At 42.1% G+C, this 274,628-nt stretch overlaps 8 protein-coding genes and 1 non-coding gene across 17 annotated transcripts; 4 read left to right on the top strand and 5 right to left on the bottom strand.

The window, feature by feature from the left end:
* Positions 1-2,418: 2,418 nt before the first annotated feature.
* CLDN23 (claudin 23) lies at positions 2,419-3,168 on the bottom strand. Its single transcript, XM_065634831.1, has one exon. The coding sequence runs from the start codon at positions 3,118-3,120 to the stop codon at positions 2,419-2,421; it is 702 nt and encodes a 233-aa protein (XP_065490903.1). The 5' UTR covers positions 3,121-3,168.
* A 24,780-nt stretch (positions 3,169-27,948) lies between these two features.
* On the top strand, positions 27,949-49,275 carry PRAG1 (PEAK1 related, kinase-activating pseudokinase 1). The gene is made up of 5 exons (XM_065634436.1): positions 27,949-28,305; positions 29,669-31,500; positions 40,204-40,361; positions 43,858-44,564; positions 48,174-49,275. The coding sequence occupies exons 1-5, from the start codon at positions 27,949-27,951 to the stop codon at positions 49,209-49,211; spliced, it is 4,092 nt and encodes a 1,363-aa protein (XP_065490508.1). The 3' UTR covers positions 49,212-49,275.
* A 3,250-nt stretch (positions 49,276-52,525) lies between these two features.
* Positions 52,526-54,603, bottom strand: MBOAT4 (membrane bound O-acyltransferase domain containing 4). Its single transcript, XM_065634979.1, has 3 exons — positions 54,485-54,603; positions 53,728-53,943; positions 52,526-53,441 (listed from the first exon to the last, which is right to left on the bottom strand). Exons 1-3 carry the CDS (start codon positions 54,601-54,603, stop codon positions 52,526-52,528), a joined length of 1,251 nt encoding a protein of 416 aa, XP_065491051.1.
* A 4,052-nt stretch (positions 54,604-58,655) lies between these two features.
* LOC135988483 (ribonuclease CL2-like) lies at positions 58,656-60,395 on the bottom strand. Of its 7 annotated transcripts, none has more exons than XM_065634484.1 (2): positions 60,358-60,395; positions 58,656-59,176 (listed from the first exon to the last, which is right to left on the bottom strand). In XM_065634484.1, exon 2 carries the CDS (start codon positions 59,168-59,170, stop codon positions 58,739-58,741), a length of 432 nt encoding a protein of 143 aa, XP_065490556.1. In that variant the 5' UTR covers positions 59,171-59,176; positions 60,358-60,395; the 3' UTR covers positions 58,656-58,738. The 7 variants fall into 7 exon arrangements, with proteins under 7 accessions (XP_065490556.1, XP_065490553.1, XP_065490554.1 ...); XM_065634481.1 differs by having other exon boundaries at positions 60,315-60,389; XM_065634482.1 differs by having other exon boundaries at positions 60,306-60,389.
* A 299-nt stretch (positions 60,396-60,694) lies between these two features.
* Positions 60,695-64,918, top strand: RPS3A (ribosomal protein S3A). Its single transcript, XM_065633516.1, has 6 exons — positions 60,695-60,804; positions 61,592-61,695; positions 62,863-63,050; positions 63,226-63,434; positions 64,039-64,148; positions 64,756-64,918. The coding sequence occupies exons 1-6, from the start codon at positions 60,743-60,745 to the stop codon at positions 64,875-64,877; spliced, it is 795 nt and encodes a 264-aa protein (XP_065489588.1). The 5' UTR covers positions 60,695-60,742; the 3' UTR covers positions 64,878-64,918.
* On the top strand, positions 64,406-64,475 carry LOC135988787 (small nucleolar RNA SNORD73). The gene has a single exon (XR_010606234.1). It is a non-coding gene; the product is annotated as a small nucleolar RNA SNORD73 (small nucleolar RNA).
* Positions 64,919-67,362: 2,444 nt separating the features above from the next.
* On the bottom strand, positions 67,363-152,382 carry SH3D19 (SH3 domain containing 19). 3 transcript variants are annotated; one of them, XM_065633977.1, is made up of 20 exons: positions 151,999-152,382; positions 132,935-132,974; positions 111,967-112,007; positions 104,930-104,972; positions 103,586-103,733; positions 103,157-103,358; positions 101,566-102,555; positions 90,442-90,549; positions 86,962-87,074; positions 84,705-84,763; positions 82,110-82,374; positions 80,727-80,795; positions 79,026-79,098; positions 78,583-78,713; positions 75,985-76,043; positions 74,118-74,305; positions 73,829-73,881; positions 73,122-73,308; positions 72,105-72,202; positions 67,363-70,778 (listed from the first exon to the last, which is right to left on the bottom strand). In XM_065633977.1, exons 1-20 carry the CDS (start codon positions 152,114-152,116, stop codon positions 70,662-70,664), a joined length of 3,102 nt encoding a protein of 1,033 aa, XP_065490049.1. In that variant the 5' UTR covers positions 152,117-152,382; the 3' UTR covers positions 67,363-70,661. The 3 variants fall into 3 exon arrangements, with proteins under 3 accessions (XP_065490049.1, XP_065490048.1, XP_065490050.1); XM_065633976.1 differs by having other exon boundaries at positions 101,566-102,558; XM_065633978.1 differs by lacking the exon at positions 151,999-152,382 and adding an exon at positions 105,899-105,939 and having other exon boundaries at positions 101,566-102,558; positions 132,935-133,234.
* A 26,720-nt stretch (positions 152,383-179,102) lies between these two features.
* Positions 179,103-182,974, bottom strand: LOC135988716 (nuclear factor of activated T-cells, cytoplasmic 4-like). The gene is made up of 3 exons (XM_065634884.1): positions 182,957-182,974; positions 180,226-180,559; positions 179,103-179,630 (listed from the first exon to the last, which is right to left on the bottom strand). The coding sequence occupies exons 1-3, from the start codon at positions 182,972-182,974 to the stop codon at positions 179,239-179,241; spliced, it is 744 nt and encodes a 247-aa protein (XP_065490956.1). The 3' UTR covers positions 179,103-179,238.
* A 49,754-nt stretch (positions 182,975-232,728) lies between these two features.
* FHIP1A (FHF complex subunit HOOK interacting protein 1A) lies at positions 232,729-269,989 on the top strand. The gene is made up of 11 exons (XM_065634279.1): positions 232,729-232,830; positions 234,193-234,819; positions 239,552-239,710; positions 241,945-242,031; positions 254,683-254,850; positions 258,198-258,277; positions 259,718-259,905; positions 260,418-261,458; positions 264,977-265,155; positions 265,430-265,568; positions 269,651-269,989. Exons 1-11 carry the CDS (start codon positions 232,729-232,731, stop codon positions 269,899-269,901), a joined length of 3,021 nt encoding a protein of 1,006 aa, XP_065490351.1. The 3' UTR covers positions 269,902-269,989.
* Positions 269,990-274,628: the final 4,639 nt, after the last annotated feature.

Genomic DNA, 274,628 nt, shown 5'->3' on the forward strand with positions numbered 1-274,628 from the left:
CCATAGTTGGGGTGTGCAGGGGCCCTGGCTGGGCACAGGGGTGGCCTGCCCAGTCTCCCCCAGTTTGGGAAGGGGAGGGTCTCATCTCTGTCTCTGCTGATCTATGTCCATCTCTCCAGGCCCCTCTGTGCAGGTGGGGACGCAGGTCCCTGCAGTAGCACCATCAGGGATGTCTCATGTGGAAGAAAAGAAACCAGCCTTACCCACAGGTGCACCCAAGCCTTGGCAGCCCAGCCTCAGCCTGTCCACAGCCTCTGGCCCCCACGAGCATGGAGAGCCCTTCCTGGTACCCCCCAGCACTGAGGAGGTGCTGGGGGCTGTGCCATGCAGCAGCGAAACGTGTAACCTGCGTGGGGACTGTGCCATCGAGGCTGGGCAGGTGACGTGCCACTGTGCCCTGGGCTATCGGGGTGACTACTGTGAGGAGGCAGAGGTGCAGCCTGTTGCAGGACCTATTGCCCTCGGGGTGGCCGTGCTCCTTCTGCTCGCTGCTGCTGCTGTGGGCGCCCTGACCTACATGCGGAGGCGGGACAGGAGGACGAGGTGAGCTCTGAGGCTGGGCTGAACCAGGTATAGCTGGGGATGGAGAGGGACAGGGTCTCTCTACCCATGGACAGCGTGGTGGCTTGGGGCACTCCTGGGCTATGTGGAAAGCTTCAGTCAGACTATTGCTTCATGACAGACTATTACCAGGGGTTGTGGCAGGACTTTAGGATCTGCTCCATCTCTAGGAGATGGCCGTGCTGTCCTCAGTGCATATTTTTCCTCAAGCAGGACCTCAAGCACTGCTTCCACCCGGGTGCTGACCTTGTACCACCGTGAAAGTGACCCTGAGGAAGAGGATGAGGAGGAGGAAGAGCTTCCTCCCAAGAGTGACACCTTTGTGAACGAAGCTTATGATGGGAAAGAGGTGAGCAGCACCTGGAGCAGGGCCTGGTAGAGACCATCATGTCACCCTGGGTGCCCCACGCCTCCTTCCCATACCCCCCGATATGCAGATCCTTCCCCAGGCCCAGTGCTGGCATGGTGCCTACTCTTGAGGCAAATTCTGCCTTTCTGCTGGAGAAGAGGGACAAGACTTGGGGGTACCTGGAATCTGGCTGGTACAGGGGCTGTCCTGTTTCCCCTGTGGCTGGAGCCCCTGTGCCAAGGTGTGGGGTGGGCCCAAGGAGGCTGGCTTGGGCTCATCCCTGATGAACCCATCTGTGATCTCTGCAGGAGCTGCCAGCCCCACTGAGGAAAGGACCATCTCACCCAGACACTGTATTTTCATAAAGGAATGTTGTGCAGCATTTCTGGTGCCATTGTGGTTTGTGTGGGGGCCAGGGAGGAGAGGTTAGTTTGCTCTTCAGAGATCTCTAAGTTCTAGGGAACTCATACTGCAGAGCAAAAAGCTCTGGGAGATTTTCTGGGAAGTGTCCAACCCCAACACACTCTCCAAGCCCCCTGAATCTGATCCCCTGCTGCAGGGTGCATCCTGTACCATCCCTTAACCACACCTGCGGCATCTCCATCCACTGTCCCTCTGCAGCAAGGCTTAGCTTGCTGACTACGGTGCTCTGGGTTTGCCTGGGGTAGAAATCTGGCCAAACAGCTCTGCAAGGAAGCTGGCTTGGCTCTTGCTCTGTTATGCAGGGTGCTGAGCAGGATTTTGTAGGGCAGTTCTGACCTCCTGAGTGTCCCTTCCAAACAAGTGAGACCAGTTTGACTGCCTGACACCAAGCTAATGATGAAAGGAGAAATATATGCTATTTTTTTTTCCTTGTGATCTCTTTCCCCCCAACCCCTGAAGTGGCTGTGCTCAAGGAAAGAGAAACCTCTTCCAGAGCTGATTTTGATAATGGGGGGAAAGTCCTTGAGGAGGGTGCTATAAAAGCCACCTGTCCTGCTGCACAGACCTTTCCTCCCTGCTTCAGGCAAAGCACGGGGGAGCTGGATTAGCTGTGCTCCCTGGCTCTCAGCCCAGTCTGCCTGGCAGAGAGCCCATAACCATCCCATAGCACAGACCCGTTCCTTTTCATTTATTTTCTGTTTGCACAGCCCTGAGTTGAGCAGAGACATGTGGGAGGTGCTCCCCTCCCCAGTTCCCAGCGCTGAAGGCCACACAGTGCTAACCTGTACCTTGCTCACGTGGGAACATTGGAGCTGCCTTTGCCTAGGCTGCTGTACCGTGCAAGGAGATGAGCTAAAAACTGTGTGGAGGGACGGGGGCCAGGGCTGGTCCTCAACCTAGCACAGCCTTGGGATAGTTGTGGGACCTGGAGCACAGGAGGCTTGTGAGGATATTCCAGAGGTCTTGGTCCTTGGTCTCATTTCCAGCCTGCTCTGAGGTGTCCCAAGAGAAGGGCAGGAGCCAGTGCTGCTCTTGGTGCCAGTTAGGCAGGCTGGCCAGTGTCCACTGCTGTCCCTGTGCTGGGGCTACAAGTCAGAGTCACAAGGCAGGGTGCTCCTCTGGTGTTGTCCGTCTCGCTCATCCTCCAGCACGTCCCAGGGATTGTGGTAAGCCTCAGCAGTGGACTGCAGCCCAGCCTCCAGCACAGGGCTGGGGGGCAGTCTGGGGGTCCTGTGCTCCTTGCAGCACTGGTGGAAGCTGAGGGTGAGGGCCAGCCCGCCCAAGATCTCCAGGGAGCTTCCCAAGTAGCTCAGCACCAAGCTGTAGCCTACAACCAGCGTGCTACCAGTTGGTGCAGGCAGTGTCCACAGCTCATGGGTGTACCAGGAGGCAGGCACAAGGCTCAGCAGCCCTGAGAGGAGCAGCACAAGCCCTGCCACACCAGTCAGCCGGTGCTGTGGCTTTTCCTGCCAGCAGCGAACCCCCAGGGTGGCCACCACTAAGCCCAAGAGTGCGACCACTAGTGAAGTGGGCATCATCCCTTGGGCCACCCGCACAGGCACCTGCTCAAAGTAGCCCAGCTCATCAGCCTGCCCGCAGAGGCGGTCATGGCTGCTCTGCCGCTCTCTGCACATGTCCCAGATGCCTTGCTCCAAGATGAGGTCAATGGGCTGGCTGGGTACGAGGCTCACCTGCCTCCATTTGGGTGTCAGCGTGCCAGTGAACGTCAGCAGGAGCCCGCAGGGGCACAGCACCAGCCCCACGATCATCTCCGTCGGTGTCCGCATGCTGGAGAGGTGGGTGAAGCAGGCTCCAGGGCGGCTCTCCAAATCTCTTCTCCTGCTTGCCAGAGAGGTCCGTGGGGGCTCCGAGGGAGCTGCTGCTCGTCACCTGGACAACAGAGGTGGCACTGGAGCCCCAGGGCTGCTCGGTGCAGGCAGGGGTATCCCTCGGTAGGGCAGCAGTCCCAGGGCCCCCATAGGGTGGGCAGCCGGCGGAGCAGGCACCGGCTCCCGTCCCGGCTGTGTCCCGGCGTCCCGGCTGGGTCCCGGCGTCCCGGCTGTGTCCCGGGCTGCGGGGAGGTGCCGGCGGCAGGAGGAAGTGCAGGCAGGGAGGGACCCGGTGCAGGCAGGGCTGGCCGGCACGCAGTCCCGGGTGCTGCGGGGCAGCACCTTGCAGGGGCAACAGGAGCCTGCGGGAGTCACCGGAGCTCTTGCCCACCTCGTGCCAGGACTGGGATGCCGGGGCAGTGAGATGTCCCCGGGCTGCAGGTGGTACCGGGACGTCTCAGCGTCACCCCTAGGGCTTGGCAGCGCTCGGTCCCTGCTCCCCCTTGCTGGGGAAGCACAGGATGCAGTTATGGTTTGCTTAATTAAACTGACTACGAACTTATTTTACTCTCAACCGAATTAATTTGTGAAAATCATTAGTTAAGATTAAATGCTAGCAGCTCCCAGGGTTAGTAAGGACCCCATGGTCATCCTCAGGCCCAGGAGAACTTCCCAGCCCCTGTCCTTCAACTTCTTGCTATTCATCCCAGCAAGCATCTCCTTGTCCTTCAGGGACTGCTCCTGAGCTTGGCCCTGCTCTTCCCTTTCCAGACTGTGCTCAGATGCTACCCGCGGGTGCAGCAGCCTGGCTGTCAACGGGAAAAGTCTCTGGGATGTCCACTGAGACAGGTATGGGAAGTCACCACATTCGAGAACTCCTCAAAATCCAGTGGTTTTGAGCCTCAAAAGGCACCGGTCTCGGGTTTCTCCAAATTTCCTTAAATTTCTGCCGCTCACTTTGAGCCCAGAAGAGGGCAGCATCCTCTGTGGATTAATTTGAGACGAGCAACCACTGCCGAGTTGGAGGGCTGGCTGCTGTGCCCTACAGCATCTTTGCACTCCTGGTTTCGTGGCCTTGGCTACTTGGAGGGCTGTGTGGATCTATACTGGACCAGCTGCTCCCGAGCTCCCTTCTCCACTCCTCCATCCTACAGCTATTGCCTGAGTGTCCTGAAGCCCTTCAACTCTGTGAGTATGGAACTATTCATGACTGGATCTCAGCCCAGCTGGAAGGCAGAGGTGGGTTGGATTCAGCCAGAGGCTCGTGTCCCCAGCCACATCTGCAGGGCAGCAATGCTCACAGCCAGCTGTGCATAGCGCCAGACCGGGGACACCTGCCTTTGTTGTATGCAGCTAGTAGTTTGCTAATATTTGACACTCCTCAGCCGAGAAACTAAGGTAGGGGTTGCTGTTTCTCTTTCTGTCCCATTAACTTTTTAAACTTTCATTCCACTCCAGCCAGTGGCCCCATGCCAAGCCACCCGTTACTGCCCTCAGAGCTGTGGGTCCAACCAACAAACGAAATGCTGCCTGCCTGATGTATTGCCTGAGGCTGCCTTCTGCCACAGGACCCCTGCCACTGACGGGAGCAGGTGCTGCAAGAGCCTGAAATCTTCTAGTCCTGATTCTCAGAGGAGGCTGGTTTTTCCCTTTCCATTTGGACACGAGGTGGAGGTTGGCTGTGAGAAGATGTGGTCTTCCAGGGAGAGGCAGAAGCAGAGGGGAAGGTGTGGTAGCGAACAGGGTGGCATGGTAAGCCTGTCTGCCACAGATGAGTACACATGTGCCATTTGGCTCCTCCCAGGCTCAGGAGGTTTTTACTAAGGTAAAAAAACCACAGCAACAGTGGCAGGTAAAGCAGCAGTCACCCATGGATCAGCCAGGCCAAGGTGTAGCTGTGAGCTTGTCGGTGCGAGTCCTGAGCCCCACGTGGCTGGTGAGGGCTTTGCTGTTCAACCCAGGTGTGAAGGTGGGATGTGCACTAGACCTGCTGGCAAGTGAGAAATTCTGCATCTTGTTGGATTTGCCCACTTTTTCCCAGACAGGCCAAGAAATCTAGAGGCCTGCTGCTCAGGAGGCGAGGGGTGCCACAGGTACCCCCACCCTGGGCTTTGCAGAGCCTGCCCTAGGGTGCCTCTCCCTGCAGCACCTCCCTTCTTCTCTGCTACCACAGAGATGCTTTGCCCTTCTTGTCCTTGCTCCCACAGACTTGGGTTTGGGAGGTGGATGCTGCTTGGATCTCCAGCAGCAAGTAGACACTGCATGCTGTGAATGTTGCGGTTAAGCAATTTAATTACCTGGGTCTTTCTAATTTATTAATAATGCCCAGGAGGATGCATCTGCCCTTTGGGCTGGTGTCCAGGCTTCTGATTTTGGGGCAACAATAAGCAGATTAGGTGATGTGGCCCTGATGCTGGATTACCTTCCCTGAGTAAGCCTGGGGAAGGAAACTGGGTTAACAGAGCTGTTTCTGATGCCACAAAGTTATAGATTGTTCATTTCTCTCCTTTTACTTTCTAATGAGGTGGTATGAAAAGCAATTCAAAGCAGAGCCTGGCCCTTTCCAAGCTCTGGGGAAGCATTTAAAGCCATCTGGTCTCAGAGATAAAATGATCTGGCTGAAAATGCCTTCCTCACCACATTTCCCTAGCTGCTGGGTGGAGAGAGCCACCTTACTTGGTGTTTCCTACTTCTCTAAGGCTGTGACTTAGTTTTTCCTACTTCGGCAAAGTCCTGTCTAAGAACGTGATGGAAACTTTGTCCAGGACTGGTCGAGTCAGCTTGCATTTTATTATTATTTTTTTTTAACTCCCTTTTGTAAATTGGAGGAGCAGCAGAAGGCCTTGAGCTAACTAGAACTGGAAAAGGTCTAGGGCAGGATGGTCAGAGCTTGAGATTGATTCCAAGGAAGAAAAAAAGAAAAAAAAATGAAATCTGTGATGGGCTACCAAGTGTAAGTTATCTGCAAGGGTGTTCCTCTGACCCCCTTCCCCTCACCGCTGCGGGGCTTGTCCTCAGTGGCGGCAGCAGGATCTCTCAGCATCCTGTTTGCCATGGGGGGAAGAGCTGGGGTCAGGGCTGTTTAGCAGAAGCCTGCAGCTGGCAATTCCTGTTTACATCCCACTGACCCTGGGGCTTCGCCTGCTTCACATCGGCCAAGATAGCTGTGCTCCAAGGCTTGAGTCTCCCCCGTACCACCATGCTGCCCATGTGTCACGCAAGCTATATTGTTCCTGACCACTTTGTGGGTTTGAAGTGACCTTGGCCCACATTGGACACTGAGCCATGTGGCAACCAAGTTTGCAGATGCGGCAAATGGCTGTGCCTGTGCTGGGCCTCCCAGTGTGTGGCAGGTGCCCAGCAGGTAGAAGTCTTGGCCCTGGCTGTGTATCCTTTGCCCTCTCTCTCATTTTAGGAGACTTTGCTTTGCAGAGCCTGGCAGCCCCCTGTGTCCTGCCTGCTGTAGGAGAAAGGGACCAACCGGGAATGGCACCTGGGAGCAATTGAGGGGTTGCCATTTCCTCTGGTCTGGCTCCTTGGACAGGTTCACTAGTCACCTGTGTTTGCCTCTCTGGTGAAACCCTGAAGCCCTGCAGGCTGGGAGCAGAGCAGGACAGCTTGGACAGCCCATGCTGGGTCTTCTAGAATTAGACCTGGTCATCTAAGCCTCTCCACAGTCTCCATCCCACAGGAAAGTGTCATTAGGTAGGTGTCTGAGTTGAAGGACTTGGTTCCAACAGCACCATTTTGCTGCTTTTTCTTCTAGAATTTGAGGTGGGGGAGTTTCTAGGAGTGCAAAATGAGGATTCCCCATCAACTACCCCTTGCCTTCAAGCCATGGCCCAGGCAGCGCGTGAGTGCAGCCAGGGCGCGCTCTGCATTGTGCAAACAGCTGCAGATGCAACGGGCTTCTCTCAGCCCAGCTCCCAGCTTCCTGCCTGGACACACTGCTGTCTTTGTGCCCACTAGGAGGCCAAGGACAAGTCCCTGGGGCAAGACAGGGTCTGTGGTCCTCCTCACTAGCCAAATGTGGAAAAGAGGCCTGTGTGTCCTTCCCAGAGCATGGGCAGCAGTGGTCGGCACCCAGCATCCAGCTCCGTACCCTAGCTCCCCAGCCTTCAGGGCATGACTTCTGCAAGCAGATCTATTAGTCCTGTTTGCCCATTGACCTGCCACCACCCAGGCTGGCCATGGTGGTGACAGCACCCCCAAGGATGCATTTTAGGGTGGTTATTGGAGACCAGATCATGTGTCGGGTGTGCAAGGGCTTGTAAGCCCCATGCTGGCAAATTCCACTCTGGGCCTGTGACCCAGCAGTGGCTTATCATCCTCAGGTCTGTGGCCCATGGCAGTCTTGGATGTTCCTCTGCTCAAAACTCAGCATGAGGGAGCTGCATACACCCATGCAATTTGAGGATGGCACCCTGTAGTGCCGGCAGGGAGCAGTAAATCCATCAGCGAGCACTGAGGTTGTTTCTGCTCTGTTTCTGCAGCCCAGATGTGACTCCGAATGCTATTCAGACTAGATCTTGGGAATGAATTGTTGAAAGCCTTATTAGATGCCCCCCAGGTATTCACTCATCCATTAAACTCCCTCACTTCCAAACTGCTGCACTTGGACTTGCCAGATTGCCCAGTGCTGCTTCTGAGCCTTTGCTTTCAGTTCACAGAATGATATAAAAAGCGTTTTTGCAGCTATTTCTGGTTTTGTCCGACTCAATTCTGAAATGCTTGAGAGTGATTTGGACACACAGCTCTTGTGCTGGGTTTTGGAGATACAGCCCTTTTCAGACAGGGAGAAGAGAGCAGTTGAAACTGTGGCCGTGGAAATTGCATGTTTGTCCAGCTCCTGGGCCACAGAGCTTAGAAGCTAAAGGGCAACACCAGTGCCTGTGGGTACAGAGCACGTTGCAACTGGCAAGGCAAAAGCAGTGCTTCATGGTGGAGTTCAGATAGTTACTGTAAACGTGACTCATCTGCACGTACTTTGATCTCTCCTTGGGCTGAAAGGCCTGAAACCAAAGCGCAGATGGCTTATGACTGTGCCTTTACGTATTTTCTAGCAGTTCAGTCAGCTCTGTGGCTCAAACCACCGGACAAACAGCCAAGGCCACAGGAGAAAAGACCTGCTTAAACCTTTCCTCTTGAGAAAGCGCTGGGCAGGAGACAGATGTGTCCCATGCCTGTTCTGGTGACTAAAAAACAGTGGGACTTCTAGTCTATGGAAATTTTATTCTGCTATCAGACAAGATGAGAATATAGGTGGGATGAATGAGACCTCCATCTTGACGATAGGAAATTCCCCCACTGTATTTTTGAAGTATATGGACATTTTGGATGGAAGGGTAGTTGTGTCTCACTCCCATATTACTTGCTGGTGAGCAAACTGCCCAGTTTTGCTCCACAGGAGGATCCTGCCCTCTTAAAGGAAAGCACAGGACTTTTGCAGGTTAGTCAGAGAAATCTTGGAAATGAAAGGAAAATACTTTTCTTCTTGGCAAGGTGTCAGATCCATGCAGTACAGCCCTTCTTCAGTGTGCCTGATCCCATCAACACATGCTTTTGAGGCAGAAAGTACATCAGTGGAGACAAAACTAACTGATTTTGGCATGGAAAGGCCAGTGAAATCACCGGGCACAGAGAATGTGAAGCACAGGTACAAGAAGAGCACGATTAGTCTTGGGTAGCTTTTGCCTTCTCTTTTATACCAAAGTAAAAAACCCACCCCTTTAGATCTGGCAGCATCTGCTTCTTTGTAGCCTCATGTCCCCTTGGGGAGGACAACAGGCAATACCTGCCGTCCCAAAGTAGCGTGTGCTACCTGGACCTGTCATCTGAATGTTCAAACACACGTTTGGTCAAAAAGCCACTGACCTACAGTCTGGGGAGAGGGGAGTGGAGAGAGTGTGCGAAGGGAGAATATCACCATTCACAATGGTTCCCATCCTCTCATAATAACAGCATCACTGGTAGCCCTATCTGGATGACTTTTTGCTGCTGAATCTGAAAGGCTTATGCTAAATTATCAGGGTGAGAAAGTTCTTTATGAAATGTCACAGAAGTCATCTTCTCTTTTCTTAAAATGCCAGGCTGCTTCGACGTGCAGAGAGACTGCTTGACTCACAGAAGGATGCCCAGTGTGCCACACTATGAAGTGCCTAGCAGGACTTACTGTTCACATAAGGTAGAGGATTTCCTGCCAGTTGGCCCTGGGATGTACTGGGTTCCCTCACTCAGGGACTGGGGGCTTAATGCTGGTGGCAGTGGGAAGCTGTCATATGGGTAGGTGGGATTTTGGGCAGCTAAGAAAGTATGACGGGCTGCAGGATGCTGGTCTTGCCTCCAGGTTGGGGTGGCCTGATCATTGTTGCCCTGGGAGATCAGAGAGGTTTCTACTGGTGGTATTGGCCTGTGCCCCACTCAGATGGGACATTCTCACTGCTCTGACTGTGGCAGCCGGATGTTTGTGCCTGGATGTTGGGCTGCCCTTCTCTGGGAGTGTGCAGGGCAGGCTGCCACTCGCTGACCACAGCATCCTTCAGGAGTCAGCTCCTTCTCAAGGCAGATATAAGCTGAGTGCCACGTGAAAACTCGGTACCCAACACCATTCCTGGTCTGGTGGAGTTTCATTAGGCTAAGCTGTAATGGAGCAGCTGGCCCTGGCTAGCTGCCTGTCCCCATCACCTTTGCCTCTGCCAGCTGCTTGAGCAGGAAGGAGAGGGCAGGTAGACACAGGAGTCATGGGCAGAGTAAAGCTGTCTCCATCCCCTAAGTATGAATCCCTCTGTGGCACTGGTTTGGTCCCTGACTCTTATTTAGTGATGGGAATAAAGTTGCAAATATCCTTAAAGCGCGTGACATGTCCTCCTCTCCACCACTGGAGGAAGGCTTGCCCCCAGCATGCTTCCCTGCCTGGTTTGTGGCCTGTGTCATCCCACGTCCTATTCTTTCCTTGGGTTGGATTGATCTGATTTCAAAGAATTTCACACCTGACTTGATTAAATTTCATCTGACTGATGTCAAATCCTGTCTTTGCCAGGTCTTTAAGGTCATCTGATGAATCTACTTTCTGGCATTCCTCTGGTTTTGTTTTCTTTAACATTATCTGAGATATTTCTAAGGCAGCATAGCATGACTTCTAACCCACGATATGGAAGCATATCAAAGCCAGGACCATTTTCCTGCTGTTCCTTTCTGTATATGTCCTTCTAGTCTGACTGTAAGTCGAGAATAGCTCTTGTCACCAGATCAAGGTGTTATTTTTACACCAATTTTACATCCGTCTTCTACCTAGATGGTATTTCCCTTTCTGACACAAAGTCTGAATGGGATAACACAAAGTCCTCTATGGAGGTCAAAATTATCACATCTGCTACTTCCCCTTTATTTGCCAAATCTTTGAGAGAGGAAATTAAAATGGTTTGGTATAAAATAGATCTTAAGAAATCCAAGTTGTCTGCTTCCCAGCTCACATATTAGCCCCTTGATGCCTCCAAATTAATCCTTTGTGCAGGTCGATTTTCCAGGCACTGGATTATGGATCTATAACTTGACTTCAAGCCTTTTGAACAGGATGCTGTGCTCATTCTGTGCCATTTCCTTGGTTCCCCTCCAGCAGTTCTTGGAGAGCAGGGCTTGGGAACTGGAGACAGCTCCTCCTCTGATAATGAGTGTTGCTGCAGTTCATGCACATTTCACCTAGCTGAAAGTTCATGAACCTATTCTTTCGCAATCCTGGCCCATTTCCCGACCCCTTTTCTGTTCATCATCATGGCTAAATGCCGGGGCAGGAGTTTGGCTGTAGGTGCCTAAGAGAGAGACTGCAAAGTCTCAGCTAGTTATCTTTTTATCTTGGTGGTTTGTGGAGGGTAATTGATCCCTTCAGTGAGTTATTATTCAGCTCTAGATTGAACTTTTAGGTGAAAGCTAAACACAAGAAAGACACCAGAGTCATTAGTTTCTTCCCTTTGCTTTCCTCAAACGAACAACAGCGATGGTCTCGCCTACCACTTTGGTCCTTCATTTGCCCTCTCCTATAGTTGCTCCTCATGTCCATCACTAGCTTTTCAGCCCACAGGCTGTCTTCTCACTGGTAACCAGTCATTGGCAAGGCAAATGTTGGGCAAAGAGCTAGCTGATTCAGTCTAAGGCCACCTGCACAAAACTGAGCTTTGCTAATTCTCAGACCTTTCCCCTGCTTTTCTCCTTTCCTATCCCCTCCCTTTTATAAAAAGCTGCTTCAGGGAATTGCTCCTGCAGCACTGGGATTTCAGCCTGGACATTAGGAAAAAATATCTCCCCCAAGAGGAGAGGCAGCCCTGGGACAGGTCCTCAGAGTGGTGGTAGCTTGCCACCTTTGGGGGTTTCTGAGTGTTGATTAGACAAAACTGCCTGGCCTGCATCAGTGTTGGTGATAGCCTTGCTCCAAGAGGTTGGACCAGAGACTCTGGAGGGTTCTTCCAGACAATGCTGTCATGGGTCTGCAAAAGAAAATACTCAACAGACACCAAAGCCGGCATCGGGAACACATCTGCATTGCACTTGGACACAATAGTCCTTTCATTTTCTTTGGCCAGGTGTTACTATCCTGCTAAGTGGCCCCATATTACTCATACGTACAGTGGAAATGCAGCGCATGCAGAAGAGCTGACCTTGCATTCCTTCCTCAGGCCTGCCACTGCTTTTCAAATAGTCTTACTGAAATGTCTCAACTTGCAAGCTTGTTGCTGAGCTTCTTGAGCACCAGAATTTGGGATCGAATAGCTAGCGCTGGGAATGCTTGCATCCTTTCCCACGGCCAGGATTGCCCTGGGTGTCCTGGGTGCTGGTGCCTGCTCCATTGTTTTGCTGTCTTTGCTGCTACAACAGTAATTAGGATAAGGTATAACTACAAAGTTTGCCCTGAGACATATACAAGGTCACTGAGCTGCATTGCAAAGTCCTCTGTCTTTTCTGCTCCTTTTCCTTCTGTGACAAATGCCTGACCTCTAGTTTAAAGTGAGAAGCTAGTGATGATGTAGGTATGAGCTGGCACTGAGTTCCTTGCTTCGTCCTTCATCTTCCAGACCTTGCCATTCATCTGGCTTCTCCGAAGTAACCTGTGAGGACTCAGGATTTCAAATACTCTTGTCAGTTGTAGGGGCAAGCAAATTATTGTAGCTTAAGTGCCTGGCAGAGAAACCAAGGCCAAAGAATTTGGAGATGTGTCCTGGATGCCAGTCGGAGATGGAAGAAAAGGTGCTCTCATCTTTTGGAGATACCCAGGATCATCCAGGCAGCACCAGTGAGACCTTATCTCTTGTTGCCTGGTACAAAGGACTCACTGGACATGTTTTTGGAGGGTGGACAGGAGGTACTAAATACAGATGGCTCAGCCTGGCTCTTCTAGCCTTTCAAGCCAGAGCCTACCTTTGGAGGATGGAGCAGGGGGCTTGCTCCCAAGGCACACCCCAAATCTGGCAGCAAAAAGGACCCAGTTTTTCCAAGAAGCTCACTGCAGACCTTGAAAAACAGTGGTAGATTACAGCTTGTCCCCTGGATAAATACATGCATGTGTTTGCTAACTACCACCGATACTGTTCCCTCAGCCCTCTGATTCATCCACACCTACCTTGTTTTTGCATGCCAGCAATGCCTTAGGAGCTGGGCAGTTATCAGAAGACAATGAATCACCTAAAACATCCGCTAACTCATTCTGTAGGATCTTGTCGTGCTCAGAACACAAATTCCAGCTCTCCACTGCTCTGAAAATCTGCTACCCACAATATATGCAGCCATTCCTGGATGCACTTTGGCCCATCTCAATGAGAGACACAGGCCCACATAGGTAGAGTATCAGCAGCTATAAGCCTCACACAGGGACCAAGGGTTTCCCTTCCTTTTAGGAAGAGACTAGTACCCATCCCTGATGCCTGTTTTTAGAGAAGGTAGGGTTTTGGGGTTTTTTTTATGGCAGAGGTTCCCTTTTGGTTTGGAGTTTATCTGGCATAACACCAGACAGAGAATTTATCTCAGTGACTGGTGCCTCTAGCCCAATAATGTGCCAGCAGGCTTATCTTTGCAGGATTGACCTTTCAGAGAGATGTTCAACTTGATGTCAGCTACAGCTGCAAAGCCAAACAGGATCCAGTTCTGATCCTGCTTCTTTTTCTACCTTGGCTGGAGTTACTCCTAGGCTGCTCCACAAATTATTGCCCAGTGATAAAATACCAAGGGGAACTGGGTTTGACTGATGCTGCTCTTGAGAGATCAAATCTTATCTTAACAAAAACAGCCCCTGGGAAAGGGGATAGCACAGAAACATGCTGTGGATCTTTTTACTTCTCTGTGGTTTTTCTTCTGCACTGCTCCAGGAGCCAGTTGTTACCGATGCCAAGGTACTGTGCCTGTTGAACATTGTGGCCTGGCACAGTACCTTGACATTTCAGCATTTCGGACAGTGATCATACTGGTGTCTCCTGTCCTTGCCCTGTTTGGGTGCTAGACCCTCACCATGCTCTGTATGAGCCTTCTCCATAGGCGATACCGACCTGGGACAGATGATATTGCACTCGGCTTGTAAACCAGACTTGTCATCACGTTATTCTGATGTGCAGTGCTTTGTCTCATCCCTGCATCATGTTTGTTGTCAGCTCTGCTTTGTTTAGGCTCTGAATGCGCTCCACAGGGGAGCACCAGCAGCCTGGTGCCGCGCCTGGGAGGAAGAAAGAGGAGATGTCTGAGGGACAGTATGAGAAAGGTTGATAAATCCATGCACGCTGAAGAGAGCATGAGTGTGCCCTGCCTTTCCAACACAAAAACTAGGATCTGTAGAGTGTTGAATAAAACTAGCAAGTGGCAGGTTCAAAATAAGCAGTAAGAGACTGTTCTTCCGCCAGCCCAGCACAGAGCTGCAGAATTACTTGCTGCAGGAGGTTGCAGAGGAGCTCCTGCAGTTTCTAGGGGAAACTGGAGTTATTATGGAAGAGTCTGGGAATGCCTTGCAGATATTGAACAGGATCGGACCCCATCTTGACCATTGGGGTACATCACTAGTGACTGGCCTCCAACTAGACTGCCTGCCACTGATCACCCTCCACTGGATCTGGCCATTTGGCCAGTTTTCAATGCACCTCACTCTGGCATTAGGAAAGCCAAAACCCAGCTGGAATTGTTTGAAGTCCCCCATGAGGATACTAGGGCCTGTGAACATGAGGCTTGTCCTTTCTGTAGAGGGCCTCATCCACTTGTTCTTCCTGATCAGGTAGCCTACAGCGGACAACAAGTATAATAACATCACCTTGACCTGTTCTCCCTTTAGCGCTAGTCCATAAGCTTCCAGCTGATTCCTTACCCATCCCAGGCAGAGGTCTATACACTCCATCTGCTTGCTCACATGAAGGTCAGTTCCCCTTCCTCGTCTACCACCCTGTCCTTCCTGAAGAAGCTGTATCCCTCCATTGCAACACTCCAGTCATGGGAGCCATCCCACCACAAGATCACAGCCCTGCTACTGTACATATAATAGATCTCCAGTTCCTCATGTTTGTTCCCCATACGGCATGTGTTAGTGTACTGACACATTAGAGAGGTTCCTCAGCACGCTGAGTTCCCAGAGAGGGTTTTGGGGATTTCTCCAGTGGTGCCTTATAGGTAATTCCTTGCTCATGTGCAAGTGCTGACGGTGATCCCACTTAAGCCCCATTTTGTTGATTTTTGTGGTCCCTTCCTGTGACACCACTCTTTGCTCAGCCATCCTATCTGTTGCTCCCTCACAGGACTGCAGGTTACTTTTTCTCTCCTCTGTCTTTCCTAGCTCAGAAGGTGGCTTTGAAATAGAAGGAGTGTGAGCACACAGAAACTCTGACGTTTCCTGGCAGACACACCTACGCTCATGGGTGTGTCAGCTGACACTAAGTGTGCCCATTAGTTAATTGAGTTTTGCTGTTATCTTAAATTGCATAGAGGTAATTTGCATTCTGTTTTCTCCACTCTCCTGTGAAGTACTGCTGACTGCAACCTTCTAGAAACAACAGACCTCCAGCAAACAGGTAGGTGACCATTTTGCATCTTACTGCAACTGAGTGCAAAGTGGGCATCAGAAGCTTCATCCTCAGCCTGGGCACCTTGCTGATATGTTTCTAGGGGTGGCCCAGTCCTGCTGAAGGCAAAGTGGCTGATGGCTGCACTTAAGCAGCCCTGCTGCAGGTGAGATGGTGCCTCTGCTCCCTCTCAGGGCTAACTCCAGTAAAAGGGTGATGCACACACCTTTTTCACTTCCCAGTTGACTTGGAGAGTTCTCATTTCAAAAATGTCCTAGGAGACATGCCTGCTGAATCTCTTGCAAATTCAGCTCAGCTCTGAAATACACTAATTTTCCCCAAAATAAGCCTTGCTTTGGGATTTCTCAGGCTAGGTGCAGGATGGGGTGTTTTCTGCACTTGTCGCTCCCTGACAGCCAGACCAAGTGCTTCTGCTGCTCCTCTCTGAGTAAGTGTAGATGCTCGAGGATGTGCCAGCACATATGCCAGTTCTGCTAAGTGGAGATGTTTCTGCAGGGAAACCTGGTTGTGAATGTAGCCGTGGGAAGGGGAATGGTCTCTCTTGAGTGAGAAGTGACCCCACGGTTGATACCAGGTTAATCCCTCTCCATGGGTAAACCCAGACTCCAAATGACCTTTAAAAATTACACCACCTTCATGTAAAACTAGGGCTCAGGTGGTTGTGTTCCCTTCAACCTTGTGCCAGTCTGTGCTCTTCAGGGTCCTCTCAGGCTTGTCTGTGCAGGGCAGTAGAGGTCAGCTGCCCTGAACTCCCCCAGGCATCCCGTCTGCAGTCAATGGGGCTGCCTTGCCTTGATGCTGAAAGAGTCCTTTCTTCCAAAGCATGAGGGCTGCTGCCCGTGTCCTCCACAGCCTCCCTGCCCACCCACTTCCCAGTCTGCGTGAGCCTGTGTGCCCACAGCTGTGCTGTCTGGGCCTGGGGTTTGGCTTTCACCCTTTTCTCTTCCTTGCTTGAGTGAGATCAGCCTGTCTTGGGGCCCGGTCTTGGAACTTGTTCTCTATCAGCCCTGTGTGCTGGCACTGCACGTGGAGGAGCATGGAGAGGGGGTGTTGCCATGATTTGCTTTTAAATTTTCAAGAAAGGCATTGCTGCCTTTCTGAGTCCTCTTTGCAGTCACCCAGGAGGCAAATTACTTTGGTGCATTGCATAATTTGCAGAGAAAAGCCAGATACTGCAGTATCCCCAGGCAATTTACCAGCTCAAGCTTACTCTACCTTCCATGTTCCCAAGCTGAGTTTGAAGGTCTCCAGAGCCAGACCATTCCCCCGTGTGAGGGCAGTGCTGTGCTCTTCACGGGTCTGGAGAGGTCCAGGGAGCCAAGGAACAGTGTGTGACACTGAAAAGCAGCAATGTTGAGGGATATTTGTTGGCTGAGCTCACGGAGGCTTCCAAAGCCTCTCTTGGGAAGTCCTCACCTCTGACTGTGCTGTTTCTTCCTGTTCACTCATCTCCTATCCTCACTTTCTGGGACACTGGTTTTGCTTCCCTTTTGTTTACTGGTTGTAGAGGAGTCCTTGGGTGGTATCAGCATCTCTTTCTGTTTGGGCTAACCCAAGTGTTTTGCCTTATTTTCATATTTTTCCTATCTACGCATATACCATGGGGGATGGAAAACTCTCACCTGCTTTCCAGCCCTTGAAATCACATCTGGGGGCAGACCATCAGTCCCAGTGCTACTGGCATGCAATATAACCATCAGTGGTCAGGGAAATCTCTTCCCCACAGGCATCTGTGGAGATGGAGACCAGGTCACAGCACTCAGTAGGTATCCTATAGGTACACGCAGCTCTGGTCCTCCCAGGCCCTCCCATACAGTCCAGCTAGACCAACCTCCAGCAGGGAGGCATGGTGAGAGCCGGCACGTTCCCCTGCTGGCATTCATCCTTTGAGGGAACTGTGTTTGGAGGCTTCTTGCCTTCCCTGAGTCATGTCAAAATCAGTCCCAAATATTCTCTTTGAAGCTCTTCAGGCAGCGCTGAAACGATCGTGCCTTCAAAGTGGTTGCTGGAGACGGGCAGGCTGCTTAAAAGACACTTGAGCGCTCTCATATCATGTTCAGGCTGTATTAAAATTTTACCGTGCTGTTTCGCACCTCAGATGAATTGCAGTCACTTCTGAAAAGCATTGGGGGCTGGGGGGTTGTGGGGAGATGTGTGTAAGGAAGGGGCTTTTCAGAGGGATTATTAATGCATAGAGATGTTTTGGTGTCTGAGAGAGGCCTTGAATGGCAGGTCTGTGCCTTTTTTTATCTGTGCTCATTAACAGTGAGGGGTGTAGCTGCTGAAGAGCTGAGCAGAGCGAGGGGAGGACGTGGCTGATTCTTAGGTGGGGATGTGGCCTGGGAGAGGACGTGGGAACAGAGCGGGGTGGGTGCTGGCTGTCTCCCTGGGGAGAGGACATGGGAACGGAGGAAGATGGGTGCTGGCTGTCTCCCTGAGAGGCAGTTTCAGGTTATGAGTTCAATGCCTGCCTCCCTTTGGGAGTCTGCCATACGGCAAGTCGCTTCTTGACATGCAAACAATTAAAACGAGGGTGTGGGGGGAGGGGGAGAAGATGGAGAAAGCAAACACCTCCTCCTGGATCTGGCTGCCTCTGCAGCTGCTCACCTAAGGCACCTCTTGCGGAGGGAGTTTCACACAGGAAAAATTGTGCTGGGGGCATCAGGTTACCCACAGGATGGAGTTGGGAAGCGCGTGAGATCTGCCTTTAGCCTCTAGGTGTAAAGGGTATTTGTCTCTTGTCTGGGCAGAGAGTGGGTCCTCTTAGGTCACATTGGGGATTACAGTTGCCCTTTTGCTGTTCCCCAAGGCTGCCCTGTAATACTGGAGAGATGGCTATGGGGGGAGGCAAGGGTGTCTTTCTTCCCCTCCTGGCCTTGTCCTTGGGCATGAGAAGCACCTTCCCTGTGGTGTCCACCTGCACCAGGGGAGAGGCCAGCTCCCCAAAAGCTCCATTTTTTACAGGTTTGTCACTGTCCTGTGGGTTCTGCAGACTTTTTTGGGTCCCTCAGCCTTGTTTTCTGGAGAAGGAGTGATTTCTGGTGCCCCAGGCAAGGAAGTGCTTGACTTTGCCTCTTTCTTTTGCTTGAAAGTTCCCTGCTCCACTGCATCACCCTAGCCTTATTGCAAATAGACCACTCAAAGCCACTTGGTCTCCTGCAGGCTCACCTGGCGAGGTCTCGTGGACCAGGTGAAGAGGCCAGGAGAGGAGGTAGACAGTGGCTGGTGGGGTGGGAAGCCTCCTCCTGCAAGCTCTCTGAAGGCTGAGGTGCCAGCAAGGACTGAGCAGCTGGGCTGGAATGCATTTGCGTCCCAGTCCCAGGAGTTTTTATTGTATGTAGGACTGATGGCACTTGACACCTGCATGTACCAGGTGCTGGTGCAGGGGCTGCCTTCACCGGACAGATCCAGCACACAGCAGATGGATGAGGGATGGGAGAAACCCTGGCATTGCTCCTGACAGGAGAGGATGCTTTTGCATTTCTCCTCACCACCTATTCACTCCAGAGCAAGTAAGCAGGGGGACAACTTGCATGTTTCTTTCATGCTATTTTTCCTTTCTTCTTTGTCTGCATCAGTGAGCCAAGCAGCAGACCAAGGGCTCTGTGAATAAAAAACCATTTACTCTGGGAGTAAAATACGCCCCAAACCAAGACCTTATTTCTTTCTACTGAAGCTGAAATGAGCCGTTTCCCTTATCTAAAAGGGGTGGGGGGCAATGCATACAGGTCCCATCTGCTCTGCTACGACTCCCTCTATCCTGGCTGATTTGCTGCGGCCATGCCCCATAGCTTGTATTGATGCCTGTCACTCTGCTGACAGCATGAGAGACAAACAGCAGTTTGCCTTGGCCAGAAAACTTGCCTTGCAAAGAAAAAAAGCCAGCTCAGGGCTTTTCACTTGGAGAGAAAGAGAGTGAGAAGAATTGACTTGAAAGCAAATTCCCGTGTTTTTTTTGCTTCGGGTGAGAGCTTTTCCCACGCTCCATTGGAAGGAGTACAAGGAGCAAATGTTTCCCAGTGCCTGTAAACAGCAAACACCGCTGAGGAGCAAGGAAAAAAGCCAATCTTATTGGAGAGAGGCAGAAATCAGCAGCATGCTCTCCCATGGTGCCTCATGTCTGTGTGCTGCTCCTTCTGTGATGATGGCTATTCCAGACCTAGCTATGTCTTCTGGTACAGTGGGAGCATCAGACCCTGGGTTACTCTGACATGGAACCAGATGGTGTTCGCTGCCTGTCACAAAGTTGCTTCACAGCACTGGAGTCTACTGCTTCTTCCATGGTAGTCCCAGCAACTGGACTTGGAAGCACCTAGGAAGGTGCTTTACATTCACCTGGCACTGGTCAAGGACCATTAGCTCGCTCTGCAAGACTTCTGGTTCCCTATCTGAGGAAGGCTGGGAAAGCAAGTCTGGTTCACTGCATCTCCTGTGCCAGTCGCTTTGACTGACCCAAGCCCCATCCCTCACCACCCTTCACTGGTCTGATTCCTGACTCCTGTCTTCAGAGAACTGAAACATCAATTAACGTCTTGCCTTTTGGCAGTCCTCAGCCCTGGCTCCACAAGCAACCTTTTCCAAAGCACCAAGTGCCTTGGGCCGCCCCCCCGCCCCCAACCTTTCCAAGTCCATCTGCTTTCCACAGAGAGCTGTGTTCAGCAGCCAGTCTCCAACAGCACTATGAGAAACCCATCCGTGCGTGGGAGAGCTTGCCCATGCAACTCTCACCCCAGGAACCGGTTCACCAGCTCTGCAAGCAGAGGCCTGTCTCTGGTGAGGGAGTCTCTGTGTCTCAGCACATGAGGGGCTATGTGTCTTTAAAATGTCTCAAAAAGACAGATGAGAGATTTGAGGGCAGATTTTGGAAATGAGGAACCAGCTGAGGCTGGGGATACTCATCAGGCATCCATGCAGGTTTGATTCAGCTTTTCAAGGAGATTGGCGTGGAGAGGAAATTTGGAAGCCAGTGACCATGGAGCTGTTTAGAGATGTGGGCCCTGCTTCATCCTGAGGTGGCTAGGAGTGCTTGGAAGTCCTGAAGGATGCCCCAGTGGCTCAGTGAGCCTGATGCTTTTCCCAGCTGGCCAAGCAAAGAGCATTTGTGAATAACAAAAGCCCTGCCCAAGGGTCCCAGTTTTAAACAAAGCACTGGTGTTCCATTGCTGGTGCATCTTAGCATCTTCCCATCAACGAGAAACCGTCTCCTTCGCCCCCTTTCCCCTTGCCTTTGGTCTTGCGCATAGAAAGCCGTGCTGACAAGCACTGTAGCCTGCCTGTGCCCCTATCTACTCCTGCGATCTCCCTTTGTTTGGCTGCCAGCTCTCTGCACCTGCGTGCACGCCTGCTCGCCCTCCCCGCTGTGATGAGCCCTGCCCTCTCCCAGCCCATGGGCAGGAAAGCGGGTTTTAGCCAGGTCCAGAGGGTACAGAAGTGTTTGGCAACGCCAAGCATTCCCCCTCCAGCAGCAGCCATGGGGGACACAGGCAGCTCTGTTATTTGCACTGGAGCGCAAGTTGCCCTATGATTAACCCTCTAGAGGGGTCCTGCCCACATCTGTCCCAGTGGGAGCTGGAATCTCCATGCTTCCTTTGCTAATTGAGCCTGGATTGTATTAGCTAATCCTGTCTCCAAATCCCCTGGCTGTTCAAAGCTTAGTAAGAGCAACCACACACGCCAGCTGGGAAGCTGCGCTTGTGTCCTGTTGGGACAGGGATTACAGAAACAAAGTGTGTGTAGGTTTTGGGGTGGAGTTTTTCTACTTGTTTTTTGTTTGGGGGGGGGGGGGGGGGAGTATTTTTTTTGGCAATCTGTAGCCAACTGTCTTCATCACTGTCTCCCCATCCACAGCTTATATGTGTCATAAGAAAAAAAAATTGCTGTCAACTGATGACAGGTGAAGCTGGGGATGTATGGAGTTAACAACAGTTAGAGAGCATGTGCTCCGGTGGTCCTCCCTCTGCCATGGTGCCCACCCCTAGGCTTGTTCATTTTCTCTTCTGGCAGGGCTCACCGGGACAGCCTGGTTCAGATCTGATGGCCTACCCTGCCCTCTCCCAGGGGGTACACCAGGTTGCCACCAGGCTCCACTGTCAGCACTGCCAAGGCCCTTGGAGTGATGTCAAGAAGCAGGTGAGGGGTTTGCCCAGCATGGGCTGCAAGTATTCACCAGCTACACAGAGAAACTGGACAGACATGCTCAAGGGCATTCCCTGTCCAGGAGGCACTACAGCCACCAGAACACCAGCCCAGAGCAGCCTCTCCTCTCCAGCGCCCCTGCCTGAATGGCAGGAGGAGATGCTTTCCCACAGTTCTGCTTTTTAAAGAGAGGCAAGGACTGAATCATTAAAACGTTATCTGTGTCATGCTCATTTGCTTGAGCTTTCGTGGCCTCTTCTCCCACCCAAACTACCTCAAGCAGGAGAGGAGACTGGAGCAGCTGTGGGAGCCCCTGGCCATGGCGCACAAAGCCCACTTGTTATCGGCACTGTCATATGCCTCTCTGTCCCCTCCCCCTTCCCAGCCCTACCACAACCGCCACATCCCGAAAGTACCAGCCAAGCATCCATCAAAAGGGCTATTATTCCACAATTTCTGAACAGCCACTGTTGCTCTTGGGTATGGAGAACCAAGCCCCTCCCTTTGACACAGCCTCCCAAGCAAAGAAATAGTGGTGTCTGTCGCTGGTCGGCATACTGATTTGCAACCCATCGCGGTGGCCAGGGTGGGATGGGGAGCTGCTGCCTGCACATGGGGATGCGTCAGCGATTTAGGCCTTCACCCCTCTCCTACAAGGTAGACTGGTCCTACAGAGCCCATACTTTGAGCTTCCAGATGTTAGTGGGGAGATAACTCGCATGGAGGCTGGTTAAGAAACCACATGAGTGTTTCATTCTTTATGGCTCATGATTTTAATCTGCTCTTCCCAGGAAAGAGAGGCTGTATTTTGACATGGTTTTTGAGTTAGGTCCCATGGTGTTGTTTTGAAAAGAAGGGGCACCTATGGCCCCACATATATCCTCTTCCTACAGCAAGATAGGGTGTCAGGGTGCTGACAATCTCCCCAAGACCAAGGAGAAGTCCCGGGGCGGGGGGCAAGTGCTGCCAGGGGCAGCTGGCACATCTGGTCCAGCAAGAAAGGGATGGCTGGGAGAGAAAAGGGGCACAGCAAACAAAGCCACCGATGTCCAGAGTAGGAAGAGGGTGTGGAGCACACAGAGAGGCAGTTTCGAGGGACGTTCACATTGACAGAAGCAGCTTGTTGACTGGCAGCAGGTATTAACATCCCCAGAAGCCTGCTGAAGGATGGCCCTTTGCTCTTTCATCAGGCAGGCAGTAGGTGCTGGTACCAGATGCCCCTGGCTCCATCACAGGTGCTTTTAGTCTTGCTGCATACGAGCAAACTGGTTGCAGCACGGAGAGTGCCACCACACCTCCACCCGAAAGATCTACCTGCTGTGCCACCATGGGCAAAGCTGGAGTCCTGGTAAGGAAAGGAAGACAACCCAGCACATCGAGGACCCATGGGCAGGAGGAGATCCGTGCACTGCAGGTGGAAACTAAGATTTGCTCAATAACAGAGCATAGAACATAACTGATAAAAGGTATCACATTTTTTTTTCCTGGTTGGTGGGGGCTTTTGTTTGTTTGTTTGTTTTAAGCCCCCTGGATTTGAAAAAATACTGTTGGCATTAGCAGTCTTGGGAACTGAGCAGTTTTGCTGGCTGTGAGCAATGCTGAACTCACCTCCAGGGACCTTTGCTTTTTTGTCTGCCCACAGAGAAATTCCCTGTTGGTTTATGCCTGTTTGTCTTCCTGTTCTTGGGGAGCTTTTCTTACAGCTGACGTGTTGAAAAGAAAGCTCAGTGATGGTCTCACTTCTGCCAGCGAGTCACGGTGCTTGAAGCTCTGGTCAGCCCAAAGTTTCCCTTTGTGCCATCAGGGTTGCTCTGAGCCATGTGCCTTGTTGCTGAGTCAGCATTCTGGAAAACAATATGTTGAAAGATATATGGCTGGCCAGGACATGTGGTCATGTCTTAGCGGCTTTGTGTACTGTTTTCTGCTTGAGGGGGCTTCTTTAGCGTAAGTTTTCTTGGCCACTGAGAAAATACCTAAAATGAACAATGATGAATATGGTACTAGAGAAGCCACAGGAGTTTACGGCCATGCAAAAAGCCATTGTACTTGGTCTCAGACCTTAAAGAACAATCGTTTTATGAAAATTTGAGGTTATTCAATTTTCCACTGAGACCTTTGAACATAAAGAGGATGACTATACTAGAAAAAATGAATTTTCATTATCCTGTAATCCCAAGGCTTCTGGCATGGGAAAGGTTTTCCTACCTGAAATGAACATCTCGGGATCATTCACTCAGCAGGTCCAGAGCTGTTCCACTGTGGATGCAGGATGAATTTAAAATCTGCTTTTCTTTCCCTAAGGTATCCCTGACTCTTCACTAAGAAGGCATGCTGAGAAAATCATAGCACCTCAGCTATTAGAAAATTATAGTGCTCTTATTGAAAACAGCAGAGGCTCTTTTTAGGGTTCCAGTATGAAATTCAGACACTTGAATTTGGGGAAATTTACTATCCTCTGAAATTAGCCAGGCATACACATCTCAGCTGGGCTGCTTAGAGCTGGGTTCTTTCACCCGAACCTTTTAAAATAGAGAAAATGTTGGAAATTTGGGCCACTCATTTTCCCGTCTCATTTTCCCCTCTCACAGATGAGCTGTGGCTCTGTGCTAGAAGAGTGGTTTCTGTCACGATGAAAGCATTTCTGAGAGCTAATTTACTCGTTTGACTGGGCGTGCTGGCACGGGGATCCTGCGTGCAAAAAGCCACAGCAAACTGATTGCGAGCGGTTTGCTTGAAAAAAGAAGCGGGAGGTGTGTTAGGCAGATGTCTTCATGGCAATATGGCAAATTAAGCAGAGGAGTTCCCATATTTTCCTGTATTTCTGCTTACTGTGGGGTCTCTGGACTATTTTAATAACTGATCAAAAAAGAATGGAGAGCATGAACAGACAGTCGTAATGGTGGAAGACCAGCCAGATGGGATGTTTGGAAGCAAAAAGCTTTGCAAGATGCAATACTGCCCAAATTCCCTGAAGTAGAAGAAATTGCCAGGGTGATTGGTTCCCGAGAGGGTATTTTTTTCTGTGATGAATGCTGTGCATATCTCTGGCTTCTGATTTTCTACTCAGGGCTTGGATGCAAGCCTATTTGCCTCTGTAATCCACTATTTTCTCCTGCAAAGCATGAGGCTGGAAGTGCTTTGTTGCGCTAAAGGAGAGGTGGCTTAAGCAAGGAACTGAGCTAAGGCCCCGAACCGGGCAGGGGGAGACTTGTTTGGGTTTTTTTTCCTAGTTTTGGAGAATTCGGATACTCAAAGCCAGACACTGCAGAGCAAGCATGAGGGTAAAGGAAGACCACTCCTTTTCCAGCCTGCCCTAAAGTGCAGCTCAGACACTACAGGGAGCAAAATCTCATCCCACGTGCTTTTTATGACCCCCAGCCTCCCAGCCCAACAGAGGTTTGGGATTTTCCTGAGATGCCGCTGGAATTTTTTTGCACGGTGAGGTCAAATCCTGCAAACTTCTCTTCCTTCCACAGCACCCCCTCAGGCTGAACTTCACCATGCCTTTGTCTGGCAATCTGGGTGAGGATGAGTGAACTGTCTGGCTCCCAGTGTCTTCCAGCTGGATCCAGGACCATCCTCATGCCTGGTGTTGGGGTGCAGGCGTGTGGCGTATGCTGGCTGTGACCCTGCAAAGGCATGGTGGTGTGTCAGGGTCAGTGCGGGGCTGCTGGGGTGCGTGGGTGCCTGCATCCCTCCGAGGGGGTTGGTACCCGGGGGGGATGTCCCTGAGACGAGGCGCGTCTGAGTGAGCGGTGCTGGGGATGGCGGGGGTGTGTGTCGCTGAGGGGTGCATGTGCTCCTGCAGCGGGTGGCTGCGCTTTGTGCTAAGGGGACACACGCGTGTGCGGGGGGTGCCGCCCTGCCCCCGCCCGGGCTGCTGCCCACGCCGTGCCCCGAGGGGGCGGGCCGGGAGGCGGAGCGGGGCGGGGCGGCCGCTGCCCCCCGGCCCACGCGGGGCCGCGGTTGCTACTCGCCCGGTGGCGGCGGCGGCGGCCGTGGCCGGGCGCAGCGCGGAGCGGAACCCCGCTGCGGCGGCGGGAGGCTGGTGAGCGAGAAGCGGGGCCGGTGGCAGCGCCGGGCGACCGCCTCCCGGGACAAAGCCGGGCGGGGAGGGACCCCGCCGCCGCTCGGGGCCGGGGCGGGGCTGCCGGGGGTCCAGGGCCGGGCCGTGCCGTGCCGTGCAGGTGGGGCCGTGCCGGTGCCCGCCGAGCATGCGGGCGGAGGGCGGGACGGGGGCGAAGCCGCCCCGGGGCGCGCACCGGTCCCCACCGGCACCATCGGGAGCCTCCGCGGGCCCTGCCCGGTAAACTTTTCCCAGTCCCGGTAGGTGCCCGGCGCCCCGGAGGAGCCGTCCGGCAGCCAGAGCTGCTTGGGTTGGGGGTTGGTTTGGTTTTTTGTTTTGTTTTTTATTTTCCGCCGGCGCATCCTTGTGCCGCATCCTCTCATCTCTGTCCCAGGTAACAGGTAGCCTTTGTATCGGGTCCTCGCCGGTGCCCCGGGAAGCGCGGGGGCTCCGGGCGTGCCCGAGGCAGCTCCTGGCTTTCGGCTTGCCCGGAGAGAGGGGTGATCCGGGCCGGTTTCCCCGCGCGGCGCTGCGTGGGTCGGTGTGGGCCGGGTACCGGCTGCCCCGCCGGTGTGCGGACACGGGCCCGCCTGCCCCGGGCTCTGGCCGGCGAGACACAGCGGCTGCTTCAGCTGCAGAAAGGGAAATCCCGATCTTTAAAAGGCAGTTGGCAGCGCCGATTATTAAAGCAGAAGTGAAGAGTTTTTTCTGGCTCTGGTCCCTGCTTTTCCTCCCTTTGATTTTGATTTTTTTTTTTTTTTCTTTGCTGGTTCTCATCGGGACACTTGTTCAGCTTTGTGTGGTGCTGGACACTGCTTGCTAGATTTGAAAGGAAAAAAAACCAATGGTGCTAGAATATTTTTTAAAGATATTTTCCCTGCAACTAATGCTAATCTTGTTGAAGGTGTTGGGGTACATCCAAGAGCGATTTGCTGTCCTTTGGCTAATTTGAACTCTGTGAAGTCTATGGAAAAATGTGTCCCTTCTTCTCTGAAAAGAGAGAGGGATGCACTAATCTGTGAATCCCATTGATATTCCCTTTTATCTGCTCTTTCATGATACAGATCCTAATTTATCAGCTTGCCCGACAGAAGGAGTCTGCAGGTACTAATGCTTTAGCCAATCAAAGCCTCCTTTTCCAAGGGGAAAGTGAGTCAGTGCCTTTTCCCCCAGTTCACTTCATCCCACCCAAGCTCTTACTAGTATTCTTTCTTTTTACTGTGCGATAGGGTGGCTGTTGGAGAGGGTGGCCAGGGCATCTCTGAGCCCAGAGTCAAGAGACCTTACTGAAGTGCAGGCTGGTTTAGAGGTGCGTGCAGGTGCAAAGTTGTCCACAGCCACAGTGGTGTTCCAGTATGTCTGTGTGGGGAAACCACTGAAGTATCAGGCTGCTAAACTGTGTTCTCATGCAGTCAGGATTGGGGTGTAAAAGTGCCTTTTCACTCGGACACCTGCGGGGAAGGAGCCTCAGTTTGCTTTGCCTTTGCATTGGGGTCAGCTGGCTGGACATGATGACCTGAAGTTGGTTAGGTGGGGAAGGACTCTGTGGAGCAATGTGGGACACTTGTGTGCCCTGACACTCATAGCAGCTGGCTGTAATTCTCCTGATCTAGTTGTGTTTTCTGATTTTTCTCTTCCCTAATCCACTGAGCTTTGTGGGAGTCCTCCTCTGAAGTACCTCCAAAGTTGTTAGCTCCAGGTAGCTATTGGCTGAGTGCCATCAGACCTGGCCATGCAGGGAGGGGGGGCACAGGAATGCAGGAATGTCTTGTTCCTGGGGCATTTCCTCCTGGGGAACGAAGATGGGAAGAGATTCTTGTCTGTTAAGTGATCCAAGAGCAAAACGTTTCTCCCTTTGCAGACAATGCATCGTTTCAGCGAGCTGACACTGTTATTTGTGGCTCCTGGCAAACCAGATAAGAGCTTTCTGCCAGGCACTTGCTCAAATCAGTGCCAGCCCCAGCCGTGCTGATTGTCTGTCTCTGTTGCACTGGGTGGGAGAGAATCCTTTGTGTACCCTGGCAGTAATCACAGTGGTGCTTCTGGGTGAAGGAAGGTTGTTGCCGGTCCCCTTGGTTACACAGTTGCTGATTCTGGTCTTTGTATCTCCAGGCCTTTTTATTTTCCAGAGACAGGATGCCACTTTGAAGAAGGAATTTTTCCTGCCTGGCTCTGCTTGTGGGGCTGCAAACAGCTATTTCCAAGACCTCTTTCCTTTACCCTTGATCTAAACCTTGCACGAGGCTGGTTATACATGCTCATTAAACAGGGAATTAAATCACATAGGAATGCTGCTTGCTTGATGTCTTCTCTATTACAGAGCTATGCTTAGAAGTTGAGGCTTTTTAAATGACTGTGTGGGCTTTAGCTAAGCTGTGAAAAAAGCCTTGTAAACAATAACCTCTTGTGATGAAGGCAGATCAAGTGTAATTATCAGCCATCCTATTAAAAATCTTACCATTTGGGGGCATAACCAAACTAATCAGACAATGTTGTGCTTTTCCAGATAACTAAGTGATCTTTGAGAGCGGCCCTGGGGACCAAATGCAAAATGAGCAGCGGAGGACAGTGCCGAAGACACAGAGGGCTCTGGGTCTGAGCCACGAGGATTTGAAGATGTCTGCGTGCAGTGACTTTGTGGAACACGTTTGGAAGCCCGGGTCCTGCAAAAACTGCTTCAACCCAAAGAGTTCCCATCAACTGCAAACACCCCCAGACGTGGGAACTTGTGGCGTGCTCCCGAATGGAGTTAGGATCAAGCCTGAGAGCCCTGCATTGGAAGACGAAGGTGTAAATACCCCTCCCTTCTCAAAGCCAACAATTGCTGTTAAGCCAACTATGATAAACTCAGATGTTTCTGACGCGTGGGTGGATGTGAATATGAATGCAGATTTGTCACAGGTAATGATTAATCCAGTCAAAGCATGACTTCCCGTTACTTATCTCTCCCTAGGAGTGCTAGGTATATCTGTTAAAACCGTTTCCTTCCCTTCGCTTTCCCTTCTGGTCTTAACTCCGGTTTTTAAGCTGTATATTGGTTTCTCAAAGTATCTTTGGCTGAAGCTGAATGAGATGTTACTCACAAGGCACGTGCAAAGGAGCTTAAAAATATGTTGTTTGTTTAGGAACTTCCGGATTGTAAATGAGGATGCAGGTTAAAGTTATTTTCCTGGGAAGGTATACTGGAAAGAAGTCCTGTCTGATTGCAGCCAGTGCTAACTGGATCCACGGCCTTTGTGGATGAGGAACTAAGTGTCCTGCCTTCCTAGCCCAACTGCTTGGGCTCCCAATCTCTGCCAGAGCAGTAGTGCCCTCTGGGTGTAGCGCTGCTGCCTGCCTGCAAACTGGCAAGTCCTGGTGGTTTGAGTTGATGGGCAGTTCACTCTTCTCCCGTATGAGTTGATATTGGCACTGTCCCAGCCATGTGGAGTGATGCCTGGTCTGCTGTCGCCCTGTCTGTGGCTTAGGTGTGCTCCCATCTCCCACCCTTGCCCCAGAGGAGAGTTAGGGCTCCCCGGCTCTCTTCTTAGCCTCTCATTGCTCTCTCTTGCTTCTACTCCAGGGATAAAGGGCACATGAGTGCAGGCTGCCAGCATCAGTGGGCTTTGATCTGTGCAGGCAGATTTGGCCCTAGGCTGAATTTTGCACTATGGGAGCAGGTTCTGCCACCCTGGGGCTGGGGTTTGCTTCACAGGCACCCTGCCTCTCCCACTCCCTCTCTCCCTTGGCAAGCAGGATAGATCTCCCTTAGATGAAAATTTTGAATATCTTTCCCCGCCTGCTCCCCAGTACCTACTGCTGAGTGTAGCCAAGCTGCTATCCTAGGATAACCTGTGATAGTCCATGTCTATGCTCTGGAGTCAGAGGCAGTAGTGTGAAATGAAACAGAAATAAGTCGAGGGAGGGGCAAATATTCCTTTCCACTCTGAATCTTTAATTGCATGGTGATTCACAGACAGGATGATAGGTTGGACATGCTTCTGGCAGCAAACCCACAGAAAGAGAAAGGAGAATGCCTTATTTCAATGCATTGCCATTGTTAGTAATGCAAGGATTGCAAATGGTCCAGGAAATAGGACAAGTGTAATTTAAGTAGAAAAGATTTGCAGTAGTTATTGCTGGGGTGAGCACAGAGCAAAACAGACTGCGAATGCCAGAGGACTTTTCTGTGGAGCTGGACTTTTTTCTTTTGTTGTATTCTGCTTGTTTGTTCAAAAAAAAATTCTCTTTCATATTGCATATGCACTCTCTTTGGCCCATGCAGGTCAGCTGGGGAATGGTTTCTGGCAAACACCTCCTTCTGAAATCAGGAGATGCACAGCGGATCTGCCTCGACAATTTTGGCAATGGTGGTGTGAGAAAGCCCTTCCTTCACAACCCGCCCAGCGACTGCTTGTCTTGCTGTCCTCCGAGCTACTCCATGGTGGGCCTACGCAGCCTGGAGAGTCGAGTGGAGAGAAATGTCTCCATCCACAGCCTGGTGCTTGTGGGTGAGGTGGGCAAGCAGGAGGACAGAGCCAAAGACAAGTTTGTCCTGCCGCGTCGGGGCCCCTGCCCTAATGCATCTGCCCTGGGGGACAGAAGCACTGTGAACTCCAGCAGAAACCCTTCTTCTCAAGCCAGACAAGGAGCAGCACTTCCCTCGGAGGGTGACTGTGGTCCCCTCTCCTCCAGCTTTGAAAGCGAGGGGGGTGAGTACTGTTTGATCACAGACTGCCGCAGAGAGTGCCCAGTCTTGCGGGAGCCGCGTTGTGCAGAGGGGAAGGTTGCCCGGTGCGAGAAGGAGAGCCCCGCTCCCTGCGGATGGAGGCAGCGAGATGCTCCCGAAATTCCCAGGCCAAGTGGCAGGGCGGTCAAGTTTAGTGAAGAGGAGCACAGAACTGTGAATGTGGCCTTCTGCATCACGAAAGACCAGGGTGATTCTCTCCCCTATGCCCCGTGTTCAGAGAGGAAAAAGCTGGCTCTCCACGCTGAGCCTGCTGCCCTCCCTGAGAGCACAGGCAGCAGCAAGACAGCTGCCTTTGCTTTATCCCGGGAGGACAAGGACTCTCCTCTCCCTGGAGAGCCCTCTGTCACCAGAGGCCACCGGCCTGAGGGTTCAAGCACCCCTCAGCAGGCTCTGGTGGAGCCGCAGCACTCTCGCCTTGCCTCACCACCCCGCAGTGATCCCATCTATGCTGAGAGCACCAAGAGGAAAAAGATGCAGCTGAAGGCTGTCGGTGGACAGGCAAAAGTGGAGAAGTTGGCCCATGGTACTGGCAAGGAGCAAGCCGATGGGATGTGGAGGGATGGCAGTTGGGCTTTGGGTGGTGAGAAGGAATACCAGGACTCCACCAGCCAGGTGGCGGCAAAGATAACTATCATGACAGCGCACACTGAGGATGATCACAAGACAATATTCCTCAGCAGCCCTGACTCAGCGGTGGGAGTTCAGTGGCCATGTATCAGCCCCACCTCCCACCCTGATTTTGGGACTTCATCAGCTGCCATTGAGCCTGGAGAGATTTTTCAACCACCTGGAAACGAAAACAGCCCGCGATTTCACCTGGCAGCTCCTGCCAAGACTCCAGTTACTGAGAGTCCAGCCATTCCCCCAAAGATGTCAAAAACCAGCCAGACAGGCAGTGAAGGGAACCATGTGCCCCCAGTGAGCTCCCATGTGGCGAGGTTTGGTGATGACAATAGCCATGACGGAGCTGGTGTTCAGCTGCTGCCGAGGAGCAGTACAGATACAGGTGCCTTTGGGGCATCCCCTTCTTCGTGCACTCACATCAACGGGGTCTCTGCGGAGGAGTCCAGCAGAGGCCTGGCAGGCTCATCCTATGACAGGAGGCAGAAATACTACACCCCAACATGGACCAAGCAGTGCCGGATAGAGGAGGAGGAGGAGGAGGAGGAGCGGGAGCTCTTAACTCACCCATGGGCAGTGGGAGCTGAGAATGGAAGAGCTGGTGCCGACCTTGTGGATGACGGCCCAGTGCTGGAAAGCCAGACTGGGATCAGCAAATCATCATCTTTCTCCTTTGATTACCCTAAAGACAAGAGCAATGGCGTGGAATTTACACCACCACCGCCGCCGCCGAAAAAGCAGTCCAGGTACAGCCCTGTGAGTGTGTGCGTGGCGGCATATTAACTGTTTGCAATTGGGGTGTTTGCTGCACAGATTGATTGACTAGGAGGTGCTTCCTGTTCTTTTTTTTCTTCCTTTTCTGTTCAACAATGGCCTTTCAGGAGCATGGGAGGTGACTGCATGGCTGATAAACTACTTACTTTTTTACACTGAAAAGCTGTCAGATCTTTGCAAGTCCTGGTTCGAATGCTATGCATACTTGCGAAAGCCCTTCAGGGATGCAAGGTACTGTCTTGGGTCCCAGTATTCAAGTGAGAACAAGGTCTGTGCCTGAGATGGCTGGGGTTTCCCACGTCACAGCTTCGTTCTGTCTCAGCACAGTTCCTTGATGTTGAATATGAGAGAAAATCTGGGGTCGTGAGCTCCTCTCGTAGGCGGATTTGGGCAACTGCTCTTGGTACTAATAGCAAGGGCCTCTGAAATCCTCATTTTCAGTTTGGCTCCAATGTCTTTTTGCTTTTGAGGTTAACTTCCCAGGGAGGACTCCTCACCTGCAAAGAGGTAACTGGAGCTTACCTAACATGCACTCAGGATGTGCGGGAGCCGCCTGGCTTCAGGCAGCCTTCCGCTTGCCGCTCTCCTGAAGTCAGGTTTGCAGGCAGGGTGACAGCAGGCCCTACAAAACAAATGTGAAGGAGGGAGAGCTGTCCATCAGGGAAGGAAGCAGCTCTGCTTAAGTGATTAAGAAAACAGGCTTCCGATACTTTGTGTGCATTCAGTATATGCAGCTGTGTGCATCAGAAAAAAAAAAAGGAAAAAAATTATAAAATGAAGGAAGAAAAATGTATTTCCTTGCTATGCAACTAATGGATTAGGTTCTCTGATCATAGTGGGGTTGGATGTCCTGTATTCACTTTATTGTGTGCATCAATTTTGTTACCTGGAACTGTGCATTGTACAACAGATTTGACTCCAGCTCTTTGATTTAAAAATCGAGAGAAGGGATGGATGTTCAGAGGAGAACTTGCTCTTGGGGTCCATAGTTGAGCTTATGTGTAGGTATCAGTGACCTCCAGGTTGAGACTGTGGTTGAGTTGGCCCATCCCCTGTTTTGTTCTCACATTGAATTTTCAGTGTTTTTAGGGCTGGCTAGCCCAAGGAACTAGTGTTTTAAATTGACCAAGAGGTGAACAAATTTGGTTTTGAGAGGAAAGGGAGGCTGTACTTCTTAATGCTGGGTTTCCTGCTATGATGCTACATGCTTGCTCATGTCAGTGGAAAGAAAAGGTCCACAAGCAAGTGAGCACACAGATGAGTTTTATTGCCTTTAAAATCGAAGAGAATGCTAAGATGTACTTCAGCTTTGACCCCATGGCCTTTCTCTCATGGCTGCTGCTACTTGATTTCTCCTGTCAGCCCATGGCTTGGGGTTGTATTTGCCGCATGAGGTGTTGTTGAGGCCCAGCAGAGCTGTGGCAATATGATGCTCTTGAGCAGTGATCATTTAAGAAATGCCAAGGTGCCTGCTGAAAGTCCTCCAGAACCTGATTCCTTCCCCTGCAGAGGAGAGGTCACTGGGCAGGCCGGAAGGGTGGTGGCACTCAAACTCAGCAATATGTATTCCAGCAGCATTTTCCACTTGTAGTGCTAGGACCTCTTTCTGCTTATGAAGGACCAGCCATGCAGAGCCCTTTGTCTGTCTTGGGCTTCCCTGGCAGGGCTTTGAGTCTCCTTTGTGTCTTTGTGAGGGCTGGGAGTGGAAGTGGGGGGCTACTTAATGTGTCAGGGTTGCTCCTTGGCTGGATGACTTGGACCAGCTGTGCTCCAAGACAGGAGGATGCCCTGCTCTTGCCCTCTGTGTGGAGTTACACTCAGGGATGTGGAGCATATTCTGTTCCTTGGAGGGGCTGTTTCATGCTCTTGGTGTGACTAGGATGTGCACACTGTACCAGTTGCTTCTGAGTCATCCTGAAAGCATCTGTGTGCTAGAGAAACCTGAGTGAAAGAGCGCAGGGAAACTGAGGTCGGAGAACAAGTAGCATCTGTGACTGGGACCTCTGGCAGAGCCATAAACTCTACCAGCTGGTTGATTGACGTAGGTGCTGGCATTGCTTTTCCCCCTGTGACTGTAGGCTATGTGTTGTGCTACATATATTTATCTCCTAAATGCCTCAATGCCTGCAGCTAAGCCTTGGGGCACCTTAACTCAAAGAGCATGGCCCACCCTCCGGCTACCAAACCCCTGCGCAGCCCGCCAGAGAAGCCATTTGATCAGACGGCAGGTTTTGCAAGCCATGCAAACTCAGCTGGTTGCTTTGTTTGCTTTGAGGGTGCTCTCGTTTTTGTCTCAAGTGTGGCTTCTCTGAGCGTGTCGATGCAGGAACCAGGGTGTTGCTACCTGCACGTGGCAGTGGAAGGGATGACTACGTGCACAACTGGTTAAAATCACCATAGTGGGATTGTGTTACCCTGGGCAGTCATTGCTTGCAGCTTCGGGTCATGACATGACTCTTACCTGGTGCTGGAGGAACATCTCCTCCGGTCTTCCTGAGCTGCAGCCAAATGCCTGAAGAAGGGAGGAGGTCTTGCACACAAAGATGACTCTGAGACTCTTCTACACTCTCCTAGGCCTGGGCAGTCTGTGGGCATGTGTTTGTCTGTAATGGAAGAACCACCACCGATATTTCTGTTACGCCTATGTAGTCCCTCGCGGAGACAGAGCTCATCAGCCCAAGACGTTCTCTGGTAGCACAGCTGCCAAGGCTCCTTTGGATGGATGGATGGAGGTGAAGCCAGCATAGATCTGGTTATGGCACAGTCTTGGGGGCTGGGGCTTAGCAAATCAGGGTTCATTTCAGCTTCAGGAAAGGTGTGTAATCATCCTTTTTCCTTCTAGATCTTAAGCTGTAGCAAGATACTTGATTCAATGTTGGAAAATCAATCCTGCCTGTTTGAGCTTCCTAATTAAACTTAATTCCTTATTTTAAAGAAAACTTGCATGTGCGTTCAAACTAGCTTCAAAGCAGAGAAAGAAAAGAATCTGTACATTTTGTTCACCTTGGTCCTAACAATTAAAAGAAAAAAAGTTATTACTGGGTAAATCCCTGTTATGCATTGAAGAAACTCTGGTTTTGCAGTAAGCTGTCTCTTATGATGGTGGAAGGAGCAGTTTTGTGAGTTTTGAAAGTTGGCACAAAAAGAGGAAAATAATGAATTTGTGCCTATATAAAGCTATGCTGGATGTCTTGTGACTGTTTCATCATACAATCTTTTTTTCCTTCTTGTTTGAAAGATTATAGATATTTAAGGTATGCTCAGTCTGAAACAGAATGGAAAATGAGTTGAACTACAAGAGGAAAGAGATTGGAAAGGGAAGATGGTGGCTGGTATTCCAGAAGCCAGGAAAGTAGTTGGCTATGGAAAGGGCTCACCAGGGGAACCACCATCCCCTGCACTTGTATGCACAATGATGACTTAAAGCTGCTTTGGTGTGAAATGCTCTAGCGTGGCCTTCAATTTCCTGACAGGAGGGATGAATCTTTGCTGAAATTTACATCTCTCTTATGCAGAGGGTCAGGCTAAAAGATCCTAATGGTTCCTCCTAGCCTGCAAAACCTTGACAGTTAATTTATTCCACGTGCCTCTTAAAGAAAGGAAGCAGTGATGCTGTTTTGCATCTTGAGCTGGTTTTATCATAATTAATGCCACCTTCAAAAGGCAGCACCACAGATAGCTTCTGAGACTTGCTGAATGCGCTCACATGGGTAACAAAAGTGTTTAGCGCAGCGTATCTTGACACCCGCCGTCACTGGAAACAGCCAAGCCCAGTGAGCTTGAGATGTGCCACATAGTGTGTTATGGTGCTGCTGCTGGCGTCTGTTGCCAGAGGGAACAGAAAACAAGTGTTACAAAAATCCAATGATGTTAGGAATTGGATCACCAGGAAAGGAGCCAGGTTTGCTCCTTGCTGGGCAGGTGATGCTGGCTGGTGGGACTGTGCTGTGTGTTTCTTGCCCAGAACTGATCTGAGACAGAATATTCTCATTTTCTTACCATTCCTGAGGCATTTGTTTCTCCTTGGACCTCAGTGTCAGGGTGCACCTTGGTGACAAAAGCAGACTGGCTATATGGAGCCACTGTGGCAATTGCAAACGCTATTGGATATCATGCGGGTCCCAAATTTTGATCCTTTTCTCTGTGACTGTGGATGATAGCAGAGACTTGCTGCGTTTAGTCTAGGACAAGCCAGATTTATTATTATTTTAAAAAATTAGTTAAATAATAATAACCCCCCCGAAAAAAACCTCTAGATGGAGTCCATTTAAATCCATAATTGATAATTAAATAAGTAAATAAAGCAAATAAGGGAGGGTGTGGCTCAAGCAGGAGAGAGAATTGCACTCCAGGACAAGGAGGTAATGCACCTTTTGGATTCTCCCTGTGTTTTTTGTCTGAAACTAATCAGGAATTTCTCATGCTGCTTTTGCCAGTGGATCATTTTTAAAAGGTTTTGTTTTAGCAGCCAATCTTTTAGGAGAGATTTTTTCTTTTAAAATGAAAGCCATTTGCTTTTCTGCTTGTTTCCTATCTTACCACTTAAAAAAGCGCAGAGTTGGAAATTGAAATGAGATTTGTTGTCCTCTTCACCACATGGGAGCATGCAGTCATCGAATTTTTGACCAATTTACCATCTTAATTCTGCACCCCATCTGAATTTCCCCTTGTATCTCCTGATTCCAAACCCTTGCTTCAACTTAACCTGCACTACGTAAAACCTTTTGGTACAGGGAGGAGAGGTAGGGTCCTCTGGACAGAGCTAGAAGCATTTCAAAATCCTCTCTTTCCCTCACCTCGATTTTGCTTTCCCTGCTTTGCCAGCTGGTAGCAGAAGGATAAGTACAAAACCAAGCCTCAAACGTTGTAAGCTCCTGTATGCTGCTTTTTGACCACCCTGTGCATCCAGGGGAAGATGTTGGAAGAAACAGCAGTGGAGGGAGGAGGAAGATAAAATTATCCATGTTTCATGATAGACAAGCATATGGTACAACGGTGCTTCCTCTTGTGAAATAATTATGCCCATCCATGTGTTGTGTTTGATGCTGTAATGTAGTCTGGCTCTTCTCTCTGCCACATGCTAGTTCCAGTGTTTTATTTTTAGAGAGGGTGTCCTGTTGACGTTGTCACCGGCCTTCTCCTGGCATGTGGTTTGTGCGTGTTCTCTGCTCTCCTCTGCTTCCTTCCCCAGTGGTATGATTTATAAAGCTCATCATCTCTGTTATCTGTCCAAGCCCTGTCACCTGTGCTGAGAGGAAGCCAACCTCTCCTGCTGGCACAGCAAGGCTGGGAAACCCCTGTGATGGGGCTGCAGAGTGGGTGCTCCTTGTGATGGGGTCTCTGCATGGGGGCGAGATGCCTTCCAGCATACTCCACCACTGCCAACAGGCTGCACGTGTGATGGCCACTGGAAAGGGGCAAGTGGGAGCCTCGCAGCTCTTGCATCTGAGTGGTCTTCTCCCACTCTCAGCCTCTCTGCCCCTTGAACTTCTGGAATGTAACCAGGTCCATGTGCCAAATCTCAGGCAGGGAATTCAAGCCAAAGGCATGCCTGGAGTCCAAGGGATCCTTGGGGTGATATCCCAAGGCATATGTATCTGCTGTGGTGAGGGAAGCGATGGTGCCCACCTCTGCTCCCTCTGAGAAGTGCAAAGTGCTCAGCCAGCAATGCTGGAGTCCCACGGCAGTGTCAGGTGGGACCCCGAACTGTTAAGAAATGTGAAATTAAAAACAAGTCTACCATTCAAATCTGAATCAAGGGAAAGACAAAGCATACCCTGGTTGGAGATGCAATGTGGAGCATTTGCAATGTTACAGAACTCCAAACTAGTTGGGGTTTTTTTGGTTGTTTTTTTGGTGTGTTTTTTTGGTTGGTTGGTTGGGTTTGTGTTTTTTGGGGTTTTTTTACAAGACTACTGTTTTCAACCTTGACTTGTTTTAGGCAGGACTGTGGGAATTGTGTGGAGAGCCAGCTGGATGAAATTGTTTAGGGTGGGAAAACGGGGGAATAGTGAACAGGAAGTGTTGCTTGAATATGTCAGTGTGTTGCATGGAGGGTGTTGAGTAATTGCAGTGTATTTAAAGTTGCCGGAATAATTTGCAGAGCTGTAAATCCCATCCTTTTAGGTTATTAGATTGGGAGACTGACTTTTGTGACCTGTTCTTTAGGCACTGGCACATAGGGAGGATCTGGTGCTGCTCTTGAAGTTGCCAGTTACATTTAAGGTGCTGAGCACAGATTTTTTAAATAGGGGAGAATTAACCACTGCTACATCTTTCTGAAGGGCAATGGAGCCTGCAGATGTTAGCAAGCCAGTGGAGGGGCAATCCCAGTGATTTCTTCAGGTTTAAGATGGGTTGATGCTCTTTATTTCCAGTATACTTTGGTGACAAGAAGGAGATGGAGAACAGTCACCTGTGCCCTTGCAGTCATGCATGGTGGAAGGAACACCAGCAAAGCTGGGGGAGTTCAGGTCAGCTGTAAGTCAGGATTCCCACAGGCTGTTGCAGCAATTGGGGTGGAATCGTTCAGCTCTTGGGGTGGAATTTTACTGAAATGGGGGAGTTTGGCCCTAGCAAATGTTTTCAGTAATTCTTTGGTATAGTGGGTAGTATTTTAATCTGTGTAGGCTGCAGCCTGGGCTTCAAGCAGCTCATAGGAAAAGAGAGAGATGTAAAGCGGAGAGGGTGATGTAAAGCGAAGGTATTTCCAGGCGGTAATAGCTGGCCTGGCTGTAACATCTGAAACAAGAGCAGGATGTCGTTTAAGCAGCAAACAATTTCTATTTCGGTGTGCCTATTCAGGAACTGCATTTTACATAAGTCACGGCGGTACAGAGAGAGGAAACGGGGCTCTCTGTACATCTGACTTCACCGTGCCGCTGAGCTCAGCGGACGCGTCAGCCGGCTGGGCGCTGGCAGACGCGGTGTTGCACCCAGGTTGCTTGGAGGAATAGGTGTGTCTGCATGGGGTGGACCTTGGACCTCGCCGAGCAAAGTCCCATCTCTCTCTGAGTGCGGGAATGGTAAGGCAGCTCTGCGGATTTGTGTTTAAGCAATGGGAAGGAAACAGAAATGCACCAACTTTTCTTGGGGGTGGGGGAGGCAGGGGAGGAATATGTTAGAAAACCTCTCATTTGTGCAAATCGAGACTGGCTCTCTTGCAAAATCTTCTTTTCTTATGGATTCAGACGCTTCCTTGATTCTTGCCAGGTCAGGCAGCACACTGGCATGGGTGTGCATACATGCCTCTTTTTCCCTCAAATTACTAAACGTTAAGTGTCTGATAAAGTTGTAGGATAAAGATATATCTTTATTATTTTTAAAAAAAAGTATTTCAGTCCAGTTGGTTGCTTTCAACAGCGTTAATCATAACAGAGCTAAAAACCTCAATGCGTCTCTCACTCTTTCTATTTTTTAACTGTGACTTGTGCGGTGCATTGTGAAGTTTTGTCAGTCATCCCCAAGAAGGTTGCTGTGGTGAATTCATCACTGGTGCAAGACCAGTGTCTCTGCTGAGCTATACCTGAGGTGGTTTTTAGAGCCGTATTTTCATCAGCCCCTGAGTATTTTTAGACTGAGCTGCTGAGGCAAATGAGGAAGTCTGGCAGAAGTTTCTTCCGGGCTTCTCATACACTCTGCTCTCCATGTGGTGGTCTGGACACAAGAGTAAGTGCTTTGTCTGGATGGGGAACTAAACATTTCTCAGTCTTCAAATAAAAATCGCTCATGGCTTCTGCTGTGCTTGGGGGTTTTGGAAGAGGAGGGATCCTGTGTGCGTGAACAGGGTGCCACGAGAAAACGGTCATGCACGTCTTTTGTTTGTCTTTCTCAGCAGCCGTTCAGCCGTCTGATTAGGAAACACTGGATACCTTCCGGCAAGATAGCTGGTGGAAGTCCTTTTTCTTTTTTACAAGTCTGCCACTAACCTTTTCACATCGCTAATCAATAACATGTTGAATTTTGTCAGCAGATTGGCAGCTTTACTTAAAAAATGTTTACAAATAACCTTCATTTGCTGGTCAATGGAGGGTCTGAATGGTACCAAACCTAGGAGTGTTTGTGCTCTGATGTGTTGCCCGATTTCAACAGCTTCTACTGTTTTCCAAGGAGCAAAAAATGAAGAAAATGCAGGGGAAATTACTTATCTTAGTAAAAAGTCCTGCTTGCCTATAACTGATCACTTAAACTGCGACCTCACAGGTTGTAAGCCCAGTTTATGTTTTTATTTATTTATTTATTTAGATGGAAGCTGCATGGAAAACTGTAGGTCTTACATTAAAAGTTGCGGATAGGTCCTGAGTTTGGGAGACGCTTTCTGCAGAGGCAGAAGGTGCCGGTTGTTATTGTAATGCACTGAGGAGACAACAGCTGCTAGGGACAGACTCATCTTCCACTTACGCCTCCACCATGAAGGAACTGGATTCTGACACCCAGCCTCAACCTGCCCTTCTGTAAAATGGGAGGAGTGATGCCACTCCCTTCCCTTGAGAACTTCACTGAAGGCAAACAGTGGTGGGTCCCCACTTCCCAGTGACGGCATGGTAAAGGGCTGCACAGTGTCCAGATGGGTGTGCAGGGACCAAGCTAAGGCTGCTCTCAGCTTGAGTCTCCATGCACAAGTGCACACAGGTTATCTTTTGCCATCTGTCTCTTGACTCTTTCTCTCTCTCTAGGCATGCTCTGAAGATGAACCCGAATAACGCTGAGCTGGAGAGGGTCAGCAACAGCTCTGCTGAGAGCCTCAGCCCACCTTTCAGGACCGTCCACGTCAGCTTCACAGCTGGTTCCAGTGACAGCCTCGACTCAGATACCCAGACTGGCAGCGATGGCCGTAAGTGACCGTCAGGTGTGGGAGAGGTAGTGTTGGACCTGAGGAAGGAGTTACCTCCATCCTGAGTCCCGTTGCTGGGGAAGCATCTTCAGAGCAGGGATCATGAGAGTCCCATCACATAGCTCCCCCAGCAACCCTTTGTCTTTCTACTTTTCCTATCCTTCTGCTTCTTGATGCACTTAAGAAGAATATCACAGAGTCAGGCCAACATCATGGGCTTTTTCCTCTTTAATTTGGCAAATGCCAAAATCATTAATTCTGTGGCTCTCCTCTTGTCTGGATAAAACCTCCATCCTAAAGCAACTGTCCTTATCCTGCTTGTGCCTCATACATTGCATGAGGTCACAAGCAGGCCTGCTGCAGAAAGTCCTCCACAGATTTGAGGATTACTACTTGTGGTAGAAGTGTTCTCTCCCTCTCATTGTGTTCCCAGTTATTTCTTGAAGAGGAAAAAATCTGCCTGCACTCGTTTAACTGAGCTTAAAAAATACTTACTATGAAGTCACTTCTCTCATCAGTGCGTAACTTAGACATGCACTAACGTGTTCAGCAGCTCAGAAAGTATTTCCTTTGCAAAAGCAAACTTCATGTAGTGGAAGTTCTGTCTTTCCAAGAGCAACAACGTTCAGCAATAAAATTAAGAGCCAGAGCTCTGGAAACTCCATTTTTCCACCACTAACTCGGAATCTGACAGTGAGGCCATGCCAGGAAATTGTAGAGGGGAAATAAAACTCACAGATCTTGGAACTTTACTTGCTGGGCACAGAAGCAATTTGCTGTCAAAATTACACGGGACAAGAGGATTTCTCTGCCTCTGCTAACAGAAGCAACTGTTTCAGCCCATCTCAGGAAAGCTGAGTTTTTAGATGAATAGCCCAAATGCAATTTTTCTTGCTGATGCATGCAAGAAGCTATGCAGTCAGTCACTGAGTGGGGTGAGCTCACATTAATTGTCTATGCTGTCAGATGTTAAAATATGAAGGAGGGGAAGCTTTTAAGCCCTTGACATGCAGAAGGACTCCACACTGATGGTGCAGAGAACCGTTAAGCAAGTTGTGAAAGGGTTTCATTTGTTAACCTGTGCTTGGGGCAGAGCCCAGCAGCACATAAAAGAAAAGGTAAGAGCAGTTTGGCGCATGTGGGTTAGGCGTGCAGACTGGTTGCCAAAGCTTCCAGTGCTGATGTTTGTTCTGTAAGACTCTGTCTGTCAAGTAAACCTTGCCTCTTGAAATAGGGATTCAGCTGCGTGTCCTGGCAGAGGTGCCTCTGTTAAGTTGCTTTTGGGCTGCATGCCGAAGAATTTCTCTTGGCTGTATCCTCTGTCAAAGCCCCTTGGACAGGAGTGGGGAGAGATGCTGCACTGAACCATCCCTGCCTGTGGCTTTTGACAGTGTTTTAACGGACGGGATCTTTCCCGTGGACCAGGCAGGTTATGATGCAGATGTCTGGGTTTTTGCTAAAGCTTGGGGCATCTCTTGTTGAGCCATGGGCTGCACAGTTAGTTAACTGTGCAGCTGGAGAGCAGCTGAAACTGGAGAGCAGTCAATTGCTTAGTGACTGGGCGTCCCATGTGGGTAAACACCTGGGGCGAGGGTCCAACAGGAGTCAGATAGCTTGGCACCCCAGAACTGGGGCAAAAAGAGACGTGCTGATTCACAACATTTCCTACAGAGCTGTTTGTGAGGATGTTGTCAGAAATGGGGTGCCGAAACTGTTCATCTTCTGTAGAAGCCAAAATCAGTGCTGCTCATTCCTGGGGTGTCTCTCAACACTGTTGCTTGGGATGAGGTGTATTACAACAGGAGAGTACAGGCAGCCTTGGCAGGGGAGGTGACTAATGAAAATTGATGTCATGCTACCCAACCCTGGTGGGGAGGGATAGGGACAGATTGTGTTAGTATCCACTCTGGTAGCTGAGAACTAGGGGACCTGCCCCACCTCATGTGGTCCCAGGTGGTGAGCAGCTAACAGGGACTGCTGCTCTGGCACAGCTGGTACGGCTGTGAGCCGCGTGTGACACTGCACAGACACGCCAGGACAGGCTGGGAGCTCGGGGATCCCAGCCCCTGCACTTTGAGGTTGTACGTGAGAGCTGGTGAGTCACTAGGGCTGTGACTTGTGACAGAGACAAGCGCCTGCTGCAAGGTGACATCAAACCGCCCCAGGGCATTCCTGCAGGGCAAGCAGAAAGCCACTGCGAGGAAGTGCCTTCTGGCAGCTAAACCTTCTCACTGGCAGCCTTGTGAGAAGGAAGGGTGACTTGCTATCACTCTGCAGCTTTGGAAGCTGGGTTCAAAGAAACCAATAGATCCCACTGTCCGTTGGGCTTGCTTGGAGAAGAAACCCCACCGTGCACCTTTCAAGATCTACACTTGCATGCAAGGTGTTAGCAGAGCTTGAGTTTATCAGGAGTCTGGCCTATCATTCAAGTGATGTAGAAAATTCTCTGTAATAATTAAGTCTTTTCTTTTAATTTTCCCTGCAGACCCCTCCACTCTGCATTCATTCTGTCTCCATAACCTGAAATTATTGCTCTTTATTTCAATTTTTTTTTTTCCACTCTTCCTTTCCCCTTCTTCCATGACATGCAACTGGATTACCTGTCTGCAATCTGGCCTGGGTAGGAAAACAGCTGCTACAGCTGCCTGAAATTAGCCAGCTATCCCAATCCTCTGAGCAAAGAGCTCTGGCAATAAGCTGGGGGAGAGGCCAGATTTTTTCGGGAGGATGGAAATTGCCAAAATCCCAGGTCTCGCCCCATGATCCTTACCTGATGTGAGGCAGAGAGACAAGTTCAGTACACCTCTTGGGCTGCTCTGGTCACACTTAAGCTGGGGCTGTGTAGTGTGAGTCACTCCTTATCACGCCATGTTGCTGAAGCACTGGGTGGCAGTTCCCAGGGGAAATGGGCTTTGTTTAAGAGATTGTCCTCGTATCCCTGAGTGCTTCATTTTTACCTCTCAGTGCATCACATCACATCTTAAATATTTACCCGCTACTAGCTTTTTACTACTGTGTATGCAGTTCGTAGGAGAGTGGTTTTGTGGGGAGCGTTTCTCTAGAAGTCGGGTTGCAGCCTGCTTTGCAAACCTGCTGTATTAAACTGGATTAAATCACTAACCACTTCAGTGAAGCTTTGCAGTCATGAAGAGATGAGGGCTGTGCACTGGGTTTTGATGTAACCTGGCTTGCTGCCCTGTTCCCTGGGGAGGTGGCCTGTCGGGGTGGCAGGGACAAAGAATCATAGAATAGTTTGGGTTGGAAGTGACCTTTTAAAGGTCATCTAGTCCAATCCCACTGCAACAAGCAGGGACATCTTCAACTAAATCAAGTTATTCAGAGCCCCATCCAGCCTGACCTTGAATGTTTCCAGGGATGGGGCATCTACCACCTCTCTGGGCAACCTGTGCCAGTATTTTACCACATGGAGAAGGACCTGCACTCCCAGCCTGCAAGGGCCACTCATGGCATCTTCTTGTGTGTCACTGTCTCCTAGGGCACTCGTCTGAGCCGAATCACTCGCCCCCTCCAGCTGAGAGCCAAGTGTTTCCCTTTGTCGCTTTCCTTACTGCCTCCGGTGAGGATGGTCCCACCTCTGCCTCCAGCTGCCCGCCCCCTCTGCCCCAGAAGAAGACAGTCAGTAGAACCGTGTCCTCCCCAGATGGCTTTTTTGGGGGACAGGCGTCTTCAGGTGCTGCCAGCCCCCGGCTGAATGTCAGCCACTCGGAAAGCAATGTCTGCCGCCAAGAGGAGCCTCCCTTCAGCCACCCCAGAGCTTTCTCCTCCTCCGAGTCCCTGGAGAAAGGCTCCAAAGGAAACAGCTACTGGGGCTCAGCCACTGGTAAGAGCACAAGGGCTTGTGTCCCCAGCAGAAACCTCCAGTCCCTTTCCTCCTCGCAGCTCAGTGTGTCCAGCCAGGTGTCATCAGGCTCCAGCCTCCAGCTCCACAACCTCCTGAGCAATATTGACAGCAAGGAGGGGGTGTACGCCAAGCTGGGGGCCCTCTATGCTGAGTCCTTGCGCCGCCTGGTTGCCAAATGTGAGGACTGCTTCATGCGGGAGCAGAAGAACGAGCTGCGCTTCAGCGAGAACAACTGGTCACTCTTCAAGCTGGCGTGCAACAAGCCCTGCTGCGATTCGGGGGATGCAATATATTACTGTGCCACCTGCTCCAAGGACCCTTCTACCACCTATGCTGTGAAGGTAAGCCCATGCCCAGGAGGTACCCAGGCTTCTCATAGAAACATAGAATAGTTTGGGTTGGAAGGGACCTTCAAAGCTCATCTAGTCCAATCCCCCTGCAATGAGCAGGGACATCTTCAACTAGATCAGGTTGCTCAGAGCCCCATCCAGCCTGGCCTTGAATGTTTCCAGGAATGGATCTTCTATCGCCTCTCTGGGCAACCTGAACCTAATCTCCATCTTTCAGTTGAGAGGAAGAGGCAAAGAGCTGCAGGGTCCAAGGCTGTGTGGAGTTCTGTAGCTGAGCTGGGACTGTACCTTCGAGCCTCTTTCTCCCTGTTTCTGGTGTATAGGTTTGAATGAAAGAGGGGGAAGCAGAGTTAATGGTACACCTTTGAGAAGCACCATCAGCACACAATGGCCTGTTTTCTCTGCTTGTCTTTCTCACAGGTGAAGTTTGGCAAGTAAAGCCCTTACAAAATTGCCGTTTTTCCCATACCCCTTGTAAAGGTTAATTTAGAGAAGCAGTTTCTGTTGTAACAAATGCCAGTCAGATGCTTCTTGCTGCAGACTAGTAGGGTCTGCAACCCAACCTGTTTATCTCTAAAAAGTCTTTGTGCAAATACTGTGTTGTAAACTCAAAGGTATTTGCCTCTGATGACATAAGCTGATGAAAGGCTGTTCAAAAGACAGCGTTTTTGCCTCTGCCTGCCTTTTAAGTGTAAGGTCTGACGCAGAAACCATGTGAGTGCTTATATGGTCTTGAAACCACAGGCGTTGTTAAGATACTGCAGGTCTCGATTAAACAATGTGAGGCTGACCTATACATACTGTTAAGGTCAGGTCTGGAATTTTTTCCTGTAATTCTATAGAATCCATGTTTGAAATGGAAACTTGAGGTGCAATAGTTCAGCTCTTTGAAACCTGGGTAAGTAAGCTTATCCAACCCATTTCATGCACATCCCATGGATTTGGGATTCTTTACCCATGTTACTACTTGAATACAGAGCCTTTGATTTCTATTCTGACTTAACCCTAGGGCATCTTGTTGCTGCTTACTCTTCAGCTTGTTTTCAAAACCTAAAGTAGTTCCCAAAAAAAAAACTGTCAGAGATGCATTAAGCAAGAAAAAAAATCTCTGCCGAATAGTTTCCACCATTATGAACCCCAAGGGGATGCTTTAGTTAAGTGGCAGCTTTAAAGCCAGTTGATATCCTAAAGGAAGTACAGTCAACCCAACAGGGAGGCTGTAAATAACCAGAATGGAGTTAGATGGGATCTTCTACCAATACCCCTAGTCCAGCAGTCAGAGCAGTAGCTTCTCTTGCCTTTTATACCTAAATACATCTTAACTTTCCTCCTGAAACCCAAGAACTGCACGGTGACCTGCTGTGCTTCTTTTCAATCTGTGGTTCCCAGTGACATGCACGCGCCTTTGCTCTTGCATGCCATGTTAGGTGGGGTTCAGAGGCTCACCTTTGTGGCTGAGGTGCGTGAATTCTTGCCCAGGCATGAACAGCACATTTCAGTCTCTTAACGGGACTGCCTTTGTGTCCCTGTATGTGATGTGGTCTTACTCTCTGCCCTTGGTGTGCCGCAGAGCACCTTAACAAAGCCAAAAACACTCTGACAGGGCCATACTCTGTGCTGGCATAAAAGTGAAGTCTTGTACATGTTTACACACGTGCACATGTACACCTCCTGCAGTCTTCCCGTGTGCCATCTCCCTTTTGGTAGCCAAAATAGAGAATCATGAAGCTTTACAACTGGCTGACTCCTAGCTGTGCCTCCTGGCTTCTGGTACAGATTTTCTGACATGAAAGAGATTACGGAGTTGTAGTTACAATTAGACTTGGAGAGCTCTAAATGGGCAGACAATATGACTTGAGCCGAGGAGCCTGCTAAGCAGCAGGAGCCGGAGTTTGGGCTGTGCACAGGCAGACACGGATATGGATAAAACAGTTAGAATGAGCTGAGGTTACATGAAATAGCTTTAGAGGAATTAAGCCAAGATATGCTCCATGTGTTGGCTTCTTTCTCCGCGTAAAGATGCCTGACTAAATCAGGTTCAGGCTCCTACTTGGAGCTTGCTGCACGGAGGATGCCTCTGGTGCAGCCAAAGTCACGAGGAATGGCTGGCCAGGAAAGATCTCCCCATCTTTGGTTGCAGTTATTCTTCCAGAGACTCCTCTCTTGCAGGAGTTTCTCCCCTTTTTCTAAGGCTTAGACAGCTTTGCTATGTGGGGAGTAACAAGCAGGCTGGTTCGGTAGAGGGCTGGAAGGTCTCTTCCACCTTTGGCGACCTTCTGTGTCTTCCTGCAGTCCGCTGTGTTAATCTGCAGTCTGCCTAGCTCTCCAAAGCTTGTCCTTCCACAAAATAAGCATGCAGCCATGGCAGAGTATTTTTGTTTAGAACAGAAAGGACAATAAGAATGTGAAATGTCCCATCTCCACAGTATGATCTCGTCTGAGTGAATTACCTGCAAATGCCTAGATTCAGACCCTTGCTAGAGGAATACAAAAGCAGCCCACTTTTCCAGCTCCTCTCTATTCTTGCATTTATTTTAACTCGGAGGCAAAATTGATTTCTTGTCTGATTTTGCACGCATGCTGTGACTGGCAGTGGCATGCTTCAGGGTTTGAAACCTTTTATGCTGAGTTTCAGCCTGTTGCTGATTCCTGTGGGTGAGATATAAATACATTGCTAAATAAAAGAAAAAAAATTGTATAATAGAAACGCCAGAAGGCCCCATAAGCTAATGGATACTCCTATAATAAACCTGGGTTTGAGTTTGTTTAGTCTTTAATGCAGTCATAAAGCTAAAATACAGAACAAAATGAAATAAAAGTCATGTGGGTTTAAGAGAATCCAGATTATAAAATGCTTTTTCCCCTCAAGTTTGCTGCCCCCTCACTGATTTGTAAGCCTGTTGTTAGCTCCTACTTTCTCTCTGGTATTTTTTCCCTGTGCTGATGAGTACATTAGCCATTGGTCAGGGATTTGAGAGTAGTTGCTGAAACAACAAAGCCAAGTGGTTGAGGAGGATGTGAAAGTGGCTCCAGGGCTTAAGACCAGACAAGGGCTAGGTGGGAACAAAGTGCTCTCCAAACAGGGCCACCCTCACAGCCACGTCATGTCACAGGGGGCCTCATCCAGGCAAGTGTTAACCATCTCCAGAAACGGAGGCAGCACATCTTCTGCCACTGGCTCTACTTTTCCCTCTGCAAAATGTCCCCTGGGTTGCAGGGGGGAATCTTGATGACACCCATGATGTAAAATCTGTGTCGCTTCTCTTGGCAATGAAACAAAATCTCTGGAAGTTACTCGTGGGAGGGCTATCTTCCTCCTCCTCCCCTTCTGCAAATACTGGGCATTGCCTGGCGAAGGAAGCATGCCCAGAAATGCAACCCAGGCATCTGGTTGCTAAGGTTGGGGTGTTGCAGTGCGAGAATGATCCTCAAACCAGGAGATAGTTTAAAGTACTAAAGAGATCAATGTGCACCCTGCTTCTACTGATGTCTCCCTTAGCATCTGCAAATCTCAGCTTAGGAACCTACCTCCAAACTTCTGGTCTCTGCCCTGTCTCTGTCACTGACTGATGAGACTTTTCCTTTGGTCTCTCCTCACAGATTTGTAAAACCCAGGAGTCCAAGGTGGCTGCTTCGTACTGCAGCCCTGCAGTGCCAGTCCACTTCAACATCCAGCAGGACTGTGGGCATTTTGTGGCCTCTGTCCCCTCCAGCATGCTGCTGGCCTCAGACATGGCGAAAAGCATGCCTGGGGATAGCCTCCATCCCTCCCGCACTGCCAGCGAGCATGACTGCGTGGTGGTCATTACGCGGGAGGTGCCAAGCCAGACCACTGCTGACTTCGTGAGGGACTCAGTGATGTTGCACCAAGCCAAGCCTGAGCTGTATGAACGCCGTGTTTGCTTCTTACTCCTCCAGCTCTGCAATGGCCTGGAGCATCTCAAAGAGCATGGTATCATCCATCGTGACCTGTGTCTGGAGAACCTCCTGCTTGTCCCCTGCAAGCCCCCCATGAGCTGTGTGAAAGCCAAAGATGACAAACACTTACCCCGCCTCATCATCAGCAATTTTTTGAAGGCCAAACAGAAGCCAGGAACTGGAGACTCCAAACTGAAGAAGAGTCAAGCCCGGCTGGCCCCGGAGATTGTGTCGGCTTCTCAGTACAAGAAGTTTGATGAGTTTCAGACTGGTATTCTCATCTATGAGCTGCTGCACCAGCCCAACCCCTTCGAGGAGAAGGTGCACCTCAGAGGGCAGGAGTACAGCCCTGAGGACCTCCCTGCTCTGCCCACTCTGTCCATCTACTCCCGGGGGCTCCAGCAGCTGGCCCACCTGCTGCTGGAAGCGGATCCCATCAAGCGTGTGCGGATCACGGAGGCCAAGCGGATGCTGCAGTGTCTGCTTTGGGGTCCTCGGAAAGACCTCACCGAGCAGCCCCTTGGCCAGGAGGAAGCCCTGCGCAGGGTGCTGCAGAACTGGGTGGACATGAAGCGTGCCCTGCTCATGATGAAGTTTGCTGAGAGGGCTGTGGACACGGAGCGTAGCATTGAACTGGAGGACTGGCTGTGCTGCCAGTACTTGGCGTCTGCTGAGCCAGCCTCCCTGTTGCACACACTGAAATTGCTGCAGCTGCTCTGACCTTGGCTGCGTCTCGGAGGCAGCTGAGGGCTCCTTGTGGCTGAATGTACCCAGCCCCTTTACACGCGAGAGGCTTGAATCTTATGTTCAGCTCCTGCCCCGCACTCCCACCAGAGTGCACAAGACACGTTTAGTACCCTCAGCACTGTTAATTTGGGAGCGGGCAAAACTGGGAACCTACCCCGAATTTGGGGAAATTTTTTTTTTTTTTGGTATGATAAATCTGTGGACTAATAAACTCCTGCCTGCGTGTGTGCATGTTCCTAATGAACACAATGTACTTGAGTTGATTTCTGTGCCTGTGGGACAGCCCTTTGATCCCCACCCCTCCTAAAGCGTCAGAACTTCTATGCCAAGGAGCACCACCGCTCTCCAGAGCGGGCGGCAGGGACGAACGGTTGGCTGCTTCTCTTGGGGAGCAGAAGCAATTCACATAATGTTCCTTTGCAAGGGAGAACCAGGAAGGGATTTCAAATTCACATCTTTTGTGGGCTTTGGCATCCATTTTGTTTCTTGCTTTAAAAACAAAAATACTGCTTGTTTTTGTGTATCGGCTGTATTTTCCACTGAAGGCAACACTATCAGCTGCCTATTACCTTAGTTAGATACTAATATAGCATGGCTTTCCTGTCTAGTTGTGCAGACTGTTGATTGTGAAAGGGTGAGAGAGAGCTCATGAGGTTGATGCTGCATGCTGGGAATTACCCCTTGTAAAGTTAATGAAATGGAAAATCCCCAATTTGCCTCCAAGGCCTTGGGGGGAAAGTCAGGGCCAGATGCTTTGCTTTCTCCATCCCTCCACCTCCCTCGCTTCACCTGGTAATTCACCTGTCCCTATGTCTAGCATTTAACCTCTTTATTGGAAGATGAGCTGGCGTGTAAAAGGTTGGGGCCACTTGCCTGTGATCTGGAAGGGTCCTATTGCTGCTGGTGTTTGAATTGGAAATGAATATGGCTGGGTGCACTGCAAACATGCTTTTCCAACAGATGTGATGTAAGAGCAGCGCGATGGAAGAGGAAGAAGCTGGCTTGGCTCCCTCCAGCCCCTTTCCCTCCATCCAGACATACAGCAGCCACCCAGCCTGGTAGAGAGGCTGTGCTGCTGCACAGAAAACCTGATTTTCTAAAAGGTTGTGGGCTGCTTTTATTCTCTTTCACCTCAACAGGAGGCAAAGATGAGCTGCCTTGCTCCTGGCACCAGTTCTGCAGCCCTTGGAGAACAGGTAGGTTTGGGACACATGGAGAAAGCCCAGCATCAGCTTAGCTGAGACAGGAGGTCACTAGCTGAGCTACCCCACTTCCAGCTCAAAATGGGGTGAAATTTGTGAGCACTTTCCTCCAGCCTTGATTCACTTCCAGATCCAGCCTGCTCTCTTGGGGGAATTTTAATTCCCCAGGGTTTTTTTGACACTTTATACACTTTCTGTGAATCTTTTCCAGGCTTCTCATCTGGATATTTTTTTTTGTTGTTTACCTGTTTGGCTATGGTTGCTGCTGATGGGAGGGGATGGTTCCTTGGCTGGGCACCCATTAGCAATGAATTTCCCCTGATTGCCTTAGGGAGGAGGCTATGCATGTCCCTGCCTGCTGAAAGAATGTGGGATGGCTCCATCTGCGGCCGTCGGGGATTTTTTTATACACCGGCTTTCTTGCATTTGACTCTGGGGTCCACTTCCCTCCAGCACAAGGGGCAGGAGCCTTCTGGCTTGGGAACTGCCATCCTATGAACCGTCCTGAACACATCACTGTGTAAAGTCTGGTCCTGGCTTGCTCTGTGTAGTCTCACACGGGCCAGTAGAGTGATGAAACAGCTGGAGAACCTGCCTGAAGGAACCCAGCATGTTTTTCAGAAATAAGATGGAGATGAATTGGTTTGTAAGCATGGATGTAGGGAGGAAGTTGGCAGCAGCTCTGCAGGACAGCACTGAAGGAGACAGGGCATGGCCAAATTCAATTTGTGCTGGTAATGGGGACATAATACGTGGGGCAAGTGGCTTGCAAAGCTTGGGTACTCAGCAGGACTCAAGAAGCAGCCAAACATCCAACCAGCCCACATAAACCAAGGATGGATCCAATTTGCATGTTGAGTTTCAGTTTAGCGACAAAAACTGATCCAGGTATTGACATAGGGCCTGCATGGTGTGGGATGTTAACCTGATCAAAATGCTTTCCCTTGAGTTTGGGTGCTCGAGACTGGTTCTGGTGTCAGTCCTGGTGCCCTGCAGCAGCATGCCCAGCAGACCAGAGGACAACAATAGTCTTGTAGCATTTTCAGCTATATTATTTTGAGATGTGGTGGTTGGCTTCTTGCTCTCATATTAACAGGAACTCTTAGCTCCATGCTTTCCTGATACTTTCCCCTATGGTAGCTCAGGCTGCTTTTCCAGCCTATACAGACCTAGGATTTTGGGTTCTAGGCAAATGCATGAACTTGAGGGTTTCTGCTGTGTAGCTCTTGTGGGGAAAGTGACATCTAAGTCTTGGTTGAATGCCACAGCTGGGTTTGAGGACTTAGCTTGCTTACACTCCCTTGCCTGTGCTGACCTCGGCATGCCATGGGCAGCAGCCCCCCTTTTCCTAGCAGGTGTCCTTGCCCCTGTGCACAGGGTCTTCTGCAAGAATGGTGGAGGGGATGGATTATCCTTCTTCCCATGTGGCAGGGGACACAGCTGACCCTGCACTCTGGTGACCAAGCATGTCACCCACTCAGGGAGAGCGTAGATTGTAGGCGATGTCTAATTGGGAATGCAGCTTGGGGTCTACATACCACAGGGACAGTATTGAGGAGCATTTGCTACAGGAGCACCATGCATCTCGGTAGTACTGCTGGGTGGGAAAAGGGGTGTTTCTTGTCTCGTGATGGCTCTAGACACTCTGTCAGCCCCCTTCCCTGTGCCCAGGCTCCCAGTGGTCCATGTGCACAAGAAGAGTGGCAAGGCAGCTGTTTGCCGGTGCCTGCTGCCCCCGGGGAGGACAGACTCCTGGGAGCTGGGCATGGTTGCTAATCAGTGCATTTGTAGCACAGATGAGTTTGGTGGAGAGGTGGTGCGCTTCCTAAATGTGGCCAAGACCCAAACCCCCCAGACAAAATGGGCAAGCGGTGCTGGTAGAAGCCCTCTTGCTCCGTGGTCTGGTGACATCTCCCTGTTTCAGTGCATCCCGTGAAGCTGGGGAATATCCCAAGAGTAAAAGCCAACCTGGTTCTCCAGAGATGCTGTAATATGAGATTGCTTGGCCAACAGCACTTCTGACCCTGTGTACTCATGCATGCAGAGATGTGCCCCACCAGCCGCGCGGGTTAGCCCAGGACAGGCTCAATTCTGCTTCGGCTTCTTGGCACACAGTAGCAGCAGCAGCAGCGCGAGGCCATAGCAGAGGGGAAGGATGCTGCTGCAGGAAGTCCAGAGCAGGCAGAGCATGGAGAAGCTCTCAGTCTCCACAGCCACCAGGATGTAGGCAACGATGAGCTGCGTGAAGACCCAGGTTGTGCCACAGTAGAGGAGCTTCACACCCTGGGTGGTGGCCCGGGCGCTGAGGAAGGGATGGATGCGGTAGTCAGCCTCCACCATGACAGCCCAGCACAGGAAACCAAAGACCTGCCCGGGGCGGAGACCATGCCACCAGGCAGAGAAGGCAAAGGTGGCCAGGAGCGGCTGGATGGGGCAGCGCTGGAAGATGAGTCTCCTCAGCCAGCGGGATGTGCTCTTGTTCCAGGTTCGGGTGAAGACGGCCAGGCGGTGGGTTGTCTCCAGTGTCCACAGGTCAGGGAAGGAAAGGTCTCCCTGGCCCGCCTCTGGCCCGAAGCCTGCCACCTCGAGCAGGGCCTCGTCCACCACCCAGTGCAGATAGTAGGCCAGCCGGAGGGGCAGGGCCTGTGCCCAGACATGGGGCAGGCAGCCCCAGCTGGCACAGCCCTGCCTGCCCCCCAGCCCCCTGGCCAGCCCCACACGCAGCCCCTGCAGCGCCAGCACACCCAGGCACCACTGCCCGGCTGCCCTCAGTGGGATGGGGACAGCACCACAGGACTCAGCCTGGGCCCGAAACCTGCTGAAGGAGCATAGAGGCCCCCCCAGGAGGGCTGGGAAGAAGAGCAGGTAGCTGCAGAGGGGCAGCACCTGCTGCAGAAGCCCCTGTCCCCGCTGGAGTGACACAAGCCCTTCGTGGATGTCCAGGGCCAGAGATGTTGCCTTCTGGGTCAGCAGCATGATGGCAGAGAGGGCAACGGCTGGCCTGAAAGGAGACAGCACCCAAGAGCTGCCGAGAGTCCCTGGAAGGGAACATTAAGGCACGGGGCAAGGCCCCATATGGGGGTTGTGATGTCCCACATCCCCAGCATGCTGCCATGCCCACAGCATCGCCCACACACAGGGGTGCAGCCAGAGCCAGAGGGGAGAGCAATGGCTGTGGACCAGTGAGCCAGTTTGGCCTAGGGGGACCTCCTCCCTCTCAAAATGACCGGGAGGACCCCCAGCCCGCCAAGGGGAGGAATGGGAAGGAGGTAGAGCTGGGGTGTTACCTGGCATCCTGCGTGTTCAGCTCCTGGCTGCTCAGAGCCAAGTGGCAGAATGTCTGCCAGGACATCTGTAAGGTGAAGACCCAGGTGTGGGCACGAGCTGGGCTGACGAAGAGCAGGACGAGCACAGAACCAGCAGCAGGGATGAGGAGCAATACAGCGTAACTGCCCATAGCTGTGCCAGCAAGGAGACATCCTCCAGCGAGCAGGAATATGTACCTAGAAGAGACCAGATGCCGTTTGGCTGCCTTTTGGAGAAAATGGGGCTTGAAATTCCTGCCAGGGTGTTGTAGTCTGAGTCCTGCAGCCTTCGCAGTCGCCCCATAGTCTGTCTCTTGGCCTCTCATGGGGCTGAGGGATCACCAGGGCCATTGTGGCTGCAAGCAGGAATGGGGGCCAAAACTGGAGCAGACATAGTTTGCCCTGCTTGGCCCCCATCCTAGTCACACCAGAGACAGTCCCCATTCTCTGCCCTGCTCCCCTTGCCCATGTGCTCATCCTGGTACACCCCTAAACCCACCTCTTGCAACACTGGAGTGTCTGGCCTGGCTGTTTTGTCCTTAACGACCTGTATCTGGCCCCACTGCAGAGAGGGGGGAACTGGGGACAGCTCACATCCAAGCCATACAAACATTCTTACCTGAGTCAGTGGGGACTTACTACCATGCATCCCACTGCACTTCTGGTCAGGAGAGCCCCCAAAAAGTACTCGCAGGCATGACTACTTTCAGCACAGCAGAGGGGGGTGACAACCACGTACCGGGCAGTCAGAGAGAGATGCCCCGAAGCACAGAGGTAGTGGAAGACAGCAGCAAAGGGGAAAGCTGCCAGCCGGTACGGGGCTGCAGGGAGAAGGACGAGCAGGTCTGCCCAGTGCATCGAGCACCTTGCTTCTTCAGCTGCCTGTGATGCCTGGAGAAAGCACTGAGCCAAGGGCTGCTCTGGCTCCTCTTTATATATGGCAGAACCTCAAAATACAGAGAAGAGCCAAGGAAACGGAGGTATCTGCAGGAAGAGGAGCATGTTTTTTGTATTCGTCAGTGCTGACTCCTTCAAGCACCTCTGTCCCAAGGTTTGTGTGTAGATGGAAAAAGTTCGGGTTGGTTATTTGCTCTGCCAGACGCCTGGGCCATTACCCCGTAACTCGACAGTGAGAGTGAGCTGCCGAGATAAGAGCCTCTTTGAGCTGCCCTGTGTGCTGTGCTGGGACGCACCTCAGAGTAAATCCCCAGGTACTCCCAGGGGCTTGGTCCTTTCTCTTCATTTCCTCTCATCTCAGTCCTACACAGAAAGCTGTGGCTTCTTCCCGGCTCACTTGTTACAGGGTAGTGGTGGGGACATCACAACATTTATACCCCTGCCCACAGAAAGGAGAGGACGGGTTCTGCCACTTCTCAGTGCCGAAGGAGGGCGAGACCCTCAGCCTCACCACTCAGACCAAGCTACAGGGCCTTTTCATTTACCAGAGGTAAAATAATCTCTCTATCCTCTCCACATAACTTGTCTTCAAGGAAATAAAAAAATGATAATAAGGACTCACAAAGATAGTTGTGTTTGTAGAAATTAGTCATTGCAGTTAAACTGTGAATTTATTCAAAAGTGTGCCATGTGTGAAAGCAGAAAATGCTCTTTTGGGCCAGACTTGAAAGGTGATTTTCTAGGGTGACATGGAACCAGTTGCTATTGCTCTCACAGTAACACCAGCAGCATTTCATGCTAAACAGACAAAAAAGCCCAAAAAATCGGTCTACAGGATTTGACTCTTCTTTGTGAGATACAGCTAAGAAAACCAGACAAATTCAAATGGCAAGGTCATGGATTTTTTTTTTTAACTCAGTTGATTTGTTTTAGGCATATGAACAGTGTGAATACAAAGAGGAATACCCAGGAATTTCCTTTTAGAAGAAAAAAAATGACATATTGGAGGGGTAGAAGTAAGGTTTTCCCCTTCCTTTGATTAATGCTTCAAAATATTTAGGTTAGTCTGGTTTTCAATAAAAAGAGCAAAGTTGGTGCCTAAAGTTCCAGAAAGAACTGTGCTTATTAAGATATAAAATTTTGATTTTAAAAAATATATCAAGTCTGACTTTTACAAATGTTTCTACTCTTCACTGAGCTTTCCAAGGTATTGTGATGCTGGAAAGTTCACCACATTGTTTGGATGAGTTATTTGGTTATAAGAAGGCAAGGGACCAAAACCCCACTGAAAAAAATATTAGAGCAAATGCTGCAGAGAAACCAGCTGTGTTTTGCTGTATTTGTGCAGGGTATATTTTAAAAGCAAGTGATAGCACTGGAGAGAAGCTTTTTCCATGTCAATTTTGCCATGCGTGGCATGAGTTCACAGGACTCATTCTGCCAGATCCATGGAGCCCAGTATTGACTTTGCTGAGTAAATATTTTTGAAGGCCTTTGCTGTGCCAACTCAAGCAGTTCCCTGCTATGGTTCTGCAGAAGTGCCATTGCTTTTCAAGAAGCAGAAACCATTTCCACAGTAGCACTAGAAACATTAACACACTGTTCATGCCTCTCATTCTATACCATCAGATGCTGAGTGGTGGATGTGTATTGATCTTAGAGCGAGCATGGGAGCCATAGTGGAGCATGTGAGAGAGCGCTTTATTTGCTTCATATCCATGGACTAGGCAAGCAACAGCCCAGTTCCTGGCTAAGGAATTAGTAGTTTGGTAATACAGCAGGTGCGAAGAGCAGGCTGACCCTTGTCAGACCAAACGCTGGGCGTGAAATTTGAGCAGGTATGACTCAGATACCAGCTTTGGGCTAATATCCAGAAAGTCTATATTTGCCTTCTTGGTGGAATACGGTGCTGTTTTGGGAACAGTTTTGGTTGCCTATTGTAATGTAGCCTACACTGATCTGCTGCAGGACACACTGCAAAGTGAAAGACATACATTGGTAGCAAAGAAAAAAAAAAGTTATTTTAAAGAAAAAGACCGATATGATTTGCTTTTTCTCCAGAGAAAAGCAAGTAAGTGGGAAGGGAGACCATTAAATAGGGTTCATTAAATAGGGCCTGGACTGAGTTCCTGTCTCAGACTTTCTCTGTGACCTTAGGATGGCCGCTGTTAGAGAATAGCTAGGCCTTAGCTTAACTCCCATCCACAAAACAGAGATGATATAGTTTCTGTCTCCCTGTGGTGTTGTAAGACAGAATCAACCAGGCAAAGGGGAGTTGCCAGGAGCAACCCAGACCTTCCAGCACACTTCGTAGCTCCAGTGTGCAGGATATCCCAGAACTGGCATTGCTGGTCTGGGACTGCTGCTCAGAGCTCTCTCTCCAGGATGGGTGCTACCTCTCCCATCCTCTTCAGAGCCTGTACTGCAAGGTTCATAGGGTAAATCACAGTGGTAGTATTTTTCTCTCTCAGTGTCAGGACAATATGAGCTGCCAGCGATTAGGTGAAGAGGCTGGAGTCCTCCTCCAAGCCTTGATGAACCAAGGTAGAAAGAAACAGTGCAGAGATCAAATCCATGTCCTTGTAGAGACCCCAGGCAGAGACCCTCCTGAGAGGATCAGCCCACCCAGCTCCTCCCATGGCCAGGAGGGAACAGGGTGGAGAAGTGAATCTGTTGGAAGTTATAATAACAGACCAGGAATGCCCCAAATGCCCTTGAAATACCCCAGTTCCCCTCCAGTGCACAGAGCATAGAGCTCTTCTCATGGGGCAGGGCGTAGAGCTGGAGCTCACCAGTCCATGGAGGGTCCTCCAAGTGCCTTTCTGCCGAATTCCAGAAAAGGAGCACCTGAGTTATTCAAGGCACATGAGGAGGAGACATCTTGGACAGGGAGCAACTGAAAACGATCAGGAAGACCACTTGCTGCACTTCTTTCCTTCCTCAGCTACAATTTCAGAGGGCATTGGGGCTGTGTTTTTGCAGCAGCACAGCACCTGGATGTTAGCACTTCCATCGGAGAGTCCTCAGGGCTCCTCAGGCAATAGGACCAGAGCAAAGGGGACCACCAACCTGCTGGGCTGCATTAGACAGAGAGTTGTCAGCAGGTTGAGGGAGGTGATCCTGCTCCTCCGCTCAGCACCAGTGAGACGCACCTGGAATGCTGGATCCAGTGATGGACTCACCAGTACAAGAGAGACATGGACGCACTGGAGAGAGTCCAGCAAAGGGCTGCTGCTAAAGGGCCTGGAGCATCTCTGATGAGAGGAAAGGCTGAGACAGCTGGGACTGTTCAGCCTGGAGAAGAGAAGGCTCAGGCAGGGGGAACTTATCAGTGTACTGGTAAGTACTGATGGGGACGAATGACGACAAAGGAAGCCATGCACTTCTTAGTGGTGCCCAGCGACAGGACAAGAGGTGATGAACAGAAGCTGAAACACATGAAATCCCATCCAAACCTGTGTGGCCCCTGGCAGTGCTTGGCTCCATGAGGGTGCCAAGGGGGCCCAAGAGCAGCCTCAGCCGCAGAGAGGCCCCAGATGAGGTCAGAGACAGATGAGAGAGAGGACTGTGGGTGACGGAGGGTTTGTGGGGCAGGCATAGGGGAAGTTGGGGGTGCCCAGGGGGTTATGAGGCACATGGGAGACCCTGCAGGAGCTATGGGCATGCAGGAAAGCAACGTGACACCCAAAGGGTCAGGATAGCTGGGGAGAGAGTTGGGTGCACATCTAGGGTATCAGAGGGACCCTAAGGTGGTTATAGGGCATCCAGGGGAGTTATGGTGCACCCAGGTAATGGGGGGTCAGGGAACACGGGAGGAGTCTATTGGGTGCAGGAGAGGTCAGAGGCACCCTGGGGGCTATGGGACATCCAGGAGGTTGGGAAAAGCCAGGGATTTATGAGGCACAAGGGGGTCAGGTCCACCTTGGATCCCAAGGGGGCTCAGAGGCACCCAGAGAATGGTAGGATTTCAGGGTCCCCCCAGAAGCTGATGCCAGAACCAATGCCTGTGGCACCTCCTTTATTGCAGCCCCCTCTGACAGAGCCCCCAGTGGGAGGGGAAAACCACGCTCCCCCCTACAGCCCCCCAAGTCAAGCCTCACGGCGGGGGAGCGTGGGTGCCGGCAAGGTGCACCGGCAGCCCGTCAAGGCAGGCGACACGCACGTGGTGCTGGAGCTGCCGGGCCCGGTAGGTGCAAGGTGGCCGGTTGTTCCCCCCGCGCAGGCGGCAAGCCGTGAGGCTCATGGATGTTGGGGTGCTGTGGAACCCCGTTTCGTCGGGCATCTGGCTGCAGGCAGCCACCAGCTCCTCGGCCGGTGCATGCACAAAGGTGTTGGAGGGCTTGCAGGGCCGCCCCGGGGCCGTCACCCTCCGGCGTGCCAGCATGGTCTCACAGTAGCGGTGCGCTGCGAGCGCCGATGTCTGGGGGTGGTCCACGTGCTGCCGCAGGAACTTCTCATAGCGGCTCTCACCCTCCGCCCCTGCCAGCACTGCCAGCACCACGGCCATGCGTAGGGCCCAGTCCGCCATGGGTACCTGTGGAAAGTGGGGTCAGGGCCATCTGGACTTCTGGGCCCATGACTGGAAAACCCACCCTGGACACTCGATTCTTCTACAAATTCCCCCTCCCAGACACCTGGGACATCTGAGGGTCCCACCTGGATGCTTGGGCCCATTATAGTTCTGCACTCCCCAGAAGCCTGGCTCCCCTATGGAACGCCTCCCTGTCCCCTGAGTCCTCTATAGATCGACCCCCTGCCCCAACACCTGGATCCCCTATATATCCTCCCCCCAACACTGCATGCTTGGGCTCCTCAGTTTCCTCCCACAGACACCCTGGTTCCTTACATGTCCCTCACCCGCACCTGTGTGAACGCTTCAGTTTCCCTTACGGCCTCAGGGTCTCCAGGATCCCTCCCACTCCTCTGCACCCCTTTTATACTGGCCCCAGCTAGGCCCAATGGGCAAGGATCCAGGAGGAGGGGCAGGGCAAAGAGCAAGGTCCAGGGGATGCGTGCGGGGAGCCAGGCATCTGGGAAGCGCCACTCCCCCAAGGTCATTAGGCAGTCATTAACGAATGGCTGCACACGTCCCATTGGGTGCCTCCTGCCCATGTTGCCTTCGACCATGCCATCTGGCCTGGGCCATGTGTCCCACGCGGAGCAGGACAACAGGGTCCCCTTTCCCCTTGGGCGGCAGGTTCCCTGGTGGCAGGGCAGGATGTCACCATCACCTCTGGGCTCCTGCCCCTCTTGGACGACGTGGTGTGTCCATGACTGCCCCACATCGCTTCAGGACCCACACGTCCCTTCCCCCCGTGCCCCCTTGCAGGCAAGTGGGTGCCCCTCGGAAGCGCTAGGACTTGTTTTGCGCCAGCATCACCTCACATGCTCCTGGCTGCTCCACTGAGGCAGAGACAAGCAAAGCGCCCGGAGCCAGCTGGAGCCCATCCAACACCCACCCTGTTGCCTTGACCATCGGGGGAACCTGACGGAGCCCCACGGAGACCGTGTCCCGCTCCAGGGAGAGGCGCGCAGGCAGCACCCCCCGCCCACTGCCACGTTTTGGCCTCTCAACGAGGGCCCATCAGTAGCCACTGCCCAACACCGTCCTGCTCAGCGCAAGTCCCGTCTGTGCGGCCCCCGCGCAAACCCGCCACGTTCACCGCTGTCACCCACGGCTCGCCGCTCCCAGCCCCGGCTCCCGCTCCTTCGCACCGGCCTCTTCCTGCCTGCCGGAGGAGCGGGGGCCGGCCTGGACCGGCTGCCTGGTGTCATGACTGGGCGGCGTGCTGGAAACGCAAGGCCCTGATTTTTTGCTCTTTAATTTTTTAGTGCGTTTCCCCGTTTCTTCCCTTCCCCCGCCCCCGCTAAATCCCGCCGTAGGCGCAGCCGGTGCCCGCTGGGACACGACACCCCCTCGGACCCCGCGCCGTTGGTTCCGTCCCGCTGTGGTACGTCCCAGGGAGCCGCCCGCCCCCTCGCGGCCAGACGCGGTCCCGTTCTCGCGGGAGCGCCGCCGCGCACAGCTCTCGCGCGAGCCCGGCTCCTATAATCTCGCGCGAGCGGCCGCTTCCGGCCTTTTCGTCAGCGGGGCCGGGCCATGGCGGTCGGCAAGAACAAGCGCCTCACCAAGGGCGGCAAGAAGGGCGCCAAGAAGAAAGTGTAAGGGCGGCCGGGAGAGGAGGAGACGGGCCCCGGGGGAGCCGGGCGGGGCGCCGCGGCGGCAGGATGGCGCGGATGCGGGGCGGATGGCGGCGGGCGGGAGCGGGCCGCTGCTGTCATGGCGGCGGCCGGGCGCGCTGCGTGGCGGCGGGAGCGGCGGGAGCGGCAGCCCGCACGGAGGGCCGGGAGGGCACGGCCCGCGGCCGAGCTGGGCTTCCTGCAGCCTCGCCATGAGCCCGCTGCGCCGGCGCTGGGAGAGGCCCCGGTGTGGGGAGCGCTCGGCGGGTGGGAGGGCAAGGCCGGAGCTGCGCCCGGCTCCGGCTGTGATCCCGCGAGTGGGCCTGGGGTGGCTTGCTCGCTGTGGAAGCGGCGGCTCTCGGGTGGTGTTGGTGCAAAGCTTCGTTATGTCTGGTGCAGCCTAACTGCAAAAGTTAAGAAATGAAACGGGGCCTTCGTGGGGAAGCTAGTTCAAGTGCTCTGCTTGTGTTCCTCCTGAGTAGTAGCTGAACTGTGGCGCTGCGTGGTTTTTTGTCGTCTTGGCTTTATGATGTTTCTGCAGTTGATGTCCATTTTTTCCAAGTAAATAGAAGTGAATGCCTGCTTCACTCTAGTGGGTAGTATTACCTGTCTGCATTCATGTGCTTACTAACCTGTCCACCTTTCAGGCACAAAATGTTGACGTTTGCATTTCCATTCCGCAAAGCATATGGGGAGTAAAGTGTTAATTCAGCCCGGTTTAATGTGAGAAAATGAGTAAAAAAGTCTTTTCTGCTCTATTCAAATTAAGGGTTGATCCCTTCTCCAAAAAGGACTGGTATGATGTCAAAGCACCAGCAATGTTTAATATCCGAAACATCGGGAAGACACTTGTCACCAGGACTCAAGGAACTAGTGAGTAGTGGGGCTTTATAGACTAGAGGGAGATGTATTTGTTCCATGTGCTAGCTCCAAATGAGATCCAATTAAAGAACTGCTGACAAAATTTTTTGCTCGTGATATTATAAACTTGGAAGTTGTTTTTTTTTTAAAGTATGTCTAACTTATTTGCTTGATTTGAGCAAGTTTTCTTAAGTTGACAGAGGCGTTTAAATACATTAGCTTAGTTGCAGAAAAGTTGATGTGGTGTGATCCTTGCTTGTAGAAGAGTACCAAACCATGGATATGATACAGAAAGACATGCTTGAAGTTTCTGATGAACTGCTGGTGTGGTAACCTGACAAGTCTCAGGAAAGAATTAAGGAGTCGTCTGATTGTCACAGAGGGAGACATGAAGACAGTGTTACAGGAGACCTTGGTTATAAATACGGTCATAAAGACCATTGTGTTAGAAGAGACTGAAATTTGAAGCTTTTAGGTAAAGAGACCTCTGTTGAGAGCTAGAATAGCTAACTCAATGGAAGCACATGTAAATGTATTGCTGAGTGGTAGAAGGTTTTTTTAATATGATCTGACACCTTGGGAAGAAGAAGCCTCTATTAGGAATGCAGGGTAGTCCAGACAGAGGTTAAGAGTCTTTTTGTAAGGTTAGCTGTGTAGAATGGCTAAATAGTTACATTATACTATTCTGGTTGCACTTAAAGTTGCAAAGATGATGGTTATTTTGAACTGGATACATGTGAAACAAGTAAAGTAAGTGTCTCTACACCAAGCCAGTGTTGTTAGAGGCAGAGCTGTGAAGTGACTGTACTTAAGTATTGCTGCTTTATCTCTGCTGAGCATGTGGTTTTTTATGTTTATGTTATCGTTCATAATTTCCAAATACTTTGTAACCCTTTCCGCTTGAAAAAAAAACCCTATTACATATGCTGGAATCTGCAGCGTACTGGTATTTGTGTTCAGCATCTGATAGACTTCTCTTAAAAAGATTCCACACAAAGTTAACAAAATATAGTATTTGGTTCTCTGAGTTGGTTTGTTCTTGTTCAAGATAAACTTCAGAGCTGTGAAGCTAGTGGCCTTACCTACTATTAGAAAACATCAAATGGAAATTCAGTATCTAATTAAAATAATACTTTTCTAATGTTAATTAAAGGTGTTTTATTTTGTTTTGTAATACAGAAATTGCTTCGGATGGACTAAAGGGTCGTGTATTTGAAGTGAGTCTGGCTGATCTGCAGAATGATGAGGTTGCCTTCCGTAAATTTAAACTGGTAACTGAGGATGTTCAGGGCAAAAACTGCCTGACCAACTTCCATGGAATGGACCTCACCCGGGATAAAATGTGCTCCATGGTCAAAAAATGGCAGGTGTGTAAAGAACAAGATCTGTGTTGTTGCTCGTGCCTTTGGGAAAGGAGGTAACTGCTGATGCATTGCAAATCTCGTGTTTGAAGTGGCATCAGCAGATACTAAGGAATGTCACGTGTATGGTTTTGAGAAATCTGTCTGTCATGTTGATGATAAATGACCGTTTCTATTTTAGACAATGATTGAAGCCCATGTAGATGTCAAAACAACCGATGGTTACCTACTGCGCCTCTTCTGCGTGGGTTTTACGAAGAAGCGTAATAACCAAATCCGCAAGACCTCGTATGCCCAGCATCAGCAGGTTCGACAGATTCGCAGGAAGATGATGGAAATCATGAACCGAGAGGTCCAAACCAATGACCTGAAAGAAGTTGTCAATAAACTGTAAGCTCTGGCTGTGTTATTCTTTTTTCTCCCTTACAGTTTAAATAGTTGTTTGTTTGGTCAGTTGTTACAGAGTACTTAGGAGTGCTGGTACTTCGTGTACTGTTTGGCAGAGACCAGGCAAGGTTCCTCTCGTGTTGAAAAGCTACTGTGCCATTTTCCTCAAGTGCTGTCTTAGTCTCTGCATCATATTTGAGTTCATCAACCATCGTGTTAGCATAAATGTAAAATCAGGTTCTCCAAAGATATTCAATTCCTGTTTCTACAGACTAAAATTGTAGTTTTTGTCAGCTGCGGCTGCAACTCTTATGGCTTCTTCTGATAGAATGAGTTTTTCCAAAGTATGCTGTTTGCTTTTAAAAGTTTGCAGCCTGGGTCTCAAAATGAGCACACTTGCACGATGTTCCTCCTAACATTGCAAGGAATATATGTTTTATAATTTAAATGTACTTGAATAAAGTTGTCAGAGTGAAAGTAGTATTTATTGATGATGCAAACTTCTGTAGAATATTATGTATTTTTAATAATTTAAGCATGTGTTGCTGACGAAGAAGCAGGCACAATTTTTAGCGTTCTGTTACCGATGTGCTCTTTGATTCCTCAGGATCCCAGACAGCATTGGTAAAGACATAGAGAAGGCGTGTCAGTCCATTTACCCTCTTCATGATGTCTATGTTCGCAAGGTTAAGATGCTGAAGAAGCCCAAGTTTGAACGTAAGTCGATTACTGCAAATATTTAGTGTTCTAAGAGGAAGATGTGGGAAGCTGTTAGTTTAAAATGCGTTTGCTTCTGGATAAAGATTTTAAAGCAGCATCATAAGCTTGACTAGCCATAGTAGTGAAAAGGCTTGTCCTTCTAGTCCAACATTTGGCTTTCAGGCTTGAAAGCCTGGCAGTGATCATTCTGTTTGGAAAATTTTTGAATTCTTGCCTGAAACTGCTGCTGAATGATTAGAACGTTTTGTCTTGGGAATGAATGATGACAAAATGTTTCGGTCCCAGATGACATGGAATGATTCTATTTTCCCATTTTCTGACATTCCCATATAATGCAGTAGCAGGTTCTTAACTTTTTTATTTTTGAAACAAAACAAACTCAAACAACAACAAAATTATTAGCTGTTATTTCACTACTTATTCTTGTCCAATTCTGTGAGTTAATGCAGTGGCATCTCTTTGCATGAGCTTTCTGGAATGGACTTGCTCATACCTACATTAAATGTTCTGGTGGTTTAATTTGTACGGGATGAAAAATTCAGTAATTTTAAACTTTGAATAGGTGCATATCTCACTATTTATACCTAATACTTCTTCTTTTTAGTGGGCAAGCTGATGGAACTCCATGGTGAAGGTGGTGGTGCTGCAAAACCTTCCGGGGATGAGGCAGGCACTAAAGTAGAGCGAGCCGATGGATATGAGCCGCCTGTGCAAGAGTCTGTCTGAAACTAAAAATTGAACAAAAATAAAAGTTTTAATATACAGAACTAATGTTTGGTTGCTTGTATTGCTACTGGACAATATTGGTATTGGATATGTGGATGGATTTTTAGTAAGGTACACCTATTGTCTTAGTTATAAAAGAAAAAAAATGTTTTGGCAATCTGTTTTTTGTGGTTGGCATTGTGAGATGGGTGGAAGAATGTAGTTTATCCTTTTTGAAAGGTGCTATTGGAAGGCAGAACACCAAGCATTCTATATGTTGGTTTTTTCCCAGTAATTTTAGTCCTCACAAAAGAAATCTTGTGGATGTGCGCAGAGGTTGTAGCTTCTGTTACACTGGTGAAAGGTGCTTCAAAGAGGAGCATTGTACAGGGCAAATGGGGTGACACACAGGAAAACTTCCTATTTTGGAATTTTTTATTATAAGGAAGTCTTATGGATTTATCTGACTTACTTGAGAATTACGTATGTGTATGTTAAGTTTCTTGGTGGTAATTCGATATGGCTTCTTACGGGATAGGTTTGGTCTCTGATACTCAAAAGATGTTGAGAGCTGTTTAAGTTGTAATTTTGATTTCAGTGTTAGTGTAGAAATGCAGAAAGCGCTCAAGAGTAGTGTTGTATGTAGTTTTTTAACCTCTGTCAGAACTGAGGTAACCATAATCCCAGTTGAAAAACTGATGGGACTTCAGGCAAAAATATCCTACCTTAAAAGGGCAATGGTCCATGTTCCGAAAATAAAGCACTTAAAATTACCCAGCAAATCACTTTAAGAGCCCTTTTTCTATTACCTGATAGCATGTACCATTTTTGCTTGTTGTTAGGCTTACGTGGGCTTAAAAAGAAGAGTGTTTTTCTTGCTGATACGAGGGGTATTTTGCACTATCAGCATGTTTTGTTTAATACTGACCTATTTTGGGAGGTCACTGAGATAGTGGTGGTGGCTCTTGCAGTCAGCTATGAAATAGTTTCGGACAAGAAGTGTAGGAAAGTAATGAAATGTTACTGTTGCAACAAAGATACTAGGGAAAAGTAGAGGGACCCTGCTTTTCAGCATCAGGGATTTTTATCTTTTTCTAGTTGATAGTTCTGGCTTGGACCAAATAATATGCAAAATGAAAAGAATGTTTTCTAATTTATTTAGATGACTGCAGGTGATGTGATTTCATGCTGTAATTCCAAGTTACTATTTTAATATGGTGGGTGATATTTAGAATAGCCCATGACTTAATATTCAGGTAACTGTCTTTATTGGGTTGTAAATATAGGCCTACTTGCTCTGCTTTTTCCAGTTTAGTGGAAGGATAGTGAGTGCTGAAAACTTTCATGATGCTGAAACAGGAGAAAGGAATAGTGCTGCTTCTAATCTGCTTGGCTCTTTTTGTTTGTATGGTGTGGGCATCATTCTCCTCAAGACTTGGAGTCATATTTTTGAAGCCATAAATTGCAACAACTGCCCCTTCTCTAACAAAAGTCATAACTTTTCACTGGAGTTAAAAAAACAAACCATGACTTAGGCTGAGTGTGGCGAGACTGAAAAGCCCTGAACCTACCACAGTAAGTTTTAATGCAGTTGTGTATGTACGCATGCATGCATATATTCAAGCCCTGCATCAGATAACACCTGTCAGAGCTTTCAAGTCATGGATGTGTGTTGGCTGTAACAGTTCCATCAATCAGATCCTAAGGGACTGCAGCTGGCCTGTACTCTCTGGAGAATAGGAGAGGTAGAGATCCTGCGGTGGTGGTTCTGAGTCATTTCTGAAAACTTGTGTGTCTTATCCTGTTACTTTTTCCTTCAGCTCTCTGGCAAGTAAGTATATATTGCAAAAAGGCTTGTCCAAGAGGATTTAGGGAAAGAACAAGGACTTGCTTTTTTCCCAGTTGTGTGGGGTTTTGTGTTTTTGACAGTAGACTGCTGGGCTCTGGGTAAATGTATGACTTAGAAAATGATTTCAGATGGGGGGGGGCGGAAAGTAAGCAAGTAAGCAGGAAGAAAAGTTTTGTTTATTCTCTGTATAAATATCATCTGAAAAATCATGGTGTATGAATAGCAGCAATCAGCAGAGCACACTTAAAAGAATGGGTAGAATTGCTAATCAGTGGAGGCTCAGCCCATCTTCATCACCACTCATTTTGTCACACAGGAGTACAGCGTCACCGTCTTGTGTGATACCCTGGTTGTTGCAGGTAGCAGATGTCGTAGCTTCTGTAGGTGGTAAGTGTGAAATGTAACAAAGTTTGAAAGCTTCAATAATGTGTTAAAGCCATTGGGATTCTCTGAGGGATTTGGACTACTTGTGAAGGGATGCGATACTACTATATTATTTATTTGGAGGTGTTGGGGTTTTTTTGGTTGGCTGCTGTTGTTTTGTTTTTTCCTGTTGAGTTAAATTCATAAGCAGAATGAGATCCACAGAACTGTTGTGTCAAGTGGAGAGCTCAGCTCTCAAACATAAGACAATAAAAACGCCATCATGACTTAATTATAAAAATTTATTGGTTAAATACATTCTTAATTTACAGAGGTACCATAACAAACTTACTGGACTTAACAAAGATTTCTTTAGGACACTGTTAGCTGTACACAGAACAAAGATGATGTCTTCCTGAAGGTATTTCCAGAGGGTGGGTCAAACAGAATGTTTTGATAAATGAGGCTTTTATTATAGTAATGTGTAGGGCTCTAGCTGAATTTCAAGTTTACAGATGAAATTTGCTACTATATTGCAGTTAGGATTTGTGTTCCACCTCATTCTTGTTTTTGTGGGGTTTTTGTTTGTGTGGGTTTTTTTGTTTGGTTTGGGTTTTTTTTTTTTTTCAGATTATGCAGTGTGCTTAAGAATTTTATGTTATGATCTGTATGCAGTTTCATGGCGATACTGCGCATCAAGTCCTAAGAAAATCCCTCCCTGTAAAAGCCAAGCATCTAGCTTAGTTTTAGCTGCCTGCAGTAATGCAAGCAGCCTTTAGATGGCACTCCTTGCTCTGAATAGAAGGCTTTGCCGCTCTTCCTGCCCTGCATAATAGGCAGGAGATGATTAAAACAAAGCAGAGTGGTCTTGTCTGCTGACAGGCACTGACTTTAAACATTCAGTGGAAGGTACAAAAGCAACTGGTCAATACACAGTTATAAAAAATGGGGAACAGGAAATTGAAAAAAATATAAAAATTCAGTTCTACTCTGAGACTTGTATCAAAATCTTAGAAAACTGCCAGACAAACAGTAAATAACAAACACTTAAGCCTCATCCACCCCTACAATGATGCACTGTGTCTCTGGTGAGGACCCGGTATTCTGTTTGTTGGTGTGGGCTTTCCTTGGTTCTGCTGTTTTCTCCCTGCTGTGCTTACTGGAGGTTGAGGAATTGTGTTGGCACAGGTCATGGTGGAAGGAGCCTGATTTAATAGAGTGATCCACTGCAAATTTATGGTTGAAAAGTCTTGAGTGGGCGTGCAGGAGTCAGGAATGCCAGCTAGCTATGTATTTGTTTCCTTGGATTTCTCTAGGAGGAGATAGCTGGTTTATTGGAATAAAAACTTGGGAGAGTGGGAAGCATTGTCCTTGGAGGAGCAGAGGTGGGCTTACATTGAAGTTTGATTTCACAGGAGTTCTGGGTAGGCTTGTTTGGGATGGTAAAACTGAACAATAGCTGTATAAATTGTGATGTTTCCATCGTTCTAGGATAGCACATGGTTTATAAATGTTTTAATAACGTTAATCCCCTTAATGAAAGTAAAAATCCAGCTCTCAGCTCATTAAACTTCTTGTGATCTTCATCCTCTAGTTGTGTGAATGGCATTGGTGCAGTTTAAATATACAACACTTCAGGAAGCTTCTAGATTGGAAAAAAAAAAAGTGGGCTAACACCTGTGTCTATATTTGAAAGTACTGTGGCATAACAGTGACTGCAGAGCACAACGGTGCTGCGGACCTCACGTCTGTGCTGCATGTTCCTCGGGCTCACTTCAGGCGAGCTCCAGTCTGCTACTGAAAATGGATGCCCGTTCTCTGCTGTGGGGGGAGTCCTTCAGCTCAGTTTTGGCGCTCAGCTTGTTTCTGCCTGCTGTGATCATAGCCAAAGTGCAGTGCGCAGAGAGGGGAGGGCTACCCTCACCAGCTTAGACACCCATTTAGATGCACCCTGATCTTTTGTTGCAGTAGGTATTTGTTGCTGTAACACTTGGACCTCATATCAATAAAGTTGTAAGCAGACTGAGTCAAAACTATTTCAAGGTCAGTCATTATTCTAGTTTCCAGTCTCCATCCACCACTCAACTGTTGGCCCTTCTGCAGCCTGAACTTGCAGACCCACAAAGAGAAATCTTGTGGGGGTACCTTGATACCTAGGGACTTGAGTCTCTCTGAAGTAATGATTCATGCTAACAGCTTACTGATTCCTTTTTGTTATATAGTACAAAAGTGACAGAATACTGTCAGCAATGAAAGAGCCAACTGCAGCATAATTTTTTTCTATTTCAGTCTGATGAAGTTAGCAGTTAATCAAGATGCATTGAACTTTTTTTGTCAGGAGCCAAGTGTTGCAAAAAGGAATTGACTACCAGAATTTCACACAATGTGAAGCTACCTCCATCACATCTTTGTTTGTCGTTCAAGTCACACTACTGCTTTTTGCTAAATGCTTTTGTTAGAGCTTCTTGAAGCAACCTCTTGCCAGGCATGTTTTCCTTAAGGCCTTGATAGACCATTTATAATGATGCTCAGTATAGTTGGTATGTGGTAACAAACTGGAAACTAATCCCATGTGTGCTGAAAGATAAAACCAAGGCTGTATAATATCCTTCGTGTTAAGGACAGGAATAGTGTTACTGAAGTATGTTCCAGTGCTTGAGTGACAAATGAAATGCAGACTGAGTGAAGACTGGCTTTCCACTTACAGGAAGGGGGTGGAGGGGCAAATAGTTGGAATAGTGCAGCTCCTGCATGGAGGGGGCTGAGAAAGCCCAGCAAACACTGTCTGTCACAGCTCGCTTCAGCTGCGAAGGAAGGAATGATGGTGCTCCAAGAACAGGGGGCAGTAGTAGAATCTAAGCCTATAGCTGGAAAGGATTTTTGGAGAAGGGAGGAAGGCATAAGCTAATTCATACCAATATGAATGTTATTTGTTAAGAGGCAAAATACTTGAGTTTTACTTTTGTGATCTTCCTGTATAAGCAGCTTGGGCTAAGAATGGAAGAATACTACACAAGGATTATCTTCTGATTTTTCCCTCTTGCCAGTATTAGATTTGACATTTTCCTGCTATGAAATATCAGTTATCTTCTTCACCCTCTAAGTCATAAAACAAGTGGATTCTACTGCTAATGTGGAAGTCAAGCAGTAATGAAACCTGAATATTAAACTTTATCTACATACTGAGTGCTGTAATTATATCTTTAAAAGAATTATTTAATTTGCATTTTAAAAGTTTTTAAAGAAACCCAAAGAAGCTTACTTTAAGCAGACTTTGTGCATGATAAATGTAATACCAGATAGTAAACATACTAGAATGCTATTTAAGTTAAAATGGTGTTGCACCACAGTATTTCCCTAGTTAAAAGCTAAAAATCCTGCTTGTATTTGCTCTCGGAGCATTCATGAAGCATGACTACATACACCATCACAAAAGACTAGAATGTTCGTATTTGACTTCAAGATATTTGTATGACTGTCTAGAAAAAGTAGTGCAAAACATTGATAGTCAAAACACGTTGATGTCTTTGCTGTGCCTTTAGGTTAGAAAACATTCTCTCCCACATGCAGGGAGTTCAAAGAGAGGCAACACTTCATGGCGTTTTTAAAATCCGAACAAAGTTCTTGGGAAATATCCCGGACTTTCCTTGTATCTCTCCACTCATCCAGTCCTCATCTACAGATTCCAGCTCTGTTATTGTATCACCTGCCTGTAAGAGAAGGAGTAACGTGAGCCAGAACAGCTTACCGTGCCATGACAATGCATGCATAGCTGATGATATTCAGAAGCAATTAATATCAATCATTTAGAAGAAGTAGGATGTGGCCAGTCATCTCTTTGCAATTGTTTGTGAAAACCAGCTGAAGCTTCTTTTAGGGTAAATACATGTCTATGCTGAAAAATCACCACTGTCCAGAAGGAAGAAACAGCACTGCTGGGCAACTTCTTGAGTTACTTAAGCTCTCCACGTAGGCAGGTATGTTAGAGAGCTGCTCACAGGCCCCCTGCCTTACTCATTAATTTGTGTGTATTCCCCCTGCTCTGTTATGAGGTTTCTTTTATTCAAACACTTCAAAGCTTGCTTTTCTCAATTTAGTCCAAATATTTTCCAGCAGTTAGAAATGTCCCTCCTTCCTTTGGAAACTTTCCCGAAAAGAAAAGCAATCACTAGTGTGGCTGTTCAAAACAAACCGCAGCTCCTGTTTGACGCTTGTTTCTGTTTTCATTGTCCCATGCCTTCAGCTTAAGTACTGTGATGGCCTTGGCCTTTCTGCCAGTACTTCCGTTCCCCTTTTCTGCTTTAAAGAATCATCTATCCTTTCAGCACTGCAAGCCGCTAATACTGAAACTAATTATATTTTGCTAGTTTTAGAATAAGAGAAAATAGTGTTTTCTACCTGATAATCACAATTTTAGGCCTGCTGTGAAAGTCTGCTGTTTCTTAGAAACCTGCTTTTGAGGACATGGTTACCTAAATCATGACTTTCAATCGACAAGGGCATGCTGTTTCTTGTTCATGCTGCTTAATATTATCTGAGCATCCAGCAAGTATTTAATTTCTCCCCTTGCTCCCCTGGCAACTCTGTATTGTGCTGCTAAACGTTTAGATGTGGCTGTACCAGGTGTCCCTTAGAGGCACTGCTGCTGTAGCACTGGCTCGCTTATATGATCCTCCTTCTCTTTGCTGTCTTTCTAGTTAAAAAAGAGACTCCGTTGACCATACCAACTGATCAAGAACTGAGTGTATGGCAAAGTTAGGTTTGTTTGTCTTGTCATGTACCAGAGAAGTCAAAGGAATTTTGCAACTCGTGACCTCTTTTTAAAGTCTTCAGTGAAAAGTTTGCCAGTATGAAATAAAGTGTTAAAGGCAAAAGATTTTTGAGAGAGGGCATTTATCAAACTTATTAATATCTATGCCTATTCTATGTGCTTCGTTCGTTCTTGTTTCATGCCTATTTTCACAGTGGATAATTCCTATTTTTTTGCATTCTTCAGGAGCATAAGACCTTTTGGAAAATTGGGCTGAGATACTTACTTTGAAGGAAAGCTCATCTTCATTTTCTCCATGAAAATCATAAAGAGCTTTGGCTTTTCCTTTCTTATCTCCTCCAGACTGTGACAGTTCTACCCTGGCTGCAGAACATGGACAAGACAAGTTATTCGGATTGGAGTGACATAAATCTTTGTTTCTGAAGAAGTTTCCTGTCATTCTTGCATTTTTCTCCCCACTAGTGTGCTGTGTGCCCAGATGTTATTACTATTGCTACTTGGCAAATTTACTTTCCTACTGGAATAAAAATCTCCTCTGACACCAGTTCATTTTACAGTACTAACACATTCTCATGGCTCTGCTTCTAGGAGGACTAAATTTGAAGTTCACTTACTTGAACTTTCCAATGGCGATATCTAATAGAAGCTGTCTTTTCCTCTTTGTACTTGGAGATGAAGCAGCACGTGGTGTGTGCTAGTTGCCAGTTAGGTGGAATTTACTTCCTGTCAACTTTCACTCATGGCTTTACTTGCAAAAGCTATGGGAAAGAATTGTGACTTTTCTGTGTCCTCTGTGAAGGTTTTGACTGCATTGACTTGAGGACCAAACAGAAGCTTGAGGAGAACAAGCAGTGTGGTGGTTTTTTTTTTTTTTTTTCCCACCAAGGGGATTACAATAGTTCTGTGCTCAGACCCAGCAGTTGTAGTTATTCACAGCTCTACCAGCAATTTGGCTGTGCTGCAGTGTTTCTCTTCAGCTGAGGGAGAACCTGGCTGCCTCCCATCTTCTGTACCCCTGAATTCCTACTAAAGGCAGTGCTCAATGGTTCTGTTTTGCCTGTGCCCAAACCACACTTGAACCATCCCAGAATCTGTGTCACCTCCCAGATTACTTGCCAGTATTAGAAAGGCTGGTTCAACACTTAGTTCAGCTTTAGGATACTAAGGACTGTGGTGGTGTGTGGCTTGTTAATGCAATGGAATGGTTGGGTTCTCCCAGAACTCTGCCATGACTGTCACAACCCAAGGAATAATGATTTGCCATCTAGTAGGAGCACTGTACCTGAGCAGGTCTGAACAAAAACTGCTGGGAAAATCCCTTCCTTTTCATTCAGTCTTCCTCTATACCACTCTGAATCTACCTGCTCCAGTATTTGGATGTAGTCTCCCTTTTTGAAGGATAAATCATCTTTGGTTTCTGCTGTAAAATCATGAAGCGCTTCACACCACTCTACTGAGCGTCTGTTGTTCTGTTCAAGTGAACAGAAAAGAAATGCATTAATTTTAGAAGCATTAATGGAGCCCATAAGCTGATGGATACTGATGAAAGCAGCTGCACAGAACATGGGTGTCCTGACTTTCTAATACAATAGTGTCACTGCAGATGTAGACTAGAATGGCATTTCAGCAATTACCACAGAATTTCATCTAGGCTTGGGCGCATTCCTTTTTATCACTGGTGGCAGGGGACAGGATTAATAAATTCAAAATTAGCCTGCTGCAGCAATCCTTAAAATAGAGCTAACAAGAATTTGCTTAAGCACAAAGGATAAAAATTTACTTATGTTAATTTGCCAGAAGCTATGAATTCAATCACTTTAGGCCAACTCTCAGAATTCAAGATGTGACCATGCAGCATTGTGTGCTGTGGGAGTTGGGTTATATTTGGGTTCAAAGTTGTGCAGCTAATCTGACATTATAATAGAAAGTCTATGCAAATCCGTGAAACTGCTAAGTAAATTCTTGCCCTCACCTATAAAGCTTTATTACCTGAGGAAGGGAAGAAGAAACCTCCACCTTGTTCTTCAGCGCTGCTCCTGTACCTACATAAGTAAGGCACAACTTAGAACTGCAGCAATGACTATTCAAAACATTGCTAATGATAGAGATTTTAGATAGAGTGATTATTAAGAAGTCCTACTATTCCTTTTGATTTTTTTTTAATCTGTCTTTTGTTCCTTTCTACCTCTTTCTTGCATTCATTGTCATTTTGGACTTTTCTCCTATATGCATGCAGTACGAAACCATGTTCTTGAAGATTTTTTGCAAGCATTCATACCTGCTCCAGGCAGATCTTCAATTACTTCCACAAAGTTCAAGGGGAAAATTCCAGACATGCCTCTGAGCTCTCCTTTGGCCCACTCTTCATTTACATATTCTTTAAGGATAATAGTTTCACCTTCTGAAAAACTGAGCTCATCTTGCTGGTCTCCAATAAACTCAAATCGTGCTACACATCTTGGGCCTCTGCACAAACACAAGAGAAACTTACTTTGCTTACTTATTATTATTGTCTACTCAATAATAAGGCAGCATTGTGCAAAATATGGACTGATATCTTTAATTAAAATGACAAAAGAATGCACTGAAGCTAGAACACATGGAAAATGAGGGTCTAGCCCTGGTTCTTATCTCTGCTTTCTGAAGAGGATGAGTATGGAGTCTGGAGGAGCTGGATGCAACTTCTGCATCCTCATTCCTGGCTGTTACGATATTTTGCAACAACAAACACCACATCGCTTCTTTTCCTGGGCTACCTGTCCCATTTTATATTTTTGCCTATATCCAAGTAAGTGTCTTGATATACTTCTGCTAAGAGTTTGATATTTTTTTTGAGCTAGCATCCAATTTAGATGCAATCAAACATGAGTGGGGGTGGGTGTTGTGTATTTGTTCCAAATCTCAAATCCATGGAGGTTTCACAGCTGGAAGCTAGTTGTAATCTACTTTGACAAACATTATTCTGTATAATCTACCCCAGGCGTGGGGAAATAAGTTATCTATTGAAGAAAGAAACATCAGTGCATTTGATAAATTTCACATAATTTAGTATAGCACTGAAAAAATTTATTTTTTTAGTCACTTAAATAGATTCAATAATTTAATAAACGAATAAAATAGATTTAAGAAATTATTCTAAGAAAAAATTTGATTTATCAGAAATACTGTGCTGGAAAAAAAGTGATAATAGGCTTTAATTTTTTCTATAGGATCATAGCATTTAAACCAATGTAAGATGCTTGATTCCCACCTCTGCCCCCCACTCATCTATTTGCAAAAGCTGCAGGACAGAGCTAGCACTTTGTTTCTTACTTAGTTGCAGAAGCAGCTTTTAAAAAGAAAAGTTTCTTTTAAGACAAGCCAAGCTCGATCTGAAGAACAGACCAAACAATCCCACTGATACCAGTAGTTCCTGCTTTCGCCTGAATTTGCTTTAATTGCTGTAATGAATGATTATGAAATCAAATCATCATAAAGTAGAAATAGCATGAAAAGTTGTTCCTTGCCCACAAATCTTAGTACAAGTTGTTTGCAAATCAGAAATTAAAGTTATTGAAGTACATTTGATAATTTAATCTGGGGAACTTTAGATTCACCTGTATAGTTATACACTTTAAGCTTAGATAGATTTGTTGACTTAACGTACAGCTGTATCCTGTCCCATTTTATCTTGTTCTTTCAAAAGAGTAGGAGCCCGACCGTGTTACACCTTATGAGGATACTGGAAGAAAGTAGCAAAGCCAGGAGTAAAGAGAGGAGAGTGCAATGCTGCTGAAGTTCATCAGATTGGTTCACTGTTTCTGTAACCAATTTTCATGAAAAATTACGGGAAATGCTCTTCTAATACAGCTCATAAAAGGAAGGAAAGTGAGTGGACTACATCTACACAAACATTTATTATAAAGTGATCTACCAGTTTTCTGAAGCCATGAAGTGAGTTTTTAGGGTTTTTTTCACCTGGATGTGAGTCTTACTAAAACATCATAAACTTTAAGTTTTGAGAGCTTAATTTTTAAAATATATTTTGGTGAAGAAGCTGTTAACCATATTACCCTTAGCACAGATAACACCTGCTTCAAAGTTATCTTTCTTTTTACTTCCTAGTAAATCAAAACGAGAAGGAAAATAAGATTTATCTGACTCACTTGATACATCGTGATGAACAGGGTATTTTTTTCCTGTTGCTTTCTTCTGGAACATCAATCTAGTAAAACAACAAAATAAGTAAAGTCTTCCATTTCAAGCTCATGGCAACATAACTACAATAAACTTGGAACTGGTTAAAATAATCTATTTTTCAGCTAAGCACCAGCTCTAGTTATGCCTCTGTGACACTCTAAAGTTGCTGGCATGCTATGATATATGACCATATTAATGTAATTTTGGGTTCGTATGCCTGATTTCTCATTTTTCAATCTCATGCATAGGAGCACAATTTAATGTTTCCTGTTACGAAGCTGGTTTACTGTTTCTACTTGTGGCATAACTGATTGACGAAATATGGGACTGGATGCTACTAGATGCTGTTGCATTGAGCTCCCAACTTTCCATTGGTAATTGCTATCTATTATTTACTAGCAAAACATATCACAATAGACAAAATTACTGTTTACATTTATCCTTTCTGGGCTTTGGTAGCCAGCTCTCCTCCAAACAAAAACACTTCTCACAGTTCTCATTTGCATTGGAGAAATGTAATTTAGAAAATCAATACATGGATATATCAAACAGAAAACATTCAAGTCCTTTATCACAAGAGGACTTCAATTATAATTTTGGTGTGACATGAAGGATGACCTGTGAGATGGATAAGACTATAAGCCCAGAGACCCTAGCGAGGAGCTTTGGGTTACAGCTCACTATTGCATGAGCCAGTTCCCATAAAAATCAACAAGAAGCAAAGCACTGGAGGAAATCATGCTGCCTGTTAGGACACATAGTCTTTGCAATGCTCTTGCTGGAAGAGCTGGTATCTGTGGTGCTCTGAAGGGCTGGTGGAACTAAGAACCGTGTAGGTGTCCAGACCTAAGCTACTACCCAGCTCGGTATTATAAAGCACACTATAGCATATTGTATAGAGATCTTGTATCAAGATCAAATCTGACAGGAACAAACAGGAGAATTCACTCATTAAATTAGCCTCATGTACTGCGTTTTTTTTTTTTTTAAATTTTGCTGAAACGGAAGATTTTTGCATTCAAAAGGGTAACCACGTTTTACAACTAAAATAGAAATTTGAAACACAATTTCCCTAGCTTTTATGAAGTTGTATCTGTCTGTATCAATGCTGAATTTGACCCCAAATACTCATTCCACTGCTTTACCATAAAATCTTTTCTCTATTAGCTGTCAGTAGTAACAAGATCTTTTAAATTAAATTGTTGGTCTGTGTAGAAGCAGCTAATCAATTTAGCTAACAAATCTTTCTCATGAAAGCAAATTGAGCATAGTGCTATTATTACTAACCCCGAGTTTAGTTTTTATTCTTCAGCACTTCTCAAATCTTACATTTTTTCTCCAGTAATGCCACTACAAACTAAACAGACAACCTACACTCTCATGGTTACCAAATCTTCCTGGAAAGGGTTGTCAGGCATTGGAACAGGCTGCCCAGGTAAGTGGTTGAGTCACCATCCCTGGAGAGGTTTAAAAGATGCATAGATGAAGTTCTCAGGGACATGATGCAGAGGTGGACTTGGCAGTGCTAGGGCAATGGTTGGACTCGATGATCTTAAAGGTCTTCTGCAACCAACAGAATTCTATGATTCTAAATGCTTGGTGTTGTCCCTGTAGCAGCAGTTGTCACCTCTGCCAGCTGTCCCAGCTCGACACAGACATCTCGTGTTTTCAGTGCCCAGTCGCACACCTTCTGCATTTTGGTGTCAGTTTAGCATTCCTTCATGGCCATATGGCTAGTGTGGGGAGCCCAACGGCCCCTTCTACTCTCACAAAAGGGACTTCAATCTCAGACTCAGGCTTGCAATACATTTGACCCAGCTTTTGACGCAGTGAATCATACTGTATCACTTTTAAAGATGAAACACTCAACTAATTGCTATTGGGCTCCAAACCAGCACCTGTCTCTTGCCTGCCGTTTACTGTCAAGTGTCACGTTCAGTAACAAGATTGCTTTAAGCTGCTCATTTGCAACCACACAATCTCCTTGCACTGTGCCAGCACAGCCATTTGTGCAGCCGCTTAGTAAGCCACTTAGGCAAATTGATCCAGCTGGAAAAAAAAAATATTCTAGGAAGAAAAAAACCATGTATTTCGTTGGGTCCAACTGCTGCCCTGACCTCGTTCACTACATGGCTATGAAAGTGGTGATTCCAGCACAGTTCAAGGGAGAAGAAAATGAGAAAAGCTGAGGGGCTAAGGGGAGGCATAAATAGCAACCATCTTACTGAGTGTTGATTCCTACATGCAGCTGTAAAAAATAGTCTGCTTGGTAGACCCTGAGAAACTACCCAGGTTGACAAAGAGAATCTGGTAAGGGCCATGATTTTCTCACTTGTCTTCAAATTAACAGCAAAATAATCCCCATAACGCAAGTTGCTCATGCCAAATCAAGCATCTTTCTAATACCATGCAAACAAGTTGATACGTCTTCTGTGCTGCCAGAGGGAAAAGAGATTATCTAAATACAGAATGGAGTTAAACACACAGGAGCTATAGTAAAATAGAACAAGAAAACAAATGCAATAGGATCTTATTCAAGCAATGTACACAGAAATCCTACATACAACTACTCTAACAAAGTTGGCAGGAAATATCCCTGTGCGATTCCCACGTTTTCCTCTGTACCACTCGGTATCGATTTTCTCCAAAAGACAAACGATGTCTCCAGCATGAAGGTCCAAGTCATCAGCATGCTCTGAAAGACAGCAGCATCTCAGTTAATGGTAGCTGTCACACTCACTGATTTTCTGTAAGTAAAACCTTCTTAAATACCACAGCCAAAACCAGACCGAGTTTTCAAAAAGTCTTAATTATACTTGATAAACCAGTTAGCTTTAACTAAAAGACTGGCCCAACTATAGCTAAGCCCATGGATCTGAACAACTCTACATGCAGACCTTGCAGGCTGAGCTTCCTCATCATTTTTAAGCTCTAATAATTCCTAAGAAAATTCCCATTTGAAAGTCTTTGAGTAAAGCAAGCTTCCAGAACATTCACATTTACTTACCTGCAGGAAAATCATGCAGGACTACAGCATGAGGCGCACTTGTGTCAGAAACTTTTGGAGGGTGGTTTGAATCCTGACAACAACAAATAAATTCAAGTAGTTTATAAACCATGTAAGATACTAGCAGAGATTCTCTGTTACGTACTCTGGAAGTAATTTTCTGGCTTTGGACACAATGGTGTTCTGGTATCAGAGAATCACCTTGGGAGGCACACCTATTGGTCACACAGCTATAGGTCTCAGTTCTGTATGCCTTTCACCAGTGTAAACCAGAATGCATTTCACCAAAATCTACTTTTAAGCCAGTAAAAGGAAGGGAAGGCATGTAAGTTTTCCCAGTACAGACAAAGCCTCAGCTATTTCTGTGGGTCACAAATCTAGACTGTTACTAGCAACTCTCATTGCAAGGGTTCACAAAATCCCAGAATGTTAGGGATTGGAAGGGACCTCGAAAGATCACCTAGTTCAATCCCCCCGCCAGAGCAGGAACACATGGATGAGGTTACACAGGAAGGTGTCCAGGTGGGTTTTGAATGTCTCCAGAGAAGGAGACTCCACAACCTCCCTGGGCAGCCTGTTCCAGTGTTCTGTCACCTTTACTGTGAAGTAGTTTCTTCTCATATTTAAGTGGAACCTCCTGTGTTCCAGTTTGAACCCATTACCCCTTGTCCTGTCATTGGTTGTCACCGAGAAGAGCCTGGCTCCATTCTCGTGACACTCAACCTTTACATATTTATAAACATCAATGTGGCCAAATTTTGGACTGCTGCTCAGTACTGCATGCCACCAGTTACTCTTCCTTGCTTGGAGAGAATATCCCAGCCCAGCCCTCCCCAGCACACTCGGCAGGGGCAGCACATCTGCTGACTGCTGCGCGTTTTAGAGGGGTGAGCAAGCCACTAGGCCTTGGCTTACAGGGAGATAACGCTGAGGGGAAATGACAATTTTTTGTGAGATCTTTATAAAGAGAAATTATATGGAAAATGTTGAGCCGCCTTCTCTATCCCATCCACTAGGTATTTTTTAGACTGTACTGATGACAGTCACTGTGCGTGAATTATATTCAAAGTAATTCACTGCGTACAAAAAATCCAACCAAAAAAGCCCAACATGCACAAAGATAAGGCCAGAATACTACGAATTACAACAGATAACAACAAATTGCATAGAAATCTATTTCAGCCATGTAGGTTTCTGATAATAATCAAAAAGGCTGCTCAGAGCTATAATTTATACTAGCTATTTAATAGTAATACAGTCATGCCCTACAAACAGGTTAGGTTCTGTAGAAGCAGAGAGAGGAAAATACTTTGAAGTCTGTATGTCAAAGCCAAATCACTGAAATATCATGTACAGCACTTCATAAAACTACTCGCTTAATCTTTTGCCCAATTATCAGATACTCAGCCAAGGGAGTGATTATCTCCCCATGAGACAGAGGAACTTTACCAGTTTCCTCTCCCTTCTGACACTCCAAGTAATTACTGTTGCTCTGCTCCATAAGCAGAATGTCCCTGTGCTATAAAGCAAATCACCATTATCGGGTTTTGTTGGTCGTTTTGTTTTTATTAAAGAAACACAAGGATTTAATAAACCACTATTACATTCCTCAGTGTAACCTTTAAAGCCTAAGGCACTTAATACTTTAATGCAACAGGAGTCTTGCTCATTAAATATTTATCAGCAGAAAAAATGCCTTACCTTACAGGACAATTCTCCAGCGTTCCTGGGGAGACAATCTTCCTTGGCAACTCCGTGAGGCACAGGTTGCTTGAACAGAAACACAGGCAAATGGAGAAGTTTGATTCATTTCTAAGCACCCAAAATTCCCACTGCAAGTGAAAATGGTCAGATGATGAAACTATTAAAACCACCTACTACAGATAACTCATTTAGGAGTCCAGTGGCAGAGGACAAGCTCCTCTGGAAGGCATTCAGAATGGACTGCTGGTGATATGAACTGCCACTTTGAGAAAGTCAGGTGTTGTCATCCGCTTTAAATGAGTCTTAGCCACCTAACTGGCATCATACCATACGGTACATGGTGTCCAGCAACACACTGACACAGAAATGCATTCATTTGTCATGGAGGGCACTGGAAAAACAACCTGGGAGGAAAATTTTATTTACAGTAACATTTGAGGACAGGGAATTACTAGTGGTCTGCTACTTTAAAAAATCTCATCTACAAAAATATGTCACGTTTCTTATGTAAATAGTTGTGGCTACACCAGAGACGAAGCAACATGCTTCCCTTATCTAAAAGCTGTTCCTACTATCAACTTAGATTCATCTTTCTCTCTCTTTCTTGCTCCTCTCCTCCACCAAGGATCTAAATGCAAGAGTCAAGATCAAAAAGAAGGCAACAAAAAGCTTCCACTTCATGCTGAATGTTGATGTTGTTCATGCTATGATTGCGTGGGTGCTTTTTTTGACAACAGCACTGGTTCAAGTCATCACCAGCCCTGATCGCTGACCAGTTTCAAGTATCTGGGGAAAGACTCTGTCCTGTTTATCAAAACATCAATCCATTTATATTTAATATTCCCTAACAACACATGCAAAACCAAAAATAAACATTTTTATAATGAAAAGGGATGGCATCAATAAGACGAAAATGTAAGGTAAGTGATGATACATTCCTCATTCTTTGCAGGCTTGATTAAGTAAGGTACACCACTTTTTAAGTTCTCATGCTTCCCCAATTTCCTCAAGCATTTTGACATATACAGAGAAAAACTATATACATATACAATTATTTAGCATCGTTTTACATGCTGTAATAGAATTCAGAACTGGTGACTGTTAAAAAGAACCTCCCAAAACCAAAAGCTATGCATTAAATATATATATATAAATATTACATATATACACAAAAGAAAGACACACGTATATCTATTCACATGTATATATTGCTTTATACTTATTACTATTTATCTATTAGTATCTTCTAAGGAAGATTATGCTGATAGATGCACTTCGAAAGCCACATCATAGTAACCTACTTTACTACTTTTTTTTCTACTATTTTACCCACCACTGTTTTACAAACAACAGTCTCAGACAGAATATCTCAACTCTCACCATGTATTTATTGTAGAGAGGATGACCTGGTTTAGGTCTAGGAGGTAATGTTCGATCTGGATTTTTAAAGAATTGACTTTTTGCTCTCTTGGGTCCCAGTCTGAACTTGCTGGGTTTTTTATCAGCAATGATATTAGAAGTAGATCGTGACAGAGCGTCCTTCTTGGAGGGTGTCTTGGCTGCAGAGATTTTTGGTGGAGGTGGCCTTCCAGGAGCACCTTTAGGTGGGGGAGGTCGAGCAGGTATAATTTTTCCATCCACAGGCCTAAAAATTGGACAAACCATCAGAGAAGCAGGCATATTAATAAGCCTGCCAGCTCATCCTCCACCACAGCCCTAGCTACAGAGTATGCAATCAGGAAACACGACTCAGGATGACCTGGGCTTTAGAGCGTGTAGTATCTGAAGCTCTCTGGGAATACGTGAACTCTTCAGATACTGGGACTGGATGATAAAGTCTTTAGACAGATCCCTTGAGTACATACATCCAAGTCTGCTCACCACTTTCACTTATCAACAGCCTGCCAGCTTTCTCAGGAGCTCACTACATAAACAGGATTTCTTTCAGCAATCCACCTTTAGAAAGAGCTTTGTCTGAAGCTACCTCAGGATGGAATTCTTCTAGTGGAGAGCTCTAGTGAATGCCCTGAGAAGCTCTGCTGATCTAGCTAGTCTTCAGGAATCAGCCCAGCTCATTTCCTGGCATGTCACTTACCTGAAGTGATTTTTTGGCCTCTGCTGAAACTCATGACATATGACACCACTTTGTACAATGGCATCAATAGCAGAATTTACCATTTTTATGCAACAGATGTCTACTGCAGAAAGAAAACACCAGTGAAAATACTCAAGATTTCTGGCAATGCTGGAGGTACCACACTCTCATCAGTGTACCAGTAGTTTAGAAACCAAAATCAGAGACTAGTAAGTGACCGTGCTAAATTAAAAAAAAAAAAAAATCTAAAAAATCCCTGTTCCAAAGCACTGATAAAAAAGCTGCCTATATAGTACACACAAGCCATGACTTTTAGAACCAAAGAGTGGGGTCAAATCAATTATCTGCTAATTAAAAATCACCTCTGTTATAAACAAGCATTATGTATGTAAATCTTTACCTTCCTGGTATTAAGAACCCTGGCACTACCACTGTTCCAAAAATACAATATTGCTTCACTGCTATTGGGAAATCTTTGGCCAGTTACTGGCAATTTCTGCTACAATTGTCTCTCTTTTTTTTATATAGTGTAATTCAGGATAATTATTTACTCGTTTGAATTCCTCAAGAGTCTTTAAAAATGATCAACTGCAACAACTGTGCATTAGTGGATCTTTGGAGTATCCTTCTGTCATATTTTGTGAGTGTCGTCCACCACTAGAGAAGATATTAGTGCTCTACTAATGCTCCTGATACAAGTTCTCTATTACTACTTGAGTATGGATCTTTTTTTAAATTTCAAAAAAAAATTTCCACTTCTGCTCAACTTCCACCTTTCCTCTTTCTTAGCCTCATCCTAAACTAAGTATATTGACGAAAGGGGAAATTCCAAGTTAGACTGCATTAAATCTGGAAGCAAACCAACCCATATATTTGTAAGGCAACTCAACTAAACCAGAAAACCCTAAGAAGCAATTCAGAGAATTATTACTGGTTACTTAAAAAAAAAAATCCATTTGAGCAGAAGAGTGAAAGGACAAAACACTTAGTGCAGTTCCAGAGACCCTCAGGAGAATCAGGACTGCTGTTATGCTAAACAGAATGAGGGAAAGTAACAAGCCCATAAGGGGCAATAATGAGGCGTTTCCTTGCAGGTACAACCACATTCTTTCCTGTTACTGAATACTTATTATTATTGGTAGCCTAAGTTTAATAACTGCAAGATTCTCTTGTCCTAACACAACAGAGCAAACTCTTTGTGTTTAAAGCCATGGATTTAGAGTGTAGATGTTGAGACAGCTGCAGTGGGCCAGGCAGCCAATGCCTTATCTCCCCCTAGTTTGTCTCTGGCATTTAGTAGATGTGAATTTAAGCCTGGTCCAGCTACTTTTGCCTCTGCAGACCTTCTTCTTGTTGGTTCAAAAGAATAAAGAAAATAAAGTTATCATTTATTGTGCACCTTCACATGTGTTTTAGACCTGAACTGTATAAACTAGCTAGTGCTTCTGGGAAGGTGCTGGCCCAGCATCGGCCCTTTCCAGGATGGCAGCATCTGCCTCCTCCATTCCTTCACCACTCAAACCCAGTCACAAGTGCAAGTTCTGTTGATCAAAAGGTCAGCAACATGCAGGAGGAGATGTTCTACGTTCAGCTGTGGGTGAAAAGGTTAAAGATGCAGAAAGGAATGACTGTCAGCAGCCACTGTACATTAGCTGAAAAGCCAAACAGCTGTCCTCCTATAATCTCCCTGCTCATACCGATAATGTACAAACAAGTACTAATCAGCTAGCAACTTGGTCCTGCCTATTTGTTAGTGAGCATATTTCCTACCCAAGTGTACTGAGTTATGACTAGAGCTGGTAGTGTCTACATGGAAACAAACTTGGCAAACTAACTCAGAAACAGCACTTCTAAGTGAGCCATTGAAGAACTGTGCTTACCTTGGGGACAGGACAGGTTCTAGCTGAGGCACCCCACCCTGTTCTGAATGATCCAACTCCTACGAAGATTCAAAAGAAAAAACATTTCTTTAGACCTAAGACACAAAAATGATCTTGTTTAAATGATGCGCTTCTTATATTAAATTATACATTACTGACAGGAAAAGCAAGAGTTTCTGGAGGTCTGGGGAATAAAGTAGTAAATATTATGGTATGTTCTGGCATTTTAAAGTCTTGTTGGACATAGAGGGAGATGTAAATAACCTGGTTGACTACCTGAATCACAGCTTAAATTGTGCATTAGGTATGAGCCAGCCTTCTCTTCCTACTACATGAAAGTCAGGACTTAAGAGCTAAATTCAGGAGAGTCATACAAATGTACAATTTCACTGCCTGTAGGATTCCAACCACTGCAGTTACATTATCAATTTTGATTTAACTTTGACAGATGAAAGACTTTGAACACGCTTAAGGCAAAAACCATGACATTGATGCAACTCACACAAGACAGCGTCTCTTGCAAATAACTTTAGTTCTCATTAAAGAAGGCATCTAATTGTGTTTCCTAGAGATCTAAGAGATAAACCCCAGTGAATCTTGCTTTGGCAGATTAAGGCATCGCTCCCCCCAGCTGCCGATCCTGACCCTGCCAGCCATCACTACCCTGTAGCAGAGTCAGTACAGGGGAACATGTGCCATGTCTGAAGGGCTTGGACCAGAGTTATGGATTAACAAGTTACCAGCCTTCCTGCCTCCTGCTGTTCATTTTCATCCCAGTGCCAGGAAGTGCTGCCAGCTCCGTGGAACAAGCACATCTGCTTGTGGAACTGCGTGCTGAATCAGAGCGCTGAATCTGGGTTCAAAAGTATCCTTTTTGAACCAGTAATTTTGAGCAGGTCTGAACGGTCTTGTTTACTTGATTAGGGATACATGTGCTTGAAACTGGTAAACAATTTCTGTGATTTTTCCCACCTAGAAAATACCTAAATGTATTTTGTGACAAAATTTTGACCCTTGATTAAGTCCCCAAATGAATGTTCCCGATTTAACGATCCTGATTAGAAAGAAACCAACCTGCCACTTTCAGATGGAGATATTATCCTCATATCAAAAATTTTCCATGTGAAAGGGAAGAAATTTGTGCCAACTGCTGCTTATGGTCAATGATTTTTACTGTTCCTAGTTAATCACTTCCACTGACAAACAATACTAGTTCCAGAAGCACAGGAGTTCTTTTCTTTCCAAAGATAAGAATTAAATGTTTCAGTGGATTTGATGCAGTCTTTTTCTTTAAAAAAGCCCTCTGAAGCTTAGACATGCCTGTCACAATAACCTGGATGACATTGTAAAAGTTTTGGGGTTGCATTGTATAAAATGTTATTTAATATCTTGCATTGGAAATTATTTTTTTCAGTATTATCCAGAGAAGATGGGACCTGTAAGAATAGCCTCTTCAATCATGACATTTAAAAAACCCTTTATGCTATTAGCAGAGGTAGCCACATCTGTTGACAGCTGTCAATCTAGTGAGGGCTTTTGATTTTATCTATTTACTGCCTGTGGTTTCCACAAGATTCTCTGCCATTCTCTTGCCACCACAGCACTCAAAATTTGGAAACTCTACGGTCATTTATTAGTTTATTTTCATTCCCTTCTGTAAATCTGTGTCAAAGGGCACATAGGAAAAACAGCTACAATGTCTACTGTTACTGTGTGCTCAGGAGCGAGGACCAGAGCCTTACTTTCCAAAATAGATGATTCTACTCAGGACTAGCAGAAAACAACTAGAAGGAAACAGCGGAAGAAAGCAAGCTTCATTCATATACAGAAAACTTTCCTCTGGCTGGAAATTAGCACAGACACTGAGAGGTACTGTGTGTATGAAGGTAAAAAAAAAATACATTTCTAAAGGACAATATTTCACTATGTAAATCTCATTGGACTTTGAACCACTTTGCAGTGCTTTTAAAACTAAATTGTAGAATATCCTGATTCCAGCTGCTAAATACAGAAAATTGAAGATAGATGTGATCAAAGCTTAATAAAATCAACAAAGCACTTTTCAGAACTGACAGCAGTCTAAATTACCTAATTAAATTAGAGAATTTTCTTTTAAGAAAAATGCCTTATATTTTCAAGTAGTCCTTTTCATCCTTTGGTCCTTCAAATAACTCACTTCACAAATGCTTGAGAGTCACAAGAGATCTGTTAACCAAAGCAGACAAAGTTGCAATACAGGAAAACAGTTCTAACTTACCACTTTTTTCACTAGGTCACCACTGTTGGGTTTTCCCACTGTAACATCAGAGGCGTTCCCAATAGGCTTTTCAGCAGGAAGTGGTGGCGGGCTATGTGGGATTTCATTTAAAGCTGTAAAAACCCAAAAGTTTCCAAATTAAAGTCTAATTAAAAGCTTCTTTACATGGACCAATGATAAGTAAGGGAATCCACTTTGGTTTGGGGAATTTTTTTGTGAATGCAACTTCCTTCCTTGAAGCCAGAGCAGCCAATGGGCAGGACCACTTAAAGATTAGTGAAAAGGGACATGAAGGGAACATTGCAACTCTAAGGTTGATTCAGGAGTACTTCCCAACCTGAGTAACAGATCTTCACTTTACTCTCAGGACACCAGCATGTTATTCTAGGGTATCAGGGCTTCAGCTGCAATACTTGTTGATATAATATCAGATGAGTAGAAGAGTTTCTACCCCTGGGAATGTCAGACTCATTACTGGATACCCTGAAACACCATCACCATCTCTCAGCCACATTTCTAAACTGGCTCACTTTTTTCAGCTGTCAGCTCCTGGAATATCCTTCAGGCTGGAAAACAGCTGAGGGTTATTTCAAGTAACCCTGAAAGATCAGGAGACTTGGATGGAAGAATCTCCAGAAAGGTAAAGGCAAGAAAATAAACTGTTGCCTGCTACAAAATTCAGGGTGACAGAATCAAAACAGAGACAGAAGCTCCCTCATAGTCTTTGAGGAACTAAGCAAATTTAGGACATGGAAGAAGAAACAGTACAGCTCTTACTAGGGAAGAGTGACAATGTCCTCAGTCTCAATAGAGAACACAAAAACCTGCTAATTACATGCTATTTGCTTTCAACATCTCTGCCACTGCAACCTGGGAAGCACTTGGACAAGTTTTGCTAGCGTATTTACCAATTATTTTGTCTTTATATATTGGAACCTTGCCATCTATTTTGCAACATATTTGTACACCAAGAAAATTCATTTCATACAAAGAACTTCAGACACTTAAGCTTTTCTGACTTCCAGCAAGTCTTGAAGTGATGTAAAAATATATGTAGACAGCCTGGACATTTATAGACAAAAAAAGAGGAGAGATTCTATCCAACTGAAAACTTCCAGTTGCTTGTTTCATGAAAAGTACTCTCAACAAAGAAACAACACATAGGAAGGAGAAGTATCGTTTCTTTTAAACACCTCAGTTGCATTACTATGATCCAAAACACTGGTGTGATGTTTAAAAATTGATCAGTTCAAGGATAAATCCCTTATTCTTAGGAGCAGGTCACAGTTATTGTGTTGGCAGGGATCAAGCAGGGGGAAAAAGTTAGTGAAGTTCATTGCTCTTCTAAGGTAGTATGATGGATGAAAAGTAAAAACAATACCTGTCAGTAATTGCAAGAGAAATCTTCTCATACCTTACTGATATATAAAAAGCATGAGAGACTTCTTTATTCTCACCACTTCAAATCTTGATATATACACAGATGTCCTAATTTTCTTGCCTTTACTCTTTATAAGATCAAAATGAAAGGAAATAAAGGAAGGGGAAAAAACCCCACAAGAACTAGAAGGCAGGTGTTATTTTCAGTGATTTCTAAGTATAATAACTGAAGTGGAAGTTTATTGCTTCCTTTCTAATCACAGCTTGACAAAAATGCTAATGCTAAATGAGTGCTTTACTGGAGTTCAAATTCTTAAGCATCCAGCTCTGTCCCCTTTTTGGTAGTGCTGGGTGGGGTTTTTTGCTTATTGGGGTTTTTCTTTTAGGTTTGTGCTGGTTCCTGACAGAACTAATCTCCCTCCGTACCCATGATGGTGAAAGGCCCCTTGCACTGATACTATGTGGCCCTCTTACAAGGTAAATCCTATTGTATCCATGTTATACCTTAGCCCAGTTGTACTTTTTTCATTTTTTAACAGCTTACATTTCTGCAGCAGCTCCTGTGTGACAAAAGGCCACTCTGCTTTCTTGGAACCTGCTGCTGTTCCTCCACATGCCATTAATCTTATAGCCACAGCCTCCCACAAAGCAGTCCTTCGCAGCCCCCGACAACCGTAGCTGAGTACAGCATGACGGGCAGTCTCCTGTGGAAAGTTCAATTACCACTAGAGAGCAGCAAGGGACTGGTTATCCGCAAATTCAAAAGATAATCCAGCTCAGGCAAAAAATAAAGAAAAAATATATTGTCACGTCTTTTTTTCTTTAAAAATGGAAATTGCAATTTCCTTTGTGAAGAATTATATCTTTGGTTCTTCACAGTAGTTTGTAAACGTATTCTTCCAAATGAAAAAAACCTTTTATTTATGATCAGCTATTAACAGAAAGACTTTTACTCATAGCTTTATCTTCAGTCTTCTCTGCATTTTTAATAATTTCCTCTGCATTTCTCACATATGCAGAGGAAAAGAAAACCTAATATTCTAGCACTAGAGTGGTGATGGCAGGAGAAGGGAACTTGGAAAATAATGAGAGAAGGTCTTAGGAGAAAACCCACCTGGACATCTAGTTGCTACTACTCAATGTAGTAAAATATGATTTTGAAATACGAGTTTTAAGAGCTATCTGGTGACATTTCTCCCTAAGCTTTGAGGATAAAACATAAGGCTGAACAGCAGCAAGTGTGTACTCCAGCATACAAAGATCAACACAAAGACCTTGTGGCTTTCTGATAAATTTCCACTCTGAGATACTGTCAGTGTCATTTGTAAAGCTGGAAAAGATTAGAGGTGGAAGGCATTAGGGATATGGTAACTGTCAGAAAACTATAGTCAAGACCTTGACACAAAATTGAACACATCAGGTTTTTGCATCCAAGTTCTCGCAGGCATTCCTTATTCCCTCAACTGCTGCCAAAACACTGTTGCTTAAATGGCCACAGATTTCAAATCTAACAAGGGTCAAGGGAACTTTTTGATGTAAGCTGCAAAAACTATGCTTACATCCCGACTATGCTGTGTTTGAAGCAAAGTTTAATACACTAACGTTGTCCCTTTGACAAGTGGGAGCCCTGCTCCCAGGAAGCTTGGGAGCAGCATTAAAATATCCTCAGCTGATGTGAGAACAGAAGTCAATTTGACCAAAGGTACAGCTCAGCGATGCGGTTTAACTGATGAAACAAGCTTGCTCCTGCTCAGAGGGTCCCCTCCAGCTCTTCCCTGCCAGCCTTTAGATCCCCCCGCCCTGTTTCACCTCTGATATGCATTAGTTCCATAAGGTTTGAGGGACATCAAATTCAGTGCAAGGGAGGGAGCCTGACGAGGTAGCTGGGAGGCAGGGAGAGGGGAACATGACTCCCAGCTATTCCTCCTTCCCTCCCCCCGCAGCCCTTAGGTTGGCTCCTCTGTCTTGTCAAACTGTACCACAAGATTCCTTTGGCAGCTAATATAGCTAGTAAACAGCAACTCAATTAGTAAACAGTAAGTTCCAGTTAAAATGATTTTCTGACAGAAATTTCTCAGGCAGTTTGGGAGAAGAACTTACGTTTCCCAGGCTTAGCTGGGATTCGGATCACAGTGGGTTTCCGGGCTAAAGCGGGTTGAGCGGTCTGTTCCTTTGCAGGTTCACTTTTGGTGAGGAACTGAAATGGATCTAAAAAGGGAAAAACAACCAACATGTTTAAAATTTATTTGTTGAACACAAATTTCACTGGGTATTGCTTTCATTGTTAAGAACATTGATATTTCACATCCAAGAAAGTCATAAAAAATATATAAATCAGGCTGATGCAAAGAGTGTACTCAGCTCTTTGTAAATAATATGTCTTTTCTGTACATCTGCATTCATAGTTGACTTAACATAAACATGCTCCAGATGCCTTCTGGGATTATATAAGCCACTGAACAAGAGGAACTGCATTTCTTGGTAACAGAGTCCTGAAATGAGGAGGGCTTTAGGGAAATGTTTTCAAAGCAGTTGCTCTAATATGCAGACATAGCTGCGAACACATTCGCTAAAAAGTTTTAATCAATAAAATCTTGCCAAAGCTAAAGAATCAGCACTGCAGCAGATAAAATGCCTATGGAAACAAAACAAAGCATTTAAATATTACTGACAACAAAACGTCTTTGCTGTAGAACAACTAATTCCCTGCAAGACTCTGCATCACTTTGTTGATTATAAACCTGATGTCATGGAGGAGACTGCTGCAGCCCAAGGACTGGGAGTCGTGCCTGAGCTCTGCCCCTGCCTGTACCTATCACTCACTCCTCTACAAGCCTGTCCACTCATTCCATCGCTAAGACAGGAGCAATGTTTTCTATGCTTCACAAACTTAAGCACTGGTCTCTTATTAATAGGCATGGGAACATATGTGCATGTAGAAGGCAGCTGTAAAAATACTTGTACATAAATAAAATGCAAATCAACGGGTTCTTTCTGAAGTACACCTTCATGTCAAAGAGCAATACTTCATTTATGCCTCTTCTCTGTTGTTAACAACTGCTACGTTTTACTCTGATGTTAACAAAAACTGCAGTAAAATGGCAACGTTTAACGGTATCATAAATGTGTAAATTTGGAAACTGGAGAAGCACTCCAGACAATAAATTCTCCATGCCACATATTCATAGCCCTAAGAACCGAGTTTGATCTCCTCTGGTGGCCTTTTCAGATGTGTAGCTCAATGAGATGTTATTTATCGAGTGTCAGAGTCTCAGAGAAAAAGCACGCTAGGCATCTCTCTAAATTCTTCAGCACCTTTTATAAGAACATACCCTTTCCCAAAATTACCATCACACTTTCTGACAAAGTTGTAAGCCCCGTTATTTGAAAAAATTCTAACTTCAACACTTAAAAAAACAATTTAAAAGTCATGTAATATGAAGTCATGATTTCTTACAGATAATTTTGGATACTGTAACACAATCCAGTTTATCACTACACTAGAAATCTGTGTATTAGAATACACGTAAGGTTTAAGAAAATCCAGAAAGACGGTATTTATTTATGAACCACTTCATTAAAAACCTTTTAGCATTTTAATTAAAAAGCTTCGGCATTTCTAGAGAGAGGGGAAGGTGATTGAGTACATCAAGCTCTGTGGGGTTTTGCTTGTTTGCTGTGGTTTTTGCTGTTGGTCTGTTTGTTTGTTTTAGCCAAAAATAGGCCCAAAGTAATTTCAGAGGGAGAAAACACTGTGTAACATTGAGCTGCTAATTACAGTGTAAGGGATGCACGCGACTTGGTGGTCACAGTCCCTCTGCCAGCGCCCCTAGGCCCCCCAGCTCCCGCTGCCGGCAGCTGCAGCACCAGCGGGACAATGTGCTGCCTGGTCTGTGCCCACTGGGTGCTGCTCAAATGTCCACTTCCCGCTAGCCCCTTGCTTGAGGCTCTCTTCCTAGGCTTATCCATCACGTAGAGGTATGCTGTGGGGGGTTGTGCCATGGTCTCCCTCAAAGTCAAGGCATCTAGCTGCCAACAGGCTCCCCAGACATCTGCCTGGGTACCTTCACGTCACACTTTAATCGTGAATCAAAAGCACATCAATTCCTTCTGCCAGGCTACTCGTACAACAGCTTCGAGCCTACGCTTCAGGTAGAAAAGATCATGACAGGTCAAGGATTTGCCTGCTGAAGGTATACAGGCTATAGTTAAAAATAAACCCTGTTACCATCTAGAGAGAAGATGGCTCCATCACATTATGCCCAAAGACACTGGTACATCTAGAAACTAGGCAAAGGCAACCCACAGTGTTTTAAATGGTTAAGGTAAAAACCCCACCTTGTTCAAGTTATGGATTAGCACTAGTCAGTAAAAGGTTTAGGTCTCTTCAATGAAAGCTGCATCAGAGCAAGGGTTTTTCTAGTGGAAAGGGGGTCGGTCTCTTCTCCCAAGTAATGAGTGATAGGAGAAGAGGAAACGGCCTCAAGTTTCACCAGGGGAGGTTTAGATTGGATATTGGGAACAATTTCTTCCTGGAAAGGACATTGGAACAGGCTGCCCAGGGCAGTGGTGGAGTCACCATCCCTGGAAGAGTTGAACAGATGCGGAGATGAGGTTCTCAGGGACATGGTTTACTGCCAGAGTTAGGTTAATGGTTGGACTTGATGATCCTGAGGGTCTCTTCCAACCAGAATGATTCTGTGATTCTGTGACTTCAAAGCACAGGTGACAAAATGGGCGCAAGCATTCTGGCAGCACAGTCACTACAAGAAACACAAATCCCACTCTTAGGGCAAGCCTGCAGTTATAATTTTCTTTCATTTCTTTCTACCAATGTCTTGCTAGCTACACTGCTAATGTTTGAATTGCATTAAAAAAAGATTAATCTTAACTGTTATGCTGGTTTTCAGAGTAACTTTAGTGTGGCTGAAAAGAGAAGAAAAACCTTGAAACTGGGTTTTCTTCTCTCTTTCGGTTAGCTGGCAACTCCACGACAGACCATGGTGAGACAGCAGGGCCTCGAAGCTCTACTGGCCCATTGGGAAGCTGGAGACACAGGGAGAGCAGCAGAAAGGTGAGCAGGGCTCAGTCACGGGCTCTTTGGCAGAGCAGGACCATAGGGAACATGCTGGTACATGGAGCACCTTCTCAAGGTAAGGTTTTGCAGAGGTTCAGGAAATTCTGCATGAAAAATGAGGGAACAATTTTCCAAAGCCTCTATCTTATAAAAATACAGGCATCGTAAGAACAAGTGGAAACGCTGTAAACACCCCAAATAATCACAGATCTGTATTCTTGTAGATTTATCGAAGACTTAAAGTTGTACAGAATTACTGTTTGTCAGCTGTTAATCATTGCTATGCATAGAAATGGCTTTCTCAACCATTCAACAGTTGGTAGAGGTCTCTAAATCAATAAATCTGATAAGTAATTTTAAAGTTTGAGAAAAGTAATCTAAGGCTGAGAAAACCATTCGCTGCACCTTAGTTTTCCACTCATTATCTTATGTTCAGTTATACTGTTGTCACCTCATAATTAGTTTAAAACTCATTACCTTGTTTGTGTTATTCCATTCCCCAGTGTTGGGTTTGCAGCAGAAATTGGCTGAGTAAATGACTGCGCTGCTTTGTGCAATGCGGCTGACAACATATCAATTTTTTATGTTGTTTAACAACAACTGGGCATCGTTTGAGTATAATTCACGGAAGTGTGAAAACAGAATTGTTAATATACTCATTTAGAGCTTCTCAGCTCAAGGAAATTAATCTGCAAGGCATTTTTCATAACATATCAACAGACTTCTATTGATTTTTTTTTTTTATTAAACTTTTACGACGATGCTTAAAGCCTGTGTCTTCCTTAGTCTCACTTTTCTACAGCTTCTGTTTCAAAGATTTATGTGATAATGTATATTACTGTGCTTGTTCACAGGAAAGACAAATGAAAGCTGTGCATTCAAATACACTGTATATCATCTCTTACTTTTACCAGTTTAGGAGAATCAGCTATTTCCCTCTCCCCCTCTCATTTACCACCTTTGTTTAAAATAAAAAATTAGGAGGTTACAGAACAAACACCAGGTTTTGCCCATGTGAGCAGGACAGATGGATATCTTTCTGAAACATGTATTGGTGGTCTTTAAGTAAGTGGTAGTAAGATGGTAACAGATGCCTCAGCAGCAATAAGGGGAACCTCCAAGTAAATCAGACATGGAAAGCTGAAAGCACAGAATAGTATTATCTGCTGTGAAGATGCTCGGTCCTGCAAGTACTCGCAGTACACGTGACAACGATGTAGTACAAAAGGTGTTGATGCTGACATTACAACACTTGCCACTACAGACGTATGCAACTGTGTCTACTTTCGATGTTTAATTAAAAAAAACCTAAATCAGCTGTTAAAGGCAAGGCTCACACATTGTCTTCACACAGAACATAATTGTTATTGGGCTCTTCCCTGAACAGAGAATAGAGCTAACTCATGTTGAAAAAATGGTTTTATTACAACCCAGCCCCATGAAAACACGCTGGTGCTTCTGGAAGCACATTTAACCCACACTTAGGTGAAGATTTTTAACAGGCCCCTCCTAGTGATAAAAGTGGACATTTGGTGGAAACCTGACAGATAACATCCCAAACAGGAACGGGGCCCATGCTCAAGAAACACTGTGAAATGCTACAACCAAAAGCCTGACGTTCACGCATATGTTCTAAATCTCAACCTATTCACAACTATAAATGGACGTATTAGACCAGGTATCCTACCCAAATTTCAGCATCAGTGATTTTCCATACCTCAGTTTTCCCTAGTATTTTTCATCAGTGAAATTACTAGCTTTTCCAATGTGGTTGCCAAAGCATTAGTTTGATTTCTGCACCTGCTTATGCTGTTTTATCAAAAGCACACAACACCAGAGCAAGCACAAAATAATTTCAGAAAGTTTTATCTTGAGGATTATCTTTCCTGCCAGAAACCTTATGTCCAGATGCCAAAACAGAAATTTCAAACTTCTCGCACATTAACAAGATTTTGTTAAAAAGAGTTGTGCAAAGACTTCAGTAACATTTATTGTTAAAGCAGAGAAATTGTAGCGAACTACTTGCATAGGCTTTAGGCATTGCTCCCTGTTCACTGCTGACATGACAGATCACCAAAAAAGCACAGCAACTCAAGGCCAGCGATCACTGTTTTTGAGGAAAGAGTTAAAGAATGAATGATGTTTACAGGATACATGTGGAGTTTGCAGAAGAAGCCTAGCCATCAGCATGACAAAAGTGCTCAAAGTCAAAGAATTATGCAGAGTCTGATATTGTCTGGAAAGTATATATAAAAAAATGCTGAGAGATGCAATAGGAGATCCAACCTAAATGTACTTGTTGAAAATGCAAGATGCCCTTAACTGAGCAATGAAATGTATCATCCATGGCGTAAGAAAGTTGGAGAGCAGACAAAATAAAATCTACTACTAGAACAGCAAAACTTCTTGGGCAATTGTAACATTTAATGGCAATACAAACGTTTACAGGGTGGAAAACTACAGTGCTACATCTTACACAGAGACAGACACAAGAGGACCTTTTCCGAGCTTTCAGCACTTCCCTCTCAAAGGGCGGGAATGCCCACACTTACTACCTTTGTGTACCTAATAGCACAACCGATCAGTGCATTGCCAGCTTGTCCACACTAGTAAAGGTGATAGCAATTACACCACCTTTGGCACAGAAAGACTGCTTATACCAGCACGAGCTATTACATGAGAGTTAGGAGCCTATTCCTACATCATTAATCTATTTTGGTAGTGGAAGTAAAACTAGAATAGTTCAGACTGCAAGAGCCTTCAGGAGGTCTCTAATCCAACCTCCTGCCCTCAACAGGTCAGCCATGAGATCATGTTGTTAGAAACTGGTTGCATAACCTCGTCTAGCTTCAAAAATTGGATGACAGAGGGTATTTGGACATACAGTGGGTGACAAAAAAAACCCCACCACTGCGAACCTCCTCAATTACCCTGCAGATTAAGAAATGCAGCCTGGTCCATTCTTGCCAGGTGAATGAAGGCTTGTTCACCGGAAACAGATTGAAGTGCCCCAAAACAGGCAAGTTGGGAATCTCCAAAGCAGAGGATTTGTAATGGAAAGCTGTAGGGCATACAAAATCTTTTAAATGAAAATGTGAAGGAAAAGAGAAATTGCAATGTTTTTTAAAATACCTATCTACCCTCTTGCAGGAATCTCACATACTTTCAGCAAAGGAAAAAAATACCGATTTATAAACACTTCTTTTAAATAAGCATTTGATTGTTCTTGGACAATCCTCCTGATCAAAGTATATCTGCATTTTAAGTGCTACTGTAAAATAAACAGATTTAATCATCAGAGAAGATAGTTGTTATTAAGAACATTACTACTTGTGTGTTACCACTTAACAGTATCTATAGACATGAAACTCAAAAGCAAATTCATTTGTATTTGACAACCCAAAGGACTCCTCATCTATTATGTATCTATGATTCAAAAACCTTAATTGTTTCCTGAAACTACATATAAGGTTTTCTCCTGTGGTAACAGTGGAGTCACTTCCAAGCTCCTCAAAGGCTTCAATTTATGTTTACTAAGCAAAGATCTGTAGCATCTGAAGAGGTAACGGATGCTTGTTACCACTGCTGCTGGAGAATGACAACCTTGCAGCAAAACCAACAGGGCACAGCAGAGACCCAAGCTTCCATTCCTCCACCCCACGGTAGCACACCTTCAGGTAAATCTGGTTTTGTCAGAGGTTTAAGCCAAATAGCAGACTAAAATGGATGAGAGAGCTCACGCTTTTCTGGGAAAGATACTTTTGGCAGTAAGTCAAAAAGGAGACAGGTAACTTTAAAATAACCACAACAAGAGTAATCGGAAGTAAACACAGCAGAACCCTAAGAAAAGCTGCATTATTTTGAAGATATGTCTGGACTAATCTACCAGTTAGAAATATTTCAGTTCTTTTTTTCTTTTCCTTCCTGAGGAAGCAATTAAAAACAAGCAGCTGCACGATACTCCCACAACAGACAAATTTGGAGTTGCCCAAGCAGCACTTCTGATTGACTACAATGTCACACAAATTCCACCATTCATGCCATAAGAAGGAACAAAACATATAAATGGAGAGCAGCATTGGTTTGGTTGGGTTTTTTTGTGGTGTTTTTTTGTTTGTTTGGGTTTTGTTTGTTTGGTTTTTGGGGGTTTTTTTGCCATGCAGGCAGAAATTAACTTTTAAACTGCAATGAGGTAGTTAGAGAGACGGAGAGATAATTAAGAAATATGCAGCAGTTGTATTATTGTTAAAGTTGAAATACACTAAATATGATGAAGATATCAAAAGAGAGAGCTGTCTCCTGCTGGTATGGTAAGGCTCTCTCTGAATTGCTTTTCAAATCATTTGGTTTAAATAGAGTTCTGGTAATATCAGGCACAGAGCAATAAGTGAATTATAGGCTGTTTTAGAGAGAGAAGACGAGAGAAGAGTAGCTCTCCACATATGAAAAGGAATGAAAACATTCTAGCAAGATCACCCCTGGGTTTTAATTTAAATATGTGCTTTAAATGCACTGTTACCTTATTTTCTTTGTCCAAAACATACATTCTCAGAACATTTAGCAAGCAGGCACACTACACACTTTAACACAGCAACTAACACAAGTTACGGGTAAAATCATGGATCTTCTGAAGACATGGAATTTACACTCAGTTCAACTTGCACAAGGATTTCGTTTCCAAGCCTTTGTAAAAATGAATTAGTGAGAAGAGAGCCCACCTGATGGATTACTGGAACTTTTAACCTTTAGGAACTGCACAAATCCCTGTTATCAGCTATAAGAGAAATGTAAAAATACCCCAGATGATCTGAAACATCACAACTGTCATCAAAGCATTAGCACCTCAAGATTTAGAGTGCCAAACAGATGCCTTCCCATTCCAAACGACTGACTTGAACAGAAGTAATTTCATTAGGATGCAAATGGCTTTGAACATTATCTCTAGCCTTTGAGTCCAAAATTATGGCACTTAAAACTGGCACCAATTTTGGCTGCTGATAAAAGGAGCAGTTCTACAGACTTGTCATTCCTGACTTCTCCTTCCCGGCACCTCCCTTGGGCCAGCATCAGAGACAGGAGTTGGATGCAAGGTTCTGCCACAGTTCACTTCTGAATCTCAGAGCTGTTGAGCTTCCAAAGCTCCCACAGACTTCAAGTGGCAGAGAGGGTACTGAAAGCTTTGAAAGGGATCTTGGTACCCAGAGTCTCTACTGGCACCAGAGTAGTTCCCCTTCTCCATATGGGTTGGACAAATATAAAATCATTGATGTTTGGTGAGGGCAAGCTCACTCTACTAAGAGCTGTGCTGTTGAAGATTCTGTCAAACACTGATGAAATCCACAGGATTGCCTGAGGTAAACTTGAAAGAAAATCATCCAGCCAGCTTTGGTAGTTTAAACTACCAGTTAAACACTGAGAGTTAAACTGGTGAAACTATAAACTGTTTTGTTGCCAACATTGTTGGCACATAAATAATATTCAGATATTCAAATATCTTCCACTACTGTGGAGGTGGTTGCCTTATGTTAGATGAAGCTGATGTCTTATGTCAGTCAACCAATTGCTGTGGAGGCTCTGGATTTATTTTGCTCGTTTCACCTTTTCATTCATACGCTCACTGCAACTTCTGTGCCCTCCCCATCATCAACTGAAAGCTTCACCTTCTTGCTTTTGCATCAGGCATTAGCAGCAGCAGTGATCGATCCGTCCAGTTCTACTTACATCCATCTAAGTACCAGCCGCGTTTGTGCTGTATCAGAAAAAAAATTAAGTTTTGTGAACATTGTAATCTGTGATGTAACACTCCTCTTTGACAAACAAGCTGGTGATGCTTGGTTTCAAACACTGCTGCATAAAAGCCTTCTTCCTTTCCGAGGGTTGCCATAACAACAAGTAGAGCACTGTCATTTTGCTAAGTAATGACAATGACAAATTTGTAAGAAATGCAAAGGTCTGGGGAACTGGGAGCAAGATTAGCACTTCTCTTCCTGCCTTTACAAAACATTTTAATGTGGATTCATCTTGCAAATCCTAAGATGTTCCCGTGGGAACATGAAAAATAGCTAGTGTTAGTACTCTGCATTGCCTCATTTTTCAGAAAGGCAGTGTGCTTCTTGTGGATGCTTTGTCAAGACGTAGCACGACATTAGTAATCAAGGGTATAGGATATGATCTGGACCTCACAAATGCCTGCAAAAAGGTAGAATGAATCCTAATTTTAGAGTGTAATAAAGTGATAATACTGTCAGACCTTTTTCCTCTTTAGTACGTAAGAAGGGGTTGTAGCAAAGATACCATTTTATTGAATGCATAAAATCATAGACAGGTGACTCAAGAACTCGGGAAACTATTACCTGAATAATTCTTCTGTTAACCATGAGAATGGGAAATATTTTCTTCTTAATTAAATCAAGAATAATGCCTAGGACACTAACCAGAAAGATGAAGACTGACATTCTTACCACTTCATGAAAGCTGTTTTTTCAGGTGATTTTCATGTGGGATCACTCAGCCTCCGATTTAACAGAAGATTTAATGTTCATTTAATTTTTCCAGGTTGGGGGAAAAGCAGTCTATTTTAGTGTACATAGTCAAAACACCATCGTCCTTTTTATGCACTTTCAAAATTCAAGTATTCTTTTCCTGCCTTGTAGTTAGAACAATTACATTTTCCCACTGTTTGTTGCATCTATTAATCAAAACAAAATTACCGAAACTACAAGTTTTACTCTAAATGCACAGAAAGCAAGAGTTATCCCCTCATGCTTCTAACTTTCTGGTAAAATCATCACATGCACAGTAGCTGTTCCGTGGCTCCAGTCTCCAGACATGATGATCATGACTGTGTGCCTAGCTAGACACTGTCAATCAGACACTTCTGTAACATATGTACGAAACACTTCTCCAGTCACCCTGTTCTCCTGCCTCCTTCCACACCTGGTACAGCTTCTGCAGCACTCCTGGAATCTGTCAGTCCAAGAAAAAATTGACTTGTGTTCGTGTTGAGCTGATCGCCTCTCCTGCAGGATCTTCTCTTGCATTATTTCACTGCTTTCATGAGCTCCCTTGAGATCTGTGTGTGCGAACATTCCAGTCTTAGCAGTTTAGGGATTTAAGGGACTTTCTACATCTGCCTTGGGGTTTTTATGCTGATACAGAGGAGAAATAATAATAAACTAGAACTTCTTCTAATGATATAATCCACAAACTGTGAAGAAATCGCATTTGTTAACAATCATCGATATTGATTTACTGTGACAACTACACAGTATCTGAGATTCCCTTTTCAGAAAGCTGAGATGCTTAATGATAAATGAGGTTAAAAAAAAGATTAAAAACCATAGTTAGTCCCTTAAACAAGCATTTTGTATGACGGACCATCTGTTTTAAAGCAGAAGTCTCTCTGGATTATATATGTAATAATAAGAGGGAAAAACCTACTGCTATAAAATTTAATGACATCCCAATATCCACCTGTGTCTTAAACTGCCTAAAACGGCATAAAAAAAAATCGACCTCAAGTGCTTAATGGAATTGAACAAGGTTTATGAAAGGGATGTAGTTGTAGTAATTAATCTGCCCATATGAAATAATTATTTTCACTTATTTGAAAAAAATAAAGTTGTATAACAAGCATATAGTTGCATGACAAGATAAGACACAAAGATAGGAAAGAGGAAATAAGCAGGCACTGGTGAGATGGACAGAATATCCCAGTATGTTTGATCGCAAGTTTCCCTAAATGCAACAAACACTTCTGCTTCTCTAGATGACTACATTTCCACTACAGAACTTCAGGCACTCAAATAAATTAGTCAGATTAGGTGGCGAGACATAAGATGTCCCAAGTTCCCCAGAGACGATTGTGACACATTCTGGAGGTGACAACTAGCGTATAGCATCAAGTCTTTTATCATTATTTTAGTAATCACATAATAAATCCAGCAGGCAAGTTCTGAGATTTATATAGCCTTGAAACTGCCCGAGTCCCAAAACGCAAGTAATTTCATAGTGATCTTGACATAATAGAAAACAAAGAATTTCATATACACATATAAACTCTGTCAAGATAGGCACACATAACTCACACAGGTTCACACCCCTGCAAAGAGTAACCACAGTGACAGTTTAAAAAAATTTCTCCCTACCTGCTGCTGCTTCAGAACTGATGCAATCTTTAACTACACAAGCTGGACTTAGGGGCAAAACATCATCATCAAAACTGATCAGATCTCCTTCCACATCTGGTTTATTTAGTGAAGCAGGTGCTGATGAGGTGGCTGCAGGTGATGATTCCCCCAAAGACTTGAAAACTTTTTCTTGGGCAGATACAGAAGCCCGTGGGGGAGCAGGAATCGGCTTTAGTGAGGCCAAAGAAAGGGCAGGATTTTCTGAGTAATGTGACTTTTTAGGAACAAGAGGCCTTGGAGCAGGAACAGGAAATTTCTTTTGTCCATTGCTGCTCTCTGCAACTGATCCACTCCTTGTGTCAAGCAAATCACTGCTACTACTTTTAACAAGGCCAGGTTTTGGCTTCTTTGGCAGTTCAGGTTTGGTTACAACACTGCTCCCAGCTGCTTCAGGTTGGGGCTGCAATTCCTTGGAAGGTGTTGATTTGCTTTCTGACCATGCATCCCAGTCTCCTGAAATTCTGCTTACCCCTGGCTTTGGAGCTACTACTGGCTTCTTTGCAGTAACAGGTCTTGGGGGGAACGAACGAGGGGCAATTTCTGGCTTTTTTGATAATCCTGAGGTATCGTTAGTTCCTTGGGATTCAAAAACTTTGATCCTTGAAACAATACTATTTTGGCTCTTTTCTGTATTCATGCTGTCCATTGCCAAGTGATTGTCTAGTAAGTCATCATCTGAGAGAGGTGACTGCTGAACTGGAGGTTGCTGCCTTTTTGTGGTAGACTGGGTCACTTCTCCATTGTCTATCTTACTTTCAGTATTTTTGACCACAGGTCTGAGATTGCTTCTTGATCTTGGCTTTGGCACAGGACATATCACAGCATCGGGATCTTCTTGGCACCTCTGACCTCCCAAAATTTCAAAGACTATTAAGGGATTCTCATTTTCTGAAGGAGACCGATTCAGGAGAGATGCCGAAGGCCTGGGAGGTTTAAGAGGACTCTTCCCTGCTAACAGAAAATAAAAGGTTTCAGTTATCTATACCAGAATGCTTTATTTATGGTTTTTTTTGTCAGCCATCAGGATGGTAAACATTATGGTTTTCATTCAGAACTTACTGCTGCTTGTGAAACTGCAGGTCTCTTTCTAAAAAGATGAATGAAAAAATCTATAAACTCTAGGAAGAAGCTGAAGACTGCTGAAATGCATGGTATCTACATGTTGTGAGTTCAAATCCACTTATTAGCTTGCAGCATGAGGGGTGTGCACCAAAGAACAGCACAGTAACTTCTCCAGTTTGGTTTGCACACTTTTCAGTCTGAACATGTAACACTGCTGCTATTCTGATTGGACATCTGAGCTCCTCTGGCCCCAAAGCAATTGCCACTACAGTTGAATAGAGCAAAACTTTCAAGTTTTAATTGTAGTCTGACCATGAATGCAATAGTAGTTCTTCAGAAAAGAGGATTTTTACAGGAATTTACAGCACTAATAATTCACAGAAATTTAACTGTTACTCATATTAAATGCTGCGCAGATGAATATGAAAGAACATCTTCAGGAGACAGAGTAAGATTTTCATCAGTGAGAAATCCAAAACAGCCTCACCTGGATAGCCTGCAGATTCCTGGTGTGTAGGCACACTGTTTCTTACATTACTTCCCGGAAAATGGCTGATTAGTTCCTCCGGAAAGTCAGTTTGTGTTGCAGAAGTAGTGGTATGTCTAGGAGCAGCAGCATTATTGTTATTTGTTGTATTGACTTGCACTTGATTGATTTCTTTTATCACCTGCTCATATGATGGTGGAAGCTACAAAACAGAGAGATAAATATTAATGTACATCCAGATGTGATTTTTTTTTAAAGCAGCATATAAATTTTAAAATACTAAATTAACATATGCAGAGGAAAGGAACACTGTCATAGTCTTTTATTCAATATGATGAAAATCTAAGCAAGCAAAAACTCTGTTCTTTCTAACTTAACGTGCTTTTTACCTTTGTAAATCAAACTCATCTCATGTAAATTCACGCTCACCTCAGCTGGAATACGCTCATTTCTCCTCCACTGAGCATGAGATGAAGCAGAAGGGAATCCTAATCCCTGAGGAGTGACAGGGCCTGCACCTGGAAACCAGGACGATTGCCGGAGGGGTTCAGCAGCAACTATTGTAATTTCAGGACGCCTGGAAATGAAGGCAAAGGCGAATAATTACCTAACACATTTTAAAATAGTTCTTTTAAGTATAAAAGACCAAGATTTTCTCAGCATGGGAAATCAAACCAGCTCAGGTCTTTTTGGTTTAACCAAAGATGTTTTTCTGTTATTTCAATGTAACTTACCTGACCTTTCTAACAAGCAATTAGGCTTCCATTCAAAGCACCTAATTAAATGCCTAGGCCAAAAAGTAGGTTTATTGGCTTCAGTGAAATAATTTACATGCTTAAAGTACTTAAACACAAGTGTAACTCAATTAGATGGAAGAAGTCTTAGTCTTCAGGGGATAATGAGACCTTACCATGTGTTTGCCCTCAGCAACAGTCGGTTAGTTAAAACTGCTTCTGGCTGGCTACCTAAAAGCTTGTCAATCAGACCTCCAGGGAAAGCTCCCACCGTGCTCAAGCGGGGCAGAGCAAGCCTCAGCAGGCCTTTGTACACCTAGTACAATAGCGACTTGTGCCAGGGTTATGGACCTGTAGGTACTACTCCTGTTTTATCACGGTAACAACTGCTTTAGAGCATCAGCTGCAGTGATGGCCCACGTTCCCACGCCATGGCCCCTGGAGTACCACTGATCCATCTCGAGTCTCATATAAAATACACTTTGAGAAGTGAGTTTTGTGAGTAGATGAAGTATCTGCTTCAAAAGCCTCTGTCTCCTGACAGAAGAAGAAAAAAAAAAAAAAAGGCATAAATGTAACTTCTGAAACTACCGTAAAAAGAATTACAACAAGAGGGCTACCGTACTTCACACCTGAAATAATGGCACATTCAGTTTACCAGCTATCCAGGTTGGTGACTTCCTTTCTCAATACCCTTTGAGAAACTGGAAGGAGGCCTGAAAGTGTGCTTATTTCCATTGTGAAGTGATCCTGTAAATAGATGTTGGGAAAGCAAAACAGTTCTGCAGAGGTCTGATGGTCGGTTGCATTCTTTTTTTTGAGGACATATACAAAAGTCGATGAGAAAACTCCTCAAATTCTTAACCTTCCCTGTGCTTAAGAATCACAGTATTTTTATTTTATTCCAAGTCTAATTTAATTTAATTTTTAGAGAGAAGGGGAGAAAAATAAACTAGAGGAGAAAAACATATAAAGTAACACTGTGACACAATCTAACAAGCCTTACAGTAACATTTCAATATAAATAGCAGCATCATACCTTCTATCCCTCTGCTGTTCACTATGACTAGAGGTCCGAGAAGCTGTTTAGAGAAAAGAAACAAAAGTTTTGAAGAGGTTAAAATATACTGTCACAGCAATAAGATGAGGATAATAGCATAGCCCTTGCCAATCTACTATCTGTGAAATGGAGAACATACAGAATCTGAACATAAATTCTAGATTTTAAGAGTGGCCAAGTTTAAAGAGAAATTATTTGTATTAAATATGAGAAGTTTTTTGAAGGTTTAGGGTGCAGTTTCTTAATCAGTTTCACTTATTCCATGTCCAAGTTACCACCAAGAGAGATAGTCCTGTCCACTTTCTTCTTCCTCGCCCCATATTACTGCATTCTGCATTGTGGTGACCCTACAGCTGAAGCTCCTTTTCCTTTAGTTAAAACAATCCATGAGTAAAATAAAAAGAAGTGTTAAACACGTTTGGCTTTGCTTTTGATGGCTCATTTCTGAGATGTGTTCTTTAATCTTTTTTTAATGTCTCTTTCTGTTTGTTTTAGAGGAGGGAAAAGTACTAAGGCACAAAATCTAAGACGCTATTTCACTCTCCTTTATGTAAAAAAGAAAAAATTAAACGTTCCCAGCTAGAAATTTCCTAAGTTTAATCACTTGTGGATTAAAAGCCAGCAACATTTCTCTTTTTTTTTAAAGCATGTGTTTTAAGTTACATAAAATAAGTGAAGCCTGACCTCTTCATTTTTCTATTTTTGCCATATTTATGTTCAAATAATTTTTTCAGTGGCCACATTATATTTTCATTTTGATTTTTTTAGAGAGAAAAGGAAATTATCTGAGGGACAAATTTTTGCACAGCAAATGCAATTTAGGAAGCAGCTGAGTCTTATCGTGCAAAAGCCGACAATTACACTGCTCCTGTGCCATAACAGAACCATTAGCTGAAATCAGCAAAGCATTCTTGATTCAAGAGTTGCACAGTGTTGTATGGGACATACCTCTTCCAGAGGGCATTTTTGATGTGCACTATTCATGAGTGCTAGAGGAAAAAAAGAAGGGGTTACAGAAGATGAAGAGGAGGTGAGGGAGAACAAATCAAGGCTTCAGAGGGCCAGAAACCATGACCAAATGGGTTAGTCACGCAAGGACAGCACACGTGCCAGTGTTGTAAGAGGGCAACTGTAACATTCATTCACAATATAGTGTCTTAAAAAACTAAAATAAAAGCAGATTTTATTTCCAGTCTCATGCCTATTTTAACAATGGCTGTTTACAAGTTTCCCCTGCAATACATTAACCATGAAGAATATAATCGAATAGGGAAATGTCCACTGTATTGCTCAACAAAGAGCCACTGTAGGAATGAGGAGATGGAAGTCAGATCTCTTTGAATGCTTTACATAGTTTAAAATCATGGTTTATTTGGTCTGCACTTTTTCCCTTCCAAAAGTAATGAGTTACACTACCAAAGAGGTAGATAGGGGACAGACAAGTTGATCCCAGTAAGAGGAACACTGCAAAGTGTCAGGCATGACTGCACCAGTCTACACCAGTTCTGTAAAAATTGTTTGGCAAAAATAAGTAAACAAAACCCCCCTACACCCCACCTTCACTTTCTTCTTCAGAGGTCTTAACACAGCATTGACCTCATGCACACTTTAAAGATAAAAAGACAAACTGACCCAAACCAACCAATTCCAAGATTACTTTTGCAAAGAGGATGGAAGAAAGTGTTCATTTGGTAAATGCATGCAAAACAATTGCTTGGGGTATAGCCAAATTACAATGATAAGGACATTAGAAATAAAAGCCAATTAATGAGATATGTAAAACTGAATTATAAACCTGTCAATTTCTTTCATTCTTTATTCATTTCTCTCTAAATGTACTTCTATTCATTAAAGTTATTAAAACAAATAAGAAAAAACTATAAAAATCCTTTCTTAACATAGACTAAAAACTCCAGTGAGGCATCTGCGTAATCCATCAAACTCCAAACTTCAAGTAAACAAGTAAACTCACCTGAAAACAATGCATTTAAAAATAACTTTACTAGTAGATACGAATATGTCTCTGCAAAAGGGCTAATATCTAAGCCATCATATATGTTTTCAGAATGTGCTCATTTTGTCTGAAAAAAACCAAACCAAACCACCACAAACTCCCAGGCATTTATGGAATCAAGCTACTTTCACGTACATAAACATTTAATATAAATAATGATTTTTTTAAGGACCTTAACAAAGTTCTTCCCTCCTTCCATCAACCGCTCCCCTCTTTTTGCTGGCACATTTTTGTTACAACCACACTTCTAGAACATCTTTTTTTTTTTGGAAGCTCTTAAATCCACACTAGGAGCAGAGGTGAAAGCTACTGCATTTTCTGCTCCCACATATTCCTTGGAGTTCCACAAATGCCGAGGAAAAGAAAATACAAACTTTCTAAGTAATCCTTGCCTCCAGACTTGCACAGCTTTTATTCCTTTAAATTTAAATTAATTTCTTTGAAATGGTAAAGGGTATGAGAGAAGACATGAATTTTTAAAATATAGCACATACCTGGTATAAAAACAAAAGAAAAAAACCTGCAGTCATTTTTCTGGCCTTGTGGTCTTTTGTACCTCTAAGTCTATTCTTCATTCCCTTTGCGGATTGCCTTGAAAAAGCATGCTATTAGTTTTTCCCCCAGATTTTAAATTATGACAGCTTTAAGATCTAAAAAAACTTTTTTCCATTGGGGAGGCAACGGAAACGTATTTCAGCACTGCTTTACATACTGACAACTGAAGACAGTCGGCTCCTCAACTTCCACCCTAAGAAATGCTCGGGGTGAGAATTCTTGACATTTCCAGGAGCACATGCTTAGTGGTATTTACGCAAAAGGTAAGCAAAGCAGTTAAAGCAGGGGTGGGAGAGGAATAACCCAGTGCATAAAATCCACACCTTTTCATCTTACAACTTCATTGGTCTCAGGGGAAGGAAAAAATGTCAAACCAACCCATAACATTGTCACTGTTTATTTCTGTTAGTGTCAATGAGGCATCTAAATGTGTTTAACCTAGTATTGTAAAATTTAAGCAAGTAAAGGATTAATGGTAATACTGTAAATAGAGGACAGATCAGTGACTTATGGATTTATATTTTGTACATGTTTCTCACAAGTACTATTTAGGAGGCTTTATCCAATTATTTTTGAATGTGCGGTGGTAAAGGGTACTCAGTTTGTGCCGTATACTTCTGTTTAGAATGGTTTTCCTCTACTGTTTCTTCTCTGGGTCCTATTGTTGAAGAGCACTGAATACGTCATCTGTATTTGAAACAAATACAGATTATGGGGCAGGAGGCATTTTAAGCTATGCGATCAAGATGCCTTTAGAAGTACAACCAGCATTATACTACAAACCCATGAATTGCAATGCTACAGTCAAGCTGGTGGCAACACAAGTCTGACATGCACTTTTGAGCTTTTTTGGAAGAGAGCTTGGCTAGAATTTACAGGCTTTTGGGCAATCTTTTAAGGCAATATAGAGGCAACTGTGAAGTTCATTCAGGGATCTGCTCAGAGATACCATCCTGCTGTGAGCACTGAACGCTTCCACAACAGACACTGCATAATAACATTTGTATGTTTCCATTAGCAAATCTGTAGGAAATACTGAACAGTTTTGTCACTGCAGTGTTTTAAAAGCAAGTTTCATTTTGAATTAAAGATTGGAGCCATAGCCTCAAATAGCCCAAGCCTTACGGGAAATCAAGCTCAAAAATTTTCTGATTATTTTTATACATTGTCCCTTCCAGTAGCTGTGAATAAACACGATCCTGACAACTAACTACTTCAGTTAATTCATTTTAACTATTATTAATAGATTTTAAAGTAATAATATTACTTTCTACAACAAGAACGTGTACTAAAATTTAAAAACACAGCCTCTTTCAATGCTTTTCCAATACCAGGCTAGACATTTCTATCATCAATCCTATGAAATATATAGATGGTTAGACTGAGAAGTTATTCTTCTCACTGCATAGCTGCCAGGGAATAAAGGTTATTCATTCTAGTATCTCAAAGAGAGCCTCAAGAGTGGGCAAACCCTTACCTACGAAGAGGAGCTGACAGAACGGTCCCATGCAAGGGCCATGCTTGCCGTCTTTGCAATACCAAAGGTGTTACATGGCTGTGAGGTCTTTCTTCAGGGAACACTAAAATGATCAGATAATTCTCAAGCCAAAACCAGAGAAAAAAAAAATCTGATTTCACCCAGGATCTGATTAGACTATTTCTGTAGAAGTGGAGTTTCAAGCTAATTGGAAATTTTCATGCTTCTCTGAAGCAGAAGAGTTGAAGCTTTTCTCCTGCACTATTTCTTGGCACAAGGGGGAGGTCTTGCTCCTTCTAATTCTGTTTCCGGGCACTTCAGGGAAATGTTAGGCTGTCTGACATTAGATCTGGGCTGACTCAATGCTTGAATGTAGCTAAAAGAGATGGTGATGCCCCTGAACCTGCTCACCTTGGGCTCAGACCACCAGCAAGAATGTTCCACCGCCAACAGCAGCCTCTGTCTCCTGCCTCTGCTTCCCAGCTCCAGTTCTTCTTTGCACAACTTCAGAGAGGGAACTAATAAAAAATAACTAGGGGGGGTGACAGGATTCCTCTTCCTACCCCCAGTGAGGTCAAATACCCTCTTCACAGCTGACCAAACTGCTTGGCACCACAGAGGCTGGCATTGCTGCTGAAAAAAATCTGCCTAACTACAGCCTTAGAGCAAGCCTGCAGTTTCACTCAAATTTGACAACAATGATTTATGAAGGCACTTAACTCCTTCCCACACCTTTTCTTGGGCTCTGTGTTCTGCCTCTGCACTGTTCCCTGCATTCTGCCAGCCCAAATGTTTGTGCAGATGGGGAGAGAATGAGGTCACGGAATTGATCTGGTTGGGAAGAAGTGGGAGCCAAAAGAACCTAGGAAGCCCCCAAGCCAAACAAAACAAAAATGAAAAACAAACAAAACCCACAGCCAAAAATGGCTGCAAAACTGCCAAATGGGAAGCCACAGGCTCAGAATGCACACAAGCTGTTACACATCCTTCATTCAGATACATATTTGCTTAGAGCAGAATGAGAATGGAACGAGTTTGCAGGTTCTTCCAAAACTCTAGGGCAGCAGACCTGCTTCTGTAACCCTGCTCCTTAATGCCACCCTATTCTGGAAGAGTGGTAAAAAACATCGTTCCCCTTTGTCTCACTACTGTAGCACTTGACTTGCCTCTTTTTACTTTTTTTTTTCAGCATTTCTGTGCATGTTGCCGTCTCTGGCGTCAATGGAAATAGTTTCACTGATTTCAATGGGAGCTGAATTTAGTGGTGTGTCCTGGCCTGAAACCATCATTAAAAATCGAGCGGTAACTTCTGAAGAGTTGAAATGAAAAAAATTACTTCTGAGCATACCTCATGTCCACATGCTTGCTTTCTTCAAGCACTTTGGGCTTAATTTTCTAAATTCTACTGAGCTATCAAACAACTAAAACAAAATCCCGCTATGTTTCTATCCAGAGCCATAGTAAGGGTGGCTGAAAGGAAAATAAATCCTCTTTCTCTTTGGCCACAAGGCAGGGAGAGAATTACCGATATAAAGGCATGTAAAGCATTGTCCACAGGTTGGAAAGTTGAAACCCTGCACATACCTATCATGTTTCTTGAAAATTAGAGATACATAGCCCACAGAAGCTGTGATTAAGAAAGAAAGATAGATTTCTAACTCTGATAGGGAAACACACTTTTCCACAGAATACCATAATTCTTCTAGATTAATGACGAGAGGAGTTAGGAATTATTCAGGGTCCATTTTTAATTTATGTCCATCCACAGATATGGTTACTGGTATACAAAGAACTATGGTTTCATATACAATGCCTTGATATGCGCATGGAGATTTTTTCCTAGTTTATCATCTGAATAATTCACACGGTACTTATATTTCATCATAGTTATTTACATATTAATATTATTAAGTATAATGTTATAACATATAAGCCAGTTTTTATTTACTAGATTTTTTTTATTTTACTTGATTGTGCCTCAAAACGAAGTATCACTTGCTACTATGTTTTCAAAAACATAGATATCAATTGCTTAATGATCTTTTAGAGTGTTTCTCAGTTAGATGAGATACCGGGGCTTATGCAGTCTGAATCAATTTCTGACTCCACCACAAAAGACCCTCTGATCTGGTGCTTTCTGCTTTCCAGTTTCCAATCTATGGCAGTAACAGCACAGATAAAGTGCTGCATTTTAACTACAGCATCATGTAGACTTGCTCTGAATAAAGCTTTCATTATCCCCTTTGACTACCTCCAACTTAATCCATACTAATGAGCCCCTGACTAATAGGTCCAGGAGAAACAAATCAGTAGTACATACATTAAATTCTAGCCCCCATAGCAATATCCTGAGGGTTTTTTCATTAATAGGGAATTGAAATCATGGAGAGAAAGGAAATAAAAATGAAAAGAGGAAGAAAGAAACAGCATAAAATACTTTGGAAGATGCAGCTAAAGAAATTCTCTGCCTGGAAATATCATGAGCAGGGAAAGGGAAAAAGGAGTTAAATGATTAAGTCAGGAAAGAGGAGTTTAAACTTTCATTCAGGATTTATAAACAATTTTTTGTTTTACAAAATGAGCCTGGTGCATGAGTCTAATCATGTCCCCAGTATAGCCAATGAGCAGTTGCTGCAGATTTCTACCAAAATAGAACAATCTTCTGCTTTGTCAAGTGAAGTAAAAATTGGGCACATGTAACCAAGGTTCTTCAGAGATGGGTCACATCTGTGCACAACCATATTAATGCAAAAATAAGAAAACGTTAGTAACTGGCAAGAAGGAACAACCCATCAGCAAAGCAAAAAGATAGTCCAACATGAAGCAAAAATCGAGAGTGAGAAAGAGATTACAGCTCCAAAGCCTGCTAGCTACTTCATTTTCACATATAAAATTAATCAGTTACTAAAAACAAAGATGTAGCAATCTTGAAATATTATGATTCTCAAAAAATAGGAGAAGTAGACTTACATCTCTTGATTGCTGCTCTTATCGATGACAAGGGTCCTTGGCTTAACGAAGAAAAAAAAATATTAGAATGTGGTTAATGTCTCAAAGAGAAAACAACAAAGTAAATAATACAGATATTCTCCATATATTGTAAAGGGTTTGCCAAGTGCATTTTCCCCCTAGGTTATTATCTTACAGAAACTTGTCCGAAACTCCTGGAGTATACAACCATACCCAACCCCTTCTAATGAAAACCAGGTTACAGCTTAGCTGCAAGACTCTGCGAAGATGGAAAGCCAATTTTTAGAACCATTTTTTCCTCTCGATTCTGTGTTGAAGTTCACATTCTGCCTCATTTGACAGGAAAACTTGGAGAAGAGCCCATGTGGGTGTGCATATTCTCAGATTATAAGCATTTAATGACTTAACATTCTTATAAATAAATAAAACTTACACAGATGAGTAAAAACCTACAATTCCTTTGCTAAATATTTTTAACAATCACTTAACAACTTATTTTCCTTTTCAGTGGAGATTGCATTCTCAGTAATAACTTTGTGGGTGGGGTTAGACAGGAAGGCAACATGACCAAAACATTGTTGATACACAAGGACAGAAAAATGTTTCCTTGTGCCAACTCATCTGTTTTCTTGGTAAGACTAATGTTTCTGATACATTTTTTCTGAAGGTCTTATTTAACAGATACAGCAGTCCTTAATATTTTTGCAGGTAAAAATAAAAACGAACTTGGGATTAACAGTTTCGGAAAGTGTTGCTAATTTGAAGAACATGGTATTAATAACCTGTCACTTCTGCAAAGTTACAGAGAAGATTAAGAAAAAACAAAACAAAACAAAACAAACAAACCCCAAACCAACACACAACTACTTCAGAAAAGGACTTTTTTGCTCCTTTTTTTTTAAAAAAAAGAAACCACAACAGCTAAAGAATACTGGTTAGTGAGAAGCCTCTGGACATGCTGAATAGTCTTTTTAAAGGCTGTAAGTAAATAGACTATATCTCGTTCAAATTAACATAATATCTTAACTACAACAGAAAGGTGTACTAATTGAGTCGTTTCCAGAAACCTTCTGCAACAGCCTTCACGAGGGGTACAACAGCCGGACTGTTAGTACAGGGAGAGCATCAGCACTTTAACAGCAGGCGCGCAGGATACCAGCCCCGCCAGGGCTCGGTTTAGCTCCACATGCACTTGTGCTGCGATTGCTGATGGCTGTAGTTGCTCCAGCGGGATGAAGAACAGGGGGATTCGGAGGAGAGAAGAAAGAGACAGTGAAAAAGGACATTGATGAAGAATGTCCTCCCTCTACAGTCATTCTGAAAGCTAATTAAGACTAGCAGTGAATGTTGCTCTGACTGAACTGTTTTCTGAATTGGTTGGGCTCGTCTGGGATAAACAATGCCTATTTGTCTGGTTTCAGAAATAGTTCAAATATGGCTTGGCCTCTATCCACACAGCAAGCAAAGCTGCCTTAGAAAACATCTTAATCAGTCATATTTCACTGTACATTCTCAGCAGAAAAAGACTCTGATTTTCCTTCAAAATGACCCATCATAATACAGCCTTATCTTTAAGAAACACTTTTAAATTTTATGTTCCTCACAGATGTACCTGTGACTCTTTTTTTTAATTCCTGGTAACTCAAGTCTCTGTCTTTTAGATGTTAATTTTCAAAGCTTTATTCTTCTGCTTTCATTGCTGTGAATAACTACAATCTTTAGGGTTTTATTTTAATCATATTTAGTATCAGACAGGAAGGAGACTGAAGTCTGGTAACATGAATCTGAAATCTTTTGGAGCAGCAAAAACTTTCTATACTCAGAAATCAAGATTTACTTAAGTTTTATAGCAGGAAATTAGGAAATCTATAAAGCATGCATGCTCAAATATCAGTAAGAACCAGAAGGAACAAGTTAAGTTCTTCTACTGGTCAGAGCACTTTGACCCATTGCAATTTGCCTCAGAATCTGATGAGCACTTCCAGATACAAGCAGGAGCAATTATAGGAGTCACCATGTAGACAAAAGTTCAAGTTTTCCATGCAATATGAGGATCAAAAGGGTGCAGAAAAGATTTTAAAATCGAAGTGCAAAGAACAAAGAAACGAAACATTTCATGAAACCAACCTAGTGAAGCTGAAGTATGGATATACCCAGAGCAAGACAGTTCTGCAAGTATGCAACTATCCATGTAATTTAGAACCCAGGATAACACAGTTTTGTTAGAAAATTTATGAGATCACAGACAAAGCAAACTGTTAGCAGATAGGGTATTTTTTCCACTTTCCATTAACAGGTCACCCATCAACATTCTTTTGGCAAAGCACTACATTTTCTACCCTCAGGAGAGTTTGATTCACATATAGCTTATAATTATTTAAGCCCTTTAAGAACATGGAAATGGGAATGGATGTAGATTTTGTTTGGTTTTGGTTTTGCCATGAGGCCCTGTAAAGGGACTCCTATTCCATAACTGTTACACACTAAACCCCAGTAATTTAAGTAAGATCGTGTTCTTGGGGCAAACTGTGATTTTGCCCACACCTTATGCTGAGCCAACACCTCCCCGTTCCACAGACAACAATTTCTGGTCTCTTGTCCTGTCTTGCAGAGAGGAGATAAGGTTACTAATATCCTCCTCTGCTCCACAGTTAACGACACATTTTCTCTCAAGCCATCCAAATAATTAACATCATGAAATCGAATTTAATTCTCCTATTTGATGAGGTAGGAGCTGCAGCAATTACTCTACTGTATGGAGTCCCTGCCTTTTTCCCACCTCCTCCTCCTGTCCATAAGGCACAGGAGTGAACCAGAGCACACACAAAATCCCCACAAACACACGTCAAGAAAAAACAAATGGAGGAAGTTTATTCCATGTGGGATCTCTGATCCTGGTTCCAGTGCGACTCCCCGAAAAGTTACACCAGAACACTTGAAGGGATAATGTGACAATAACCAGCCCCTGGGGGTGGGGGACAGCAGCTCCTGTGTCACCCTGCAATGTACATAACCAGAGTCCAAACTCATATTGCCAGAAGAAAACAGATCAACCAGCAGGAAGTTTCAGAACATTAAAGACTCTGCTGAACATTATCGCCAACATCAGCCCAGCCACACCTAATACGGAACAAGTAAAGATGCAAACTCTTCATCCATCCCCCCCACGATTTACCATGCAGGAGTGGACAACTGGAGCAACTCCTCTGACATACACAGGTTTATCCTAGACCTTGCTCGCTGTTAATTTAAAGCACAAACTTTGTTCCACTTCCAGCTGAGGCAGCAGCTTTGTTGAGCTTCCCCTGCCAGCTCCTCAAAAGGAGGAACTAACTCACCCCAACCAAACCAAGTCAAATAGTTTCAGAGGGGATCTGTAAGCTGCTGTACCTGCTAAGCTGAAAGCAGTTGGGTACTTAAAGTCAGCAGTAATATGAAAAAGGTCCCATGGGTCACCATTTCTGAAAGATAAAGAACCTGGAGTGATGTGTTTGAAGATGTTAAAACACCTACTCACTCTTCCTGGAAGGCTTTATTCTGGGTTTCAGGGATGGGTTTTCTAAATATAAACACTTGAGGAAAATGCTTCAAAAGCATATTTTAGGTCTGTCTATTGGGGAAAAAAATTGTCACAAACTAGACTGGGCAGAGAGCTGTGAACTCTTTAGCTAAGTGCACTTTCTGTGCATAAACCATGGTCTCTCCCTCATTAGGAGCTCTTCTCTGACACTTTTACTTGCATTGAGCAGTGTCTCTCTTCAAATGCAACTTCAGTGTAGCTACAGTATTACTCACAGGCTCACTCCTGTGGGGTGACTGCTGACCCAACACAGCAACCGTGTGAGTATCACCTGAGGAGTCCCTGCACAGCAGCAGGGAGGGGGTGCTGTTCAAGTGGAATAAAGCTCTAATCACACAGGCTTTTCCAAATGAGCTGGCAGAGATTTATACGTGCCCAGAGCAGGACAGCATTTAAGTCACACATTATCCAAGCAAAGAGGCCAGGAGGTTCTGAGCTACCTTTTCACCCATGTCTTTTGGCTGTTTCAGCAGCAGCAGTGGCTCCAGCCCAGCCGAGGGCACCTCAGGGACATGTTCCCACTAGATGGTGAGCCAGCTCTGCTCCTGAGCGCAAACCGGCAGAGGAGCACTGCGTTTTACCTGTCTCTGGAGGGAACAGGGAGTACTGGCTTGTGACTGTCCCCTCCTGCCCGTGAGCATACCCACAGCCATTTAGGGGGGGTCTCCCAAGGCTATTTACAGTCTTCTGCCCTATGGGTTGTGGTACTGCTTGGGATACCAAAGATATCTCAAGCTACCATACTGTCTCAGCATCTCTTCTTCATTCACTTCACTTTCCTTTCCTTTGAGGGTGCCAGAGCCCTGGAACAGGCTGCCCAGAGAGGTTGTGGAGACTCCTTCTCTGGAGATGTTCAAAACGCGCCTGGATGCGATCCTGTCTAATCTACTCTAGGTGAACCTGCTTCAGCAGGTGGGTTGAACTAGATGATCTCCAGAGGTCCCTTCCAATCCCAACTATTCTGTGTTTCTGTGACTTCCACCAGTCTCCTGTTGGCTTGCATGGTATTTTCAGCAGGAATCGAGCAATCCTCCGCAAAACCTTGCTTCCTTTATCAGGACTGCAACGTTTGGTTTCTTTATCTAAACTCACACGACAATGAATATTCTATATGAAAACTGATTGCACTTCTTTCATACATCACTCTAGACATGCACAAAAGTCTGGTGGGGGGGAAAAAAAAAAGGAATGAAAAAAAATGATCACTTGTTCTAAAAAACAAATATACTGAAGCATCTGCTGCAAAATCTCAAAATTTATCCTTCACATCATGTTATACAATGCTTTCCTGATGTTCACACACCTGTGCAAAAAGCCTTTTGATATGTTTTTAATCGTGATGGTTATTGAGCCTGTCTTACACATCGACACACTTTCAAAAGAAAAAGTTAAAATGTTGCTATGTTTTAATGTCTTATGACTTCTTGGAATGTGAGCCAAAAATTTTTAAATAGCTGATGTTGAAATTACTGTGAGGCAAAACACTAGTTTAATAGAAAGCATCATATATTCCTGTCAGTTACTTTAGAAATCATGCCATCTTTATAACAGCCTGTGTAGTACAATGTAACATTTTTACAACTTATTAGAAAACCTCTAATATTATTTAGAATACATTATTCCAAAGGTGAGATGTTTGAAATGCCACCTAAATGATTTCATTGCAGACTGAATCACAGAAAGATCTTAGTAATTTTATAGTTAAATTACGGGTGGTGTAAAAGATCGGATTTACCACCACCCTGACAGCAGGCCAAAGGCAGACCCTATCAGTTTGACTAAAAAGCTCCCAAAGTTAGGACAGAAGAGTCAGCTATCCCATCGTCATGACATGGATGCCATAGACAGAACTGTAGTCAACTTGTGGATTAAGGGAATCTACACTGAAAATGTATTAATCCACAGCGATCAGCCTCTTCCATGCCTCAACTGCAGAGGACTCTCAGTCCTCCAACTGATGTGTGTAAATCAGATTACGTGACACAGGGGCTTCAGGTGCAGTTTCCCCAGTAGTGTAAGAGAAGCGGAGGCTGTGCAGCCAGTGGTGCTACCTTCCTCATCTCAACCAGCTCTCTGCTGTCGGTGCTGACACAGTCACACATCTGCTGGACCAGCCACGTGATTCTGCTAACAAGAAGCAATCCCACCCGAAACATCTCCGTTAGTTTTCAGCCCGATGACCAACTGCTGCAGCTGGCTGCAGAGCCACGGAGCAGCAGGGCGATGCTGGAGGAGCGGTGGGAGAGGACAGCTGGGGAGGCCAGCGCTGTCCTGCAGGGAAGCAGCTCCGCCTCTGCTCAAAAAACCAAACCTTAAATCCATCACTCTGCAGATAATCTGACAGGAAATCACCAAAAGGTGGCTGTGCCTCAGGTCAGCTGTTCTCCTCACCCCTCAGTTAGTTGATCCACTCTTTTCTCTTTTTTACTTTTCCTTGTTAGTGCTGGTCATCCAAATTGGCTCACTGGGAGATCAGACAAGCACCAGAAAAAAAAGGAGCTGACAGCAGCCTGGCACCACAGTGGCCTCTCTGCAAAATGAAAATACACTCTCACGTTCTCTGCTAAATCATGGGATATTGTTATGGCCCTGTGGGTACAGGAGGCTAATAAAGATCCAGTCACCAAAGAAATAACATGGTCAGTAGTGCAGATCTGGTCATCTAGGAAATCAGACTCATCGTGGGACAACTTTACTTCTCTTTTGGGTCCTGCCCCAAAAGCAAGAAATCCTGAACCAGTAATTAAGTCCGGTGACAATTCAATCCTCGTGACTACGCTAAGGATGTCTACTTCTATATTACTTAATGAATGCGGCAACTGTGACTTCCCACTGTCTGGACAAGCGAGGATGTAGTTAAAAAGCAGCTAAAATCCAGCTGCTCAGCTAATTAAAACAGCTCACATTGATCAGCATAAGGAGATCCTTCCAGGAATTGCTCTCTAGCTGTTTCTTCAACCACTTATTACATATTAATGTGCTTGTCACTGTCATACTTGGGGATCATATTTTAGCAACCAAACCATCAATTTTAATGCAGAACACAGTCAGGAAGTCAAAGCAGATCATGGCAGCAGATGACAACATTTCACACTCTGATTCTCACAGCAAACTAGAGGTCATGAGGCTGCAACAGCTTCCACATTTAATAATGTCCAGGTTAGATCTTGCAGCCGATACATCTCCCAATTTTTTTTGTGAATTGGAGTCACTCAGCTTGTGTCCCCTGAATTAACTCTTTCCTGATCCAGAGCTACAGACATGCTGGCTAGATTTCCCCTAGTGTTTTCTTTCAGACAACAACCGGAGCTGAACTGCACCTTGCCCCTGAAGATGACTGTATGAACATGTTCATTCCAGAAAGGCAAACTCTCGGAGCATGATTCAAGTTATTCTCAGTCTTCTTTGTATATTGACTGATTTCAGCTCTCAATAAAACGTATGTTTCAAGAACAGAGGGATCTATGCATTGAAGAGTTTGGCCTTCCTGTAACAGCTAAAAAGATTCTCCTCTACGCCATATATCAACATATTTTTACTCATTGTTGTAATAAGCCTGCTAGCATGTTTTGATTAAAATTAATAAACAGTATTTATGCTTTAATGACAATTTAACCTTAGCAGTAAATATTTCTAGCAGTAGAAAGCACCTATAATTTTAATAATAGCATAATAGCAATGTAGCACTGTAAATGTACATGCAAGTATCACTGAATTGTCATAGTGACAGTGACAGGGTATTTGGGCCCAGTCAGCAATATATTCAGGCAGAGAAGTAAGGGTGAAAAAAACAAAGGGAAGAACCAGCTCTTTCAGATAAAACAACATAACTGTAAACTGCAGCTTCTTCTGATGGAAATTCTTTACTATTAAAGTCTACATAGTTGCTCCGTTTGCAAATGGGGAAAGATGGCACTGCCATACTTCCACAGTGAAACAATACAAAACAAAGCTTGTTTCTGAAAAATAGTTCTTTGGTTCAATTATTTGCAGTAGCATTTCGGTCAGTAAATCAAAGCCCTCTCTAGCCATTGACAGGACACTCTGCTTGCTTCAAACATCTCTGTACATCAGATACAATCTGGTGGCTGAATGAGCCCCAGACATTTTGTAATTGACATCACAGATGAATAAAACCTGGTTTAATCATGAAGGATGAGCAGGGCAAAGGTATAAAGAAAACCTGTAGGCCTGGATCCACAGGATTCAAGGTATCTTTACAGGGCTCTAACTATTATAAAGTATGGATATTAGATTTTCTTCAAGTAGCCTGTGTGCTTCATAGAATATATAAGTATAGTGTTAAGGTTATCTTTAAAGTTTTGTAAAAGGAGAAAGTGGTATGTGAATGTCCTCATATGACTAGAAGCATCGATAATGATTACTAACAAAACAGAAAAAACTTTGCTTTACAACAGTATCTTAAATCCCTACTAAACCAGTTACCTACAGATCAGCAAAAAGAAAAGAACAGGGGATGGAAATTGCACAAGCTAATGAAAAGATGGGTGCATTTCAGCAGGCCTTTTGAAAACACAGAGGCTGAGACGCTTAGGAATAGAAAAACAGCAGAGCATGGCTCCAGAGAGGAGCAAGCAGGAACTAAAGGGTGTTGGCTGCAAAGGCAAGAACTCAGCAGGACCCAGAGGATGCAAGAGCTGGAGGTGAGGAATGCCAAGGAGAATGCTCGAGTGCCTGCAAGCATACAGACTTCAGAGTAGTAATCAAGCCCAGGGAACAAGGTATAGGCATTTCTTATCTTGCCTAGATCTGTTTGTTTCCTGTGTAAAAATAATCTGTAAATATAGGCCCATTTGCTTCAAGTATCATGCATCCTTTTGAGGAGGAAACCAGTGTATGTGCGAGGAAGGAGCTCCTGGGGAATCCTGAAGCGTGTTAAGGCCTCTGGCAGATGGATAACTGAGTCTCACTTCCAAGAGACAGTACCAAACAGCTTCTACACTCAGCAGTTAAGACAACATCTGGATCCTGCCTAGTCAGAGATTAACAGAGCACACAATTCCAGCCCTGTGATACAAAACACAGCCGTTTGAGAAGCATTCAAAATGTAAAATTCAGCCTAAACCACAGAAGTGGGATTAGGAGAAGTGTTCAATGCTGGTGTGACCTCAGTGCCAAAAAATCAGCTGCACATTTGAGAATGCTGAAATCTTTGACAAGTCCCATCCCATAGGATTTCCATGCTCCTTTAGCCTAATTCAACTTTTTTGTAGGCCATCCAAGTCAAATAAGCAGTGTGAAATGTGCTGGAGTTTAAGCTTTAGCTGAGTGAGGAAACAAAATTAATTTCCTCATTGTTTTAATTATAGAGCAAAGACATTTGTTGTGAAGGGGCAGTCTGTAAGACAGATGTATTAATACAGATGCATCAATACAGTGAAGTCTTAACTCGGCACCTAAAAACAGGAAACAAAACCCCTTCTACACTGTAAATGTGAATCAACAGCCAAAAAATGTGTGTAAGAATATTACAACGTCATCTGTATAAAGAGACGTATGGACTTCAAACTGGACATTTATATTTATCAATATAATTAATCATTTAACAAGCAGCACAAACATTTTCAACCCTCCCATGTTAAAGCCTCACAAAAGTAAAACTATGTTAATGTGTGTCACATCTTGTTCCAATGGGCTGCTGACTCACCCAGTTACACCCTACAGTACTCGAGGTCCATGAACTTGTAACAGTGGCCCTTACAGAATGCGCAGTGCACAGGAATCGTAAAATAAAATCTCATAACCACACCCTTACCAGACCTGTCTTTCCAGAAGTGTCCTGCATCCAGCTCAGAGAAATGGCATGTTTGCCTATACACTCTTCCCTTGCCCTTCCTCCAAAAACACTGAAACACTCCCTTTTCTTCTATACCACAGATACTGACTGAGCTTTTGGTTACAAAATACAGAAAATGATTCCTCAGAAACTTGCACTACATAACAAACCATACATTCATACACCTGCAGGTCTAAAATGTTTACACCTGAGATTAAATATGACCTTAAACTGGAGTCCTTTTTATTAATTCATATAGATCCAGCAACTCTGAGATTGCATACCCCAAAAGATACACATCACAGGTTATTTTTCAAGTCTTGTAATTCTGATTCCCCAAGGATGTAGGTAAGGTATGGTGTATAGGTAAAGGTAATATCTTTGTTAGCCCGTCAGGGAAAAACAGCCAAGCTTTTACATACACAAATTATTTTCCAATGATGAAATAGAAGCACAAACCATCAGATCCAAACAGATTTTTAAAAAATCCTGAATCTATCCCAAACACACTGCAAAACCCTGACAGGCAGGCACAACATGGAATTTGCTGTAAGAGCACACAAAACACCTACCTCAACAACCGAAAGAAGGCCTTTAACTGCTGGGGACACTTCTCCAGTGAAACAGATCTCATCTTTGAGCAAGTCACCACGAAAACATACTGCAAGACAAGAGGAATTTCCTCCACCTTCAGTCATATACCCTGTCTGCCTTACGATATCATAGGCCTCAAATTATACGGCAAATCAGTAAATACTGCAGCCTCTAATGGATGGTTATAACTTGGAAGAAATAATGATTATCATCATCATTCACCACTCAACTACCTCCAGCTTCAGAAACTAACACCTTGTAGAACAGATTGAACCGGACCTTTCCAGAGCAACAGTCATAAGAAATACCTTGCCAAAACATTCCACAGCCATGGAAATCAATGCCCCTCCCTAGCCACTAAGAATCCCCAAACACAGAGCTCCTTAATGTGCTCCTCCATGCACTTCAATCAATGCACCATATGCCATCGGGTAAATTACCCAGAGGAAATTAAAGAGTATCAGGTTCAGCTTACTTGGGCAACTGAAAGAACAGAAAAAACCAGGGACCAGTGAGGTTACCCTTCTCTCATAGCCACTTCATCTCTGACCCTTGATCCCAAATCTTTACAAAGACAAGCTTAGAAAATAATTTAAGGAAAAAAAAATATCTCCAGTGCAGCTTAAAGGCTCTGGATTCAGATAACACAACAGGTAATTTCTCTAACCTCCACCCTCAGCGATGCCCTAAACTCCTACGGCAGTAAATTGTTCCTGTCCTTTTTCTCATGTCGGCCAACAACCTTGTCTCCCTCTGCCCTTGCTAACATGTCTCTCCAAAAGTAATAGTGACCTTTTCCTTAAGACTGCCTAATTGATTAACATGATCTATTTAAAACTAGAACAATGGCATTTTAACTTCCTTAAGAAGCAGCAAAGCTATAAGGAATGATAGCTCAGTCTTTTACGCTACAGGACACAGAAAGCAGTATATAAAACTAGCAGACATCAAGTTTGAAAGAGTCAAAGAGACTTTTCAGCATAAAACTTAAGGTTAAGCTGTGGCACTGCTTGCCATAAAACACTGTGGGCGCTAAAAGTGTATATGAATTCAAAAAAGCCTAAAGAAAATCCACTGAGGGCTATTAAATACAAAAAGCATCACCTTCTTCTCAGAGGCCCCGAGCCACACAAATTTGGATGCTGACAGAATGTATGGATTCTTTCCAGTGCACACTTGTTTTGTCCTTATCTTCTTCCTTAGGCTCCTACTTCACACGTAAGCGAAGACAGAATAAGAATACTGGAATAGGTGGACTCTTGGTCTGCTCCACAAAGGCCATTTTTACAACTTTAGTTGTTTTTCAGGATGGAAGGAGGTCACCTGTCTGAAGGCTTAATCGTTTTTTCCAGTTACTTCAGTTGTTCTAGTAAGATAAAGGTTAAGATAAAAGGAAAAATCTCGAGTTGTTTACTTTTTAAAGGCATTTGACAATTTTTTTTTTTTAAATTGTGAAAATAATCTTGGCATTTTCTAAGGTTACACCTTCCAAGAAGGTTAATGATTTTGTTTTATATTGCTGTTCAAGTATACCTGTATTACACTAAGCAAAATACCTGTTTAGCAGCTGCAGCAGGGCAGTTAGCACACCAAGAAGTGCATTTTGTCAATTCAAATACTAACAGACATCATTTAAAAGACATACAAAAGACAGTATGGGAATAGAAATTAAAGAAAATACAGAGAACTGTGTCATCATTTCAGGTCTGTCTTACATGGAAAAAAATAAAAGTTGTTACTAACAGAAAGCATCAGTAGTCTGCTCACACTGTAAAATGTTCATTTAATAGAACACATTTCCTCGTCGACAGCCTCAGAAGGAAGAAAATAGATTGGACAGTAACGCAAATAATCTTCTGTTCTATACACCAGTAAGGTGTGGTGAGAAAGCCTCTCCTGCCGCTTTCTTCACTGTATTTGTCCTGTGATATTGTCCTCTTCCTTCTTAGCTGGCCAGCCTTCACCTGTCAGGAGCACTACGTGCTTTTAGCTGGTCATGGACCTAGTATTTTAGAAGGGGCAGTGGGAAAGGTAATAAACACAATGGTCTTAAAAGCAGTTTCCCAAAAGAAATGGTGTTCGGGGGAGAAGAGGGAAACTTCCTAAACTGGTTCAATCACAAAATGATATCAGGATTGTTTGAACTAATACTGAACTAATACAAATACTAGATGCTGGTGTGTAAGGGGATGGGGAAGCAGAAGTCCAGACAACATGGAATAGAAGAATTACAGTAGTAAAACCAAAGCTATTTCTTTCCACTAGGCATTTATTCCAAGCAAAAATACTGTTTAATATAACATGAGACCACTGATGTACTTCTTTTGCTTGAACTACATATTATGTTGTAGATCAAAAGAGAGATTTAACAAAGTAATCACTGTTTGTGGTTGGAACACCATGATTAGATTTGGACCTTGTCTTTAATTAGAAGTCAACCTTTGCCTCAAGCCTCAGGAGATAGGAATGTCCACTATACTCAGAACAGATGACAAACCTCTCTTAACAACTCTACCAAGATTAAGATGTGGCAATGCGTACTTATAAAGACCATTCTTACATGCTTTCCACATTTAGGGTTGTGTGGTCTAATTTCAGTCCTCTGTAGCAAGGGACCTGCCCATGATCTGCCTTGGTTAGAGCCTCCAAGAGAACAGGCAACGTGACTATTTGTATCACGGAATCTTAGCTCTCTTCCTGAACCTGAGGTAGCTGGAAACACATGCAAAAGCAGCTCATCCTTGTCTATGCTAAGGGCTAGTAGTAGCTCAGTTGAGCCTGTGGTTTGTCACAGATGGCCAAAACTAGGACAAACCCCGTATGTAAACATGGCCTAAATTCAAATGGTGATACTTGCACTGAGCAAAATGCTGCTGAAATTTTGTAGCAAAATCAGAAATGTAATATGTCTCGCAAATGGCAGGATCAGGGCCTGAAGTATAGCTGTGCAAACTGCACAGCAAGCACTAGACAGGAATACAATAAGAAAGAAAAAACTATCAATGTGATAGTCCTCACTAGGAATATTTCTCCTCTGTGATGTAGTGAGGATGCAACTATAACATGCTTTGAAAGAGTTCTTGATCAACCGTTTCAATGTTCAACCTGCCAAATCAGATGCTACTTATGGTAAACAATTACCTATACTAGAATGATCTGCAGACACTAAAGGATAACTTACAACAAAATGACAAAGTAGGTGAGCAGTACAGAAGAAAAAAAAAAAAAGTGAAGCAGTAACAATCTCTCCTCTCTTGTGCACATCAGAGTAAGAGGCCATGGAAACCAACACAATATAACTGCAAATTGAGCTCTCCAACTCGAATTCCAGAGGTGACAGAAAATGTGGATACTGACTTGAGCCTAGAGAAAAACCTACACAAATCCTTAGGGAAACAAACCAAAGCTCAAATATCAGCTCCAACACTCTTAAAATATCAACATGAAATTCTTTCAGAGAGAACCAAACGACAACTAATACTTCTGAGCTGGAAGTTTACAACCTGCTGAGTCTGCCTCCCCAGCCCTGACACACATCCCGTGGGCTTCCCCTAGCAGTTCCTCCTACTTCTCGGTTTTATTTGAGTCTATTACAAATACCTCTGGAAAGAATTATCTTCCAGCCTTCTTTCCCATTCCCCAGATGTATTTCATGTGCTATTTGTCGTTGAAACCTCTTGGGGAAAAAATAATAATAATCATAAAGATGCAGAATTATAACTATGCCTGATTAATTTGGCCCATCGCATATTACTTACAAATAGAGAATTCCAGTTCACACCACAGCTTCCATTCACCTCTAAGCAGGGTTAAAAGACAAAGCCATACGGCTGTTTTAAAGAGAATTACTCCCATTTTATAGGAGAAAAGTGAAATCTTCTCAAAATGACCTTTAAAATGAAAGCTCCATTATTAAAAAAAACCCCTGCAATGTGTAATTGTGTGCTTCCTGGAACCACCTTTTCTAGAACTAAGGTCTGTCATGTTTTCTTATGCCCCAGACAATTCTCCACATGCCCAAGGAAACTAGCCTTGTGGCTGGATGGTCCTTGGTACCTTCTACAGGAGTATCCTCCAAAAGGTGATGGGACAGTGAAACTTGCACATGTACCCAAGATGCCTAAAGGAGCACTGAAATTCTTTCAGTGAAGGAGGAGGGTGAACCCTTTTCTCTTTATTTCTTCAACAACCATCTCATTCTCAGCACTATTTTCCATTATGAATTAGCATAAGCACTGGAGAGCAGCCCAGACAACGGAAGGAGTTGTTCAGGGCACCAAAGCAAACAGTCCTGCAAAATTCCCTTTACAGAAACCAGGAACAGAGTGCTCTTTTATTAAAACAAATCCCTCTTCTCTGCTTAGGAATAAGGAATCTGGAAGGCTGGCTAGGATGCGCCCTTCACAATAACTCTTTACTGCTGAGAGATGAACAGCCAAAAATCCCCAACGCAACAGTGATGAATTGGTGGCATTAAAACAAACACCCACAGCAACAGGCTCTAGATACTCACATGATCCGTAATTGCTAACAACTAAGCTGAACACACCTGCCATTTATTCCTCTGCTCTACCTGTGATTTTTTTCTTTTTTTCACATTTACATGTAAGTATAAACTGAGCAGGGAAAATTAACATTGCAAAAAATAAATTAAACATAACGATTTACTGCGGCAAATAAGTTGTCAAAGAAATATGTAGCTTATTCTGCTCTAGGGAGGCACATCTCTGACATGCACAGCACATGCTGCTGACCAGAGACACATGATAAACAAAAGAAAGACACATAAGCAGATTCCAGTCTCAAGTTTCACCAGTTTAAATCCACATTTAACCAGTGGAATTGCATCACGCTCTGAGTGACTGAGCCCAAAATTTAGCTCTCAAAATAAACAAAAAATGAGCCATATGATCCTACTTTCTGAATACCAACAACAAAAGTCATGATGCTGAGCCGCTGCTTCCAGCTCTGCCATTGATTTATTGTGCAACTTGCAAGAAATCACTCTGCCCTCCTCTGCTGAACCTGCTTGATCTGTAAAGTGGAGACACAGCTATTTTTTTTCCCTGGAGATCAGCTTTCTGATCCAACTACCCACATGAGCACTGATAACAGCCCAAAGGAGGGAGGAAGATTCTTCCTTCCGGAGCAGTGTCGGCTTAGCTCAGCTCAGGGCAATTATGAAACTGCACCCTGAGGGTTTGGGAAGGAGACTAGATTTCTGGAAAAACACTTTTTGTTACATTTATTTCTGAGTGTACAAAAGCAGGACTTTCCTCTTTCCCACATCCTAAAAGTAGGCTTAGACTAAGAATAACCTGCTACTTCCTAGCTTTAAAAATCCTAAAAGCTAAATATAAAGAATAAAAATGTAACAGTAAAACAAGTGTCATCCCTCAACATTCATCCTTTCTTCTACACAGAACCCTTCCCTTTCAGATGGAGTGTCAGCAATGTTCAAAGTCTCAAACTTCAGATCTGTATTACAGCCTGTAACACTGGCTGGGTGGGCAAAAACCTGAAATTATCCTCTGTGTGGAACAGCTGCACTGATGAGGTGACGCAGACATTGTCAGCAGACAATACAAGGCTTTTGAACAACGGCAATGAAAAACTGCATTTCAGGATACTTGTGGGAATGAATCTGGTCCTTATGTATATTGAGTAGTCCAGTGTTTGAACTAAAGAATTAGATTTAGACTGGTTCTCTTGACACTGTCTCCGACAGCATTATAATTTGGAAATCAAGTTAGTACAAGACAGATAAGGAGCCTGTAAGTGGGCTGAGAATAAGTGGGCTCAATCTCTCCTGAGAGTTTTTCAAGACTTGGCTAGAAAAAGACATCATAGGCCTGATTTAGTGTTAGCACCTTCCCACTATGAGCAAGATGTTCAACTACATGACCTGCAGAGGTCCCTTCCCATCAACATTCCCACCATTCTGTGACTTCTCAGTACAGAAGCAGCAGCAACAGCAGCAGAAGTCTCTCTGCCCATTCAACTAAGGCACAACAGAGAAGCAGAGGTCTTGGGTAGGGTTACAAGAGCACCTCTCACTCTTTTCAATGCCCAATTCCAGCACAGTACTCTGGATGTTAAATTTACCTAAAATACACAAAATCTGTTAAGTGGCCTAGAAAATTTGCAGTGAAATTACTTCTGAGAACAAAACAACTCAAGTTGTTACATGCATGAATGTCAGCAGCAATTTGTGAGGCTTCAAATTAAGAAGCCCAGGCTCCAGGGATTAGGAGCTAGCAAGATCTTTGCATCAGAAGGAAGGAGTCTCATATTAATTCCCATTCAGATACATAAAACTGGGATTATTAAATGACTGACCGCAGGCTGACTGTAATGGTCACAACATGGAAAAAATCCTGTTACTGTCTGTTTTCTCAAGACCTCAAAAGCATATTGATTTGTAAAAGCACATCGATTTAACTATAAAGTGAGGACAGTCCCACTACATTCTCAGGCCTGTGCCTTAAGACTCCCTTCATGCTCTGTTAAAGGCTTAAGATCTTAATTAAAAGGTATCTTCCAGGCTTCACAGATGATTTGGGAAAACACCTTATTAAGATATAGTCAGACCATTACTGTTATATTTATTAAACACAATTTCACAAGATCAACATTGTATAGCAGAGGAAACAGAAGCTTTCACTAATGGAATTCTGCTACATAAAAAAACCCTAACAAGATACAAAATACCATTCATAAAAATGATAGCTTGATTTATCAGATCCTCACCAAAGGGATCTGTAGCCCCTCTGATCAGCCACTTCAAGTGCTTCTTTGTAAAGGAACAAAAGAACAGTTGTGTCTATCTGTATTGTTGACTTGATGTATTTTAAATTAAAAAGCCCAGTTTAGTTCAATCAAATGAAGGCAACCAGCTGTAAAAGAACTTTAGCACATTAAAATCAGCAGGCAGAGTATGTGCCAATAAAATCTAGAATCTATTTCTAGAAATGAACTAATTATTTTCCTCCCCCTCCACATTTTGAGGGCAAGCTTTCACAGTATACTCCTAGATTTTAAAAATCAAAATCTCTTGGTAGACTCCAAGTGATTGATACGTTATTTAATCTCTCAATAAATTGCTGCAGTGTTTAGCTACCTTCATCCTCTTGTCTCCAAGGTCAAGGCAACCACAATGAATTATTGTATCACATTACAAGACTGTGTTTCAGTATTTTTTGATCCATAATCCTTACCCCAAAGGAAAAAAAAAAAAAAAAAAGGCTAATGAAATTAATCCAGTTCCTTCTATTAGCTTTGCTCATGTTCAGGGATTAACTGCGAATATGTGGATGCCTGAAACCTTCTCTTCTATTACTATCATATAGTTTTCAGTTTGAAAACATTTAGAAGCATAAAACTGAAGTGTCTACTTCTTTTGACCTAGTTGACCTGAGTTACAGCAGTGCATGACCTGAAGCTATCAGAGCAGACAGTGCACGACCTGACAGTAAAATCAAGACATAATGATAATTACAGACCACTGTTCCCAGTACAGACATATTTTTAATATTGTCTGAAATATGGCAATTGAAGGATGGTTAATATTAGGTCATGAAATAAAATGTCTCTTGATAAGAATTTAACATAGCAATAGTATTATCTGGATTCAGGGAACATCTGTTTTGATCTTACTAATGTGCTAATATTTAACAAAAAAAACGACTGTAGAGTGATACATGAAAAAGATATCCACAGGCCCCGTTCTGCTACTCCTCACTTTATCTAAACTCTCCTGTGTGGCAGATGGCTGCTAATTGCCAAAAGAGACAAAAGACAGTATATTAATGCACGTTTTGTAAGCATTATCTATCATCTGTTTCCCTCCTGTTAAACCATTACCTGTTTCGTTCGTCCACTCCCCAAATTTCCTCCCAGTGTCATGCTAGATCCCAGTATCACCACTCAGAATACTCCACCTTCCTGTAGCATTTCTGCTGTACTAAACATTTGATAGACTAGTAACAAAACCAGAATATTTGTCAGAGTTCCTGATACCGCTATAAATGTTTCACTCTGCATTATCTAAATGGCATCATCCTATAATAAAAGGAACTATATTAAAGACCATTTATATACTGTTCTATCTAGAATAGATTTTATATGCTTCTCATTGAAAATGAATTATGCCCGAGCTATGTTTTTAAATTATTCCTGTTTTATTGTATATGAACTCTTCATCTCTAATACTGCGAAGACTCAAACACAAGCTGATCTAGAAATACACAGACACAGAAACATAGAAGAACATAGTGAAAAAAAAAGAAAATAACATAGTGGGAAAAAAAGGACAAGCTTTAGACACTGGCAATCACAAGAAATATTGTTATGTGATCTTTTTATTAAGCTGATCGTGTTCCAGACTGAAATTTCACCTTACAGACCCTGAGGAGGACTTCTGGCTGGTGGTGTTTGGGCTTTTTTTTTGTCTCTTCTTATGCCAGTGTTCCACACATTAGTGATTAGACTGTACAGAGTTCTGGGCAATATCTCACCAGGGCTTTGTATGAAATAAAACTTCTACTTCTCTGTCTCTCTCTTGGAAATTTCTACACCCGCTACTTCATCTTAGGATACGTACCTTTCTTAAGGCTCATTGCATATGTCTTCATCTGGCCAGCTAGTATCCCCATGTCCACCTCCATTATTTTATAGTAATTTTAGTGAAGAAATTCCTGTTACTAGACACTAGACCTTGAGACCAAGTACAAAGGCCTGTAGGGTCATTTTTGTTCCACTTTAGATGATGAGAGGGATGCTCTATTGCACTTTTAAGATATGGATCCCACAACACGCAGCTTAAGGAAAAAGTAGACAAGATGCCTTGGAGTCATCGTATTTTGTCTTTCCCTTTTCATGAGCTGTCCCCAGAGAGGAAAGTGTCATGACTTGACTGTAGTAGCTCATCATAAAATGGCATAAGCCATGAAACTGTCCTCAATGGAACACAAACGGCTCTGAAATGCTGCCCATGTTACAAGAGAAGCATGCTTTATGCTTTAAGTCGTCCATACTTCAATATTTAGTTTTCCCTCAGTTCTTATAGCAAGGGGCTCTTGTCTTCATGCAGCTGCAGCTCTTTTCCCAGATATGATATGGCCAGACTGGGGATAAGAATCTCACCCAGCAATCTGTCACCACAGGATTATGCTTCCAGCTATAATGAGAGATGAACCACAGAGTGCAGCAGTATCAATTAGCAGAGTACATCACCTCAGTAAGGCAGGCTGCTCCTGCTCTAGCCTAGACGCAGCAGTGAGACATGCACAAAACCCATCACCCTTTAAACAATGGCTTTTCTTCCTCATAGCTCATCCCAAAAACCAGAACTATCATGACATGATGGCCAGTGAGATTGAGAAGAGAGCAGAAGATACATAGAGATGGTTAGAAAGCATATGCACTACTGAAAGGAATGAAAGACGATTGAAAGCGGCATATTTCTCAACATTATGAGCAACCCACATTAAACTGTTTATTTGTCTGTGCTTTCCAACGTGCAAATTCGGAACCTGTAACCCCAACAACGTAGGGCAGTGTTTTATTGTCAGGGCTGGTCCACATTTGAAATTCCAATTCCATTGAAAAAAATCTGAAGTATTACTTTGCTTTTGGTTCCAAATTAGAACTTCTAAAATACACTCCAGAGCAAAAAGGTACTGGTGGGAAGGACCAGCCAGAAGAAATGTGAACAGCCAGAAACTGTTTCAACCTTAAACAAAACATTTTGACAAAATTAGATTTCCTTTCGATAATGACTTGGATTTATTTGACATTATTGTAATATGACATGATCGAATAAAAGTTCAAACATGTAGACTGCAACTACATAATTTTAAGAAAAAAGCTAAGTATTTTTAATTATAAAATGAAATATAGTGATTGATGTTTTAAGTAGATACAAGCAATCAAAAACAAAGGCAATACTCCCCTGCAACTTAAACACACTGCTGGAAACAGCTACAGGACTGTTGCAGATATGGGAGGGAAGGGAAAAGCATCCTCTGTTCCATCTGATCACACGGCAGACACAACACATCAGCTGTGCTATTAGAAGAGGCTACAGTTCCCTCTGTTCTAGCTATAAAAGCTACCCCACTGTACTGTAAAACTGTAACAAAAAAGTCAGACTGTAAAAATCAAATGAAAAGGTCATGTCATGTCAGAAGGTTGGACACCAGGGGCATCCTTTGGAAATTCTTTTCACAAAGGAGTGGGAGAGCCAGAGTTAGCTGGTCTGCTCTATCACTTCACTTCATTAAAATCCCATTATCCACCACAGGATATGGACAGGATCCTATTCCCTGGTGGAGAATTGAGAGGGAGAGTTTGGAAATAAGGCAAAAAGAGATTTTTTAAAAAAACGAGAGGATAAGAAGGAGAACTACAGGGTAGTCAGAAGCTCAATGGAAAACGTGGCCTTGCAAATCAATAGCTTAGAGGTTCATGGCAATTCCTGATGAAAATTCTAAATAAACACAAAATGTTTGTGTGTTTTATTTAATACCTGTTCATTTGCTTCTCTCAGTTTTGAAACACTAGGTATGATAGGATCAGAGTTAATGGAATAAATAATAAAGTGTTGCTATTCTTGACTCAACCAAGAATTATTTTCCTTGCTACAGAAGCAAACAGTCCAAAGAAGCAAAAGTCATGAGGGATTCTTGTCTTAAACCACAGTTTTACCAAACCACCCTGTATGTGATACATAAAAAGCCTCTGGATTTCAAGTGCACACAAATACAGTGTAGTAAACTCTGTTAATTCTTTGGAAAATGTTTCCCATAAGGAATATAAAACAATTACCTTAAACATAAAGTTATTTTGGTATTTCATTACTGTTACCAAAACAGAGAAGTAGAAGAATGGCATTTTTATTTTTCTGGCTAATTTCCTAGTTCATCCCATAAAAGGAAAAAATTAAAGAAAAAAAAAGGGAAAGAAGGGAAGAATAAATACAGAAATATGGTTCTTACCCTGAAGAGCGGCAGTCTGGTTTATTTCTTTCAGAGCGATCTGTGAGAAAGGAGGCATAGGATCAGCACAAAAGTTGGATGTTCTTTAACAATACTAGTGCAGAAGTCTTAAAATAACTGTGACTAGCAAAACCAAAAGCTGATTCTGGTATAAAACTGTTTTTCTGCACTGGACTACTCTGCTTGAGACCAAGTAAAATTACTGCAAGTTTAACGTTTGTTAAAATTCCTCTACTCAAAACACAGTGTATTTAATGTTTTGTATTAATGCTTTGGAAGCTTCCCCTCCCTTTAGCTGAAATGAATAGGACTTTAGTTTAGGGTAAAAATAAGGGAGAGGGAAGAGGAAAAAAGAAAAACCACAGATTACTCAGCGCAAAAAAATCATTCCATGAATCACGGCTGGCAGAGTTCCCCTACAGGATGGGAGAAAAATCAGCACTTGGTTGCAGCAACATCTGCAAATACACTGAATCCAGTGCAGCCACATCATTAACTCTTCCACTTCTGAGTGTTCTAGATCCCGAATCATTCTGTGTTTTTAGAAAAGGTTTTGTTTATCCTGCATTTCAAGTGGCTTATCTGCACTAATGAGACTGACCCGCAAATAAAAATTTACACAGCACAACAATATCAACTCAGATAAACTTCTTTTGTTGAACAATTTATCAGCTGCTAAAGTCATCTCACATACATTTCTAAGTTTGCTTTGTTTATTTATTTTTGAAAGCTCCGATATGCAAAGGAAGTATAAAATACTTCTCCTAAGACTTAAGATTATCATACAAGCATTACAAAGTAATCACTGTGTTGTGTTATTAGTATTCACATATTATCAGTTATATTGTAAGTCCAGAATATCTCCTACTGCATGACTTTTGAACTACCTGAAAGAAATAATTGAGATTTGTGTCCTCCTAAAATACATATATCCTAAAATCAGAGAGGGTTTTAATAATTTACTACAGAAAGATCCACTATGCAATTAGAAATATATTCTTACACCTATATATCATCCCCACTGACCATGGTAATTTTGCTTCTGATTCCATCTATGTGTATTTTAAACAGAAAGCTATTTTTCCTGTGTTAGTAAACACTTTGCTGAAAAGCTTGTCTGTACAGAATAATAAGTCTTCCTAAAAAAATTTCATACTCAGAGATTGTATTTTTAACCTTAAAGCTCTGCATTTGAAAGAAAATTTGTTCTCTTGGTAGCATACATTTGTATAGTTTTCTCTCATATACAGAATAAATAAATACTTTCCTCTCAGAGTTTCATGTGCTCATTTGATTATGTTTTCATTAAAGCACTAAAAGAATTATTGCATGTCAACAGTACTCAAAGAAGTATCTAATGTTTTTTCCATCCACAGGTGATCCTATTGAGCTGTCATAGCCACACAGTGTATAATTTATTGTGTTCTGACTCACAGCAATCTCCATTTCCTCACACCGTGTGCTACTCTGTTAGCTAGAAACAGCACAGTATAGCTCAAACCAGAGTTGCAGCAGCAGTTCAAACACACACAGAAAGGCTCCTTCCATCCTTACAGTTTGTTCATGGAACCTCCTAACCTGTGAGCACTGAAAAAAATAAGGCAGGACTTCCTACAGAAACCTGCTTGCCATCTGTTGTTTGTTGTCAGTGTTCCCTGCAATGTATGCACCCACAATCAAACAGTATTCAGACAAAACCTCCCCACTTCTAAAAAGATCATGTGAATAAGCCAGTGAAAAGGAAAAAAAGGAGACAGAGCCCAGGTAAATGCAGCATCTGGGAGGTCTCCCCTGAGCCCACACCCGTTGGCAAATCCACCGCAGCCTGGCCACCCCGCTGCAATCTGCTCCTTCAGGAAGTCAATGCGATTCCCTTTTCCCTTTTGTTTTACTGAAATGTTGAAACAGGAAATATTAGCTTTGTTTTTACACATTTTATTTACTGCTCAACTTAGTGAAAGCACATCATCCACATGCATGCTGGTCTTACTAAAGTGAACAAAGGGAAATGTAATCCTACAAGCACGCACTTAGCATTTTAAAGTAGAAATAAAACTTCCACCTGCTTAAGGTTATTGTGAACTTAATCTTTTAAATTTGATTTAGTATCAAGCGCAACAAGAAACTCAAAGAGCTGAATCTTTCAAATTAGTGCTTAAATTTTGCAATTCTATATGCTCTTTTGGCATTACATAAAAGCACCAAGTCAAATAATGTCACACACCTCTAGAATTCTGAAAGACCAGAAGAAATAGACAAATCCTTTTTTTTTTTTTTTCCTCCCCACACACACATAAATATGTTGTTACATTTAAACACCCACACATGCAGATCCCATTCCTGCATTCCAAAGGCAAATCCTTGGCTTGCAAAAGTTGGGTCACAAAAGTCCATGCCCACAGCTGACTCCCTTTTACTCTATACATGTCACCTCAGCAAATGAGAGATCTCTTTGTAATCTTTTCCAACAGAAATAAGCAAGAAGACCATATATAGATGCAAAGACTTGAAAATCAAATCCTGCACTGCAGATCTTCCTCTCTATCAAAGACATAAATTGCTATAGAACATTAAGGGCCATTATGTCTTTCTAGCACAATACTGTACATCCTTTAATGCGAAACTCTGGAAGCCAAAACTGCATGTCAGATTAGAGCAAACACGGCATGTTTGCTGGACTAGCATGCACAATGAAGACACAAGGCAGCTTGCACCCCCGCACAGGAAATTTACAGGAAAAAATTCCATTTAAGTGACAGATACTACCTTCCAGACACAAGCTCCCACAGATGATACACCAGTACTGATCTCCCTTTCCTTGCATTGCTGAAGTAATACAATTCCTTACTGTGTATGTATAAATATAATAGCTGTAATCAAACAGGTTAGGAATTCCTAAGCAGCTAATACTCACAAACTAGAGAACTGGATAGCTTGATTCCAAGTTTATCTTGGCTAATGAACTGTTTGTGAAAATCAGCATAATCTCATCTCCCTAACCTGGCAGAGGAAACAGTGTGTAGTTTGGGCTTTGTGCTAACACAGCAGATCTGTTCTTGATTTACTGATAACTGCCCTAGATGTGGTGTGGTGCTATCACCTCTCTAATTTTCTACGGCAGATTTTTGCCAGGTAGTTCAGACAGCTCAGGTAGCACAGACATACACCACAGAGCCGGTTCTTCCACAGACAGAAAATTCTGCCTGTCCTCCAATCCACAATTCACACAGTCAGAGACATGCAGTCTTTCAGTCCATATGAATCGACCATCCCGCAACCTCCTGCAGTCCATACTTAAAGAGATTTTCTCTGTTTCATACTAGTATCTACTCTTTACAAAATCTTTGCTGTCCTTATACGAATACAGCTAGTACAAGAGAAACACATTATCCTTGTTCAGCAGAAGGGTACACTGCAAGAAAGCAGGGAGCTGGCAGGTGGAGCAGATGAGGTAGAAGAAGTCAGAGACTCCTGGCTGAGGTTGAAAAGACTGGTGCCAAGTTTTAAGCACTGCAGAAAAATCAAGGAAAACATCAGGACACAAAGATCTGTTATTCATACCACAACTGTTCCGCAAATCTAGTGTTTATTTACAAAATCGTGCTGTGTATATTTCATCAATAGCATGGACATGTTATGCCTTTTTTCAGCATTGGAAGATTGAGCAGCAGACAGAAAGGCTGTGTTCCAGTTGCTTTTAGAAAGGGTCAGGTTTCTTTAACTGGTGATTCTTTTTACCCTTCAAGCATGGGAAAATTATCTTCTTTGTTTGTTTGCTTTTAATATGATTTTTCTTCTCAAGGAAAATATAAACATAACCATCAGGAAAAAAATAACTGACTCAACATTATTTCAATTGCTCCACAAACTCAGAATAGCTTAAGTTTTTGCCAAAAAGACCACTAAAGCAGAAAATGATAGCTTTTAAGGCATTCACTCTTGTCTCTGGAAGAGAAGCAAAGAAAAGGAAAAAGGCAACTCACACCAAACAGAGCCATTGTTTTCCTCTGTTTATTTTGCAAGCTTCTTCAAAGTATCTTGTTGCTAAGAGTGACTTCAACTGAAAAGTGTGCTCTCACTAGAAAAAAATTTAAGTATAAACATGAAATGCTGTTGGAAAATGAGTGGAAAGTTAACACACATTCTGCTGCTTCAAACTTTTAAAACTACTGGGGAACTTCCAATGGAACTGCCTCCCAAGGCAGGTAACTTCGTGCTCTTAGTCCCATCCCACTGCTTGATCTCCCTTAAAAGCTGAATTGGCTGAAGGAAGCCAAGGTGGGACATGCCATTTCCATTTCTGGGAAATTCTGTGTTTTTCACCTTAATTATGGGTCTTGAACTGAGCCACCACCAGAGGGGGCAGGACATCATAACACTCTTCAAGAAGACTTGTAGTTAGAGCAACCAGCTGGCTCTTTTTAGCCTCTGAAGGCACAACAGCAGTTTCACAATGAAAAGCAGCAGGAGATGCTCATGACAATACTTCTGTAACAAGGTAAACCTCTAGATAAACCAAGCAATGGGAACAGTGGGCTCTTAAGCAGTGCTGGCAACACCAAAATACAAAATATACAGAGAAGTCATATTCTCAGAATAGGCAATTATTGAAAGAGGTTGTCACAACTGCCCTAACTGGAATGCATTAATTCCCAAAGAGCACACTTCTGTAAGCTCTCAGGCCTTAACAAACCTCCATGCTGAGACTGATGCAGCAGCTTTACAAGGCATCATGTAGAAATGCAATGGCTCCTACCATCATTGTGGCCAAGTGGTGCAACAGTCCCCATTAGCCACTTGCATCAGATCAAGAGCCCCAAAACTCCATTTCAAATTGCCAATGTAGACAGAGCCCTCACTCAAACTAAACTGCACATTTGCTAGGGAAAAAAAAAAAATCTGCATTTGTGCAGGATTTTCAGTGCTAGTTGCTCTGTTTGCACTGAGATAAGCAATAACTGCCATTGATATTGCAATCTTTTTGTCTTCCATTCTGTTAAGGCACACTGCAGCTCACGGCGACTCTTCCTTCTTTTTAGCACTTCTCTCAGGTAAGGAGTCAGAACAACGTAAATTAATTCCACTGTATATAATTGACTATAAATTTCACTCAATTTTATTACGAACTGCTATACAACAAATCCCATAAAACTGAACATTTATTCATGTATTTTAGTATTGTAACAGAAGTGTCCCTTATCAGTTGTTTAAGAGGCAGAAGGCTTAAGGAGAGATTAATGAGAGGGTTGGAAGAAACATTTTTCATTTAGTTTATGTATAGCTTTCCCTATACTCCAAAAGGCCATAAAAACAGAACACACTCAAAGTTTAAAATTGTAAAGGCAGACAGTTTTTATACTTGCTTTAAATTCTGCGGTATGCTGCTGAATTCCAGAGCAGTACATTGCAGGGAAAAAAAAAATACAGTATAATGTCCAAATGAGATGACACTAGTCTGTCAGTTTTAATACTAAACAGTAACTGAGTCTTGTAAGCACAAAACATTCCTACAGTTTTTTATACTTGGAGTAATGCTTTTTACCCCCACTCTTAAGCATGACTGATATATGGCTGGGGGAGGGGGACCCCAACACATAGCTAAGAATGCACTGAACCCCTATGGTTGCATATTTCACCTCAAAACCTACTGACAATCATAAAGCTTGTGATTATCCAAAGACCATATTCTTTAGCTTGCTAAAGAGATTAACAATAGTCACTTTTAAAGCCTTTCGTGCATTTGTACAATATGTAAGTGAAAAAAGAGTTTACTGGACCACAGAGGCGACATATGCCAGTACTACATTTGATGCCTATCTTTTTTTTGTGCTGCTGAATTTCCACCCCCTCGTTTTTGCTCCTATGTTACTCCCTCAGGAGTAACAGCAGGAGCAAACAGCAAACAGCAGGAGTGTGCATGCATCAGTGTGAACATACGTGCCAGCGTAAGAGTGGGGCTGATGTGGAAACAAGAGAGAAAGGAAACAGACTGTGGAAGCTCTCAGCACTTCTCTAAAAGGTCCGTGTTATAAGAACCTAGACCAAACTCAGCACCGGGAATGGGTCTTGTTCTCAGGCTGTGAATGATAAACAAAGTATATAAGCAATCAAATATATGCAGCATATGCATATGTTGCCACATTTGCACCTTTGTTTAAGAGGGAAATTTAGGATATATTTGTTTCTAAAGCTCATTTTTCAAGAAATGAGCAACTCCTAGAAGTACAAATTCCTAAATCTTCATACAAGACATCCCAGCTGATCAGTGCAATGTAGTTCTTAGATTACATACTTCAGGTACAAAGAGACGTAGGGATCCGTAGACTGCTAGAATCACAATGGGAGCTACTCAAGACGAGCCCCACTACTTCATTTTTTTGATACTTTCATGAGGAAAAGACAAATTGACTCAACTTTTTGACAGACAAAAGATTTAAAACCACAAAATACCTTCCTCTCTAGGCATTTCAGAAATGTTAGATCTACATTTCTGAAAAACATTTCTCTGATGTTGCTAGCACTGCCAGTAAAAGGAAGTTATCTTTCAAGACCATGGTACTATCTTTTTGCTCCCAGATCAGAGACCGAGTGTGTCTGCAGGGGCTCTGCATATTCCTCAACTAGACAACAGAGCTCAGTCTTACAGTATGCCATAGGGTGCTGATACATAACATGCAATAAATGCAATACAGTTAGATGTGTGAATAAGCTTGTGATTCTAACACTGTATTAACAGACCCTCTCATAAACACTGATACTCCATATGCAAGATCCAAACGTATTCCATTATTTTTCTCCTTGGGGGTTTGCCTTGCTTGTGGACCAGCACATCCAGCACCAAAAGAGCCTCCAGCTTTGAGCACCTGTGCTAGGTACACTTATCCGTCACAATATGCTCCTTACCACACTAATTAGGGGCACACTCCATGCCTGGAGACCTAAGATACAGAGAAGCACTGCTGCTGAGTGACTAAGACAATAATGACAAAAAGCTTTCTAAAAATAATATTAAAAGAACCATTTACTTTAAGTTTTCTACAGAGCATTTGGCTCGTTTGTTTTGGATTTTTTTCAGTTGAATGACAATTTCCTAAACTTGTGCGCTCTGGCCAAAGGCAGGGTAATTTGAGGCTATGACTGCAGGGGATATCACTTCCACCATTTAAACAATTTCCTTTGACCTACACAGTACAAAACCATGTGTTGTAGAAACAGCCTTTGTAGTATACATTTCAGATAATCATTTACCATTTTTGAGAAATCCCACTCTACCTTATTACTTTCAAAAGCCGGAATCTCCATCTACTATGCTATATAATAAGAATATTTATTCTTGGATGTAAAACACTTCGCAAATTTTCCCCTTCCCACCCTCCCTGCCAACCCAACAATCCTGTCCCATTGTACAATAAAAAGTTTTCTGAATTTGCTTATCCAAAACAATATGTTTTTATTGTTGAGATGGCAAACCTCAACAACAAATGTCTCCATTGTAATCTTATGCATTATGCACTTGGAAGTTAAGTCTTACTTATGCAGATGAGACATGGATTCACAATGAAGTGTTGAATAGCAATTCAGCAGAAGATACTTCTACTTCTGTATCATAGGAAACTAATTCAGCTTTAAAACAAACAAGAAAAAATCCTTTCTAGATTATTTCATCTTGTGAAGCCACTGACAGCAATAGAGATGACAGCGCTTCCAGTTTAGGAATTAGACATTATGGTGAGTGCAACTAAGTGCATAGTTCTGCACTTTGGGAGGAATTTTGAGATGAAATGACACAGAGAAAAAGAAAATAACTTATTAAAAGATTGTAACACACTCAACCATAAAAAAACAAGCTCTGTAAAACTGGAAGAAACATAGCAGGCAAATAACAATATTTACTTCTCTTAAGATACCACTGAAATACTCAATAGCTTGTTCTTGGAATATTTCGTGGTCCCTTGTCACTATTTATGGTGAAAGAATCATCAAATTGTTTACCCAGTTCACATAAAGGCACCTAACAAAAGAACATTCTTAAACCTTAACGATTTTGTTGTAGGTACTGATTTTCTGCAGAAATGCATTTGAAATTAGCCTATTAACAAAATATTTTCCTCTAGTGACATTGGTAATTCTGCCCAATGGTCACACAGAAATAAAAAATTCTGATAAGGGAATGTAGCAATTGCTTCTCACATGCACCACAAAATGGATCATTCCCAAAAATGTCTATTGTGCTTTACCATAAAATAAAGATTACAAGACCTAGAAACATCATAAAAGAGATTAATTCAAAGGTGTAAAAAGTTGATTTAATAATGTATATACCAATAAACTGTTGCAACCTGAGATAACCCTCATCCATTAGCTTTGAGCACACACTTGAAAGTTGTGCAACTCTAGGCTAGTATTCCACAAAACAGGAAGCCCAGCACTTGTCTATTCTTGAAACATGTCGTATTTTAATGCATATCATTTGATAATGTAGAGATCAGCATCCAAAATTCATTTTTTAATATGTGAGTCACCTGGCATTCTGAAGACATTTTACTGAGGTGTGAGACGAGTTTATCCACGTCTACACAAAACTAAGTGTTAAACATCTACCAAATTCCTTCCCTTTAAGGTACCTCAGGCTCCTTCGTTACTGGTGTAATGTGTGTGTGTGCATAAATCTGTATACATGTCCCCTTTGGTCCTTGAGGACCATCCTGACCCGAAGTCACTATGTACAGCTGGATTCCTTGCACTGTGATTTCACCTCTTGCAGAAGACCTGTCTGTGCACTGTCTGGTCACTCTATAGCCACGTCTTTCACGTCCATGGGAAAATGACGCTGTGCAGACTCATCTGAACAACACTAAATTAGGGTCTTACTACAGCTTGAGACAGGAGTTTGAAATGGAAGGCCAATTCAAACAGTGGGAGCACTGGTTAATCAGCAAGGGTGCCAAAGAGCAGAGGATTTCTGAAGAAGCCTCACAGGTCCTCGGTGACTGTGACAAGGACTGAAAGATGCAGCCACTGGACACCAGTGCCATTACCTTCCTAACACAGATCCACTTGCCCAGCCAGTGGGGGACATACAGGTATCCTCCCAAGCTCCAAAACACAAGAAGATAAGAATATTTTCTAAAAAAAAAAAAAAAAAGAAGACAGGAGGAAAAAAGAGCGGGACAACAAGGAAACTGCAGGTCACAGAACAGCAAGACCACTTGCTGTGATGAAAGAGAGACAGCCAACCCTTCCAGAGCACCAGGCTCCGATATTACTTTGTAAGAACTTCAAGCATGCTCAGCAAAAATATTACTGTTCACAACAAACAGCTTGGTGTATTAATTTCTAAAAATTGAAAACATGGTTTAATCCAGCACAATTTACAAAACACAGACAAATCATAATAAAAATACTGTGGTTTCTCTATGTACAAAATGAAAGCTCTAAGTCACAATTCTAAGAAATGCCTTATAAACAACCACTCATATTTGATTCAGACACCTTTCATTCTTCACGTGTGGTCCTTGTACTTTAGACAAAAGCTGACAGCACCAATCTCTGGGCTCCTGAGAAATGACAGTATTTCACAGAGCTTTCTCATCTGTTTTTCCACATGTTTAACAATTGTACTTCTTCCTCCTACCAGTCTCTCAAAAAATACAGAATAGAAAAATCAGCTTTTATAAAAGTATTTTTTAAGCTGCTTCTAGACTTGACACTAGGCTAGTGCATTTTGTCATCAGTCTTCTAAATGTAAATTCCATCCATTCAGTCGCTACTCATGGTAACATAAAGCAGTTTCCCTACTATGCAATGAGAAGCTTCAAAAACCATAAAGCAACTTAAAATGACCAAGCAAAAGGATGGCAAAGCCATAAGCATCCAGAAACCCTCAAAAGAAAGGAAAATCCCGTGTTTACCACAGATAAACCCAGGGTTCCTGGGCACTCTGGTAATGCCAGAGCTCTTCAGTACTTTGGAGGAATACCTTTCCTCCCACGCACTCCCAGACCTCTTCCCACTCCTTTGCACACACCAAAAAGGCCTACAGATCATGTCAGAGGCATCCGACCTTTGTAAATACACTAATAAGTACCTCTATGTTGCTACTGTGCCAAGAGTAAAATACCATGATGACACACCTAAGTTAAATAGTTCTTGATAATGGATCCACCAACATCAAGCTAGTGGAGAGCGATTAGAGAAATGTAGTGTGCCTGATGTCACAGCAGCAGCTACCATGCATTTCCCAGGGATGATGTTGGTGATCTATGAAAAGCTTTGCACACCAGCATGGAAAAATGGATTTTGTCATCATGAAGTTATGCCCATGAGTGCTGGATAGGTGAAGTCTGCAGTGGAGCGCTGGATAGGTGAAGTCTGCAGTGTTATCCCATCTCATCGTTCAGTGATACCTGTCCCATGCTGGTAGTGACACTCTTCCAAGCACTGTCTTGAACTGCTTAAACAATGGACATGGTAGACTACAGCAGGTGTCCCACCCTCAGGAACTCCATTCTCAGGTGAACTTCACCATTCCGGTCTGGAGGTCACTGGGTGCTTCTTCAGACATAGTTACAAAGGTTGACGAGCTTATGACAACTGACAAAAGCTTACAGCATTTGCTATCAGATTAACTGTGGCACCTGACAATGTTGTTTTCAAAGTACTAGGTGGAAGGAGAGAGATTTTTTCCAAAACTTTTACTTTGATCCCAAGTCTCATATTTCTATTAGTCTCTGGACCTTAGATTTACAGTGCAGACAGTCATCAAATGAATACAGCACACTGATGGAGCAATTTATTATGAGAAAGTTATCAAAATGCTGAGCTTGTTTCCAGGCGTTTATGTCTCATCACTTCAACAGGATGAGCCAACAGTATTTTAATCATGAATAACATCACAGTGCACAGTTCACTCAAAAATCCCTGTAAATGATTTAACACAGATGTGCACAACCTGAATCGATTTTCATGTGCAGATCTGTGATATTGAGTGGTCAGGTTTTAATGCAAGACAGAGTGCATGATGAATACAAATCTATCATCTTAAGAAAACAACTGATACTAATTGTAGCTTACCTCTTATAAAGAGAAGCAAAATGTTATAGCTGAAGAAAAACATCGAATGGCTTCTTTAATGCATACAGTATTCTGTCTAGAAGAAAAATGGATCAGAAACCCCTTTGTAGGAAACAGTGCTTGAAAATTTACCTACATTTTTAAGAGTGTATATCACCATGCTCAAAACAATATTAAAAAAGCAAAATATAGATAAGAAGTTTCTCATCACAATTCAAGAACTAGTGAATATCCAATAAAAATACCAACCAGTATGTAAAAGGTAGTAACTGATTTTATATAATAGATAGTTGTTCTCTTTACTACCATGTAAGATTTGAAGATCAAAAGTGTAAGTGGATTACAAAAAGGAATTGAATCCATGAAAGATGAATCCATTGGCAAGTATTTAGCAGGGCCTTTCAAATGCAACCTTCAAAAAGTTGCTAAGACATTGACTGCAGAGGGGAAGGAACCTCTCTTGGATGTAAAAATTGAACTCTAGGAGATGTTTCTTGCACGCTTTCCTGAAGACATTTGTAGGCAAATGTACAAAATGGGTTAGCTGAGAAGATGAACTGGTTGCCTGATCTAGTAGGATGTTCCTAAGGACATGAGAATTATAAAATTCTTGTTCCATGTTTTTTTCAGTTTGCACAATGCGGCACGCATGGGCTACTATCACAGTTCTGAAGGGCTGAGGCAGTACACCCTATTAGTTATAGGAGTGATAATGTCAATCATTTGAAATCTTCTGCATGTTCCAATCCAATCACATTTTCTCCAAAACCTCAACATGCTGACTGAGGTGGTGACTTACACACTAAATAAACACAACAACCTCTTACAAAGCTTGAGGAGAAAAAAAGGCAGTAGGAAAGAAAAATAACAGTGAGATCTGTTGCATTCAGCTTTTACTACGGCGTGAACATTTTCAGCCTTGCTTTCATCCAGCCCTTCAAGCTGGACCCAAGTACAGCTACATACAGGATAGAAAGCAGGTATAGATTTGTTTTGTAACATATGCAAGACTTCATAAACCAATTAAGTTGATATTTGAAACATCTTGCTTAGAATTCCATTACATATTGTAAGAAGATTCTAAATTCTCAAGTCAGAATGTCAAATTGATATTTTTAGAATAACACATGCAATCCATACAAATCTCTGCTGATTTACCATACCACCTGAAGCAGTTAGTGTAACACAGACAATCAATTTAAAAGTATCGATGACCATAAAACCCTGTGTTTTTCAAAATTCATACAACGCTGAGGGAAAAAAGGAAGTTTTCCTGCTGTGTGCCATCAACCACTAAATCTATGCTTTCCTCCAAAACTTATTTTGTCCTTCACTGAAGGGAAGGATGCTTGCCAAGCATAAACCACAGATAAACAGATGATATTAATATATTGTCTCCTCAAGTCTGCTGTTGGAATGCTTCAGTAACTTTGGTGCATGCTGTTTTTCAAGAGAAGAGTAAAAATCTTGGCCAGCAATGAAGCCAATTCTTCCACTCCATTTTTGTACAGTTTGAGAACCTGAATAAGTGAGGCAGGACTGCACAATGAGAAGGCTAAAGGGGCTGGACTTTTGGAGGCAAAGCAGCTGTGTAACAGCACCATGCAGCTACTTGAACGGTAGCAACAAAGATCCCAAATGCAAACTCTTCCTGGTATAAGTGGACAATATTACAATGGTCAATGGTCACAACTGTGGCTTGGGAGGTTCAGGTTGAATGTGAGGAAAAATTCTTTCACTAGGAAGTAGTGCAGAACTGGAGCAGGTTACCTGCAGAGGGAGTAAATCCCTATCTTTTCGGAGACTTTTCAAGACACGGCTGGACAAAGCCCTGGCTGGATGGATCCAGCCTTGGCAACAGTTCTGCTTCAAGCAGAAGGCTGGACGAGGTGACCCCGTAGCTCCCTTCCAGCCAATGTTTCCACGGCCAAAACCACAAAAGCGTCAAACCAACAATCCCATGGCCACAAAGTCATCAAAACAAAGAAACTAAACTGTGCTAAATGTAAAGTACTGTATGTAACTATAGATAATCAGCATCAACAGAAGTAGTTGTGTCAAATGGCTTTAAGTGCTATCAAAATAAAATTTGATTTCATACTGCACATATTGTATGAGAAACTTATTGAAAGGACACATGCAGAACTACATCAGTTCTTAATGGAGAGAGTGTCAACACCGCTTCTTTGTTGTTTCCAGATTTTAAATCAAGGCTATACTGTCAAAAGCAAATATTGACAAATTTATTTACAAATATTAAAGTTTTTTCCATATATAAACAACAAACACTGTGGTAAAAGCTTCTTGCAAGAGCTTATGACTCATTCTGTCCTTTGCGTTTATCACCATTCTTTATGCAATAACCCAGATTTATCATTTGTTACCTTGACAGGAAATGATTGCTTGCAACACAGTTAACAGCAAGGTCTTCAGGCAATCATAATTCAATGGGTTATTTTCTTTGGCTACAAACTCACCACTCCCTAGGCAATGATACATTTTTGTGCCTTGCTTTGGCTATAACCTAAATGAAGATCATCCATTTCATCACTTAATAATAATAATTATTATTATTATCTGTCCTTCCAGAGTTTCCTTGGCTAGGGAGTCACTTTGTTGACTATCGGAAGTCAGTTACTTTCCTTAGAGCAGCCTTCATGTTTAGAAGGCTTGTTTCTTCAGACAATACAACATTCTCTGTGGTTCAATCTATACTCTTGGTCAAGTAAGTGCAAGCATTTTTTTTTTCTTGCCACTGACAATACACTTGAATGTCAAGATATGTTGGTGAATTTCCATGTATAGGCTACATTATTTAACTTCCACAAAAACTTTAGTTAGTATCTTAGATTTACCTCAAGCAAGCTAAATTCAAAGACTCTGAAATTTACTGGAAATGCATGCAGTAACTTCAACGGGCTATGGAAAAGGCCTAATCAGATAATATTTTTAATACTTACGTGATACAACATATTAGCACCAGTTCAGAGATTATTACAGAAGAATTACATAATTTGTGCTCTTTGTATTTTAAAGGTTTTACTGTGGTGGTGCCTCAAGCAATTATTAAAACTGAAGCTCTTTAGCCTGCATTGGGATTACAAAAACAAAACAGACTGAATCTCAGGAGAAAGAGGGAAGAGACACCCAGCTGGCAATCAGCTTTACCACTTCTGGAACTTGTGAGTCAATGGATTAAATAAATAAAACAAATAGCCACTCCCACTCCCCCAGCTGTCCTCCCAGGCCCCTTCCTATGGCCTTCTTGTGTACACATGGACAGACCAGCAGATCATAGGTAGACTTATGCATTTATTCAAGACAGTTGATCAGCTCTATCAGGATTTTTTTTTTCTTCTCTGAATAAGAGACAATAAACAGGTACTCTCACTATGGACAAGCAGAACAAATTCCAGATCAGCACTGAAGGACGCAGGCATGCAGACAAAGAAGTTTCCAGCTGAAAAAGGCTGACTGGTAACATGCAAATCTTCCGACTTCTTAAATACAAGATTTAGTTAAGATTTGAAGAACACAGCAACTATTAATAACTCTTGAAGCCGCCTTTTTCCTAATCATGCTTTCTCTTGGAGAGTACTAAGGTCGAGCTGTTCATGTCACGTATGATCCAGTGAACCCCAAAGGACATCATCACTTCATCAGACTTAAGAACTCCATGAAGAATCTCAGACCATCTTATACTTTCCTTCTTAAGACCAAACACATATTTTGCATTAACATGTGAACAACTGCTGAGCATTCTTCTTTCAAATTCTTAATTTATCCGTAAAAAGATATCCTGCAAATTACTGTTCACTGAATTTCATCAGACACACTACACAAATGTAGCCCCATAACCACTCAGCATGTTGAGCAGCGAAATACTCAGCCTTAATTTGTTATATTTGACACAGCTCATTGTTCTCAGCTTCCCAAACAAGTCAGTGCCAGTTGAATGTGGGAGTTTGGGAGAGTAAAGAATTGATCCAACTCTGAACTAGATCTTGTTTTGGCAAAAAAAAATCCCAAAGCACTCAGTCAATCAATGAACCAAAAATAGATGATTTCGCCCATAATCTAAAATTACCCACAAGAGTCGAAAAAGTTCCAGAAAGCATCTGAAATACTATGGAAAAATAGAATTTGAAAAACAAAAACACTCAAACACCAAACAACCAAAAAAACCCCAGCGATGTTTCAGTCAGCATAGCAAAACTCAGGTGCAAAATTTACAGCCTCTGTGTGGGAACAAACCACAGACAAGCATTTGTGATAAGTAAAACAGAACAATTTAAATTAAGTCAAAGCCTTTCCTTGTATTATTGACCATCTGTACTTTTAACCATACATTATAGCTCTCCATTATGAACTCCAATAAATTTCATTATTGACTTGTGTATTTGGCAATTTTATTTTAAGTAAGGAAACATCTGCCACATCCACGATGGGCTACTTTTTCTCAAGGAACACTGACCAGAATTCAAATACAGATACCGAATATGTTAAAAATTTATTGTGCACTTTAGATAACATCAGAATACTGAGATTCTCCCTCGGCCCTAATGCGGCAGCAAGGACACATAACAAACCAATGCAGTTCGTGACTAAGATTTACTATATTCACTAAAAAACTTCCTGCAAATCCACTTATTTTAGTCAGCAGTCACAGAATAAAAAGCTAGTCAAAATAGGAAAGCATGCCAGATTAACTTCCAAAGTTAGACCAGAGAATGCCTGTAAGTCTTTGGGGAAACAGGATTTTAGTTTGTTTTTTGTTGGTGGTGGTTGGGGTTTTTTTTTTGTTTCCACTTTATTAAAAACAAACCAAATAAAAATACATTCTAAACCAAAAACTCTAGTAAAAAGCCAGTGTTATTACTTGCCAGAGCAATAATGTATGTGACAGAAATATGCAACAAGGGGGGTAGAAATCAATCACATTATTTTACTTATTTATATTGCAGTAAAAAAACCAGCAGGACTGGCTGGCTTCCTTTCCCACAGCAGGTGACTGGCTGATTCAGTTTAAAGAACCTATGCAGATACTCTTATTCTTCTTCGTTTTTAAAGAATGTGTCCTAGTTCTCCTCCCTACTACTCAAAAAACTAGACATATAAAAAAAAGAATCGATCAGTATTTTCTCAAAGGGAAAATCTTTTAATTAGAAGAGTCTCAAATTGCTCTACTTAATATCTTCTCACAGTTTTTCCAGAACATGCTAATAAAAAAGCTTTCTTGAATACAGAGAAGACAATTCCATCATCATGACATGCAGTGGGGTAAGAACAGGCAGGCAAGTCAGCTGAGCTGTGACTACTCCATGAACAAGGATGGTTCTGCCGATCTCATCTGCTCACGTCCCCAGGTTTTCACTCTCTGTTTTAACATCAGCTCCGGCACTTGTCTAGTGCTTAAGCAAGCCTCTTCAGCTCATTAAACCGGCAAAAAAACCCTCCGGTCCAATCCAGCAAAAAACATCAACCAACCAAACAAGCCCCCAACCAACGAAATAAAAAATCCCACAGGAATAGATCTCTAACAACTTGCAGGCTGCAGTTTCACAGCAACCTAACTAATTCCTGGCTGGCATGGTCTCTTACCTCCCTCCTGCTGCATGTTCCTACTCTTTCTCTTGTGCCAGCTTCAACATTCATCAGAACCTGTACAAAACCATTCCAGTGAGCTGAATCAGCAGGCTCCTATCCACTAAAGAGAACAAGAAAAATAGCTCTCTGCTCGGCCAATGTACCAGAACAGGTTGGTGCAGGTTCTAGCAAGGGCTCCAAGAGAGGCCTCAGCAGCCACCAGGTAGATTAGCCCAGGCTGCCACCAAACCACAACTTTGGTCCCTTCACTCACCAAGAGGTTGGACAAGTAGCAGAGCTGGCATATGAGAGAGAGCAGAAGTTCCCATCCATGAAAGAGACCACACCTCTAGCAGCAGCAAGCTGTTGGATGAGTTTACCTGGCTTCATCCTACAGTACCTGGTGTGGCACAACTGTGACTAGCTTCAAGGGAAAATACTTCTTCTTCGTTTCATGGTCTCCTGTGTTCTGGTCCTCCAATAAAACAGTAATAATTACATGTCTGAGTGTTTACTAAGTCAGAAGCATTTGTGAACTTTCACCTTCCAACTACCACTTTGCATACACGCCTTGTACGTGCAGGACAAAGGTGAGCAACTGCTCTTATGCACTTTTATGCATAAGTTGAACATACCATAAATTCAAGTTGCTCGCATTTACCATTAGTTTGACAGACTGATACACCTAAATTGACAGTCTGCTAAGATGCAACTACAGCATTTACTAAACCCTGCAAAAACATCCAACAGGCTTATTTAACACCTATTTACATTACCGTTTTGGCAGTATAACTGCATATTACATGCAAAAAAACAAAGCACTTCTTTTCAATAGGCTTGTAAATTAAGGGATAAGAGAATTGTCAAGTAAGGGAAGAAGAGGTAGCTCATCCACCTTGGGTGATATTCTTCATGGTTGCCTTAAGAATGCTCCGCTGGGAATCTTTGTGCCATTTTCCACTGTAGAGTCTTGCAAACAGATGGAAAGAAGGCAAGACAGCTAAAGCAGAATGCTAGTCATTCACACATACTTTACACTACTAAGGTAAACAGTGTTGGCCCCATTTCAAAGGAGGGTTTTCAGGGCAAAATAATAGTAAAAACTAAAAAGTATACAGGCCCTTTATTACTGATTCATAGCATTTCCCCAAAGGCAAACTCTGGGTGCAAGCTTTGTTCCACAAGAAGGCGGCAAAGATTATATACATATACGAACTGTAGAACTAATTATGTTTTCCGCTAATAAAAATCTCCAGAGAAACACCTTTAAAAACCACACATAACTAGCAGCTCAAACATTTAGCTATTGGGGAAACCGTACAGGAACCAACACTTTTTCTTGTACCCTACCCGAGACAAGGCGAAACCCTGCACACAGGCCAAGCCACAATGGTTTCAGTAGGCTCCTGCTAATCCTGCACCTGCCCAGAAATGCAGTGACACAACCAGGGTCACTGGAAGCCACAGGCTGGAAGCCACAGGGCCTACATGTTGCAAATTTTCCTCTGCATCCCTCAAATTCTTGTGCTTTTGTCACCTACGAAGGGACACTCAACTCTTGTTGCCCAAATGCATGCAAAACCATGTGAATTGTGTAAGTTACTATATTGTTAAAGTTGTATCATAATTATTAAAAATCAGAATATTTGGAATTCAGCTTTAAATACGCAGTGTGCCTGTAGTTCCCCTGGAAAAAGATCTTAGGAAAACGATTCATTCTAGAAGGAATTTCACATTGACAGATAAAGAAAGGCTACATTCACACCTCAGTGACTACAGAAAAGTGATATATGCATTGCCCTTCAATTAACAACGATGTCTGAATTAAATACTTTCAATTGCTGCCAGCGTCCACTGGATTTCGCCACTTCAAATAAAAGCTTACTGCGGCCTTCAGGGCTCTCTATTGGGCTGTAGCAACCTGCTTGCTCCCAAGTTCCCGTCCCTACGCCTTCTCCTACACACTAATTCTTGCCTCTTGTTTGCCAAGGCCTGCTGTCCGTGCCCACACACAGGTGGTTGTTTACATGTGATATCGAGGTGTTCCTCCACCTGGGTACTTTCAAGAAAAAAACTGTATTTTATTTCCAGATATGGCATCGTAAGCGTCTGGACGTGTGTCTGGTGGGCAGCGCACGCCCGTGTTGGCATCAGCTGTGAGAGGGCGCAGGCTCTGGGGCTGAGCCTCGGGCAGCAGAGCCCATGAGCTGCACATGCCTGCGGCTCCTGCCGGCCCGCGGCTCGGGTGCACCTGAGCTGACCCGAGGGCGGTGAGGCCGGGACGGCACACACGGCGGCGGCACCGCCAAGGCCGCCCAGCCCCTGACAGGAATCCAGGCCCGGCGAGCGGGCCGGGCCAGCCCGAAGCGAGCGCCGCCACGGCCCGCCGCGCGCCCGCCCCTCACCTGCCGCCGAGCCCAGGGCGACCCTCCGGTGCCTCCTGCCGAGCTCCCGCAGCTCCTCCTCGTCCTCCTCCAGCCTCCAGGCTTCGGCCATCGGCGGCGGGGGGGCGGCTGAAAGCATTCAAGAAGCGGGGGCTGCCATGCCGGCCCGCGGCCGGGGGCTTTCCACTCCGCCGCTGGGCGAGCCCGGCGCGTCCCCTCGGCGCGGCCGCCCGGGCCTGCCCCGCACCTGCGCCCTCACCGCCCGGCTTCTCCCGGCGAGCTCGCAGCCCGGGCCGCTCCGCGCTGCTACCGGCGGGGCGAACGGGGGCGAGGCGGGAGCCAGCGGCGGCCTTTCCTGCCCATCCGCAGCTCTCCGGCGTCAGCAGGAAACCCGGCGGCCGCCTGGCACCGCCACAAAAGGGGGCGGAGGAGGCGGCGGCGGCGGCGGGGGGAGGTACCTGGCGGTCGCCGCCGGCCACCGCTCCGCTGCGGCGGGCAGCTCGCCGTGCCCCGTGGGGCTGAGCCGGGCTGGCGGGCGAGGGCCGCGCTCGGCTCCGCAGGGGCGTCACCGCCGGCACTGAGCGGGGGGCGTGTGGCCCCGAGCAGCCCTGTGCTGAGGAGAGGGGCTGCGGGCTTCCTCCCCTCACGGCGAGGGCCAGGAGGTGACAAGGGCAGCTCCCGTGAGCGGCCCGCAACGCCGGCAGCACCGGGGGGTGCTGGCGGGCAGAGCAGCAGCGCGGCCCGGCCGAGCTGGGCCCTGGGTGGCCCCTGGGCTGAGGGAAGGCAGGCGGTCAGACGGCGGCCGGCGGTAATTCGCGGCCAGGAGGATGTATTTCTTGGCATGCGGTTCCCTAGGGTGGTTTAAACTACTTAAGGAGAAGTAATCTTACAGACACACTTGAAATTGGTGAGGTACACACAGGGCAGATGTGATATGAAAAGTCTGGCCACGTTTCAAGTGGGACAAGTAGAAGTCAGCTGTAGTTTCAGCTTTTTTTTTGTCTCAGCCTCAGTTGCCCGTATCTATAATTGATATGATATTGTTTCTTTGTGCCATATACTTACCGTAAAACCAAGCCATAAACGTTTTTACAGATGAGTCCACGTTAGGCACCCCTAAAAATATATATAAGGAAGTTAAATTCATCTTCAGAGCAGGTGAATAAGGGACAGTAAATAAAAAAAGCATGCAACCACAAATTAGATCAGGAAGAAACAACAAAACATTGGGTAATCCTAATGTTGAGCAATATCTGTGCTGACTCACTAAGTACTGTCTACTTCATACACTGAATAAAGCAGATCGTGCAGGTTGAAAAGTACATCACGTGTGAATACAAATGACTGTCTATACATTTCTTAGCGTTTCAGTGCCTGACTTTACAATCATTGTTCCTTAATAGAAGGGTTTTTTCACTGGAATGTTTAGTGTTCAAGGGGTGTAATAGTTACACTTGAGAAGGACGTAAGGCTTTATAGTATAAAAGAACATAAGCTAGTCATAAAACTGTAGCTACAGCAGGACTACATAACAGATAAAGCAAACCTTCCACCACAGGTATGTGTTCTCTGAAGCCTCATGCTTCAGATGAACTCTGTATGGGTGGATTGCATGGTAGTCGAAGGATCTCACCTCACAAACTAAAATGCATGATCAGCATGCCTTGTACATCATCTAAACTGGATGCAAAGCTCCTCAGTGGAGCACTGCTGCCACGTGCCACAAAGCCTCACCTGCAACAAAAAAACACATACGAAAAAGTTCCAATGCAGAAAGTATGAGGAAGAACAGCATAAGACAGGGAAGTCACTGGTATGCACGTGTGAGACAAATAAAATCTCCACTGTAAAAGAAAAACAAAAAAGAAAAACAAAACAAAACAAACACCCTCCCCCAACAAAACTCCAAACAAACAACAAAAACACAATTAAAAAAACAGTATGTGTGTTCTGGTTCTTTGCTGCAGAGCCAAAATGCAGCACCTGTATTCAGCTCTTAAACCCCACTAACCACAAAGAACAAAAATGTCCATCTGTTTTCCACTTCCTGAATATCTACTTTTTATACTATGTGTTTCACTACTGCTGGGGGACGGGGGGAAGGAAAGGAAGCATGCTATCATGTAAAATTATCAAGGAAAAAACAGAAATATACCATAGAACATAATACATAAGGAATTGAATTAAACCTTCTTTTGTTGCTGTTGATGAAATTAACACAGAGGCTTCTAACCATATAAAACTGAAAAATACATTTGAAGAGTTCTTGGGCCTAAGAAAAACATGCTGAACACAGTAGTTCCAGCTATGGCTAAGAAAACATTCTCCAAAATCTCAAACAATACAGTATGGAAGGATCATGAGTATTTAATGTTGATGATCATTGAGAGTTCCTTAGCTTTCACAGGGAAAGTTCTACTTAAAAATGAAAGTGCAATACACAAATTATATAAAGTGATGAAGTCTCTGAAGCAATTGCTTGGCCATGTACCAAGCTCTGCCAGCGGGAAATGCACTCAGGACAGGGACGGAGTTTTAGAGCTACAGGAGTTGTTCCAGAAATTCCTGGAACTGATTGATGACAAATTTCCCCAGAAAGGAAGAGATCAAACTAACATACAATTCATACATGGATACAAGATTCAGGTAGCAACAACCAACATACTACTGTAAACAGTACTGGAAACAGTTTCTGATCAGTACTACTGGAAATAAGTAAAAATTCCCAGCATTTAAACAAAATTAAAATGCAAAGCAGCATTGCATGAAATACTTGAATCATATTTCTGGAACATTTATTGCAAAAAAAAAAAAAAAAGTCAGTAATGTGCATTGCCTCCAAAAGCAGGTTGCTTACCAGTAGCTAGAATTCTACAGGGTATGTTGTCTGTAGGTGTCTTCACATTCCCAGTAAACAAACACCACAAGCATTCAAACTTAGAGGTGTTTTATAGGTTTTAAATGCCTGTAGAACAAGTGTATGTAGGGTAATATACAGGAATGTGTAATGTGGCATGTCCACATACTTTTCACATCTCTCAGCTGCAAAATCTGCTAGTATGCAAGGACTCTAAGGGAGCAGAGGTGGGGGGTGGATGTCTAGAGCTTAATTTCTTACAAGTAATTCCTTTCTAGTGAGCGCTTGCCAGATGCACTCATCCATACTCCAACTGTGAGATGTGCCTCACTTCTAGTTCATGTTGGTATTTTCAATCTTTAGGGTTTTCTGTCAAATGCAGCAACACATCACTGGCTTGATACCTGACAAAGGTGTGTAATTAAGGGAGGTACCTGGGAAGGAGGTAGGCTTTAACAAGTCTGCTGAAGACAGATGGGGCTCTGGCAGAATGTTCCTGAGCAGCAACGGCAGATCGACCTTTGCTGTCTTGGAACAGATCCTGATACGGCCCTTTATCTGGGTAAGCAGTTTCTAGGGGGAGGAGAGAGCTGTGCTTTTGGGTCTTTAGACAAGCAACAAAACCAGCTGTTGAAATAATCAAAAGAGCCACAATTGCTGGCTGGTCTAATAATAGCCTAGGCCAGACAGAGTAATTTGTGATAATTTGGCTCGGATTGGAGCATACACAAAAAAAACCTGACTTCTGCTGGGTTGCTGGGCCCAGGGGAAGAAGGAAACAAGGAAAGGAGGGGATGAATTGGACCCAACCATTTCAAGTGCAGCAGAAATTAAAGGCACGTGGGAAATTCTGTCCAGAAAGTCAAGGAATGAAGCTTCTCTTTTACTTTTCAGCAAATACACTGATAGAAATTATCAAAAAGAAATAAAAGGGGAAGAAAAAGTACATGTAGAAGCAAGTTGCAAAAGTTTTATTAAAAAAGACCAACCAAACAAAAAAGCAGCAGAGTACTTGCTATAATCTCAAGTAGCTGAGATGACCACATCAGCATGTGGTATATGCTGCTCTAAAGCCCTTCATGAAGTACAATGTATTTGTGTCTTACAAGCAGGATGAAGGAAAAATAATTACATTCTTGTACTTCTAGTGAGAATCTCTGCTGTGTACATATGCGTAGGAATAAAAAGACTTTTGTATGTTTTCATAGCTACATTTCTGCAAGAAAACAAACCTTACTGTCTTAAAAAGTCTGCAATTTGGTTGTTAAAATCTGGAAATTTCTCACTGAAATTCTACTTTATCATATGCATCTTTGCTGTAAAGTACATACTTGGAATTTCAAAATGGTAGAGTAAAAGAAGGAAACAACTGGGTAAATGGGTCTTTGTACTCTCTGCTGAATGCTTACAATTAGTTGCCTTGGCAGTTATTATTTTTTAAGTATTTTGTTCTGATTTGCATCCCTGGAATTGCCACTTTGTTTGGTCTTGCAAAAAGACACTGTTTTTCAACAAAAATATCAGCTCTATAGAACAGCTTAATTGAAGTTGTCCGTGTAGCCTCAATGTCTATTCAGGTTCTGCAAAGCAGCTGAAGCCTGCAATGAATGTATCAGTGTTTGGCCGAGATACAGGAGCCTCAGACCACAAAAGAATGTAGACAAAGGATTTAAAAAAATGCAAAGGATGAAAAAGAGTATTTTCAAAAGGGAAAATGTAGCCTTTGGACATGGCAACATTATTTTTGTTCTGAGTAAAAACAACAATGGTCTTGTTCAATAGACGAATATGTTGGCAATATAACCAGTATAGGAAGCTGACAGTGCTGAGGGCCAAGATCTGATAATTTGATCTCCATTTGTGTTCAGCTGGTCCAATGGGTTTCAGTGTAGCTGGAGAATGACATATCAGGAGACTGCAGGCTTCCTGAAACATCTATAGCTAAATGCAGGTTCTCCTTGCGTTGTTACAGCTGCTTGTGGCTCTCAGCAGATCGGCATGATGACAAGGTAGATGGTTTTATGATGAGTGAAGATGATTAAAATAGAAGATTATTGATTGTCTTGAATAAGGACCTTTCTTATTGAAACACTGGCAAATTACCTTTACACAAAACTAGGGATTTTGAGACTGCTCTCAAAAAATGAGAAGGATCTCTGCATGAAAGCAGCAAATGCAATAATTTCAAAAGATCAAAAACTGGCAGCCAAGTGGGGAAAACCTGTTCAGAGGGGGATTCTTACAGTTGTTAATTTCTAAATTATATTTATAAATATTTTGGTTACTTTTGCTGTTTTCCAACTTTTGTGGACTAATAGCACCCTTTCTTCTCCTGTCCTGTTAACAAACATCTCTTAAGATTATTTTTCTCCTTTACTAGTATTATCACTTGCAGGATAATAAATATATCTCATTCTACTGTCTTCAGGATTAAAGAGAATAAGGAAAATATGTAGAAAAAATGTGAGGAAATATGGAAGGGAAAAGAGCTGGTTCAGAGCTAAACATTTCTTAGAAAGAGAGGCTGTCAAGGCCACATTGATTCGTAGTTTGAGTCCTAAAGTATTCATGTTTGCTCTATAACCACAGAGTTATCAGTGGACAGTGTTGATGTTGTGCTAAGTGAGCTGGCAACAGCGTGATGTAAGAAGTATTATCACATTGGACACATGCAAGTCTAATACCTAAGAATATACAACACTAGCCCCAGGATGAGAGCTCAGCTTTTCTGCTGCAGTTTGCAATTCAGTGCAAAGAGCTGACAAAGGAAAAACTTAAGGAAGACAGCAGAGTCCTAAAGAATTTTCAGAAGGTGAAGCGGGGTCATAAATTTGTCCATTGCAGTAAATATAGAAGTTTCTTATGGTACTGAAATTGGCTACAGATATGAGTAGCTCTGATTTTGTTTTCTTCTGTTCTTCTGCCATGAAATGCTTGTAAACTGCCTTTCACTGGAAATATGTGTGACATACAGGTGGATAATCTGCACAGTTCAATACAAAAATTTGCAGTCTGCTTTTTTTTTTTTTCCTTTTCCCCAGCAGTCAGGCATTCTGTCATGTTTTTCTTGTGCTGAGAATTGACACAGTCCACACTTGCAGGAAGTGTTCACAAAGGTATGTTAATATTCAGCAATAGGGTAATTCCGCAATTAAATAATTGTATGATAATTATTAATTTGTGAGTTCACTGCTGAAAAGTTTAATATTAACGAGGTCGTAACAGTCTAGTTACATTAATGTGTGTTTGCTAATGCAAAAAACACTTGTCTAATGTGGAAGTTTTTCAAAAATTCAAAATAGACTATTACAAGGAGAATATGATGGGTTTCCAACTTTAAAAAATTATTTTGATCTGTTACAGACATCTTTCAGTCATACATTCAACAACACACAGCTTCTTAAAACAAGTTGATTTTTATAAAAGCTGAAGAATGGAAAAACAATTTGACAGATTTGATTGAGTTATTGGCTAGGACCCTTGAGAAAATTTGGATGACACCTGCTTATTTTAAGCCAGCCAGCCAAATGTGATGGGAGATACAGGAGTGTTTCTCAGACATTGAATTTTGATTTATCTGATAAGGAAAGACCTGCATACCTCAGTAGCAATTAAGGGGAAAAAAATAATCCTACATGATAGTATCAGTCCTGTCTTTTTCAATTTTACACCACAACCCTTACTCTAATCATCATATGTCAATAGAAAAATAGATTATGACAAGCATCCTCATCATCCAGGCCTCCATACTGACTCTAAAGAGGTTTAAGGCTTGACCAGAGGCTTTACGTATTTCACACTCATGCTTGCAATAATCTGGTTTGGTAGGCTTTTAGGGGTCCTGCACTCCAGTTATACATACTTACTTCTTTAAACAGCTATAGTGTCTGAGCTGACAACTCCTGAGGCATCAAGGAGATACCTATACCATTTAGATAGATGAAAAAGTGAACTGCAGAACTACTCTTTTTTTCTGACTCCCAGAAATAGTCGCATGTTATTCATACAATGCTACTGCAAAACAATCTTGTGTTTTTACTGTCAATGACAGACCTCTTGCTGAACCCTTTGATGTTGAGCTTTGTTAGCCGTATAGTCCAACAGAGGCCTTATCCTATTTTTTCACTTCCTTATTACTTTGCATCTCCATACACTCATTCACTAAGTTCAGATTTATTTTCTGCATTACCAAGAATAATAATAGGATTGTATCATTCAAAAGAAAAAGATTTATGTGATTAAAAAAATACAAAGTTAAAGTTTATAATGCAATGGCACAACAGTAACTAAATTTCCTCTGGTTTAGTTACATAAGTGAAAACCAAATGTCTGCCAAATGTCTGGAGCTCCCAGTGACGTCTGCAAGACACTTGGCAAAATCCTGCGTTGCATGGACAGTTTCTCTTCAGAAAACTCACACCTCACATCAGAGTTTTATTCTAGCCAGTTGTTGAGTGAGATCTGTACACAACAGTTCTCAGCTGAAAACTGAAGCAACTCAGATTTTCCCTAAGGCATGACTTTCAAACTTTTTTAGGCTTCCCTCACATCTTCTTCTGTGTAACATTTCATGTCACCACAGGCTCTCCTCATCTTGCCCAATGCATATATATCATAACTCCTCCAGCCTGCCCCAAACCTCTGCCTTCCTTGGGCTGCAGCTACTCATACTGTTTATTCTTCACAACGTTTATTCCTTTACCCGGGAAGAAACTGCATTCTTTCATCACAGAGAAATAGCCCTTTCAGTCCAAGTCTTACAGCTTTTTGCAACTTCATTAGCTCAAAGGAAATACCACGTTCTTCAAGAGACTGCTGAGCAGAAAGCTCTAGGAGTGTGGAAAGCATGAAAGGCAGAGAAAAGCCTGGGCGGAATTTCCTGGGGTTTTACACCTCGAGAGGAGGAATGGGCTATTCCTTCTGTCTCTGAAAGGGCCTCACTCCCATTTACATGGGTTTTTATTGTTTCCAAGGACAGGAAGTGGCATCCAGGAATTAGTAGGGCAAAAAGGATTCCAGACACACTCACCTGTGCTTTCTACGCTCTTTCTGGTTGTTCCCATTGACTGACTAAACTGTTTTTATGGACAAGATCTCCTAAATGCTTGCCTCAAGTTAACTTTATCAGTTCAGGAGCTGCTTCACAGGAAGAAATCTTTTATATTTACTGTGAACTCCCCTTCTTTCGATGCTGTCTAAAAGCCAGAAGTTGTTTAAAGGATCTCTACAGTGTTCAATTCCCAATCGGTAAGAGTTCAATGGTCTGGAAAATATGGAAAAGAGTGTCAGAATCAGTTTCTGGGATGCTTTCACAAAAGCTGTGTGTTCAGCACTGTGCTGGAGCCAGGAACAACCTATCAGTCCTGAAGTAGCCCTCTCAGAGACAACTTTATTCCATAAAACCTTCAGGCTTGCAACACAGCCTTTATATTCTGAAAATCTATGGATGTGGTCATGCCTTGAATTGATATTTGGACAGCAATTTTAGACCTCCTTCGAGTTGAGAGAAAACAAGTGAGATGTTCTGATTTCATTGAAAGTATAATTAAAAGACAGTTTTTGCTCTAGAATTCAGCTATGAAATCTGCAGTACATCCTCGCTTTTGTCTACATTGTAGGGATGCATATAAAGGAGATAGGTTTGAGTTACTCTGTTCTCTGTATTTGATCTATGCAGCAACATATGGCATTTTCTACTGCTGAATAGTTCTGGCATACACAATTATTATTGGCAAAGCAAAGATTTAAGACTGAGAAAGGAATGCAAAAATTTGCAAAAGGAAAATGTAAAATATGCAGATAAAACCTTAGTCCCATCTCACACAATTAGAGGAAATATAACCTTCCAAGGGGATTAATATGGGTTTATCGTCCAGTCCCAGAGCAAGACATTAGAAACATTTATAGCAAAAGGAAAACAGATATTGAGAATTTCTGGAGCAAATTGCCTCTTGTTTTACTCTGATGCTTACACTGTCTGAATGTTGATATACTGCTGCAGCACTAGGGCTCATCTTTTTTTGGATTAGCATTAAAGACAATGCATTAGTTTGACAGTTGTAGTAAATGAGCCTTGAGCTTTTTCTTCTTTATTCATGGCTGGTTAGGTGTGCGGATCACGTTTCAGCCTCATTAGTGAATGGTGGCAACTTAAGTCTGGTTATTAATTCTCCAGCTTGCTAGTTGTTAGCAACTGAAGCCCAACCATATTGACATAATGTTGGCTGAACCAGAGATTTCTGAGTCTAGCAGGACTTTTATTTTTGCTTCTTGATGAAAAATGTCTTGTTGAAAAAAAAGTTACTGGTTAATGCTAGACAGACTCATGTTTGCTAACATTACACCTGGTGTGTTAACGACTGGAAAAGTGACATGCATGAATGTTTCCATTCTGATTATTTTTCTGGTATTTGGCCTGATTTTTGCCTGGAGAGTTTAAAAACAAATTCTCCACAGGAAGTGAATTTTTGCCTGAGTGCAATGGTTCTTGCTATCTTAAAATACCAATATATTGTATTTGCGAGATGTAATCTCCATATTATGTAGTCTGAAATACTTTTACATTCTTAATCTTCTACTAGCAGAAGTATCCTATTCATTCTGCGTTATTACCAGGTCAAAACTTTCAGGGGACAACCATAAATTTTCATGATTTACTAATGTATGACGAAATATATTCAGAGGGGGCAGGAGAGATGGAAAATCATCATTGTTAAGATACTTCTAATGTGCCCACGATCACAGTACCCTGGCATATTAATGAAATTAACTGAAGCCTAATTGAATTCATACACTTTTTTTTCATCCTTCTAATTACAATAGCACAACTTTTATTCGTGTCACACATTTGAATGTGTTTGTGTATATATGATCATTCCTGTTTCTGTCAGTAATGAAGACACAATGAATAGAAATAAGCTAAGATGGACTTTTGGCCCTAGTAATATACTTAAAGCCCAGAACTAGATGAAGTAAAACATTACGTTGCATGACAGGACAGCATCTGTTGTCTCCTGTAACTACTACTAAAACATAAAGGGAATTTTGTATGTCATTTTCCAGTCTCTTCATTATCTTATGACTGCCATTTATACACCTTAAAAAAAAAAGTCCTAAAATTTGACCTCCCCTTTTCAAAACTCCTCTAAAATTAGCACTGTGGCTTACCTTTCAATTTGAAATTAAATTCTTGGAAAATCCAGTGAAACGAATCTCAGGCTATTTATGGTTACACATGGTGCTTTTCTTGCTGTGACTGTACTCTGAATGGTTGAGCTGAAGGAATATTGAAATGTCGGCATGCTTCCTGCCTATAAATAAAGAACAGGCATGTAGAGTGAGTGGTGTCAAGAGGGGAATGACAAATCATGTCCATATATAACCCTGTATTTCTTGTGTATATCCTCCATACAGTTCTATCCAATATTGACATGTAATTTCTGCAGTGTAATCCAAATCACGTTCAAAGGATGGGCAATTTTTATTACCATTCTTCCTCGTCAGGATCACTTGAGCAGTGTGTAACTGAACTCTCCAAGAGGTAATCTTTTTCTGTGTGAAGTGGTATCAGAATACAAAGAGTGAGCCAAGAAGAAATAGGAAAAAAGAAGTTCACAGCACTCCTGAGAAAGAAAATAGAACGGATTCTACTGAACCAAGTAAAAATGTTTTTAAATGATGCCCATTGGACTTAACTTTTGGTTTGTCTAATGTCTTGTTTCCAGACTCCTCTCACGTGATTCTTCTTATATTGAAAATATTCATTAAAAGGCCTCCCAGTTCTCATACTACCTTTGTCTTTAGTCAGCCTGCCTAATACACACATGCTATTTGAAAGCTTATTTCAAGCAGGAAATTGTCAGGCTACCAGAAGTATCACTTTTATTTAAGGGTAGTGAGTAATCAAGAGAAATAGTAAAATCAGAAACCATCTAGAGGGACTGTCTTGTAAGACCTTTCATTGGTGAAGGACTGTGAAATGATCACTAATGAGGACAAGCACTTTTAAGGAACAGGGAGGTGGAAGCAAGAGAGCCATGAAGCAAGGGGTAGCAGTAGAAAAGGGAGAGCAGGACAAACTTGCTATACATTCTAGTTTATTTCTGGCTTCTAAACGCCCTAAACACTTCCCAATCATTAATACCTTAATCTAGGAAATTAAAAGAATGAAAAGACACACTGAGATGCTTGTTACTTCACAGAAATTCTGGCCTTACATTCAATATTGCTGTTCTTATGTTTGTGCCATCAACTACACATTTGATTAATTCCTCACTTTTCTCACAGTTAGATTACTCTTTTGTTGGCTAAAAAAGTTATGGTTATATATTTATTCTTTGTATAATAAATATTCTAGCACATTTATAATGAGCCCTTATGGTCCACACTGATCCAGACTCTGACCACAAGGAAGTTCTGCAAAGGTTTCACCACAGCGTCCAGTGTCGTGTCTTCTGCATTTCTCCTGTTATTTTTAGGAGCAAACTCAGTGATGAACTGGAACAGTGACGACACAGCTGTACCAGCAGTTCACTTCCTAGCAAGTGAACCTCACAGAAATTACTTAGGGCATGTCAATAAAAGCAAAGTAGTTCTTGTGCACTTCAAATGTCTTCACATGTGTTCTACCCACTTTATGCCCATTAAGACAGTTGGAGTGTTCTGCAATAGATGGGAGTCCTTGTTGAGTGGAGAATAAAGGTATAAAGAGTATAAAGGCTGATTATTCAAAGGTGTCTTGCAAAACATGGCAAATGGCAGTTCTCAGAGCCAGAACTTCAGCACCAGTTGGAAGCCAGTTCAGACTGCCAAGCAACCCAGAATCAGAGGAATAAAGATATGGTTTAAAACTGGTCTTGCTTATCTTCTCCTCAGGCTGTGAGTTCCATCCTCCTGCTTCTAGACATGCAGTGTAAAAATTCTCCTGTAGTCTTTCAGCTGCTGTGTTGTTTTCTTAATTTGGCAGGCTCTCCTCTACATCAGAACTGGGTTTCCTCATTTTCATAAAAAATATGGGTTTTTTAAATAAAAAACCAGCCGAAATATGAGTGCTTTCCCTGTGTTGTAATCTGGCAGTGAGGATGGAACAGAGCTTGGCACAGGTATTTCTGAATGCCTATTTTAATCTGTATCAGTAGATGAGGACATATACTCCAAAGAATTACAGTCAAAACAATGGAATCTTTCTGCCAGCTTCAGCTGGTTTTGGATCAGGCATGTAAATCCTCACGTTATCTGCAAAACACACCCAGAGTTGAAGCAATCCAGTGGAAGAACTACAGATTTTCCAGACTTGCGGATTGATTTGATGAGATCACATTTATAGGGCAATAGTGCCATTCCATTTCAGTCCTTTGCGTTTCTTCTAACAAACAACAGAGTTGCCAATTCATGCCAACTGTGGGAAATTCTGAGGTGTGAATATTTATCCATTAGGATGTGAAGAGAAAATATGAAAGAGTGAAGTTACAAAAAGCTGTGTTTTGAAGAGAAAGAAAAGAACACCCATATAATTTCATGGCAATTTGTTAAATATAAGACCAAATTTGTTAATATAAGACCAAACAAAAAGCAAGCCAGCTTCCTGTAGCTGGTACAGTGAAAGTGGCTGGCTTTTGGAGCCTTAGATTTAATATACTGCTCACAGAATGTATCACATTCAATTCTTTTATGACAGACAGTATAACTTCATGTTTATGTGTGATTGAGAGCTATACCAAAACGCGTTCTTGAAGTGTTGCATTGTATTGAGCAATTTTTCTCTTTACACTTCAATAAATCTACTACTGTGTGTATAGTGTCCACAAAATATCTTTTATAAATAGCAGTATTGGAGATTCACCACTGCCTGAAGGTTGTACTAGATTCTGTGCATATTCAGGATAAGACTTTTGCAGTCAAGCCAACAGGAAAAGAAATGGTTGCTTACTAGGCATAACATGAAAAGAAATAGTACAAACAGTACGGATAATTCAATAAATTGGGAAAATCAAGACAGGAGATTATTTCAATGCAAAACTTGATCTGAGGTGAGAGAGGGCAGACCACTGGATAGCTGAAGGGAATAACTAACCTCACTGTCTCTTAAGTTTTTGTTCTTAATTGGATCTGACCATGACCTCCACTATTTCCAAGGGTGGTAGTGGGTGTCCTGCTCCTTCTGATCTGCTCATCCCTACTAAAACAGAATATTACTAAGGAAGAAGTGCTGTGAGAAACTACATCTAGTGAAATAAAGTGATAAAGTGAGCTGGAGTACCTGGGCTAAAGAATTTAATAATGTGATTATATTGACACAAAGAGCTTCCAGCTCAGATTTGGCCCTTTTGTGTTAGGTACTGTATAAATTCACTGTTCCTACACTGAAAAGCTTACTGTCAAAACAAATACAGAAAAAAGCCAACACAATACAAAGCTACAAATGCCAAAAAAAAGACAAGAAGAAGTAAGTACAGTGCATGTGGAAACGGAAATACAGAAAAGTGAAATGGTATTTCACCAGGTCATTAATTCTGCCTCTCCAGGGCTCTAAACTTGCTAGTTCAATGGTGCTACTCAAGCTCTTTAGTGGCAAGGGACAGGAAAACTGGGAAAACTGCATTTGGGGCCTCCAGGCACTTTCTGTTTGGCATAGCAGGATTCTGGATGTAACTAAATCAGCTGGGCAGTATGATAAAATAAATACACAGAATATGTTTTCTAGTAAGCAGAACAAGAGGAAAGGAAGATAAAGTATAATAAAAGCAGTTATTTATGTTTCTATGTCTTGACCTTAAGTTTGGTTTGGTTTTCTAGGCCTTTTCCCTTTGTGAATAATTTAGATGCAGAAGAAAGAAAAGGTCCCTTCCTCAGCATTAGTTTCACTCAGTAGTTCACTCAGTAGTATTAAGATGTTTTTACATTTCTAAAACATCGAGGCATGTTATTTTGTTTTAAAAAACATGTCAGTTTTGGACACCTACTGTCTGAGAAGCAGAGCCAGACCACTCAGGTGAAAAGTATGCAACTAAATACAGGCCCGTTATATGATGCCATTGTAGAAACGAAGAAACAGTGGCATTTTGAGAATAGTCATGGATCATACTGGAATTCAGCAGCATAAACAATCTTCTATACAGCCCTGTTGCAGCCCTATTACAGCCGTATCTGGAATACAGTGCACTGGCATTTCTAACCATTTAGGAAGAATGCAGGAGAAAAATAATGGTAAATGGCAACAAAGTTATCCAAAAGTTTCAGGGGAAAAAATACAGCACTTTGTACAAGACTGACATTTTTAGTATCTCCATGTGAAGGAAATTATTCAGTTTATTACAGCAGCTCAAAAACTGTGTTGACTGTTACAGGATCTGGTCTGGTTTGCAGTTCAATCCACCATCCTGATTTAAGAGTTTAGTTAATTCTCGCAAACTACAGATAACCTGGCTTCTGCTAGCTCTATGCCTCTGCATACATAGTTTGCTTGTGTGTACACCTGACACGGTGCCACCCAACAGAAAATTTGTTGATGTTGTCTCACTGTCTCCTACTTTAAATCTCACCCTTTAGCCTTGCTGATAGACTTGAGAGTTCCAGCTGGATGTGTTAGGTGTCAGACTGCTGCACTGCAGCACTTGCTGCATTTGGACATGGCACCAATCAGTACTCTGGGACCTCAGTGCTTCTGCTACAACAAATAAGCTACAGAGGAGGATCTTGTGCTGCCTCAGGAGGATCTTGCACTTAGATCATGCTTCACGCAGCCTCACTTTCTTTTGCATTTCAGCCTCTAGCTATTTGGTCAGAATCTCTGTTCTTCAAAAATACTTTTATTATATTTCAGTATTGTCACTTGCAACTCCAGCATATGGTTTTAAGCCACACCTCGTATGTTGCTCTTGCTTGCAATGACTGCTGTAGAGATACTTTGGAAAATGACGTTATTTTAAATCTCCTTTTACATTGATTTAGTTCCCATACCCAAGCTGTTTCTCATCCGACTTCTTTCTGAGCTCCTGCTTTATATTGCTTTATGATCTCCCCTTCTTTCTCAGTCTCCTGCTCACAGTAAATTTTACTTGCGATATTCATAAATGGGGGGATACAACTGGGGCATTCAAAACCTCCTATTAGGTATTACAGTTTGGTTTATTAGGGCATAGGCACTGTTACCTTCTTGGCAGAACTAATTAGCACTTCTAACAGCAGGTTCTGTTTAGAAATCAAAGGTGCCTTATGGCTGAACATCCTGGAAAATACTATTCTAAGAAGTTTTGTCTCTTGCTATAATATTGATCTACATTAACACAAAATATTAAAAAGCTGTCAACGTTCTCTGGAACCAAGTTACTAACAAGGCCAAAGGTCAGCACCTGTTTTAGTTTAAATCAATGATGACTGTATGATGGATTTTTATTTTAGTAAGAGCAAGCTCTTTAATTTTTAACAATCCTTCTTCCCCCTTGCTGTCCAGCAAATCCAGGAGTGCATATAAGAGAATATTCAACGGAAAACATATATTAAAAATCTTGAGCTTGTTTTCAAGCTACTGGGCTTCTCTGGCCAATAAGACCTCTTTTATTCACCTCAAGGAATGATTTTCCTTTGTTTTGGACTTTAATTTTTCAGAGTGCTTTCAAATGGTAGGTATTGTTTGTACAGAAAATAGTATCATTTTCAAGCCCTTACAATATTTTATGTAGTAACTGATGGTCACTGACAGTACATCAACCAAGGACTGTGTTTTTTAGAAGTTAACACCTACGAGAAATTAGATCTCAGTTAACCTTGGAGTTTTCCTCTTGCTTGGGTGTTCTAAAAATGAAGGTGGGAACACATCTCAAGATTGCTTTTATTCCACTTTCTGAATGAAAACATGCAAAAATGCCCGAGGGTGAGAAATAATACTATACATATATGCAGTGCCTCTCCCACCCTCTTCAACATGAGTTTTGCCTGCAAAAGGTCTCGACACTGTAAAACTCAAGCAGAAGTACTTACAGGCAGACAAATCCACAGCTTGCTCATGGTAGTCCAGGAAGCAGTTCTGCTAAATTGCAATCCTCTCCATTTCCAGAAGCAGATGAGAAAATAGTCTTATACAATACCAAGCAGCATATTCCAACCTTGCATAAGTGAAAAAAATCGGAGTAAAAGTTTAGATGTCCCTTTAAGCCATTTATAAACCGCTGTGTATGGCTACATATAAGCCTCTAGGTTTAAAACACACTTTGATTCATTTCCATGACTTAGTTATTGCACAGATTCAAAAGCATCAAAACTTCATATTTACGAAGGACACTAGGCATGTATCAGTCTAAGCATGTACTTGATTTCCTAGCCAGGGTATTTTGAAAGCATATCCTTTTGCTTTATGGCATAAAAGACTGAACATTCTCTTATTTGAAATTCCAAATCAAAATAGCATTATTTTAGACAGCCAGGGCAAGCAGCATATTTGTAAATTACATGTTAGGGTAATACAGCATTAATGTACAGCATTAATGACCAAAACGATAGTGTGTAATGTATTTAAGATATCAGGCTGGTAGGTGTGTACCAGTAGTCTTTTCTTTTGTCCTCTCTAAGGTAATCATACTCTCACTGTAGAACGTGAAGCCCATAGATATTCTGTCACACATTCCCAGAAACTCCTCCAATACAGTTTACTTCAGTGGAACTAAAACTGTAGTTTATGCATACGGCCACAGAGCGGCAGCCTAGTAACAAAAAAAAAAAAAAAAAAAAAAAGTAAGTAAGTACTTGATGTTCCAAGAAGTGGCTATTTCCTAATGGTTTAACATTGCAACAGGGTTTCTAAACGTTTACTAGAGAGAAAAATGAATGAGGCGTAAGTAGTCCCTAGAGGAAATTAAAAAAAAAAAATCTGGCCTTGATAAAAGCTCAGTACTGAGGAGAGGGAAAGAGGTTGAAAATTAGATGGCAAAGGGGGTCAGATTACGTGCCCACATAAGCAAAGCTGATCAAAGAGTAAGAAATGAAGGACTTGATTTATGTCTTAAAAATCAAATGCTTTTTCTTCCCTTTGATACAGGCAGTTAGTACTTCCATCATCTATGGAAGCTAGTGGACAGGATTACATTAATGCAAGTTAATTTTTAGTTAAGTGGTTTCACAGACTTTTCATTGATAAAAATACAGCCCAAAAAGCCTCTGAATGTTCAACAAGTATTGCAAATCTAAAATGTCAAAGAACAGTATATCATTGTCCTGCTGTTTGCCATAGAGGTTTAAGTGTGAAATAAGAACAATTAAATCTCTCTGCATTAGGTTTATTTTTATGTGGAATTAAGTGGGTTTAGCAGTTTCAAGCATACTTAAAACAGTATGTAAAATATCACTGAGGCTGAGCTTTCTTTGCATTTATATAAGTGAAAATCAGAATTAACTCCATTAATGCTGGTGGAGTTTTAACAGCATGAAATTAGTATGAATAAAGCATTAGCCACAGCAACTTTTAAAGAAGTTAGTTCCCAGTGCTACTGAATTATATAGCTCATTATCCTTAAAACCAGAATTACTTTATATGAACCATTTATGGTTTTACTTCAAATAGCTGCAATTATCAAATTTAGTTATTACACAATAAATATCTTCATGCTGCAATTCCTGATTTCTGTTTCTATGATGTCCACTTATTACTGATGTTCTTTCCAGGCCAGAAGTAATACAAAATTGAGAAAAGTGGAGAGATAAATGCCAACCAATTAGTAATCAAATACAGTCTGCACTACACTTTCATGTGAACAACTTTCACTGCAGCAAGCCTGAAAATTACCTATTAGACTGAGATATAATTTGAAAACTGAAAAGCACCCTCATACAAAGTTGAAGAAGCCTGTGCTGGCATACTCATGTTCCTTCAAATTACCACATAGCCCTTTTACCCACACATATCCATCTGACTTACTTGGCTGACATTCAGTGCTTAAAGCAGGGAGAAGTGGTAAATATAATTCTTCCCAGAGCTGTAACAATTACTCTAAATAGTCCACATTCTGCTCATTTCTCTTTCACACATGCTGCTCGCAATAAATTGATGTTTCTAAAGGATGAAAAAGAAAGTGGGAACCTCCAACCTTCTCAGCTTCCTCCTGCATATCAGAACAAAGTCAACATCTTCTTTCCTTCAAGTTCTACCTAACCACCACTTATCCTGTTACTACTTTCATGTTTTTAATGTGAAAAGAGAGGGAAGTCAAGTACTCTACAATGGCTCACACAGATGGGTCTGTCCAGCCTGATAGCGCATCTTCTGCAGTCGCTAACAATACATACTTACAAGAAGAGGACAAAAATAGTTTAATTAACCTCTCTCTACAGCAATAAGCAGTTCAGAAACTTTCTGAGCCAGAGAAAGCACCAGGAATACCTTTTTCAATACCAACTATAATCAATGGGACTTGTTCTCTATTTTATTTACTCTTCTTTGAACCCATTTTAACTGTTGCCTCACAATCCCTGTGTTGCGATGATCAGTGATCTAGCAAGGCATTCCGACACTTCTTCCTAGGCTTTGGTTATTATGCTATCCCTCACATTGCCACTACCTTCTGCTTCCTCGCTGCTTTAAACCTGTAACCAGATCACTTCATTGACAGACTTCTAGTGCTTATGTTACAAGAATAACGATGCCACAGACTCTACTGACTAAAATTAAGGGAATAAGCATTGGAAGGCCCTGACAGCTGCCTTTCCTAGGAAGCTAGGCATTGCAGCTGGCTGTACGGCTGAGCCCAGGGAGCTGTGATCAGGGCTACAAAATCCGACTACCTGTCACTTACTGGCAGCGCCTTCAGGCAGGGATGGACACTGGGGCAAATACTGTTTAACACCTTTAATAAAGACCTGGATGATGGGATGGATTGCCTGCACAGCAGGTTTGTGAGTGACACCAAACTGGGGGGCACAACTGTTACACTGGAGGGCAGAGCTGCTATTTGGAAGGACCTCTGCATCCTGGATAAATGTGCTGATGGGAACCTCATAAAGTTTAACAAGGGCAAATGCAATGTCCTGCGTCAGGTATGGAATAGCTTCACAGGGCAGGATGGACACCAGCTAAGTAAAAAGCAGCTCTGCAGAAAGGCACCTGGAGGTCCTGTTGGACAAGTTGCATGTGAGTCAGCAGCGTGCCCTTGTTTTTTATTGAAGGTGCAGAGTGGTAGGGCAAGAGGCAAAGGGTGCAAGTTAAAACACAGAGAATTCCCACTAGGTATCAAGAACAACTTTGTTACCATGCGGGCAGTCAAACACCAGAACAAGGGCCCAGAGAGGTTGTGGGATCTCTATCCTTAGAAATATTTGAAGTTGCCATGAGCAACGTGATTTATTTGGCTCTGCTCTGAGCAGGAGCTTGGCCTAGGTGGCCTCCAAAGACGCCTTCTAACCCAAACAATTCTGTTTCTGTGGGTCTCTGATTGCTACATTTATCTTCAAAGAGATGTCTGCACAAGAACCAGAAGGTGGGCAGCTTCCCAGAAGTAAGCAATTCCTGTCAAAAAAATTCCCGTTTTGACTTTCAGGCTCCGGCTAAGAACAGATTAATACCATATTTTTTTTCTTAAGTGCTTAGGACTCAACATAGAAATAGTTTCACAGAAATCTGATTTTGCCAATTGAAACAACCATGCACTACACAACTATAGCACTTCAGCAGCACAATAATCTTCAGAAGTCTACAAACTTCAATTTTGTTTTCCTTCCAATTCTAATATTTATTTATTAGCATGTATTTCTGTCTATGGTTGCAACCCTGATAAGTAACTTCAATTTGGGTTTCTGGATTCCAATACAGGAAGTGAAATATTTTGGTTCATTCTGCCCCTTTTTACCTACAGCTGCATACTGTTTTCCCAGATTATTTTCATGGAGTTGGCAAGTTACATGTGTCTGGCTGACTAAGAATTTATTTTGCACCTTTTTAAAAATTTTAACAGAGCATTCATTAACTTATCAGATAGGGATACTAGCACAGGAATACCTGCATAAAATACCCACTTTGTGGTGGCTCTCCCAGGTTCATGGAGAGATTAATGGAGTTTGAATCTTGAGGCAATTTTAGGTCACCTTGTCTCACTTTCCAATGTATTTATTGCTTAGTTTACCAAAACAAGACAGGGAGGTGCTTTGACTACGGCATGTAAGGTCATATGTGTAGTATCCAGTCTCGTGCACACACACATGCATGTAAGGAATTATGTGTATACACATCCATAATATTCATATTCATATATAGAGTAAGGTATCCTGGACCTATAGGCTTAGGTTCTCAACCACACCACAGGTTTTTTTTAATTAAGATAAAGACTGATAACATATTAGCTCTTTGAATATAATGGCATTCTACTCATATGAATAATGCAGAATAGATGCTAGAGGACTTCAGACTTTAATACTAGTTAGCTTCATCATTTGGCAGGTAAGATATTTCCCACAGATCACACAAATCCACATATTTATTCCTAGTGACTCCACTAATCTCTGCTCTGGAAAGCTGGGCTCTTCTACTAGAGCTTCTCCTCCCATCTGATGTAGATAACTCCAGCTATAAGCCTCTAGTGACTGGAACAGATGTTGCTGTTTATTTAATTTATTTATTTTACTAATGCCCAGCTGCCAAGGCCAACAAATGAAAAACACTGAATTCCATCAGGATTACAATTTCCAGTGACTACATGTTAAAGGACATTGTCCCTAAAAATGATTATTTTTTTTAAACAAAGGTGTCAAGCTTGAACTTGAACAAATAATTTCTTATGATAAAGAATCTCAAGACACTAGTATCTGGCAACTTACATTCTGTAAATATATGAGTTCTTGGATGTGCAAACTATAACTGATTTCTTGGCGACAAGTGTGTACAACTCATGCTGTACAGTTAGGCTATATTTCTTGAACTGTAAGAGTCCAAGTTCAAAATTAATAACAGTTCATTATATAATCCAGTCTATTTAGGATACTAACTATGCATTGTTTATTTTTCCTTTGTATAGGTAGATGGCAACCATATGAAAGTTTCCCTTAATGCAAGTAAAATACTACAGAATCTTATTTAGGGGAGAGAAATATAAGGAAAAATAGGAAAAGCAAAACAACAGAAATACACTAAAAAAGGCAGCTGAAAGACAATTTCCCTTGAATTATAATTCTGATTATTTCTGGTTCTTTATTTTGCCTTCAGCAAGACAGTTAATGGCCAGATTTCCAACAGTGGTGGCACTGCCTCACTTTCAGATGATAGAGTGAAATTCATACCTGTGTTCCAGGTCTTTCATGGAGTGCATGGGGAGAACTAAGCCCCTTACAAAGGCCATCCAGGAAGTCCCAGTGAGCAAGGAAGGAGCTTGCCTAGAACTAGCTAAAGGGCTATGCAATACAGAAGAGTGTAACTGCAATCCTGTCCTCTCTAGAGATTTCAGTGTACAAATTAGGGCTACAAATGAAGATTTTGATTTAGTTAGCACTCAGAGTCTAGAAACTGCTCTTTCAAAGAACCAAAGGGAGCTGTCTTCAAAACACATCTGCTGAGGATCTGCTGTTGGCCCTATAAATAGTTCATTAATAGATGATTTGCCTACAAAATAAAAGAGCATGGATTAATTTTAACTCAACAAAAGCAATTCAAACTCACCTCTCCTTCCTTGCATCAACGCTTTTTACCCATCAATTTCTACAAAGCGGAAAACTAGGGAGTCCTTTGAAGCTGGGGTACTATGCTGCAAAGAGCAGAAGCCTGGGAAGAGCAAGCAAGAGGAGCATGACTGTACCAGCTGGCAGGTATGAACTAGATCTCAAAGAGAGAGAAACAGACTTGGAGCCTGGTCTTTGATCCTAATGCTGTCTATGCATTTCATCCAGTGATTTTTTAAATACAAAGGGTTATGAGCACTTCTCACCTGCCAGACACTTTTGAAAAAATCCCAACATGACTCGATTTCAAAGAATTTAGGCACCTACTAATGCTGATATTTGACCCCAAATCTCCAATGGCCACTGACCTCTAATTCAGCAAATTGCTGAGGATTTCAGTAAAACTTCCTACTGAATATCTTGCAGAACAAGGAGAGACCTTAAAATATGGGGCTTTATGTCTGTGATTTTGCTGGAAGTCATACTGGAGGTTTTGTCTTGACTGCTCTCAGTCTCTTTCTGAGAGTCTCCAACTGTCCACTGTGAGAGTTTGAAGTAATTATTCTCACACAAAGATAAGTTCCCAGCTTTTCTCTGGCACTATTTATTTGGCATAAATAAAATAATTATTAGGAAAAAATTGAAAAACTTTTTTTTTTCCAAAGATTAAGCAAAAATGTATCTCAACTATTTTATACCTACAACTCTTACGGGTTAGCCATAAACTCCAAAGAGAAGTTAAGCTACAATGTAAACAATTAAAAACAACTAAGTTTCCAGGAAACAGAAACCTTTTTCTGTACATCCTTGGCAAGAAATGCAACGTGAAGCTGTCCTCCTTTGCAAGTCTTATTTCTGTCTCTTATTTGCTCTGTGGAATGTAACACCTACTGACTTAACAAAGTATCTGACAATGGTGAAGAATCACTTTATTCTAGAACTAAGCAAGGAACAAAAAAGCACATACAGAGGAACAAAACACTACTAAGAATTACTTTCTGATTCGCTATAGATTTCTTGCCTAGCAGCTGAATGGTTCATCTCCTGTCTAGTATTGGTCCATTCATAGAGGAAATCAGTATTCTTATACTTACACAAGAATGCTACTTAATAATATTTCATTGTATTTTAGGTGATATAAGAGAGACATGAAGACTTACATGATCCTTCATTGCCTGTTGTGTCTCTGCATCTTCCCAGGCATGAAGCTCGACAGTAGTACTATTCAGAAACCAGTGGGCTTGTACAGTATGACATTTTCTTTTTCCCTCCCTCAGTAACGATTTCGATCAGGTGCAAATTCACGTTAGTTCAGGAAAAAAAAAAAAAATCCAGTATGTCCAATTTCACATTTGGAAGATACCTTTCGTGTGACACAGACTGCAGGATTTTCCTGTATGGTAAGTAACCTATTTCCCATTGTCAGTAGCCTGGTAATTAGAGAGTCTACCAAAAACGTGGCCTATCAGGAGGACAAAGTGGGAGGTTTTACGAAAGCAGACAGAGGTGAAAGCAGTCAGAAGTGTGACTTTGGGAGGGTGAAAACTACACGGCATGTTATGAAAACAGGGAGAATACTGAGTAGCTATTAATAAGCCAGTGCTTCTCTAAGGGATTTACATAGATTGCATTGTAATTAGCTCGGATGAGGCCTTGTATTAATAGCTGAGCCAGTGTTCAATAGTGCTATTGCGGTCTACTAAAATTTTCCCTACTGATTAACTGACAATCTTCTGTTTTTTAAAAAATCTGAGATAATTAAATGATTAAATCCAGATTGTCAGAGGTGACTTTTGAGGAGGTAGGGATAGAAAATGTGAATGTTTTTCCGCTATTGACTATGATGTGACATGTGTGTAGGTTACAGGTTATGGAAGAGTAGCTTTGGCTCTGTTTGCTTAAATACCATGTTTGCTCTAATCACAGTCTGTATAACCAGAAAAGCAGAATCATGCTGATAACCTAATTTTCATTAAGAAATGTTTTGTGTAGTTCTTGGCCAAAGCTCCCCCTGGACCTTGGAGTATAACTCGTAATTAGAAAAGGAAGACTGAGCCTTTGAAGAGTCTAGTGCTACTTGTTCTCTAGGGATATATTAATGTTACATATCCTTCAGCCGTATTCTTAAAGGTAAGCAGTTTGCTATGGTCCAGATGTAAATCTTTGCTGGCAGCAACAGTTTAGCAAATCCAAAGGAAATCTATTAGAGACTGAAAAATTTTCTGTCCTGCAACTACCCTGCCACAGTAGCAGCCTACAGAGAAGGAAGGAGGTTTTGTCTTTTTCCTGTGAGAAGGGAGGCGCTTTTTTTTTCTTTTTATAAAGAAGTTATAAGTTGCCCTCCTCCTCCTCAAGAACACAGCTTGAAGGATTTACAGCACAAGTCCAAGGTTCAGCTCTGTGTTTTCAAAGCATAAAGAAAAAGAGAGAGTACCTGAAGAGGACAAAGGCAAGTTCTCAGATAATGCAGAGGAAATACTATAGCATGTGCTTCAGAGACACACTCCCAAACAAAAAACCTCACAAACAACAGGACAGAGCACAATTGTTTCTAGATGCCTATCTGTTAAAAGACATTTTTGGAATCATACTTTCAGCTTCACATATTCTTTATGTTAATTTACAGTGCCCCAGCTCATTCCTGCCCTCATGCTGCTACCTCTCTGTGCCACAGTAAGGATTTATGTGGTGGCAGGTGAACGAGATCAAAGAACCAATCCATGTTAAAGTTAACCATAAAAAAGCATGTGTGTGGGGGTGTGTAATTTTAATCCGAATCAGAGAACTGATCTCATTTATTAAACAGTTGCATAGATATTTCTTTTGCATCAGGGAAGATGGAAGTGTAGGGGAAGACAGAAAGGGTGGAGGAAAGTAAGATTACTTCTTTTGATAGCAGTGCTGACCTGTGCCATTTTACAGCATATGAGAAATTACGGACTATGAGTGGACTGACTTTTGGAGCAGAAAGAATTAATGTACTCTTAAAATTAGTGTCAGGCCCTTACAATGTATCATAGATAACCAATCTGGTTTTAAAGAGGAAAAATAATTTCACTAAAGGGGCAGTGAGCTTAGTTTGGTTTATCTCATAAATCACCAATTTATAATGGTCAAAGGTAAGTCTTTTTACCTATCCCTGTTACGTAACTTCTTTAACAAACTTTATTTTGTTTAAAGAGTTGTCTTGAAACAGGTAAATCAAGAAATACCAATTAAGATAAATTATGAAATCTTTTAAGTTATTTATGTTTGTCAAAGAACAGACACTTAAAGGTAACATACTGATTTCCAATCTGTATAAACATTTTTATTAGTTACCAGTCTAGCCAAGTGTCTGGATTCTATCCATGTAAATTTATCTTTTATCTTTCACATGCTAATTATTTTAGAATGGTGCTACATTGTAAATTGTGTATTGAAGTAAAATATCTGCAAAACTATCTCAAAAAAACTTGGGGACATCTTTGAACATTAAGAGATACATGTGGTTTACATCATCCAGATGAAATATCATTTAGGTAGAAGTAGCCAATAATTTTCATAAGCATTTAAAGTATAATGCTTTTCTTTCTTAATATAAAGGTTTTAGAGTACGTCTAGAGAAAATTCTCAAAGGACCTTTCTGAAGATTTAAAGCAGACTTTCTTTTTTCCTGTCGCTCACAGAAGATGAGGAAGAAAGGCTGTGACATAGCATATAACATGATGGCACAGTCCTGTATTATTCTTCATTCTTAAACAGAACATGCTTATCCTCTAACACTTTTCCTGGAAATCAGATCTCTTGCTAAGAAGCAAACGTAGTATAGGTTTGTTTTACTGAGATGATATCTAGATCACATACAAGAAAAATCTGTCTTAAATAGGATTGCTCGGGGGTCACTTAATTTATAGTGAGCATTCTGGTTTGTTGCCCGTGACTTTTTTTTTTTTAAAAAAACCCCAAATCTATTTCTATCTTATGGATTTTCTATTTGTAGTACACCTGCAACTTGTAACTGGAGAGGGCAGTTAGATTCTTTGCATAAAGCACGCTTCTTAATGGACAAATGCTTATACCCCTTTAAAATATGTCACATGAAAAAAATGGTATAGATATTTAGAATATGGGGCTCTTCTAAAAGCTGTCTGTTTTACGTATGTAGATACACTTGGTCATTTTCATCTGCAACAGTATTTTTTTTCGGATGTTGCAGCCATGCACATGGGTCACCAAAAGCAGACACTTTCTGAAATTTCTTTAGAACGTCTGAGCTTTCTCTGGAGCAAAACCAGTGTCCAAAAGTATGAGCATACATGTTGTTACGTTCTCTACTATAAATACAAAATTAGTAGTAATTATTGCTTAAACTTCACTAGGGGCACTGCACAATTGTACTGATGACACAACATTCAAGACTGGCAAATGCTCTCTGTTAAATCTTGGGTTAGCTTTCCTACTTGCAACTATCCTGTCAGTCAACTGTTTCGGTTCAAGTGATATGTCTCTTACTCTTATACCTGGGTGAAGTGTTTCTTAGTAGCTAAGAATTCCTTCAGAACAAAGAGGGCCGTTGGAGGATTAGTGGGAGCTTGTGATAAGCTATCTTTACACTTCCATCTCTTTTAACGCTGTGTGACAGAAGAGCTTATCTAATGATTTAAGATACGGATGTAAAGGGACAGCTATCTTGGATTCAACCTAATTACGACAGGAAAAATAATTATGGGGTATTTTTAAAATGCTTAAAGCGGCAATAGAAAGAAGTGAAATAGATTATATCAGTATCCATAACAGGCACTGCTTCAGAGGCTTGCTCCTTAATGATCTGCTTATTACGAGATGTTTCACATAAAGGGCATCTTTCATCTGTGTGCTGGCTGACAGCTCCTATGCTTCTGAGACCAAACAATTTAAACAGAAGTATCCTCTCAGTTTCTGCTAAAGTCTTCTAGACAATTTTACCAAATTCCCAAGCTGTCTTCTGTTCTGCCATCCTAGGTAGCCACCGAATGCCACCCACCTGTGTACCCAGGCTCTATAGTGGCACACGGAAGCTGCTTCCTGAAGGAATGGCAAGGGATACCAGATCTAATGTTGGAAAACATCTCTCCAACAGAGACACACCTGCCCAGACACCTAGGCAACTGATTCTGGATTCAGACTATGAGGGGGATGACATTAGTAGCTCTGCTGAGCACTTCTACCATAACATTTGCAATGAGGAATTATGTGCAACTAATATTTCGTCTTGCAGTTCTGGAAACAATAAACAACAGCATAAGAGAGAGGAATTATAGTCTCTGGAAATGGCAGCTCCCACCCCATTCCTCCTGAAAGCTTAGATTTAGCTTCAATGTGTGTCAAGATATTTTACAAGAACCAATGATTCTTCCAGTCTTTCTAAGCAGAGGAACCTGACTCAAGTGAGCTTAGTTTTATCTTTGACTGGATTCTGGATGATGGTTTTGTCCTGCATTGGGAAGGTTTAACTCTGGCATACCTACATGTGAGTTAGTTTGTGTGGATCTAGTTAGTTAGCAATCTTAGTAAACGATTCTTTAATTACATAGAGCATTTAGACAGAACACTTCCTGAGCACACAGAGAACACCATTACACTTGGTAAATTATATGTTTATTTAAATGAGCTGTTATCCTAATAGACCAGCATCTATTCCTATTTCAAGTCATTAGTGAAATCACAATCAGTAACCTGACAGTCTAATTAATTAATCTGAAGCCGTTTAAAAAGAAAAAAACCAACACAATAGCATAGCAAACCATGCTTAACTATTCACCACAGCAGTCTATCACAGTTATAGCGAGGTATTTAAAAATAAGAACTATGTAGCTTGTTATCATGAGGGAATTATCTCTAATTTTAATTTGTAAGTAATGTGGACTAGATTTAAAATGGTACTTCCAGTTTGCAGATTTCCCACGTAGGAGGAATTGACGGCAGGAAGTTTTCTTCGTTATTGACCGCGAGTCACTGTGTGAGTCAGTGCCCAAGAGGGTCCAGGCCGCTGGCCAGCAGGTGATTCCCCACCCGTGCCCCTCCACAACAGGCCGCTCACCGTGGAAAAGGGGCTCGAAACGCTCCCGCTCGCAGAGAAACGCGCCCCGTGGAGCACCGGCATTTTCTGCTGAGAGGGAACAGCACTCATGCAGCGCAGTATCACCTGAAGACACAATAAAATTAATAACAATTAAAAATGGGGGTGTGTATAACAGTGCCACCTATTGACTCGCATAACTGGGGCTGCCTTCTTCCTATGCCACTGTTTCTAAAACACAGGGCCTATCCACCACATTTTTATTTTTTAAAAAACATTGATTTGTGTTTTGTTTCGTTTTTCCTCCCCAGGAGCGTGTTTCTTCCCGAGCCGAGACCTCCTCACCTGATAACCACAACTGTTAACCTCAAAAAGGGGCACGACCGATGCCCTCCCCTCCCGCGGCTGCTCTGGCCTCGGCAGGCGGAGGGGGCGAGGGCGGGCCGGGCCGGGCCGCCGAGGCCAGAGCGGCCGGCGAGGGCCACCCGCCCGCCGGCCGTCACCCGCCAGGTCGCGGCTCCTCCTCGCCTCTCTGACTCAGCGGCCGGTGCCGAGTTGGGGCCGCCCGCCGTGAGGGAGCGGGAAGCGGGGGGTGGGGAAGATGCCCGCCCTGAGGGGACGGAGCCTCCGGGGCGCTCGGTGAGGGCGGGCGTGAGGGGGATCCCTCCCCTCTGAGGGATTAGCGCCGGCCGCGGCTGCCCCGTCACTGACGGCGACTTACCTGGGCGTCCACCTCCCTTCCCTCCCTCCCTCTCGGAGCCGGTCGCGTCGGCAGACAGGGAGCGGGACCCGCCTCGCCCCTCCCTGGGGAAACTTTCCGCCACCGGCCGCGCCAGGTAGGGGCCGGCCCTCCCGGGGCGGGTGCCATGAGGGGGTGGCGGCGGTTGGGGACGGGCCTCGGACCTGGCGGCGCGGCCTCCGCGCCGGGCGCAGCCGCTCCCGCCCAGGGTTGGGCAGCGCCCGGGCGCCGAGTTGAGGAGGCGCCGAGTTGAGGAGGCGTCTCGCCGGCGTTTCTGCGGGGCGGCGGGCCGGTGTCCCCCGCAGCCGGGCAGCTGCTGTGTGCCTCGGGGCCGCCCAGGGGAGTATATAGGTCACTGGAAGTAATGCCCGCCTAATCCCCTTTATCTTTTTTGGCTCGGCTTTCGTGCTGCTGGTTTGTAGGACGACCTGGGCAGCGTTGGCCGCAAACTTCTGGGAGAGGACCCGGGCTTCACGCAGGGGAGCAGGCGATCGCCAAGGTGAGAGCATCGGAAGGCTTCTTCCTCACAAGTGTGATGCTTTCCGTGGTGCCAGGTATTTCTGCTTCTGTCTGTCAGCCGCCCGACCCTGTGCGTGGGTTGTCACTTTGAGTTCAGGCTTGTGTTTTAACAGGCTAGTAACGCTATCTTTGTTCTTCGGGAAACTTGTTGCATCGCTCGCCAAATCACTGAAGGCTATTTTGATATTTTCTTGGTATGCCAAAGAAAAGTAGAGGTCTCAGCAACTTCAGGGCCCCGGTAACTGGAGAAGACAGCGTGTCCTGATTAAAGTGGTTGCCGTGATCTTTGAGGCAATCAGGAGCTGCTATCGAAGTCATGTGAGTGTGTTCTGTCACCCAAGGTGTTGGTAGAAACTTGTCATGATTTTGAGCTACTCCTTGTGGATAAATCTGTAGGCGTGGGCAGATATGCACTGTTAGGATGTTGCGCTTAAGCCTGCCGGTGTAGGACAGTTTGCCAGGTTGGGGCATATGGTTGGTAACAACTGATAAATGCTCAGGCACACTTGGTAATGTTCAGAGATTTTTATTTCAGTCTGATTTCTTCCTCCTCCCTGGGGTGTGTGGTTAGTTTTCTGATTAGTGTTAACACATTAAATATATTTATAATAAGAAAAATGCCTAAAAATAAGTGTTTTATATGCTGCCATACTTGTGGTTGAACTGAAAAAGACTAAAGAATCAGCCAGTGCAGATCGATGTGAAACTCTGCTGTGCAATATAGTTGCATTTTTCATCTGTACAACAGTGTTTTTATTCCTCCTTGTAGCTGTAAGAAGGATTCAAGGCCTCATCTCGTTAGTGGCAAAGTATGATGCTTTCATCTTGTTTTCATCTTCAGAGAGAAGAGGAAGTGATAATAAACTATCCATTCAAAGAGATCTCTTGCACATGAATATAGTAATAGTGTTAGCTTATGCAATATAGACCAATGTTTCTGGCCTGTGCAGGTTTTATATCATAATTTCTAGAAGTAAACCTTTTAGAAAAAATGGTGATTGGAAGGGTTTATAATAGCCAAAGTAGTGAAGTCTGATTAGGGTTTTCACTTTATTCATGTTGTCTTACTTCTGCTGGGCTGTGTATAACGAGTCCACCTGATCTGAAACTAATCTAAGAATTAGCACCTAATGCTGTAATTTGTTTCTTCCTCTCTGGCACTGCTTTAATGAACATGGAAGGTCAAAGGGAGAAGGAAAAGACAGAAAAATTTATAATTTACTTTGTAAAGTATAAATAATTGCAAAGGGCACAGTTGTACCAGTGAGATTATTTGTGTGAGGATGGCTGTTGTTGAAGCTGATGGAACATCCGGATGCCTTTTTCTGTTATCCATCTCAATCAAGACAAATGTTTTCAATGACTTCTGCTAACAGTTATTTTAATCTATTTATTGAGTCATGATGATTGATGATATGTGCTTTGAAAAATAAGTGAATTCTATCAAAATGATGAAAAATGTGTTGCCAAAGCCCATGGAAGAAACATAATTTCATTTACATATTTTTCTTTTATTTTTTTCTAAACTTTACTGTATCCATCTTGTATCTATATGGTGGTGATGGTAAAAATGGGATTATCCTCTGGGAAGGTGGTGTTTTTGTCATTGTGGGGTTTTTCTCTCTTTCCGCCCTCCCCCCTCCCCTGCCTAAATGGGATACAAAACTTCCTAGAATCTGGAACAAAGAGAACGAAAATTGGAGAAACTGCTGCTAATGTGGGTTTATTTGATCCTGGCATGAAAATGAGTTTTGGAAACCTATGTGTTTCTTGTTTTTTTTTCAAAAGATTATACTAATGCATTGATGCCTGTGAAGCGTAAGTCTTCAGATTTACAAACTCTCAGTACCATCTGAAGCATCAGTTTCTTTGTTAAACTGTTCATTAAAGGGTTATCAGGATTACTTTGATGCACATCAAGGTTTAAGGCTTTTTTAAAAAGAACTTATTCACAAATGCTGCTGTTCCACCCTTGCTTATCTTCATTTATTAGTATACAAATGCTGCTTTTTGATGCTTCCAGAAGGTTTCATTGCAAGGGCTTTTCAAATTTTAATTAGGCTTTTGGAAATCTTGTTTGTTTATTTAATATTTGAGTTGCATACTTGAGTTTTAAAAAATGCAGGTCTCCACATTGTGGTATAATCTTATTGTGACTTGTAGTTTTTCTCAAACATTGGAGAGAGATACTCACTCTCTCTTTGTGCTCCATGGCACGTCTAGAGTAGCTGGTATGTTTGTGGTGTTTGTTATGTGCTGCTGAGAGCAGGGCTTTTGTGACCTCTTGTTCCAGTCATCTGTTTTTGTAACAGTTTTATAACGACATTTTGGTTTATAGACACTTAAACTCCAAGACTTCCCTACTCAAACATGCTGACTTGGCATTGTTCACTTACTTGTGGTGTCTTCTCAGCCTTATCAGATAGTTATTTAGTGTAAGACTGACCTACAACCCAAGAAAAATCCTATCTTCTGTCCCCATTGGAGGAAGCCCCCAGTAGACAGGGCATAAAGGAAGGCTGTTGGCAGAACAGTGCTTTTCATGTCCTGCTCTTGGATGTGCTTGAGGTAATGCACAACAGTAGATATCAATACTTCAGGTATGTTATGGATGTACTTTTAATGCTCTGGTAGTGTTGAGTCAACACAAGCAGACTCAGGGTGCTTTCATAAGAGGCTACGAAAGCCTGCACTGGTCAAAAGCTGGAGACTAGTGATATGGAAATTCTGAATTTCTTTCAGTCCTCTTTGCAGTACAGCATGGTGGCCAAATAAGGCTTTTAAGTAGCTGCTGGTATGGCTGTTCCGTAAGAATTGCTGTACTTTCAAAACCTTGTGCAAACAGCCTCCAAGAAACAGTGGCTTTTTCTGATTGGATTAATCTATTTAGAAAGTAGAGCTAGGACTGCACTGTGTCATGGGGAGCAGGTCAGTTAGACCTGGATCAAATCTGAAGTCTGACTGGGCTGAATTGAAAGAAGGGTTTTGAATGCACTTGAGTATGTGTACAGTAATAAGTGGTTCTGGAATAATTACTCCTATGTAATATATACATGCACCAGTACATTTTAAAGTGTTAAGTTTGGAAGTGCTGTGATGGTAGCAAAGCACTCACAGCTAAAGTTAGTGTTATGAAGACTTAGGAGCTTTTCAGAACACCTCTTGCCTTTCTTTTCATCTTAGGCATTGATCATAAGACTTCCGATTATTATATGTAGGTATCTTTTGGTAAATTACTCATTGATGGTGTGATAAGAGTGTTTTCCATTTTAAATCATCGGGCCAAAAAATTGTTGTTGAAGGTAATCCTGAAGGGCATGTCCAGGTGAGGCAATTCCATGTGGCATGGAAGCAGAGCAGTTAAGGTGAGAGCTGGTGACAGTGGTAGAAGCTAAAGGCACGTGAAGATGCAATCTAAGAATGAGGATTACCATTGATTAATGGAGAAGGGTCTGGAAACATGACATGAATATAGCTATCTGCATGCAGGAGACCCGAAGCCTTAGTTCCGTATATATATGCGTAACACTATTTTTCCTCCAAAATCAACTACCACCTGAAAAGGAGGAATGAGATCCTGAGTTAGTTTGCGTAACATGTACCTGGGGCTTCGACTCGCATTCTCTCTGAACTAAATGCAGCACGTTTTCTTAGCAGTTGCAGAGTTTGTCTAAAATTAATTCTGTTTCAAACTGTGGTGGCTCCCTATGAGTGGTAAGTTATTGGGAAAGCAATGACTTCTGGATTTTTTTTTTTTTTTTTTTTTTTTTAAGAAGAAAGGTCAAATTGTGAGGTAATACTGAATTGCCTATCTGCACAGTGACCATGACAGTTAATTCTGGTCTAATCATAATTAGCATTGTAGAGGACATGTTATCTGCTTCTGCGTGGAGAAACACATATCTAGATTAGTGCTAGAAATGTTAGGCAAATTCTGATTTTATAGTTTTTGGCTTTTAACTGTAGAAGCATAGTCAAATGTCATCTCCCTTTGTACCTCTACCATAGTCTCTGAACAGTATGACAGACACAGTTTTGTTTAAATAAACAGTTGCATGCCTTAGTAGAACTTGTCCACTGTGGTTTAAAAAAAAAATATAAAAAGGGCAAAAAGGCTGTGTGGTAATAAAAACATGTGCTAGGGTCTTTGCGTAAATAACTGTTGCTGAAAGACACTTGTGACCTTTATGCTTCTAATTCTACTTCATTTTTTACAAGTTGCTTTTATTATATATTGATGGAGGGAAGGATTTATTTTTGTGAACATTTTTGTATAAGTAGACCTAAGGCTGTGACTATTCTAGTAGTAGTCTAGTTTGCCTGGGGAACTGATGAAGTGATGCCAGCAAAAGAGCTCACAGCTACAAGGATCTCCTAATGTATGTAAAAAAAATAAAGCCTTTAAGCTATTGACAAGACCTATATGCCAATAGACTCTTAAACTGTAACTTAAATTAAACTGTCGGCTATTTTTATTGCACTGTGCTGACAATGAAGAGTTGAACTGCTGAAGAATCAATCCCGCTTGTGTTCACAACATCTTTTGTAAAACCTCAGGTACCCCTGAGCAGGAGTGAAGAGCATTTTGTATTTTTTTCTTTGTTTAGTTTTAATAACAATTAACAGTTAATATATTTGTAATAGCTAAACATTTTTCAGATGTTTGGTTTTTGACACACAGGTCAAAGAGCAATGACTGAAAAATTGCTGTTGTGCAGCCAGGTCCAAAAAGTAGTGTGAGTTTTTACTAAATTGTGTTAGCTCATTTTGATGTGGCAGGCTCCTGCCCTAATGCAACAAACCTAGAAGGGAGAGGTGATTTGGCTTGCTGCTTCACCACTGTACCGGCATTACATTAAGAGTAGTGTTTCTGTAAGCGTATCTATCTTGAACATATAAGGGAAGAAGGGAGCCCGAGTAGGGAGTTGCTGCTTTTATAATTACAGGTTGAAATATTTACAGCTTATTAGCCTGGACCCATGTGCTTTAATAAACAGAACTTTGCCGTTTCCTTCTTGCACGTTTGTGACACTTTTATACTTTGTCAGTGCTATAAATATGTTTTAGTACAGTGTCATAAAGTCAGAATTCCGGTAAGAAAAGCTACAGAGGACAAAAGCTTCTCTCCTCTTTTGAGGAAGTCCCTTGATTTGCAGTGCTGGACTTTGCAGGAGGGGCATGCTCCCAAGCCACAGTGAGATCTGGATTCGTTTTGGAGACAAGGGCTCTTGTTCATCTCTGCATGTGACTTAAAATGTTGGTGTGTTCTCTCTCCTACATACTGAGGTACAGCAGTGACAGGCGCTAAGCAGCCAAAGATTTTTCTGCAAACCATTAACATCTTCCAAAAGGGGTGTGTTGCTCCTTGTTTTATTCTGATAACTGTTATTGAACCACCCACATGTCCTTGGAATGTCTGTGGCGTGGATTTGGAATATCAGTCATGTTTGGATTTGTGATTCCAAGTTTCCAAGAAGTAGTGGATTCTAGTAGCTAGTCTATTACTTTGAGGTGGCATTGCCTTTTTAAAAATTTTATAATTGGCCTTTTTGCCATTCAGTTCAGGGAAGTGTAGAACACAGAGTCAGCAATAGGTGTAACAGCGTAATTTCCGTTCTGAATTGCTGACGTGCATTAAGATTAATTATGCTTACCTGCTTGGAGTGGTTTCAGATAAACAATTAGAAAGTTCTTTATCAGCTCCTTGAAACGTTTTTATAGGATGAGCATGTGAAGTGGAAGTAAATTTTCTTAAAAGTGAGGGAGGGAAAAGTCATGGAGGAAAATAAACATGGGGGGCAGAAACCGGTTTGCTCTCAAAATGATTTCTGTTCTTAATGTTCTGGTCCCAGCAATGTGAACAACAGTGGGAGACATGAGTGTGAGCTGGCTGCCAGATACCACAAAGGTTTCTTGGATGTCAGTGGTTACATCTGCCTTCAGCAGTATTTTGCTGGCATGATTTTTACAGCAGTGATGTTTGTCAATAACAGCCCAGTGCTTAGGGATTCCCGACTTGCTGGTGTTGATACAGCAGAACACACCATAGTATTGAGATGATTTTGGAGAATTTCCTTAGGCTAGATAGAGCTAGGTTTGTTTTGCTTGTATGCCAGTGGAGTCCTTGGACTTGGAAAACTTTTTTATTTTCACAAGAACCTTTATTGTTGAAAAAAAATGATTCAGAGAGAAACAACTAAGGCAGTTTAGCAAACACTGCATTTATGATGCCTGATATTCTCAAGTTATATCTTTTGCTAGTGTTGTTGTTTCTAGCAACTTACTTTCCATTTTACTTGTTAGTAAAATGGGTTAATCAGAAATGGTAAATTGCATCCACCAACCAACATTAAAGACCTAAGGACAAGGTTCGAAGGAAGTGATAATGCTCTTCGTTAGATTGATTTCTGTAGCTGAGAGAGTAGACAAAGTTCTGAGCACACAGACCTTGGTTCTGCTGACATTCAAGTCAGCTCAGCTAAAATGACTGAATTATTTGACTTTTGGTGTATATAGAAGCTGTCTGAACACTTTCCCACGTATTAATGTTTCTTTTAGTCTTTGCCTATAAGTAAAAAAATTGTTAGCAGAATTTGTGGCTTGTATTTGCATTAACTTTTCCCATTAGCCTTCACTGAATTTCAACAGCATTTGAATTACTTTGTGTGCAGATACATTTTAAAAAGATAAATGAATTAAAGATGAATGCAATGTTATCTGAGTCTTCCTCTTGACAATTTAAAATTCTAAAGTGATAGTAACGCCTCCCATTTCATGGATGTCGTATTAGTTTAGGAAGTGATAAACTATGCGCAGCTTAAATTCAGTAGTTGCTGCGTGTTATATCTTTACCATAGCAGGTACAGGTGCAATGATTCAATAGGTGGAAAGTTACCATTTGATTTTTAAAGCAGCAGCAAGTGTGGAGGATAAAACTTGCTGTATTGGCAGCAAGGCATAGTCCATTACTAGTGGTAACATTCATACAGAGTTTTGGCAAACATTTAAAGTAATAAGAGTTTAAGTTTAAAAGAGGCATCAACTCAACAGCAATGTTTCAGGAGCATTCAGCACTGGGCTCAGTGACAGGAGATAGTGTAATCTATGCCACTGTCATTCCAAAGTACACTCAAATATTCTGAGACAAAAATATTATTTATGCAAGTACAGGAATATTTGGGGCTGTGGCATAAAGGACTTGAAAAAACAATTGATGGCAGAATAAACAAACTTTTCCATGCTAAACAATTCTATTAGAAGTCTGTGTGAATAAAAAGGAAAAGAATATTGGTACTGTCTTGGTAGAGGTGACTGAAGGCTGGCAAATTGTGGAGATTTTCTGGACGAGGGAGTTTGTGGACACCTAGGAGAAATAATCTAGATCACAGATTTTTAATTACCTAGGAGTGTTGGTTAGAGAGTTCAATGGGATGCAGGTTCCTAGTAAGTTCTTGGAGGACCTTGGTAAAGCTTTTCAGGTACTCGATATGAAGAAAGCAACAAGAAGATAGGCTCTTCCAAGCTTTGTTATAACCAGAGGTCAAGTAACTTGTGTGAGAGTGAGCAAATGAGAGCCTGGGAAGGAGGACTGGTGCTAAAATAAACCAATGGATTTTTACAAAGGCAGGCTTCAGGTTAAGTCTGGTTAACATGAATATTATTCATTAGTTCTGTGTGTTAAGAGGAAAAAAATTAGTATATATGTTGTTCCTTCAGGAAATTATGTTAATGGCAGAAATTGAAACGATTTTTCCACAGAGGAAAATACAAAAAGTAGTGAGAGGCTGGCTTGAATACTAGTGAGCTCTTTAACATCAAACTCAACAAGGAGGGAAAGGGAATCCAGGCTGGATTGCCAAGGATAAGTGTAAAAAATATAGCACAATCACATAAAATTAAAATGCAACATTCAGAATGCCCAACTCAGAAAGAGTTACAAGAAATCATTGTAGAAATATAACATTACTAGAAAGACAGTACTTTGAAAAGTGGAGCTGTGGACAGATAATGCAAAGCAGTCTGAGGTCTTTTTTTCTTCACCTCATCTGTAATAAGAGAGGCTGGGACTAGGAGGTAAACATGGTGTTCAAGGCAAGTGCTAAAACCCTAAGCTGGTGTGAGGAAGGAATGAGTTATAGAGCATTTAGATAAGTTTAAGTTTGAAGTGTTTAAAAGAACACTATTGAAAGGGTAAGAGCTGGCTGATGTAATCACTGAGCTGCTGCAGTTACTTAACTCATGGGGATGCATGTAATACTGTGCGACTGAGAAGAGTGATTATAGTGTCTGCCTTCACAGATTTGGGGGAGGGAATTGGAAATGAGCAGTTGTAGACCCAGTTGTTTAATTTTGATTATTTGTTCCAGTATTTTTCCTGGGAATTAAACCCTCCTAAACCAGTAGAAGATGAAAAAGAAATGAGCAATAGCCCATATGATTTTCTTTTTATGATTAAACCATGTTAGACTAATGCAGTTTCTTTCTCCAAAATGCTAACAGGCCCTGCAATCAGAAAAGCAGCAGTTGGTCTGTGATAGCTTGACTCTTTATGATAGAAAATGTCAAAACTTCACTCTTGTTAAAGAATATCTGGAGGAATTGACTGTAGGTAAGTGCTAAACTGCTTGAAAAACATTGTTTACTCTAGGAATGGACTCATGAGATAGTGTTTTGGGGTTTGGATGTTTTTGTTTGGTTGGTTTTTATATATATGAAGGATTTATGTATTATAGTGGATGACAAGAATAGTAGGAGTCAACACTTATGCAATTAGAAAATTAGAAAATATCTTACCAAGGTATTGTCACAGAATGACTGAATTCTGCCCTTAGAAAAGGGTTTTATTAGAAAGGGCTGCTTCTCAGGTCAGGGCTGAGGTTTGCATAGCAAAAGCATGAGCCCCACAGCCCAATTCCTTACTTCAAGCACAGCAAGGCTTCTTTAAAGTAATTACTGCCTCTTGGTTGACATGAGCAGTCAGAATCCAGTAGAACCAAATGCTTCCCCCTGAGGCTTTTGCTTCAGTAAACCTTTAGGACCCTTCCATATGTGAGAACAGAAGTATATTGTGCTAGTTAAATGAAGTAATCTTTCTGGCCAGTGCTGAGGTAGTGCCCAGTTTTAAAGATAGAATTTATTTTAAAAATAAAGAAAAAAAAACAGGTAATAATCTATTGGAGGGAGTCTGGAGAGGTGCAGTAAGAATACCTACCTGGGTATCTGGCAGAATGACTGAATGAACCAGCGGCTGTTATTTTCACTTCAAAGGAAAGAAAGAATTAGTGGAGAAATGAGAGAGTGAGGGTCAGTCTGTGAAATATCTATGATTCTCACAATGATCTGTTTTCTTCCCTTGGTTGGTAAGACACTGTTGCATTGGAATATACTATTAAGGAAAGTTGTGAATAATTTTAAGAACAGGTGATGCAAGCACCATTGTGACAGTGAGTGGTGACTGAAACATGATGGATATTACCATGGCACATGGGGAAAGACTACGTGACTTTGAGGTGATTTTTGATCCTTTGACTGGTAGGAGATGGTTGCTGTGGTGCAGCATGATCTGTAAAATCCAGGGAGAGTGCAGTACTGAGAACTCTTTTTCTCCCTACCTCTACTCTTAATGTTTCATCTGACAGGGAGGATCCAGAAGATATTAAAACCTCATGCCTCTTTTTCTGACTTCACATCGTTGTGGCTGTTGAAAAGTAGCTAGAACAGCATGAGAAAGGACTGCGGGCGTGCCTGTGCCCACACTGGCTCTGCGGGAGCAAAGCCCAGAGCAGGGAGTGCTAGGAAATGTGCTGTGGAGTTGCCTAGATTAGCTTCAAAAGCAGTTTAGTCATATTTGTATGGCTTTGCATCCAAGCCACTGTGGTTTTACTGCTTCTAGACCTGTGCTACTGTCTGCTCTCTGCCACGCAGACTTAATCAGCTTGTGTTAGTGACCATTTGGCAAACTCTTTCCTGTAATCCACTGTATGTTGTAAACAACCCTTTATTGTGCTGCCCTTGTAGCCTGTGTTTATTTGGGTGCACTAACTCTTTTCCTTTAATTAATCGTCCAGTAACAGCACAAAACAGTGATGGCTCTTTTCTGTGTGAGATTTCTTGTCTGAATGCTAGGGATAACAACAGTGACATTAAACAAAGGTTTTAATTTCAGTTGGATGCTGTTGGGCAAAGCTGTGAATTGCAGAAGAAAAACAGATTTGAGGAAGTCCTGTAGTGTCAATGGATCTCTAAATCAAAAGCAAATAGGCACAACTTTATGCAAAATTAACAATTTAGCAGGCTTTATTTTTTTTAAACTCAGAAAGGGAAGCTTCCCAGGATGTATTGCTTCTACAATGTGTTCTTTCTCTTAATTACCATCATGCATGTATGGAACAGAGCTAATTTTTAACGTACTTCTCTTTTAATATTTTAAAGTCCATCTGCTGTTTTTGTGAGATTTTGAATGGCATGTATTGCTACTGGGAGTGTTTGTATTGATTCATAAGTCTGTGGACTATGGTTTCTGGGGTTTTTTGGGGCTTTCACATGAAAGGGAAAGACAAGGAAAGCAATTTAAATTTCCCGAATGGCAAGGCTATGCATCTCTTGTAACACCAAGCCTGGGTAGCGGTCATAGGTTATGGTACGTGGGATGCAATACAATCTCTAAGGACAGCTTTCATCTCAAATATGTAGTATAATCCTGAGCTCAAAATTAGTTGTGTAAAAGAGGATGGCTAGTTCTTGGCTACTCACAAATCCTTGAAAAGGCCTTTGCTTTTCTGAGGATGTCCTGTAACCTGCCTATTCAAAGAAGGTTTGACAGGCTACTCTTCTGTGGGTTGAAGAAACATTGAAAACTGCCTTCTGTCATGATGTTAATGATATCAAGATATAAAATAGAGCATCTTAATTCATGAAGGTTACTATTAATACTATGAATTGACTATTTTTATGTTCTGAAATGTTTTAATATCCTTATCGTACTCATTTTAGGACAGAATTTCAGGCTATCCAAGCAATGTGAGCTGATGTAAGTGTTTTTCTTTTTTTTTCTTTCTTCCCCTCCCCCCACCTGATATTCATATAATTTAAATTTTTTCTTTATATCTGCTTCCATTTTTTTTTGAGCAGTTCCTCTACCATTTCATATTTTCCTCATTTGTCTCAGTTTTCAGAAATTAGGCAGAAACTTTCTGTGTTATCTATCTCTCCCCCTGCACAGCCCACCCTCCCCAATTTAGGGTACAGAATGCAGATGCGTGTTATTTCTTACTGGTGTGTGGTGTCGCTTGTGTGCTTTTACAAAGCTCTGTCTTTGGTGCAGAAGCAAAATACTTGTTCTTCCAAAAATGCATTACATAAGGCAAGACTGTGTTTGGCAGTAATGGTTTTTGAGTGCCTAGAAAGAGATCCAAGTGTCAGTGCTCTCTGGAGATAAGGATGCATTATTTTCTACCTGGCAGTACTGAATTTTGTCTGGAGGTGAATGAGAGCTGGTGACAAGTACCTACTGGCAATACTGTGTGATTAGTATGACTCTCTTGGGCCAGGAGTATAGGAAGGTCTCCATTTAATTATAACTGTGTTTCTTTAATTACAGTTTTAAAATGAAAAAAAAAGCTGATTTGAAATTGCAATATCTTTAGAGTATACTAGACTGAGTCTTCTTTTGCCCTCTAACCTAAGCTGTGTGTCTGTGGTTTTTTGGTTTTGTTTGGTTTTAAATGAGTTGGGAAGCTAAAGGCACTTGGGCTCTGTGAAGTTACCATAGCTTGAAATTAAGGTGTGATCAGAGAATCTTGCCATGTTCTGAATGCCTTCTCTTTAAAACCTGCACATTAACTGCATATCATAGAGAAATCACGCTTTTGTAGATTACAAATGAACAGACCTTTGTGTTTTCCTTTACTGCCTCAGTTGTAGTAACAAAGATTCATTGAGTCAGCCTGGCAGGACTTTGAAGCTGTAACACCAAATATGTTAGGATAATATGGCACCACTCTTAAATTTATGTCATAATTTATTAATGATATAATGGAAAACATGCACTAGCCAGATCAGAAGTGGGATTGTTCCTCATATGACTCTCTTCTTCATTGACTATGGTTTCAGTCTCTAGGACGAATTTTCGGTTTCAGGCTCGTGATTGTAGATAAGAAATGTTCTTCAGGTTGAAGCACATTGGACTCTTTAAAACAAACATGCTGGGAGGCTCATTTCCCCCCCCCCCCCCCCAGCCCCACCCCTTTAATTCTGATCACTTGAGGCCCCTCCATGGATACTTCTTGCATACCCCTTTCCCACATCTGCTGGAAAAAATTTGTAGAGAGGCTTGGGGTTACCTTCTATGCTAGACTATAGTTCTGACTATGGGTAGGGTTGTGGTGGTTTTGGTTTGGTTTTTGTTGTTGTTTTGTTTTGGGTTTTTTTGTTTATTTATTTGTTTTTGTTTTCCTTCATTTCCGTTCCCTGTGATGGACTATTTCATATGTAGCTAAAAGGAAAGAAAAATGCCAGGTCGATCAACTTGTAAACCTAATCATGAGGACTCCATTGAGACAATACCTTTCTATTATGTGTACGACAGTAGTTTTTAAGCTGTGCTGCAAATTAAAGACGATAAATCCAAGAGAGAAAATAATTATTTAAGCTAAAGTACAGCTTAATCAAGAACACAATTAAATTATAGGCTCCATTTATAAATTTACTCAGCTGAGTGATACAAAAATAGACTGTATTTGACAAATCAAACTTAGTCTTATTTTTGTGACCAGACATAATGGATGTATAAAGCAGACAGGAGGGGAGCTAGTGCTAATTACAAATTATGGAGAAATCTCCTTCCTTTAGAGCCATTTTGAACAATAAGAAAAGGTATTAAAAATATATAAAAGATATAGATATATTAAAAGTATATAAAATAATCACAGTGTAGTGAGCTAGCATTTTGTGAACAGTATTTTACTATTTCAGTGATGCTGCACACATCCTCAAGGTGCGTTTGTAGTAACAAAGGCCATACGGAATGTTGGCAGAGAAAAGCACATGAAGAAGTTGTTGTGGCTCTTTTATGGATTTTTATCACAAGTGAGCTATACAAAGTAATACCTTTCTGAATTGGAGACAAAGGTGTTTCCTCATGTAGAATTAAAAAAAAAAAAAAAATCCCCAGATACTAATTAAAGGGTATTGTAACAAAAAACCACTCAAACCTGAGCTCATAACATTTTCTGGATTGATCTGGTTCCATGTTGGTGTTAGGTACATATTTTCTTTTATTTAGAGGCACATGCTGGAGTAGGATTGCATTAAAGGCACTGGCATGAAATGTTTTAGAGATGATGTGAAGGATAGAGAGATTCACCCCAGTATCATTTCACTTGAGGAAACTGGCTAGTTTTTAGGACTACTTTTTTTTTTTTTTTTTTAATAAAGGTGGAAAATGATGCTAAAATTATGAGATTTCTAGTAACATCTATGGAGGAACCTGGTATTATCATCTTAAAATTCATGAGCATAAAATGGCAAAGGGATCTCTTGGATCATCTAGTCTAGGCTGTGCTGAAACCATGTTATATTTGTGATGTATAAAATTATAGTGTCTTTCCATAAGCTCTTAATTTTAGGATGTTTTTGTTCATGCTACTTTGATGGGAAAGCTATTTAAGAAGCTGCTTTAGACTATCGGTTCTTGGCCAAATATTATGTTGATGGAAAATAATTATTTTCTCCCTTAATATAAATAATTTTTACTTTGTGCATGACTACTTTCAGCATGCTGAAAACTATTCAGAATGTTACCTCCTTGCTTATAGGACAGAAAAACTGACAGCCTCCCTGTTTTGAATTGATTTGTGTAGTCTAGAGGAATTTCTGCCAGACAGGTTAGTGGGATGTCTGTAAAATCAATTTTGAATGCTAAGCACTGTGTAAATGAATAGACACCCTTTTCATACTTGCATTTTTTTGTATGTGTGCAGCCTTGTTAAATGTCAAATACAAATTTAATAAAAATGAGTCCAGTGTTGACAGAAGGGCGTGGATTTGTCCTTCTCCTTTGCCTTTGAATGTGTTTAGCTTGTTTAACAAGATGTTCTTATGATGCATTTCCTGTCTGAAAATTGAGTTTTGTAATCAGCTTTTTGGCAGCGTAGCCAGCTTTAGCATTCAGTGTCGCACCACTCTTTTCTGCTTTTGCATTGAATTATTTATCCTCCCCTTCCCTCCAGTTACTTTTAATTACTATTAACAGAGAATGATAATTTTTACTTTTTTACTTTCTCTGCCTTTCTTTGTCTGTCATAGAAAGCTGAATGCTGCTGAAAGGTGTCAGCTGAAGAAACCTTAGAACTAGATTGTCCACCAAATAGAACAGTTGCAAGAGCAAGTTTTTCCTTGCTGACCCGTTGACATGCTTTAATTGCAGGTAAAGTAAGTGCGCGTGTATATGTGTGTAATGGATAATTCATAATAGAAATCTGTTTGCTGAACCATCAGCTTAATATTTGGAATGCTGGATATCATGATAGGTTTTTGCAGCGTGGACACCTGTCCTCTGAAAAGTGTGTGGACGCCTGTCCTTTGAAAAGTGAGCTTAAGACTTCAGTCTTATTTAAAACGTAAAATAGAAGCTCTAGTAGCATTGAGCTACTAGTGGCATTGAGGCTCTGGCACATCCTGTGCGATGTTTCACTTCTCTTCTTGTTCACCCGTACAGTATATTCCACAGAGGATGACAATCGTATAATATTTGGGTGGCAATCACAGTAATCACTTACGTGTGAAATGCATATATGGCTGTTTCTTAGTGGCACACTGATGAGAAACCAAAAGACTGCACACCAGGATTTTCTTGAGTTGGCAAGACTTGCTTTTTTGTTGTTTTTGTTTTGTTTTGTTTCAGAATGTCTCCATGTCATTTGGACTATGGGGTACGAAATAGTTGAAAAGCCTGTCATGCAAAGAATGTACATTTACTTTTTTTCCTCTAACAGATACGCTGTAGGATGCAGAGAGAGTTGAAGGAGAAAAGACTCATCTCTATGTATGCTTAAAAATCGAGCACAGAAACTTTAGAAATCCTTTTACAGCAAAAACTGAAGAAGGGGTAGAGGCTACTAGACTTCAGCTTGTCATTGGATCATCTTAGTTCATCTTATTCCGCAGTGAAACTAGTCAGCTGACAGACGAAAATTCAGATAAATCTCTTCCCTGACGTGATCTACAAGCATGAGTATCAGTTAATTCTTGATGCAACATCGTACATGTGCTTTTTTTTTTTAATTAGACAAGCTGTTTTACAAGGTGGAAAGGGCTGACTTGAGTTGCCTTCCCAAGAGAATCTTATTCTCAGGTTGCAAAAGGGGCTGATGAAAAAGCATGAAGAGGGGTGTGGTCTTCATATCTTGAGTGTTTCACAGAAGAGTTGGCATCATTTGGGGAGGAGACGTGGATGTTAATTGCTAGACTGACAAGGAAGTTGTGTGTATAAGAGAAGCCCAAGACAGGTAGAGTGGGTATGAAATGAGACTGGGATTAGTACAGACAAGCTTGAAATTTGTCAGTATGTTTGGTTTCCAGAGTTGTGCTGGTTACATCAGGTAGGCCATTCATACCAGTCAAATAACATTAGAAAGGGGAAAAATATTAAATGATACTTTACAATAATCACTAGTTCCTGTTTTTTATATACGTAGATTTTCTTTGAAACTGATTATAAAAAATGGGAATAGCTGGTAGATATTAACTACATATTTACTCTCTGGTAAACCCTTGTGCCTTGTTTGTTACTTTTAAAACTCAAAACACTTGTTTTATGAAAATGAACACCATCTTGCAGCATCCTTTTGTGTAGCACGTGTCTGGTCTTATCCTCCACTGTAATGCTACGTAGTCATTCTTACACTTCTTTCTCGATGCAGTTTGTTGCAGGTCTTGATGCCGACCTCAGAATGGGAGACTTCTGTTTTGTCAAACTGGAAGCGAGAACATTCTTATTCTCATATTAACCCGTGCTGCTCTGTAATGGTTTGGAAGGCATCTGGTTTCTCTGTAATATGTACAAGTTCCCCAGGTATAATATCAATGTGTCTTAGGAAACTGCGGGTCTGTAGATACACTGATGTTTGACAAGTACTTAACGTGTTATTGTTGTCACCCTCTGAAGGAAATAATTGGCAGCTCTGGCAGTGTTGTAAACCTGTTTTATGAAATGCAAATCATGAAAATGTTTCTGAATGTCAAGCCTTGTCTAGAAGCTCAGCTAGCAGGATGTTTGTCCAGAGGAACTACATATTCCCAAGACAGATAGCACTAAATCCAAAACTGAATCAATATCAGCTTCTACATGTACTGAGCTACAGCTTATCCCTGGTTCTGTGACTGTATGGAAGCAGCTTTGATTGCCAAAGTGACTATTTCTCAATCAGTTGCTGTAGGTAAGCGTTGTTCCTCAGATGGTTTGTAGAGTTAGAATTTAATTACATTAATATCTTACACAATAAAGGCAAGTCTATTTCTTTGTCCTGATAGGAAAAAAAAGAGCAACAACCGTTGTTTTAAACTAAAGTCCAGTCTCGTTCCGTAACTTCGTTTATAGCACTGTATAGCTTTCAGTTAGTTGTTTCTTCTCTCTCTGACTTAAAATCTAGTTATGCTAAGGGAAGGGCAATATAGCCATGGATGGTGGACTCAGGTTGGAATTTCAGAATGAAAAAGAGACACAAAATGGATTTTTATCCTGTTTTAAGTTATTCAGTTTGTATGCAGGATCATAGGATCATACTTCCTTTCAGCTGTGTTCCGACCAAAAAAAAAAAAAAAGGTAGAAAAACTGTGAAGACTCAAATTTGAGGGGAGGAAGTGTCTTTTTCACTCAGCAGTGAGTTTGATTCTGGGAGCAATCCAGTAAAAATTTGGTTCCTATCAATTATCTGAACTAATTACTATAGGGGAAGATCCTGTTCTAGTGATGTAGGTAATTTTTAAACTGCCTTGAGTTTCACAACATGATAATATTAATAGAAAAGAACTATTAGATTTTATTCTTTCATAGGATTCCTTGGGCCAGTTGCAGGCTACTTGGTATGGCCTTCTTTAGGAGCCAGTTATATGCTATTAATAATTTAAATAGTTCTTATTTCTAATCTTTCATTGCTATATACTAGTGTACGAATTTGCTCCCTCTATGATGCGGAGGGATAGATTCATAAAGGACACATCTGCCTGGCAGTTCGGAGAAGTATAAAGGTGTATGTGTTGCTTTAGGAATGCATGAGACACTTTGCTCTTCCTTAGCTCAAGACATACAAGGAAAAAACTTACATATATATCACATAATGTGGGCTATTCATTGCAGAGTTTCAGGGTGTGTCATAAAGAATGTTTTGTCCAACCATCTTGACTTCTTTATCATTGCTTGTGTCTTGAGTCTAATTAGATAAGTGCATATTTTGTCCTGAAGAATTAAGCCCAGTGCAGAGAAGTTAGTGTGAGATGGTAGATAGGAGAGGCCACTGGCATGGTGAAAGAGAAAAACAAGACTAGTTTTCTGATCACAGTGACAACTGGTTTTTATCAACTTTGATCCCATTGCAATAAGAGTAATAAGCAGATATCTTTCCAGAATTGGCTTCACTTTAGTACTAAATTAATGTAAATTGTGCTTGGTAGCAGCCCTATGAAACCTAAGAGAATTTGTAACCATTCTGAATAAAGGAGGTTTGGTAAGTTCAGTGCTAGAAATGAAGAGATTTTATGATAGTGTTAAAGAAAAAGGCAAACAAACTAAAAAAGAAACAATTTTCATAATAGAAGTGAGTATTATCAACATAGTGGTTTTATGTTTGTTTTGGTGGAAAAAACACCATTGTGATGGCAGCAAACTTACAAGGATGAAGTCATGCTTATACAAAATAAAATTCCAGAACAAAATCTCTAGGGATCACATTCTCAGCTAATGGGATGTTTTCCTGTCTATCATTTTCTTTGCATCCTAACATTTTTTAAAACAAATCAGGTTTTCAGGTAAAGCTGACTTCATTTTTCCAAATGTAGATTGATTAAATTGTTTTAAAGTGTGCATTATTATTTCAAAATATAAACTTGGAACAAATGAAAGAGAGGAGTAAGAGCTGCTAATGTATAGGCCTGCAAGATCTGATTGAATTGGAAGGCTAAATGTAAACTCATTTGTTAGATTTTGGTTTTGTTTCTGCAGTCTGAGAATCTGACGAACTGAACAGAAAAACACGAGAGAAATGTTTCTGTAGCGGCTGTCAGGGAAGCTTTGCTGTTAATCAGACAAGCAATGGAGATAATGTTTGTATTTGTTGTATACGGAGCAGTGAGTACCGAGAGGGTTTTCAAGTTGACCTGTCCTTACAACAGGAGATGGTGGGTTTATGACCCTTGAGAGAAGAGGTCTGGAGCCTGGTGGCAGTTGTGCTGCACAAACACAGAAGCTGGGGTTCCTGGTGGCCGTGTCTCAGGAATCTTGTTTTGGTTTAAAACCAGAGAGGGCCTCGCGTGTGATTCAGCACATTTTCCTCTTGGTCAGATTTAGGTTCCATCCTGCCAGCTGCACTGATGCCTGCGACTGAAACGAGAACTTGAGCGTCTTTACTGACGGGGGTCAAAAATCTGCTCAGCACAGCGGTGTTTTCCAGCGGCAGCTGCCACAGGGTGGAATATGTGCATAGTCCAAGTGTATAGCAATATCTTGGGCCGTGTGCAGTCCAGGGGCATGTTTAATCAAAAGCAATAGCCTTTCTCTTCTGCAAGTTCAGTGGTTTTTTTTTTTTCTTTTTCTTTCATGAATTCGATTAATTGCTATTAAAAATAATGCATACTTTTGGTACCTGCTGTGGCCTGTACCAATGAGTTCCATAGTTTCTGTCACAAGTTAACACCTGTGCAGGAACAGAGATGGGAAAAGGAGATATCCAGAGGGAGGAGAATGCAGGATCAAAGTTGTAGGTGTTTAAATCATGTGTCGTATACTTCTTTTTAATTTCCTGAAGGATTATATGTCTCTGCCTTAGTGTATGTTTCAGGGATGTAAATATATGTTGTCACTTATCACCCTGGATTCCTCAGAAATGTTTTAAATTCTGGTTTGCTAGAAACAGAAGTGGATTAATGAAAAAGTAATCACCTACTTCAAGTGAACTGTTGGTTTTTTTAAAGCAGTGTTTGTGGTCTTACTTTCATATTCATTTGAATGATGTAAAATTTACATCTAATGTTCTTTTTGTTGTAAGTCTTTTAAAACAAAGATTTGGACACTGTAAGTATAACATTATTGAGAAGGAATTTTTTGAGAAACTTTTTTACTACTAAGATTAGATTAATGAGATTTGCTCGCAGTGCTTCAGGTTCAAAGTGAATAAATTGACTGGGTAGTAAATTAATTGATTCCATTGCCACATGCATGCTCAAGTTTACAAAATGCAGGCTAAGCAGAATACTTGTTTCATCCTACTTTTGTGGCTCTACTAACTAAAATGAACTACGGCTTATCTTAACCAAGAGAAGGTGGAAGTGATCAGATAAATATGATACATTCCTGGAGGGCACCAGTTGCTGGAACTAGCACGTAGTTTGCAAAATGATTTATTGAAATATTCTTTTTATGTTCATTCAAATCTAGAGCTTCCTCTTCTATCAGAAAAATGCAACAGTGTATCTTGCACAGGCTGGTTTATTGTAGGCCATTTCCATGTATTTCAAAAGTTGCAGCTGACTACTTGAGTCCCGGGTTTTGAAGCTTTTAAACTGGTTTTCATGGAAACTGTTTTATGAAACATATGACTTTTTGGCCTCTGTTCTAGCAGGGATGTTATATTCAAGAGGAAGGAAAAGTCTTTTGCTGCATTGTAGCTGTGTGTGACACAATGTGAATGTCTTTTTTGGTTGACATTTGCTAATGGGGAAATCTTTGATAACTACCCTACTGGAGAAGGAGGCTAACCCAAACCAATATTGAAACCTTGACCCAAAGTCAGTGTTCTCATAGGTAGAATTACTATAACTCATTGACTTGATTGGTACTAGTCTGGGATTTACTTTACCAACATCTGAACTTAAAGTGCAAGAAATGTATTTTGTTTCAATGCAGAACAGTTGGTGTTTGTCAGTTTAATTGCTATACAATTAGAATCTGATTGCTTTCTGAAGCTGTTTGAGATCCTTCAGATGTAAAAAGGGATACTAGAAAATCACTTGGTAAGTACCACTTAATATTGATTTTCTTCAATAGTGTTTCTCTCACTTCATAACTGTTCTTCACTCTTAATGGCCACCCAGTTATACTGAGAAGACATATAACCACATTATTTAAAAAAAAAAAAATGACCCCACAACTCTATCTCAGGATGTTGATATTTAATCATTCCTAGTTTTGCTGGTTGTTTTGAAGTCCTAATGAGCTTTGCTTGAGTTGAGAGTTTGTTCTCCCTGTGTGCTGAAATTGCATTGCTGATCTGTAAAATGTTGTAGATTCTCAAGTGACCTATGCAAAATACACTTTCTACATACCAGCAGTAGAGTATTATTGTTGTAGGATGTGTTGGAGAGAAGCCTTCATTTTAGCCTCATGAAATAATTTTTTAGGTATTCCCTTGAGCAACGAGCTGCAACTGAAAAAATTAATCTTTTGAAGAGACTCTGTGGTAATGAAGCTTTTACACGTGAAATCAGTAACTTTAAAATTTATCTTACAGTGCAGTCTTTAAGGATCTAATTACTTATCTTCTCATTTAAAAATCAGACTCATAAAACACTCTGACAGTTACCTGATTCTGTGGGTGATTGCAGTGAGTAAGTAGGCTACATTATGATACCGGGAAAAAAAATATGTGGGCTGATATTTCACTGCTTTGGAAATGCCGTAGTATCTTCAATGAATGTAAGAGAACATTAAAAAGCTGGAGCTTTATCAATTTATGATGGATTCTAAGTTGTGATAGCAGTTGAGAGGACTTGATCACCAAGGAAATATTTGGGTTCTGAGCCCTATGAGGGTCTTGACATGGGGGAAAAAAACTTTCAAAAGCCAAACTAATTGAAAAATTTCTGTTCTGAAAATAGCCTAGAAACTTCAGCTTAACTTTTTGTTGTCCATGAATGGCAAGACAAAAACTTTATTTTGCTGTGGTTATGTAAGGAGTGTAATGGTAGGTGTTATCCCAGGAGCAGTTCAAAAAAGCAACGTGCCTGAGAGGAACAACTTACTTTCCTGCTTCTCCCCTTATTTTGTAAGGCTGTAACATTATCAGTCTGTTTTTGCCCTTTCAAAACTGTCAGCTGCACAGGAAAGTGTGTTACCGTGGGAAGTAACATCTTTTTACTGGAGTCATGGTAGATGCATTCTGGAATCAATTCCTCCATACCAAAGATCTGCGAGGGTGGGATAGAATAGAGGGGAAAGTTGCATATCCTCTGTTACTTTTCTTTGTGGCCAGGCAGGGAGAGGCACAGTCCTACTCTTCGTTGCTGGGGTGGATGAGATGCAAAAGAATCTGCTGGCCTCCAAGGGTCTTGTTCAGCTTGGAATGGCCGTTTGCCAAATGCAGAGTTGGAGGTTTAGTCGTGGAGAAATAAACCGGGAAAGCCAAAACCAGAAACCATGTATTTGAGAAACCAGAATTCCTCTAGTTCCAGAGGAAGAAAGGATATGAAAAGTTTATTTTAAGAAAATAAGGAATTCTTATTAATTTATTTGCAAAAAGAGACACATTTCTGGGAATGTTTTGACTAGTGGACATATTCTGTATGACTTGAGCTTTTGTCCACTTCTGTTAGCATTTTATGTTTTTTTTCCTGTACATCTCCTTTATCAGTTTGTGTCCCTTACCAGGGCACATTGGCTGTTAGGCCAGGGAATATTTTTCTTGCATTTGACAGGAAGTTGTAGTGAGGAGGGTGTTGGTCTCTTCTCCCAAGTAACAACTGATAGGATGAAACGAAACAGCCTCAAGTTGCACCAGGGGAGGTTTAGATTGGATATTAGGAAACATTTCTTCACAGAAAGGGTTATCAAGCAGTGGAACAGGCTGCCCAGGGAAGTGGTTGAGTCGCCATCCCTGGAGGTGTTTAAAAGACATATAGATGTGGTGCTTAGGGACATGGTTTAGAGGTTGACTTGGCAGTATTGGGTTTATGGTCAGACTCGATGATTTTGCAGGTCTTTTCCAACCTAAACAATTCTATGATTCTATGATTTGGTCAGTTTTATATAAGGTGAGACCAGGGATCCAGTGTTTCTTGACATTTTAAACATCTTGAAACGTTCACTGCTAATAAGTTTGCGTTCTTGTAATGTTATTTCAGAAGAACTAACGTATCATTAGTTAATGGCTCAGTAACAAGGAATAGGCTGTGAATCTTCAGAATTTCACTTGCTGTCTCTAAATATATACCTTATTAATAAAAGTTGGGGACTAATTCCAGGAGCAGCAGAGCTGGTCTAATCTCTGTCCAAGGTGGAAGCTGCAGAGCCCCCTTTTCTCTCTCTCTCCCCTCCTTGGCTTGTCCTTCCGTACCCAGCTTGCAGTGATGTGAGCTTACTCCCTTCTGTTTTGATCCTCTTCCTCCTCCTCCTCTTCCTCCTCCTTCTCTTTTCTTTTCTCCTGGGTTTCTGTCTGATAGTTGGGTGAACGGAGTCAGCTCAGGAGTGATCAAGTACACTTCTATGCACAAAATAAATGCGCTAGGAATGCGGGGCAAGGAACAAGACCTCGTTTGCTTGCGAACTATGAACTGTCCTACTGCCTCATCCCATCTTTTGGAAAAAACTCGTCAGGGACTCTCTAAATAACTGTTTTGTCCTAAAAGGATAAAACTGAGATTGAGATGAATAGCTAATCTTTGAGCATTAAAACTCATGGCCTAGAAAATTTTATTGTCTCTTAAATCTTCAGACTGTGCAACTGGATTCTCTTTTCCTTTCATTGGCATAAATCGACTTTATTTTCACTGAAAGTCAACTAGCATGCACCTGGAAAGAAACCTTCAGACTCTTTAATGAGACACAGTTGAAGAAATCCAGTAAGACAAACTAAGATGATTGAACATGTGGGAAGCAACTACAGTTGACGAGAATAATATGCTGCATTTTTGAGAAATATAAACAAGTAGGAGAGTAGTAATAAATTGCTTGCACAGAGTAAGCCAATTGCCTAGAGCTGGGTGCCTAACAATAGTTAATTTGGAAGATGAAGCTATTGTCCCATTGCATTGCTTTCTTAAACAAGAAGGACTGGTCCGCACTTCTGAAAGGCAAGGTAGCAGCTGAATCAGTATCATGAATGACCCTGTTCAGAAATTCCCACTTTTCCTGAAACTGGAAGGGGGGGGCGGTGCAAACAACCAAACAAAATGACCCGACAAACCCTGAACGGAGTTACTGATGCTCTTTTATGAATGCTATGTTTTTTCTCTTATAATGGAAATGTTCTGATTATTTGCATTATTATCTTACAAACATGTACTCCAGAAAATCAGCTGAACTGGTATAGGGCAGTGTGTTTTACATCTCTGTCTTCTAAATTGCAAACTGGGGAGGTCATGTACATGCATCTGTTCTACATTTTTAAAAGTATGTGGTGTTCTTTCAAAATTACAGGCCTAGGTGGTAAGAACTTTTGAAAGATCTCTTTTGTGTGAGGCAGGAGAACAGTGGTTAGGTAAATGCACATCTGTTGTGGTTAAATTTTTTTGTACCACAAGTTTGACTCAGCATCCTTCTCCAACCCTGACTTTTGCAAAGTTAATGGCATGATGATTTTCACAGAAAAGGAATCCATCCCTTGGGATGTGCCTTGTCTGTCTGTTGGCATATAGATAATTATTTTCCTGCTCATACACTTATGTTTGTACTCAAGTATTCTTTAAAGCTTCTTGTACTCCTGAGTGTCACTATTTCCAATCTATCACCATTCTATTGCCATTCATCTATCACAATTTATCTTCATGATGCATAGCATGGAGACGTGATAAAAACACTGAAAATATATATTGGCTTATAGAAAGAAGAGATTTTGTTTCCAGCATGATAAAAATAAATTCTGACATACTATGCTTATATTAACATCTCTGTATATTTTGTTGTAGTTGTTGTTATTTATCACTTATGGCAAGAAAAATCTTTCACAGCAGATCCCATCTGTATCTGGGATTCAAGGACTTGTGCGGTTTACTTTCCATTAAACTGCATATACAATTCTGACTTGTGGATGATAGGAAATGAAAGGTGAAATGAAATGGCTACAGAGTTTTTAGAACTGAATAATTCCTCAACCAAGTTATGCAGTTACTTCAAGTGAAAAATTAACAACCTACTGTGCTTGGCATTTTAATAATGCATAGTAATGTGTGCCCATGTCTGTTTGGGGTTTTTGGTTTTGTTTTCTATTCTGGGGTTTTTTTAGTGTTTTGGCACATAAGGTATCAAGGAAATAAATGGCAGAAGGTTTGGTGGGTGTTTTTTTTTAATGCATATATAATTGTTCAGGTATTTTTTAATACCGAGATATCTGCATCTGAAACTGTCGTTTTTATGTTCAAGGTGTAGATATTGAGGGCTTTGTACGCCTTAGTTATGGCACTTGTGGCATTTGAACATGAATTTAGAGATACCTGTTCAATAGATCTGGCTCTGTACTAAGTACGCAGCAGCTCAACTCGTAACAGCAACCTGTGTTGGCTTATGCATGTACTGGTATGTATGTGCGTGGGTGGTGTGGGGTTTAACACTGCTGTACAGTACAGAAGAGGCGGATCAGTGTTTTAATCAATGCAAACCATAAAATATATATCTTGTGTTTTCCGTTTATTGTTCTTCTTTATTTCTTCCCATCCATTTTTGTCTGGAAAAAAATGCTTTGTTTTATTTCCTTCTCCCTCTGTTTACTCTGTTTTGATGAACCAAGCACTGTTCTGCAGGAATGATATGGGAACTGGAGGGAGAATGACAGACTCTAGTCTGTTAAGTGGCCCTTGCTTATCTGCATCTGTCCTTTTTCTCTGCACTTGTCTCTAATTTTATTTCCTTCTTGTTTTGTTGTCTCATTTATTTCTGTAGCTCTTTTTCCTCTGTCAGCCATGGAAGATCATGCTTTGTATTTCTAATTCTTTTGAATTGGGTAATGATGACAAATAAAAGCAAAAAGATGGTAGAAATTACACTGCTATCTTAATTCTACACTGCTTGGAGCACCTGTGCGAAAAGTATCCATGAGAGCACAGCAGACATCCAAGCTGAACATCTTGATACAAAACAATAATTATAATTTTTACTTTTCTGATGTTGTGAGGGAGAGAGAAATTGAAATTCTATGTAAGTGTGATCAGAAAATGGGAGGCTAAAAGCTTAGAACATTTTTTAATAACTGTAAGTTAACGTTACTTTGAAATATGGAATGGCAGCAAAAAGCTAGTCCTGTTTCAGACCTGCCCTGGATCATGCATCTTCTCTGGATATTTACGTTCATTAGAAAATTATTTTACTGAACAAAGAAAGCTTGAATGACTAGGGTTAGCAAAGAAGAAAGCTGGTAGGAGTTTTGCACTATGTAAGTACTGACTATGAGAAAACGGTGTGGTAAACTTGATAAAACTGTATTTAAAATAGTCTTCTTAATAATCTAATTTTGGAGTGAAGAGGAGCCTTGTGTGCTTCTGCCTCCCTGCTTGGAATGCTTGTTCTACTCTTACCTCAGGTTAAGTAGGTGAGGTGGAAGGGAATTTGTGGTGAACAGCACAGATTTTTGGGGTTTTTTTAATAAGCAGAATTAGGAGGTAGGGTCTCGGTAAAGGTTATGTTAGTTAGGCAATCTCTTCAGGATTTGTCCACTCTATTTCTGCTTGCCTTTGTTAAAACAGAGAGGTTGTACTGTTCCTCCTAGTGTTGGTTGATTTCTGTTGTACCAAAACTTGTATGAATTCTGCATTTATTGAATTCATGTAAGACTTTCCATTAGTGGTATGTGGATATCTGTGGTGAAGGGGCCTCTCTTGTTCTAACTAAAAAAATTTAGATAGCTGCTGCCCTTACTTTGCTGAGCTCTCTGGTATTGTCCCATCCCAGTGCCACTGGTGCCAACTGTGACTTTGGTCATGGTGTGGTTGGTTGGTTGTTTTTGGGGTGGGGGGCATTTCCAGGGAGGGAGGAGGCTGCAAAAAGCTTTGATTACTTCTGCCTAGTCTGTTCCTTTATACACATCTTGATTTTACCCATTTTATTTTTATCACTCACACATGACCTTCAGCAATATGGCAGGTTGTCTGCAGGAGATCAACTGACATCAAATGATTGAACAATTAAAAACATTATTCTAGATATACAGGAATTATAAGAAAACTGCCCCGAAGATTGTTATAGGTAGTTTTGAAATAGTGGGAAAAGAATGCATAGATAAAAGTAAATAATGACTCAGAGGAGCTCAGCTATGTGCAGAGTATTTCTGCATTAATCCTGTTTGGTGAGTCCAGGCTGGAAGTTTCTGCCAGTTAGAGAACACGTCAAAGATACTTTTTCATTGTGGGGGCAGGATTGAAGGGGAAAAGGTCACAGTTCATTGCACCAGGGAGTTGTTTGAGTTGTGGTATGCAAGGTAGGAAAATACTTTATTCCTTTTAAAGTCCTGGGCTTGAGCTGAGAATGCCGGGCTTTGCTCTACCTCTTCAGTCTCCCTGTGATGTATAAAAGCAGCTGCCAGTGTGAGAGAGGCTGCTGGCTGCGCTAAGCCTGACAAAGGGCCCTGTTGCCGTCCTGGCTGAGGGGAGCAGAATGTGGGAGGAGGTTTTCTGGGTTAGTAAAAATAAAGGCAGCTCCCACTCCCCAACTATACCTACAGATTCTTTGCTCTGGTTGTTTCCTGTGGATTTTGATGAGTCATTTGAACACTTAGGATGTTGTTACAAGTTGCATTTAGCCAGGTACTCAACACCTCAAAAAACTCCAAAACTTCTGTATCAGCTCTTAACTGTTTTGTCTGAAGTGATTAGGTTCTTTGGCAAAATGCTCTGCAGAACTAGGATTTTGGTACTTTCCTTAAAATTAAGCGATTGAAGGACTAAGATGTGGAAACGAAGATGAGAGAGATGAGTTTTGGGCTCTTCTCTGCCCACTGACTGTCTTCACCTTTTGGATTCTGAACCACTAAGCAAAAAGTTTGTGAAGCTCCTCATGTTCAAGGACCTTTTTGAGCCTGTTTTGGCATGCCAAGATGCCAGTGGATAAAACCAAACAAATTACAATTGGACCAAATATAGGCCAACCTTGTGTCAGTTAATGCTTTTTTATACCATATGGAAGGCTTGGATTTGATTCTTCTTTCCTGCTAATTACCCTTTTGGGGCTTAGTCCTGCTAAGTGCTGAGTTGGCCTTGGTCCAGCAAGGCATTTCAACATGTTAACTTCTGCAAGCATGGAGGTTCTACATCAGTGTGATGAACATAATGCACCACAGGATTCTTGAGTATATTGAAAGTAAAAACATTGATGTAAAGTATTTTCTTTGTACAGTTATTGGTAATTCAATGTTAAAACACCCTTGAGATGGTATAGCGCTGGAAATTAGATGTGCTGCTGTTGCCTTTAATGCCAATGATGTCCTCGTAAGGTGGCCTACTGGCTGCTGTTAACCTTAATATGTGAAACTGCAGTAGAACTGCCATTCAGTTCCTACACCTGCTTTAGTATGACTTTTAAACTTAACTGAGCTGGAGAAATGGTGTATTTTGACATTTTTTGTTTTTATTCTCAGGGTGCTTTCTCAGCTGTCCAGATGTGCTGCAGTTGGCACACATGTGAAGACACATGCATATACAGCTGTAGTGGAGGACTACCCAATAATGCTGTGCAGGCTTAAACTTGCCTGCCTGTCACAGAACACATTTGGTCGTCCAGAAATTAAAATAGGGTACACATATGAGCTTTTAGCTATCCAGCTTTATTTATCAGTGGATGTGCATGATTGGTCTATTCACAATCTGGATGCAAAAACTCTTTGTAGTGGATCGGATTTTGTTGTATATATAGAATGAAAAACAATTCACATTTGAATAATTTTTTTATACAATAAAAGCATTTTACTGTAAAATCATCTTTTAAAGGTAAGCAATACTGAAATTTCATACTTTGCTTTTCTTCTGAACGTGCTACTTGTGTGTATTGCTGAAGATAGTTCAAGCAGCAGTTTTATTTGATCACTGGTAAAGCCTAAAAGCAACCGTGCTTATCGTGCAGTGTGCCTTATGTTTGGTTATATAATATCATAATTTATATTGTGTAAATTTTTTTTAATCCATATTGACCACATGTGTCTAATGTCAACTCACAATTACATGTCGCCAGATTATCTGGACTGTGGACTAACTATGCTGTAGATCCAAAAATAGCTTAGATATGTTGGATTTGGCATGGCATGGAACAGCACTTTAGAAAAATCCATTTTTAATGTTTCCAAAGTTAGTTTGGTAATGGTGCAACCAGTTCTGCCTGACACAGAAACAAAATTGGTAAACAGTTGCTGTACAGAACCACCCTGGATATGTGTTGCTGGAACTGGAAGCACTGGGACGCTCAGCACAGAGGCGTCCGTTCTGCCTGAAGTCAGCTCAGTTTCATCTGTGATCATTGTTAGTTCTCGTTCTGCGGTATGTAAGCTGGTATCATGTCAAGCTTGCTTAATATTAGGCTTTGAGAAGATTTTTTTATAGCATAATATAGCACCATGCAAAAACATGGACTTGGTTTGGTAATGGTACCGCGTCTGATGTGTAAAGCACTCCTGTTGGAGCAAAGTGTTTTGCCTTGCTGTTACTTGTTCCTGTTCTGCAGGAGTTGGTTTGGATCCAGTAGAAGTCCTGCTGAGCCAAATCTAATACAGTGAAGCCAGTATTCCTGTGTACTGTTGTTACGTTTTGGGTTCATCTACTCACTGCTGGCTTGAAAACAAAATACAGGTTTTGGGTTAGAATTAATTGTGGTTTATGTAGCAGGAGTGACTTTTCTGGTGTGTTCAGTTATAAGCTTGAAAGATGGAAACTGCAGGAGAAAATTCAACCAAAGTGGAATTTAAGGTTAGTGTTTGGGTACTTCTCTTAATTGCTTAGTGTTTTTTCTTATCTAGAATTGTCAAGGGCTGATCTCAGCCACTTTAGCTGGGTGCTCAATTGTCATAGAAACATTCAAATATTAGTGCACATTTTAAATTACTCCAATGAACTGAGCAGATATCCGCACTGGCTCCATTGCAAATGTACTTTAAGATGCTGAATACTTGAAGGTGACTTCCTATTTCCAGCTTGCACTTATCAGCAAGGTGATTTGTAGCATGTAAACGTAATTAATAATTTTGCCTGGAATTTGGGGGCTTTGCATGATTCTGTTCCTTGCTGCTAGTTAGTCTGCTAATCAGTTGCTTCTCATCTGATCAATTTATATTTCAACAATCTTATTGGCAGTATTCATCTTTCACACTTTAAGATGTTCCCCTAAAACTAGCAGACATTCTGTTAAACTCATGATCTCAAGTGGGATACTGAGTGGAGACTCAGTGTATGAGATTCTCTACCTCAATACTTTTGGAAGATGAACTGACTTTCGTGAACAGCCAACTTTTTGGTGTTCTTCACCACACTTGTGCTCTCCAATACCAGTATTTGAGGCACCACTCTCTAGTCTGAATATTGGGAATCTCTCTAGATAGTCATGACTAAGTATGGCTTTTTATGGATGCTTTTGTCTTTCTGTAGCTGTATTGTGTATAGCTTTCAGAATTCTGTTTGGATCTTGTTACATTTCTATAGTACTGCTTCAGAGGAATGGACAGAACGTAGTGATGAAGATATCCAGTTCCTGCGTTGTTTCCGTAGTAGAGAACTGTCAGCTCCTAGGTTGTGGTTTTTTGTTTGTTTGGTTTGGTTTTGTTTATTTTGTTAAATTCTCTTACTTCAAATCATTCAACCCCTTTGATACCTCTTGCCTGATTATGACAATCTTGCAAATTAAGCTTCTTCAATAAACCTAGGATAGCAAAAAGCTTGACTAAAATGACTAGTAACAGTGATGCTGATGTTCTAGTTAGCATTGGAAGATGCTTTAGTTAATTCAAAGTGCCAAATATTATGTTCTCAGATGTAAGAACTGTCAAGTGGTCAGTAAAACTGTAAGCACAGATTGGTCTGGTATGCTATGCCACTAGCTATAGTTCTGTCTACTTCTTGGATACAAGAAGTCACTAAATAATTGCATGAATTGTTTATTTTGTCTACTGAAAAAAGTATATGTTTAGAAGTGGTTCCTGTAGCAGATTCCAGTAGGAGAGAGGGTCTTTGAGATGACAAGCAGAACAAGGCATGTTTCAAAATGATGGTTTTTATTAGTGTCATCTTCTAAAGATGATGAAATGAAAAAAATGTGGGGTTTTGTTGGGGTGGGTTTTTTGGTTTGAGGTTTGTTTTTTGTTTTGAGTCCTCTATCTGGTAAAGAGGAAGTCTCAGTATTACTTCGGTGTGTCTTTGACTGTTTTATCTCAGAAATAAGATTTAGCTGTTGAATGGAGGGAAAGATCAAGGCTATACAGATAGAGCATTTAGGGAGGATTTCTTCCATGTGACAGTGAGATATACAATATCACTCATTGTTTAAATGAGTTAAAACCAATAAATTATGCATGTCACATTGTCTTACAGTATGGAATATATTCCAAAGATCTAAAATACTTAGTAGAGAATGGAAAGTAATCTGTATTTTATCAAAGGTCCCAGGAGGCCACTTTTTAAATTGCTTTCAAACCATGGTGCTATTCTCCATACTTTCCCAATGTTCTCCTGCAAAGGATCAAGTCAGTTCTTGAATAATTCATAATTAAAATAACTTGCTTAAGAAAAGCAGACCCTTGCTATTTAAGCAGTAGTCTCTCTGCAGAGCAGCAGGGTCCAAACACTGTGATATTTTATAAAGCCAGTCTCTCGAGATCGAATTCTACATGAGTCTCTGTTACGGTAATCTGTTATTTTAAGGTTAGATTTGATTATTGCTAGTACTATAAAAATGTCTTTAAGTAAGCCTTTGTGGCATTTCCATGCAGGTTAATAGTAATACAAGCATGAGGGTGAAGAAGAGTGTACGCCAGACTTATTTTCCATAAAAATTTATTAGAAGAAATGTAAAGCTTTCTCTTGCATTGAAATTCTGTAAATTGAGCCTATGAAGTATTTAAAAGATCAGAGAGAACAGGAGTTGGTTAGAGCTGCGCTGGGATAGTTTTGTGCCTGGATCTTTGTGCTGTGACTCTTAGGTTTCCTCTGGGTTGTTTTGAGTTCAAAGCAAGACATGAAAACGCAATATTTGTGTCCTACTAAGGACTACAGCTGCCAAAATTAGGAAGGTATCCATCTGGTCGCAGGAGCTGACCTGAGCTTTCTTCTCTGTTTCTTGACCTGTTATTGATTGTGCTGTTGTACATGAAGAAGGGAAGGTATCCATAGTGCAGGAAGTGCTTGAGGTTTCCAAGCTGCTTTAACTCAGATTGAGGATAGTGACTTACACAAACCACTCATATCCCTGCCATCATTTACCACTCAGAGGATGTGGCAGAGCGTCACCCAGAATACTGCACCTCTCTCCTAATTGTGAATGTCTTGACTGTTGAAGGACTACAGATTTCTGAGACTGTATCATAGTTACTTTTGAATCTTTCACGTGCAACAGCTCTTACAATCCTGCAATGTAGAGTACTCTTTTGGGAATGTAAGATGTGTGTTAAACAAATTTAATGATTATCCCAAAAATGTAGTGCGGGAAGTAACTTATCTCTCTTTGTTCTGGCCACAATGGGTCAGCCTTATGTTCCATAAGTGGGACTATATTTTGTGCTGCTTTGCATAGGGATGGTGATGTGGATATGTTTTTTAAATGAAACTTTTCAAGGTGCGTTGTTCTGCTACAGGCCGTATCCTTCCTCTATGCTTCTATACTTTCTTTTCAGTACTGATGCCATTGTTTTTTTTCATGGCAATAAATATAGCTGTCTAACATTCAGTTTTTCAGCACATTCTCTGCTCCTAATGAATGTGATCATTTACACAGTGTCACTGTAGCATTGGCATGCTAAATAATTTAGTGAGCTGTGGCAGGTAGATAGCTCTGTGGTATCTATGTTACTATGGCAATACATTTGCTTAATGTAAATATTAGTCATTCTGACCATATGAATCTCAGGGCTTCTGACATTATTAGCTGTGTTTGGGGGGTGGGAATCTGCATGTCTGAAAGAAAAGTTGTTCTGGAAATATTAATAGTTTAAAGATTACTTTTTTTTCATAATTCTTTCTGCTTTCTGACTGAGCTACATAATCTATTGATTGTAATGAACAGAGGAGAACATTTCTCCCATTTCTTTATCATGGTTCTAATGCAGCTCTATTATAAAGAAATTCATAACTGTATTCTGATCCTCTAAAAATTCAGATGACTGAAATGAAAGGAAATAGGATCTTGAGGACCATCAACTTTGTTCTCAGTCACAGAGTCAAGACAGTTCTTGAACCGCAAGAAATAAAATCAGACTTGGAAGAAAAACGTGGAGAATTAGATCTAGCCATGGCTTGAAAATTAAACTAAGCATGAGAGGCTCTTCCATCTCCTTTATGAATCCCACCAGGTATAGAATTACTTACAAAACCCCTCATTTGTCAGAAAATTAATGACTAAGCAATATGTTGATGAAACTCGTTTCTTAAATGTTTGTGTAGATGGTTTTCTAGTCCATTTTTGTGGACCATTTCCAAGGAAAGAAACCACCTTCTAGAAAGTCTTGTCTCAAAGGCCAGTTTAGTCCTGATTGTATGAATTATTCTTTGTCTGTTATGATCTGCCAGCACTTAGAGGCAACAAATAGAAGTGGTAAAAGAATTAGATTGTTCACCTTTTCTAAGTGTGATATGGCATCACAATTTGTCAGTTGGTAGTCTATATAAAACTTCAGTCACTTCAAACGACAAATACTGAATGTACACCAGTACTGTTCGTAACTCTTTATGTACTGTTTTAAACCTCTGCTTGTTAAACTGCTAAACATAAGATCAATATTGAAAAGAAGATTTTGCTAGAATGTGCTCCTGACTCCCACGTTTAGAATTGTCCTCAGCCTTCCTGCCAAACATCTGTAGTGCATGAGAGAAAAGCATAGTAAGCAGTGAGTGACGTCTTTAATTATTTGTAGGTAGATGATAGTAGAGGGTTCTGTGTGCTGCAGTCTGACATCCGTGCTTAGCACCTATCTGTGTTTGGCCCATTAACTGTCAAAAAAGGAAATAATAAAAAATACGGTAGTAGCCAAGCACAGACTTCTGAGTTCTTTGTATTTCACAGAAGAGTCTTTGCTGGACTTGAATAAATGTTATTTATTTTTCCTGTCTCTGAGATGGTAAGACTTCAGCTGTCAGTGCTTGCATGTAAGGTAAAGTTCCTTAGTGGACAGGAATACAAACTAGAGTTGTTAGTTGCCTTTTCATGGCACTGTTGCTCGCAAATGCTAGTCTGGAATTCAAGTTAACTTGGGAAAATTAATTATTTACCACTTTTCCTGACAAGGCTGCCTGTGGGGATACTGTGCTGCTGCTGTCTCTCTTTTAAAAATATAATATGCTTTAGATGCATCTCTTGTTTATAGATGCAGGGAGGTATTGAAGCATTTAGATTCAGAATACCTACCAAGTATTAGCATAGTTGAAAGAGTAATTGGAGCAGCTTCTCTGATTATTCTTTTAGTAAACAAGCCATACTCATAAAATGGCTTGGGAAAAACCACATCTACTGCAATGTATTGAAGGAAAAAGACTGCAGAGCTGCTTTGTCCTCTGTGGAATAACCTGTGTAGAGAGAGGAGCTCCCGTGGGATCAGGCTGGCAGGATTTTCCCTTAGGGAAAGAGGCTTGGTGGTTCTGCTTTTCCAAAGTCACAAGTATCCATTTTCAAGGCAGATTGTTGGGGGGGGATCCTTTGAGCACTTACTGCTCCTTTCCAGGTTCGCTTTCAGGACCTGATGCCTGGCATAGGAACCATATGGAGAGCGTGGGGAGTTCTTTTGACATAACTCGCTCTACCAGTAGCTGAAAGGGTCTGGTGGAGCCCATCTGGCTTTGTGGTTTTGTGGAACTAGAACCTACCACTGAAGTGGATGGCTCTCATGTTTGTGTGTGTGTGCCTACACCACAGATTTGTGCATGCCAGCGTATAGCCTTGGATTCCTATAACCAGTGGAATGCTTCCCATCAAGCCATACACCTAATCTTCTGTTTCTGAGCTCCACTGCGTTTCTTTGCTTCTGCTGCTGAAATATGGCATGCCTGTATTTTAAAGCTGGGCTGAAGAAAGGAGAATGATGTTTAAATCAGGTGATAAATTGAAAGGAACAAAAGCGCATTCCAAAAAGCAGTTGCATTTAATGCTTCACACATGATTTGCTCAACTAGTTTCTTTCATTGTCACACCGTAAGTGCTTTTTTGCTTTTCCTCACAGAAGAAAAAAATTCTGGTAGTTCTGCAATGCCTTTTTTATGGGTGTAGTGAATGTTCGGTTTTGAGTATTACCTTACAAATAAGAAATGGAGTTGTTTTATCTGAAGTGGTTTTATGCTTTTTGTTGTCATTCTATTAGTGTATTTTACTTTGAAAAGGTAATGATGGCTGCTGTGCAGTCCTGTACCTTCCATGGCTCTCCTTACACAGGGAGAGCTGCTGCTGCTCTCGTGTTGGGATGGGAAGCTCCCAGAGGAACTGTGTACCTTCAGCTTGTATTTACCAGAAATTCTTTCTGGACTGGCACACGTAAGTCCTGACGCTGGTTACTGTTGATCCACACAGGACAGATACATTGTGGACATTAAAATGGAAAGAATGTTATGGCCCTTGTCCTCTTATCCTTAAAAATGATCGTTGTCCATTTAAGTGCTCACATTAGATACATGTGGCATAAAAACATGTAGGATAGTACAAGGCCTAAATTGTATTTTCAGTATGCTTCACCATAAATAATGGGTGTTTTATGGAAATAGGTGTAGTTTTGACAGATGATGGTAAAAAAGGTAAAACCAAACAAATATGGTTTCCAGGCTTTTATTGTTAATTTTGTCAGTACCTCAGCACTTTTTCTGTTTGAGATTAGAGAGTATATGCCAACCATAATGTAATATTTTGTAGATACAAAAATACTTGTCACTTAATCCTTACTGTTACTGCAATGAGACAGAGAGACACTGTTAAAATCATAGTAATGAGAAATGTTTGCCTGCCTCTTGCATTGTTAGAACATGGCTTTGAGCTTTCAGAAGGGTCAGGAAAAAGGCGCAGAATGCTGGTGCTTTCTCACAGCATGAGCTCAACAGGTGTTTATTTCCAGATGCAGAACACTTAACTTCAGAGCTACAGTAATACTAAAGGATGTGATTCTAACAGGCTGCCTGGTTATAGTTCAATGCCACTCAGCATTATAATTAGCTTTACTAGACATTAATAAGTGGGCTTAATATTCAAACCATGGTGTTGGAGATAAGTATGCCAATGAACCTTATCTGTGGAGCAAAATGTAAATTTTAACTCGTTTATCTCATTAGTCTTTAATAAGGCTGTGCTTCACAAATCACGGCTGCATCATCTGCTGATTATATCCTCTGATCTGCTAAGCAAATAGCACTCTAATAAATAGCCATACATTGCATGAAACCCTCCCACTGGTGTTGTGAAACACTTAATGTATTTTTTTCTTCATTTAGAGGGTATTTTTTTCTGTCCACCACCAAAATATAGAAATGAAGGTAATATGAGAATTCATTACTTGTAGACCTTTGGTTTAGAAACATTTTGCCAAGTAGGAGTTTCTGATGGGGGCCGTAAGTTTTAAGTGTGTTGTCTGAGAGTTTTCTGGACAGTTAAAACAGCCAGACTATCAACTGAATAATGATGACTTGCTGCTTTAATAATCATCAGTGCTCTCCAAAAGTCTGTTGCTCTCATCTTAACAGGAGAAACTGAGCTGAGTCATTTGCCTTAGGCTCACATAAAAGGGAAGAGAATTGGAGGAGAAGGTTAAATCTCCTGGCTTGAACTCCTGTGTGTAGGCAGTTACCACAGCAGCTCATGATGATGATGATGATGTCCCCAGCGTGCTATTCAGACCAAGTAAGAGGGAATTTAGCAGATTTGAGGAAATTCTTCTGGCAAGTCCAGTTAATACTTTTTCCCACCAAATTACTCATACAATCTTCTCTAAGTCCAAATAAACTTGTTCAATCCATCTAGAAACTCTCAAGCTTTGAAGGTTTCCCAACAGATGTTTGGGATAAGATTCAGTGACTGTGACTGAATAGGTGCTTCTGGCGTCTGAGGCAACAAAACTCAATCACTCCACCTGTAAGCTTATTTGGTTAAGGTTGTTTCCACTTGGTCTTTATTTCGAAAAGATTTACACTGATCTTCTCAGGTTGAGTTCTTTAATGATTGCCTCTTTTTAGAGCATCGTTAAAATAATACTTCAGATAACTCTGAAATGGTCTATCATGAGAGAATATGTTATTCAAATAGTTGCTAGAGGTGCAAGATGAATCTCCTTTCTTACAGTCCCATGTTAAATTGATACTTAAAACCCTTTGTAGTGCTCTGAGGCACGTGAGATAGGACAGCTGCTGTACCACTGTATTTTAATAGCAGCAGCTACAGCCCTTGTGGGTCTACAGAGCCCATTTACTGCTTCTGGTGGTAGGTTTACTAGTCATCCATCACAGCACTGTGTTTTATTTTTTACACTGATCTTATCGATAGTTGAGTTGGTAGATACATATACTGTCACAGGGAAAACTCAGTTTTTCTCTTGTCAGGGAAAAGTGCATCATCTTGATTCCCAGTCCTGCTGAGTTAGAGGCTGGAGAGGCATCACTACAACCCCATCTGTACATGTTGAATCTAGTGGGTTTGAATTTTCAAGTGTTGGCAACTTTGTGGACTGGTTCTTTTCCAATTAGGTGGATTGTTGTGGTATGTGTAATTGCAGGTGGATGTGCTTTTGGTACTTGGCAGTCCTGAAGAGGGTTTTTCTACATTTTCTTCATTCATTTGTCATTAGTCATATGTGTTTAGTTTAGTGCTGACTTAGTAATAACATAATTTATTTTTGGTTAGTTTTGCAGCACAGACACTTGATTGTATGCAAATTCTCCCATAAAGTCAATGAAGGGTCTCCTGAGACATTCTGGGACTCTCAGCACTGGAGGTTAATGTCCTTCATAGCACAAGTATGCCTGAGAACAGCAGGGATATCTGAATGTTGACTGGTGGAGAGACTACATGTTCTGAAACAGTGTTGAAGTGCTTTATTAGTTGAGTGCCCATGGCATGAATTATGATGCAAATAACATGGCATCTGGGGAGATGTGGACTTGAAGATAAAACAGAGTAAAATGTGGAGAAACGTAAAACAGAGTGCAGAGATGGCAATATATGTGGTGACAGCAGAAATACTTTTTGTTTCAGCAGAGGGATAACTGGCAAACAACGTAATAGTTTTGTTGGTACTACAGTACTTTCAAAACTGATACATCAAAACCAAAAAATTGATTTGACTTATGCTTTCTAATTCTTATAGCCTATTTCCCCTTTTAAATGAGAGGTTGAAAAAAAAAATCATGAATTGGTAATTCACTGTCAAGAACTGGGTCCGCAGGAAGAAAGTTGGCTGTCTTACTTCTAGACGTGCTGTGGTTACAACCAACTAACATTCAAGACCTGTGCATAGAGACTTCAAACTGTTCCTGCCTTCAGTTTGTGCTTCTCCTTTGGAGCTCTGTAAGGATCAGTGTGTCGTATCTGACTTTGCATAAGGCTCAGTTTGCAATTTTGGCTAGAACATCTATTGCCAATTTTCAAGAAGATTGTGAAGGGAATTTGAAAAATTGAAAAATTTGGCATGAGGGGAAATGGGAGAGGAGAGGTGCTGGCTTTCAGGCATGGGAGATAAAAGTATGCCCCAAATACTTAAATAAATAAGAGTATCAGTGTACTGTAGCTTCTGCAGCTCTGACAGCCTCAGACAGAAGGATGGCAGCAGAGGTGAGAAGTAGCAGCGTTCCCAGAGCCATACACAGACACTCCCCAGTTTTGGAGGTGTGCAGGCAGGTGTGCAGAACAGCCCGTTGATGGGTGGAACCCCTGCTTTCCCACGCCTGTAGAAGTCTCCTTAGGTGTTACAAAATTAGATGGGAGAGGTTGTGGTTTGAGTTTCGGTTATCTGCACCGAGAAGCATTCCTGCTAGGGCTGACATCCAACTGTCTTCTATACTAGGCTTTCAGTATTGATCATTCTAAGTGTTAAAAAGTTTAAATCATAATTAAATTTTATTTTTACCAGCTTCTGATATTTACCCCACCTTTTAGTAGATATTGGAAAATCACAAATTTTGCGAGAGAACCTGTTTTTCAGAGCACTCCCTTTGAAAGATGTATAGTCTTCATTTGCGATTCAGAAAGGGCTATTATTTACCTTCTTCTACCGTCCAGGGCGTAAAAGTTGCTAGTTTATCTTCACTCCTCCCTGGACTAAAAGGACACCTGTATTTCTATTAATGTTTTCCCAAAGGTGCAAAGGCAAGTCTGGGGGGAAAAAAAAAAAAAAAAAAAAGATACGGAATTATTATGAGAGTGTCAGATTACCTGGATCTTTTTTTTAAATTGTTCCTTTGATTATTTAGCAGTTTCTGTTCTGTATACTGGCAATATGTCTGAGATAAGTGTTGTATAGACTAAATATGTTTCTTGTTTTGCCAGCGCATTCATATGTCTTACTGTCCAGGCAAATGTAGTCACAAGAATGGAAGATGCTGTAATGCCTTTCAGTTTCCAGTGATAGGAGACTAGTCAGTGTAAGAGCGTAAACATATTTTCATAGTAGAGTAGACTTGTGTTATGAGATCAGAGATGAAGAATTAATTTCTACTCTGTATAATGGACAACTTAACACTGTTTATATGACAGAATTTTATTCCTAGGAATGCTGGAGAATCTAAGAGGGAAAAATACCTACCACCTGTATAAAATGCAATGAAACTACATAGAAATGGAAATAGAAATTGAATAATACAGGGATTTTTCTTTGATTTGGCTTTTTATGCACTAGACATAATAAAAATGCCAACAATCCACTTTGTATTTTGCTCTTTACTACCAAGTGCATTAAAAGGAAAAAGTTCAACGTACATATAGAAAGCCATTATCTGTCAAAGTCCACTCAACTTGCAAATCTATACTAATATTTTTAAATAAGGGTGTCACTGGAGGAGGAGAGGTTGGTTTTTCATGGATCTATGATCACAGACGGGGAAAGTGTAATTTTATTGATGTTCTTGACTTTGCAATAGGAATTAATATAAAATGAATCTTCAAATTCTGCTTGTCTGCTCTGAGTTGAAATAGAAAGAGAGGGAGAGCAGTGTTTCTGTGCAGTTTCCTATGAGACCAAATACATGGGGTTTTGTGCATTAGAGGAATGGAGAGCTGGATGGACGGGATATAATTTTGTAAAGAGTGCTCGTTTTGCCTTTTTCTCCTTTTCTTCTTGTTCTTCAGTGAACAGTGTGCTATAGTGATTTGTGGGTTTCATCTTAAACAATAATGTTTATTCAATGTTTCTTTCCAAATTTGGCAGTTGATACTCATAAAATGAGACGACAAAGGATTTTGCAAGTTCTTTTGTCTTTGCCAAGCCTGGAACATAATTTAGGACAAAGGAGGTTCCCTAGCTTCTGGAGCTTTCTCCAAGCTAAATTGCAAGTGTCTGATGCAAACGATGTTGGTTCACAGAGTGTTCTGTTCTTTCTGTTCTTCTTTTTATTTTTTAAAAGAAGGCAAAAAAGATCACAAAAGTACATTAACATTCAAAAGTGTCAATCCACTTTCAAAAGTGTCAGTCCACTAAATCTAACATTTTAACACAACCCCCTACCTAATATCAGGCAATACATAGTACATAGAGTGACATATGAAAATGATCCTTCAGGTTTTAGTAGCTCATTTAAGTTTACTGGGTTTGAGAAGTAATTTGTGATGGGCTTCAGCTGTTCTACAGTGCAATGAAACAGTTGTCCTGAAGCTGCGTAATGATAGGCTTTTGCTCATTCCCTTCATTCATTTGTTCATCATGTTAGTAACAGGTTATCACTTAAGAATGTAGGAAATAATGTTGACTTGGTGGATAAGTGTCTTGGGGTGGTAATTCTCTCTAAAATGAGTGGTTTCAGTTAACCTTGTACAGAATGATAAATGACAAATTCAAGTCATCTAGTTGTTATATAATGAACATATTGAAAAGTATGAGAGGGTTTTATTGTGTCATAGTTACCTAAATGTATAAACCCATTGTTTTTCCAGGAAAACTTTGTATTGTGAATGAAGCCCCGAGAAGAGAAATGAATATGCTTCTAGGGTAAGTATTATGTTAACAACTATGCAATATCTATTCTATATGTAACAACTTTGATTTTATGGCACATTCTGTCCTTTTTTGGAGCTTTTAATTTAAAAGAGACAGATAAAGAGAAGTAACATGTGCATGTGGACAAGAGAGATGAATTCCATCTGCAAAATGGAAGTTCTTTTCTCCATGAAAACCTGGTGACAAACCTCTGGGGAAGCTTGCTTGTCAGTTGGTTTGTTGGTTTATTGATCAAGTAATCAGGATAATCTTTATGGTGTGTTACTACTGATTCTTGGGCTGGAACTATGTTTAGAACCTACAGAATTATCTGAGAGTTTGGAAATTAAAAAAAAACCACCAATGTTTATGGCTTCTTTATCACGAAATGTGGAATGTTTAGAATATACATGTATTTGCATTTTATTGTGGATTAGTGCTGAAAGCATACACGTCGTCTTTAATGTCACTTTAAACTTGAGATCACTATTCTTGGGCTTCTTATGCTTATTATAATGGATAGTTTGACATGTTATTCAAATCACTTGAAAAATTGTCTTCCATATTATTGCTGTATCCATAAAATATGTAGCTTAATCTTGCTTTCTGTAATCTACATATGATAGTTACAGGTATATTGATAACTTTTTTCTAGACCATCTTTCTCTCAGGAAGGTAGTATTTCCTATTCTGTATGCTAGTTCTGAAAATAGTTTTAAATCTTCAGAGTATAGAGTCTTCTACTGCTTTGCTGGTCTCATTCATCTTCCCATCAGGAAGGTTTTCTAGATAGGCAACTTAATAATTTCCTATGAATTTATTTTATACTTTTAGCTATAGATACTGTTTTACCTTTCTCAAAAAAAAACTTATAAAAGAAGTTCCATTCACTTCAGCATCACAACTTCAAGAAGCATGTGGTATTTCTTAAGTTACGAGCAAGTTGGGGCCAAGTTTGTATGTTACACAGGTGTCAGATTTTAGAAAGCAAAATTGATGTTGCAGATTGCGTGGTTCATTTTGATTTCTTTCTTCCACTAGCATAATCAGAACATAAAGTAGGTTTAGTTAAATGTCTGTTTTCTGATGTGTTGCTCCCTCCCACTCATGCATGGTGATAAATTTTGAAATAAACCTGGTACAAATTCTCAGTGGAGATGGGAAGGTTGGCCACAACTATTTTTTTTGAATAATTCACTTCAATTATGACAAAACAAAATTACTAGTGTAGACACAGCAGCTGATACCTGCAATTCCCCTATAAATCAAGCACTAGAAGGTAGCTTTCATGCAGTGACATGTGCTATGCCCTTTGGGGTTGATCTCTTACTCTTTGAAACTTGGTGCTGTGAATATGCTTTCATATCAAGTTTTAAACTGAGTTTTGTTTTGTTTGTAATGCCTGTCTCTCAAAGTATGAAACCAAATGCTTTCGTCTGTGGGCCTCAGACATTTTAGTGGAAACATGCTTTTCTTGGGGCAGCAGTTTTGGTGGTGATTCGGGAGCGAACCAGCCAGGTTAAAGGCTTGGAACTGATTTCAGTTCAATGACATCTGACTTCTTCAGTACACAGGTAGAAATGAACTCTTCCGAGCTGCTATTTTTTTTTTTTTCCAGTTCATGGTTTTAATATCCCTTTGGCAGCAGTTGTCTGCTAGCAGCAGACAAGATACCTCAATCATAGTGTGCCTGAGTGCTATTAAGAATAGAGAGATGCCTATCTCGGATTTTAAGAACCCTAGCTGCTATTTTATTCTTAAGATTTTAACCAACATAATCTGTGTTTTGAACCGCTAATTGTTACTGAATTGTTGCTTTTCTGCAGTAGGCCAAATGTGAGGAGATAAAATACAACAGAGAACCAGGTTTATTATATTCTTTATCTCTCTCCAAAAGTAACAAGTCATACCACTAGAATTGCAACCTTATTTTTTCCCTCCCTAGTTTCAGGTTTATGACCTAGGGATATGAACATGTAGTTCATTCCTCCTGGGACTTTGCAAGAGTAACTTCAGTGATTGTACACTCCTGAGTTCCAGTGAAATTGCCTGAGCAAATGTGTATGGTAGATGAACATGCCCTGTGGTGTATCAGGTAAACAGAGCCCTCCTTGAGGAGGTCAAGGTCTCTGTCAAGTATTCTGCTTTGTTTAATTACTGTTTTCTTGAGCAGTCACTGCCGTTTCTCTAGCTTTGGTAAATACGCCCTTTGAATCGTCTTTGCTGGTTAACTCCAGACCTTTTTAGACCCACTGTGTATAATTTTAGCCTAAACCATCAATGCATGTCAGACCATGCTATGGAACTGGCCTCTCTGTTCTTTCATTTTGGCTGACCCACGCAGCAGAAGCCCCTGAAGGCTCAGAGCTTGGCTCAGCCGTTGTCCCAGTGCACAGGCTGCCAGTGCGGCTGATCCCACGGCTTGCCCTTCCAGCATGCACATGGATGCCACTGCAGCACTGCTGAACTGGGGCTGTCATGTGGGCCTCTTGCCTGTCACGCTGTTGCTGTACTTGCTGTGGGGGAATTGCCTGTTCATGTATCTGGAGAATCGTGTATTTATTTATTGATGTAACCTGGATCCCCTAACATCTAACACCATAGGATTACATAGATCACATGAAGAGGTCATTGGTCCCCCAATTAGTTGTTTGTGCTGATCACAGAATGTTAGAGATTGGAAGGGGCCTCGAAAGATCATCTAGTCCAATCCCCCTGCCAGAGCAGGAACACCCAGATGAGGCCAGGTTTGTACGCTGCTTCGCTGTGCTGAGGACCATAGACTAGTTAACTGAGTAGTTCTTAGTCCTTTTGTTAAGCACGAATGACTATAATGCTTTCAAATGAAGGTGACTTTCCTGTATTGGAATGAAGAATTGTCCAAATGTAGTTATGATGAGGTGTCCTTTATTTTATGCTTGGCTCTGTATAAAGAAATTAGCTCTGTCTGAAATTGCACTCCATATTTTTCAGTAGAATAAAAATGATCACAGAATCACAGGATGTTAGGGATTGGAAGGGACCTCGAAAGATCACCTAGTCCAATCCCCCTGCCAGAGCAGGAACACCCAGATGAGGTTACACAGGAAGGCGTCCAGGCGGGTTTTGAATGTCTCCAGAGAAGGAGACTCCACAACCTCCCCGGGCAGCCTGTTCTAGTGTTCTGTCACCCTCACTGTGAAGAAGTTTCTTCTCAAATTTAAGTGGAACCTCCTGTGTTCCAGTTTGCACCCATTGCCCCTTGTCTTATCATTTCTTGTCACTGATAAGAGCCTGGCTTCATCTTCCTGACACTCACCCATTACATATTTATTAACATTAATGAGGTCACCCCTCAGTTTCCTCCAAGCTAAAGAGACCCAGCTCCCTCAGCCTTTCCTCATAAGGGAGATGCTCCACTCCCTTCATCATCTTTGTGGTCCTGCGCTGGACTCTCTCCAGCAGTTCCATGTCCTTCTTGAACTGAGGGGCCCAGATGTGAATCTAAAATAAACATGTGGGTCGTGTAGATCGCCAGGGATTTGAGAAAAGATGAATCGTGTTTTTTAACTGCAGCAGGCTGACTGTAGATGGGACAGTAAGATTTTTGTCTCATTATAAAACATATTGCGTGTAGTTTCTCTCATGAGATAGATCTTGTTAGGCAGTCTCTGTGGGGACAAGTCACAAGACGTTCTTACTTTCATGTTAGCAGGTTGTTTTAAATGGTGTTTGATGAGAACAGATTGATACTTTGATTAACTACATTGCTTTACAATTTGTGGTGACTTGTTCTCTGTTAGGCTTTTAAGCAGATAGATTTATCAGTGTAAAACATATCTTGTCCCACCCACACACAGAAGGCATACTGTCTTTGCAGATACAGGGTAGAAAAGATAGATTGAAGAAAGCTGACTAAATGTGAAATGTTTGCTTGAGGTAGACGAAGGACAGAACAGTTGGTGGACTACAGCATTGAAACATAAAGGAACAAATGAAGGAGGAGGATAGTTGTTCATGTAGTTTAAACTGTTCCTCTAGTAATCTGCTGCAGCTTTCTTGATAGTAGAGCTTCTGAATGTGAGTAGTACTTAACCAAAAAGAGGATCCTCTGATGCAGTGGCTTTTAACCACTGACATTTTCTCAGTCACCTACCCCAGATGTACTGCTTTCCAGTGAGCTATTTGTAATCCTTCTGCATTCTGGTGGTGAATGCACAGGATCATTAAGGGTGGGGCTGTGACTGTCCTGCACAGGCTTTGCTTTTGTAGCTAAACTTACCACAAGCAGTATGAATCGTTTCCTTTGAAAGGATTGATGTCTTCCTTTGAAATACTCTTGTTAATAAAATTTAAACCCTCTCCCTGATCATAGTCTCTAAATAAGAGCTGAAAATTTATGCAGAAGACTTTCTTTTCAGCCAAAATAAACAAACCCTGAACAAGGATCCTTATAAACTGGAACTAAGCTGATGCATTCTAAAATTTGCCACTAATTTTGATCCTACCCTCCTGCATCCACTTATCAGAGACTGCAGAGATGTGTTTGCATAGCTATGCATAAGACCATATAATTTTGTCCTTCTTCTTTGAAGTTGTCTAATTTCAAGCCCCTTTATGTCACACTGATCCATAAAAATGTTTTGATATATGCTGTTTCTTTCACTGCCATCAAGGCTTCTTATCCGTTATCTCCGTTGTCTCCTGTGTACCTGGACTGGCAGGGTAGAAAGCTTTGGCTGGTGGAGCAAAAGTATCTGATAACAGAGGTACATTTGTGTTCAAGAACTGTTGGAGAACACAGCATCTTAGCCTTTCAACAGGAGACAACTTCAACAATTAAACTGCAGAGCCTTGCAGCATCTTTTGTGTCTACCATACCATATTAGCCGGTGTATCTTATGTGTGTATGTTGTGCATTGCCTGGGAAGCCCCAGTCCTGCAAATTTCAGTGCTATAATACTTTTCAAAATTCAAAAGTGAAGCATTTGAAAAGAGACACTCTAGTGGGAGTGGACTTCACAGGGGATTCTCAGCTAGGCTGCTCTTCCAGTGTACTTTGCAGTAAAATAAGTAGTTCTGTTGACTGGGGAGTCTAGCCCTGTAATCAGCTGTGGGAAAAGGGTTGATGCTTTACAGACTTCTGAAGGAAAACTGAAAACATATATCCTTCATGAGTCCAGTGACTGGCTCTGTCTCATCATTAATCTAAAGCTACTCAGTGCAGTTGTGGACTGCTGCTTTAAAAACAAAACAAAACAAAATCCAACTGGCAATAGATTGAATTGTACTGAAGTTTTCTGCTCTCTTCCTCCCATCCTCATTCCCTTACCAGGGACTGCACAGACATGGTTATAGACCTGCGTGTGTGACTCTATAACTTTGCTGCTGCTTAGGGAGAAGGCAGGTGCTCGTTAGTATGTTTGTATATGCAACAGTTGACCAGATTTGTAGGAGGGAAAAAAAAAACAAAACCAAAAAACCAAAAAAAGCCCCAAAAAACAACAACCAACTCCCCAAGCCCATAAAAGTTTATGTAGGTGCAAATTAGTTGCCTGACTTCAGAAACTTCTGTCTGGTTACACAAAGAATATAGGAAGATCTTAGGGGAGATAGTGTCTTGTCACTTTGATCCTCAGTTCCTCATGTGTGTGATGTGTATGTGGCTGCTGCTTGTTCCACATGGGGACTGTTAAGTGTATAAACCCTTGGCAGTAGGCACAGGTACCTAGTGTAGGAGAGAAGGGATTAGAGACAAAAGTGTTGTCAGTATAGGCATTTGAAATGGCTGCGGAAGGCATATGTAAGTGGACTTGGCCTTATAATAGGGTTAAATGACTGATAGATAAGATATGGTTGGATTGCAGAAAGATTTACCTGCTAAGAAGGTTTTGTTGTTTGTGTGGCAGGGTCAAAGTATTAAACTGAGCAGTGGTTTTTGGAAGGGAAATTTTGAATGGACTGCAGAAGGAAGTGTAATTGCACCTGTCAGGACTATCAAATGGTAGTATAAAACCTTGATCGGGTTTTAACAGAGTGGAAAGCTAAATTATTGTAAAATTTTAACCATGAACTGATTAAAATAAACCATTACTTCCATTCTTAGTGCCCCTAAAGTTCACTTCTACTCTTTCCTCCATGAATCAGTGCTCTATAAATTATTTTCTCAGCTTTGGACTCAATATGGTCAGGTTATTTGTCCTGTTTAATTTGCATTAGTTTTACTTCACAGGAAATAAATGTGATGTTGCAGTTACTGTGGCACATCTGGCCTTGCAAATTAATCAAGTAAACCTACTAATCTAGTACCAAAATCTGCTTACTACGGTTATAATGAATATATTATTTCTGCTACTGCTATAACTAGAGCATACTAACTTTAGATTGATATGTATCTTCAAAGATAATCTCTTCCAATTCAATTACTTTCCTTGTTTAAACAGGTACGCTGTTTTTAGGATCTACTCTGTGACCACTTAAGTTGTCAAAAGCTTTCTATGCTTTTTGAAACACTATTACAGAGTTTAATGTCTTTGAAGCCTACACAATCAATTAGTGGTTTGTATTACTAAGGAAATCCCAGTATCCCACGATGCTTTCCAAAATGGAAACATCTGCTTCCTTAACAGAATTTATTTGATCTTAGAAATATGATTGCACATTGCAGTCTGCTTGTTGCTGTCTTGTTACTTTTAAATTAGAGATGATTAAAAAGCCATAGTATTTGCTGCTCTGAGGATAATGTCTGTGTTCTCTTACTGCTCTTAGATTTCTGATCCAATAGCTGGGCTAGATGCAAGTAAACTTAGCCCTCGTCAACTTATTGTTTGCTGTAGGCAAGTTGTTTTCAGCTAATAATTTCTATTTGGTATTTTTGTTTTTCTTGTGATGCTTTGTACAGTCTGTCTATGATGACTTTGTGCGGTAGGAGTGAACATTCAGAATGAACTGTTTGATTGAATTTTACCAATATGTTATTGTTTGTCACCAAGGAACAATAGATCTTTTTAAGGATTCTTTGTTAACTAAAGATGTAAATGGCTTTAATTTTGTGATTGTATGTACGTGCAGTATACTGTTAGGTGCAATTTTTAGTTAGAATACATAAACGCTGGAGATGAATTTGATATTTTACAGTGTTTGTCAATTATATACTCCTAAAGATATTTTTCAAGCACTAGGCTAGTGTTCGTGCATGTAATAACAAACAGAGTAAATGGACCAGGCAGCTCAGGGGATCCCTCCTGAAAGTTCCCTATGGCTGGTAAACATTTATTTCTAGAGTTGGCAATATTGAAAGCCCTTGCTGTTCTGATCTAGTTTCAACTAATTCTGAAAAAGATCTGATTTGAATCAAAATGCTGCCAGTTGTTAATGTCCCATGTATCTGAGAAGTCCCAAGTGTTGTAACTGGAGTGTGCTCAAATTAGGATTTAAATTGCAGGAAGCTCTTAAATGTCATAGAATCCTAAAATAATTTAGGTTGGAAAAGACCTTTAAGATCATAGAGTCCAACCATAAACCCAGCACTGCCAAGTCCACCACTAAAGCATGTCCTTAAGTGCCACCTTGGATACGTAAGACCTTGGGGGACTTCCTGCAGGAGAAGAGGGAACACACCCGCTTGTCTTGGAGGCCTCTTTCACAGGGGCCATATCCATTCTTTATATATGGTAGCTAGACATTGGAAATGCTTGTGTAGGAAAAGATGTTCACGCTGCAAGTGCAGACTGTAGCAGTCGTCTGCTTAGGCAGTAAGCTGTTAACAGAGGCGGGGCTTGAGTGTTCAATAACAGAGTGGTAGTTATAAATTCTTACATAAACGTCAATAAGTAAGTAGCAGTTTTACGGAAAGTGAGCTTTCCTATTGCACACACGAACCTAACAGTGGCTCTGTCACTGGATCTCTGGGCATCTGGCTGTATTTTGAGTATGTGGTGACATGTACCATTTCTGTTCACTTTAGGTCTTCTCATAGCTGCAGAAAAGTATGGCAATATTTCAGGAGTCTGTAATGACCACAACACCAGTACAGAACCTCTACCGCCCAAAAAAGTATTTAGAGAGCTACAAGATAGAAGTAGTTATTTAAAGGAGGATCTGTTGGGGAGCGAATGAGTACTGTCTTAAAGTTTGTGGAGTAGAGTCTGAGGCTGGGATAGGAAAGATGCATGAGAAAAAAAAAATTGCAATGGCTAGGGAGGACAGAGAATTAGAACAGATTAGAGAAGAGAGGATAACAGGTTAGATAGTTTTGGATTGCCTGTGTGTGGTATATCCTAGAGCTTTGCATACATCTCAAGAGTCTTACATCACTGATCTTTGTGGTGGTTTTTTTTTTTATCAGCATTCTTGAAGAAAGCTATAATCTCCCTTATTGTTGTTTACTAGCTTAAATAGTGGAGGCTGATGTGAAGTTTCTGATTTTACTCATGGTATCATACTGCTGTACTGCTGACAGAATTTGTCATGTGATATTGTGATGTGTAATATCAATTTATTTTATTTAAATTCTTAACATGCAAAGTCTACACTGAAATAAGCTCTTAAGTTGTAAAGTTGAGCAACTTTTAAATCCCAGAATTGAGCTTGCCTCTGCTTTGCTAATTAAGTTCTCTTGCTGCACCTTATGATACCATCTTTAATTACACAATCACATTAGTTTTTCTAAAGCTGCTTGCCTCATTTAATGCACAGGACAGATTTGCTCAAAGGATGAATCAGGGCTATGCACTGAAGGACACTTTTGCCTGGAGGAGTCTGATGAACTTCTATAGAAATAGGAAGATTTCTGTTTGAAGGACAGGGCTGACAAAGTGGGAACTGGCAGGAAGTGGACAGCTGGTCTGAAAAATAGGTCGATTAAATATTCCTTTGGATTATTAAGTACGGTATTAGGCAAACTACTTAGAGCAGGCTTTTTCTATTCTCTCTTTTTTTTTCTGCTTTTTGGTAGAAATGTTGAGCACTTAGATCTTCAAGCGAAAGTCACCAGGCACCGTGCATTGAACATATAGTGGTACCTACTTAACTCAGTAGCAATAAAGGGAAGGAGAGAAAAAAATAAAAGCAAAACAAAAAAACCAACAACATAAAAAACCCCAAACAACCAACCAAACACAACACAAACAGATCCTAGGCCTCTGATGTTGGGTTCTCAAATCTGCTTGCTACTTTGTCTGATTTTCCCACCCCCCACCTCTTTTTTTTTTTTTCTTTTCTTTTTTTCCTGTGCAGGAACATCAGTAATGTAGTTCTACTCATTTTTACAGACCTCTTTATGAAGTAGCAGATACTGGTAGGTGTCTTCAAGTAAATGAGCGTATGAACCAAACTGCTGGGAAGGAGAATGCTTGAAAGTGTAAAGCCAGTGTGAGCATGGAAGGGATAGGCAGATGAGAGGTGCGAGTGGAGTAGGGGCCAAGCAGTAGAGATACTTTGACAATATTTTTGTCTGTTTCCAGCATTGCCTGGTTCTCATGAGGTAATTCTCACTGGTCTTGCACAATGTTCTCCAGTGCGTCAGGTTCCATGTGGTTTGTTATGTGGGGACTAACTGGTATGGAGTGCGAGCTTTGTTCTGGAAGTAGTGTTGCCCAAACAGATAAACTGTCCTGGATTTATGCTGTTTTGTCCACACATGGAAATATTATCTGCAAAAAGGATGAACTAGATTGTGTTAATTGTTTTCCGTGAGAGTGTTTAGAAAATGCATAGAAAATGCATCTTATGTGCTGTAAGGAGCAGGGGTTGGGATGGAGGGTGGAGACCCTGATCATGCAGTTGAATCGTATTGAATCTTAAGCATATGAATATACACATATAGATACAGAGGAATGCATAAGCATCTTTTGCTTTTTGCTTGCTTCTGAAATCTTGAAGTTGTGCCTTGTGTATTTTTAGACATTTTGGAAGTGGCAAAAGTCGCTGCTACTTTTGAGAGAGGCTGTATGCTTTGCTGTGCTAACAGTTCCAAGACTACAAGCAGAGCACACGTGCAGGGAGTCTACTGTAGAGAAAAGATTTTTATATTTTAAGGTATACACAGACAAATACATACTGTACTGGCAAATAATTGCTATATGGACTGTGGCAACTTATGGTACAATAATTTCCTCATGTATTTCACTAAGCCAATGGATGTCCAGGGGCCCTGAGATCCTATTGAAGACTGGAGAAAAGGAGAGCACTTCAAAATGCAATCTTGAGTTAAAATAAAAATCTGCCATAATTTACATGAGCTGTCAGAACTTGTAGTGCATTTGTTGTCTTCCTGTACTCTTTATATGTTGGTATTTTGGTGTTGTGGAGGTTTGGTTGGATTTTTTTGTGTGGGTTGTGGTGGTGGTTGTGGTTTTGTTGTTATTGGTTTGTGGGATTTTTGTTTTGTTTTGTTGTGGGGGTTTTTTTTGTTTTTTAATGTATTTGGGGTTTTTTGTGTTTGATTTTTTTGGGGGGCAGTTGTTTGTTTTGGTTTGGTTTTTTGTATGGCTCGAAACCAAATTAAATTAAAAGCCTAGATGGTTTGCAGAAAGGAGAATAAAAATGTAAAGCCCATGGAGACAAAAAATAAAGAAGGGGGACTGTGTGACTTAGATATTGGTGCTTGAGGGAATAATATGTTCTTTTAAGCCACTCAGATATCATGAAGATATGTCTTTGGTTCATTTTAACTTTCCCCTGCAGGTGTGCAACTACTTCGATACTCAGATATCGAAGATATTAAATAATGAATGAAAATAATGTTTCAATGTTTGGTCTTATTCTCATAGTCCTTTAATATGACATCTCAATTTATTTCACTTTGGATACATGAAGGTTTTATCTTTTCATATTGTTTGGTTTTGGTTACTTTGCTATTGATACAGGTGCATCCGTCTACTTGCATATGGTGTTATAAAGATGTTTTCAACTGTTTATTATATGCTTTCTGACAGAAAGCTTTAAGTATTTGTAATTATAGCTATTAATGGGAACATTGTTTCAAAAATATAGAAATAACTTGTACTTCTTTTTACCTGTATAGCCTATGCAACATTAGTTACTAAGCAATTCTGAAAAGAGACATGGTCAGATGGCAAAAATGCCATAATGAAAAACTAAAAATGTAGTGACATATGCATAAAATATTTACTGCATGAGCTTCTGTTACGCTTATTTATTTCAGTAGCACCTTAATTCAGTCACTGATCTCAAAAGTTCAAGCATTAGAAACTGTTATCATGAGGAAAAGTTTGAGAAGATGGTCCCATATAACATGCTTTTAAAAAATCCCATCCTTAAACTGAATTAAAAGAAAAAAGGTTTTAGTATTCTTTTTAAGTATGTTCTTTTTTATTATACACTAATTTGATGTGCATAGGTATATGTGTGGTTTATTTTGTTTGGTTTTATTTTTAAACAGATTTCTGTGGATACCAATGCTCACAACATGATGCTTGAACATCTGTAGCCAACTACAGGATTTTCAAAAGAAATCCAGCATGGCCTAGTTGGCTCGACCTTTGGAAAATTTATAATGTCCTCTGGAACTGGTATCAGCAAAAATCGGCAGGTTCCGAGCCTGCAGGGTGTTGACCCAGAAACATGCATGATAGTGTTTAGAACACACTGGGCACAGGTAATGTTAATTAGTTTTATTGGTTTGAAGTAGGCTGTGTTAATTGGAATTTGCTTCATTCTTTCTTTTGGGAAAATCCTAAATTGCTCAGGAAGGTCTTTCATGCAGAACATAGTAAATGACATTGAAACTTTTTAAGAGACAGAGGTAATTGACCTTTTAAGGTGTGGTTAGCCTTTACTAATCACACTTTGAACTCCAGATTTGTATCTAAAAGGGAAGTGGTACGACATGGTAATTTCTTGTGGAACGCCTAGATCATGTTCATGGATTTCCTGATGGTTCACTGTGACTTGGACCTTGTTGCAAACTTCTGTGCTTCCTTTCCTTGCACTGGGAAAGGCTTGCCTAGCTTTTGTAAAGTATGTTGGATGCATGGTGCAAAGCTGTATGCAGTGTTATTATGAATAGATGTAGATTATGCACTTCAGCATATTCTAAAAATGGTTTGCATGTCATCAGGATTATAATTGCTTTTGGGTAAAGATGTTTTGCTCTGAGCACCATAATCTGACATCTTATTTGCTGCGGTAATATGTATAAATAAAGGTTTATGTAAAATTGGTTTCTGTGCTGCTGCTTCTCTGCTATCCTGAGAAGCAGCGCTGTTTCCAGTGTCAGAGGAGCCAACGTTTAAGAGACACCTTTTCTCACTTAACTCTAGCGATGCTGTCATGTTAGGGAAGCTGCTGTTCCTTTGTGGTTTTGTGGCAATTACCCTCCACAAGAGCGCCAGACAGTGGTTGTTGACAGACAAGGAGGTTCACTGATTGTATGCAGAACAGAATTTCATCCAGGAGTATAAGTGCTGCGATGACAATTGTTACTAAATCCTAAATCTATATTGAATGTTGCAAGAGTATCTGGGCATCAGTGGCCATTTGGTATCATATAAGATGTGGCAAGCAAAGATCAGCTCTGTGGGCTTCTGTCACTCTTATTACTGCAAGTCATCTCATGGTATTGATACTCCTGAGCACAGTTAATCTGGCTGAAGAACAGGCCCTTTGATTTCGGTCCTCTGTGACAAATAAACTTATTTCAAAGATCATTGAAACTCAGTTTCTGAAGACCTAAGGGAACCTAGTTTATCCGTAGTTCAGAGAACCTCAAGTCTTCAGCAATAGGACAAGTGGCAAACTTAGGTGCTTATAAAACAAACAAAAGCATTATGTTTTGGCCTCACATGTGCCAAATGTGAACCCTCTAAATTTAGAAAGCTCGACAGACAAAAACTAAAAGCATAAAAAGAACTTGGGCTTTCTGTGTTAAGAATTTTTATTTCCCCCCCCCCTTATAAGACTAAGTGCATATTTAAAAAAAATGCATTCAAATAACTGATATGCCTTTGTTTGTCTTTAGGTTCTGAAAATCTTAGAGAAGCATGATCCTTTGAAAAACACTCAGGCAAAGTATGGCGCAATTTCACCCGATGAGGCCAGCACTGTTCAGAATTATGTGGAGCACATGCTTTTCTTATTAATTGAGGAGCGAGCAAAGGATGCCTCAATGGGGCCTATTCTGGAGTTTGTGGTCTCCGAAAACATCATGGAGAAGCTTTTTCTTTGGAGCCTACGACGAGAGTTCACCGATGAGACAAAAATTGAGCAACTGAAAATGTATGAAATGCTAGTAACCCAGTCTCATCAGCCTTTGCTGCACCACAAGCCGATCCTGAAGCCTTTGATGATGTTGCTGAGCTCCTGCTCAGGAACAGCCACTCCAACAGTGGAAACGGAGTTGGTCGTCCTCTTGAACCAGCTCTGCTCTATAATAGCCAAAGATCCCTCCATTTTAGAACTGTTTTTCCACACCAGTGAGGACCAAGGAGCTGCCAATTTCCTCATATTTTCCCTGCTGATTCCCTTCATCCATCGAGAAGGAACAGTAGGCCAACAGGCCCGTGATGCGCTACTTTTCATAATGTCTCTTTCTGCAGAAAACAACCTTGTTGCAAACCACATAGCAGAAAACACCTATTTTTGCCCAGTAAGTTTTTGTTGGTTTGCTTGATCTTCAATGCTAAACTGTCTCCCTTGTGTTCTTCTCAGCCTTTTCTGTCATTTTTGATAAAGATGTGTTGTAACACATTTGTTTCTGCGAACAGCTATTTCACAAATTATACTGCTGTTTAAGCCAGCCCTGCGCCAAACGCAGCCTTGCTCCTTGTTTCCATACCATGTCTTGTGCTTTTGGGCCAGCAGAAGTGTTTTTGCAGTCACAGTGAATTAAATTGGGAAACTGATAGAAGTTATAGGAGAACTTGGTGGGAGGGAAACCTGTTCTGCCTCACTGCGAGGCCGCTGGGAGATTCTGGGAGTGACTCTGGGAGTGAGAAATGGGAACAAGGTGTTCAGAAGCTGCTGTTTCTGGTGGCAGTGCTAGCTTAGGCAGCCTGTGCTTGCCACACTATAACAACAGTTCAACAGTTCAAAAAATAAGTGTGAAAACAATGTGAGTGTTACAGGAACGTAATGTTTTTGCAAGATAAAAGGGAGACTTGCTCTTTGTCACCGAATCGGCTGTTTCTATGGCCGTTTCAGGCAAACCGCCACCTTGCTGTGTTGCAGTCTGTTGCAAAACTTGGTAGTAGTGTTGTGCTGTTAGATCTGGCAAATCAGTCTTACTACATGGATAAAAAACCTTTGCTGTTAAACAAGTAAACAATCTAATTTAACAAACAAAACTGCCTTACTGCAGTTTTAAAGCTAAAGCAGAATGGACATGACAACACCTGCTTCTTCGTGCCTTATCACAAAAATCAGTTTGAGATCTGCAATGGATGGGTTCAAAACCAAATATAATTGTGTAGAAAAGTTGCTCTGGTGTGCCGGCTCTTGGACTTATTCTTTTACCTTCTGCATGGCTTGCATTTTAGTTTAATAAATGCCAGAAAAATGAAGTGCAGGGGGGCCTTACATAGCTGCTAAAACAGAGAGCTTTAGAGCAGAGAGCACTAGAATCCCTGCCTTAAGCATTAGTGCGTGACAGCTGCTCCAGGTGTAGGTTGCCATTTACTCTGAGATTGCTACGTCCTTTGAGCAGGAGGGCAGAGCCAGGTTTGCAGGCTGGAGTTCCAAACCAAAACCTCTAAATGGTTTTATTTGTAAGCTGTAAATATTGCATCGAATTTCTTGTGCTGAGAGACTCCAGTTGACCTTGTTTAATAGATGCTGCTAAATAATATGAACTTGATTCTCAAGCTGTCCCTGAGACATACCATTATTGGATCCATGCTATAACTTACGTAATTACATCTTCCAATTAATTAAAGGAAAAAAAAGCAGCCTTTTTACACTGACAATAAAAGCCAGCTATATTAACCTTCAAACAGCAGGGAGCCATGATTGACATTCTAATTAGGAAGGCTTCTTGTCAAAATGTGCTAAAATCAGACTTTTCTGAACAGTAATGAGACTGGCCTAAATCTATAAGAACACTAATGCAATGTCATAGCTCAGTAGTCCAAAATCTTTTTTTAATTTCAGTGTGATGAGCTGAAGGAACAGGTTTTGTTCTGGTGGAAGACCGTAGATGTCAGTGACGTTGCTGTGTATCACTCAAATTAGTGCAGATGTTGCCTCAACTACTCTTGAAAACAGCTGGCACCATCCTGTGCTGATAGGAACAGCATTTGGGGGCAACTGTGGTGATGCCATCTCTGGTTCTGGGGCTGAGTTGGTTGATAGTATTTGGGTTTTCTTTACCATGCCTTACTGCGTAGTATGGACATGCCCTGGGATGGGGCCTGGCCATAAATCTCAGCTGCCTTATATGCCCAAATCAGTGTTAGATCTGTGCCAAAGTGAATCTGGAGGCTTTTTTGATTCTAGTTTTTGAGCTAAATTTAGTTACCAGCTTTTTAAAACAAGATTGTCCATGGTATTCAAAACCATAGGTGAGTAAACTGTAAAGAAGGGAACAGGCTGCAGTAAGATACATCACTAACAAATATTTTTAACACAGAATATTTAGACAAATTATTTGGCAAAGTTTTCTGATTTTACAGAGAATTTACTGCCGTATCTTTTCTATGATGTTTTGACCTGAAAGTTTTCTGAATCTGATTGAAGATATTGTCTGTTCTGCATTATAGTAAGAAAACAATGTTTTTAAGTAATTTTGAGCAGGATAACATCTCAAAGTCTCTCCATAAAACTTTGTATTTGTAAATATTTCACAGCTTAGGAAAGCAAGTATTAAAGCAGGAGGCGGAATAGCTCTGTAATGTCCTTGAGAAGTTGAGGCTGCACGGAGAGGGAGGAAGGGGAATTATTAAAGGGAAGGAATTGGCCAGATAGCAACTGATTATATATTAACAACATATCTTAATTGTATAATGTGTCTAGGATTACAAATCACGTAGTCAGTGTCTTCTGTGAGTCAAGAGAAAGTAAATAAATCAAGGAGACTGGTTTGCAGACAGATTCGTGATTCTATGGTGAGAAAGAAACTGGAGATGCTTGCAAAAGTAGATGAGCGTGTAGGGTTGACTTGACATGTTTGGAGGAGTTTAAAAGGACATTGCTCTGGGTAAAATAAAAAATAAGACCAATTTTGCCCTTCCAGGATGTGAATTAATTCATTTCTTTCCCTTTCATTTATTTTTCATTGACGCTCATCATTTTACTGATTAAAACTCCGTTATGTAGACTATATATGTACATTATTTTATGTGCCTGCTTATAGAATGTGAAGAGCTCTATTAGTAATTTCAAATTATAATCTTGTTTATACCATATACTTCTATGAAAATTTTCAAATGTTTTTTACCTGAAGAGATGAAATTGCTTCCAGTGGCTACTCTCTGTCTCAGTGTTTTAGAAACATAATTTCACATAGAGCCATTTGTGTTGTATATCATAGAAAAATAAGAGCTTTTTAGACTTTACAGATTTTAGCAGCTAAATCTGTCACTTCTTACTTCAGTAAGTCAGACAAACAAAAGAATTATTCACTTCAAGACATTGACTAATTCTGAGTTCACTGCTCCTTTTAGAAGAGAGTAGTATGTTTTGCTCAGGGTCGGTTTCTTGTGCTTAAGGACTAAACTTCCATATGAAGGAGAAATGTGGATATTACACAGCTCTGAAAAATCAGATTCCTTACTGATCAGGGTAAGTACACATTTATGAATAGCAAGTAAATTTTAAGCAGACAGTGGAAAAATCAAGTGTGCATTAATTTACAGTTTGCAACACCAAAGAAATTTTAATTCTCTCTTCAGCATTTTTTCCTTCTTAGAATTATCTGAAACCTGGGTTTGTGAGAGTGTGTTTATGTATGTGTTACTTATATGTAGTTCTGTAGGCCTAGTAAGATCATCTTAACATTTTGCTTGAAGCTCTTCTAATGTGTGAGAGAGAAAAAAGCAAAAAAGATTCTGGTTATAGAAGAATGTGATTGTTCAAATAAAGCTTTGCTCCATGGCTTTAGCTTCTTAATTTTTTTTAACATATCTCCAGCATCTTTCTTTATATACCTATATGTGTATAAAAATGTAGCACAGTGTGCTAAAGCAGTGAATTTTCCACAGTATTTCCTCACTTTAACATTTGGCTTAATTATGTATGCCAGAAAAAAATCCATCTTCAGAATTATGTGATTTAGGCATGGAAGGCATTCAGAAAGACAGTCTTTGTCTGACTGGATGAGTTAGCAATTATAATTGGTTATGCTTGCGTATGATCAAAACCTGAATCCCTTTCCATGAACCCTTGATCTTTGACCTGTACATTGTCAGCTGTTTGTTTTCTAATAGATAAACCAGTTGTGTTTCATCTGAGCTTTGACTGTCTAGCTCTCTAGATGCTAAGTAGCCCTTGGTAGAAAGAGGAACAATTCTTAGAAGAGTCTGTTAAATGAAAAGGAAAAAAATTTCCATCAGGCTGAGTCTTTAATGATCCTCTTAAAATGACAATCATCTTAAAAATTATCCTGAAGTTGTATAGAATCGTGTCAGAAGGATAAGAGTTGTAAACAATATTTAGAAGTTTCCAGTTTCAATAATAATTAAAAACTTAGTCTGAAACTACTGATACTCCAGATATGTTCAGTAAAATTTAAAAAAACCTTTTTGGAAATACACTTTTAAAATTGTAACAAAGAATACATCACTGAAGCACAAGATTTTATTTTATATAAATCATCCGTAAGCCTTAATATCACTGGAAACAAGGAGTGCCTAGGAATGAAAATCAACATTTATCTGTGGTCTGTATGTGACTGAACTTTTTTTTTTTTTTTTTTGGACAGAGGCACTTCCCCCTACATTTCGATGTTTCATATTTCTGAGTCAAATCAGTTCATATAGGCATGTGTAAGCAGTAACATCCAAATCCTCAATGAAAGACAAGCTGTAGATATATGACAGTGATGGCTGCTTCTGGAAGGGACTGAAGGAAAGTGTAAATGATTTTATAAGAATTTCAAAAGAAAATGTAACTTCAGATTTTTTTTTTTTTTTTAAAAAAAAGGCAACCTGCTTTTCCCTATCACTTGCTCCTAAATACCAGCTCTTGAAAGAAGGATATTACATGGAAGGCTCTTTAAAGTATTCATGTCTCTCTGCCACAAGACTCAAAAGGAAATTAAATTAATCTCAACACTCTCTCCGCTCTTGTGTTACCAAACTAGTAAGAGAAACAATTTGTGGTGTTGCCATTCAGGCAGATGGATAGTTGGAAAGTCAGCTTATTTCTTTTCTGCTTTTTCAATACAGGTGCTAGCAACAGGACTCAGTGGCCTCTATTCATCTTTGCCTACAAAGCTGGAAGAACAAGGAGAGGAGTGGCACTGCCTGCTGAAAGATGACTGGCTCTTGTCACCAGCCCTTGTACAGTTCATGAATTCCCTTGAATTTTGCAATGCTGTGATACAGGTAATGGAGCAGAGGTGGCCTGTCCTTTTGAAGTAGTAGGTTTTTATATATTCTGCAGAAGTTTGTAAAGTACAGAGTTTATTTACTTCTACTAGTGGCATGGACTTTCAAAGTTACACTAAAAGAAGTTGCTCATAAAATGAATGCTTTGTGCTGTTTGTCCTTGTTATAAGGATGAATTAACACATTTTTGGTTTTCAGGGGATGAATGTTTCAAATGAAAGCAGTAGAATTGTGAGGCATCTTGGTATTTCATTATGTAATTGGAAGGATTTTCTGTTTAAAAAAAAAAAGTTGATTGCATTTTAATACCACTGTTGATACTAAAAGTAAATTGAATGCCTTTACACATGGAAAATGTAGCCTTTATATATTTAAGCATTGAAAAACATTCTGTCTCTGTCTAATCTCTCGTAAGAGTGTACAAAAGAAAACAGTCTGGTTTACCTGTTGGTGCATACTGCATAAAAAAAGCTTTTGAAGCAGAATTTAGGTATCTTCCCAGAAATATGAATTAATTTTAGACTGATCTGTTTTGAATCAACTCTCTCTTCTTATTGATTATTTCTTGATTAGATTTTCCTGGCTTTGATCCCTTACTATTTTTTTTTCTCTGATCTAAACAGAAAATGATATTTTGGGTTTTTTGTATTCTTAATATATTGTTTACAGGGCTAGAAAGCCCTATAGAACTGTTGTCCAGTATTTTATTAAATGTGATATAAATTCTACAGAAACCATGGATTTTAATGTTATTTCAAGAAATGTGCTGAATAGGATTGAAAATTTAGCCACACTTGCTGTTAACTAAAAGATATGTTTTAGTGAGATGTGTGTGAAATACAGTGAGGCAACTGATTGACTATTAAAGCATCGAACAAGCAAAAATAATAGTAGCTGTTATTCTTTAAATGCAATGTACAAGATTTTTAACATGCATGTTTAAACATGAAGATGAGATAATATTCATTTTGGTGTCTAACCGGAATTTTTCTACAGATCTGTGTTTGCAGGAGGGGTCATATTTGACACCTTTTTTTTTTAAAAAAAATGCTATAAAGGTTACTGCAGACAAATTAAAGAAGAGCATATTATTTCAAAACCGCCTTTCAAATAAACACAATTGTGAAGGATCTTCAGCTGACATGCAGAAAGAGCGGGTTCTGATGGCTGCTTGATTGTGTCTTTACGGTCTGTCTTCAGCTGAATTAAAAGCTCAGTTACTGCAGGATTTTTTTCTCTGTGCATAGGATGGGTTTTGTGGTGTGGCTGCTTCTGTGTTGACCCAAAAACTTTGATCAGAGATTAAAAAGGGACAGTGTAGCCAAGACCTTTTGCCATTTACTGTTTTTTCCCAGGATCACAGCATAGGAAGGGAAAACCTTTTTTTCTTCCCCTTTCTGAAATAAAGAGTTACAAATTAAAGGAAGTCTGGGAAGAATTGTGAGTGGGAGAATGTATTTGTGACCACATGTAGGCTGTGACATTCCAGTCTCTATGTGAACTTCAAACAGAATGTATTAATTTGGAATGCTTCTGAATGGATTTTTTTTTTTGCTTTTATCAAATTTCTTTTAAATGCATGAATCGATAATGTTTTCTTTGTGAAGACAAAATGAATGCTTCATTATAAAAGTAGATTTTTGGCTTCTAATAACAGTTCATTTTTTAAAGCTCCCAGCCTATTGAATGAGTAATGTAGGTTTTGTTTTCACTTCTTCTGTTTGTTTTACAGTGGCTGGGACAAGGGTCTGTGAAGTATGTTCTTACCCCTTAGCTAGAGAGCGCTTTGGTTTGCCTGCTCTTGAACATAGGAAAGCAGCTGTTCCATTTTTTCTTCTTGTAAGAGGACAAGTTAACAATGGCAAATCCACCTTCAAGTGACCCTGACGAGGTTGCAGGAGCTAAATTTAGCATCTCAAATCTTCCTTTGATGCATGGGTATACACACTTTTCTGTCCATCGATTCATCTTTGTCAGCATGCAGGGAGATTGAAAAGCCCTGTTCTCTAAATTTGGCCAGTTTGCTGTAATTAAATGTAGTTTGTGTGTTTCTTTGAAGAAGGAAAAATCTTTAAGAACCTCAATCATAGCAAATGCTGGTGAGAAGGACAAATGAACATGTTGCGTTAAACTAGAAAGGGTTTTGGTAGTGGATAATAGTAGTCTGTGCCCTGTCTTGTTTTAAGTCTCACTGGAACTGTTCTGTGTCTTTCTCTCCCCCACCCTCTTAGGTGGCACATCCCTTGATACGTCACCAGCTTGTGAATTACATTTACAATGGATTTTTGGTGCCAGTAATGGCTCCTGCACTCCATAAGGTCAGTGGTGTATGCATGCGTGACAAAATAATAACGGGAAAAGCATTATGGATGATCTCTGTGGAAGGCTACTATTAAATGTGCTGTCAGTAGTGACTTCCATGTGATTGAATAAGTTTCTAGGCAAACTTTCCATCTTTTCATTCCATACTTTCTATTTACACTGTACAGACTATTAAGCAAGATAAAGGTATTTCTGAAAATGTTTTAAATCCTTAAGTGAAATGAAGAACCAAGATATTTTTGTTGCACTAGGGTGACTTAACATCAAAAACGCAGTGACCTTTAGACAACATTTCATTATGGCAAACGTGTTTCCATGAGGATTTTTTTTTTTAATCCAAACATTTTCCAAAAGGAAAATGCTTACAAGTCAAGAAATATTGCACTAATTTTAGTAAAGTCGGTATTGTTTTGTACTTCCTTATCACAGTTGTAGAGCTATTTTCATAAAATGGAGAAGAAATGGAGTTGGGTATCAATTTTCTAATGTATTAGTGTGCAATTTATGTTGCTTTGAAGAAAAAAAAAATCCATTTTTCTTTGAATTTTAGGGGTTATCCTTTGCAAAATATGTCACTGGTATTGGTGAATTTCTTTACCCTGCTTTCTAGTCTAGGACTTGTCTTGGCAGTGCACACAGTTCTTCATGGTAAGCAGTCACTTACCAATAAGGTAATAAGCAGTATAGAATCTTCCTCAATGATTTGACAGACCTCGAACGTTTGGGAACTTGGCAAGAAAATTTGGCTGCGATCCAAGATCAAGGCTGTAGTTTGTCATTAAGATCACCTCCTTACCTGCAAGTTATTTTTTCTGTTTCTGTATCTTGTCTTAATCCCTTACCAAGCCTGGGAATTAGAAGTGAAAAGCTTTAGGTCAAGGTTATGGATAACAAGGGAGATACCAGAATGTAGCTGTGGGATTCTGGTTTTAGTGGGTACTGTTTTTACCTCCGAAGTACTTAAGATGAATTTTAGGTTGTTTTGAATATTCCCATGCTGCCGAGTGTCATTCTTGGTTGGTAAATCTGCTACTCCCTGTTGGGTTGATTATTTCCCTGTTGATGTTACTCAAATAATTCAAAACATGCTGTTCTGATTACTTTTTTTTTTTCATGTGCTGGAAATTTTGTTGGACCACATTTATATAGTCTGAAATTGGGTGAAATCATATTTCTCTTGGAAATGGAGATGTTCGCTGCTAACACATATGAGTTTCAAGCCTAGAACTTCAACATTCTGGTTGGTGCCATGTTCTCCCAGTAATAAACGTTTCCTTGATTAGCATTAAGTTTGACTTTTTGCTCTTTAAAAATTATGTATAGAAACTTGAGACACGTTTAATGGAGAAGATGGATTGCACCACCTAGTGGATCTAATACAAGGCTCTCGTGTATGTGAGACCAAACCTCCAGAGCAAAAGGAAACCATAGAGGCACATTTGACCTCTTCAGTCTTTCTGTGCTGTGCCCCACATTAATCTAACATAAAACAAATATTATATATCTTCGCTTTTGGGACAGATGACTGTGCACTGAGGCAGATAATTAGGCTGTAACAGCTCTTTCATACAGTAAAGTACTTCCTAGTTGCCATTGAAAACATTAATGCTAGGTTAAGAAGTAGGTTTTGAAAACTGTATTGTCCATTTGGGAGCTTACATTTAGGTTAAGAAAAACTTGTGAAGGACCAAAATGAGAGAGAGGCCCAATGTACCATGATGGTTTTTTAAAACAGAAGTTCTTTCATTGAACACAATACCAAATGGATCTTGATTTTTCTTTTAAACTCAATGAAGTTGGTTTGGTATCCCAAATTCTATTTGTAGCTGAAGTTTTTGGGTTTTATCCAGTCATTCAGTTTGAATTGTTCTGACTTGTTCTGGCTTATGAGTTCAAATACAATGAATAATGGAGCATGGCATAAATACCTGATTAAGAAGACAGATGTGTGGAAGATTAAAAGGAGGGGGAGGTAAGAAGATAAAATTATTGGTCCATCTTCCTAAGGTGTTCCTATAAATCTTATTTATTGAATTTAACTGGTATGGAACAGCTGCTTGTGATAACTCTTGGTGATAGACATGGAAGGAATCCAGATCTCATGTGGCATTCAAGCCTTAACGTCCCATATCCAATCTGGCACCCATGGTTCTACCTTAATGCAAAAATCAGAGAGGAGATGAGCTTCTGGCTCTGATATTGAATGACTGTTGGGTAGGCATACTACGTCAGACCTGTTCTCTCTGTACTATATTCTAGTTTTTCTTCAAGAAGTAATGTTTTCAGGAAAAAATGGTTTTCCCAGTCAGTCTCCAGTGTGTACTTGTACCTGGGATTATTCTTCCCCAGGCGCAGGGCTTTGCATTTGTGTTCTTGAATTTCATGAGGTTCCCACTTGCCTCTTTCTTCAGACTGCCAGGATCCCTCTGAATGGCAGCACAGCATCCAGTCTATCAACTACTCCTCCCAGTTTTGTAACATCTACAAATTTGTATGAGGGTGCCCTCCATCTCATCACTTAGGTCATTAAACAATGTTGGCCCCAGCGTAGACCACTGGCCTCTAGCTGGACTTTACGTTGCTGATCACAATCCTTTGAGTCCAGCCATTCAACCAGTTTTTGATTCACATCACTGTCCACTTATCCAGTGCATTCTTCATAATTTTGTTTATAAGGAAGTTGTTCAAGAGACAGTTTCAAAAGCCTTGCAAAATACAGAATATTGGCTGCTCTCCATTCATCCATTGAGCCAGCCATCTTATTGTAGAAGGCTATCGGGTTGGTCAGGCATGATTTCCCTTTCGTAAATCTACTCTGGGTCACCACCTTTTCCTTAATATGTTTGGAAATGGCCTCCAGGAGGTTTTACTCTGTTCCTTTCCCGGTCTGTAGTTCCCCAAATCGTCCTGCTTGAGGACTGGAGTGACATTTGCTTATTTCAGGTCCTCAAGAGCCTCCTCTGGCAGCCACAACCTTTCAAAAACCAAGAATGGCCTTGACAGTGGGGGATGCAACCTGTTAGGCCTATGGACTCATGTATGTCCAGTTTGTTTAAATATTCCCTAACCTGATCCCCCTCCTCTAAGGGTAAGTCTTCCTTGCTCCAGGCTTCTACTTTTGTCTTAGGCACCTGGGATTACTGAAGGCAAATCTTGCCAGTAAAGACTGAGGTGAGAAGGGCATTGAGTGCTGTGGCTTTTTCCATATATTTTGTCACCAGGTCCCCTTCCCCCTTCATCAGTGGGCATGCATTTTTCATAGTCTTCCTTTTGCAGTCGAAGCTCTCTTAACTCCAACTTTTCCGATCCTTTCCCTGCATACTTACTCAGTTCTTCCATATTCCTCCTGGGTCACCTGTTCCTGCTTCCATCTCTTCCTTTTTATATTTCAGTTTTGTTAGGAGCTCCTGGTTCCTCCTTGCAGACCTTCTGTCTCCTTTCCTCAACTTCTTTCTCTCCTCTCAATGTAAAACATCAGACTATCAAACAAAACTTTTGGTAAATAGAGCATCAGAGTTTTAGAAAGTAGAATTTCTATAAAAGTAGTTCAGAATTTCCATATGTGATCCAAAGCTTTGAGATATGTACATGTGTGATCTTGAAATCTCTGTAACTATGTAGTAAGCTCTGCCTTTTTTTTTTAACTTTTTGCAGATTGTCTCCCTATACATACTTACTAGGTACGCAGTTCATTATGTGAATGAAAAAGTACTAGGATGTCAAGGATAGACATGTGTTTCTATGAAAAAGTCAGGGGGTGGGGAGACCAACATATTCTCCTTGGTGTGATTTTTACGGTTTTATCTGGGGAAGGTAGTATGGAGTTGAAAAAAGCATTTGCTAGTTCAGGTGTTTTCTAGTTAAGGAAGTTTCAAATTGATTGGGCTAGCTAGCTAGCTTGAAATACCCTGTTTTTCACAGTCAGCTCTGGGAGGGTTATTTACGTAGCAGATTAACTGCAATGTGCTTAAATAACCCAAACATTCTCAAGTTTATGACTCTGTAACTTCATTTCTTAAAAGATCAGTATCCTAGATATAGCATGTTCTTGTAGCCTGATTTACACCGGGGCTGTCCTAGTCGGTTGTCGCTTTGTGTGGGTTATCCCACCTGTGCCTGAAATGAGTGACTGAGAAGTATGTTCGTTTTGCTTTTCACCAAAGAGTTACCTCCCTTACTTTTGACTTTTGAGTTTCTTGAGACATTGAAAAAAGTGATTCAATGACATTATTCAGGAGGGTTTGTGCAAGGACACAAATTCCTTATTTCCTTATCAATTAAAAGCAAAAGGAATAAAATAATTTGTCCGTAAAGTCACAGAGCTGAAGAAAAGGTTCATTTGGTTGTTTTCTTTTTGTAGTAACAATCCGTTGTTTCATTTTTTTGCTCAAACTGTATTTTATTCTTTCTGGTGTCTGGGATTTGAGAAAATTAAGACTATCTGGCAGAATCTGTTCTTAATTTAAGACCATCGTTTTTTGATGGCATGTCAGTTACAACTTGAAATTATGCAATTCTGTACATTCTTCCCTAGATTTTGATACTTAGAACAAAATACTTGTGAGAAGGTATAATTCTGCTCAGGCACAGAGCCATACTCTTAAATGTCTGTGACATATCTCATTGACTTATTTCCTGCTTCAGTTTCAAAACTAATTTTTTGGAGCTCTGTCAAAAAAATTAAGGTTTTCTGGGGCCACATTGTACAAGGGTCCAAGTAATCAAATCAGGCTAATTTTCTCTTCAGTTAAAGCCTAATTGAAATGGCAGAGCAAATCTAGAATAACCATACCGAAGTCTAAGTTTTACTGGTTCTGCTAGAGGCCGTATGGCTTTTTTTTAGTCTTTATATATTTGGTAGTAGAAAGTGCTTATTTACCTTATTCTTTTAGGTAGTTGCAGCACTTTTGCAACAATCTGATCAGTTAATTCCTTTTCAGAAGGTCTTTAATATGTATATATTTTGCAGTCAAAACTATGTGCTAGATAATTAGGAGCCACACTGTTGTATATAGAAATATTATGCTATCATTGATAGAACTCACGTTGGTTATATACATCTCTTTCCTGTAAGTGCATATGATTTAATTTTAATTTGGCATTCAGAGAATTTGGGTACAAAGATAGCTATTCAGAATATCTTGAGTGTTTATGTAATTTATGTTGTTTCAATTTATTGAGGATAGTGCTAAAAATTTGGTAAATTATATGATAAAAGCAAATTTTTAACGTCTTAGCATTTACTGCTATACGACACGGTATTTAATTGCTAACTGTGATATAATTATTTTTCTACTTGGAAGGCTTGTTTTAATCTGAATAATGCAAAATTGTACCAGCTTTTTAGTGTAAAACGTTGCTGTTGGCCAAGCGAGCAGAACTGCTCTGCAGAAGCGCTGGCACGGTCCTGTCAAATAAGCTCTGTCCAATGGACCTCAGCTATATTGCGCACTAACCCATCTAAACAAAAACCACTAACACGGTGTGCTACTGTGATAATTCAGTAATACTTGCTTGATGATTACACAGCTCAGCTAGGGAGAAATGACCTGTAAATTATACCCCACAGATTAGAGGGAGCATCTTTATAAATATCCTACAATACTGTCAGTTCCCATTTGGAAGTAGTACCATCTTTCAGCTTACTGAAAAGCGTTTGGACAGCTGCCGGAAAAAGTTTTAAACCAAGCGTTACTGGGAAACTTGGGATAGTCTCTTGCTTTGGGGAAGTCCATCAATAGCTACAAAACTTAATTTTATTGGCTATGGAGTGGATATATGTTAAAGGTGCCTTCAACGTTTTGTGTCAAACACTTCAGTTAAGCTGAATTTTAACCTGGTATAAAGTGAAGCAGTTTAGAAACATAAGCTGAGGGAAGCTGAAGCAGTTCTAGTTTTCCGGTTCCCTCAGTGTGCAAATTCCTCTGTCCCTGATTCCCTGTGTCTTCCCTCCCTCTCTTTTTCCAGGACAACTGTTCCTATGGGGGATCAATTGAGGTTAAAACTCACCTTTATTTCCTGGATAGTTTTAATCTGAATCAATTCCCCAAGCCAATTCACTGTGCGGTGAAGCGAAGCATGAACCCTTCTGCCAGTAAATGCAGGGGGCAAGAAGCTGAAAATGAAGAGAAGAGAGTGGGAATGGTTTTTATCAGTGAAGTGGGCTTTTTCAGGTTTAAACTGCTCGTGGATCTAGAGGAAAAGCTCTAATAACGTTTATGGTCTCTTCATAGGCAATATGAAATCCTTGTAAGAAAGGGAAATGTGAGGGAAAGGAAGAATCATAATAGCCATATTCCTGTAAGAGGGAATGAAGCTGTAAATTAGGAAATATATTGTGTGGATCCCAAGGGAAAATAGCCAGTAATAAAGAATCAGTGCAATTGGTCTAACACAGTGAGTATAATATATTAAACTGAACTTGCAATGACAGTAATTTCTGTCTCTTTGCTATTACTTGGCACAGTGACTTGTAAAAGCTGTATCTCTTTATAGTGGTCTGCCTCACCATCTAATCAGTCATCAGAGGAGGCAAGAAAAGATTTGCTAAAAACTATTACAGAATTAGAGAAGGGTAGTATAGAGCTAAAAGTGGCTTTCTGTTTTCAATAATCTCTAATCAAATATCTGTCTGGCTATGAAGACTCTCTGGTAGTCCCTTTTGCAGCAGATTACATTTTTTAAAGGGTCCGTAACAACTGATTGTTATATAGAAAAATATGTGGATGAGGTTTGTAAGTGCTATGTTTAGACAGACACTTGAAAGTCATATGTATAGTGAAAAAAATTTCCCACAACTTTTAATGGTTACAACTGTAGATAATGAAAATAGAAACCATAGAATACTGCTCTGATTAATGCAATGGATATGGATTTTTCTCATTTTTCATTTTTAGTCCTACAATTTTATCTTAGGAGCGGAGATATCCTTGGCGTTTAGCATTAGGAGAAGGGATCTAATGCACGAGATGCTGCTGGTGGGTTTTTATTTTTGCTCTTGTAGCAGTGGGGGATTTTAACACTGCTGAAATATCTTTATCAAAAACATAGCATGAAATTTACTTACTTAAAAAAGGAGTTTTCTAGAAAACTACTGTGTCTTAGTTTTCTTCATCTCCCTTTGTTATGGTAATTTTCTTGATATTTGATCAGAGGTGAAAAATTTTCAAGTTACATATCAGATTTATGGATTCGTGGAAGTTTTGAGTTGTCTTTTTATCATCCTTTCAAATATGTTAAATTCTGAGGGCTAGCTAAAAGCTTATTCGGACAAATTATACTGCAATCAATGTTTACAATGATATAAAGATTTTTGTAGGCTGCCTCAGGATTTGACTGTAGTGGACATGTCTGACATGGGTAGTAAATGTTTTGTTCTCTGGGAACGTTTGGTTTTTTTAATTGTTTGCCTAAGTACCGATTTGAATTTATGAGAGAGGATTTCCCTACTTTTCCCAAATCTGTCTCACGAGACATTAGTTTAAGGTGACACAACCAGCAGGTAGTCTGAATGAAGTTTAATATCACGGCTTTGAGATCTTCAATAATAACGGCACAAATTGAATGAGTCTCACTTTCAACACTCAATGTATTATGTATAACATGATCTTTAGAAAAGGTTTACAGCGTTAAAAGGTTTTTTGCCAAGGCTGAGTTTTGCCTAGTGTAACTGATTTCTCCAATGCCCTTCTCTAGTTAATTGCAAAAAAGTGGGTTCTCTAGAGGCTCATTCAGAGCAGGCTAATGTATCTCACCGAGTAAAAGGAAAATGAGCCTCATGGAGCTAAAATTAGCCTTTTTGAATACTTCTCTAGGTGCCTCAAATCTGCAGAAGTTAGAAAATGGCAAAATGCAAGGTGGCAAAATAAGATAGAATTGTAAAAGCACAGATGTGTGCTTGCCAGGTTAATTGATCTTTTTCCTAAGCTGCATATGTGGCTTTCAGTTCAAATGCCAAAAAGGACTATTTTTGTTGGATTTCCTCATGTGAGGAAGCAGAAGGATGGGCTCTGTGCTGGTTTGCATGGACAAGATGCGCACAAAGGCGCGCTGAGAGAGCAATGGAACTTGTAGAACACAATAGCATTAAAATAGCTTGTACAGCGTTAACTTGCTTGCTTTGAGTGTTGCACAACAAGCTGTGAAATAGATCCTAGCTTCATTTATTGCAAAAGTTGGAAGGAGTGTTGTGGGTAAGGCAGTGTGTTTTCATAGGAAAAAACAAAAACTTTTACAAATGCATTTAAATCTTGACAAAACTTAGTATTCTTACATCAGAAAATGGTTAAGTAGATTCAGCAAGTTCTTTCCCAAGAAGAACTAAAAATTAAGTGTAATGTGGCACCCTGCACAGAAAGCCTTGATTCAAACAATTAAGATTTAACAAGGTTATAAGTGACTCCTTTGTGAACTGTTTGGGCTTCATTAATCATTGGTTGGTGCTTCCAGCTCAGTTTAGTGGTATCAGTAAAGTGCTGGCTACAGTAAATGCAAGTTCTTTTTTTGTGTAGTCTCATAGCTGTTAGGAGCACTGAACTTTCTCTCAGAATTGAACATTTATTTTCTAAAATATTCTCTAGCTGGCTTTCTTCTGTGCTTTGTTTCATTCACGATACACACTCTGAAAAGCATGTGGGTTTCTCTTACTGAGGCAAATATGGGATGAGTTTTCCAAAGAGCATCCACTTCAGAAAAAGGTCACTGCCCTTGTGAATCTGCTGGCTTTTCTTTCATTTACAGCTTCAGTATTTTACACATATACATAGGCCCATTCCTCTGCTGTCAGGGAACATCTGTGAAACCCTCAGGCCAAGAACGTGCTTCCTTTTCCCCATGAAGGATGAAGGAGAAGTGACACAGAGACATAATGATGTGTGACTTCTGTCTGGCCTTTCCTTGGCAGAAAGTTTACACTCTTCCATGAACTATGCGCTGTCATCATGATGTCACATGATGGATTTCTTGAGCTTTGCTTTTTGCAGTTTGCTGCTATTAAAAAAAGGAAAAAAAGCCAGTTCTCAGAGCAACAATCAACAGCTTTCATCAGAAAGCCATACTTTTTTACCCCACAAGTCCCACTTCTTGACTGTTGCAAAAAGAAAAAAAAGGCGGAGGGGCATCTCGGTTCCAACCAGAAAAAATTTCCTTTGTTTCACAACCCTATGTGTCCCCAGTGATCCAAGGGGAAATGGTTAGCGACCTGCTACACCGCTTGGACACCCACAAATCTATGGAGCCAGGTGGGATCCATCCAAGGGTGCTGAGGGAGCTGGCAGAGGTCATCACTGAGACACTTTCCACTATCTACCAGCAATCTTAGCTAACTGGGGAGGTCCCAGTTGACTGGAAGGTGGCAAACGTGATGCCTATCTACTAGAAGGACCAGAAGGATGATCTGGGGAACTACAGACCTGTCAGCCTGAGCTCTGTGCTGGGGAAAGTCATGGAGCAGATGATCCTGAGTAACATCACATGGCACATACAGGAGAACCAAATGATGAGGCCCAGTCAACATGGGTTTATGAAAGGCAGGTCCTGTTTGACCAAACTGATCTCCTTCTATGACAAGGTGACCCAACTAGTAGATGCTGTGGATGTTGTGTACTTAGGCTTCAGTAAGGCCTTTGACACCATATCCCACAGCATTCTCCTGGAGAAGCTGGCAGCTCATGGCCTGGATGGGTGTACTCTGCGATGCATAAAGAACTGGCTGGAGGGTGGGGCCCTCAGAGTTGTGGTGAATGGAGCCAAATCCAGCTGGCGGCCAGTCACGAGTGGTGTTCCCCAGGGCTCAGTATTGGGGCCAGTTCCGTTTAGTCTCTTTATCAATGATCTGGATGGGGAGATTGAGTGCACCCTTAGTAAGTCTGCAGATGACACCAAATTGGGTGGGAGTGTTGATCTGCTGGAGGACAGGAAGACCATACAGAGGGATCTGGACTGGCTGGATCACTGGGCTGAGGCCAATTGTATGAGGTGCAACAAGGCCAAGTGCTGGGTCCTGTGCTTGGGTCACAACAACCCCAGGCAGCGCTACAGGCTCGGGGAAGAGTGGCTGGAAAGCTGCCTGGCAGAGAGGGATCTGGGGCCGTTGATTGACAGCTGGCTGAACATGAGCCAGCAGTGTGCCCAGGTAGCCAAAAAGGCCAACAGCATCCTGGCTTGTATCAGGAATAGTGTGGCCAGCAGGACTAGAGAAGGGATTGTGCCACTGTACTCGGCACTGGTGAGGCCCCACCTTGAATACTATGTTCAGTTTTGGGCCTCTCATCACAAGAAGGATATTGAAACACTAGAGAGAGTTCAGAGAAGGGCGATGAAGCTGGTGAGGGGCCTGGAGCACGAGGCTGATGAGGAGCGGCTGAGGGAACTGGGGCTGTTCAGCCTGAAGAAAAGGAGGCTGAGGGGAGACCTTATCACTATCTACAACTACCTGAAAGGAGGTTGTAGCATGGAGGGTGTTGGTCTCTTTTCCCAAGTAACAAGTGATAGAACAAGAGGAAATGGCCTCAAGTTGCACCGGGGGAGGTTTAGATTGGATATTAGGAAAAAATTCTTCATGGAAAGGGTTGTCAGGCATTGGAACAGGCTGCCCAGGGAAGTGGTTCAGCCTCCATCCCTGGAGAGGCTTAAGAGTCGTTTAGATGAGGTTCTTAGGGACACGGTTTAGTGCTAGAGTTAGGTTAGGTTATGGTTGGACTCGATGATCCTGAGGGTCTCTTCCAACCAAAACGATTCTGTGATTCTAACCCTGGTTGAAATGTGGCAGTAGTCCTACGGAAAAGTGTATGTATGTGCATAAGCATGTTTGGTTTATCATATTTACAGTAATACAGAATTTGTGTTAGAGCTGTAGCCATAGTGCTGATTCTGGCAATGCGTAACTTTGGGGTGCTTAACCTAGTGAATTTTTTCTTTTCACTTGATGGGTGTGGGGGAAGGAGAAGGAATGAATTCCTAAACTGTATTGTGGGTTGGAGTAAATGTTAATAGATATTATTTTGTGAAAGAACTGTATTCTTATTTCTGGTTTTGATAGCACTGAACACGCAACTAGAGATCTAGAAAATATGTATAGCTATTGTTCACTTAGCCTTACAAAGTTCACAGATCCTGTGAAAGTGTGCCTCATTCCTTTCCTTTCACTGTTACATTTTAATGCTTGATTTTAACCAACCTCACTGCCGTAAACCAAGAAGGTGAACTTATTTCCCATCCTGGTGAAAAATTCTACTGTTGCTACTGGTGCTTTGTTTCTAATGCCAAAATGAGCCAGCAGCCCGCTGTTTGTATTAAGGAATGTGTAGCCAAGTATTAAAATAAAGCCTCAGAAAGAGCGTCAGTGACCTGAACTTCAGAGCTTCTCTGTGCTCTCCTTATCAGTGCCCCCTCTCCATAAGGCCTGCAGGCTGCATCCAGCATTCCTATGTTCTGTGTAACCAGCCAGAAGCAGCTTGTGATCCTAAATGCTTTAAAGAGAACGTTTGCAGCATGGCATTGCTGTGTACGTGGCTAACACGCAACATAATGGAACAGGGATTTTAATATTTACGGCATGTTACGTAAATGCTGCCCTTCTGAGTATTTTCTAAATCCTCTTAGCTCTTAAGTGACAGCTTTGATTCTTTTTTTTTTTAATAAAATCAGTCTTTTCATTTATCCAGCTAAGTTTGCTAAACAAAAGATGTTTAATACTTCCTTTCATATAGGCAGATTCTTGTATTAAAGGTTTATCTTTGTGCACTTAAGCTTATTAGGTTCCTGGGTAACTATTTTAAAAAAGCTGACTTTGCAATAGCAGTGTGTAGTGCAGAGGTGGCCTTTGGAATTTTCTGTGCTTTGCCAGTGCATACTGTGAATAGATAAGCTCCAAAGGATTGCCATAAGCAGAGCAGTGTGGGTTATGGTATGCAAATGTCACATGGATACTTGAATTGTATTTTGATATACACGTAGTCAGTAGTGAAGATTCTGGGTTTTGGGTTGTATGTGCATGTGTATGTATATAGAAAGAGACCTCTCTCTATATACACACACATACTCTTTTTAAAAATCGAGTGAGATAAGGAGTCGTGCTGTGGGAAAATAAAAAGAAAGAAAATTCTGGCAAAATTCTGGGCAGCTATTGGGATTTTTTTCTTTAAAGCCCTAAAATGAAACCTAGTTTGTACTGTACTTTGATTGTGCTCTGTCATTTATTTTTAATAAAGTGGTAGAGGCAGGTATTCACAACATCCACAAATGCTTCTGAAGGGTGACAGAAGTGTGATGCAGAAAAGCAGACATAGGCAGAAAGGCGGTGGGGAGCTTCTAGCATGATTCGGCTCTTTATATTTCAGTATGTGTGAGATTTGGGGTGTCAGTTTGAGGGAGCATTGTTCGGCTTGTTGTTGTTTTGTTGTAGTGTTGTTTTTTTTTTTTTTTTTCCTGGAGAAGCAAGACAGATAAGAAATGGGTTCAAAATGCTTGTGAGTCATTCAGAAGCATGCTCATTGCAAACTTAAAAGCAAAGACTTCAATGTTTTTGTGGCAGTGTTATGTATGGAGAGCTTAAAATGTTCTCCAGGTATACAGTTGCAGAGGATGGATAGATGGATGGATATTCTGTATGTGCAGTATGTCTACTTTTACATTACTTTTGTTTGTAGGTGACTGTGGAAGAAGTGATGACTACTACTGCATACCTGGATCTCTTTTTGCGTAGTGTTTCAGAGCCAGCGCTCCTCAAAATTTTCCTTCGTTTTATTTTGCTGCACCGACATGAGAATGTGCATATCCTGGATACACTTACGAGCCGAATCAACACTCCATTCCGGGTAAGACAAGCAGGAAGGAAGTTCTGGTATTCAGCATGGATGTAGGTTAAATATTTAAATGGGAGATTCCATATATTCAGTGGATATCTGCTTAACCAGGAATTTTCTCCCCCCACCCAAATCTGTGATTTTTCCACCCCCTCATATTTTGTGTGTGTGATAACTTTTAACTACCACTATACTGAGTTGATAAATGTGTGAGGTGGTTTCACACGTATGGGAAATGGGATAGGGGGAGATGAGGGCTTCTGGAATTCTGTTAGAAGATCAAAGGTAAATTTAGAAGCATTTTTATTTTGAATACTGCTGAATTAGTGCTCCTGTAGATAACTCACCCTGGGACTTATAAATATACTTGTGGTGAGGAGTATTTTTGATCTTTGGAGTTTTGCCAAGCAACAAGTCCTTGTGGGAGATGATGGGAGCCCTGTCAGGATATCTCCAAATTGATCCAAGTTGTGAATTGCAATATCACTGTCCTGGTTTTGTTAAAAACAAGACCAGTTCTCTTTTAGTGATTTTTTCCTGTGACAATCACCAATATGTTTTCTTAGAAATCAAGCCTGTATTGTTGCCTGCTTGCTTCTTTGATTAAAAGAAGGCACTTTCTTGCTCAGGTGATCAGATTGTGGCTTCCTTTTTTTTGCCTTTGCTCCCCTGTGTGTTAAGTTTTATCTCAGCTTTGCAGTGAGCCCCTTCTCAGCCGGGGCTCAATGCACCACAGAGGCTGGAGAGCTGGCTGCCAGAGGTAGTAGAGTTACCTTTGCTTACACAGACCTTTGCTAAGAATTGGATCTTCTGGCAGAGAAAATGACTGATTCTTGCACTGGACTACCCTTCTAATCCTTGCTTGGTGGGCAGTCTTGGCTGACTCTTGTGTGATGCACATCTTCATGGATAAAATAAAGAATATTGTTTTAAGTGCAGGTACAAGAGAAGCCAGAACACCAGCATGTGCATTAAATTTGTGTATTAGGGACAGTAGCTTAATCTGAAATTTATTTTGAAATGTGAGTGCATGCAAATACAGATATATATGTTGCTGTTACTGCATCTCTAAGATGGATTAACTCTGAAAACTGAAACAGCTTCCGTTGACAAAAATGTAAATGCTGTTTTCTCTCCTAATCATTAATTACTGTTCCGTAGGCAAACGAAGTGAGAATTGTAAAGAATTCTGCAGCCCTGAGCAACTCAGGATCTCAACCCAAAATGGTTCTGTGATGCTAAATGAGTTTTCTGCAGTATAGCTTGGCCAAGCAGAAAAGCCAGAACTGCAGCCTTCTGTGTTTCCATAGCACAAAAGCTGCATATGTTATTATTGATGAAAATACTTATTAATAATTCACAGGGTTAAGCTTATGTACAGACAGATGGCCGAAAGGAATTGTAAAAATACTATCCTCTTTGTCTCCTGAGCATATATTAAACCTTTTCTCTTTACAAACTACAAAAATAGACTAGCTTTACTTTTTCAGATGGTTCCTAATTTGTGGTATGGTTTCAAAGACAAATGAGAAATGTTTCCCTGTAAACTGAAATTTCCTAAATACAGGAAAATCTAAGGCAGTAGCATTTTTTTTAACTTCAAAGTATGGAAAAAAGTTAGATTTGGATCTCAGTAAACTTCACCGAGAAAATGAGACTTTTCCTCTGTCCCTCAGCTAAAATACCTTTCATGCAAGGATCTGGGTTCTTCCAAAAGCTTGTTGTGAAGTTCTTCAACTCCTATTTCTGTTAAGAAGTCCAGTTCCACTTATTTCTTCTTCTTTTGCCCTTTTACTTTCTCCATCTATTTCTGTAGGCCTTGGACTAACTAGCACCTTCCTGTTGGCTCCTAGTACAAGCAGGGGACAATGGTGGCAGGACAACAAGTCTGAGCTCCACTTGGCTTCACTGCAAGCCAGCTCATGAGTGTTCCCTGGTTCTCTTCTCTCTGCTTCTTCGCTTTCTCTCGTTCTTCTCAGGGTGTTAGTTCAATGACCAAACGAGGGACAGCAATCAAAGAAACTCTTGCTTTTCAGAGGCTATCAAGTGAGGTTCACTTTGCTGTTTAACTGTTCCACAGATACAGTGACCAAGTAGGGGAAAAATACATGTATGAATATATAATTTTTCAAGAAATACATACATTCATCTGGTCTTGGTCACCATAGGCAGTCAGTCATATTGTACGGGAGCTGAGCCACTTGTCTGAGAGAGAACTGGAAATGGTGCAACAAAGAGTCTTTAAGTTGACATTCTTGAGAAAGTAGGGGCTGGAGAGAGGAACATAGCGATGTGCTGCTGCAGAACTAGGATAGAGCATTTTAACAGTGGGAGTAAGGGAAGTGACTGCAGAGAAGAGGAAGAAATTTCATGGTGTGGAGGAGAAGCCATGCCCAGGAAGAATGCTGGATTTAATCCTGAATGAATTACAAAGGATGTTCAGTGACTGAAAAAAAGAGGTAGAGAAATATCTGTAGCTTTTTCCTTATTTTGTCCTAATCTGTTACTTTTGTTAGCTACTGAAAAGTGCAATTAATTTCATATATTAATTATGTTGAGTTTACACAATTAATATAGGGAGAGGCGAGATTTAAACACCAACTTGAAGCTCTAGCAAAGGGCCAACTTAGGCTAAATAATTCTCCCAAGGCCCAGCCTGGTCCTGGAGTCTAAGCCTAGCTGTTTCTAGAAAAGAGCAGTGCAGGAGAATGTGCCCAAGGAAATATGCATTAAGAAGCAGGGAGATGCTGGTGCTGTGGTTCATAAAAAAACAGTGAAAGCTTACAGCTCATGCTTCTACCAGTGTGGTCTAGCAAGCATCTGGGAGGTAGAAATGGACTGTATGACAGCTTCGAAAGTGTTGTATGTTTAATTAGTGACCACGAAAGCCTGTAGGAGTCCATGTTTCTTGTTTGTCCTAAAGCCAGTGTGAAAGTAGGATGCCTGTCACAGAATGAGTATGATTTTTGTCTCTGCTGAACTTTTTCAGAAAAGACCTTCAGTTGGTTCAAATTCTATGTCTGAGGTAAAAACTAACACGCTGTCTTGGAAGTTACAGGGTTCACTTAATGCTGAGTTAAATTAAATTAATAAATTTGATAATATTGAAGACTGGTAAATTACTGCTTCTTTTAATCGTTTATTTGAAGGAAAATTCTGGATTGTATTTTGTTAAAATGTAATGTGTACAGCTCTAGACATCTTCAAAAAAATCCCATGGGGTGCTGACGAAATATCGTACTAACAGTATCTTATAAAGCATGATGTTCTGGCAGAGTCATTTTGTAATGTGGTATGCAGGGAAGATTGGAAAGGTACAATTTCCAGATGAAAAGCTGACAATGTTTATCATTTTCCAGCTCTGCGTGGTCTCCTTGGCCTTGTTCAGAACGCTCATTGGCTTGCATTGTGAAGATGTGATGTTACAGCTAGTTTTAAGGTAAAGCCCAAACTCTTATTCCCACTCTTCATCCTAATTCTGGGACACACAGTCTCTGCCTCTGCATGCAGCGCTGGACGAGAGTTCTCCAAGAGAGCAGAAATCCCAGCAGCTACAGAGATAAGAATATTTATGATCTTGACAAAAGTCTACCAGACCTGAAGTGTGATTTACATCCTGTGATCTTCAGGAGCAAGAGATTTTTCTTGTGATTTATTTCTATAAAAGTGAGAGAAGCTAAGAATATATTTATCACCTCCAAACCGCTTATTCCCTCTTCTAAATGTATAATTTTTCTCTCTTGCATCCTTTCTCTAGTGTATTATACACTGTGATACAGAGCTATATACTTGTTTGCAGCTTCCACCTTCTTATTGTTTTCCACCTCTTTGATTCCTCTCTCTTCAGGAATACTTCAGGTTCCTGACCTGTTCTAGGTGGACTGTTATATAATGTATTAAATGCATTGATTATTTTTGCTTTTAACTGATGGTTCTGTGCATTGCTTCAGAAAACTCACTTAAAATTTTGGTGTGTGCATTCAATGAGAATTGATGATTTATTTGGAAATACTGGTGTAATTAAATTGGGCTTTTAGCACCGTAGATCACATGAACGTTTCAGATGTTGTCCCTCCACCCATAGGCATTAAGGTGAAACTCCCTGTAGCTCTGGGTGTTGTACCTGGGAATGCTGTTAGGACCTCTGTGAACTCACGTATGTTGCCACTCTAACAGCAGTAGAGTGCTGTATTTAATCTTCTTTTTGTTTGTTTAGGGATTCCTTTAGAATTCATTTTCATTTCAAATGGCAAAACATCATTCCAGTTAGCACCGAGGCTCTTAATAAAGTGCTCTTAAAAAGTTGAACAAAAGTGCTCTAAAGAAGTTCAAGATGGGACTGTGGTTCCTCTGTTCCTTGTATTCCACATAGCTTATTCCCTCCCCTGCCTGAGAGCTCAGTCTTTCTCTAGTGCAGTAGAACACCTTGGTGACCCTTCCCTCCTTTTTGCTGGCTGCTTGCCTGGCACATGTAAACCGTCTCTCTCTAGATTTCCCAGGAAAACAGATAAATTAAGGGTTCTCAGGCAGAACTCATAGCTGGACCAAACCACCCTGCTGGACTTTGGCATCTGTCCATTCCACACATCCTTCATCCCTTCTTAGAGCAAGTTTGCTCTGACCTGAGGATTGGTCACTTCCCTGTTCTGATGCAACTGATCTATCTCGTCTTGACAGTTCCTCATCAAACCGTAGCTTCATAATATAAAGACTCAGCAGTTCATGCTCTTGAGAGGTTTAGAATATGGATCACTGTCAAGATTATTATTGCTGTTTCTTTTCGTTTGGAGAGGGCAGGAAGATGGGAAGGAATTTTGTGTGGTGTTGCTTCCTCTAACATGAAAGGACGATGAAATGATGCTGGACACTGCTCTTTCAGGTACCTGATCCCATGTAACCACATGATGTTGAGCCAGCGGCGGGCTGTGAAAGAGAGAGACTGTTATTCTGTATCTGCTGCAAAACTGCTTGCCCTGACACCAGTCTGCTGCTCCACTGGCATCACCTTGACACTTGAAAGCCAAGGAAAAGATTATATTCTATGGACAAAAGCAGCACAAACTAAAGGTAATTGGTGCTCAAGGGAAGACCAGATCATTAACTGAGTTTGGTTTGGCAGCACCTCGTGGAAGCTGGTGGGGAAGGATGGGATGGGGAGGGAATGTGATGGGCAACAATAAATTGGGCAAGCCAGGATGGGAAGGCTTATTCAATTCCTTCCGTGTGTCCAGGTCTACTGAAACCTCCTTTTAACAGCTATCCAACTCGAATATGCATTCATGAAAGTAATTTCTAGATAAATGACTGCAGCTTTTGCTGCTTTAGAGTGGTCACTGTTGTTTTAAGGTTTGAATGCAGGCTGATCTCTCAGAAATCTTGAGTTACAGCTCCGTCATGGCAATAGGAACAAGTAATGTATGTTTGTGAGCAAATGTCTTGATCTTTAGGCTTTGAACTTACTGCTTTATTGGATGGTTGAGAATAAAGACTCTACCTGTCATGTCTTAGTGGCTGCCTTGCTAGAGAACTTTGGCGTTGCTTTATTATGTCATGGTAGGAGTAATCTTCTTTACTTTCAGATTCTGGTAGGCGCTCTTCTGAATCTACTTGCATTGTGGAATATGGAAGAGCTGTGGACATCAGCTACTTGCAGTACCTGGCAGAAGCTCAAGAAGCCATCCTCCAGTGTCTGAAAGATTGTAAGGTTTGGTCTGCCTTGTATGATGGAGTAAACCCTGATCCAGACACCTTTATCCAAACTCTTGCTGAGGAGAACAGTACAGATGTGGAACATCCCATGTTTCGGCTCCAGCAAAGGACACCTAGCACGTGTAGCTCCTCTCAAGTAACTCCATTCAGTGAGAAGATGCAGTTGGAGCTAGAATGGGATGATAGTTATGATACAGGGATTTCTCCTGGTTCTGATGTGAGCTCACCACAACCGTATGATGATCTGGGAAGCACAGAGATGCAGCCACCTGCAGAGCCACCAAAACACATTCAAGAAATGAAAAAAAATGCCATCATGCTCATCAAAGGATCTTACATAGAGGAATCAGACTTTCAGGATGATGTTATGGTGTACAGGTTATGTGCCCAGAAGGATGCTCGAGATGATGATAACTCCAAGGAGAAAGCTTTAAATGTAGCCAGAAAACATGAGGTCCAAAGCCAGACTGTAGTCAATGGGCCTCTTGCAAAGAGCCAGCTGGAAATGAACTTGGATGAGCACAGTATGAGAAATTCAAGCTCGACTCAAGGTGTAATGAAAGAACAAATAAACCAGAAAATTATTGAGAATGATCCACAGCCAGACTTAGAGTTGAAGCTTTCTCCTCAGGAGGCAGATCGTAACGTAAGTGTAACACTGCTGAGCACAGATGGTGAGGATTTCATTGCACAGTATGACAAAATTATTAAGGAACTGGATCCAAACAGTACAAGCTTGGAGGAGCAGAACTTGGATAATCCTGACCCTGTCTCTCCTGCAGAAGAGGAGGAGGACTTTGAGAATTTCTCAGCAGACACCCCTTCTGTGGAGAGCTTGTCATCTCCCTTTGGACCAAAGGAGGATGTCTCTCCCAGGCATGCTGCAAGGAACCAGAGTGCTCCATTTACAGGTAGAATATCCTGTTAATTACATACATAACAAATACGGGAAGGCGTGGTGATTAAAGGTGGCCAAATGAAATCACACTGTGTGGTGCACGGCACAAGCATAGAGCAAGGAACAGTGCTGGCACGGGAGAGGGCATAGCCCAAATAGCTGAGACTGGTCCAAGAAGAGTAAAAGAGATCCAACGTGAAAGTAGAGCAGAGCGTGGTGACAGCAAATGGTGGTTGCTCAGAGGTTTTTTTGGCTACTTCTTTTCTGTAATGGTTTAAAATCTTGAGTTATTTGTATGTCAGAGCTCCATCATTCTAGAGAAAGCTTTTGCAGGTGAAAGGGGATTGGAGTAACTGTTCTAATACACAGAGCCCAGGTAAATAATTTCTTTTTCTGGTGGCTTTCAGCTTTGATGCTATGGATGTGGTATCACGTTGCCATTTTTTTCCTCTCTGCTATTTCGTGTTGTAGCACGAGATGGCAGCACTGGTGCCACGTCTGTAGGTGCCTGTCCCCATGCCCTGCCCTGGCATCTTGTTCCTCCGGTGTCAGGTCTGCCCTCGCTGTTGGTTCGCTTTTCTGTCTTGTGCCAGGCAGCAATTTAAGCTTGGTCTCTGCAGCCTGTCCAAGCCATTCAGGAATGACAGGGCTACCGGAGGTTAGGTTGGGCTTTTGATCTGTATTTGTACAGCTCTTTGCACTGCAGGCTCCTGATCCTTAATTAGGTCTCCTAGATACCACAGTAAATAATAAAAAATAATAATGTATCTAGGTTTCCTCATGCAAAACAAAACCTTTATAAGATGGCTTCTCGTTCATTTGAAAGGAGGGGGAAAACATTCATTTGTGTCCATTGAAATGCAGCCATTTCTTGTCAGCTGTGGGCACATGCCTTGCACTGTTTCTTAATTGAAAAATTCAGCCTGGTTTACAATCAATTTGCTATTTTTGCTGTGGTGGCAATTTCCTTGTGCCAGAAGCTAATCACATTCAGACCTTTCTGTTTCCCATTATCTGCTATCAAATGGAGCCCAAAAATGTTGTTGCTGTCTCTCATTCTTCATCTAGTCCCTCCCTCCATTTTTCCCTTCCCAAAAAGCCACACCAAAACCACTCCCCCCACCCCAAAACCCCAAGGGAGCAAGACAAAGGAGAAAAAAAAAAAAAAAAAGACAGCCTTGCTGTTTGCTTCCCATCCGCATGTTTTAAGCTGTTTACCTTGCTTTAATGGAGATCTTGGTGATTGCAAGTAAGGAGGTGCTCAGAACGATACCTCAGAAATGTTGAGATTGCAGTGACTTTCAAATATAATAATATATTTAATTTAGAATGCCATATTATGTTTGTAGATGTGTGTGATAAGGATTTTTTGGTTGCTTTCACTGTTTTGGGTTGCTGTCATAGGATGGCGCTTCTCTCTGCAGACCTGAATAACCAGACAGATGTTCCCACACTCAGTAATTGTCAGCAGTGCAAAGATGCTCTGTTCAAGCCTACAGATCTACAAATAAAATATCCTATTGGTGTCTATGTCCAATTTAAAAGCATTAAACACTATCATCTCTATTTTCCCCTGAGCAAGAAAGAATATGGTGTTCAGGAACAGGAGTTTATATTCCTCTCCCTCCTGCCCCCACCTCAGTGCTTGACTTTGTGGCCACATGGAGGTGCACAGTCAGGAAAAGAATAATTTTTTTGACTCCTCATCTGTTTACCCTTTTTCTTACAAGGCTTGCAAAATCTGCTTAGTTTCTCTGATTCTCAATCCAATAATTTATTAGCGGGAGAGGAAAGTCACTCTACCACTGAGAAATTTTTTAATATATTTTGGTAACCTCTCTTGAAAGTGGCAGACAGCACTCGTTGCAAGTATCCAGCTTCAGCTTTACCTGCTCAGCTCTGAAGTCTGACCTAGGGGAGGGAAACAACTCCTTCTGCAATCCCTCTTGATACAGTAGAGCTCCCACTGTGCTGTGGTCCTCAGGAGCTCTGTGAAAATGTCTCTGAACATGAGAGGGGAAGCAGCAGGTTATGTTGGGACAGGAGAAACATTATCTCAACAAAAGGTTTGGGGGCTGCTCCGTTGGGTACCCAGGCAGGGCGGATTCCTGCAGGATGCGATGCCAACCTGGTGGCTGACATGGTGGTTGAAAGGTATTATAGCAGCCACATAAAGCCTCCTCACCACTGGCCCTCCTACCTTTCCTCTTGTGAATGGAGCTGTGCCAGCATTAGCTGTGAGTTTTGAGGTAGTGCTGGCTTTGTACTCACAGTTGCTATGAAACATGATAAACCTCAAGCTTTAGTGGAGCTCTCTTAGGTGAAGGGGCAACGTGGGCACTTCTGATTTGATCCTTCCTGTTGCGCTGGCCCAGAATTGCTTTGGCTTCTGCCGTAGTGTACAGCAGGCGTGTTAAACTGGGCTGAACTACGCTCAGTAGGTGGAACAGTGGCCCTTTGCTAGCTGAGGCGGGGCTGGAATGGGCTCAGATTATGGCCACCAGCTTGACCCTAGAAATGCCTGTGGCATGAATCTTGTGCCGGGGACCTGGGTGGGATGTTGAAGGTTAGCAGAGCTGTAACTGCGTCACCCAGGGGTTCTTCTGCGTGGTTTCCCCAGCTTTTATGCAGCCAGAATAGTGTGGTGGGGACTGTATGTAGGACAAGGGATGTTTCCGTGACTTGACTTGTGATTAGGTCACTTGTACAGGCTGCCTCAAGCATCTCACCGGCTGTACGGCCTAATGATTTGTGGTGTTTGCTTAAATAATGCTCAACCTTGCAAAGGTTTCTTAGGCTCGAGTGCTAAGAGTTTATGTACTTTCATGGTAAATGCTTCTGTGTTTCAGTGCTTATCCTGCATGAATACACAAACTAAAGCTATTATTTATTGATGACATTTATATTATAAAGCTTATGTCTACCAATAATTTTGCTTATAAATCTATTTTAATGTCTTCTCTGCTTTGTATGACTGTTTGCAGCACTGAAATACCTTTTCTTGCAATGTGAACTATCACACATTTTTGTTTAGAGTGACATTTTCATATTTTCTTTAGAACACCACAGTTTTTTGATAATACAAGAAATCTAGCTATAATTTACTTTGCCCAGTCCTTACATAGAAATCAGACACAAAGAGGAAAAAGGGCAGATTCTGTCTGCGATAAAACTGGTGGTACCATTGCAATTAACTTCAAGAGGAATAGAACAGTAGAGTATAACATACTAGGCTAAATCCTAATTTGTATGGGTAAAGTTAAATATGGCATGTTAAATATGCCATTAATGTAAACTTATAGGCTAGCTAGCAAAAGTGCTTGTACTCATTAAAGTTTTTAACACATCTGTTAAGTCAGTTTTGTGTGTTCACAGATAGTTTGGTTTTTCTCCCTGCTGGCTTTAATGAGCATGTGGCAGGTCTGATTTGGTTGGTTATGATGATCAAAATTCCTTTTAAATGCCTGTTTCCTAGATCTTAGGATTTTTCTCGTGCGAAAACAAAAGCCTCGGTTCCTTCTTTTCTTGCAGGACCGTTTATCAGCGTAGTGTTGTCAAAGCTGGAGAACATGCTGGAGAATTCCTTGCATGTAAATTTGCTGCTTATTGGGATCATTACTCAGCTGGCAAGTTATCCACAGCCTCTTCTTCGCTCCTTTCTGCTCAACACCAACATGGTGTTTCAGCCCAGCGTGCGGTCACTTTATCAGGTATTTGCCTGCAAGTCAGTCGTCCCCACTGGAACAGTATTTTTGGTGTCTCGTTAAATCTTCTGTTAGCTCTTTTCAGTTTTACCTGTTGCTTTCCCACCTCTCATCTCATTTTCATGTTTTAATTACATTCGTGCAAAGAACTGGAAATTTCAGATGACCATAACTTTTTGTCATAACTGTCTTGATGCAGCCAGAGAAAACCTGAGCATTTGGTCTGTGGCTGCACTGGGAGCAAGGGAGGGAGAAGTAATTGTTACTGTTGTTTTGGCAGGTGCTGGCATCTGTGAAAAATAAAATTGAACATTTTGCTTCCATTGAAAAAGACTTTCCAGGTCTTCTTCTGGAGGCCCAGCAGTACTTGCTTTTTCGTATGGACGTGTCTGATGCTGCAGAAGAATCGCTAACCAAAGGTAAATGTTAACCACACTCAGAGGAGTGCTGGGTGGAACAACTCACCAGTTACCTCTCTCATTTTCTACAGCATGATTAAAAGTAGGTGTGGTGCCTTGTGAATATCATTAACCAGATGTACCTTCTGACTTTAAACTGATGATGCTCAGTAGGCCACGATATCTGGATCTGTTTGGATATTCTTTGCTCTTTAGAAGCTTTTATTTGCTACAGAAAGTGTCTGTTTAAAGGAGAAACAAAATCAGCTCTTGGCTCGCTGTCAGTTTGGCCGTAAACAAACTTGCTTTCAAGGCATGAGGTGAGATGGCATATGTGCATGATTTGATTTTATTTTTAGCCTGACCTTCAGCTAGTCATTGGTTCTTTTTTGATAAATGTTAGGGGGGACAGAAGCCCAGAATGAATTGGTTTCTGCAACCATTGAATAAGGCTTCATATAATGGTTTGGGCTACTACTGGAGGAGATAGATATTAGCCAGAAAACTTTGAATGTGCTTTCTTGAACGAAAAACAAATCGGAACAACAACAAAAAAGGGGTAGGTGGGTGGGTGTAAAATCCAGGATACTTCAGGAGCAGTGGGAGTTAAACAGGTATCATCCCAACAAGCCAGATTTCCAGGGGACTTTGTAACATCTGCTGCTGCTTAAGCACAGTGCACGCTACTCCTGTCTTGACAGTTCCTAGTATTGATACTGCTGTGGGGGAAGCTCGTAAAAATAAGCAAAATGAAGAATCTTTAATTCTAGCTGAGAACTTTCCAGGTGCAGCCAGGCAACTGAGAGAGTTGGGGCCCTGCCCTGGGGATGTGCTTGTTCTCAGCTTGCTGCTGAGCGGGCAACCGGTGCAGGTTTCCCTTAAAAACCAATTTCCCAGGCGATGGGAATGTGTGGAGTTTGAGAGCAGTGACTGCAGCGATTAAGAGCTGACACAGCAACAGGGTTTGAGAGAGGCTGCATTTACAGGTGTGTGCTTACACATCATTGCAAGTCGTTAGTAATCACCCACTCTGCACATACCTCTGTAACAATGTTGATATGTTTCTTGGATTTCCAGAGGGGTGGAAAGCAGGATTTTTTATGTGCCATTTTAATTGTGTTTGCGTTTTTCAAGGCTCTGAATAATAACTTACCTGTTTTCTAGTCAGCATGTTTTTCTAAGGTTTGCAGTACATCTAGTCTGTAAAATTATGATCTTGCTAAGGCTGCTGCTTGAAGAATTAGTCTGTGGAAGGTGCCTGCTGTAAAGGAGCTGTGCATTGCAAATGCCACTACCACGTTATGCTCTACATTCTGGTGCTGTAGATGAGAAAGCCTCACCAGTTAGATGGTATTGTAGCCTAGCATGTGGGAGATGAGATTAGGAGGCGACATTTAGTGTCCTTTTTTCAGGTGCTGGCAATAAGAGCTTTTATATAATGCATTCCCAATGGCATTTATTTATACTTCCTATTTTATGTCAGTTTTCTTATGTGGGCTTCAGAATTTGCCAGATGACTCATGCTGGTCATTATTTAAGAATGTGAAACAAGGCTGCTTAGTCGCCCTGCTGGTACATTTTCTTCTGAGTTGTGGCAACTCCTGTAAAGAAGGCACCTCTTGACAAATGCATAAGCAGTAAACAAATGTCTGGATAACTGCAGACTTGGTTCCCAACAGGACTGGTGATGCAAGTCATCAAACTGTAATCCTCAGGGCAAGCTGGCTCAGTAGCCCATCAACCCACAGTAAGTTCATTATGTCAATTAAGAAGTGCAATGTAGGTACTGCTACAATAATGGTAAAGGAAAAAAGAAAAAAAAAATTAGGATCTCCCACAGGATTTCTTTGCATTAGCTTGAATGGCACCTTCGAGCGTCATGCAAATTAGCTGTTCTCTGAGGGCTTTTTCCCCAAATGGAAGGGGTGAGTAACCCCAAAGTTTTCTCTATGGGTCTGAGCATAACTGGCCTCCTACAGAATTCACATGTGTAAAATGGAAGCCAGATTAGTGGGGAGCACAAATGTAAAACTGCAATCCTACAGAGCTTTTCCTTTCTTCTGACAGCGATGGTCTCTGAAGGTGTTGGAGCGGAAATGGACTATTTGTTACTTTCTGCTTGCAGTAACATGTGGTCTCCTTAACGCAGTAGCTTGGGTTCTGGTTAGATATGTAGAGCTGGCATGATGTATATCTCCTATGAAATGCTGCCCTTCTCTCAGTGTGTTGGAAACAATATCTCCAGATCGCTCATTTTCTCAGTTTCTCAATGGTATGATTCAGTTTGCAACCTGACCTTAGAAAGAAGTGGACAATCCTGGTGAAAGAAAAAAAAAATCAAATTTCTTGTCCCTAGAGCAGCTTTCTGTGCCTTTTTTTTTTTTTTTTTAATTTTCTCCTGAACAAGCAGTCAAATCAAAATGTTTTTAGGGAAATGTATAATTTTTTATGCTTTTTGAAGAGAAGAGTTTAAAAAAAAAAACCACCTTTAACAGTATACTAGCATTCTGGTTATATTAACTAAGCTATTTTAAAAACTTAAAATGTTAATTATGAGACATTTTGACTTTAGAAAGTAAATAAATAAAAATAATAATTAAAAACCCCACATACAACCCCCCCACCCCACCCGAAGAAATCCTTCAAGGGAAGCTCAAAACTTTATCTTTTCATTGTAATTCATAATTTAAGTCGTTTTTCCTCCCACAGTCAGAATTTTTCCACAGAACTTAAATTCCTGTACTCTACCTCTAGTAGATAAAAATTTGTAGAATAACAATATGAATGATTGATAAGTCTGGAGCTGGAAAAGTGTTTTGAAACTCAAGAAAAGCACAACTCTGCTAGATGTTTAAGATGAAAATTTCTTTCGAGTGTTTCGAAGTGTACAGTAATTCCACAGCGCCTCAGGAGAACCATGGGAGAGGACCCAAAGGGATCCGCTTGCTGCGTCATCCACAGGTCCCCCCTGAGCTACTGGGAGAGGTTGCAGAGAAAGGGTGCTGTGAACTCAGACTTAGCTGTTTTAACCTAAACCGCACCCACTTTAAAGGAAACCTCTTCTTAATGCAGCAATGTAGCGTTTGGCTTATCTGCAGTGCGTGAGTTAATATGACAGTCCTTTTTTTTTTTTTTTTTTTTTTTAAATTTTAATGATTTGCTTAATACAGCTCATGAGAACATCCCCTTGTAAGTTAGACAGGATTTTATCTGTCTCCACTTCTGGCCTCAATGACATCTTGCGGCAGTGAGTTCTGCAGGTTAATTTTTCTTTGTAAAGTATTTATTTCCACCAGTGTTAAATTCTGTCACCTTTTTAGTTCCACTAAATAAATTATCATCTAATTAAAGTGCAGCTCTGAAACAAGGAGCAATTGATTGAAATTTAAGCGCTGCTGTCACTGTAATTCCATGCGTTCTGATGCTTGAGCCCTGAGCCTCTGAACTCTGGCAGCAGAGATCGGATAGCAGAGCACACGGTGGTTTTCGCCTGTTGTTTTTTTAATGTTTAGTTGCTTTACAGGGAGTTAAAGCGTTGTTAGTGGGGCCTACAGATGTAGAAAAATCAAACTTTCAAACATTTTTTCCCTTAGTTTCTAGCTTGCTTCAAAGTCCCATGGCGATGTGAGGGGTCAGCCTCAAACCCATTTACACGATGTTTCATGGGAAGAGAATACAGAAAGGGAGAGAGAAGTAAAGTCCGAACGCTGTTTTGATCTGGGGGAGGGCTAGAGCACAGTATCGTTTAAATTGAGACAACCATGCTGGCTCTAGATGGGTAGATATTATCTGCTATTTCATAAGGTAAATCTATATTACTCTTTCCCTGACTCCTGCCCACATATTTCTCTCATCAGAGCTGGAACTGAATAATATATAACCAGGGGAAAAATAGCTAATAAAAAATGCAATAGAATCAGGCAACGTTGAAGTTTCAAATGTTGGCTTAGTGGAGTACCTCCCTGCACGGTCTGGGTACTGCCAACTGCAGCTCTGAAAACAATCCTTTATAAACTGGGTTTGGATACTGTACAGATACTGTGTGTGCTTAATATACTGTGTCTCTTTAATTTTTTTTTTCTTTCCTCTCTTCCTGGCTTTAGGTAACGTCCAGCACAGCAGCAACACAGGGAAAGGAAGGAACCTCTCTGAAGCTTACCCGGCGGTACTCCAGCCTTTCCTAGGACAGAAAGGAAAGAAAGGCCTGGCTCATCCCAGCCTCCCTGCACGCGTGAGGAATGCGGTACTCGCAGCTGCCCTTTTCCCGGAGTTCCTGAAGGAGCTGGCAGCTCTTGCCCAGGAACATTCCATTTTATGTTACAAAATACTGGGGGATTTTGAGGATTATTATTAGTGAGTTTTTTAAACATGTTTTTAAAAAGCTTTTGGAGTTTAAACAGATTTTTAAAGCAAAGCTGCTTACAAAAGAAGGTCGTACTTCAATATTTCCTGAAAATACTTGATTTGGAGGGGGAAGAAGGAGGAGGCAAAATGTTATTCTGTGTTACCTTATATTAGGCCTTATAATTTCCCTCTGCGCTACATAACTTACTTGAGAGATTTTTGATAGCGTTCTTACTGCAGCCTCCTACTTCATCTCCTCTTTACATCTTTACATCTCCTCCTCTCCTCTTCTCTAGTGTCAGCGATTCCTGTCGAATTTCTGCAACAGACACTTGTAGGCTGGCTAAGAGACACAAACGTGTTAGCTTTTTGTGTTCCAGAAATACACTTCCAGATACCTTGCTAGAAGACAGTTTGTTTGGAAAAACATTGCCCCACGTGGACAATTCAGGGTAGAAACATCGATGCAAAATCTGCACAAAACCCCTTTCTGTGAAGGGTTGTGCTTCTTCATGTCTTTCTTCTCTTCCCTGTCCCTCCCTTTTCCCTGAAACGGGGCTCTTACCGATCCACATCCAAAGCCCTCTTTTTCTCTAGCGGCTCAGTTTTTTTTGAATTCAAGTGATCTTACATGTATTAAACCCCTGACTAGCTGAAAGCAGGTGCTGGACCCTACACATACCATATTGCCTTATGTTGCAGACAGATCTGCAGCTCTCAGCTGTTCATCTTTGAAGTCAAATGAAGTGTGTAAGTGGATGTGGATTGCAGACTGCCTGGAATTTTCCTTGCAGTTTCTCAGCATTCTTTGGTAACTGCTGCATTGCTACCTAAGCTCTCAAGCATGCCTTAGTAAAATTTGCACAAAGTACGAAACAAAATGTTTCTATGCAAGCTGTAATTAGTAGGTAGTTTGTTTTTATGCTTATTTTAATAAGCCAAAAAAAGGTATTCAATATCTTTTGGTAGTATTAAAAGGACAGCAGGCTGGTTTTGTCTTACTTTTTTTTTAATGAAAAAGGTTGGCTTGCTCCTGAAAGCTGTTCAGTTTTATTGTTAATTTTTTTGGTTAAGGGAAAGTTAAATGCTGTTTGTTTACTTTTAATTTAGGTGTTGACTTTTCCTAATATTGCACTTTTGGGATGGGGAGGACCAGACTATTTACCAGCTGTAGAAAAGGAAAGAGTAACAGGGAAAGCTGTCTGCTGGTGACTAACTGCTTGAGAAAATTCTCTTCTGTGAGTAATGGGCTTCATTAGAAGAACCCAAACATGATGAATTGGTGCATCACCACTGCATTTCATCTTATCTTGGTAGCATAATTGTGCTTCCAGTGTGCTGTAGTTGGCTACATAAAGAGGGGCTTAGTTCAAGAAAGCCTTACACCCCTTTGTCCAGGAAGGAGACTGAGAGTGACTCCAGGAAATCTGGAGAAACAGAAATCAGAAACAACACTTGCATATATTAGTTCTCCTGCTCATTGTAATTCCGTAATGTAGGATGCTCCAGTTAATTGCATCCTGATTTTGAAACACACTTTCTAGGAGATGGCAAGGGAAAAGAGCGCTTTAAAAACAAAGACACTCCAGAAGAGTCTAATTACAGGTCAAATTCACAGTGCAATTCAAGCTCCTAAATCCTTTAGATGCTTCTGAAAAGTTGTACCTTTAATCTACAAGCTGTGAGACACATTCATTGTGTCAGGCTGCTGTAGGCTATTGCAAGCAAAAAAAAAAAACAAATAACCAAACCCACTGTGTACCTCTAACAAAGTCACCTCAACAACTTCTCTGCATCCGTCTTCAGTTGTTCGCTGTACGGTCTTCACTTCCACAATGGCTGGGGGGTCGTGTTGCTTCCTAGCTGACTCTCTGGTTTGCTTTCACGTCCAAATTGTTTATTTCTTTAGGCACCATTGCATCGCCAACCTGTAAATCACCTACTGACCCCCACATGGCCCTGTTTCACCTCACAAGCTTCCTTGGAAGCTGAAGCCAAGGCTGTGGGTTTTTTCGTGAATCTTAGTTATCCAGGTTTAAGAGAGCTCTTTCTTTTTCCCCTGCATTGTTGTTGTAAATGGGTGATGAGCAAATTAAGAGGTGTTGTTTTTTTTTTTTCCGAACTTGTCCTAGGACATGGTGAGTTCTTTCCCCACTGCCCCATTCCTGCTCCCACTACAACCAGTAGCGCTGTCTGTCATCCTGTACGGCACTGGCCTGGCCTGAAGGGGTTCAGCAGTGTTGTGTGTGGAAAGTGTTTTAGCATCGTGGGTGCAGGGTCAGAGCTTGCTCTGCTCCTCACCTCTTCGCCTCTTCTAGGAGGAACTTCATGGGAGCAAAAGTACCAAATGAATGCGGTCAGCTAACTTGTAGCATTGCAGAAACAAGTGCTAAATTGCAGAAGAGATCAAATTGTTTGTTCTGAAGTACTTCTTAAAAAGGAATGAAAAAGATTTTGTGGCTTTTTTTTTTTTTTTTTTTTTAATAAACAATAAGGCAGTAAGGTTACTATGTGAACACTCCCTTCCCTTGCTTTTATTCTAAAATAAGAATCTGTTTGTTGGGTAGAAGGGATTTCTTTTGAGATTGTTAATTTTAACTGGTGTTTTCAACAAAGTCACGGCAGTTTCATCTCAGCAGGTCTATTAAGCTACATAGGGATTCTAAAATGTGGACTGCTCAAAAAAGCATCTGTAAATTTGAGGAAGGGGAGGATTTACCTCATAAGCTGTAGTAGAGCTTATGCTCTACATCCAGTAGGATAAATTCAGCCTTTGAAATGTGGAGTTTTGTGGCAGACTTCTTGCTGAAAGGTCAGAACTGTGTGTGCTCAGTGTCCCCTTGTAAATGGGAAATCTGTCAGCTCCTCACAAGCAGGAGGTGGCCGAGTGTGGTGCCAATGGCCATCAGATGGGTAGTTTTACACCACTTGGTTACAGAGTGGGACCAGACTTGCGGCTCTGCCTTAGTTGTGAGAGCAGCATCATGTCCAGCGCCCCACAAAAAAAAAAAAAAAAAAAAAAAAAAAAAAAAAAAAAGCAGCCGGAATTTCATTGTCCTGTCATTGAAATGCAGATCCTGTGATTTAGCTTGAAAATGTTGATCTTTTGAGATTAATTACCTCTGTGTGTGTAAGTTCTTCAGCCAAATGCTTGTTTAATAAGCTTCTTTCCTCTGGTTAGATAATATATTATCCCATGTCTCACCAATGATACAACTCTTTCCAAATCCCGCCACATGCCCGTGGCCCAGCGGTAGGTTCCCCGGAGGACACGGCGTTAGCTGCTCTTCCCAAGAGCAGAGCTCTGTGGTTTGGATTTCCCTGCGTTCATGTGTGTGTGTGACTAGAGCGGCCCCTCTTCCACACTTTGTCTCTGCATTGGTCACAAATTGAAGTGTCCTGGGGTTGGCAGATCCATTCCAAAACCTGCAGGTGGTGGCTCAGGGATACCAAAGTTAATTTCCAGCCTCCTGCTAGATGTTTCAAACTGTGAATGGCCACGGTTCCAAGGCTGTAGCCTTTGAGTGTGTTTGTAAGCTGTTCTGCTGCAGCAAGGAATCTTGCCGGCAATTTCACCCTGCTGGTTTTTTTTCACAACTTACCTATAAAGTGAACACTTTGTCTTAAAACAGCTGTAGTCATTCTTTTTTACCTTTGACCATTTTTGGGTGCCCTGTGTGTTAATCTCAGCACACACACACGGTCTGTATTAATTGGGCTAACGCACTCAGCAACTTTCATTCAGACCAACATCACCCTTTGCATGTGCTGATCCTCAGACATGTACAGTCAGTGGCAATTCACGTGCTGTGTTGTTGGCCCTACTTACTGCCTTTTTATTATTGTATTCCAGGCATTTTCCTTAAATTTGATCTTTTCAGTGTGTGCTCTAGAAAAATGTGGGATTTCAAATGAGATCAAGTTGTTGAAATTTTGGATGTGAAAGACGCACTGCCATTGATGTCCTGGTAACTTCTGACCTTGGTTTGGAAGAACAGAAATGAAAGCTGCTGTTCTCAGCTGTATTCTGTGGAGATGAGAAAATTCCCAGTAGCGGGCGTGGGCTGTGCCTCCCGCCAGCACACCCAGATACAGCCCTCAGAGCATGCAGTTCATTCATTTATTTCCTCTTTCATTGGGGTTTGTCACTTTGTAAAAAGTCTGATGAACTCAGTGGTGTCATGCTGCCATGCCTGCTTAGTGGATTTGCCTTTCCTATGCGATTTGCTCTTTTTAGTAAGATGGTAAATTTCCTAGAATGGGAGAAAAGGCGGTGTGATTGGGGTGGACCTCGAACAAGGGCAGGGGCTGTGCTTTGGAATGGTAACAGGACTGGATAGACAGGAAGCCAGAACCAGCGCCATTCGTGTTGCTCTTTGGCCCGGGCACAATGCCCAAGTGCTCTCTTCACTCCTTCAGAGAAAAACATTTGCAAACAAACTTGCTGCATCCCGTAGAGTCCAAGTGCGGATTTAAGTTCGAGAGGTTAAGTTCTATTTACCAAAAGTTACCATCTAGCGCAGCGCGTGCGCATTCACCACCCTTTTGTGCACTCTGCCTCTGCCTCACAGAAGGTTTCGTGCTTCAGGAATGTTATTTTAGCTCTTCTAAGAAGCTCTCAAATCTCAGGGTTGGGAAGAAAAGGATGGGAGTGCTGTGATTTGGTGCAGTTAAATTATGTCATTGTGTCATTTGAATTTGTAGCCACAGCTCCTGTTTGAGAGCAGCTTCATTTAA

Source organism: Caloenas nicobarica, chromosome 4 (assembly GCF_036013445.1).
Source record: "Caloenas nicobarica isolate bCalNic1 chromosome 4, bCalNic1.hap1, whole genome shotgun sequence".
Taxonomy (NCBI): Eukaryota; Metazoa; Chordata; class Aves; order Columbiformes; family Columbidae; genus Caloenas; species Caloenas nicobarica.

Excerpts from the sequence above, each read along its gene's own strand:
- CLDN23 (XM_065634831.1), bottom strand. The coding sequence starts at position 3,120 with ATGCGGACACCGACGGAGATGATCGTGGGGCTGGTGCTGTGCCCCTGC.
- SH3D19 (XM_065633976.1), bottom strand. The coding sequence starts at position 152,116 with ATGCTTTCAGCCGCCCCCCCGCCGCCGATGGCCGAAGCCTGGAGGCTG. Across the intron at positions 80,796-82,109 it reads CTCTCTACAATAAATACATG|CAACCTGTGCCTCACGGAGT; the intron begins GTGAGAGTTGAG and ends TTTCTGTTCAAG. Across the intron at positions 76,044-78,582 it reads CCAACTTTGTTAGAGTAGTT|ATTGATGTTCCAGAAGAAAG; the intron begins GTATGTAGGATT and ends TTGTTTTACTAG.
- PRAG1 (XM_065634436.1), top strand. The coding sequence starts at position 27,949 with ATGCAAAATGAGCAGCGGAGGACAGTGCCGAAGACACAGAGGGCTCTG. Across the intron at positions 28,306-29,668 it reads TGAATGCAGATTTGTCACAG|GTCAGCTGGGGAATGGTTTC; the intron begins GTAATGATTAAT and ends TGGCCCATGCAG. Across the intron at positions 40,362-43,857 it reads CCAGACTGGCAGCGATGGCC|GGCACTCGTCTGAGCCGAAT; the intron begins GTAAGTGACCGT and ends ACTGTCTCCTAG.
- RPS3A (XM_065633516.1), top strand. The coding sequence starts at position 60,743 with ATGGCGGTCGGCAAGAACAAGCGCCTCACCAAGGGCGGCAAGAAGGGC. Across the intron at positions 61,696-62,862 it reads CACCAGGACTCAAGGAACTA|AAATTGCTTCGGATGGACTA; the intron begins GTGAGTAGTGGG and ends TTTGTAATACAG. Across the intron at positions 64,149-64,755 it reads GAAGAAGCCCAAGTTTGAAC|TGGGCAAGCTGATGGAACTC; the intron begins GTAAGTCGATTA and ends TCTTCTTTTTAG.
- MBOAT4 (XM_065634979.1), bottom strand. The coding sequence starts at position 54,603 with ATGCACTGGGCAGACCTGCTCGTCCTTCTCCCTGCAGCCCCGTACCGG. Across the intron at positions 53,944-54,484 it reads CATCTCTCTCTGACTGCCCG|GTACATATTCCTGCTCGCTG; the intron begins GTACGTGGTTGT and ends GGTCTCTTCTAG. Across the intron at positions 53,442-53,727 it reads CTGAACACGCAGGATGCCAG|GCCAGCCGTTGCCCTCTCTG; the intron begins GTAACACCCCAG and ends GTCTCCTTTCAG.
- LOC135988716 (XM_065634884.1), bottom strand. Across the intron at positions 179,631-180,225 it reads GAAGGGAGGTGGACGCCCAG|GTGATACTGCGCTGCATGAG; the intron begins GTAAGTCGCCGT and ends TTGTGTCTTCAG.
- FHIP1A (XM_065634279.1), top strand. The coding sequence starts at position 232,729 with ATGTCCTCTGGAACTGGTATCAGCAAAAATCGGCAGGTTCCGAGCCTG. Across the intron at positions 239,711-241,944 it reads TTTGCAATGCTGTGATACAG|GTGGCACATCCCTTGATACG; the intron begins GTAATGGAGCAG and ends CCACCCTCTTAG. Across the intron at positions 258,278-259,717 it reads ATGTTACAGCTAGTTTTAAG|GTACCTGATCCCATGTAACC; the intron begins GTAAAGCCCAAA and ends CTGCTCTTTCAG.
- LOC135988483 (XM_065634484.1), bottom strand. The coding sequence starts at position 59,170 with ATGGCGGACTGGGCCCTACGCATGGCCGTGGTGCTGGCAGTGCTGGCA.